The following is a 288,358-nucleotide window of genomic DNA, read 5'->3' on the forward strand; positions in this document are numbered from 1 at the left end:
CTTTTGGGGGTTCTTAAGTGATAGATAAAATTGTTATAATCTCTGATAGGTTCTCCGCGTTTTCTTTGACAAATGTTGATAAAATTGAGTCAGAAACTAAAAAAAAAAAAGAAAGAAAAGGAAAGCGTGGTATTCATTTTGAATAACGAAAACGATGTCTTAAATTTATATGATTAAGTAAGAATTTATCTCTAATTATTTTCAATAGTTAAGCAAGTCTGATTCTTCAGTTTGATTAAGAATTTACTATCATTTAAAGAATGCTTCTTGTGTTTTACGTAATAGATTATTCTGAGTCTAATAAGATGTACGTTTTCAATTCGATTAAACTTCACCATCAATTGCAGAACGTTTCTTAGGTTATACAAAGGATTTTTTTAATTTAATTTTTTTTTCCAATCTGACAAAAGACACGTTTTCATTTAACATTAATGTATGAATATTTCTTGTCTTTAACCCTTTTTTTAATTTTATAATAACTATTTTCGATAGTTTAGCAAGTCTGATTCTTCAGTCTGATAAAGAATTTACTACCATTTAAAGAATGCTTCTTGTGTTTTACGTAATACAATATTCTGAATCTAACAAGGTGCACGTTTTTCATTAGATTAAAACTTCACTATCAATTGCAGAATGTTTCTTGGGTATACAAAAGATTTTTTGAGTTAAATTTTTTCTTTGATCTGACAAGAGACACGTATTCAATCATTAATGTATGAATGTTTCTTGTATTTACCCATTTTTTTTTAATTTTATGATAATAGGCGTGATTGATTCAATTAAGAATTTTCTGTTAATTCAGACTTTTCTTGCATTTTTCTTAGACAATTTCTAAATTTTTACTGGATGAAATAATCTTTACAAAACTTTTAATTAGTAACTTTAATGTTAGTAATATGTTGATCTAAACCGGATAGAGTTGCCATATAATAAATTTGCCATGAAAGTTGATTAAAGCTACGTATTAATTGTAAAGTCTATGTAAAGTTTTTCTAGTTGATTTGAATACATTTCTCAGTAATCAAACCAATCTGCTAAATGTAATTAATTGTAATAAATAAAATCACTGTTTCTAAAAGTCTTATAAAGTCTGTGACATCAATTTCATTTTTAAAAAATTATGTTAAATGTATAATTTACAAAACTACGCAAATTGCTGTTTAAAGTTTTAGAAATCGAAATGCCTTTTGAATACTATCTTAGTTTTATTACCATTAGGGAAAAATTATTGAAACTTTTGTGAGCCATAAGGTTTAAATTTTTTTTCAAATTTCAAATTAAATTAACATTTATATAATCAAAAATACAATGTTTTATTTAAATTAATACTTTCACTTTTTTAAAAATACCATTCAATTTAAATTAAAATAAATTAAAGCAAAATTACTATTTAAATTCAAATTAAATAAATTTGATCAAAAATTCCATTTCAGTTCAAACTAAACTCAATTCAATAAAAAATACGATTCCACCTTAAATGAAAATTAATTCAATAAAAATTCAATTTCAATTAAAATTAAAATAAAATATTAAATTCTCGTCATGTTAAGCATCAAAGATGCATAAAATCACAGAATCACTCGAATTGAAAAAATGCTACTAAAAAAATTACAATATACTATTTTACTGTAAAAAATTATTTTACTGTAATAAATGATGGATCATTACTGTAAAACTACTACTCCACATAACAGTTACTATAGTTACGGGTGATTTACTCGAAGTGTTGGTATTTTTGCCGTAATTCGATTTGTAATTTTCACACTGTAAAACTAATCAAAAATTCTACTTCAATTCAAATTACACTCTATTCAATCAAAAATGATTCAAATCAAAATCAAATATTATTTTCTCTTCTTTTTAACCAGAGTGCCAAAAGCACGAAATATTGCTGAATTTTTTAAAATATATTCGTCAACAGTATCAATATTGCTATCAATATTGCGTCATTAGTTCCTTTAAACAGAAATGATTTTTAATTCTAAAAAGTTTTTCTACTAATTATTTCATTATTTTCTTGCTTATTTCAAGCTTCAAATGATTAAGCTTAGATAAAATCTGTTGATTAGGAACAATCTATAAAATATATTTCTTCAAACTCACGTTGCCATAAATAATATATCTTGAGTTTTACGTCCACTGAATATGCATATCATTCTAATGCTCCATAGTTCGTAAAATGGGAAGTAATTAGGATCTAACTCATTATCAAAGCACTTGATGGATAGCGTAGTAAACGATCTTAACTAAAGAGTAAAAGCCAATAATCAGTGACCTAGATGGCTTCAATGCGAGAGGCATTGTGAATGAAATTTCTACTTAATTTAAAATAAAAAAGTGTCAAAGAATCTAAATGCTCACGTATGGAATGCAATTTATTCGAAGAAGACATTTTACGGAATATTTATCCATCTATCTGCTTGTCTTCTTATCACCCAAAATGGTATGTAACTTTTGTTGTAAAATGTGTGCTTTAGTATTGTTTTCTTTATACCAAAACCTTTTTTGTTTCATCTTGTCATTAAAAAAATGACTGTAACGTATCTGCATAGTTTTAAATATGCAAGAGGTTACATTATGAATTTACTTAATAAGTCTTTTTAGAAATATCTACTTTTTAAAAATAAAATGTAAACACAGATTAACATTTAAAAACTAAAATGTGTAAACGAAAACAAAATGCCTTTGAAACTTAACGAATAACTAAAACTTAACTATATATATATATATATATATATATATATATATATATATATATATATATATATATATATATATATATATATATATATATATATATATATATATATATATATATATATATATATATATATACAATATACGCGTTTCGTTCCACAGTTGTTGTGGAAACACCGCTAAATCGATAAAACTCGGGGCTGTCCAACTTACTAGCTATTCCAAGTGGCGCAAACACATGCTCGTTCTGTGAAAAATAACAACAAACCAGGAAATGATAATGACGTGGCGGAAGCATACCTGTATCACCATTGCTGTGTGTAATTGAGCATTGCTCTTTAAAAAATGGCTTCTGGAAGTTATGCGATGAGTGTCAACACATATAGATGATGAATGACACGAACGTACTACTAGGCTGTCATGGCGGCGTGGATCATTATTTGAAGTTAACACTAAACCATCACACCTGCTGTAGAAGAGGTGTAATGTTGCACAGCAGAGGCATGAATGAGCCGCTAACCAAGGGACCTCCACACTTTTGCACAGTGATCATCACTGTCCAAATTAAATCTGGATTCATCGCTGAAGATAATCTTATTCTCTTTGGTTGTAGTTCAATCCCGTCGAGAGTGACACCACTTCAAACGAAGGCAACGGTGTGCTGGTGTCGATCCTGCTTACGCTGTACAGCAGCACACCGTTTCTAGATCTGGTATGGGGGGTCATGACATGCGGAACACGATCCTCGGTAATCCAATATGGATCCTCGGCTTCACAACGAAGCAGCGGCACGTTCGTGACATCCTACAGCCACTCGTGCTGTTACTCTTGACAGGGCTTTCAGCCATTTTACAACTCAATAATGCTCAGCCACACTCAGCAAGGATGCTACAGGAATGCCTATACAACATTGCAACCCTTACTAGGCCATTTCGAGTACCACATTTGTCTCCGAATGGTCATATCTGGAACCACATAGGACGGCAAGATGGATAGCTTCCGAATTTACTCTACTTGGAGATGTTTTTATAGCAACTGGGGAACGAAATGCTACTGGACAACTAAAGGGACTCGTATATATAAATGCCTGGCTGTACCGTATATTGCATTTGTGCTCTAGTTGGCTAAACATGGTAGTAATTTACTTCTATTATTTCTTTCCTACAATAAATGTTCATTTTCCTTGATTTTTTAATCACTTACCTATATTAACATCATATTTACATATGTAAAATTCCGTGTCGTTCTGACAATTCCTTCTACTGTGTAAATATATAACAATAAATTATGTAATATATAAATTATGTATATAATATATAAAATATATAATATATAAAAATAAATTATGACCATCCTCCATCTATAACAATGGGCTCGCCCAGGTTTTCATGGTTTCTCGCCCAGGAACAATGTTCTCATGGGGCTCATTAGGAGCCATAATCCTCATAGAACAATCCCTGACGTCTGTAAGCTACTTGAACATAGTTGCAGACCAGGATCACCCATTCATGGCAACAGTGTTTCCTGCATAGGATGGTGTTTACCAACAGGATAATGCACCAGGTCATAAAGGTCGAATCGTCGAGGAACATTCCAGTGATTTTCAAGTCATGTCTTGGCCCCCAAATTCACCTGAATTTAATCCAATAGAGCATTTGTGGTCCTACTTGGAAAACCAAATTCGTGCTGCCACGCTACCCCCTCGCAATGTGAGGGAATTGCAGGACCAGTAGGTGAGCGCTTGGTACCAGATACCTCAGACTACTTATCAGCAACTTGTGGAATCAATGCCATGGCGGGTGCTAGCAGTTTTGAGGGCTAAAGGTGGTTCTACATGTTATTAGGAGGGTGGTCATAATGTAATGGCTCTTCGGTGTGTGTATATATATATATATACATATACCACGAAGAAAAAAGAGACATATATATATGCGTGTGTGTGCGTGCAAATCTTATCATACCTTTTGAATAAATTAAGCACCTCACAAACAAATCAACATCATTGAGTTCGTTTTTGGATTTTGAAATTTGCAATTAACGAACTGCGACAATATTTTTTAGAATCTTTCATAGTATTCACTTCAATTGTGATATTTTTTTCTTAATTTATTCTTAAATAAATGAGAATTCTATAAAATGACGCTTTGATCCAGGTAAAAGTATCTAATAGTTTCATTACTTTAACTCAAGACCTTAGAGAAGAAACTAAAAAAAAGAAAAAAATAATAAATAAAAAAAAACCCAAATAAACCACATCTCGAATGAATGTATAAAAAAGAATATGTGAAGAATTCAATCTTAATTGGATAGGCCCTCCTAAAGTGAAGGCTATCTAACATCTCGAACGGGCTTAGTTTCTTGAGACTTTAATTCTTGTTCGGAATATCTTTTCCTTTTATCGTTGAGGTATTAGAGGATTTGTTACAACATTTTCTACGAGAATCACCCAGAAAATAGATAAATACAACTTTTTTACTCCAAGTGATCATTAACTTTTGTAGATAAACGAAAAGTACCTGTTCGTAAATAAAAATGTAAAATACGACTTTAATATTTGCTGAAGAGAAAAAAAAAGATTACTTAGTGATTATGTTAAATCTTCTAAAATTGTTCGAGAAACGCTTCATAAACTTTATCTAACATTCTAAAGAAGACTTTTTATAAATATAAATAGACTAATAAAAGGATATCGAAATGTTTAAAATGCTATTTCAATTAAAGTACGAAACCTTGAATGGTTTCATTGTTTTCTCGACACTGCAATAAAAAAAATTCTAGCATAAAATTATAAATCCGGATTTCAATTGTAAATTAGTGTAAGTTTCAGAATCCACAATAACCAAAGTTATTAGTCATAAAATAATAAAATTGTGTTAGTAAGTAACGAAGATATTAAAACTACTTTTTTTAAAGCTTAAAAGTTTATTTTGATATTTTTCGAAGCTAATTAATATTTCTAATTGATTTGATAAGATAATTATTAAATAACATTTTGGTTTATTAATTTCAATTCATGTTATTGAGTTTTATTAATTTTCTTAAAAATTTTTCAATTTAGCTACAGGGTATTTTTTAGCTAAATTGTTTACTCTGGTTTCTAAGGTTACTTTTAAAATTCTTAACGTTATCTGTTAATTATTTTGAATTTGGAAATAACATAAGAAAATTAAAATGACTAAAAGGAAATAACTATTTAAATTTTTCCTAAAATAATATTTCTAAACTTGTAACTAAATATGTAGAATTGATGTGTTTCATACTTAAAAATAGATAATATAAAATTTGATGACGTATAATTAATTTTCTTGTTAATTTTTTATTACGCATTCAATTTCTTATTGGATCGTGTTAGGAGCACTCTTGCCTCATACACTTAAAGCATGCTATTAAAAGACTATTTTGCTGTGAGTGATATTTTGTAACATGCATTTTTACAGTGGTTTAAAAAATAGGTACAGTTATAGTTAATTTAGTATAACAGAATTTATGAAAACGAAAGGAATGAAAATAACTTATACAAATATGAAGTAGGTGTAACTTTCCTTTATATTTTAATTGTTGACCTTTGATAAGTATATAGTTAAATGTTTTTGCGCCAATATTAAGATTTTGTTATTCTGGTAACAATTTGACGCCGTAAAAAATCGCCGTATTATTATCGACGCATTGACACTAATGCCTTTTAAATACTGATTTATCACTTATTAATACCTAATTATTGTGTACTATTGACGATAATATGTACTACTGGTATCATGGTAATTGGTGCTGTTTTGATAAAACTTCTACAACTAGTTTTCCGTAGATTCAGAAATTTTTTTTACAGTCGTAGCAAAGATAGTGTATTAATATTTTAATATATTAGAATTATTCCTCCACTCTGTATAATTAGTTTAATAATTAATTAAAGGTCAAATAGAGAAATGGTCATGCTTCAAAATAGTTCCAATATGAATTCTCTTTTTTTTTTAAAATTTCGATTATAGTTGGCTGTGACTGACAAATGTATTCTTCACAAAACTCAAATGAAGGTTTATGTAATAAGTAGCAAATATACTAATGAAGGTATGAAATATTATATTGATATGTTTGGTGATTATTAAAATAGCTCCAATACTAAGTAGTTTTAATACCGATACTTCAGAAATAAGTGTTTTATGGCCCCTCGAAAGGGATATGCACTGGAGAACATTTTTTCATAACGGTAAATTTTGACTATTATGAGTTAGCCACGTGCAATAGCATCATTTCAGGTAATACCAGATATATTTTATTTTTATTCTAATGGGATTGTTAAAAAAAACATGGTTTTGCTTGTTTAAATAATGTAAAGCCACCGAAGAGGGCTACAAATAATATTAAATAAAAGAATTTAAATGAATTTAAGTAAACATTTATCTATATTAATTAAAAAACTTGATGGAAGAGACAGGTAAGCGACATTTTCAGAATGGAAAAAAAGTTGTATCTGAAATATTTTATTACCAATCTATTAGAAGACGGTACTGATAATTCCTTGTTTCACTTTATTTACCACTGCCTAATTTAAAATAAAAATCACGCAAGCATACTGAAAACTGATGTGATTAGTTATGTTAAAATTAAAGTGGAGGCAAAAACAGTTCTGTTACATTAAATATACCCATATGGATATATGGATGCAACCGATTTATGTTATTTTCTCAGATTCATTAATTCCACTAAAACTTTAACTTACCTGGTTCTTCCACCAAACTATTTAAATGTGTCGGTTATATGCTTTTATTGATTTTTTTTCTTATTTTTTATTCACCATGTTCAAGGACCGGATATTCATTCAGCTAGTTTCTAAATAATTTTTTTTTCGGGTGTAGACAATAGAAGCTGAAAAAACTGCGCTATCAGTTAGAAAGAATTGAAAGATTGAAGACGAATAATTCATATCAAAAAACAAAGTGTTTCATATTATGTTTTAATTATACTCACGCAGGTTTGATAATAATAATAATTTTATTCATTGTTATTGTTATTCATTGAAAAATGAATATCAGTCTTGCAGGCTCGTAGAGCAGTAAAAAGTGTCGATGGCAAATATGAAAGACGCAACAGTAAACGAATGCTTAGGAGACATGCCGTCATATAACGTGTTTTTTTAACCATAATTATTGTTTTTACCAGTTTTCCGATTGCCTATCATTCATTTCAATTAAAAAATTTTATTTCAATAACTTATTGTTAAGAGAAAAAATTAATTCATAAAGAAATTATTTTTAAAGATTTTAATAATTGATTTAATTTGACGTTAAGACACATTTTAAACGGTTGCGTCTTTCATACGAATTTAGAAACGAGCGAAGTGATAATGATTTTCGAAGTAAAGCTATCTTCAGGGAGTATCAGCGAACATTGTGCAGAGAACACTAGTTATTTTAATTGCTTGTTCTCTCATTTATTATTAACTTCATCGTCTTAAGAAAGTCCTATATTTCTTCTTGATGCAATCCTTAACTCTTTACTGTATAACATATGTTTCTCATTAAATTTAATGAAAGCTTTATGTTTTCGCTTCATAATTGTCAAAATACTATAATGAAAACTAACTTTGTTTGCTATTTTGCATACTGTTTTTTACTTCTGAGTTCATTTTTTGTCATTTTGAATTTTTTGCTAATTTTATTCTTTTGCTAATTTTATTCTTTATCCTCATTTTTTTAAAAAAAATATTAATTACATTTTGAAAAACTCTAATCCTGTTGAGAAGAAATATAATAAAATACTTTGTTTTACATAACATTGAAATAAATACTTTGTATATATTTAAGTATGTAGTAAATATATATTTTAAATATACAGTATATTTTACGCTGCATTTTTTATTATTATTTGTTGGGAAAATTTACCTTCGTTGAAGACGTTTTGGTGAAACTATCCCGCATTTGCGTTACATGGAGAAGAAAGTCACGAAAGCCTACCACGGTTAGCCAGAGCTCAAGGGGACCATAACCCATGATCCATCTATCATTGAGGATATTTTAAGTCAGCACTGTGGTCGGTGCGAGCCGGGTGCAGAATTCCTATCTACCGTGGTTCAAATATTTAAATGGTTCAAATATATAAATAATAATAAAGACTGGGCGTCAAATTGTTTCCAGTCTGAAAGGTTAGTTAGGACGATATACTGTTAAAATTTCAGATGCAATGGATAATTTTAGTCTTATTCCTGTTTTAATTATTTGCATAGAATTTTGTTCAATTTATTTATAGAAAATTTTCTACATATTCACGTAAGTGAAAATTATACAAAAAAAAAAATGGTTTATATTATTAACTAAGCAGCTTCTTATCAGTTTATTTTGCAATTTCCTTGCTAAAATTAGCGTATCACTTCAAGAATATAATTTTAAAAAATAGCAACAGTAAATAAAATAATTATATTTGCTTAAGATATTTCCTAATACCCTTAATGTAACAGGTAAAACGCATTTCTGTTACATATTATACATGTCTATGAAGCCTGCTGTTAAAATACAGCGAAATATCCGCCTGTTTTAATTGTCAACATAAATATTTAGCAGTTAATACTATTTGCGGTAGTGTAGTGCACAACTCTAGCTATAAATTTTGCGCTGTCAAAACTAATTTCTGGATTTTGTGATAATAGCGTGTCCTGAAATAGGTCGGTAAATGTTACAAGCTGGCTATTTGTTAAGGATAATTATTTCATTAACATAATATGATAATTACTTAAATAGAGCTAGCAGTGTTGGTTGACTTTATCTTCTATTATCTTAAATCAACTTGAGTTTTTGACTAAGAGTTTTAGAATATAATATCTTAGAGGAAGCTGAAGACATTATTTGAGCCAGAGTTGGTTGTTTTATTTAAATTAACGGGGCTCTGGGAAATCATCTTTCGGTAAATTTGCTCTTTCCCTTTGCTATTTAAATATTTTTATTTATTTATAAAAGGATTGATTTTTTTCAATAAATTTTTAACCATATATTGAGCGTATTTACTTATGCATTCTTATCGTGTTTAATTAAAATAGGAATTATTGCTTAGAAATAAGGATATTGAGGTGAAAGTTACTACTATGTAAATTACACACTGGTTAAATTGTATTAAGTTATCAGCTTAAATGTTTAAAAATTTTTTTTATTTATTTATAAAATGCATTATATTAACAATGCATTATATTAACAAATTAAAATGCATTATATTAACGAAATTAGTATGAGTTTTATTTATATTTAAATATAAAAAGCTAGGGGTCTAACAGCTGCTCGCTACAATCACCAATCCCTTTCTCAAAAGCTGCTTATTTCTGTTCATTCTGCACACTTTATAGATACTTACATATTTTAGTACAACTAATGCATGCTGAAAACTCTGATTAAAATGTAGACTTAAATATATGAAACGTATGCATCATGTGAACCATTTTATTTATATACATTTTGGTATTATTAAAGTTCCGAAGATAATAAATCTACTACACTACGACCGATATACATATATTTTAGGTTATCTACAACAGTAATGTCTTTTTTTACCTATTACCATAATTAATTAAGTATCACTAGCACTAATAATAGTTCGGAAATATTTTACGACCTACTGAAAAGAATAGCACCAACATTTCTCTCGTATAGGATGTAAGAACAGAAAAAAAAGTTAAGCACCAAAAGAAAAGTTATTGCATTATATTTTCGGCGCCATTTTATTTAGCAGAGTGTTTCAAGTAATTAAGATTGCCATCAAAAAATAGTCCTTTTTTGCCACAAGGCACCTTGAAGTACATTCTTCCTTAAAGAAATATTGATTAAAATTTGAACTAGAATATTGATAAAAATATTAAAACAAAGCTATTGATTTAAATTTGTTTAAAACTTAAATAACGTCATTAAACATAAGTACCATCAAAACAGATTTTTCTGAAACTTTACATCCACATTTGCAAGTTTTAATTCTGAATTAAAATTTACAGTGATTAGATCTTCAGAAATAAAGTTAAATTAAATAAATTGCATTCCTTAAAATTATATAAGAACTTTTGAACCTTACAATTCAAGATTTTTTCAACTTACATTAAATAAAATAATGAAAAATTATAAATATTTACCAAAAGTTTTTTATTGCATGACCTTAGCTTTGAAAAAACGGATTTTATTATTGTGTGCAAAAAGTTTTAATTTCACGTAAAATTTCTTGTGATATGGCAAAATACGCAAGAAGTAAAATTGACATTAAGGAAACAAAACCTTTGACTGCTATCCTGATCAAGCTATTTGGGTCCAGATTTCCCACATAGCGGTTTTATATTTAGGGGATCAGAAATCCTAATTCATGGAAAAAAGGCATGTTTATTCAGAGAAAATACAGTTTTGTGTCTGATTTTGAAACTTTAAGTATTGTCTGCACAAATTAGTTGGAATATTTGAATTCACCCTCTTGTACCATTGAGTCCTTGAACTAGAAGATCCAATCATTAGATCAAAAGTTATTCAAGGTGGTCCGTTTTTTAGGCGGACTGTACATGTAAACACTTATGCTTGTGCTGCTTCCTTGATTAATATTTTCTGTTGCTAAGGAGAAAAAGAGATTTCTTTAGTTTTCAAACAATCTACATGCATAAACACGCATAGTGTTTTTTTTATAAGATACGTGATGAATTCGAAAATATTATGCTAATATGAATATAAAAATTATTAAAGAACCAATCATGGCGTCATAGTAGTTGAATAGAAAGCACCCCTAATTTTCTATTGACGCTACTTTAGATTACCTTTCCTATTTACTTTATAATACAAATTCAATCTATTTTAGGTAAAAAGTTATATTCACCCAACAGGAAGTAAATAATTCCAAAAATGTGTTGAGTTGATACACGAGTCGGAAGTAACTTTGTCAACTATTTGGAGAAAATCATTCTTCAGAAATCATTTGATTTGTCGAAATAAATGATTTTCAAAAATAACGAAAAAAATCTCAAGAACTGCTAAAACACCAAAACCGTGTGCATATTTTTACTTAAATCCCCTTTTATTTTTTTGTTCCTTGCGATTTGTAACGACAAACAATCAAACTAAATATCAACCTCACAGATTTAATAGAAAATAATTTATAAACAAATTTGAGTGTATATGTTTTGAATTGAATACGGGATGCATTCCCTTTCTAAGGAGACAGTGTTTCCTATTTGCCTTTGAAGCAAAGCCTAATCAACTATTCCTAGCAGCTAATGTTCAGTTCACGGCCGGTAATGTTGCGTTTCAGAGTAAGATAGTTGCCGAAACTCCATTTATTTTGTATAGTTTACTAAACACAATAAACTCATGTGGGTGAAAATATGTATAAAGTTTGCAATATTGTTGATATTATTCTTTAATTTTCCTTCCTCAACGTTTCATAAATATTGCAAAAACGCCTAGTACGTTTTAAGTGTTTAAAAGAACATCTTACACTGATGTCCTTCATTTATTGTTGTTATTGTTGTCGTAAACCATTAAGGCAAGGAATGCGATTGTTCTTGTTTTCTAGTGGCAAAGAATTTGACTTCCGTCATACCCATACGTCACACCCGTCAAACTTTCATTTATTAAATAACATAAGCTAATTAATTTATATAAAATAATGCCAGTTAACAGTTGTTCCTTCTTTAATAAAACCTCTTATTACGTATTTTCTTTTTATCGGGATTCACACTAACCGAGAGAAGCAGTAAGGTCAAAACTTCCAGAATATGGTAAAATTCACTGTGTTTCTGGCTCTATGGGGACTCCAAAAAGATCGGGAATTTTCACCGATGCGTTTCGGTAATGATTTTTGTGAAATGAACAATAAAATATGGTTTTATAATGTGCAATAAAATTTGGTAAAGCTGATGAAATTTGATAATTTTGTCATATTACTTTAGCAAATGGCGTAAAAACTATTTATTCTGTTAAATTTACTTTTTAGTTTTGTATTTTTTTACTAAATATTTAGTAATAAGAATTGTAATTCTGAAAACCAGAATTTCCAGTAAACCGCTATCGTATCATACGAAAGAAAAAATTACGAAATGAATGGCTTAAATACCGTATGTTATGGTTTTATAAACCAGAATTATGCTTTTTTTTTTTTTAACCAGAAATGTCATTATTTTACATTACGGTAATTTTAACAATATTTTCCCCCGTGTATAGCAATGGATTGTTCAATATTTCTTGAAAATATTATTTTGTATTTCTTTTAGCATTAATATTAGATAAATTTAAGAAAAAGAACTTTCAACCAGGGAAATATTTCGAAAAAAAAACTAGAGCCTTAAAAAACATCAATAACTCCCAATATTGTACGAAGCTCGAAAGTTCTGCATGAGACAAGGGTTAATTATGTATTATCTAATGACACAGCTCTTTATTAATATATAACGTAATTTTGAGATTTTTTACCGATTAGGATTAATTAACTTTGTTTAATTGTGGTGAAAGTTTAAAAAAATTATTATAGCTTCTTCGCACTTTTCCCAGACTAGGATTGATAAACCTTATCTTCGCAGGTTAAACTTAGATTTATCTTTCATTCTTTATCCGTATAGAAATGATATGTTTTCGATAAGTATACTTTTTGAAACATGATGTTGAAATATTACGACAGGAGGAATACTCCTGGATCAAGTATCCGAAAAAAATTGCCTTCGTGGAAGACTTTTTGATGAAACTTATCCGCATTTGCATTACATGGAGAGGGAAATCACGAAAAACCCCCATGGTTTGCCTAACGGCAAGGGAACTTGTTAACTATTTAAATAAAGTTAACTTTTAAAAACTATTGCTGTTAACTATTTTATTTTATTACCGTCGTTTCAGACGGCCCAATTTTAGGCTTACGACTACTAATGTTCAACTCCGTAACCTAGTAATTTTGAACCTAATCGAGAGGACAAGCGAGCTGCAGGATCAAGTATTGAGAGAAATTTGACTTCGTGTCGGACTTTTTGATGGAACTAACCCATATTTGCATTACATGGAGAGGAAGACCACGAGGACCTCTCACGGTTAGCCTGACGGGACTCTAACCCATGATCCGTCTACCACTGAGGATATTTCACGTCACCACTGTGGTCAGTGCAAGTCGGAAGCGGATTCATATCGACCATAATTTGAACCCGGTTCACCTCATTGGAAGGCGAACGCTCTATCCCCTGAGCCATCACGGCTCACATATGTTATGCTCAAATGTTACATGTTAGCTATTTTATTTTATTTTACAACCGTCGTTGAACAGCCTACCGAATTTGGGGTTTACGATGACTAATGTTCAACTCCGTAGCCTTGTAATTTTTAACTAATCCAGATGACAAGGAAACACCTGGATCAGTGCCCCCAGAGGTATGATTTGTTATGGAAACATGGAGGATTTTGTGACTTGGCTGATTTAACGTGCATCAGTCACCATTTACTATACGGGAGTCTTTTGACAACGAGAATCGAACCCACGTCCTGTTAGACATAGATCCAGTGCCCTACCAACCAGGCTATGCCGGCCCTTATGATAACTATTTAAAAAAAATCAGGTTGGTTAAAAAAATTAAGTGCTTTTTTCAGCGAAAAATTTTCGATTTAACAATATTATGCTCTAGTATTAGACCGCCACAAATAATTTTGACAGTTTGACTATTTCAATTATATTTTTGTACTTTATAAGCAAAGACAATTACCCGAAACACAATTTAGCTGCACTTAGATACTTTATTGTTTTAGAAAACAATTATTTTAAAATTTCTCTTGCGTCATTTTCCCTTTCTGAGCAAAAATAAAATAGAATTTGTTTCTTGATTGGAATTTAATGTGCACTAACTAAATTACTTTTTCTGAAACTGCAGTAACTATCAAAAAGATAAACTCGAATTTTCTCCAAAAGTTGATAATTTAATATTACTCTGGACCCACAATGTATTACCAGCAAATCTAATATGTGAGGTCGAGAATTCCTTTTTTTTTCGTAGGAGGATGTAATCTCTTTAGAGAGACCAAGTAAACTGTAACTGTGCTTTCAAAATTAACTTTTTCTCTGTCATTTTTTTCTTATAATTTTTGCTGACATTACAAGGTCCTTCTAGAAAATGTCCGGGAAATATTAAAATTTCTTGATATTTTCCTCTTTTCAACAATAGCCTTTTATCCCAAAGCCAAATTTCACCGTTAAGTCCCTAGGGTAAAATCCATTGGTTAAATAAAGAGCTTAGGAGGAAAAAGAAGATAGGGAAAAAATGAGGATAGGGGAAAAAAGGGAAAACGATTTTACTTTTTATGTGCTTTGTTTGCTAAAGAGGACGATGGAAACTAAATCCACTAAGTGCGTAATAGCTATTGTGTGTGGTTAACCTTAAGCTATTTAACACGGCTTTTCCCTTTATTTTACCCTTTTTCTTTGAACTGAAAGAAAGTATTTTTTTTTAAATCATAAGAAAAAATACTACTACTATGACTTGATAGGGTATTTTTATCATTTTTTAAAAAAAACTTTTAACAGTACTTATCTGTTTCTAAAATAATGCTACGCGTGTTCTAAAATGTTCATATTTTGTTTAAGTGAGTGTCATATCATTATCATACATATAATAATTCACGTTTTAAGGGAAAATGCTTCAATAATTTTTAAATAGTACAAAACTATACTTTTGCTAAGCATAAAATATCAGCAATAATTGTTTCTTTGTGACCAAATAAAAATCTTAAGAAATTAGCATGTAGTATAAAAAGTAAGTCAACGTGAATAAAAGTACAGAATTTGACATAACCGGAATTAATCAATTCGGGGGACCGGAAAGTAATTTCGTTTCGGTGCATTAAATATTCGTTAGTCTTAAAAACCAACTCATTTTTTTTTAACCATTTCGATACATTTTCTATCCAGTATTGAAAGGTTGCTAACGAGGGTGAATACATTAATGATTAAAAATAAAATCTTGATAGCAAATAACAAATGCACAGAAACGACATTACTTTCCGGTCGCCCTAATATAATTCCGGTTCTATACACAAGAGCATTCCTCAGTGTTTTAACGCAAAATGACAGTAGAAAAGTATCCAGACAAACATGTGCAAGGTACTTCAATCAGTGGAAAGAAAGAAAAGTTTAATTAGTTATAAATGTAATGTTATAGATTTAAATGTAATAAACAATATTTCTTATGAATAAATTAATTTAATTATTTTTTTACTGAGAATTTGAAGTTCAAATAGGATCTGTGCTACTTTTGTTCCTATTTTTTAAAAAGAAAAAAAAAATTTTTTTGAGGTTATGTGCAAAAAAATTTCAAATACAGTGTTAATCGAATAATAAATTAATAATAGTTTTATATAAGTCTGGAACAAAATTCATTAATGGAAGAGAGTGATAATATTTTTCTCAATATTAAATAATTTCATTAGGGATGTAAAATTCTCGGTAATTTTCTCCTGGATAATATTCTAGAGAATAAAAAATAAATATTATTTAGCAAATAAAAATAAATATTATTTAGCAAATAAAAATAAATATTATTTAGCAAATAAGAATAAACTTCTAGTATACTGAATAAAAACTTTAAGAAATGCTCATGAAACAATTTTAAGTGCACAAAATTGTTCTTAATTAATATTACAGGCATAAATTATGCTATCAAAAATTTTTTTTCAATGCTGATTAATCACATTATTAAAAAGACGCTCTTAATCAGTTCTAATTTTTTTTTCAATTTTAAAAGTTATTTTTTAATGAATTTTGATAAAGATTTTTTAAAATATTTTTAAATGATAATATTTGGTTAATAATATCTATGAGGACTTTTCCCTTAGTATTGCTAATTATGATGTGCAATTTTCATAGTAAATTAAATTGCATGGAATACAAACTTTGATGAACAATTCTGTGAATCAATAATTGTTCTTAAAAAACTGTTAAGAAATGAGAACTGTTAAGAAAGTAGCAATCAGTTTCAAGAATAAATAAACCGTTCTTTAAAAAAAAAAAAAAAAAAAAACGGCTGTTTATTTTCTCATTTTTAAAAGTGATTCTCTTCCTGAAATTGTTCAGAAATTTTTTTTAAACATTTTAATTTAATTAACGAAAATAGCTTTTCGTTATCTGAGAATGAAAAGAACCTTTTTCTCCAGTTAATTTAGACTTTGTTAATATATTTTCTACATCGCTAGGCATATATATATCTGATTCCCTCTGTAAGGTCTGGCGAGTGATCTTCCATCATTGTACTCGACGAGTGATCCTCCATCAATGTGATCGAGGTTCATTAGAGAAAACAACTTGCAGCACAGGGCACGCCATGCACTGTTTTACTGTGCTTATTGAAGTCGGAGGAGTTTGTGATTCAACGATAGAAGAATACTGCGTAGAGAGATCTTTGCACGCAGTTGATGCTCCTTCAGACAGTTATAAACAGTCGAACTGGACAACAAAATACTTGTGCTTGTGTTAACACACGAGAGGAAGCTGTACGGTCTACAACAACCAGGCAGAAGAAAAGTCTGTTGTCCAGGGCTGTTGTGCTATTATGTGCCCTACTGTCAGGTTTTCGAGTTGTTTGTTTCTTCCATGTCCATTTCTTCCTAACACGCTTCGTTGTTGTGGCATTACATCACGTGCAGGTTGTGATTTCTCGATACTTAAATCTGACCTTTCACAAACCGGTCATGCGGGACACATCAGCAGCAACTCTTTTAGCTGTTGATGTGTCTCTCTCTTATATTGACCACTAATAAAAATTTTACCGAAGACAGAAGGCCATAAACTGATTTCAACGCATCTTTATAGTTAAGTAAATATGTTACCGGCAAAGTATGAAACTCGGGCATTGTATAGAATGCCTAGGCATTGTATAAAATGCCGGATGTTTTTTGGCAAAGTATGAAATGTGAGAAGTATTACATACTTTCCGGAGAAATTGTATAAAATGCCTAGGCATTCAATAGAATGCCAAATGTTATTTAGGCAAAGTATGAAATAAACGTCATGATGAGGTTTTTATGTAAATGATGTGCATGTTACTGTGAATGACCGAAATCAGTGGTTGTAGACTTTCACCGGTGAATGCTGACAATCACATGATCGCTTTGGTGAATGTCCGAAATATTTATTACATCCGATTTGATATTAAATTATTCGTGGATATAATTACATTTATTCGATATTTTAATACTTATGGACGATAGATTAGAAGAAACATCAGTGTTTGGTGTATCGGGCAAATGTATACCTGGCAATGGCACTTGACCTTAAAAAAACATCAGTGTAGGGTACACCGGACAAATATATACCTTGTAATGACACTTGACCTTAAAAGAACATTAGTGTAGAGTATACCGGGCAATGATACTTGACCTTAAAAAAGCATCAGTGAAGGGTATACCGGGCAATGGCACTTGATCTTAGTAAATTTTCAGTGTAGGGTACTGATGAAGAGAGAAACTGAATGCCTAGGCAGTGTGTGAAATATAAATCATTTCATACTTTACCGGCTAATTTTAGGCATTCTATGCAATGCTTAGGCATTCTATACAATGTCGGATTTCATACTTTGCCGGTAACATATACATGGAATAAGCGGCTGATTAGGATCTGGTGCTTGTTTTATGCATGCGCAGTCGCTTTATAATTATAAACATTTGCATGCTTTACCTATCTTTACATTTCATCTAAGTTTTGTTCAACTTGCATAATTCCTGCATGGTATTGAAATTTCTACAAGCATGGGTGTAGCTTAGGAAAATCAATAAATTTTTAAAAATTTGCCAAGTTGGTGAGACTTTTTCATTTTGTAGAAAATTATTAATGTCATGGAAAAGTACTTAAGTTGTGCATATTAAGTTTAAACGATGTAGCATTAGAATAACTTTACAAATATTGAAAAATTAGATAAAATAATGCTTTCATTTTCACAAAACTGCGTCTTTTCGAAATATTCACATTTTGTGCCATTTTCATTCTGGGGCATTCAAAAATGAACATAACTCAACCAAACAGGCATGAAAAATCTTGCAAAATCGCAGCAATTATAAAAAAAATAGCTTTTTATTTGTTAAAAGGCGACATAGCGACAAATAGGAAGAAGGAAAAAGAAAAAAAATATTACACAGAAAAGTTTACCTGAATTGTTGTGTGTGAAAAACAATTATTATAATATCGTGTCGAGAGCCGTGATGGCTCAGGGGATAGAGCAGATATCTTCTGTTCGGTTATACCGGGTTTGAATCCCATCGACGGCTGGTGGGTACGAATCCGCATCCAGCTTGCACCGACGATAGTGCTGACGTGAAATATCCTCAATGGTGGACGGAGCATGGGTTAGAGTCCCCTTGCCGTCATTCTGACCATGCATGGGAGATTCTCCTAGTTTTCCCCTCCGCCCAATTCAAATACGGGTTAAGTCCATCAGAAAGTCCTCTATGAAGGAAAATTTCTCCCAATACTTAATCCAGGAGTTCCCTTGTCTTCTGGATTTTGTTCAAAATTACAAGTAGAATATTAGTAGTAGAATACTACATAGAACAATATTAGCATTCGTAAACCCGAAAATTGGGTTGGCTGTTCAGCGACGGATATAAATATCGGGTCGAAGAGCCGTGATAGTTCAGGGTAAAGCGCTCGCCTCTCAACGAGTTTGAATTCTAGGGGTGACTAGTAGATACGAATTCCGCACCTGGCTCGTAATGACCACAGTGCTAGCGTAAAATATCCTCAATGGTAGACGAATTATGGGTTAAAGTCCCCTTGCCACCGGTCTAACTATGGGAGGTTTTCATGACTTTCCTCTCTACGTAACGCAAACGGGGGTTAGTTCAATCAAATAGTCCTTCGTGAAGGCAGATACCTCCCAATACTTGATCCAGAAGTTCCCTTGTCTTCTGGATTGGATTCAAAATTACAAAGCTACGGAGTTGAACATTAGTTGTCGTAAACTCAAAACATGGGGTAGGCTATTCAACAACGGTATAAACATATCGTTACATGCATTAGCAGATTGTACGTGATAATTTTCATATGATATCCCCGTCAATAATAATTCTCTGCTTTTACTTGGTCAATGCTTAATTAAATTTTCTTATTGATAATATTTAATCCTTCTTTGATTCTTTTAAATTTTTTCTTAAAATAAAAAGTGATGATGTAGATATGAAGCTGTTAATATCAATTTTTTTGGTCAGATTAATGATATGTACATACATTCAACTTGCTTTCATTAATATGCAATCAAAAAAGATGTTTTGTCAAGTATTATGTAGATTATGACCCTGCAATGCATGTTCATATTTCGTGAGCCCTCGTCCACGCCCGCAGTTGGTAAATTCTGAACAAGTGTACTCATCACGCTATCCTAAATATGTACTTTTCTTTAATTATCGTTAAAATTAATACATAGACAGTATATGAGAGCAAACAGTCCCACAGAGGTAATAAGCTTAGTAATGTATTGGATTATGAGTTTCTATCGTTTTAGTCTATTCTTTTCAGTTGAATTTTTCTTTATGATAGCTGGACATTTGTTGCTTTTCATTTTAATAAAATGTGTGGTTATTTTTTTAAAATGGGATTTGCTGTTAACGAAGAAATTGCATTTTTTCTTAATAGTTGAAGAAAATTATAATGTAATATATTTTACTTAGATATTTAAATTCTTGTCTGTTTTACTTGCTCCTAAATTTGTTTTCATATTAAATATAATGCATATTCATAAGCTGGATGTGCACCATTAAATTTTTTTAATCTCACCAAGGAATAAACACTGATCTATGCATTTTCTTATCACAGCTAAATAAATATTTTTTGATAACTATTCTACATAGATTTTATTATTTTTTCTTTTCAAAGTGGAATATATTACCTATAAAATTAAAGGAAGTGAACAGGATTATATAATACGAAATTATTTTACAATCAAATACACAATTTCTTTCGAAAGTTATTAAATGACTCTGTCAAAACTATGGCAACATGAAAATTAAATAAAATATATTCCTGTTCCATTACTGTGTGCGTCGTTTATGCCGGTAACTGGAAAACATATACGGATATCACTTAAGAGAAACAGTATTTTTTTTTGAACGAAAGTAAAAAATCATACTTTAAAAATATTGAATCAAATCCATAAATATGTATACCTCTTTATGAATTTCAAATTAAATTTTATTTATTGTACTCTATAAATAGGAAGAGAAACATTATAAAACATTAGTGCATTCCTTATTTTATTATTTCTGAATAGACTTTCCTCCACGAATAATCTAATTTTATTTAAATGAATGAAAGTAATTGACTTTCAAGTTAATTTAACAACTATGCCTTGTCGTTAAATGAACAGGAAACCATTAATAAATGCTATTACCCCTTTCAAAACTGTTACGCAGTATATTACTCAAAATAATAACTTCTTTCCTTGTAGTTTCCTTACTTAAACCTATTAAATTATGAAAATGTGTCAAAGATTTCTTTAAGAAAGTTCTTGAGGCATTATATTTATGGCCAAACACTTGGCTTTAATTAGAAATATGCTTAAAAATCTTCATTAATTACATCTCTTTCGCATAAATTTAAAATTGGGTCACCAGTTTAGGGTGATTAATAAAAATGGACTTGACTTGAAGCTTATTGGTTTACTTGCTTAAATAGGAGAATATTTGAAAAGTTGTTAAAGGAAGTAATTTTGAAATTCAAACTTTTTTTTAATTTTATCTCTCTGTATTAAAAAATTATAAAGCTGTCGCTGTTTGAGGTGTTTATTTTTATGTCGTATTTTGTATTTCTACTGAAAAACTGTAAGACTTCTGAATGTGAAATAGCGGAACTGTGTAGATAAATACACAGGAAGTATCCTGAAAAAAACATAATACTAATTTATATGTTCAAGAGTGAATAAAAAATAGTGCGTGGAGTCCCTCCGCGCGGAAGAAGTGAAACTTCGTAATGTGGAAATGAAAATAGGAAGGGGTAGAAATTGATTTTTAGTGAAATCATATTGTTTCTTTAAGACAAACTTTATTAACATTGCTTACAATTCAAAATTGATCGCATCTTTTAATTATCATTTTCGAGTGAAGAAATATCCAGATCTATAACAATTACAATGGTATTATGATAACTAAAGTAAGATACGAAATGTTTGAGTTATAATTTTTCAATATTTCTTGCAAAAACTGTATCAATAGTAGTCCCCCCTTTGGTTGATGGATCATTCCTACCGTTTATCATTTCCAATCCAAATTTGTTATACGGAAGGTTAATAATGTTTCAGATTCAGCTAACGAGAAATTCACATTAAAATCTCCAGCAAGGAACACTTGCCGCTCGTTGCCATGGTAGCGTTAAACGTTTAACGCAACCTTGTTGGAAGTCGCATTAGAAGTTTCACTTTAATAACAAATTGTATAATTGTAGAAACAGACTCTTGATAGCATATTTTCTCAATAATCCGGTAACACTAGGGAACAAACTTTTTATTGTATTTATACAAATATTTGATTATGCCTAATTTCGGTGTGGAAATTTCAAATCTGAAATTAGTTTGTCTCCGAAAGCTGAATTTTTTAAATATCATTTTCGGTCTATTTTTTGTCGACATGTACAAGTTTTAAAATGTTATACATAATAGAGGATTGCATAAATGTTGGGACAAACTTCTAAGGGAGTTAGGACATATCATCAGGATTAAAACAGCAAAGAAATCCATGCTCGGAAACTGCGTTGTACACTTCCCTGTTATGACTTGCTCAGAAGTACATGAAGCAACAGTTCATAAACAGTAACAATTCATATCGTCATAATAGGGAAACGTCCCTATTACGGTCTCTATTATCGTCGTCGGCAATGGAATCCTATACAATTTTAATCCTGATGATGTTTTTGAGCTCCTCTAAAAATCAGGTGCCTCATTTATATTACCGCCTTTTGTACATATTAATCGTTTTTAAACTTGTACATTTCGATAAAAAATATACTAAAAATGTAATTTGAAAAATCAATAGCTTGAAGAGAGAAACTGAATGCAGACTTGAAATCAACGATACAAAAGTATCTAAGATCTGTAAAAAAATTTCTTGCAGCTGAAAAAAATTGTTCTACGGAATAATTCTCATAGCTCTTCTTTTGAAAAACTGAGCCAATGACGCCATTTATTCACAGTTTTTAAAACTATATATGTTTGAAAGATAGGGTTTGTGAGCGTTTTTTACAATGGCAAGACTATATTAACACGCATTGACAAAAATAAGACTTATTTTCATAAAACTATGGGTAGATTCCTTAAAAAAATGGCCATTTCACTGAAAGTCTTGAATAACAATAAAATAAATAAGTGAAATACAACACAAATAAAAGATGACAGTGCGCTTAAAAACTAGATGACTTTAATGGTATTAAATTTACATAACACATTGTCATTCATTATTGTAAATAATCTAATTTCGTTGAGGAATTCGTTAAAAAATTTGAAAGTTGTGTGAAAAAAAATAAGTACATTTATAATTTAATAAGATATAGGCTATTTGATCAAATTTGACACCTGGCTAAAGTTAATCCCTAAAACATTGCAACAGGTTTCACTTTGAAACCTGATTTAAAAAAAAACTATCTTAAAACTTCATACAAAATTGACCATTTAAAACAGAAAAAGTGAAATGTAGTTTTAATAAAATGTTTTTAATTTTTTAAACTTTTGTAATATCTATTAAACATGATTTTTCAACAGTAAATTACTAAATCATTACTGTTTGATGATGGTTAAAATTTAAAATATTAAATATTAAAAATATTAAATTATTTGCATTCTCACGAGAGAATTGAAATAACATACATGCATTTCTAGAAGTATGCAATTTCTATCATAATATTCGGTTTCCTTTACCAATATTATTATTATTATTATAATTTTACAAAAACTAATTTGCTTTCATAATTCTTTAAATTTTTCGATATTACTTTAAATTTATTAACATACCATTAACATTTTTATTCCAAATTTTTACAATTTTCTATTTTTCCATCATAATTATATAGGAGAAAGTTATCACTAACGGGCTTCATGGACCACCTCCATTATTTTGTTGTTATTGGCAGTTGGATCTACTTCTTCCCTGTTTAGTAAACTTTATGAAGCTTGAAAATTACACTTTTGATTACGAGGTGATATACGCTCAAGCAAAATTCCTGTACTGGAAGGTAAGATTTTTGTTCTCTTACTTATGCAAAGCCATTAAAATCTCAAAATAAATAAATATAGATATCAGGATAACGTTAATAGCACTTTAATTTTTATTGATAATTTTTAAAAATGAGTTAATTAATTTTATTTAGACCTATCAAAATGATTATATACTTTATTACGACATAATTTACGAAACTTTCAGAAGTCGATTACTATTTACCTCCAATATGCTAATTTCTTCTAATGGGATAACATTATCCAATCCACTGTGCAATCCATTGTCCAAAACATTGTGCAATCAATTGGTTAACATTATCTAATCCAAAATAACAGGTGTTACAGAAATGGTGATTGTATCTGATTTAGTAAAAGCAAACCAGGAGTGATTAAATCTAAATTAGATAATGATATAATTTATCCTTTCTCCTTCAACATACTCATCAAAATTTTCGAACATTGGAAGAAAAACACGATAAAATGGTGCCATTGTGCAGTCATTACTGGTTGTGCAGTCATTGAAATATAAACGATATAATCTATCCTTTCTCCTTCAAAATACTCATAGAAATTTTCAAACAATGGAAAAAAAAGCATGATAAAATGATGCCATTGTGCAGTCATTACTGGTTGTGCAGTCATTAAAATATAAACGATATAATTTATCCTTTCTCCTTCAAAATACTCACAGAAATCAGAACACCCACAGAAATTTTCAAACATTGTAAAAAAAGCACGATAAAATGATGCCATTGTGCAGTAATTACTGGTTGTGTAGTGATTAAAGGATAAGCGATATAATGTATCCTTCCTCCTTCAAAATACTCACAGAAATTTTCAAACAGCGAGAAAAAAGCACGATAAAATGGTGCCATTGTGCAGTCATTACTGGTTGTGGAGTTATTAAAGGATAAACGATATAATTTATCCTTTTTCCTTCAAAATACTCACAAAAATTTTCAAACATTGGAAAAAAAAGCACGATAAAATGATGCCATTGTGCAGTCATTACTGGTTGTGCAGTTATTGAAGGATAAACGATATAATTTATCCTTTCTCCTTCAAAATACTCAGAGAAATTTTCAAACATTGGGAAAAAAGCGCGATAAAATGATGCCATTGTGCAGTCATTACTGGTTGTGCAGTCATTGAAATATAAACGATATAATCTATCCTTTCTCCTTCAAAATACTCACAGAAATTTTCAAACAATGGAAAAAAAGCATGATAAAATGATGCCATTGTGCAGTCATTACTGGTTGTGCAGTCATTAAAATATAAACGATATAATTTATCCTTTCTCCTTCAAAATACTCACAGAAATCAGAACACCCACAGAAATTTTCAAACATTGTAAAAAAAGCACGATAAAATGATGCCATTGTGCAGTAATTACTGGTTGTGTAGTGATTAAAGGATAAGCGATATAATGTATCCTTCCTCCTTCAAAATACTCACAGAAATTTTCAAACAGCGAGAAAAAAGCACGATAAAATGGTGCCATTGTGCAGTCATTACTGGTTGTGGAGTTATTAAAGGATAAACGATATAATTTATCCTTTTTCCTTCAAAATACTCACAAAAATTTTCAAACATTGGAAAAAAAAGCACGATAAAATGATGCCATTGTGCAGTCATTACTGGTTGTGCAGTTATTGAAGGATAAACGATATAATTTATCCTTTCTCCTTCAAAATACTCAGAGAAATTTTCAAACATTGGGAAAAAAGCGCGATAAAATGATGCCATTGTGCAGTCACTACTGGTTGTGCAGTCATTGAAATATAAACGATATAATCTATCCTTTCTCCTTCAAAATACTCACAAAAATTTTCAAACATTGGAAAAAAAAGCACGATAAAATGATGCCATTGTGCAGTCATTACTGGTTGTGCAGTTATTGAAGGATAAACGATATAATTTATCCTTTCTCCTTCAAAATACTCAGAGAAATTTTCAAACATTGGGAAAAAAGCGCGATAAAATGATGCCATTGTGCAGTCATTACTGGTTGTGCAGTCATTGAAATATAAACGATATAATCTATCCTTTCTCCTTCAAAATACTCACAGAAATTTTCAAACAATGGAAAAAAAGCATGATAAAATGATGCCATTGTGCAGTCATTACTGGTTGTGCAGTCATTAAAATATAAACGATATAATTTATCCTTTCTCCTTCAAAATACTCACAGAAATCAGAACACCCACAGAAATTTTCAAACATTGTAAAAAAAGCACGATAAAATGATGCCATTGTGCAGTAATTACTGGTTGTGTAGTGATTAAAGGATAAGCGATATAATGTATCCTTCCTCCTTCAAAATACTCACAGAAATTTTCAAACAGCGAGAAAAAAGCACGATAAAATGGTGCCATTGTGCAGTCATTACTGGTTGTGGAGTTATTAAAGGATAAACGATATAATTTATCCTTTTTCCTTCAAAATACTCACAAAAATTTTCAAACATTGGAAAAAAAAGCACGATAAAATGATGCCATTGTGCAGTCATTACTGGTTGTGCAGTTATTGAAGGATAAACGATATAATTTATCCTTTCTCCTTCAAAATACTCAGAGAAATTTTCAAACATTGGGAAAAAAGCGCGATAAAATGATGCCATTGTGCAGTCACTACTGGTTGTGCAGTCATTAAGGGATAAACGATATAATTTATCCTTTCTCCTTCAAAATACTCACTGAAATTTTTAAACAGCGAAAAAAAAACAAAATAAAATGGGGCCATTGTGCAGTCATTACTGATTGTCCCATGAACATGATAGTTTTTAACATGATTATAAATTGTATTAAGGATAGATTGTATTAAAAAAATAAAAAGTTGCATTTACTTATAAAATTGATTAGCTCAAAGGAAGCGAACGGTTTGCCTTCCTTAAACAGGTAGCACCCATTTTTGTATTTTGAATATTTGCTTAACATTTAATACTAACAACGTTAATGTTAAGATATGCCTATTATCAAAAGCAATAATTACATTAAATTTATAAAACTATAAAATTTCCATATTTGATGACTTTAAGGAATATTTTAAGTAAATATAACTTTTCGTGTAAATCCATGTTAAATTTAATATAACTTTTTCCTCTAATACAAAACATAATAATTTATTGTAAATATAATAATTTATAAAATGCGTTATGTAGTAAGTAAGAGTGAATGAAGATTTTAATTCTGAAGCTTAATTTACTTAAGAGAGATTAATTTGATTTAATTTTTTCTGCTCCTAAATTTTAAACTCAAAAATAGTTTTAGATTTTAAACAAAGTTTTATGCTAGATATAGGCATGATGTGTTATGCTTTGCTAAAATTTAATTAAACCGTTTTTACTAAAAAAGGAAGAAAAAAACAGGTGCATAAATTTAAAATTAAATTGACAGGAATAGAAGTTCATGCATTGATGTCTAAATTTTATTTTCTGAATTTTATTATGTCTAACTAAATATTATTTGTATGTAACATGCTAACTATTATTTGGGAATAGTTCGTTGATTAAAATTTAATGTATGTATGAAAATTTTCGAAACTAGCATTCGTGTTATTGTTGAGAAATAAAATTTAGAAATAAAATATTTTAGCAACAAAAATCAGTGTTAATAGAAATAAATTGTAATCTTTACACTTTAATTCCTAGATAAAATATTTCAATTATTAATATCTATTTTTAAAACAAAAATTTTAGGAAGGTGTAATTATTTATTTATTTTCGAAGAAAAATAATTTAGATTTGAATGTTGATTTTAAATGCCAAGCATTTACCTATTGATTTTAAAAATGAAAATATAATTCCGAGAAGAGAGGAATTCTCACTTTGCAGACGAGAGAGATTTGGAAAAGTGTAGGTAGAAGAAATTACGTAGGCGTCAGATTTGGCGATACATAAATTTATTGGTGTAAATAAATAAGAAAAGCTGTAAGTGTATGCGGGAGCAAAAAAATTATGTTAATATTAAAGGTACTGCAATCTCTTAATTTATGAAATCTCTAATGCAATAATAAGTTAAAACATATGCTAAATAAGTTAAAACATATTTGACGAATTACTAAAGCTATAGATCCATGTGTATTATCACTTACTACATAGAAAGTTATTTTTACTTTTTGAACAGTTTTTTTTCCACCATAGCTTCAGCAAATATTGTTCATGAAAGTAAACTTATTTATTATTAAAGCCTGATATTAATTTTATCTCATTCTTCCAACCAAGTTAATCAGAAATCTCCTAATTTAGAAATGTTAAGTCGAAACATATTTGATCAATTAGAAAAGCTATAGATCTATACGTGCATTTTCACTTACACAGAAGGATATTTTTACTTTTTGGACAGTTTTTATTCTTCATTACAGCTCGGCAAAAATTGACCATGAAAGTATACTAAGCTTGATATTTGTTTTATCTTACGCTTCCAACAAAGTTAAGCAGAAATCTCTGAATTTAGAAATGTTAAGTCGAAACATATTTGACGAATAGCAAAAGCTATAGTGCATTTTCACTTACGTAGAAGGATATTTTTACTTTTTGGACAGTCTTTATTCTTCCTTATAGCTCCGGCAAAAATTGACCATGAAAGTATATTAAGCGTGATATTTGTTTTATCTCATGCTTCCAACCAAGTTAAGCAGCAATCTTCGAATTTAGAAATAATAAGTCGAAACATATTTGACGAATTATAAAATTATAGACGTGCATTTTCACTTAAAAAACTAAACTCAATGGCTTGACAGCGCATAGAGAGCCAGGCCTACTTTGCCCATCTCAGTTTTCTTGACCTTGGGCTCTGGGGTTAAGGAGCAGATATTCCGATTTGGTGGTCAGCCTAACGCGGAATTCCGAGTGTTTAATCCTCAAGCATGCTTGGTACTCATTTCATTGACCCACTGCAGGGATAAAAGGATGTGTCAACCTCACCCGGTCCTAGGATCGAACCCGGCACGAGAGTTCGAAGCGCTACGCAACCACAAAGCCACCAAGCGTCATTTTCACTTACACAGAATAGTATTTTTAACTTTTAGAATAAATTAAGTTAATTTTAAGTGAATTTTTTAGGTTTAAAAAATAATGGTTCTGTTGTCTAAATTTTTACAACAAAATGATGACGCTGTACAAAATAATACAGTGGGAGAGAGAGAAGGGTGTCTATACTGCTCTTAGTAGTGAAATATTTGTAGTTTAGCTAGTTTTTTGAATTTGAAATTGAGAGAACGACTAGGGCATAAGAGGGAGGAATGCGTGGAGCTTGCTCTAGAAAGAGCAAGGGCTGGCGTTTTAGTTGATCCCATTTTAGCTAGGTCTCTTCAGCATTGCTCTTGGATATATTGCTTTTTGCACTCTTTAGAAATATCTGTTAATTTGGACTTTGAACTTGCCTCAAATTGCATTAAACGGAATCGTCATTGTAGATGGAAGATACCTGTGGATGATCGGTTTTTAAACTTCGATTTGCACTTGGGATTCAACGTTCATTTTTGTGAAAAGCCAGGAGAATCTGCAAAAAGCCACACCAATCCGAGAAACTTGAAAGAGTTCTTAATAGTATTTTAGGCAAGACGCAATTTTTTAAGTGAAATGAATTTCAGTTTAAAACGTTTCAGCATATATTGATTAATGAGCCTAAAAAGCATAATTTTCACAAGTATAAAGCATTTTTGACTGAAAATAATAAATGGTTCTTTGAGTATTAGACAACTGAAAATATTCCATAATACTCCAATAAACAAAAAATAAGTCAGTTTTTTAAATCCCAATGTTAAGTAATTCAAAATGAATTTAATAAAACTGAAATAAACATCCATCCACATTTATATGATTTTAACATATGTTTTTAAAACTCTCGTCTGAAATGAATTTGCACATCAGGAGTCACAATTTAATATTTTAAAGATAAAAAAAATGTAACATGCCATCAATATATAATTAGTTACTATTTTGTACAAAGTAGCATTAAAAACATATAAATAAAGTTCAATTACATGATGAAAATTGAAGATCTTTTTAAAATAGTCCCCTGCCAACACTTTTTAGCTTCGTTTGGAATCATAAGCGTATCTCTGGTACTTTTAATTTCCCCTTTTCAGCAATGAATTGCCAGCTTTTGATAGAGTTATTTTTATTTATTCGATTAAATAATGAATCATGATCTGAATTGTGTACATTGTTTTATATCATGTAGTGGATTTAAAAATATATAGGAAAGATTGTGATTATGAAACATCCTGCATATACTCTAACTCTCCATCAACTTTTAGCTCAACACATGAATCAGTTTTTTGAAAAGAAATATTGAAAGACTGGGAATTTTTTGTTTTGAGAAAACAATAAAAAAAAAGAAGAAAAAAACTATAAATTTCTATTGTATTTGTATGTTTTTAACATACACTAAATTCTAACTTCCATCATACTGTAAATAAAATGTTTTAGTAAATTGATTTCTAACAAATTAAATTACCAGAATGATTCGAAAATTTAGCAGATACTTTATACTTGGATACTTATTGCACTAAAATTTAATCTTTTTATCTTAATTTTTTCAAACTTAAATATTTGAAACTTAAAAAAATACATACACATTAAAAAATGTTTGTATTCTTTTATTCTATGCAAAGTATATCAATGACAAGAAAAATATCGATTTAAAAAGCTGTCTACATAAAAGCCCAAAGTACAGAAACTATGCCTGCTCCAAAGCCTTTTGTTCCACTATTTCTAGCAATATTTGCATTCAAATATGTATCATACTATAAATAAATTTTTTCAGTAAATTGTTCACTATCAAATTAAACTGCCAAAATGAATCAAAAATTTAGCAAATACTTTTTGTTTGGAGCTTTTAATTTTAAAAAATACTCTTCTTCTAATATTTTTAAATTTAAATATTTAAAACTTGTAAGAAAGCAAATGCGTATTTAAAAAGTTGTTTTTCATTTGTTCAATAAAAATGTATCTATAAACAAAACAAAACAAAAAAAACCCATCGATTTACAGAGTTGTCCACATAACACTCCCAGGAACTGAACAATGCCAGTTCCAAAACCTTTTTTTCCAATGTTTTTTAAAATCAAATGAGTTCATATGTGTGTCATACTATAAATAAATTTTTTTCTGTAAATTGTTCACTATCAAATTAAATGCCAAAATGATTCAAAATTTCAGTAGATAATATTTCTTTGGAGATCTTAATTTTAAAAAATATTCTTCCTTTCAATATTTTTAAACTTAAATATTTAAAACTTTAAAAAAACATGACTATATAAAAATTGCTGTTCATTTATTCCATGCTAAGTGTATAGATATCGAAAAAACCCATATATTTACGAAGTTGTTCTCATGGAACTATCTAGAAATGAAACAAGGCCAGTTCCAAAAGTTTTTATTCCATTGCTTTTGCTCGTATTTAGCAACAACTGAATTCAAATGTGTATCATAATATAAATAAATTGTTTCAGTAAATTGCTCATTATCAAATTAAACCGCCAAAGTGATTCAAAAATTTAGCTGATACTTTTTGTTTGGAGTTCTTACTTTTTATAAGTACTCTTCTTTTTAATATGTTTAAACTTAAATATTAAAAACTTGAAAAACATACATTAATTTAAAAAAAATTATCTTTTTTTATTCTATGCAAAGTATATCGACAGACAAGAAAAAACATCGATTTACAAAGCTGTCCACATAAAAGCCCCTAAGAACTGAAACTAGGCCAGTTCCAAAGCCTTTTATTCTTTAAGCGTTATCTCTTTTTTTCATGAACTAAATAAAATGAATGTTTCAATCGATTGTTTTGCTTTGTGAATGCATTTTTGGCGAAAGTTTTAAGAACTTTGTAGCTGTTTTTTGTTGTTGTTAGAATGTTTTCTGCTTCCTCGCTTTTGTTATGCTGTGTGTATTAATTTACTTTGCGCTCTTTCTACCATATGCTCTATTGAAGGGGAATTTTTTATTTTTTCGCGTCGTTGGTATTTAAATTCAACTTGAAGAGTTATTTAAATTTATGGGAAGTTTCAATCTACTTAGTTATTTATTATATATATATATATATATATATATATATATATATATATATATATATATATATATATATATATATATATATATATATATATATATATGCTAAATACCTTCTCTTTTGAAGAAAAATATAGCCTCTAGCAACACTAGTATAAATAAGCTGAAATAGTTCTTTTTAAGGTAACAATATACATTTAGTTAATTACCGTATCATAGCCTTAATTTTTTATGAAATGTTAGTTTATGCAACTGGCAGGATAACTTGACCTTTTTTTACTACTACTATAGGTCACAATAATGTGAAAAAATGTGCTATTCCCTTTGAGTTTAGTGGTTTTAAAGCATATTAAATTTTTATTTAATTTTTGTGAATTTTTCCAAATTTTTTAATTTCTGACTTTCATATTTTAGAAGAGTTTTAAGTACACATAATTTGTGTTTCTAAAAATTGAAATTAAATTTCACAAATAAAGTTACAAACTATACTATACGGTTAGCCGGAGGCAAAACAAATTCAATTAATTTTCTTTCTTCATATTTTTTTACATTTTTTTATTTCATTTAATTTTTTGTAAATATCCATTTTGTTCTATTTTTTTAAAGAGAGCAGTAGTGGTTCAGGGGATAGAACACTTACCTTCAGTGAGGTAAACCTGGTTCAAATCCCAGTGCATCCACTCCCGGCTCACACTGACCACAGTGCTCAGGTAAAATATCTTCAGTGGTAGATGGATCATGGGTTAGAGACCCCTTACTGTCTGACTACGTGTGGGAGGTTTTCGTGATTTTCTTCTCCCTGTAACGCAATGCAGATTAGTTTCATCAAAGGCCCACCACGAAAGCCCAATACCCTCTTTTGGATTGAGTTCAAAATTACAAGGCTATGGATTTGAACACTCGTAGAATTGGGTCGGCTGCACAACGACTGTCATAAAATAAAATATAAAGTGTTTAATACGAAAACAAAATAAATATAAATATACAAAATAAAAACTTGGTGGAGTACTAAATGTTCAGCTCCTTTTCGCTTGCGCCCGTCTAACCGAGAAGCACCCTAAAAACTCATACCATGCTTTAGTTAAAACAGCCTTCCAGTTAACATTTTCCTATTTATTTAAAACAACAAGCCGAGAATAAATAAACATAACTTTTTCAACATTTTGACGTTTATCGAATTAATGATGAAGTAAATAGAATTCCTTGAGAAATTCTGAAGATGTGAGACGTCTTAAACGAAGTTTGCGAACTCAAACTCTTGCACTAAACGAATTACGAAGCTCTTCAAGAATTCTGCTTGTGCAGCCGCTTTCCCACTGTGACCAGGAAGTTTTTGTTCAACAATTGGGTTTATTTTATAGCACTAAATCCATTCAATTCATCTATCTCGTTAATAAAGTTTTTAAAAAAAAGAGGTTTGTCATGCATAGTGTGAGCAACCGACATGTGAAGTTCTTTTTTTTTGCAGTAAAAATAAATAGAAAAAAAAGGCATGAATTCAATCCACTAATAGTATCATATTTACTTATATATAAAATGTGCTTGAATTTTTATTTAGAAGCATTAAAACAAGTTTAATTCATAAGTTAGTTTTGATTGTGTGAAATTTCTCCACATGTTTTCAGAGTATATTTGGATTTTTTTTTCTTTTTCAAATCCTTTCTTTTTCAGTTATATTTCTTAATAAGGTTACATTCTCATAAAGTATTATGAAATTTGGATAATATGTTGTATAGAGAATACACCATCAGGAACTGCATCGAAACTGTTATTTATTATAATGAAATTACTTAAAAAACAATAATAATATATTAGCAAGTGTATTGATTCAAATAAACATATTTAAGAAAACATAAGATAAATCCCGATACGCTCATATAAAAATATCCCGCATATAAGATAAGATAAATCCCGCATATAAGACATACTTAATGATATAACATAGTTAAGAAAAAACCGTTTATTGGGAAGATTATTATTTATAGTTGTTAATTAATATTTATGGTTCCTAATTAATATTTATCACCTCTTCGATTTCAATTCCAGTTTCGCACTTTTAAAATAAACCTTTAGTAAATAAATCATTTTATTTAAAACAGCATTACAAGCTTAGCTAAGATATGGCATAAGATAAGTAAATATTACAATGAAAGATCAACTTAATTTATAATCTACGCTATGAATGCGGAGTTACAACGACTCTATGTGTGATTCGAAATTTTTGATATGTTGATTTGTTATTATGTTAGTTTATTCATACGTTGAGCTAAGTAAATTACATTTTTCGAGACTGAGTGTTCTGTTCTAACTGGCTCTAACTGGTTCTGTTCTATCTGTTCAATTTTTTTCTCACTTCCTTTTTTCAGAGAAAAAAATTAATGAGATATGGACATATATGGCAGTACTTTTACTTTCGTTACTTGTACCGCCGGTGCAAGTAAAAAGTACGCACTTTTACTTGTACTTCGTTACTTTTTAAATTTAGTACTTTTACTTGTACTTTCGTTACTTTTTTAGGGAAAAAGTACAAGTATTTGTAACGGAAATGTCGAATGAAATCGTTACTTTTTTCTAAAACTCGGTAAGTTTTCTAAGGAAAAAATAAAATTAAAAAAAATGATTATTTTTTTTTAATTTATAAAATTAATGTGCAATATATATGCATTCACAGCTAACTTCGTGTTTAAATACCTTGAGCTTTCGTGGAGCGCTTATTCAGCGTGGATAAGCACGTTCTGAGAAATTCTCGCAGCAGACTCAGTGACACCACTTTCGAAATGCAATTATTTTGCAAAATGTATAAAAATATTAATTAGCAAGTTATTTTCATTCATTTTCGAGTTTTATGCATTTATTTAATACATTGTAAATTAAAAAAATGTTGAATTTCATTATTACGTTTTTTAATTTTCTTTTTGAACTCACTAATAATACATTAATGACTTAACACATTTTTTACTAAATACATTTTTACCTAGTACATTTTTTACTAAAATTTCGTTTATGCCCGACCTTATCAAACAACGCCCAGTTAAATCTCTAAGAACTTCAGAACTATTTGTGCTATAGAAAACTATTATAATTACTATTTTAACTCTTGAAAACTCGAAGGTATTGATTCAGCCGCTGTTACTAAAATTCGTTAACAAATTTTAATTATTCCGTTAGGCAGAAATGTTCGGAAAATGATTTTCTCGCATGACTTCAGCATTAGCCATTGTTACAAATAAAACTGTAGACTGTACTGTTTCAACTTATACTGCACATTCAATTATTTTTTACTAGCTCAAAGATCACAAAGCTATCTGAAACCCCGTGTTTGCTTTGTTTATGTTTGTGCTTTTAAAACGCTTTTCTATAGAGTCAAACAATTTTAAATCAATGGTAATTTAAATAAATAAAAATGATAAACTAAAAATTTAAATCAATAGATAAAATTTCTTTTTCATGCAAATCCATAAAAAATTTGATATTAAAATTACATTTGATTTTAAAATTATATTATACGATTATATTATAAAATTACATTATAATATTCCGAATTTAAAAATAAATTAATGTTCATAACTTTCAAAATTAAAAATAATTAAATAAATAACAACAATTTTGCAAAAACATTAAAGAACATAAGAATATTATTCAATAAAATTTTAGGTTACTTTGAATTTTCGGTTTCCTAGAAATGTACTTTTAAATCGTTACTTTTTTTGTTCAGTACTTGTACTTTTACTTGTACTTTTTACTCGTTACTTTTTAAAATAAGAACTTTTTACTTTTTACTCGTTACTTTTTAAAAAAATACTTCTACTTTTACTCGTTACTTTTTAAAAGTAACGTTGCCATATATGGATATGGAGTGCTAATGATAAAAATGAAATGCTCACTGCTTTGCCTGTCTTGACAACCATTTCATGACCCCATGCATTCCATAAGTTCTGATTCCTAGGAAACTAACTACCAGTTCATTTCTTCTTTTTTTTAATTAGACACTGAGTTTTCCCGCTTTATTAACTTTTCGTGAACAATTAGAAGGCATTTCCAACTTTTTCCCTACATGATCAATAAGTCATAAGAGCAAAATAAAAGAAAAAATGACTTAATTCACTGCATGGACTGCAAAAGCGGCGCAACTCAAAAAATCATGTTTTGAGATAAGTGGGTTTAAAGTTTTTATTGCTAAGAAAAATGCATAAGAAATGCTTTAGTTTGCTTAAACGAAGTTGAATTATAAGTTGAGCTAGTATTGCTGCCCATGAGCGATTTGATGAGTTGCTAGGATCATGGAATGACCCCACTCGTTTTTCCGTTTGTTCTAAAGAGTATTTTGTTGCTGTTAGCTGAGGAGTTCAATGTTCCTAGTTAAAATAATTTCTACTTATTAACCATGATCATGAAAAATTTGCTGATATAAAGTACGAGATCCGTTTTGCCATCTAACAAAAATCCACTTACTGTGTATAAAGATTCACTTATTCGTGACCAACGCCAGCAAACGTAAGGACATTCTCAGTTTGAATCATGAACTACGACTTAAAATACAAATCAGTCGTCGTTGTCTAGAACCACCACCGAAATATAAATTAAAAACTTCCTCAAAAGAAATATTCATTGGAGAAATTGAGAATCACTGGAACTTCCTATCTGTTCATAGGTTTTGTTTGCAAGGAACGTATAATTTCTATGTGTTATAATTGCATCAGAAAAAAAAGTCAAATTAAATTTTTGTGCATATATTCATGTTTGCATGAGAACAAACATATCAAGTTTAATATAATAATTTAAACACTAATTATCAGAGGGATAAATATTATCACGTTTTACAAAAAATTCAATCGCAAAAAAGATGGTTAAAAATGATTAAACAATAAATATTGAAAGTTTAATGCTCACAAATGATATATTTCCAGTAAAAACTATAACATTTTTAATAGAGTATGAATGAACTTAATTTGTATAATTCAATGAATCCCGCTCATCCTAGCGTTCCCTAAGCTGCACTCGATCTTCCGGATTAGTAATGAGTAATTAATTAAAAGAAACATGCCAGTAATTAAAATAAAACAGCATTTTTGGAACTCATCTTTTAATCGCACGAAAACAAAACACTTTCTTTGCATGAAAACTGCAGAATAAAATTAACAAAATTAACTATTTAAACTAAATTAATATTTAAAATTATAATTAAACTTACAGATGACGGCAAGAAGTAAAAGAATTCTGTTAAAATTAGCTTAAGACACCATTTCTGATAAAAATCCGTTCACTGGGTAACGGTTTACCGGAAATTCTGGTTTTTTAAATTATAGTTCTTATAACGACACATTCAGTAGAAAATATAAAACTGAAAAGTATATTTAACCGAATGCATACTTTCTTATGCCATGCTCGAAGATATAATGACAAATGGACTAAATTTTGTCTCATTTACTGAATTGTCTCAGAATTTGAACACTTTTTACCGGCTAATTTAACCAAAATTATTATCGAAGCTCTTCGGTTAATTAAACCACGTTCCGATAGTTTTGACCATCCTTTTTTTTCTCAGTGCAACGAAAAAAATATTTTTATTAGTTATTAATTTGGTACTTAAGGAAATGCAGTAAATTCCATCATAATGTAACATAAAATTTTATGCGCTTTTTGTAATTTGTACGCTTAATTAATTTTTTAATATTTCAAAAAATAAATAGTTATAGATTTTATTTGGAAAAACATTTTATTCTCAGTTCTTTTCTTTCGTTATTATTGTGCATATGTAATTTAATATCTAAGAATAGAATTTTTTTTATTTAAACTAAATATCTGGAGAAATCTTAGCTATCGGAAAAAGTTTGAGCGTAGTAATATTTTTAGCAAAAGTAGTAAGGTTTATTTATATTCACAGCACGATAAAAAGTTTTTCAGCCCCCGGCACACCAGGACGCTTCAGTATTTTCAATGTACCATAGGAAGCTCCTAGCATTGATTTTATCGTTTACAAGGCTATCACATGCTGTTTTCATTAAAAGGATGTTAGCAGTGAATTTTTTTCATACACTCAACGATTAAGAATTCTAAACTACTTTATTAAGAGTGCTATTGATTATTGGTAAAGTATTTTGGATATCGCATGCTTTTTCGTGGTTTTACTTTGATTAGTGAATATATTTGTTGTCTAAAATTCTGAAAACAAATACATATACGGTTTTATGTTTTCTGAAAAAAGCAAGTTTAAGAAAATGGATTTAGCTTGAAGTACGAGTTTGAAAAAAGCAGATTTTATTAAATAATGAACTTATAGGTTCCTTGGTTTGATTGGTCTGATTGTCTGATGTCTCAGGTTCCGATATCATTTAGTATCTGATTCTGATACTGAATAGAACATGATTCGAATGCAGAATTGTGCCTGATTCCGATAAAGAACTGTGCGAAACTCCGATACCAAATCATGCCAAATTCCTGCATAGAATGATACTGAATTTCGATAACAAATTTTGTTTGATTTTGAAACCGAACTGCACCCGATTTCGAGATAGATAGAGGGATTTTTTTAAAAATTTTAACAACCATAAATGAGTCGTGCCTAGTTTTTTAACTAATAAGGAAATGTTTCATATTTCTATACTGATAAACGCATAGTATCCGATTTCAATATCGATGAATAATTTGTCATCGGTATAAATCAATGAATTGTGTCCGATTTCAATAAAGATTGATGAATTATGTCTGACTCTGTAATTTAAGTTTTTAGTATGCCCCTATTAGTGAGTATATTTTAGTGGGACTTCTAAAATCAAAAAGCATCTTAAGTAAGAACCTCATCTCTAGGCCGAAATATTATTCAGGATGTACATTTTAATCTACTTTGCTCATTGTACACTGCGCTATATAAATTTATTTTGCCCAATAATAGAAAATAAAGAATAAATAGAAAATTTTTAAAGTTCCTTAAATTTCAAAATTTTGCATGAAATAAAATATTTTTTCCTTCTCTTAAATTACTTTTTCTTTAATTTTAATTAAAGAAGTTATAGTTATTTTTTTTAAAAAAAATTATCCGTAGCCCAACATACTCCAAGCTGCTTGCTGACAATCTCAAAACGTGTTTTCTTATTATTTTCTCTACTTTTAAAAGTGATTTAAAATTTTGAGTCGCATTTGCTTGAAATTTTGCCCAAATATTTTGTCATAGACTAAGTATTAATTAATAACATTTTTCATCTAAATACCAAAAAAATATTCGCATTTTAGACTACAATTTTTATGAAAATACGTTATGATATTAGCAACTAATTATACATATATTCATATATTAATTCATATATTAATAATTTATTAATATATTCATTTATTAATATTCATATATATAATAACATAATCTATTCCTTAAGATTACTTAAAAATTCAGAAAGAGCAGTGTTTAGGTGCCAATGTACTCTTATCATGGTTTATTTCGTAAAAAAGATATTTTTATATAAGTTGAATATTGATTCTAATATAATTTTAAAAAAAACCCTGCAGGGAGTCTTCTCTGACCTATCTTCCTCTGACGTCATAGCAGAAAATGACTACTTCTTTTAACAGTCTTTCTTTTTTAATACATTAATTCATTTACTTCAGCGCGACGGTTCTTCAGGGAGTTCAAGCATCTTAGTTTCAAATATCAACTCGACTCATAGTGTAGTTGTTGTTGTTGTTGTTGTAGTTGTAGTTAATTTACGTCGCACTAGAGCTGCGCAATGGGCTTTTGGCGATGGTCTGGGAAACATCCCTCAGGATGATCCAAAGACAATTAGCCATCACAATTTTGATCCTCTGCAGAGAGGATGACACCACTACTTCGGTAGCCCAACGACCTGCATGTGAAGTCGAGCACTTTACGATAGAACAGCTAGTTTAACGAGGATCAATACCGCACACCCTCGGCCCCTCCGTAGACTGATCCAAGAGGTCACCCACCCGCACACTGACCACAGCCAGTGATGCTTGATTTCGGTGATCTGCTGGGAACCGTGTCTTAACAATCAGTCCACTGCCTGACTCAACTCATAGTGGCTCCAAAAGCAGATCTACCGCAGCCACTTGTAAACGAGTTTTTCGCCATTGAAAACAAATATTTATTTTGCAAAATGTGTCGAAAAATTATGTAAAAAAATAGAAATCATTAAAAATGAATCTTTTACCGGAACTTGAAACAGCCTCTGTCCCTTATACTGCCCCTTATTGCTGAAAACACGAAACGCAAGCAAGAAAAATTCAATAACAAAGACGTTGACATAATATTACTCACTATGGAATTTACATTTTACGAATTATCTAAAAATAGTTGACTTTAATTACTTATCTCAACTAAATATGTCTAAATAAAATAAAGTATATTACCAAAAATATTAAGCCAAACTCCCATTATATGCTTTAAAAAAGTTCATTTTGTAGTAAAAATTCTGCAAATAGCATGAAGTTGAAAACTATCTGCAGTTTTTTAAAGGTTGGCTACTTTGGCAATTCTAGCTAGATCCATTAAGCAGCAAATTTAAAACCAAGTTTCCTTTTCTTTCGAAAAAAAATTTTTGTTTTGTATCCTCTTTCTTATTTTACTTTGCTACATTATGTGAAAAGTAATAACATAAACGGGGATTAATAAAGGTTGCTTCTTATTTAATAAATTATACTCTCTTACTGTAATTATTGAGATAAATTGTTAATCATTAGGAATATCTTTTCTTTAATTCGACACAATGCACAAGAAAACTCCTTTAGTTACTCCAGCACGCAAGACATTTAGCAAGATGGAAACATTCTTTTTGGCTTCGCACAAACCCCACAGAGACAAACAATGCTTCAGTATTAACTGGGCTATCCATCAAGAATAGCCTTTCTTTATTTTTCTCACTCGTTTATTTCGTGTAGAAAGGAAGCCAAATACAAGTGTGGATAGCAAGAGAATGCTTTTTTTGGGTTCAAATAATACTTTTCCCTATAAGTACAGATGTTCCCTCGGTCATTAGGACAAAAGGGAATCGTTCCCCTCTTTTTAGAACTTTTGGACATCTGCCAGATAGAGACGGAGATTGTCCAAAGTGAAATAGAACTATGGAAGGTCTGGGGGAAGTGAATTCTGGCGCCAGGGATCCGGGGTCAACCCCATTTCGTTCTTTTTCTCGTAAGCCACCCTTCAGACACAAGAAATGTCTTCTGCTGCCGCTTTTGAGTGGCATCTCATCCAGGGTACCTTCCAAAACGAATATTTCAAGTAGGGGTCTTCTTGGAAACTTTTCAAAATTTCTAGTCGGGATTGAGGCGATTCTGAAGTTAGATAAAACTAAGTTAATGTATATTGCATTGGAGTCATATATCTTCTGAGAATTTTAGTTGAGACTCTTATAATCCTAAATTCGTTCTAAAAATGGAGAGTTCCAAATCTAATAATAGTAACTGGTTTGAGATGTTCCGCTTTACGGATTTTCGCCACAGTAACTGATATTATTTCATTATTAAAAACGTAGACTTTATTTCATGTAACATAACAAACTAAGACAGAGTTTATTAAGATTGATAAGTTTTAATATATTTTACAGGGCAACATAGTATATATTTCCCCCACCTCATTAATTGTTAAAACTAGATAACAATAAAACACCAAATTGGAATAAAAATGTTTCAAATTAATCCTTTGTCTTTTAATAGAGAGCATATTTATTGAGACAAACATATATTATAAAAGAAAGAGTTAAGAGAGAAAATTGATATATTTTATTCTTAATTTCTTGTAATCACTACCTTCGATTTTAGAACTTATTTCACTTGTCCTGAAATTTCTACCATGCTTTTAGAATTACTTCTTTTTACCATACATCAATCAAAGCCCAAAAGAGGCTGTTTTTGGTTCTGTAATTCATTTTGGAGAGTCTTTGCTTATAAGTACGCATAGATTCTTTATGAGTTAATTTCAAAGGTGTATATTGGCCAATTTGTTTTTGAGAGAGTATTTTTGTTTTGCTTTGTTCAAATTATAGTAGGGGGTAAAAATTTTGAAGAACAATTCGACCTCTTCGATGAAAACCTCTTATCTTTAATTCGGCCCTCATTCCTTTGGACAATATTTTCTTGTACTGATCACACAGTTAATCATCCATGTAAAAGAAACGAGTAGTTCTGTGCCATCGCATGAAAAACAACCCCTAAAACATTTTCTTTTCTTATAAACTTGAATATTCCCCCAAAAAACTCTCCTTGATTCAATTAATGGGCTAAAGTAACAAATCTAATAACAAGAAGACTTGATAAAAAAATTTTACTAGGTGACCTGATCCTTACCTTTCAAATGCATAGACAAACAAACCTAATAATAAAAAAAAGCAAAACAAAATATATAAATAATTCAACACAGAAAAATAATGAGTTATCTAGTCACACTGTGGACTATACCTATTTTTAATAAATTTTTTAAAATTTGATCATAGGGTAAAATTAAACAAAATGTGGGTTCTCACGTAATGTTTATGCAACTTTTCTAACTGTCATTTCGAAAAATGTAAGAAAGAAATTAGAAATGTATTTTTAACTTCGTGGAAATAGCATGACTTGGTCTGAAACAAAATGATCTTTCAAAATGATTTAACTCAAAATAATAGAGAAAGGTATGGGGTAAGTACGGGGTATATTATATACTCCCTAAACTATATTTTAAAAACTCAATAATTTGAATTGGAAATAAGCCATTAAGATTTTGCATAATAAATGTTTCTTATTAATATTGTAGAATTCTTAAAATATTATAAAACTGACCACGTAGCAGTTTTTGATAAGCAAAAGTAAAAATTTAATGTAAAACTGAAGAGTATGTTAAAACAAGCAAAGGGATTGCTGAAAAGAATTACGCATAGCAATACTGTCGTAAATAAGACATATTTCGTCAACAGCATTAACCAAGGAGCTCATAATAGTAGCAGGTAAATATCAAAACAAAACAGCTTGATTAAGAAACAATTACAAAAAAATTAAACCTTGTGTATTTCGTAGCAAAATAATAAAAATATTAATCTAAGTGAGAGAAAATTGATTCTGCGGCCAGTTGAAAAAATTTTCATAGATCTCGCAAATTTTTTTTTGTTAAGACGATTCAGAGTTGGATAATAGTTTTTAAGGTACATTTACACTGGTGAGTTTGGTTTTCGAAAAGTGTACTTAACTGCAAACATCACATCACTTTTCAAAACATGAACAATAATAATACTTTTAATACTTTTTTAAAAATTGTCTTTTAGACGAATAAAAAAGAAAAAAAGGAAGAAACATAATACGAAGCATCATTTAAAACAAATCATTTTATTTACAAACTGAGAAAATTCATGCATTTCTTATTTATGCTTCCTGAAGTAGGTTTTTACTTTATTCACCATTTTTTTTATGAAGAAAGAACGGACAAACAGCAGCGCGTGTGCTACTAAACCCTCAACTCTTCCTTCGCCTCCCCACGTCAGCAATCAATGTTGACGTCAAAAGGAAATGGCTACAGCAGTAAAAACTTTTTCCTAGAGATCCCTGAAAAGCGAAGAACGGGGGATAATATAGATATATAAAATGACCGCCTTGCTGAAAAAGCACTAGAAAAATTGATGAAGAGTGAAGAAAAAAAATGAAAAATAGAATTGAAGAACTATTGAGAAACGAGAAAAAGTGGGTGTGGTTTATGTGTGACGAGTTTGTCTCCGCCTCTTCCTTGGAATATTGTTATTTGAAATATAGTTCGAAATATAATTTGAAATTTTCATTTGTTTAGTATATAATCAATCTACGCTTCATGATATTATTTTTTTAAATTTATTCATGCAGTTTGGATAGGTTCTTTCTATTCGAGAACGATTGCATAAAATATGGATAAAAGCTAAGGATAACACATTAAGAAGCAAATCTATAAGACACTAACAAGGGAGATTAGGGAAGTGTGACTCGCCAATTTTGAAATAAACTAGTGGAGTGTATGCCTTATGAGGAATAATTTTAGGGAGCAATATTCGTTTCGGCCCATAGAAGGTCCTATGAGAGATAAAAAATAATTCAATATATATAAAAATAGGTATTTTATTACTTCAATGCAGACAGACTATTAGTTATTGTAATTATCTCATACTCCAATTAATTTGCAGTTGATTGGTTAATTAATTAGCAAATTAATTAATTATTAATTAATTAATTAATAAGTTTGCAATTACATACTCCAATTAATTTGGAAAATTTTTTGAAAAAAAAAATTAAAAAAATGTGATGCTAATTTTTTTTTTAAATTAACCTAACAGGTTTTTCTGAAAAACTACAGATATATAAAATTTTCGAAATCAATTTTGACAATAAATATGCATTATATAGTTCGTGAAAGTAACACAAAATTAATTGGAGTATGAGATAATTACAATAACTAATAGTCTGCATTGAAGTAATAAAATACCGATTTTCATATATATTGAATTATTTTTTATTTCTCAAAAGACCTTCTATGGGCCGAAACGAATGTTGCCCCCTAAAATTATTCCTCATGAGGAATACATCCCGCTAGTTTATTTTAAAATTGGCGAGTCACACTTCCCTAGTCTCCCTTGTAAGTGGAAAAAAAAATTTGTTATGATGTTAATAATCGAAAAAATAAAAAGTTAAAAGTATCTATTTGAAAAAAGTTAAAATAAAATAAAGGAAATTTTCAGAAAATGTGATAGTCAAGACACGTAAAATAGGATTTGCGAAAAAAATTTTTTTTTTTAAATACCAATAGTAAATAAAATTAAGAGTAAATCGAGAATCGAAGTATGATTGACTATCATAAAACATACTTCAGCTCTAACTTTACATATATATTTTAATGAGGCAATTATAATTAATTAACTATTAATTTAATTATATAAGTTTCATTAGCGTAAAAAAAATTTTTTTGGTTGCATTTGGTTTGGTTTGTTTGTTTGGTAAAAATAATGTCACGAAGTTTTATCAAAACTGAAAAAAAAGTGTATTTCATTTCAAACGTTTAATTTTATCAACAAAAAAAATTATTTTATTAACTTAATTTATTATTCATTTACACCCTTATTTAACATAAATTAATAAATGTTTAACAAATTTTGATATTCTCTTAATAATAAATATAATTTCAAACTGTTACACTACTACGATTATAGAATAGTATTGACTATTCGAGGGAAAAGGTGACCTAGTAGTAAAAATTACCCCTATCAGCAATTAAAATTAATATATTTTGCTGTTTTAAGATGTACTATTAATGATTCATTGAAATTTTTTATTTTTCCAAAACAAGTTGCATTACTTGTTCATTCCAATCATTTATTTTAAAATGTCTAGCTGAGACTGGGCATGACGTTTCAACAATTCTTCATAAAACTTTATTTCTGTGCATTTATTGTTTAACTGGCTCAAAATGACATCCTCCATAACTTTTTAATAATTTCTGGATACCAGAGATCATCATGCATCACAGTAGTTCATGCTTCATCAGTAAAATAAATGGGTAATCTCTAGTAAAATTGATAGGTAATCTGTAGTACAAACCGACTCTAACCTGAACAACAGAAACTCATGACTCTCTAATTCAGTCTCTAGATTGGATTACTGTGACGCACCACAGAGCTGTAATACAAATATAGTAAGTCTGCTGTTATATCTCTCTATCTTTCTTCGTCCTAGCCATCAGAGTTCCTTCTGTCACTTGCTCTCTCTCATTCAGTGATTTTGGCGGAGTAAGATGGGCGTTGTGTCACAGTTGAGATGAGTTTCCTTTTTTGGTAGATTCTTGTTTTGTACTTACAGAGGCAATGGATGACAGTTAAAATCTTCAAGTGCGTTAAGATTAGCGGAACAGTGAAAAATTTTTCTATAAGGCTTTAATAGTTAAATATTGTTTTAGAATGAATTGTCTCAGAGCAAATGTATTTTGTTAACTATATTAATTCTAAGTAAGCTGCCGAAATTAAAAAAAAAATATTGAAGAATTTATTCTATCAAAAGTATTATAGAAAGTTAAAAAAAAAAAATACAACGTCAATAAACAAAAAAACTAATCGGGATCCGGATGATGTTTCAAGGAACAGAAGAAAATTCTAAAAATTTCTTTATATTTAATAAATAAAATAATTATAATTCCAAAAAGTGACACATTAACTTACGTATGAAATGTATAAGATCCCCCTTTAATATATTCTTCTGCACAACCAAATGTAGCACCGCAAACTACCATATTTTAAGATTTTAGTCTTTAGAATTTTCACATTGATTTTCTTCCATTGAAATAACAAGGAGAAACGGAAGGTAGAATATTTCTCTCTTGATTCCACCTCCTGTCTCGTGGTTTAATTCTGAGGACAAAAATGATCGTAATGTGGGTGCTCTATCTTTTTACACCTCTATGCACAATGCATCTCACTGCATCAACATCCGACTTGCCTCCATCTCTCATGCTTGCTGGCTGGAATTAACTAAGTCAAATTCTATGTTTTCGATGTTATTTAATTAGCTACACAACTCACGAATTTCCAGCCACGGACCTGCATTGGAGATATCACACACGGACACGTGAGACATCACGAGATAGAATACACGATTGGGATTACAAATTATTTTTTGACAGTGAAAAGAAATGATACTTTATTGAAATTTAGCGATTCATTACATCTGGGTATAGAAAACATAAAATCCCATTTTATTGCTGTAAGAAACAAAGATCAATTGGTATACGATTGTTAGAAACTCTTACAAGTTTCCCCAGACATTAAGCAAGTTTTGATATTTTTCTCCTTAGTAGTTATTTTCTATATTTCGATGGCATAGAAACCAATTAGTATTTCATTTCCTAGCTTAGATTAAATTTCTATTCTGCATACATTTTATATTTCATTTTCGAAGAGGATTCTAAAAAAAATTATAATAACGACGGTCGATGTGGAACACAATGTATAAATTGTGTAGGTGTTCATAGAAACAAATTTGTTATTAGTTTTACAGTAATAAAAGAGTTCCGAGGATCTTACAAGTTTAAAATAGTAGTTGCAAATTTTACAGTAATGAAAGGGTTTCCGAGGGTCTTATAAGTTTATAATAGTGGTCATAATTTATACAGTGATAACGAAGCTCCCTAGGCTCATATACATCTTTTTAATAGTGGTTTTACTGTAATAAAAGGGTTCCCGAGGATCTTACAATTTTATAATAGTGGTTGTAAATTTTACGGTAGTAAAAATGTTCCCGAGGGTCTTATAATTTTTTGATAGTTTTAAATTTTACGGTAATAAACGGGTTCTAGATGGTCTTACAAGTTAATAGTGATCATAAATTTGCGTCATTGCTAGTAAGAATTTCCTTCTTTCGTTTTTTCGTTACTACCTTAACGCTAAGTGATTTGACATCTTAGAGTTATCTTGTAGCTATATTTCTTCAAAAATAATATGTAGTGGTGATCACGAATGTTTTAAAATATTGACGTTTTTCCTTTTCGTCACCACTGTTTAAAATTATAAGACCCACACATTAACCCTAATGTTAAGTACATATTAACCCTAATGTTAAGTATAGGTTGAGTGATGGAACACAAACAAAATTTTAAATATTTTAATAGACAAACTTTGTTACAGAAGTTATGATCAAACAAATATGAAGTAGGATGATGATCAGTGATTAAACAGTCTACAGACTTGGAACAAGTGACAACTAGAAAATGAGTTTCACTTGTTGATGGTTTACTTGTTGTGACTTAGGCGCAACTTCTTATTTAGAGGAAAGACCATTTTTTGTGAAAACAAAGAGCAACTATTTAATCCGTGGTCTTATTCAAGAACAAAAATAAATTTACGAAGTGTACATGCAGAATCACATTATATTAAGTAGAGATGTTTAGAGCTTATAACACGTGGTGAACTATGTTAAAAATACGATATATATTCTCATCAGAGTATCATGTTTTAATTTCCAGAAAAAAAAAGTTTTTCAAAAGTTACCAACACTATCCCCCAAAGCGCTTCGGTAAAAATTATTGAGCTTTTTGGTGCTCCCATGTAGGTAGAAACATAGTAAATTTTACCATTTTTTAATGGTTTTGACCATACTTTTTTTAGGGGTAATTTTGAGAACTGATATTTAGATAAAACTGTATATTCTATACACCTCAATTTTCTCTTCTTTTTTGGTGGCAGAAAACTTAAAAAAATGCTTAGAAATTTTTTATTAATGTTCCATCGCAGATTTTTATTTTTATTTTGGCTGCACTCTCTTCTGTATTCCTTTTTAAGGAAAGCAATTATCTCAAGTTTAGTTTTTAGAAAAACGCCAAATTAAAATATTTTCAGTTGTGGTAAAGAGTGCACCCTAAAAACGCTCTCTTTTTAAGTGCTAATACCTAAGATGAAAAATTTCATCAGGATAGTTTCATTCTTTACGCAAAAAAGTAAACTTTTATTCGTTTTATGAAAACACGCATGCTATATTTTCTAATAAATTAAATTTTGCATTAATTTTAAATATTTTGTAAAACTTTTTAGTCAAAAACAATATTTCAGCTTTTATTTCCTAAGAAACTTGTTTAATTTATAATAAATTGGATAGCAAGGAAACCCTCGAGAGAAAAAATTAATTGAAAATTACATACTCGTATGTCTCTTTACATTAAGCTTTTATATATTAACTGAAAAAAGTATTCATGACTTTAAATATTGACTTTGATCTTCTGCTTAGTGTCGAGGGTCCTTTAATGCCAAAATATGACCAGCGAGAGTAATTATTTATAGGTGGTAGATGCATGCTTATTTTTGGATTTTACATTTGAAGACAAAGAAATATTTTCTCGACAGTAAAAATGATCCAATTAGTTTTTTAATATTATTTTGATATTTATTCTTAATATTTTATTTGTTTATTCATGATCATAGGTGGCGCAGGGATGGAGTTATATGTGTCTCTCAGTAATTAGAAATTTCAAAAAGCCCTCTAGTATTTCATATAAATAAAAAAGAAATTTTTATGATTCATTATAGATTTAAATTTGGCAATGTAGAATACTTGCGAAGTAATTAAAAAAAATATTCATTTTGAAGCTAGTTTAGCAAATGAGAAATTTTTTTAGTACTTTTGAGATCTACTTTAATTGTATACAATAATTTTGCCTGAAGATTCAACACAACTCTAAAAAAATAAAGGAAAAAATGTAATAGGCTCTTACAATGTGTTAAAATAAATATTTGATTATATTTAATGAATATTCCAAAACTACTGAAGAGGTAAGATATTACTTAATTAAAAATTTTAATACGCTTCAAAAATCTATATTTCAAAAGCTCAAAAATAGGCTGCTATTTTTCAGTTCTTGAAACAGGACGACTGTTATTTCCAATCTGTATATTTTTGAAATGAAGGAAGTTTTTTAATCAAGTAATATTTGACTACATTATTTTCTAAGTTAAATTAAATTTTAATATTTAATATGTCTTATGCAAAAAAATCCGTTTGATTTCAATTGACAAATCAAGATATATTAAAATCACACGTTGCTTTATTTGTTTATATATTGAAAATTATAATTAAATGTGTAACATAAAAACTCAAATAATATCTAGAAAAAATGCGCATTTGATATTTATAATAATTACGAGTAATCCAAACAAAACTTGCTTATCCTCATATTAAAATACATGGAGCGAGGGTCTAGCGAGATCTCTAATCAATAACGACAGTTTTATTTTATTTATAGTTTTTGCCAATTTCTTAACAGCTCAGCGTTGCTCACGTGAAATATAAGTATATTTCAATATCTTGCTTGGGACTGTTTATGAGAGTAAGGTAAGGCTAACTGAATAGAATTCACTTATTTCTTTTTTTGAAGTTATGAATCAACATTTAGTAAGCGTTTAATTTAATAGTCGATAATATTTTAATATAATTACTTGTTTATTTCTCAATCTTTTGTAATGTGGAATGAAGCTATATCCAGATTAGTTTTGGGGAATAAACTAAAGAGTTTGTAGATTAATACCTTCCTTTTCGCCATCTATTGGACGTTACCGTGATATTTCTGGGCTGGAGTGTTCAAACTTTATGTGCAAAAAGTATTAAAACAATCTATTGCGCATATCCCGAATCATGTTTATTTTTCTATTAATACACCAGATGGCAGCATAAGCCTATTTGCAATGTGCTTAGAGATTGATAGTTTAATTTGAACTAGATGTCAGCATTCACCAAGCATGTAAACTAAAAATCAACCGAAAAAAAATGAATACATATGTTACACATACACTTAGTTTTCGATAATTTTCTTGATTAAAAAATAATCACTTATAAGACCGTTAATTTCACAATTATGCGATCAAGATAGCTTTGGATAAGACGGTAAAAGTCATGTTATTTTCTATAGATTTTCCTATTACATCCAAACTTTTGTTGAGATAAAGTTTTTTTTTAAATTTTTTTTCTCCATTCAAATTTAAAATTAATAGTAAAACGTTTTACGTTTTGTTTCGGTGAGAAGACATTAAATTTCTTTTTACTTCTTATATGTATCACAAGTAAGTTTAATGCAAAAACAATATGACTTGATAGGATCACGGATTAAATAATTGCGAAAGAAACAGCTCGAATTATGTTTCAAGTTGGCACTAATGTTAAGGCTTTCCTGCATTAACCAAGACATTCTCATCAAACTACCAGTACCTGCATACCACTATAATGATTCTAAGAATAAGCATTGTGCACAATCTCTATGAATATAATTCTTTCCTCTATAGCGATTCCTTTAAAATGATTCTATATAAGATTCCTTATAGAATTTTCACGAAATTTACATTGGATTCTAAGAAGAATTGCAAAGAAGTTTCAAAAAAGTGATAAGCAATAATTTGCATTTTGCAGTCTATTTTAAATAAAATACTACACGAACTGAATGAAAAGTTTAACATTGGAAATTTAACAATTGATAGATTTCAATTTGGACTGGAATAAATATTTAGTTTGTTATTAAAAAAAACTAATTTGTTAAAGCGCGTTGATACGATAACAGATTTAGCTTTACATCATTATGATTAATTTTATAGTGTTTTTCATTTTCTTTGACAATTGCATTTAGAGACTTAACGTATAATTAATGCTACGTCAATAAACATAATTACGTTTATTACATAATTAACTATATGGTGTTAACGTAAATTTAATTAATAATGTAGTACAAAGGTAAAAAAGAAAATGTTGATTTAAAATGAAATTTGGAAATGGAATATTGCAAGAACAGATTCCTATTAAAAATAGTTTTAATTATCGAAGAAAATAAATAAATGTTTGTGTAGTGTATCTACCACTACAAAAATATAACCCCTATTCACTACTATATAAGACATGTTAACTCGATTCTATGATTGGGTACCTTTTCGTAGATGAAGGTTGACATTGTCGATAACTACTATCCCAACATTGGTGACCTTCTGACGTGAACACGACTTTGTCAGAAACGCCCACTTCGATTTAAACACGCCTACTTCCATAGATGGTCCACATTGAACAGTTGACTTGCTACTTGTGACTGCGACTTTATCCTCCACACGCTGTTGCTACTCAGTCTCGATCACACATAATGTGCACCGTATTCACTCGACTGCAAAAGGTAACACAGGAGCACCCACGACCGAGATCTTAATACAGCTCTCACTATCAGCAAGGGAACGGTGATCTTAATGCAGCTCTCTCGGTATCTCACAAAAACAGCAATGAATCAACTAGTGGTATTCGTTCATCGAATTCTATCACAGCTGTAAAATTCTGGTGGGGGAGTACTGTAGTGTATCTACCACTACAAAAATACAATCCCTATTCACTAGTATATAAGACATGTTAACTCGATTCTATGTAGGGGTACCTTTTCATAGATGAAGGCTGACATTGTTGATAACTACTATCCCCACAGTTTGTTAACTAGAAGATTCAAATTTATAAAAGATATATAATATTAAGGATATAACATTTTAAAAGCAATTTTCAAAATTAAGTATTCGTAAGCATTTAAATATTATACATTTTAAAATTATCTTAAAGACGTTTAGTTGTAGGAATTTGAAATATTTCAAATTCTGTATTTGTCTCAAAAACATATAATACGCTTTTTAATAAATTTAATCACTTTGTGAAAATTGTCCACGTTTCAAAATGTAATTAATATATTGTTAAATATGTAAACATATTTCATTCTAATATGTTTTCAATTAGAATAAATTATCATCACTTTTCTTGAAACTCTTTGCAAAAAGTATGTATTCGTGCATAACATTCATATATTTTTCTCAACAATGAGATACATGGATAACAATTTTATGTGATAAGTATACAAGTACATGGAATACAATTCATAAATTTTCAGATATTCAACTCCAATACGAAATTATACTTGAATACAACTTTCATAGTAAATAAATTCATCTATAAAACAAATTTTACTTTAATAAACAAATGATTTCTAAATATTTGAAAGCACAAAAATGAGCATATAGTAATATTTTATATCATCATATCTTACATGTTAGCACTTCTCCTTTAGATGCATATCATTTGCAGACGTCATTTTTTCTTGTAAACGATTTAAATGTGATTTAGCAACCTATCTGTTTCGAGAAGACAATATTTTGTCATAGGTTTTTAGTAACATAAGTAGCCTATTTCTCATAGTAGCATATATCTGACAGAGAAAAAAAAATTATTGAAAAAACAGTAGTATGATAATAATATTTTTGGTAAAAAAACAGCAACATAATTTGATAATAAAAACCACAATATTCGATATTAAAACCATTCATATGGTAATATTTCCAGTCATATGGTAAAGGTTTACCAGAAATGCCGGTTTTCAAAATTATAATTCTTTTCATCACATATTTAGTAAAAAAATACAAAATTTAAAAGTAAATTTAAGCGAGTAACTGCTTTTTATGCCATTCTCTTAAGGCATCATGATCAAATTACTAAATTTTACCGCATCTACTAAATTTTATCAGATTTAAAAAATTATATTTATTGCTAATATCACCAAAAATATTATCGAAGCACAATTGCCGTAAAAATTACCGAGATCTTTGGCTCTTTAAAAATTCATCTTACAAATTAAAAGCAAGTGCCACAATGATAATTACTGTATGTAATGTAAGTGTTAGATATAAAGTCATTTCGTGAAATAACTAGTATTTGAAAACTATTATTGCTAGTATCATTATATCAAGTAAATTGCATTATTGCACACCAAAAAAATAACTGATCATTTTAATAAAACGGTAGTTTTATAGTTAAGAAGTTGCTTCTAGCGATTTAAAAATATATATAATTTAAGCAATTTTGGCCTACTCAAGTGATTCTTATCTGGTAAGAAAAAAATTAAAAGGGAATTATTTATTCATAAAGATGTTAATTTACGCTGAGTAAAAAAGCAAAACTTGGGAAAAACTTGGATAAATGTGGTAAATTTTTTTTACTATAATTATTTTTCATATATAGCTATATGCAACTTATCACATGGCTGCAATTGTGAAATGGTGTGTTAATGTCACAGCTTGATGCCTCGGATAAATTCTCACGGTGGATCATTTTGCGGATCAGATTTAATTGGATACCTGCAAGTGACGTTATGCGCGTATGTCGATTCTAATTGGATGACCCACCCCTGACGACACTTGCTAGTATCCAATTTAGGTCTGGTTCTTTTTGAACTTGCTTGTTGTAATTCTATCTAGATACTGGCATCTACAAAATATACATATGTGAATTTCTTTATTTTTTAATATATTTTTTAAACTGTTTGAGCATTTTATATAAACAAATAGAAATTTAAAGAATCAGTTTAAGAAGAGCAATAGATATATGTTAATGTCTATTATGTTTATTTTGGATCAGATGCAATCGAAAATATAGATTCCATGAAAGAAATAGGCATATCTAATGTTTCTGATGTTTGGAATTCAATTGGCAACATCAAGAAAATATGACGCCTGTAAAGGAATTTTAAACATTCTTCATAGATCATTACTTGAACAAACTAGCATAGACAGCTCAACTGTACAGTCCATGTCCGTGCCTATAGATTTAAAACTTTTTTTACAACATCAACCTCTTTTCATAGTTTTGGTGGAAGCATTATGATACATTGAGAGTTCTTGGAAAACACGTGCCAAAGTACAGTTTTGAAATATCTTATTAAAAGGAATACATTCATAGAGTATGATAAAATATATATTACACTTCTCTTCTTTAACATTGTGAAATATAAACGACGGTTTTTAACAGCGAAAGAAATATTTGTTTTAATAAAATAACATTTAGGCAGGCTGAAAATATAAAATGCATTTTATGTTCCCCAAGTATTGTGACCAGCATAATGTAGTAAAAAATGCATGCATTTTACCAGTATTTCAAAACACAGCTCAATTAAAAGTAGTAAAGACCACAGCACTTTTCTGCAAAAGAAAAAACTTCGAGCACACGCACCATATCTACTGATTCTTATGTAGAATGACTTCAAGAATCCAAATATGGCACCCACTGTCCACCATTTTTCAGAGGAGCTCCTTAATATTTATCAATCTTTGATAAATTATGCCAGAAGTTTAATTTGATAAAGAGAAGAGAATATACCCTCCAACATGTAAAGTTCTAGCTAATGTTTTCTCCAGTGGGACTGAAGCAGAGATTTTTCTAGCAGGCAAAATTTTCATAAAACTTATATCATCATTTTAACTTCATTAGTCTATTTGAACTTTAAATTATTTAGTTGTAGTGGTTGAGAAAGATCTCTTAATTTTAATTTAACAATATAAAAATACATAACATTTGCAAAATATATTTTCTGAAACTGCGGAAATTCTGTAGTCATTGAAGGATATGGAAGAGGATAATGGTAATCGTTAGATTCAAAAAGAATAATTTATAATAATTAATATAATATAACGTATAATTAATAATATGACATGAAACTTAATAGATAATGAATAATATAATAATCATTTATGGACATGACCATTAGTAAATCTGACATTTTAATTATTTAGTGATGATTTTGATAAAATTCCTTTAATTTCAATTTAATAATACAAAAATACATAACTTTTGCTAAATATACTTTCTGAAACTACGGAAATTCTGTAGTCATTCAAGGATATGGAAGAGGATAATTTTAACCACTAAATTTAAAAAGAATAATCTGTATTAAGTAATATAATATAACGTATAATGAGTAATATGCTAAAAAATTTAGTATATAATGAATAATATAATGATACTTTAAAATATTTAATTTAAATTTAACAGCATAAAAATGCATAACCTTAGCTAAATATATTTAAGTTGCAGAAATTCCGTAGTAATTGAAGGGAATGGAAGAGGATATTTTTAACTATCAAATTTTAAAAAAAAATATAATAAGCAAAATAATATATTGCATAGTAAATAATAAAATATAAAATGTAATGCATAATGAATAACATTATATAAAATATAATAAATAGTAGGTAATGTAACAAAACTAAGAAATAACCATCGCACAGTGTCAATAACCAACAATTTTATAAGGGCTTCAGAACCTCACCTCTAACATTTACTTTTATCCTAAATTGTACATATTTTATTATATGGGTGTGTTGAAGGAAATAAAGGGGTTTAGAAGCAGGAATTTGACTTTTTTAAATGATGAATTTTGACTTAACGGCATGATTTTTTCTTAATAATTCCTAATGATTTTTTTTACAATTTAAAAGGGTTAATTTCTCAAATCTACCACGTTGTTATGAATGTATATGTTTCAGAATTTTCATATCTACCCCCCAAGTTAAAACCTCCCCTCCCCATCAGAATCAAATTCATTTCCTAAGAATTATAGAAAAGTGGTAAAGGGAATTCAAATTCATCATATGGTGAATGGTGGGAAAAGGAACCATATTTGGTTTCAAAAAGTTATTTTATATAAGCAAGATAATGCTGACTCACATGGCTTATTTTCAGGCAAAGAAATGTAATTAAGCAACATTTTAATGCCTAGAACCGACAACACAATTCATAGATGCACAATTTGTAAGCAAGAATATTTAGTTGCTTTTTTATATTTGATAATTTATATATTATATTTCTTTGATATATAGCAATTATGCTTTCTTCATCAAAGATATGCCTTTAATTATTGCTTATTGTATATTTAGTCTAATCAGTTGAAATATCTATAACTAACTTTCATGAGCATTAAACAAAATATCCTGATTTTTGAAGAAAGAAAAATTTAAAGGAATTCATAAATTTTTAAGCTCATTTGATATAAGTTTAAGAAGACGATGAAATAATTCTATACTAGACTAGGTCATAAGGAGTATTCTCTACTCTAAATTATTTTGTGTTGACTTCATTCTAATAATTTTACTTCAAAGAAATTTAAGCCTAATGTTTAATTATGCAACAAAAGCTAGGTATGAATTAAAGCTACATTTTAACAGGTCTCTAATTTTACAAAAATGTGTAATTTACAAAACAAAATAGCTTCATACCAATAAAAATGGTTATTCTTTTGCGATAACAAGTTTTCCTAAACACTATAGAGACAATAGTTTTTATTTGAAATCTATTTTTTATGAAAAAAAATGTAAAACATGACATTTTATGTGAAAAGCACAGCTCTTTTACAATTTATTGCCGTAATAATTGTAAATATTAAATTCTTTGGTACTTATTTTTTTAAAACTTTTCTAAATTAAGTGTGTGTAGGTAATAATCAAATTAGTTTGTTTTTTAGCGCATGAGCCAACAATATTATATATAATTATCAAGTTTATTTAAATAATACATTTCAATGCACAAGTTTATAATGATCGCCTCTCGCACGTTTCAAAAACTAAAACTAAACATAAAAGTTTTTAATGTATTGGCTATTTTAATTCAATTCAAATTGTTGAAATTCAAAAAAAGAAATCTAAAAAAAAGCCAAAGAAATTTTTGCAAAAATAGTTTAAACTTTAAAAGGCAAATAGTCAAGATAGCAAAAGTTATTTGCAAAAAATCAAATTCTATGAAAATCCAATGAATAATTTGGAATAAACGGGACTGTTTGTTTGACTGTCACAGACAATAGAACAACGGTTATGAAAAACACCTTCAAGTTTCAACAGGAAACTAAAATGGTTTTGACAATTGCAGTCCCTCTTTCCTGGCTAGTGATTTGTCAGATTCTGATAATGTTTTTTCTTCTTTCTCGTTGTAATTTTTAATTCATTTATTTTTGTTTATTTGCCATTTCTAACACGAATACTTTTATAAAATTTTTCATAACGATTTTAAACATATACATCAACATAATCGCAAATGGCTAACATTTATGATTATGCTAAGACCTCTTTAATGCAGAATAAATTTTTTAGTAATTTTTTTGATAATTGCTACAATGCTATTCAAAATGAGATTTAAGAAAAAAACAACGGCCAAGGAAATAGTTTTCTTAAATAATTCAAATTTCGAAAACTTAAAAGTAAAAAGAATGTATATTTATAATATATATTCAACAATCTGTTTGGGTTATTTGAACCAGGTCAGATCTTTTTCCATTTTACCTCGATATAATGATTAAAGGATTGTGGTTGACGATAGTTACTAGGAAAATGCATTGTTTATCGTATTAGCAAAACATTCATAAGCATTCGCGCATGCGCATATACGACATGGAGTAAGAATTTACAGATCTATCAATTCAAACATACATATCATTCCATTTGTAATTATGAAATATTAAAAATCTCAGAATACAAAGATAAATAGTGAAGAAATAGGAGAGGTAAGTCAAAAAATTTCACATTCATACATTCAATTGAGTTCAGAAGATTTATACGTTTGTAAAAAAATTTGAATGGCAGTGGTAAGTTTAAGAATATCCAAGTGGCAGTTATATTAACATATTCATATTGTTCATTTATTTTATTTGGCAATGATAGGAAAAAATATCTAAATTAAATTTTCTACCATTGCATTACCATTAAAATATTTAATTACTCCTAATTATTACAGATAATTTAACGATTTCCATAACATGTCATTTATTAATATTTGTTCTAAATTTTAACTGAAAAGTAAGGCTCAAAATTTTAAAAATACAAAATTAAAAGCTATCCGCGTTGAATTTCTGTGATTAAAGTTAATAAATGAAATAACTTAGAGAAAAAAACTAGTAAAGCGAATTCGAATTATATTCAATCTCAACTGAAATTTTAATTTAGAAGACAAATGGGTAAATTCTTTTAAAATTAAACTAGTGTAAGCCTTGAAGGAAAAAATTGTTTAAACTGAAATTATTTTTAATTATTTTAATAATTTAATAAATATTAGTAATAAAAAAAGAGCTCAAAGTAAGAAAAAGCCAAAGTGACTTTCTAAAATTAAATTTCAGGCTGAAAAACACATTATGGTCAGTTGTATGTATAGTTTTCATTATTTTGTGCTAAGTCTTTAAATAAACGGTGCTAATGAGAAAATATGTTACTTTTGTTAATTTATTTTCCTAAACTAATTCTCACAAATTAACTAAAATGCCAATAAACTCTATCTCTTATTGAACTCTTCAAATATAATTATAGTATACAAATTGTTGAATAATTTTTTTTATACAACACAACAATTTTTATATTTTCATAATTTATTTTAAATTAACGAAGAGTTGATTAAAAAAAATCCGATTTAATATATTTATCCAGAAACGTTACAATAATGCGAAAACATTTTGACACATTTGTTTTGTTATTAAAACCAACATAAAAATGCATTGAAATTATGAAGCATAAAATATTCACAATGAATAAACCTAAAATATATTTCCAAAGATTAATTAGACCATTCTTAAAACAAAATAACTGTAAATGATGTCATAATATTTGAAGACTTAAGACAATATATTAGTTTCATCATATTCGAGAAAATTTGCTCACCACTTGCAAGAAGTTTTAAATACATTAACTGGCACCTTTAAAATATCTTGAGTTTGTGGCTTACTTTTCTCTTATATAAATTCATCTAATCTCACATGCAGATGATAACTGTTTTTTTTCTCCTTTGAATAAGCACATTTTGAGTTTGTAGTTTCATTATTTATTTCTCTTAACGGCTATAAGATAGATCAATTTAGAGCACATTTCTATAAGCGCGATCACAGTTGTTCAAGCACTTAGATGGAGGGGAAGTGATGATAATCAGAGTGTCTTCCGGCCAGTGGTATACATGCATCAAGTCTTGGTCTGTTTGTGTTGCATAGGCACTCTTGTGGGTGGGATGACCAAGGAAAAACTTTTGGATTTAAGGAAAACTACCTGAAAAAAAGATGTTTACAAGTTAATTATAAATCGATATTTCTTCAAAAAAATAAATAAATAAAAGCTATAATAGATTGAACGTGAAATGTTAACTCCTTGTTCTTTCACTTGAAACAAAATTCACTAGTCATCGAATTCATTGGTTATAAACTGTAAGACCTATCGAAGAAAGAAATTTCTTTTGGAATTTTTACTTAATTTATATTAATTGCGAGTCATAAATATAAATATTTATCCCCTTATCCAAGTTCTTTGTCCTCAAGTTCATTGGTTATAAATTTTAAGACCTATCGAAGAAAGAAATTTCTTTTGGAATTTTTACTTAATTTATATTATTTGCGAGTCATAAATATAAATATTTATTCCTCAATCCAAATTCCCTCATCATCAAGTTCATTGGTTATAAATTGTAAGACCTAAATAAGAAAAATTTTTACTTCATTTATATCATTTGCGAGTTATAAATATTTGTTCCCTAATTAAAATTCCATAATCATCAAGTTCATTGGTTATAAATTGTAAGACCTAAATAAGAAAAATTTTTACTTCATTTATATCATTTGCGAGTTATAAATATTTGTTCCCTAATTAAAATTCCATAATCATCAAGTTCATTGGTTATAAATTGCAAGACCTATCGAAGAAAAAAAAATTCTTTTGAAATTTTTACTTAATTTATATTATTTGCGAGTTATAAATATAAATATTTATTTCCTAATCCTGTAATTTATATCCCTATTGTTCAATTTAATCCATCTTCAAATTTGTAGCATGGAAATGATGCTTAATATGAGAAGAATTCTAATATATCTCATAAGAATTGCTGCAAATTTGAGTATTAGTTTGCTTCAAAATATAACAATATTCAAAGATAAACTGGTTTGTTATAATACATAGGTTTCAAAAATGAGAAACAGGTTCATGTTTATGAAAATCTATGTAGAGGCTACTACACACATGTGCTTAATAATAATTGATCTCTCATTAGTATCAAATGTTAGACCAATAAATATTCTAAAAATTTAAAAATTATTAAAGTTAATCTTTATTTTGAAGGTATGGATTTCTAAAAACCTGTCTTGCTGTTCAGCCACTGATCTAGACTTATGGGAATCATTTCATATATGATGATAAGTTTCTAGTAATTTAGGTAATGACTTTTCCAGAATTTCCTTCTTTTTAAATACTTGCAATATCTGGGGCTTTATCGCTACCCATCTTTTTTTTATCTCCTTTTCTTTTTTTATCATCGAATTCAAGTAAATTTCCTTAACCCTAGTGGTCAAATCTTTTTTTCTATGTTGTAAATTATTTGTAATTTTTTGCATCTCTATGCTACCTTCTTTCATTCTAAATTTCAACATTGAAGAAGGTTTTTTATTATCTAACCGAAAATATAGTATGTCTTTGCATGTGATACTATTTGTTAATACTTATAAAGCATTTTATTTAATTTAATGAACTTCATGTTTTTTTAGTAATTATGAAACGAATACGTAATAGAGTTATTATTTACTTATTGACAACACTAATCCTGTTAAACCAAAAATAAATATTAATATTTGTTACAAAAAATTTTATATTAAATAAAATCAATTTGACTTCCATTATATACAAATTATTTTCTTTATGGTATTCTTTCAGCTCATTTGTAAGCAAATATTTATTCTCTAACTTATTAACCCTTTCAGTCCCAGTGATTCCAATTGGAATCATTACATTTAAGATTTTTTATCTGCTTACCTAAAACTCCATTTGATTTGAAATAGGCGGTATTTTAATCTACAAACATTCCTCTAACGAAATATATTTTTTATTTTTCACCAATAGATGATGGCACTACATGTGTTTGTGATTGAAATGATACTTGTTTCAGTTTTGTTCAAATCCATAAAAGTTATTGAAATAAAATATCTTTTTGAGGCATTTTAAATTAAAGAATATTTTTAAATATTTCATCTTTATTTATTTAAATGTTCATAAATAGTATTTCAACAATTTTTAAAAATTTTCATTTTGAAAATTTATTGCTTTTATTTATTGAAAAGTTATGATTCCAAATGGAATCAGTGGGAGTTGAGTACAACTCTATATCATTCTCTAATGCGTTGTTTATTTTGAATTTATATCGTTTTTCTTAACTCTTTCTTATTACTTTTTCAAGTTTTACTAAGATTTTGGGATGAAAAAGACTTATTTCTTTTTGTCATTATTTTTCCTGGTGCCAAAGCAAAAAGCAGAGGCTTTATCTATTGATAAAGCGGTTCATTTGCTTATGAATACTTGTCTGACATCGAAATAGAAGACTTGGATTCAGATGAAGAAACTAGTGATAATGTTCTAGGTGATATATCAATGGAATCTAAAGTTAATCCTAGGGCCTACGAAAAACTTGGAAGAAAAAAATTTGTTGACAAAAATAATTTTTTTTTATTAGTAAACATTTTACCTACCTTGCAAATTTATTTATCAATAATTTCAAAAGATTAACTTTTGACAATGTTAATTTCCTTCACTTAGTTATCATAGTAGTATCATAAGAACTATGAAGCTATTTGTAGAATAAATATTTCTTGTAATTAATCTCACTATCAATTTCACTGTTTTCTTTGCTGTTTTGTTGTTGTATTGTTGACGTGAAGTGCTTACATAGTTATCGATCGAACTAATCATAATGGTATTATCGATATCAGCTGCAATATCGGCAGTATGTCGGTATTGCAGATAAAGTTCGATAAACAAATTTGTAAATTAAAATCCATATTAATAGAAATGTAAAAAAAAATATGCAAGAAAATTTTAGCATATATTTTGAAAAGAGGGGAGGAGTGGGGGAAGGAGGGGAGGGCCCAAGAACAGCTATGCCTACTACGAAAGGTATAATCCGGCTCTGGATGCACCCCAATGCATACCTGTCTTAACAATACTAAGAACTGTTTTAAAACATTTCATGTAAAATAAATAAGTAATACTGAGAAATAATAAGGTTCTCATCTAACCATATCAATAATGATGAAAATTGGTTCAATTTTTTTCAATGTGTAATAAATATAATAGTGCCAAATATTTCTTGCAGAATAGTTATAATTTATTTAGTTATTAAAAAATACCCCATTTATATTGTTATAAATCTTTAAATAATGCATAATATATATTCAAAAACTTTTCTAGAGATTTTCGTCCTTCACTACTTTATTCCCAATGATGCCATTTGGAATCATTTAAAATTTTATTAAAGAAATTTAAAAATAAAAAAAATTCTGTTTGTTTTGTTCTTTTGAATGCAAAATGAGTCTGTTTTACAAATTTCAGATTTTTTTATCGAAAAATAAATATTTGGGACTGAAAGGGTTAACAAAAATTTATTATTGAAACTTATTTAAATATACAATTTCATTCAATAAATTAAACTCAACTAAAAAAAAGTTAATATTAAAAAAATACGTGAATCCAAATATAAGATTACAATTTTCTAACAAACTCTTTTTAACGTATTTTTCAGGGGAAAAAATTTAATTTATCGTTCGTTTATATTTATAGAAAGAAATAAAACGTGTCTTTTACCATACAACATCATTTTTCCTCCTACTTTATTAAACATAATCAGTGACCTACTTGTCATCAAAGCAATTTCTTTGAAAGTAGAGAAAGATGTAAAATTAAAAATGGCAACGACGAAGAGAAAATAGTGAAATCTTTTGGCGTAAGATTCTTGGCGCCAACTAATTTATTACTTTTGAACCGCTCAAGTAAATGATTTTTAAGGAAGCAATGTTAACTAGGGTTTTGATCCGAAGCATTAATTTTTTGTGGTGCTTGACTTTCTGAGTTTGAAAGCTCTAACGTCTTATGACATTAAGACCACAAAATAACGCTTTATATAAACATAATGTAATTTAATTTTGGCTGAGAATTTTTTCCAGCACTTACAGGAAAAGTTTGTGGACGTCATTATTAGAATTTTATTTCTTTAGATATTGAAGTTTTATTTTAATTAAAGTGAATGAAATATTTTCACTTGTATAAACATAGTATAAGGAATTTAAATTTCTTGTGAGAAACATAGTATAAGGGATTTAAATTTCTTTGAAGAGCTATTAAATATTATTAAATATTGGCAAAATGGGACTTGGTTTGGATTTTATGGCGTCTGCACTTTTCAACTACTATAATCAAGAGTAATATTAAACAGTGCGCATGCGTTGGTATGGCAACCGCTGCTGTTTGATAATTTTTTTAGAATTCTTTTTTTTTCACTTTTAATCTTGTTATGCATTTAGTTAGTGAGTTTATTTTTGAGATATGGGACCAAGATATATTTATTTTTGAGTTCCTATAAATACTTGAGTTATGAAAAAAAGAGAATTTCATCTTTTGATCGATATTTTTGTTTTTATTGTTTTAATTAAGAATCAGACATTCTAATCTGCAGCTCAAACTGGATCGTTTTCTATACTAATTCAGGTGAATATCACAAATAAAGAGGGTCAAAACTGATTGAAACTTTCCTAAAAGTTGAAGCATATATTATAATTATAATATCCGACTTATAATTTATTATTAAGGGGATATGGGGCCATATATATATGAGCAAAAATTTCTCTATTTAAAGGCAATTATACTCACTTAGAAATTTATACATACATACTTATACATTGTGGGCTCCCTATGTTAGTTTGCAATTGTTCCCTTTGGTGTGAAAGAATAGTATATTACAATTTAATATCTGACCAAGTTTGAATGTTATAGGTTTATATATAAGGGAGATATTGGGTTATATATATATATATATATATATATATATATATATATATATATATATATATATATATATATATATATATATATATATATATATATATATATATATATATATATATATATACAGTATATAAGCAACAATTTTTCCCTTTTAACGCTTTTAATATTATACGCACTTATAAAAGGAAAAAATGATAATTTAAAGTAAAGAAATACTTTATCTATATCATTGTAGAATGAATGAAAAAGAATATTTTTATTATTTTATTTTTGCTAATAAAGAAACTTTTAATCCGCTTTTTATAAGTAAGTATATTTCTGTTATCAAGAACGATTTTTCGCGACTAATAATCGAATAATACTTAAACAACATTAAGTTGCAATGTCACAGTAAAGCATTATCCTAAGGCTCTTCGTGTTATTATTATATTAGAGTCCCTTATATCTTTAATAGGAGTTTTAAGTGAAATTTTGTTTTTGCATCACTGATATAATTTAGGAGATGAATTCTATTTGAAATAGAAAAATAAATATTTTAATTGATAGTTTTTGTAAAGCTTTTTTTCAGTCATAACAAGAAGTACCACTTATTCATTCTCCAATTAGTTTAAATTTAATAATGGTGCTTGTCAAGTTTAAATTTATCTTTTACGTATGCTCTATCTCTCTGCGTACAATTTTATCCATTGCAGCTGTGCTTTGTAGATTGAATCATTTAGAAAACTGGGGACCTTGCTGCTTAACCCCTTCCTTCTCACTCCCGTAAAAATGACGGGGTGAGGTTTCGTCCTCTATTTCTCGCTCCCGAGAAATTTCCGGGCTAGAGTGTTTAGTAGAAACGTGCAAATAAGAATAAAATTAATTCATTTCTTTTGCCCGTAAAACATTTTATTTCTCATTTTACACACCAGATGTTTCTCATTTTACCAGGATATTTTTAAGGTAATTGTAGATGGTCAGTTTATTTTAAACTAAATGTCAGCTTATTTTAAACTAGATGTCAAAAAAAAAAAAAAAAATCGGCACTTTCATGATTATTTTTTTGAAAATTAACCGATTGTTAAGGGGTTAAGTATTATGAACTACATAATGATATACATCACATCCGTCAAAGCTAATGGCGCTTCCAACGAGAAATTGTAGAATTATAGTTATTCTCTCTAACGCGAGCTATAACAGAATTCAAATTCAAAGCATTACGGGCTTGTTATGAGCAATGATTAAAGTAAGCATATGCTTGTGCGTGTGCTAAAGAAAAAAAAAACAAAGCTTGTATTTATTCGCCAAGTTTTAACTAAATGTTGCCAAAAGCTCATAAGTTTTTTTTTTTTTTTTGATTTGTTCATGTAGCTCAACTATCCTCACCCAGTGTTGTGTTTTATTGGAGAAATAATTGTTTTAAATTCACAAAATTCAATATTGATGCAATATTGAATACAACAATATAGTATTAATTTGCAACAACTAATTAAAGCAAACACAGGGGTTTGACACGCCATGATTAAGCAAAAGTTTAATAATTATAAGTTATGAAACGATAAAATCCTTTATTATGATTTGTTCATTATTTTTTTATCTTCTTGTTTTTTTTTCTTTGATTTAAGTGAATGTAAGATTTATAAAGAAACTTTTTAGGTAATATATTATTTAACAAATGATATTTTCAAATTTTCCTAAGGTAGTTTCGAAACATTTCTTATAGAAAATTTAAGACTTGATTTCGGTTTAATAATAAATAATGTAAATTGTTTAACTCAAATAGTTTCTTAATAGCTATTAAAAATTTTTTCTAAAGAAAAATACAACTTAACAACAATTTATTATCTAAGATGCGTCTGGTTACATGTAAAAATTTATACAAAAGTGAAAGTTTAAAATTAAAACCTGGATAAAAATGCAAAAAGAAAAGCATTCAATAGTCAACAGACGTCATGACCAGTTTTATGACATATTTTATTTTATCTATTTTTAATACTGTTAACACTGTATGGATAGGCAGTAGGCTTAGCGCGATTTCTACTTAATACTTAGTTTACTTTCACGCAATTTCATGTGTTTATTTTCTTACGATGAAATATTTGAAATCTGAATTACCCATAGGTATAAAATGATTAAAAACATTTATGAAATATTTAAAATGCTTAATGAGTAATCAAAACGGCTTTACTAAAAAGCATTGCTAAAATATTTAGAATTCTTGATGATTAATCGAAATGTCTTAAATGACTAAAAAACGCTGATAAAATAATTATTCTCGTGGAACGATAAATTAATAAATACATGGATTCAAATTCTTAAAGCGATTCGGTAAGTAATTCGTATTTATTAGCCGGTTCATTATATTATGTCACAATTGACCGAATTTGTTTATTTGTTTACAGTTTAAACAATTATTGAATCAGATTTTTTTTATCGTGGACTCAATTTGTATGTTTCTATTTAAATATTATAAAATTGTTTTAACTCTGAAATGGTTTGAAAGTTTTCTATATCCAAAGTGGTTATAAATGAAATTCATTCCGATAAATATAATTCATTATGAATTATGACATGAATTCATTCTGAACTCATTTTATAATTTCTGGATTTTTTTACAGTGTATCATAAGATTTAAAAATTGAGTATTGAGTTTCGAATTTTTAGAATAAAATTATTTAATGTAAGAACCAATTTGTCTGTTTCTTTATGATTTTCTGGGGTCGATTCCTAGTAATCACAAAATGTTCATTCCGTCATATCTTCTTTATAGATAATTTAAATTTAGGCCCCTCTTGGTTAACAGAATGTTTTACCATTTTTTTTTCTAAATACTGTTTGAAATACATCTCATAATGCAGTCATTGAAACTATTATTTTTTTAAAAATAAAATTCTATATTTACAATATTGAGTTCTAATTTATTTTGGTATATTCCTCAAATAATTGGTTTTTGTGAAAGGCTGAAAGAAAGCTAACTAGCAATTCAACGATATCCATTTATTTTTTTCCAGCTTGAAATGTAAGCGAATAGATTAGTATTCATTATGTTCCATTAGTATAAGGAAACATTTCCCAAAAACAGGCTAATCAGAGTATTGAAGAATCTTTAAATTTGAAGAGAAATTTATTTTCAAGAGCACTTCAAAAGAGTTATTTTTGGACATGAAAAGAGATTAATTAGAAGTGCTTACTTAAAGTCATTCAAATAGAAATAAAATGAAAGTACTAAAATACTTTTTGATGTTTTTTTAAACTGAGAAGTTTAGTCTATTTTGGAGTATTTATTTATTTTAGTTTATTCCACTAAATTCGGATTGCGTATTCAGAAAAACCTTGTTTCAGAAATGAATAATTTATAATCTAGACCTTTCCACATCACCCCAAACCAGCAATATAAAAAAAAGAAAGAAAAATAATTTTACTCCTACAATAATTAAAATTAGAGGAGTGAATTTCAAAATTGAGATTACGTTTTGTAAATTACCACCATTATATAACATAGATTAAATTATAACTCACATCAAATATTAAAAGTGATGCCAAGTAAACACTTAAAAATTATTGAATGAAAGAAAAAAGAACATTATTTCAAAATTTTTACACTATCTATAGCTTAAAAGAAGACTATGGTTTCTAAAAAAAAACTTGCGAGTGAATTTTAGATTAAATTCAATTTTGATGCATATTCCGTACGTTTCCCCAATTTTAGAGCACAACTGTAACCTTCCTTGATGGCGGAAAATTACTATAAAAAAATCTATAGCACTTACAGGGCAATTTTAAAAACAATGCATCGGATCGGTAAGTGCTAAATTTATTTTTGAGAATTATTTTAAACCCCACTTAGAGGAGAAGTCTTAGCATCTTTTGCACTTAAACTAGAGCCGTGGTTGCTCAGGGGATCGAGCATTCGCTTTCCATTGAGGTGAACCGAGTTCGAATCCCAGCCATCGCTGTTCGATACGAATTCCGCATCCGGTCAGCACCAACCACTGTCATGGCGTAAAATATCCTCAGTGGTTAATGGATTATGACTCACAGTCCCCTTACAGTCAGGCTAACCATGATAGGTTTTCCTTTCCATGTAATGCAAATGCGGGTTAGTTTAATCAAAAAGTTCTCCACGAAAGCAAATTTCTCCCAATACTTGAACCAGGAAATCCTTTCTCTTCTTGATTGGGGTCAAAATTACTAGGTTACAGAGTTGAACATTAGTAATCGTAAACCCAAAATTGGGTCGGCTGTTAAGCGACGGTTATAAAATAAAATACTTAGGTTAGGGTAGAGCAGGGTGGATACCTAAAGTGTATATTTAAAGCAGTAACAGGATAAAAAACAATGTTTAAAGTGCACATAAAATATTTTAAAAAAGTAGACAGTCGTTTCAGTATTGTAATTACTATGAACAGTTCGTTCCGAGAAAGGGGGGAGTAAATATTATAGTTCTAAAGAGAACACTTTTTATTAAAGAACAGAAAGTTGAATATCTTTATAAGTCCTTAAACTTTATAATAGTTTAAACAATTTTGCATACCCTATGCATTTTAAAAGGAGAATACGAACGCAAAACTTAAGCTACTTTAACTATTGTCATTCTGAATCCATTAGCGTTCCGTATTGTTTACATTAAATACGTCTTTCAATAAATTTCTTCGCATTTTTATTCACACGCATAAATTACTTTTTTTTTAATCCTTGTGTACTTACCCCAACCGAAATTAAAGTATATTAAATCTCCTAAATATTCTCCATCAAAACAATTCTAGGAAAAAACTTACTATAACACTAAAAGGACAAATTTAGAGGCGATGTGTAGGTGTGGAGGAACAGGCATACGTTAAATTCATTCCTTGGAGTCGCTTTAAATTCCACTTGGTAGAGAAAGTGTAGCATCTGCTATCCTTTGATACTTAGGTTAGGGTAAAGTAAGGAGGGTGCTTCGCAGATAAATTCGAATCCTAACTCATTGCGCTCTAATGGTGAGCCATTAAGGCAGAGAAAACGAACTACAAGGGTGGAGGTGGTAGTTTCTACGTGTTACAGGGGGGTAGGTAGTAAAAGCAATGAGCTACTAGGTGCAACGATTAAAAGTTTTACGACGAGCTCACCCTAAGAGGAGTGCAATAACTATAACGAAATTATTTAGAACGTCTTCCTCTCCTGATTTTATTGGAGTGGATTATGGAGTGATTATGGCGTTCCTTTTCTTTTGAGTTCCAAACAAGTTGTTTTTGGAATTTTGTTTTCGGAAATTTGGGTACGCTAGATTTGATTCGTTCTAAATTAAATGGAATTTTACAATTCTGAGAATGGTTATCTGGACGATGGTGCTAATGTTTTTGAGGTATTGCTAAAAAAAATTCGTTTGCTTCAAGTTTCATCATATTTGGGAAAGTTTGACTAACTTATTTCTCTGAAAATGTTTCTCAATTTATGTATTTTTCCTAGAAATCTAAATTTTTTAAGCAACTGTCAATGTTTTATTGAATTCGTCAAAAAATTAACTGCTTAAATTCTGATCAGTTCTAAGTGTCACTTTTAGTTAGTTAGATTACTTGAATGAAATGAAATGGCAATGTGACTAAAACTTAAAGGTAATAGAAGTTTTTAAATTTGTGAAAAGGTCATATTATATACAGTCGTAACTGATTAAAAATTTTATTCGAATCGAAAATATATAAATAGCAGATAACAGTCGACATGTTTAAAGCTCCTCAAAAATAAATAGCCATTTTCAAGAATTATCAGACAAGAGTGGAGAAGAAACAAAATTGACATGAATAAAAAAATTTAAAGTTGCCAACGAAAATAAGAAAAAGAAAGAAACGAAACTAGAGAAAACACAGTAGCCGAGAAAGAAAAGATAAAAAACAGAACAAGAAAAACCACGGTGGCTAAGAGGGGCAAGTCAGGGTAAAATGCCTTTTCAAGATCAATGGACAGATGGCGAGGAACTAAATCGTCACCAAGGGAATCAGCATTCATATGAATAAGATTCCACTGCATCCAGATGAGTTGATGTGTCTAGGGGTAAACAATTTTGGCATTGTCGAAACTAAATTTATGACCAAGATTAAAACAATTTGCTACAATTGAGGATTTATCGAATTCTTGATAAGGGGCAAATCTATTGTGTTCCTTACATCTAAATTTCGAAGCGTGCATAGTTTGCCCGATTTAGTCAAGTTCGCACTGACAACGAATATGGTAAATACCCCAGCTATTATCAAAGCTAAAGGAATTTTTAAGATACTTACATTTGATTTTTACAATACTGAAATATATTTTTTTTGATACTTAAAGTCATTGCTTGAATAAAAATGACTTTGAAACCAAAAGGAGAGAGGGTATTAGCAATTTTATAACAAATGGAAGAACAAAACGGTAAAGTAACAAGTTCTCTGTAAGGAGTAGAAGAAGAGAGACGTTTCGGTCTAGTGAGTTTAGCAAGGGCTGAAATAACCATAGAGGGATTAAATACACAGTTAGCAACAAGCGAACTGAGAAGACACTTAACTTATATTTAGTAAGTTAAGTTCGGAGTTTAAAGAAGAAAAGTCAGAGTGAAGGTTAAGTGCGCAAAAAACGAAAGTATGAAATACAGAAATTCTTTGACAATTAGGGTGATTGAAATTGACATGCAGGGGGCTATATTTTTGACGCGAATCAGATATCTTATCGCTTCAGTTTGTTGGGATTATTTATTAAATATATAGTAGTATATAACCGCAAATGAAATTAAAACAAATATATCATAATACCATGAGACTAAAATATTAAATAATATAATTAACGATATCGAGTTTAATAGCCATGTACAGAAGCAATAGACGAATAGCAATATACAAATCAATTTTAAATAACACACAAGATATTCAAAAATAATACATAGTGGGTATAGTGAGATATTCCATTTTATTTACACTTTAATTATTGAGTAAAACATAATTGGGTTAAAGGGAAACAAGTGTTACACTGCCAAATCAGAGACTTCATTGCATTCAGTCGACAATTTTTTATCTTATTTGAGATTCTACTATGACTTTATGCTGGTAAGGGTCAACAGCGGCAGATAGCCACTATTCTACACAGATATCACTAAAGCTATAGATTTGAAACTAGCATTGGTCTTCCTTTCCACGTTTCATCAGACACACCCATGTACATGAACTTTTGTCGTCGGGAGTGTCCCTATTTATTTTAGCAATGACTTCAAAATCTATAAGCGTTTAAAATAGTTTATAGATATGATATTTATGTTCCTGTTTGCTTAGCACATTTTAAAGCTTGATTCAAATATTTTATCATTACTACTATTTAAGAAAAGTAAAAATAATTTATTACCGGATTACAAGATCTTTATCTCAAATTGGATAACAAAGCATTGATGCTAAAAATACTTTTCCGTGGCAAACGAAAAGTTTCATCAAAGAATCGTATAAACATTCAGTCAATTTTCCCAAGGTTTCAGTGCAATTTGCAATGCATACCATACAATATCTATAACAATGAACTATGACTTGTTGACTCATTTTCATAGCACTTATTGAATGGTTTTAAGACATTAACGCTGACTGAAAAGTTAAGACAAAAAACGGAATATGTAATAAATTAGAGATAGCAAAACAGAATAAGTCATTATTGTAACGAACAGGTTTAAAAACTTGTTTTCTCTTTCCCTCTTTTTTATTAGTTATGAATGCGAGTTTCCATCAAAACAATTAAATCTTGGATGGTTTAAGTACCAATCCAATGCTACACCCTGAACAGATCCTCTTGAATTCTCAACATTGTTTACCCTTGATGCAATTTGTGCGACACAAGATGGCCTTTTAATTATCAATTGGCTTAAGATTTGATCTACACGCTGATCTGTTGAAAGCTTTCATATCCTGATATTAATATCTAATCCATTGTATATTCTGATATATTACATTCTTCACTGAGTGAATCAAATCATTTTTAATATGAAATTCCCAGTAATAAATTGAGCTGGGAAATTAAAAGGAAGAAAAAGGGGAGCTTCTTGTCTGGGGATTGTTATGTAATATTCTGTGGTCATCATTGATTCAGGTCAAAGACACTTGTCCATTGCAGTAAAATCTTACATTAATTATCAGCAATCCGCTATTCTATACGATTAAAAAAATCATGGATTCTCCCTGAGTAAGTTATGCAAGTATAATGTCGAGTCCAACAGGCGCTCTGGATTTTACTCTTTCTTATCCTACATATTGCGAATTATCATTTCTGAAAGCATGACTTATGATTTCGAGCCAGTAATGATCGATCTATATGACTAATAAAGCTTCAAAATTGACTTTTTTTATTTTAATTTTGGTGCTAACCATTTGTCCTGTTACCAGTATTTATTTACGAAGTATAAACTTCAATTATTAACAGTCATCTGTTGGATATTCATCCGATCTAGACATTCATTAGCTATATGTGGTTTCTCAGGTATGCATTTTACTTTATGTTTGCTATAGAGAAAAAAAATTGGTCCCATAAGCTCCTTTGATCTCTTAAAGAAAGCTATAATTCTCGCAATCAACTTACCTTTACTTTGCGACTTTCAAATTCTGTTATCTCATACATATTTATTTATTTATTTTTTATTTTTTGACATTTCAGTGCTAAGTTTTTTGAAAACGTGTTATTATTTTTCAAATATTTGTCTTCTGCAAAGTCATATGTTTTTGATTCTGTACGATAAACTCAACTTAATAGAAACTCATAATAGTCTCTAAACTTTCGCAACAACCAAAGTCCTGTTTTTATTCCAAACATTTGCGTTATAACAAATCACAAGACTGTGTTTTGATTATGACATTTTTCTTTATTTATTGAATATTTTAAAAAATTGCTTAATTCTGCCGCCACAATTATAAATTTTAACGCTAAATAAAGTCATTAATTTTTTGTCTGATCATGCATGATCTGATAAAGCTAATCATAATATGATTGCTTATTAATAAGTGTAAATACCTTAAGGATATGGCATTTAATTGTCTGTTGAGGCAATTTTAAAGTTTAACGCAAGTATTTTATTAATATTAGTTTCTCAGAATTCTGAGAACGCTGTTTTTTTCAGAGTAAAATGGTACAATTTTCGAAGATGGGAGGTCAGGAGGACACAAAATTGTTGCTAATAACTTCTTATAATATGTAAAGGTAGAAATCTAATATGCTGGGAGGTAAACATTAAGTGTAAAATAAATTAAACTTATAATATTTTTGAGTGTGTATCGGTTAAGCGTATTTTAAAGTTAAACACTAACATTCTATCAATATTAGTTTCGCAGAACTGTTAGAACACTATACTTGTATTACAAGAAATTTATGCAATTTACCCAGATGGGTGGTGAGGAGAACACAAAATCGTTGCTATAAGATAACTTTCCATAACATTTAAAATTAGACGTCATTAAATAAAACTAATAATAATAAGTTAGGAAATATTCAGTAACTGAAATTTTTTGTGTATGCCAGCTAAGCCTATTTTAAGGCTTAACTCAAACATTGCATTAAAATTATCCCTATTATTAAAATTATGACATTGCCTATTTTAAGGCTTAACTCAAACATTGCATTAAAATTAATTTCGAAGAGAGGGAAAATCTATCTTTTAAGTAAGAGCAAAACAAAAGATATCCATTATTCTTAAAAATATATCAAAAACATCATTCCAAAACCTCCCTAGCTAGAAGGTCTTTCAAGCACGAAAATCAAACACAGACTTCGAAAATTCTGAAACTCTTTCTTTAATTAACATTAATAATGTACACTCGATTAAAAAGCCCTCAAGCTTCCAGCATCCAGCACTTATCAAAAGTGGTCTAATAAGAAAAGAATGCTTTTCACATTGCAAAATAGCGCTAGAATGAAAGTACGTATGTGTTGCACGTGCTTAAGATGGCTGATGAAAGTTTTAAAGAAGATTGAAAATTATTGATCCAGTCAATATAAGTGTCAAAAACTTGGGGAAGAAAAGAAATTTATGCTCTTTTTGGAGTACTCACTTTACTAAAGATAGACTTATTGCTTAGGGGTACTCGGGATTCCTAAAACCTTTTAATCTATCTAGTGATATGACAGGGATATGATCGGGGCATATTTGCGATTTTAAAAGTAGTATAATTGAGAACGTTTACTCAATTAAAAGTTTTATGTCATGTAGCTTTTCTTTCTTTATTATTTAAATTTTGAATATTTTTATAGGTAGGTTTTTTTTTATACGTACAATGACGATCAAGTCAATATTTTTTTTCTTTTAAAGAATAATTTTTTGAAAGCTTATCTTTATTAAAGTTTCTTATGTGATAAAAATAGCTTGGACCGAAAGGTTTCGTTAAGCGTCTAAGTTTTTTCCGAAAAAAAAACGGTTTTAATGCTGTCAAGTTTTCTTTCTGTGATATAAAGTGCCCAGATGTCAAGATGTCTTTTTGGGACGTAAGTGCCTACGGGTGAAAACGTCACCTACCGTGATGTCTTAAATTTGTGCCGTAAGAAAATCCACTTCTGCTTTAATAGTTTATTTGTAAAGATAAATATGCAGTTATCAAACGATTGTTATTGCGCATAGACCATGGCTTTATTCCTTTTAAATCTCAAATTAAAAAACAGCTTTTATTATTCTATTAAACACATTCACTTTTTCATTTTTTTTTTTTTCTTTTTCTAGAAAACACAAGAACAAAACTAAAGAACAGATTTTTTCAGAAAAACTGTTCTTTGTAATTCTGACCCAGATTTTGTTCAGTAGCTGGTGAATAATACTTGTGCAATTCACTGAAATAAAAATACATAATAAGTATATTTTCATGAACTAGACAAGAACTATAGGAAGGTTAAAAAATGAAATCAAAAATATCTTTTACATTAAATAATTTAACAAAGGAGAAATTTAAGAACACTTATTTTATTAAATATTATATATTTTTTTTCTAATTTCAAAATGTCAAAAATTCTGTATACGTATATTTTACTCACTAAAATTTTGATAAATATTCATTTAATTTTTGATAAATTTTATTTGTTGAAATTTTGATACATTTTAATTTATAAAATTTTGATAAATTTTAATTTATAAAATTTTGATAAATTTTAATTTATAAAATTTTGATAAATTTTAATTTATAAAATTTTGATAAATTTTAATTTATAAAATTTTGATAAATTTAATTATTAAAATTCTAATAATTCTTATTTTTGAAATTTCATTCAATTTTATTTTTTTAAATCTTAATAAATTTTATTTTTTAAAATCTTAATAAATTTTATTCTTTAAAATTTTGATAAATTTCAGAATAATATCTCTGATTTTTTTAATTACAGACAATACTTGTAATGAAAATGATTCAACAAAAAGATATAGAACCTTAGTAGAATATTGTTTTTATATTGAATCTTATTGTTAACATTCGCTATAATCGATTTTTAATATTGCTTCAGGTAAACTAGTAGTTTATTTTAAAACAAATTTTATTTTACTTAGATAACTTATATAATCTTAAGCCTTAAATACAAAATAAAACTAAAAATATTAAAAAGCCTTTTTTATAGATTTATCGTTTGACATAAAACAGAGCTTCATACAATTTCAGAAAAAAAAAATACAACGTACAGGCAATTTATTTTTATAAATATTTTTGTGCCATGCTCTAAAAGACAACCTGAGCATAAATATCCTTTAAATATCAGTCCGGGTCATCTAAAATAGAAATCCTCCCTGGAGATGAGGAAATAAAATAAAAACTTTACTTTTTCGAAATGCCTTTATCTTTTCTCATCCGAAGTTCAGGATTAGAAGTTGAAAGTTTTCCTAAATTGCACGAAGGAGCGTAAGAGAGAATTGCAAAATTGTGTTGTTGTTCCACATGGGAATACGTTATACCGACTTCCTTTCATTGTTATAGCGTAAAACAGAGGAAAAAGTCCGCAATAAATCTAACCGATTTTGCCGACTCTTTTACAATCAGTTATCCTTTTCTATTTGTCGGCAAATAATTTCTATTTTATAAATCAAAGGAAAAGATAAATTTTTGAAAACCCATTTAAAATAAGTTTACGAATTCAAGTATGTTTATGTTCAGTCGTGAAATTCGAAGAGTGTCTATTAAATGACTTTTTTCTAAGTTCTTGTTTTAAATACGTTAATTTACATGAACATGCAAACTTCCTTGAGCTATTTTAGTATTACAATTCTAGAAATAAAAGATCAGGAAATGTAAATATTACTTCAGAAGCAATAAAAAACAAGAAACTAATTTTTTTACATCTTATATTAATTGTTTATCTAATCTCATGCAATAAGTTTGAGGTAAAAAAATACGACTTTATTTAAAAATATTTTTCTATTGAATTAGTCTGACATAAAACCAAACTTCATATAATTTCAGAAAAAAATTCAGAGAATTTCGCTTTAAAAAATATTTTTTGAAATTTATACTAACAGTTTATGTTTATTTTTTTAAATAAATATTTTTGTTATTCAATTCTGTTTATTTTTAATTTTAAAATTTGGAGATAGTTTATTGAATGACTTTCCCCTACTTTCTTGTTTTAATTTCTTCTCTTATTGTTATTAAATATGTTAATTTACATGAATCTCGATATCTAAATATTACTTTAAAAAAATCTAATTGTTGTTTAAGAATCTAATTGTTAAGACATCACATTTAATAAGTTTACAATTTTTACATCTTCTTACCTTTGATTTCGCACTTTAAACACAAAAAAAATCCTAAAAAAATCGTAAATGAAAAAAATTAAAATACGAGTAAATTTCTGTCAATGTTGAAATGCTGGGAAATCTACATCAGTCTTGTTTTTAGCGATATTATCTTGCGATCGCAAAGCTTGATTACGCCGTCTAGCGGTATGGATATTTTCAGGCTACTATTTATTTAGTTTTTATTTAGTTCTATCAGAATCATTGGTACAGTAAGACGCCTTTTTTAAGCAGCAAATAAGAAGCAAAACTTCCCTAAGGAAAAGGCAGAAGAAATTTAAAAAAAAAAAGATCCAAAACATTGGTAAATCATTCTGAATGTGAAAAAGAACGCTCCCAGTTTTTGAAGAACAATTTCTCAATACTTTTTTTCTTCTATTAATAACAAACTTGCAACCGATAACTTCCGATTGCGTAATCGCATACTGTTAGAGATGTGTGCATTTACGGTAAAATGCATATTTTTGTCTTCGATTCGTTTACAAGTAAATTACATATTTACAAGCGCATTTCGTATTATAACAGTCATAATACTTACATGCTTAATAAATCCGAAGAATTCAAAATGTCATCTTTTTCGTATGAAAAGTTTATTCTCAAATAATATATACATAGTTTACCCCTTCATTATTTTAAGATGACATACCATACAATAAATTTGTATAATTGTAAGATCTCGATATGAATTTCAATAAATAACTTAAAAATAGAATACCTGAATTGTAGTTGATATCAATTATACAAAATTAAAAAATGCTTAACAGGAAAACGATAAAAAATTTATTAATAATCGACATAAATGATACTATTTCAAGTAATTTGAATCATTCTTTATTGTTGTTTTCAGAATTATATAGATGCATCAATATATACTATTCTATGAAGAAGAAGAATATTCTATAACTATTACAACTCTGCAGTTATTCATTGGAATGAAATAAGCAATATTGACTTCACTTTAATTTATAATGAATTGAAGACAAAAAAATATATTTTACCGTCATACACATATCTGTAATAGTATGAGATCACGAAATTGGAAGTTATCGCCTAACAGTTTCAAGTTTGTTGTTAATAAAAAGGTAAAAATTATTGAGAAATTGTTCTTCAAATGTTGGGTGCCTTCTGTTTTAGAATGATTTACCAATGTCGTGAGTCATTTTTTCAAGTTCTTCTGCCTTTTCCTTAGGGAAACTTTGCTTCTTATTTGCTACTTAAAAAAGGCGTCTTTCTGTACCAATGATTCTAAAAGAACTAAATTAAAACTTAATAGTAGACTGAAAATATCCTACTCCCTAGAGGGCGTATTCAAGTGTTGCGATCGCGAATAGTTTTCTAATATTTTAATTTGCTTCTGAATAACACATGACAGAAAAGAATACTCTCTGGGCATAAACTGATATACAACAATGGTTTTGAAACTGTGTAAGTTTGTTTTTCTTTATCCCACACAATTTTTTTTTACATTTAGATAGTATTCTATAATTTACAGATACTGATCCATTTTTTTCCGGAACAATTACGAATTTTCTTTTTGGTTCTTATTTACACTGCCAAATATAATTATTAATTTATTAGTTTCCATTAGTTTCCCATTTAGAATTTAAATAATGTTTTTAACACAATAAAATAAAATGCAAGTTTAAAAATGCATATTATATAAACTGATTCATATTCAACTTTACTAAATGCAAACCCATTAATTACCTCAATTCATTTATCTCAGATTTTCAAAACGCAATCATAATAAATATATATATATAAGTTGCGATCATCTTTACAGAATTCAATTTGTATTATTATGTAAATTGATACGTACTAAACTTTGTCAAATGTGTATAAAGTTAGGAGAAATCAAGAGAAGATATTAGTACCGGTTATTACGTCCAAATAATCACAAAGTTATGGCATTTTCCAGGCAGTGGCCTGTAAAAAAAAAAAATCAACGAAGGACTATGTTGTCGGAAAAAATCTACAATAGAACCAAAATTTACAATTTTATTATTATTATTTATAACTTTTGCAAGTTTAAAATAATTTTTGGCCCTTGGGGTCTGTAATTAAAGTGAACAGGTATCAGTACAAAATTATCCCCTATTTCAAATGTAAATTTAGTTCAAAAGTTTCTAAATCATCAAATTTTATCAACATCAAGCAAACATTTAAAATTCTATTTTACTTGTCTTTCGTTTAAAATTTATTAAAACAGTTTCGTATTTTTTCTTTTCTTTTCTTAATTTCAAACAGGATAGTTTACATATACGATTCCATTAGTTTCGAAATTCAAGTAATCCTTCTGTTCTATAATCTTAAGTACAATCTTAAATCTTACCAATAATGTATTAACTGAGTCTCCTTCATCGTCACCAAATGTCTTGCAAGTTACGATACCATAATTGCAATTCAATGTATCTCGGTTGATTGCCCTTTAAATCTACTCCACTAACTAGTTCGCGTTTATAAGTACTGTCTATATTGACTAAACTGATTACTGTATTCGCTTATGAAGGAGCTATGGTAGATTGGTTTAAGCGAAAGAGGTTATTTTATAAAGTGATAATAACATTTGATGGTTCTATAAGCAAGTAAGGACTATAATTTCAAACAATAATATAATTTACTTGAGCCATGGTGGCTCAGAGGACAGAGCGTCCACCTTCTAATGAGGTAAACCGGGTTCGAATCCCAGCGATAATTGGTCGATACGAATTCCGCACCCGGCTTGCACATCACCACAGTGGTAACGTAAAATATTCTCAGTGGTAGACGGATTATGGGTAAGAGTCCCCTACCGTTAGACTAACCGGGGGAAGTTTTCCTCTCCATTTAGAGCAAAGGCGGGTTAGTTCCATTAAAAAGTTCTCAACGCAGGTAAAATTTCTCCCAATACTTGATCTAGGAGTTTCCTTGTCTTCTGGATTAGGTTCAAAATTACAAGGGTAAGAAGTTGAACATTGGCAGTTGTAAACTTAAAATTGGGTAGATTGTTCAGCGACGGATATGAAATAAATTATTTTTTACTTATCTTTTTTTTTTTTTAAATTCTGAATTTAAATCGATTTTGAGGGGATAAAAAATGATCTGAGAATTGTTTAAATAATAAATATTAAAATTTGGCACTGCGGATTTGTTTTGTGGTTTAATTGTTTTCGACTTAGATTCTAATGAGTTCAAGGAACAATTCATATGATTCCTCAGAAAGGTAAATTACAAAAAAGTTTTTATTTCTTCGAATTTTAAAGTTGATTGAGAATAGTCTTCTCTAATCTTCTATTCAAACTTTTTATGTATGAACTTGCCTAATTTTTGTCAAAGTCAAAATTTTCTTAGTTATTAAGTGTTTTGAAGAGGATAGTACATATGGGGCACAATAGAACATTCTTAGATTATAGTTTTATACTATAGAATAACATTTTATAATACTTTCACTGTTTTACCAAGCTTTATTGTTTGATTAATTTTTTACACATAAGCATATTTAATTGATATACACATATTGTTTTGGTTTTAAAACATTTATAAAGTTGCGTCTTTCGCTTTTCATAAACTAATTGCTTATTCTGTTTCCAGAACAATCTTCGATCGAAAAAATTCAATATTATAGCAAAGACATTAAACCAGGAACGGGTAAATATGTGAATTAAGATATTCTAACACTATTCATTGGAAAAATGCGCCAGCGTTTGATAGCGTTAGTACGATCTATAGACATTAAACAAGAAATAAGTCTCTTTGTGAAGTTTAATTTTTTATTCCAATTATTTAATTTTTTTCGCATAATATACAAATTAAAAGTGCATCTCCTTTTAAACTGCAAAAGTTTTCGTGCTATTTTTTTTTATCTCTTCAAATAAAGTAAAAATTAAAAACTAAAGCAATATTTCACTTCACTTTCAAGATAGTATTTAAATTATAAGCAGTGTAAACATCTTAAATTTCTGATCTTCTCTAACCCTACCTTTTCATATACTATAAAAACGAAATTGCATAAAAACTAAATTAATTATTATTATATTAGCTTAAACTAAGAAAAAAACTTGACTATCTATCTATGAAATTAATAATTTCATAGATAGATAGTCAATTTTACAAAATGGAGAAAAACATATTTATTACTTTACTCATTGCAACCATAACATTGAAGAACACTTAAGAGCTTAAAAATAAAAATATCTTGTTTAGATTTACTGGCCTCTGCTTTTGCTTTTATTCCAGTGAGGGTAATTTTGCCCCAAGAATCATTGAATAAGGAAGACTACTGAATGTCCCTTGGGAAATCTCCTTCTCTCCAGATTGTTTACGAGTTTTGCAGTCCTTTAGCTTCACTACTGCCTCTGGTGGCTGTCGGGACAATTTATTGCTCTCTGCTCGATTGGGTGCTCTCACTCACCTAGTATATTGGTCAGTGATTCAAAATGGCCTTTTTTCCACCTTTTTTGTCAATGCAGAAAATAACTATCTTTTCAAAGAATAAATAGGTCTTTCTTTTTTCGTGGAATTTATGAAGATATGTTTAGTTTGTGTTGTTTGCAGAGAACACGAATCAAAAAAGTAGAGTGTGTCTGACAAAATACAAGTATATGTTGAGTGATGGGATCAGTTTTGATTTTAAATAGATTAAAGCGTTTTTCTCAGTTAAAAAATACGTGTTTTTTTAGAATAATTATAATCAAAAGGTCACGCTGTTCAAATTTATAAACAAAAATTTGCACACAAAGAAGTTTAATTATTGTTTTCTAAAAACTGTACGAAAAATAGCGCATTAATATTTCTTAAACAGAAATTATAAAGACGAAAAACTGGAGAAGTAAGACTAGATACCGGGGATAATATTCATTTTTAAATTTTTTATTTTTCAGTTTCATTGCTTTTAATGTTTTAGACTGACACATTTATTTAAAAGAGGAGTTTAATTTAAATTAGTGTGAGAATCACAAGAAAAAAAGACAGGGAAATATTTTTTTGAAAGTTGTATTAAGCACGCTGTTCAAAAAAATAATTTGTTTGCATGACAGGATAATTTTTTGCGAAAATAATTTAGTTAAATCGCTGATACTAGAGGGTTAGAAAATTATTATAATCCTGAAGTGACTTAAAAAAATATACAAATTTAGAGTATTTTTTACAAAAGAAAATTTGCAAATCGTTAAAGTATGATTATTAAAACTAATTATGCCCGATAGCGGTTAGCAAGGAAGTTAAGCTAACTTGAAATTGGGGTAGATAGATAATAGGAAAAATTACAATAATTCGGTTTCATTCAGTCATATAAGTAAATAATAGATTAATAATGGACCTATTGTCAGTTTTAGGATTAATTTTAAACTCAATCTGAAGCCATTTTGCAATAAAGTTTAAAATAATGATTTCATTTGTTTATTTTTTTTTATGGTGTCCCACTTTTGAAGCTGAAAATAAGCAGCGAGACCATTAGTATAAAATTTTGGTAATTAGTACATTTTATTGCTTAGTATGAATTTAATTATTCTCTCTTCTATCTGCAACTAGCTTATTTGAGATGTTTTTGGAAATTACTAAAATTTTAAAAAAAACTGGGGATATGAAACCTTTTGAAATATTTTATTACTCAAGTGAAATTTCCTTGTAAATATCAAAATTGACTTTACGATATAATTTGTATATTGTATCGTAATACGATATAATTTCTGTGTTCAATTTGTAAAGACGATCTTATTATTTCCTGTTATTTTTAATAAAAAGCAAATAACAAATGTTAGTACAAATAAATAAATAAAAAAAAACTAGTTTCAACTACTTTTTCTGCCCATTAAAAAAGAAAACAAAAACACAAACTATATTTTCTGAAAAAATTCCAACGCCTGTAGACAACACTAAGACAGCTCTTTCTTGAAGAAAGCGGGAAAAGGAAAATATTATTTTGAAACGTGATGGGAATACAAAACATTTGTAAATTCACAAAACACGTCTTCTCGCTAGATGGCGTCACGCAAATGTTGACGTCATATCTGCACAAAAGCAATCAGTTGTCTTTTTTTCTTCCCTTTAACCTCACTTTCTCTCCTTATCTTCGTACGTGAATGAACGAATCGGCGTGAATACTTGACCATAAATACGAAGCATGCCTAGTGAAAAATAGCGAGGAAGACATGAGTTATTTGCAGAAAATTCAAGCCTGACCACAAATTTTGAATCAATCCTATGTATGTTATGGAGTGGAATCTTGAAGTTATATATCATACTATCCCAAAGTGAGATTTCTTTAATACTTTATTCGTGAGACATATAGAAACGCGGTGATATAGAGAAAGTATAAAATCTAGTAAGATAAATATTGGATTGGGTTCAGTTGGTGAAATATACTGCCCTTTTCGATGGAATTGGAACTAAACTTATTGCCACTCCATAAAATATACTCTGAAATGTATTTCCCCGATGTAAAAGTTTCCACTCCATTTATAAAAAATACCTACTCCATTACCATTGATTTATTTTTACTATGATGATATTTTTCGCAAAAACAAATAAAGATGGAAAATATGTTTTAGAAGTACATATTTTTTTCTCTACTTATGTAATTTTGTTGGAATATATCTTACATTTGATTCGGCTGTTATATCTGTCTGTTATATAAATCGCATATTTTTGACTTGCGTAGGCAAAACTGAAGTAAAGGACTTTAAATGAGAACCAGTCTAAGCACTGACTAGTTTTTATCAGTAAGGATTAACTAAATAATTCACTGTCTCAATTTATTACTTTATAAAGCTCATATAATATTGTGTGGTCCATAGTTGAATAAAAATACTCGTCGCATTTTTTCTGTCATTTATAATTCTGATGTTTCAACCACAATTGAATCTTGGGAAATCTAACCTCGTTTTTCAAAACCTAATGATTTGCTATACTTAGCTGCATAGGTACCAATATCAATGTAATTGGATTCCGCTTGATTTTGTAATAGGAAAAGATACATTATATCTATCAGTCTAACTGTTTTCCAAATCAAGAATTTAAACAAAATCATTATCAATCTTATTTAAAAATCGTTATTGGTTTTTTCACTTTAAATATTAAAAAAAGTGGTCTTGCAGCGTTGGCACAGTTAATGGTAAAACTTTCATTTAAGATTGCAACACAGCATCTAAATCTCTCGCTATACATCTGTCATTTTCATTTTCCAACTACCGCAATGTCCATAGATTTAATGCCTCTCACCTCATTTACAAGATCCCCTTTCCGTCGCTCTAATGGATAGGTATGAAAAATAATAATTACATCTCTGGTTGAAAAAGAAACATAATTCTGGTTAATAAAACTAAAATATATGATATTTAAACTATTTTAATTTGTTAATTTTTTCCATTCATATGGTAACGGTTTATTGGAAATTCTGGTTTTTAAAATTATACTTCTTATTTTCACACACTTAGTTAAAAATACAAAATTTAAACCTAAAATTAATCGAATAAATGATTTTTAACGTCATGCTCTAAGGTATCCTGATAAAATTAACAAATGTTACCACATTTACCGGTCTGTACATCCAAATGTACAGACCTTCAACTTAAAACAGACAAATTCAACAAATATTCAAATAGTGTAGGTTTATTCATGAACAAGAAGAAAACTAAAGTAATGAGAATAAATCAAAAGAAAAATGACAAAATTAAAATCGAAAATCACGAAATAGATGACATAGAATCATTTAGCTATTTAGGTTCTATTGTAGATAAAAAAGGTGGAAGTAGCGAAGATATTAGACAGAGAATAATCAAAGCAAGAACATGTTTTAAGGGATTACATAAATTTTGGAGAGAGTCAAATATTGAAATAAAGACAAAAATAGTTGTTTACAAAGCTATTGTTAGAGCAGTACTATTATATGGCGCAGAAACCTGGAAACAGACTAAGATCGAAATACAAAAATTAGAAACCTTTCAAAACAAATGTTTAAGATTTATTTTTAAAATTTTCTGGCCTTACAAAGTATCAAATCAAAATCTATTAAAGAAAGCTAAAATAAAAACAATCGAAGATGAAATTAAAAAACGAAGATGGAGCTGGCTCGGACATATCCTTAGAATGCCCAAAGAAAAAATTTCATCTGTTGCGCTTACATGGGCCCCTGATGGTAAGAGAACAAGAGGAAGACCCAGACTTACCATCCAGCGCATGTTTTTGGGCGAATTAAAAGAATGTGGAATATCTGGCTGGGAGGAAGCAAGATCTATTGCTAAAGACAGGAGGCGTTGGAGGGATATGCTGGAGGCCTTAAGTGCCCAAGGCACGTAGAGGATAAGTAAGTCACCACATTTACCGAATTTTATCAACAAGTTATGGAACGACATTTTTCGATTATTCAACAAATCATTACCAAAACGCTTTGGTAAACTTTTTGGTGATCCCATAGAACCAAAACATCATGCTTTTGACCATACTTTTCTATCAGTGTCCAGTACGACAAAATTTATAATACATATACGAAAAATTTTATAATACATATACGACAAATTTTTACTATACATGAAACATATAGTGATAAAAATGCATGTTTAATTTTGAATTGTCAAATGAATTGTTCTTTTTTAATTTAAACTATTTCTTTTAAACATTGCACAATGATATTTCTTTTTAATTTAAACTATTTCTTTTAAACGTTGCACTCATGATATTAATTTATTATACAAAAATTAAATTTTTTGAATAATTGAAATAATCCTATATAAATATACGGATTTATCAAAAATAAATACCAAATACTACGGATTATGTGATTTTAGAAAATATATGTATAATTAATACTGAAACTTTAAACCTTCATTTATCCTGTGCTTAAATATAAACACCCATTTCTCATTCCACAAAATTGCCAATTTAAAATCAAACGAAACACATCAGAATTTACTCCCAGTGCCGTAATTTAAAAGCATTTATGAGTCTTCAATTAAGCCTCAAGGGTGGTCAGTTCTATTCACTCTAGTAAGGACTTTTGGAAATGGGGTCCTTGTCCAAACTCGTAAAACTGTCTGATACTCCAATGAATTCTATCCGGAGATCTCAGTGTTGAGCTGGCGAGAACGAAGCTCATTGGCCCGCATTTATAACTCGGTTGATGTTGTGTCAGATGAAAACCGTGCCAAACATTTAGAATTATTGAAGTGAAGTAAATCCTGGGTTTATGTCATGGAATCTCCCTAATTTAATCAATCTTATACTCATTCCAATGATATTAGATGAGTTTCCTGGAGTGTTATTCATCATCACTGAGACTCATTTAAATAAAAGGTTTTGCCAGTCAGAAATATTTTTTATTGAGATGCGTTTTTTGTAAATGCTTTGGCTATGTGCTTTAGATTACTTTTATGGCTTAGGTAAAGAGGCCACATCAGCACTCGTATATATATATTTTTTTAAATTTCAAATTTTAACAGGCATGCATAATTTTTTTTCGTTTTTATTTTTTGTATTATTTATTTGTTATTAACAAATTACATTATTTTTTTGTGAGCAATGGAATTAATAGTTTTTATATTAAGACACAGAAAAGATGGTACCATAGACGAGTTACGTTAAAAAAAAATCTACTATTGTTTTTATTGGAAAAAAAAAATCATTGTGTGCGGAGCTAATTGACTTTTAATAGGTATATTTTTTTACCACTCAGTAGTATTTCCAGCCAAAATGACCGAAAAAGATGCACCAATTGCTGCATCATTTTTTTTTCTAATCTTAGGGATTTTCCCTCGGATTTTGCGGATTCTTAGCATTAGAGAAAAGTTGAGCTTTAAGCAAAATTTGTTAAGTTGCAAAACCAAAGTTGTTCAGCATTTTTATTTATCGTAATATCGTAAAAAAATAAATCATTTTATCGTAAAATACTACTTACTTTAATTAAACTTGATTACGGTGTGGCATTGACAGAGGAGTTTCATCATGTAAAAAAGTAAACATGCATACTAGAGTATAATCTAGTACTAAACTTCACATTCCATGAATTTTTTAATTCCTAATATTTATGATCAGATATTTCTTGAAGAGGCTTCATCGATTTCAAAAGAATCGTATATTTGTATCTGTTATCAGTGAAGTATTCCAATAAATAAAAAAATAAAAGCAAAATAAATAAAAATAAAATAAATATAAACAAAAAATTTGTAACATTTTTTGACCAAATAAAATAAAGTCTCCCAACGTTTTTATCAAATAATTAAGTTTGACACAATTTATTTATTTTCCTGATCAAAAGATGACTTATTTAAATGAAAACTTTATTTTTCTTTCTTATTATTCTTCATTTAAATGAAAACGTTCTGAATAAATTTAGTTTGAAATTCTAATTATTCCCAGAAAGGTATTCGATTGAGAAACGATTGTAAGAATTCCAATTTCTCACCTGGTAGAAAATCAAAGGAGTTCTCTGTTTAATTAAGACTCCAAAATTATAAATACAATGTTGCGACCAATGTTTGACACACACTTTCAGGCAAATATTTCATTTAATCTGTTTAAGTATGCATAGTTTTCAAATTTAATGAATATTGAAGTTTTCGCGCTCAGATTCAATTTAAGTGCGTCATTTAAATATATTGATTAATAATCATCACAATTCGTTAAACAAAATTAAAAATTCAAGTCTTTTCCCTTTATTAAGTCGCAGAGATATTGCACCACAGTCTTCACAGTGTGCAACAAAATTGCATGTAGTAAAAAAGATGACTACTGGTCAAAAATTATATTCTGAATACTGCGCATATTATTTTTATAGATAATATTTGGAACACTGAACAGTAATATCATGCAAATTTGCTACAACCTGTTAAGTTTGTCGTGATAAGTGAAACTTAATTTTTTCATGTAAAATAAATAATCATAAACTTAACGACGCAATATTGTACTTATATTTGAAAGAAAACGCAGTTCAATCTAACACTTACTTAAGATTGCCATTATCTCCTACGGTATTATGGTTTTATCAGCGATGCTAGAGTGTAACATTAAACCAAATGTTATCACACGTGTATTTGTGCCAACTAATATTACTCAACCATTTTATTATTTACTAAAAAATTTGGTGGAATAAGAAAATAGCAGTGACTTTCAGCACCTTTAAAAATAACTAAATTCTAGTTGGAAGTCAATTTTATTTCAATATTTTCAAAAATAAAAGGTACCGATATTATTGTTCAACAGTGACCCTATTATAGTCAAACCTTTACATGCATTTTTCGATTATTTGGTCAAAAGTTTAATAAAGTCTACAATTGTATCATTGATTACTGTCGAGAACATTTCTTTTTCTGTTGAATAAGATTTTTTTCACGGTCTTGGATATTTTTACGAGGAGATTTCAAATCCTCAATCGGTTTCTCCCTGCATATTACAGTTTGTTTTTAAATGACATTTTAAGTCTATTTTTTGTCGAAATGTGCAGGTTTAAAAATGTAATATAAAGCAGGGGGTCGCATAAATGTAGACATCAAATTTAATTAAATCCCTACACCCGTATTAGACATAATCAAAAATTTATACGAGTATAAATGCAAGAAAACATTTGTTATCCAGTGTTATGCGAGATTTTTCCTTTCATAACAAATTCTAGTTGAAATTTTATATTGTTTCAATATTTGAAATTATATTTCATGTTTTTATTCAATTCTTTCATTGGTTTAATACATACTGCAGACAAAATAGTATTTTTGACTTGTCATTTAACTTTAGGTTATAATGCTTAGTTTATTCTAATCAAAATTGTTTGCCAACAATTCAAATTTTGCTAGATATATTTGTCATTGATAATCATACTTAAAGATACAATGCTGCAGTGCCACAAATTTATTGTTACAATGTTGAATTAACTATGAATTCTATTCAAAAATAATAAACCTATTTAAACTCAGAAAGGGACGAAACAATTGTTACTCATTTTGCGTGCTTTCGATTTAGCTGGGGGACATTTACGAGCGAATCTAAATGATTGAAATGGGGACGAAGATATATCTCCACTAGTTTTAGAATAACCATATCATTCCAGCCACACATTTGAAAGGGTCGAAACCAAGTGGTTTATTAATGAATAAATATGGCTGAATGCTAGAATGGAAAATGTCTGCCGAATAGTCATTTCAGAAGCAGATATTTGTGCAGATCTTGCTATCAAATTTAATTAAAACGAATAAGAATAGATGATTCTGGGATTTGGGTGACGCTGTAGGAATTTATATTCGTTGCAACATATATTTTGGATGGTAATTATGTACGATTTAGAAAATTTTTCAAAAGGAATGGGTTACTCTAAGGGATATATTGAAAATATACTTGATATATAAATATATATATGGGAGAGTGAGGTAAAACCGGGTGCTAAGATTGTGTGGAAATTAGTTCTGCTTTCTAGCTAACAAATTCTAAAGTACATTTTACTAGTTCGTTTTACTATTTCAATTCTCTTACGTTTTTTTTGTTGTTGTTTAGATTTTAAGCCATCCTTATTCATTAATCATTAGAGTTACAAAAAATATTTTTAGACCAGCTTAATTATATATATATATATATATATATATATATATATATATATATATATATATATATATATATATATATATATATATATATATATATATATATATATATATATATATATATATATATATATATATATATATATATATATTTAATTGTAATATTAATAAACTAGTTACTCGGAATTCTAATGTTTCTAGGAGCATCTATTTAAATACCACTTTTAATGAAATGAACAGAATTAAAAGAATGTGTAGTAATATTTATTTATCCAAAAAACAAATCGATAAACTCTTTCAAAATCTGATAAAAAACAATGGATACCCAACTAATGTAATAAAATTTTATATAAAATCATTGAATTAATCGTATATTTTGGTGGATATAATTACTAAACATTTTTTTTGTTAATTTTTATGATTTTCCCATGTGCAAATCCATTTCAGGTAAATCCATTGCCAAAATTATTTACTAATTAATTTCTTTGTTAATTTATATAATTTTTCATGTGCAAGTCCATTTCGGGCAAATCCGTGGTTAGAATTATTTACTAAAAATTCCTTTACTAAATAATTTCCTTTGTTAATCTATACAGTTTTTCCATGTGCAAATCCATTTCGCGCAAATCCGTGGATAAAATTGTTTGCTAAAAATTTCTTTATTAATTTATACAATTTTCCATGTGCAAATCGATTTCGGGCAAATCCGTGGCTAAAATTATTTTTTCTTTGTTAATTTTTCCATGTGCAAATCCATTCCGGGCAAATCCGTGTTAAAATTATCTATTAAAATTTTTTCTTTGATAATTTAAATAATTTTTCTATGTGCTAATCCACATCGTGCAAATCCGCGGCTAAAATTATTTGCAAAACAGGCAGTTTATGTTTCTCTTTTCTATTTTATATTTTTTCTTAAATAAACATCTATCTTCTAAAACTATTTATGATCAATTTTTAAAATTATCCAGTATAATATTATCTTGCGCACATCCATTTCGGGCACATCCTTGGTAACTAACAAATCAAAACTCAGAATAACAAATCACTTCAGCAGTGCAGTAAAAACGACACTTTAAAACCCTCTTGTTACACTCAATTTGCACTTTTGTTTTCATTTTTTGTTTTCATATTTTGTAATCTGGCAATCTTTCTGCGAAAACATTTTTAAATCATTCTTGAAAAATATCCGTCCATGTAAGTTGATCTGATTTTGCTACTCGCTTTATAGTCTTCCCTTTTTAATGTTTTTTTCTTTTTCTTTTATTTTATTATCTGTTTTTACATGTTATTTTTACTTTTTGTGATCTATTTTATTTGTTGTTATTTTTATAAAAAATTTTTTTGAGTGCTCCTCACACTATTGTATTAATATATTTTGCTTTGGCTTTATTGATACAATATCAGAAAGCACTCTGTTTTGCGGATATAATCGTGTGGGCTGATATAATCGTGTGGCTGAGGGCCAATCTTCCAATCTCGAGGCCTTCTAAACGTGGGTTCGAAATCCAGCGCAGACACCGCAATATTTCCACCTTAACTTCAACGCTTGACAAAAAAATCGATTGAATATGTTAAGTTAGTTGGCCCACATAAACATACATAAAAAAAATTCTGGTTATATCTCAAAGATCTTTTTCAGATTAACTTCTTAAGTTTTTCTAGACTAAATTCTTAATAAAATTTTAAGAATATAGATTTAAGGAGTGGGTCAAATAACTTGAGATATTCTTACTATTTCTTAAGAAAATCTTGAGAATCTTTTTAATAAGGTAGTGGTTAAAATACGAATTCTTCATGAAGAATAAATAAATACAAGTATTTCATGTTTTTACTTCAATTCAGTTTGTGAAATAAAAAATTCCATCACAACTCGTTATCATAAACAACACCAAACTTTAGCATTTAAAACAATTTGGTAAACGCATAAACATCAATTTTGTCTGATAAAAACTAATAAAAGTACAACTGTATTCTTTAGTTTAAGAAAATAAACTAATAAAAGTTAAAATGAAGAATGGCAGGAAGGAAATGTGTTAATCTGTCTTCCTCGCTCCATTTCCAATAAGGAATCAAATTTCCGGCTCTTAAAAGTAACCGTTTATTATCTTTACGACTTTTGGAGACAGTATCACTCCGGTAGATTTTTTATGTCCACTTTCGATCCTTGAAAATTGAGTTTACCTTTAATTTTCCGAATTTATTTCCAAGAGAAAAAAATAGAAATAAACATTTCTAATTTGTGCGATATCGTGAATTAAGTAAATTGTACGAAAATATTATTCTCAATTAAAATTAAATAGGTAAATAACTTTATGTTTTGGAATATTTTGTAATGCACAAACATTTCGAATTTTTGCGCAAAAATAATTCCACTCCAACTGTTCGGGAATTCTTTCGAAGAACCGTAATTAATTCACAGTACTTCAGAATTACGAACTAATAAGATTAGCATTCCTATGCTCTGTTATGGAAGGTACTTTTTACCGTTAACTCTATTTTTAACGGAACGTGATACGGAAAAAAATCTGATGTGCCGTAAATTTTACAGTTATGATAACTGTAAAATCACTGAATCAATCTAATTAAATAAATATTATTGTAAGAATTACGGTATAATATTTTACTGTAAAAATGGATTTTTCGTGAAATGAATTTTTTAGAGAGTAGTGTCAATTTATAAATATATTCATTTTTTATAAATATTTTCTAGCGAATGATTGCGTGAATTTCGTTTTTTTTTTTTAATCTGAGCTCTGCCTTTTTTATTCAAACGCATTTACCGCGATTTATCGTTTCTTCGTTACTGCTTCAATTCTTGGTGTATTTTTTGTAAATATTTTGAAATGATGTAGTGCTTTTCAGAAATTTTTTTTTTCTACATACAATGTATTTTGTCTTTTAAGTCGTAGAAATTGTTCATGTATATTTATACTATAAAATAAGCAATTCTATTAATAATATTATAATAATTAAATAAGCTATTAACTTTCGAAAATTGCTTTTTTAATCAACACAGTCTGAGAAATATACATTGAGAATAAGTGATAAGTTTATTATTCATAATCTTTTGTGACATTTACATAATTCGTGATTATCATTGTGTCAATAAAGGATAATACGTAGCAACCATCAAAATTTTATTTTTATTTTTTCATCACATTTTAAAATCATTTTTTTACAATATTTTATTCCTATGAATATATTACATTTATATTGCAGTTGAAATAATAAAATAAATTTCTTGTGCTGGTGGAAGTTTTGAAACTAATAATTTTGTGAGGTTAAAATTAATTAATTCGATTAAAGTTCTTTTTTAAAGATTAAGGTTATTTATATTTGTATAGAAAAAGAGTTGAGTTGCATTTTTCATTTGTAATAGTACTGTAAAATACTTATTTGAATGTACTTTGATATTAATGAATGCAAATTTTTAAAATTTGCGAAATTCTATAATAAGCATTGAAATATATTGTTAGTGTAAAGAATTGTTTAAATAATCTTATAATCATTCCTCTGTTCTTCAAACTACACTTTCGCAATAAACATACCCAAGTAAATGATATAGTGCAAAAGAATTTTCCATCAAATGCCTAATAAAATGTTTCAGAAACAGAAACATCGATTGTTTCTCTCTTCGAATCTAGAAACATTCGGAATTTTCTACTAAAAGCATGTCAAATCGCAATAAATCCCTCGAGAAAATAAAAAAAATAAACTCTACGGCATTTTCTAAGGAGTCAACTCACGATTTTCCTTTTCCTTAACTCGAAAATGCACCCCTGAAACCATGTTCCAGAGGCTATCAAAAGCAAAGTTTCGTAGTCGAATTTATCAGATGCATGCATCTCTGGTAAATGTATATTTCGAGATAGGTTGGGCGACTTTTTATAGCATTGTGATATCTATTTTTACCTAAGTGCCCTAGTATTTCCTTGAAATAGAGAAAAGTAAGAGCAGTAAATTTGAAAAATTTGATTTTTCTGGCATTTTAGGGGGGAAAGAAAACGGTTGAAAGTAACTTGTTCTGTATTTGGTATCGATGCCTTTTTGTATCTTTTTCCTGGTTTTGAAATTTGTTGTAAGATATTGAAATATATTTTATGGCCGTGCAAAAAAAGTAAAGTATTAAATAAAATTCTAAACACCATGTCCCGACAAAGTCTAAATAAGTGTCTAGGTTTTTCAAAATATGTGTACGGGACGGGATAGTCTGGTTGGTACGGTGTTGGACTCGTGTTCGAGAGAACAGGAGTTCAAATACAGTTGACCGAAGAATCCCCGTTTAATAAACGGTGCGAGATGCACGTTAAATCTGTTGGGGTCACAAAGCCTTCCAAGTTCCCATAACAAATTAAAACCTCTGGGGGTACTGACCCAAACGTTCCCTTTTTTCTGGATTGGGTTCAAAATTATAAGGCTATGGAGTTGTGGGGGAGAAATTATCGACAATGCCAACCTTCATCAATCAAAAGATACCCCACCGTAGAATCAAGTTAGCATGTCTTATTTACTAGTGAATTGGAATTTTGTAGTGGTAGATAGGCTACAGTACTCCCCCACCAGAATTTTATCAGGGATAGAATTCGATGAACGGATACCACTAGTTGCTGAACTTGTGAAAGACCGGGAGAGCTGGGTTAAGATCACCGGGTTTTCTTTTGAGTGCTGAATGTGAGAGGTGTATTAACTTCACAGTCGTAGTCGCTCCTCAGCTGCATTTAGCAGTCGAGTGTATGCAGGCTGACGTTGTGTATGATCGAGTCGAGACTGAGCAACGACAGCGTGAGGAGGTGAATAATGTTGCAGTCACAAGTAGCAAGTCAACTTTTCAATGTGGATCATACATCGAAGTAGGCGTTACCAGATCGAAGTGGGCGTTACTGTCAAGATAGGCGTGATCATATCACGTCCGTAAGTCACCAATGTGGGGGGGGGGGGTGGAGTTATCGACAATGCCAACCTTCGTCTATCAAAAGGTACCTCATGATTGAATCAAGTTAGTATGTCTTATATACCAGTGAATTGATGATTAATAATTGTAGTGGTAGTTACGCTACAGAGTTGAACAATGGTAGCCGTAAACTCAAATTTGGGTCAGCTGTTCAATAACGGTTATAAAATATAAAATAAAATGCGTATTTTCAAAGTTTTACTATCAGAACCTTTTGAAGCAGCACTGTAAAAAATTCCAGATCAAATTCCGACTAAAAGTACGGGTACTCAGGGTGCCGGTATTTTTTATTGTAAAATTCATTTATACCGGTACATGTTACTGAAAAAAAAATCTCATATACCGTAAAATTACGGTGCAATATTTTACAGTAAAAATGGATTTTACAGATGATGCACTCAAAATGCCAGTAATTATGCTGTTAATTTATCCAGAAGTTTTTACAATGAAGTTCAAAGAGTATAGTAAGACACATGAGATTAACGCTGCAAATTGAAAATAGTAAAAGATTTTATTGACACTATGTAAAGAATTAATTTTGACGCCTACTTACCGTACTGAAGCTATGAGTTTAGGTATGAAGCTTAATACAATATCTACATACTTTTCATTTAATAAAATATGAAAATATTTATTTTTTCGAAAGAGAAAAAAAACCTGATTGAAGGTAATTTCAAATTAACGCTCAGGGAACTTACCCTCGAAAATTAAGTATAAATGACTAAATAATGATTATTATTTTCGCACAAATTAAAACCTGTTCAAATTTTGTAGAAATTTTGTTTCCTTAGAGATTAATTTTAGTAAGAATGCGTAACCTGGTTGTGCTGAACTTCTTATCGAAAATACAAATATTTAAATGGCTAAAACAAAACACTATATTGATGTTTTCTTTTCTATATATTTGGTTCTTTAACAAAGCATGTGACCAAATTTACTTTCTTAATTTAATAAGTTAAGAACTACAGAAACAAAGATATTTTTTTTAAAACTAGAAACAAATATTTATAAGTTATTTATTTGGCTAAGTCACTTTTCGTTCGCTTCTTGAATGGTGTATTTCTTAGCAATTACTGAAATTATTGCCCATTTCAATAATTACTAAAGACGCATTTCAATAATTAACTCAATTACAAGAATATGTGCTCAACAATTCATTAGTTGAAATAGTAGCACATGTATTCTTGATAAGTTCTATAAAATTAAGGTTAATAAAAAACCTTTGAGTGAAAGAAAAAAAATAACACTAACTTCGGACATGACTTAATTATTTGCCAGAGGTTTTACTAAAACAAACAAAAAACAATAATAATAATAAAATCTGTATGACCAACATTTGTAAACGATTCTGTTTCAACGGTCTGTATAATTAATTGCTTAAATGTCTCGAAGAAAATTTTTGCTAACTAAAAGTTTGAATACAGTTTCTAACACGGAAGTTTGTAGTTTATGAGATGCTCAATTTTGAAACAAAAAAAAAAATTTATTCCACAATTATTTATTTTTTAATTGTTATTGCGATTATTTACGTTCTTAAATACTGGGACATATTTAAATTAGACTAACGTTGGAAGATCATTACGGGTTGGCGAGTTTATCTTTAGGGGTTGACGAGTGTTAACGAGCAGGGGGACAGTCTAGTAGTTTTATCTAGTTTATTTCTTTCAACTTAAGTATAAGTCTGAAGTAATACGTATAATTTACGAAAAAAATATTAGGTATTTTTAGTTACGAAATACTTCCTTCCTTCCAGAATTTTCTAATTTCCCGGGTATATCAGGAAATGTAATACTGCAGCCCTGCTATTTAAATTTTTGAAATGTGTGATTTAAAGTGATTTATAAGCAAACAGATGCTTATACATTATACGAATTTTCATTTTTATCAGTAAAACATAACGCTCGTGGATGAATATATATATATATATATATATATATATATATATATATATATATATATATATATATATATATATATATATATATATATCTGTGTGTGTGTTTTATGATAGGAAATTAGTTAAAATGAATAATTATATGCACTAAACGAAAGAAAAAGATATTAGTAAGACATTAGTAAAGGATAAAAAATATTTTTATTAAAAAGAATGTTATAAAATTGTTAATAAACTATTTACTGTTGTTATTGTTACTAAATGAAACAAAAATAGAGATTTTTATTTAGAAAATAAAATTGTTTATGAATTTCGAATAAGTTTTCCTGTTTTCGATGCATTTTATTTCAAAAAGATGTAGGTAATAAAAACAGAAAAAAAAAGTTTTTTTAAACACAACAAAACACAAAATTGTAAAATATAAGAATAAACACAATATTGCTAGTAAAGAAGTATTAAAGAAAACATCTATACCGAAAGTCCTTCTTTTGTGCATAAATTTTTTTTTTATCTTAAGTTCAAAATACCGAGAAAATTATAAAAAAGAAGGCTTTTTTTAAGTGTTTAAAAGGAACAAAAACTGTTTCATCTGTTATTCAATTCAACGTAAATAATATGTCTATCTTCTGGCTTCATATACTAAATTCCAGAATCAATTTTTAATTTTACTTGAAAAACATACATTACCCTTTTCGAACAAAAAATCATTCAAGTACGTTTCTAAGCAATTTTTCTTCTTTAGAATTTTCAAACATAAAAAGACTTTCTGTATATATCGAGAAAAAAGAAAAAAAAATCTTTTTGCGTTATACCATTTTTCTTGAATAAAAATAAAAGACCAAATAGCGAAAATAAATAACTTCACTTGATAGACACGTCATTTCGTTTTGAAAATTTGTAACATTTCTGAATTCAGTGGTAGACAAAGAAGCTTAAAAAAGCAGACGATAAAGAAAAAAGAATATTTTTAAACAAGAATCGTGCGCGATACTCGTTTTCACAAAGAAGGGAACTTCAGATTTGACACTTGGAAAAATAAATCGCCAAGTGGCGTCTGCCAGTCTCAGTCAAATGCGCCAAAGTAATTCAGACAAAAAAGAAAGAAAAAAAGAGAATAGAATAAATGAAAGAAGAAGAGATAGTTTCTCTGACTCTACTGTTATTACTTCCTGATGGTCGACCGAAAAGTAGAGTATTTATCAACTTGAGATCGGGGACGAAAAGATAGAAGAGAGCAGCAGTTACTAAGAAATAAAAAGTAAAAAAAAAAAATATCGGAAAGTGGGAAACCATTTCCCATTTTGTTTCGGTAACTATTTTTTTTTCTCTTTTAAAAGATATTTTTCTTTTTAATGTGGGTATAATTTTGCTTTCACACAAAAGCTGTTACCCGTGAATTCTGGGTGAGGAGTGTAAAAATGATAAATTGCCGTTTTTGATGAACAGCGAAATTGAATTTTCAGATCATATTGAGATCACTGATATCTAAATTCTGTAATTGATATCATCTTTTAAAATGGTGATTTAAAACTTATTAATATCACAGATATCTAAGTTCTGTAATTGATATCATTTTTTAAAATGGTGATTTAAAACTGTTGATAACAGTTTTAAACAAAAGCTGTTACCCGTGAATTCTGGGTGAGGAGTGTAAAAATGATAAATAGCTGTTTTTGATGAACAGTGAAAGTGAATTTTCATATCATATTGAGATCACTGATATCTAAGTTTTGTAATTAATATCATCTTTTAAAATGGTGATTCAAAACTTAATAAAAACGTGTAAAATACTCATTACTTGATCATAAATGGATTAAAAAAAGTTTTTATAGAAAGCAACTTTGTATTAAATTGTTATTAACATACTTAAAATTTAAATCGATGTTGCATTTTTTTTAACATTCAAAAACCATAAGAGAATAAGTATTTTATACCATAAGGGTTTTATGCCATGTTCCTCAGCATAAAACTTAAAATGAAACGTTTAGATGATACTGCACTGAGAAAAAAATATATAGTAAAAACAACTAGAATATGGTAAAATTTACTGTATTTTTGACTCTATGGGAACACCAAAGAGCTAGGTAATTTTTATCGTAGCACTCCGGGCATGATTTTGATAAAATTAGCAATAAAATATGGTTTTTTAATAAGTGTTAACATTTATAGATGGGGTAAAATTTGATATGGCATGGTATAAAAACTACTTGGTTAAATTTACTTTTGAGTTTGCATCGTATACTAAATGTGTTGTAATAAAAACATTAAGTTTGAAAACCAGAATTTTCAGTAAATCATTATCATATGAACGAAAAATTAACAACTGAATAGTCTTAATACCGTATATTTCGTTTCCATTAACCAAATTAATGTCGTACGGTAATTTTGCTTATATCTTTCACCATGCGGTAGTTCTGTAAATAAACAGTAATCTAACTATTATCATTGTCATATCTTTGTTTACTCCTGTTTATTACATTTCCATTTCATTCAGATTCATGGTAAATCCTACTGTGAACAAATATAATAAAAACGATCTCTACTTAAGGAAAAGTTAGCTTTAAAGATTATCAAGTCTATGGCAGCGAATTTACATGATTTATTAATAGTTTGGACAAGGCGTTTTTCATCGCTAATTATCAAATTATGTCTACTCTACATAAATCCTCATTAAGGGTTGCGAATTTGAAATACATTCCTTCATAATTATTTGCACATTTTTATTTAATTTTCATACCTACACAGACCCATAGGAGTATAGAGTTATTTGTACTTTTGAGAGCAATTTGTTTGCATACAATTAGTAATTAAAAAAATAAAATATATGTAGGGCATTATTAACGATTATTTCAATATATACTTATTGTTTAATAAAATTTTATTTTATTTTACATGTTGTTTAATAAATTTTTGTGCTATTTTAAATAAAAACATCAATTATGGGGGCTTCAAGAAAGAAGTATAAAGAGCAAGAATGGTGAGTTCAGCTCACGAAGAGATATGAAAAAAAAATTGCTTAACAGTTCTAGCAGAGAGCAGGAGTTGCATCCTCTTAGAGTACTTAAAAAGGCATGCATTTTTATTCCCCAAGTAACGAAAGTTACCAGTTCTTCCTTTTTATCTTCGTATCATAAATAATAAAAACCTCCAATCACAGTAGCTTTCCAAGGCCATTAACTCTTACTTTTATAGATATTTATCAATAAAACCATTTTCTTTTCTGTATCAGTTATTTTATTTATTTTTCCAAATAAGTCTCTTAAAGACATGTCTAGGCAAGCCTAGGATATTGCGACTAAACACCGTGGTCATGTTTTTGGTGGTTAAGGAGTTAATCAGCGGACCTCATGCTGATCAACAATGCTGCCTTTTTACAACAATAAACCTCAGTAGTTAATTCATAAGCTTATTGCCATGACAACCGTCGCACCGTCCATAAAAATCGAGCGTTTTATGGATCAACTTTCATTCGAATAGTTGATAATATCTGCCACGAAAGAAATAGTATGGGTATTTAGGGTTCATCGAGGAAAGTGATCTTTGAATAAAAAAAAACATATAATAGAATACATAGAATATATAGTTTGAGGAGAGCGATTCTAATATTTTATATAGTTAAAAAAATTTTCTTGAGAAAAGCTAAGCTTAATTTTTCTTGTTTATCTTTTTCAAAATGTTTCAAGCATTGCAGGGTTTGGTTTTTAACACTAACAGAATGTTTTAAGTATTGCATTGCTTAGTTTCATTTTTTTTAAACCCGCGCAAAATGTTTTAAGAATGACAAAATTCTACCTCTTTAAAAACCTCAAAATGTTTAAAGCATTGAAAATTTTCGTTTAATTAAAAGCCACAAAATGATTAAGGCATTAATATGTTTTATTTGATCGACTTCACGATATATTTTCAGCATTATATATTTAATTAAACTTCCACAGAGTATTTAAAGAATGACAACTTTTTATTTGCTCTAAAACTACAAAATGCTTTACGCATCAAAATGTTGTATTTGTTAAACTTCTTAATGTATGACAAAGTTTCGTTTGCTTAAAAGCCTTCAAATATTTTAAGCCTTAAAAAGTTCACTTGTTTAAGAGCCTCAAAGTGTTTAAAGCATTGAAAAGTTTTATTTGTTGAAGAGCCACAAAGTGTTTAAAGCATTGAAATGTTTTACTTAACTTCAGAAAATAATTTAAGCATAGCAAAGTTTATGTATTTTATTTTTAATTCGGACAATTTCGCAAAATGTTTTAAAATTAAAATAGTTCACTATTTTAAGCATTATGAAATGTCATTTATTTAAATTCATTGAAGTGTTAACGCATTGAAAAATTTCAAAGTGTTTAACGCATTGAAATTTTTTATTTGTTTAAGAGCCACAAAGTGATTAACGCATTGAAAAATTTTACTTGCTTAAGAGCCACAAAGTGTTTAAAGCATTGAAAAGTTTTAATTGTTTAAGAGCTGCAAAGTGTTTAAAGCATTGAAATGTTTTACTTAACTACAGAAAATAATTTAAGCATAGCAAAGTTTACATATTTTAATTTTAATTAAATGTTTTAATCATTGAAAGTTTTAATTCGGACAATTTCACAAAATGTCTTAAAATTAAAATAGTTCACTATTTTAATTTTCATAAATTGTTTTAAGCATTATGAAATGTCATTTACTTAAATTCATTCAAGTGTTAACGCATTGAAAAATTTCAAAGTGTTTAATGCATTGAAAATTTTTATTTGTTTAAGAGCCACAAAGTGATTAAAGCATTGAAAAGTTCTATTTGTGTAAGAGCAGCAAAGTGTTTAAAGCATTGAAATGTTTTACTTAACTACAGAAAATAATTTAAGCATAGCAAAGTTTACATATTTTAATTTTTATTAAATGTTTTAATCATTAAAATTTTTAATTCGGACAATTTCACAAAATGTCTTAAAATTAAAATAGTCTACTATTTTAATTTTCATAAAATGTTGCAAGCATTATGGAATGTCATTTATTTAAATTCGTTTAAGTATTTTAGGCATTGCTGAGTTTTATTTGTTTAACTTGCACAATATATTTGAACCATTAAAGCATCTGCATATTTATTGAATGTCACCGGAAAATGAGATCACTCAAATAAGAAATTAAATAATAAAAATAATGACATAAAATTCATAAACATTTGAATGCTACTGTAATTATTGCAGTAATGAAAAGTACAGTCTCTTTAATCTGGTATAAACTAGTTCGGTTACTAAAATCATAGATAAAATGTTAATCTATATCAAATTAAAAACAAAACTTTATGAACATAATTTTCCTTAATTCCCACAGTTTAAAAAGGGAATTTATATTTTAATACAGTTTAATTAATTTTTCTTTACAATTACCTAAAAATCACGAAATTTTGTGTTTTGTATTTGTCTGTTACATCTCCCATAATTTTGAATATCGTAAAGTCACTTATTGGTAAAATAAATTCGCAAAATAAATACTTTTTTTTAAATTTAAGTAAAATAAAATAAAGAAATTATTTCATTTTGTTTTTTAATATACTACTCTCGGTTAAGAATTAAATGCATGCAATGTTTAAAGGTAATTATCATTCCCGATCTTAAAAAATAATAAGAACAATAAATTAATTAGCAGTGGATTCTTAAAATAATTGGATACTTTAATTATGATCTTAAATCATATTCAGAATGAAACGTATCTCTCTCAAAGATAATGAGTAGTACATAAAAAGGAATTAAAATTTATTTCTACGAAAATTAAAGCAAAAATGCTCTTCAGAAATTAATGTTAGCAATTATTTTTGCAGATTATTACATAATTTAGAATTCAAATAAACATTGAAATTAATCTTCATAAAAACAGTTATAAGAATGTTTTTTCTTGTAATACTTTTAATCAGTTATGAAATACAAAATAAAAGTTCATTTTTACATTAGGAACAATAGAAAAAATTGATTTAATATTGATAACTTTGAATAATAACTTTAACAAAAATATACAGTGTTCCGTAATTACTCTGTCAAGCTTAATATTTGTCAAAAATACAGTGGTGGCCAAAAGTGTGGACATTTTTTGAAAGTTTCATGTTTTTCAACTTTGTGTGCTTGTAGAATATATTTTCACTTAAATACAAACGCTTATATATCAAATTGATGGTAATTTAATGTAGAATTTAATTATATATACAGTATTACAATATCTGTATTACCAAAATAGTTATGCAACTAATAGTAAGATCTATCTTAGATTTGCATTTTTTTAAAGTGATACTTACACAATCAATACTTAGTAGGATAACCCTTTTTTTAAGACAGCTTCACAGCGTCTTTTCATCGAGTGAACGAGTGTTTGGAGTTTATCTTTCGTAATCACATGGTGCCAAGATTCAATTATAGCTTAACTTAGTTGTCTTTTATTGGATGGACGCTTTTTTCGAACAAGAATTTTCAAACGTCGCCACAAATTTTCAATTGGATTGAAATCAGGGCTGTTTCCTGGCCATGGTAATATATCTATGCCTTTATTTTGAAACTATGCTTTGCATACTTTTGCTGTGTGGCATGGAGCTGAATCCTGCTGAAAAATAAATGGTGCGTTGTTGGGGAAGAGATCCCTGATGGAAGGTATCAATTTTGGTTTCAGGACAGTTTCGATGTATTTTTTGGCATTCAGGATGCCAAATCAGGCCAAAAAATGCACAAATGCTACTACAGATAGAAAAATTAAACGGCTATGCCTTCAAGATAGAAACATTTCATCAGATGGCATTAGATGTGAAATGAATGCAGCGGGTATTGCAGTAAGTTCAAGAACAATAAGAAGAAGGTTATCAGGATTTGGAGTAATAGCTAGAATTCCAAGGAAAAAAAACATATTTAAATCAAAAGCAACGCTAAAAACGAGTTAAGTGTGCAAAAGAACACATTAAATGGTCAGAAAATGAATGGAAGAAAGTAATCTGGAGCGATGAAAGTAAAATATCGCTCTTTGGTAGTGTTGGTAGAAAATGCGTGAGACGTAGAGTAGGTGAAGCACTTCATCCTAATTGCATTGAAGCAACTACAAAAAACCCAACAAAAGTTATGATTTGGGCATGTATGTCTGCAGATGGTGTGGGCCAAATTCAAGTGATTGATGCATCCAGGATGCCAAAAAATATATCGAAACTGCCCAGAAACTAAAATTGATACCTTCCATCAGAGACCTCTTCCCCAACAACGCACCATTTATTTTTCAGCAGGATTCAGCTCCATGCTACACAGCAAAAGTATGCAAGTCATGGTTTCAAAATAAAGGCATAGATATATTACCTTGGCCAGGAAACAGCCCTGATCTCAATCCAGTTGAAAATTTGTGGCGACGTTTGAAAATTCTTGTACGAAAAAAACGTCCGTTAAATAAAAGACAAATTATTGAAGCTATAATTGATTCTTGGCACCATGTGATTACGAAAGATGAACTCCAAACACTCGTTCACTCGATGAAAAGATGATGTGAAGATGTCTTAAAAAATAAGGGTTATCCTACTAAGTATTGATTGTGTAAGTATCACTTTAAAAAAATGCAAATCTCAGATAGATCAGACTATTAGTTGCATAACTTTTTTTTGTAATACAGATATTGTAATACTGTATTTATTATTAAATTCTATATTTAATTACCTTCAATTTGATATATAAACGTTTGTATTTAAGTGAAAATTACTATATTCTGCAAGCACACAAAGTTGAAGAACATGAAACTTTCAAAAAATGTCCACACTTTTGGCCACCACTGTATGTATATAAATCATAGAAATTGAAACTGTTTTGGTTGTCTGGAAACGTTTTTCTGCAGCTTTCTGTGATTTGCAGCAATCATGGTTTTTTCATGTTTTCAGCTTTGCCACCCTTAGTAGTGATTTATCAGGTTTCTATAACATTTTTTCCCCTCGCTTGAACATTAATGCTCGACTCCTAATATATATCCTACTATGACTTAATTTGTCAAGAGATATGAAAATAAATATTAAAAGAGGTCATTAAAAAACAATATATATATATATATATATATATATATATATATATATATATATATATATATATATATATATATATATATATATATATATATATATATTTATATATATATATATATATATATATATATATATATTGAGTTGAGTATTACAACTTTCAGAGCCTGTTTCTTAAAAATTACGGTTTCATTCCGTAAATAGAATACTAATTTCAGCAGCAATTTAAGAAAAAAAAACTTTTGACATCAAGTAGGTATTTTAAAACCTAAAGGTTTATTTTATATAGAATTAATTGTTGTGATTGAAAAGTTTAATAGATAAACAACAAAATGATACTTGAAAATGAAATGAAATTTATTATTAGGGAAAATGAAACAAATGTCAGCATGTTATGAAAGCCCTAATCTCGTCGGTCTTCGTTAGAATAACTTCACGTAAAATACGATAAAAAAAATATACGTTAACCTAGGGAACAGTTGTGGTCCAAGGAGTCAAATGATGACATAATGCATTTTATTGTGCAATGGAAGGGTAGAATTATATACTAGAGAATAGACATTTGTATGAATTAATTAAATATCAAGCTATAAAAATTAATTGATATGTTTCAATTATAGGTTTCTGTAATTTACTAATCTGATGGTATAAAAACAAATTTATATTTGCTACGATTAAAGAATTAACAAATAATTTACTAATCTGATGGTTTTAAAACAAATTTATATTTGCTGCGATTAAAGAATTAACAAATAATTTACTAATCTGATGGTTTTAAAACAAATTTATATTTTCTGCGATTCAAGAACTAACAAGTAATTTACTAATCTGATGGTTTTAAAAGAAATTTATATTTGCTGCGATTAAAGAATTAACAAATATTTAGATTCAGAACAAAAAAATTTAAATTCAAAATCTCGTAATTTTCAATCTCTAAGCACTAATGTAAAAGTTTTTCCTGACAAGTATCAAATTAGTTGTTTAAATTAGTTTCTACGTTTTTGATAAATTTTATATTACTTTTTCTCCCTAGAATTAAATTAAGTTCACTTGATATTAAAGTATGCAAAACTATTATGCATTTTGGATTTTATAAATCTTAATCATACCATTAAAAATGCTGTTCTCCTACATTTTATTGCTTTATATTAAAATACAAAATCAACCATCCAGTACAAAATAAACAATCTTTTCGTTAATACATGTCGGTTAAAAGTTAAACATCAAACCTAATGTGTTTTACAAATGTTAAAGATATTAAAAGTTTCGTAAACTATTAATTTTGCGTTAATCATGATTCATTGTAGCCACGTAACCATAAATTATTCTAACAAAAATACTTAGATGCTTATAGCTCACTCTGAGCAATAAATTATAATCGGTTCATTACCCGCAAGCACGAAGGAATAAACCTAAATTTGGATTTATTATGACTAATTGTTTTTCTCCCCTTTGAGCATTTTTCACTGCGTTTTTTAGTTTCAAAACATGGCAACTGAAGGCTTCATTAAGTTGTTTTACAAACTAGAGAGGCTGTTTGAGTTTTTGATCTGTCAGGAGTATGAAGTTTTATTTATTCATATAACAGTGTTAATACAAGAATGAAATTGAAATGATTTTACAGAAATTATTTATCCATTGAAAAATGGAAAATTATATAAAATTTACATAAAAAAATATTAGACTATAATTATTGTCCTTACCAGCAATTTAAGTACATTTCATAATTGAAATTCTTAATTTTTAGATGCAGGTTTGTTCCATACAAATTTAAAGTTTGGTTGTTCCTAATTTCTTAAGAAACTGTAAAAGGAAAATGTGATGTTAATTCCTTGATTTTTTAATTAGTTTCTAGACTTAATAAATACACATAGTTTAATATAGTTTTACAATACGACATTTAATGACAAACTGATTATACTTCGAAAATTTTCATCAAAAGTAAAAATAATTCATCTGAAATATTTTTTTATCAATTTAAACAATTTATTTCCTTGAAAATAAAATGATTCTTAACGAAAGCGCATTTTATCATTTAAAACCAGCAGAATTTAGATTTAATATTTGTTTATTCTGCCATGAAAATAAACTTAGTTTAACTAACTTGAAATATTCCATATTGCGAATATATGTGCAATCTTATTTAATTAATCGATATAATATGTTACGTAAAGAATTTTTCATTGCTTCTAGTAACGCGATGCCTTATTAAGCAATTTAGTGGTTTGAGGTTAAGTGATTAATTTTATCCGAGATCAACTGCTCAGTGCTTCTTTACATATATATCGAGACGAAATTTAATTTATATGGTTTGGATTTTTTAGCGGTATATTTAGAGAAGGAAATTGAAATTGAGGGATATAAAAGATAAGTTTCTTTTTCACTAATATGAAACTAAAAACAAAAATGCTTTTTTTGTAGTGTTTGCATTTTTTGTACAAATAAAATTACAATTCAGAATTTACTCAATTTTAGAACTCTTATTTTAGAATAAATTTTATTTCACTAAAGTCTTTTAGTATACGTTATGTTATAAGAAATAATATTTTGGAGTTAGGAAAAAGAAACATACAATCAAATAAAAAAAAAATTGAGTAAATGTTTCATAAACTTCAATTTGTTGTAATTGCCTTCGAACGAGTTCTTTCTTCTTTTCAAGTGTAAACTTGCGTTTTAAATAATGAAACAAGACATCTTTAAAGTAAGGAAGAACTCTGTAGTACTAATTCGAAAGTTGTTAAAATCTAAAATATCAATAACAGTTTTCCAGTTTTCAATTATAAACTAATTTACTTGAAAACTCTTTAAGACATTTTGAAGAAATAGATTATTCACTATTAATAGTTCGTAAATCGTGACTTTTGTCTTTTTTATTTTCCGCCAAAAATGTGCAAAATACAAGCTATTGTTTGCAAAGCGCGTATTAATCATTCCAATATCAAAGAGAATAAACGCGTTTTTTTTGCATGGTGTAAAGAATGAACCATTAAAGAAGAAGTATTGCATTATATCAAAATGTGCGTCAGACGGACTGATAACTTACTAAACTACTATTTACTTATTAAAATAATTCAGACAGGCATAAATACAGGGTCTTGATTCAATGATATTAGCATAACGATGGAACCGAAATTTTGGACAAACTGACTTATAGTTGTATAGATTGTTAGCGATTGCGAATCGCTTTTAAAAGTGATTGCTTAGAGTATAGGAATGTGGTGTAACTACCACTACGAATATTAAAAATCAATTCACTGGTATATAAGACATGCTAACTTGAATCAATCAAAATAGAATTTGGGGCTGCGCTAAGGACAACACCCCAGGCAAAAACCTCCACAAACAAGTTAAAAACTTCAACCTGACGGTCTACGCTCCAGAGGGACCTACTTTTATGCCCACAAATGCCTACCACTCAGAAGATATCTTAGATATTCTCATTACGAACTCTAACAGCCCATTTACTATACATACAGTTTTTGAGCTTAGCAGCGATCATCTGCCCATCCTAGTTACTGCAAATTTCAAGAAACAAGATAAAACCAGAAGAAAACCACCACTGATTGGCTAACGTATACAAACTGCCTCATAAATAGTTCCAATCGGGCAAATAACCTAAACACGGAGTCAGATATAGATCATGAGATAACAAACCTCACAAATGATATACAAGAAGCATATAATGGCTCATCTTATAAGACTGAAATCAGAAGCGACTATTACAAGCTCCCATGCTACATTAAATACCTCATCAAAATTAAAAACAAACTGAGAAAAACTTATCAAAGGAATCGAGATCCAGCTATTAAATCACAAGTTAATAGCTACACCAAAATGATCAAAAAAGAGATCTATGATTTTAAAAAGGAAACCTGGGATGAGAAAGTAGATAGTCTCACTGTACAGGATAAATCAGCCTGGAAGATGATTAAAGCTCTTAAAAGCCCTAAAACAACCAATATGCCTCTCCTCGGACCCAATGGAAAAACCTACTCCGACAGTGATAAGAGTGAAATCTTTGCTGACACGATGGAGCTCCAATTCTCTATAAATAAGGAGCCAAGGGACATTAACTCAGAGACGAATATTATTGATACTTATAATAACTATATCAGCACAAATAAACCAAACAAAGATACCGAGCCGATCACCACTGACGAGCTATACAAGATCATCGACAAATTTCATAACAACAAAGCCCCAGGGGCGGACAAAATCAATAATGTAATGATTAAATTCCTCCCCCCTAATATTGTTGAACAACTGAAAAATATACTGAACGCTTGCCTAGACATCTGCTACTTCCCTCAACAGTGGAAACATGCTCAGATTGTCCTCTTCCCTAAACAAGGGAAGAACCTCCTAAAACCGGATAGCTACAGACCGATAAGTCTACTGAAGGCCTTTTCTAAAATCTTCGAAAGGACAATCCTAAATAGACTCAAACCCTACCTCACCTTCATACCTAACGAACAATTCGGGTTTAGAGATAATCTCTCCACTACCAAACAACTGGTCAGGATAGTTGAAGAAGTATCCAAGAGTTTCTATAAAAATGAGACTACTGCCCTCCTGATGCTGGACGTGGCCGAAGCATTTGACCGCGTCTGGCACCAGGGACTCATTTACAAGATGATCAAACAAAATATCCCTAAAGACATGATTCTTATTATCAACAACTACCTAAAGAACAGGTCATTCAACATTAAAATTAACGAAATTAAATCATCAATCAGATCCATTAATGCGGGAGTTCCACAGGGCTCAATCTTGGGTCCAACGCTCTACCTCATTTATGCCGCAGACTTTCCAAATTTTAATGACTCGAGTAATATTAGTACTGCATATTATGCTGATGATACAGCGATCCTGAGCAAATCGCTAAACCCCAACAATGCTATAAGCAACTTAAGGAAGACCATCCCATGCATAGAACAATGGTGCGCAAAATGGAAAATCTCTATCAACTCCAGCAAATCCTCACTGCTCATTATGAGAAAATCAAAAAAGAAAAAGATCAAAAGTAGCAATATCTTACTCTTCAACGAGACAATTCCCGTAGTAAATAGTGCTACCTACCTAGGGGTAACTCTCACCCACAACATGAACTGGAACCTCCATATTAAGAATATATCCGCAAAAGCTAACGGAGCATTCTACTCACTTAAACCAATTATCAACTACGACTCTAAGCTAGCTCTTAAAACTAAGAGAACATTATTCCTCCAATGCATTAGACCTATAATCAGTTACGCTGCCCCCGCATGGAGCGCCCTGACGCCCACGCAAAAACGCAAGCTTGAAATACTACAAAATAAAATGATAAGAAGAATCACGGGGGCTCCCCGGAGACTCCGCATGAGCGATATTAGGAAAGACCTAAAAATTAACACCATACAAGAACATATCATACTCTTATGCGCCGCCTTCTTCAAAGATGCAACTCGCTGCAACGCATGCAATTACCATACTATTTTTCATTTCGAACTTCTCAGGGAAAATATTAAATATAGCCCGGCAACGGTGTTTTTCCTCTCAGACGGCGTGCTATCCAAACGGTTCGCCACTTAATCTTGTATATAGTTGTATATATTTTCACTTCTTGAATCAAGGCTCCTGTCCTGTGCACCAATGAAGCCCTTCGGGGGGGAGGCGAGGCAGGTCAGGAGTTGCGATTCTACTCTTACTTTGTATATACCCCTCACTTAATGTATTTATATGTACCTATCTAATCAAGTTCTATTTTCATTCATTGTGTTTACGTACTAAGGCAATTTTGCTACTTATTTTACCCCTTTGATTTGAGCTCTAGCTGCACACACTGCTACCCCACTCAGATGAATGAGTTAGGGCCCCTTCGGGGCCGATACTTAGATACCCACCTCACATAGGCATAGGCATAGACTTGAATCAATCATGAGATACCTTTTGATAGGTGAAGGTTGGCATGGTCGATAACTCCGCCCCTACATTGGTGACCTCCGGACGTGATCTGAACATGCAGTAACGCCCACTTCGATCTAGTAGCTTCTACTTCGATGGATGATCCACATTGAACAGCTGACTTGCTACTTGTGATGGCGGCATCATCCACCTCCTCACTCTGTTGCTGCTCAGTCTCGTCTCGAACATACATACAACGTCGGCCAGCATACACTTGACTGCTAAAGGCAACACAGGAGTGACTACGTCTGTGAAATTAATACACCTCTCACATTCAGCACTCACAAAACCGGGTGATCGTAATTCCAGCTCTCCCGGTCTTTCACAAGTACAGCAACTAAGTGGAAACCGTTCATCGAATTATATCTCTTATAAAATTCTAGCGGGTCAGTATTGTGGCGTAATATACCACTACGAATATTGAACATCAATTCACTAGTATATAAGACATGCTAACTTGATTCAATCACGAGGTACCTTTTGACAGATGAAGATTGGCATGCGCGATAACTCCGCCCTCACAGGAATTATTAATATAAAATCCAGTCGTGAGCATTTAATTATGTTATAAAATATGTTAATCTGCTTGAAATAAAGGATTATATCCAAGCAAAAGCTTATTACTTTGTGAAGTTCTTGGTAAAATTGCAAAAGAAATGAAATAGATTGCGTCAATAGTACTCAACTTTGCATATAAATGCCGTTAATGTGTCAGGTGGCGCAATTATTGTATACACTTTAACATAACAAACAAAACCTGGTACTTCTCTTTGCCTGTTGCCTATTTGAAATGTAGCAATATTCGATAGATTGCAGTATTTTTTTTAAAACTAATCTTAAGAATACACAATACTATTACACTTAAATAACAGATTTATTTCATTAAAATCATTATCAGTAAAGTGATATATCCAAAGCAATACAATTAGTTATCGATATAGATTTTCATCATCGAATCCCTTTTCGATACAGAACACGTTTTCAACATTAGGAAGATTCCGTGCTTATTCACTTAAAGGTTTCTTTGATAAATTCGAAGCAACAAGTGTGATAGAAAAACCATCCCGTACGCAGGATTTATCGTGTCATAAAAATTAAGCCACTCTGCCGAATCCCGGAGCATACTGTTTTCCGGAAAAGCGCCAGGTAGAGTGGTTAAAAATAGCAAAGCTAATCGGATTACTCAAAAGAAAGCCAAGCCCCAACGTAATTTGGCAAGTGTTGGTCTTTGAATCATTTAGAAGGTAATGGTCAAAGAAATGGTCCAAGCCCAACAATAATTTGGCGGAATGAAGAAAGATCATGGTTGAGGTAAAAGATTAGGTTGATATTATTCGAGATTCTCCAAGTAACTGTCGTTTTAACGGTATAAATCTAGTTAGTGGATAATTACTTTGCATGCTTGCTTGCAGAGATAAGTTTATTTCCTTAAATATGAAACACTCAAATTTAGAACTAAATTTAATTTAGGCTTCTAAAAGCGTACTGTACTTGACAAATTTCGAGAACTAAACTTACAAATTTCAATATTATTTGAAATTTGATTTTAAGTTTGTAAGCATTAAAAAATAAGTTTTGCAAGAAAAGGTATTTAATGCGTTGCTTGGATGTGTTGATACTATTTTATTATTCGATTCCATTAGATAGTTTTAAAAAATTTCCTGTCTGATATTTCTGCATTTAAAAATTTCCTTTCAGATATATCTGCGTTTTTTCTATGTTTGTGTGGAGAGAAAAAAAGCTAGCAAATTTACCCAGAAACATGGACAATTTCACCACAGTTTGGTAGTTACTAACCACACTTTTGGTAGACTGACCACACTTTTTTTACAAAAGTGTGGTTTCAAAATAAACTATATTGTTTTCCGTTACACTAAATAATGAACTTTTAGCCATAGCATGGAAGCTTAAAATCGTACTAACACAGCAAGTTTCCTACAACCTTAATAAAGAACCATGTTTTGGTTTAAATTGAATCATAGTATCTAGTAATAAATTACTATAATATGTTTTAATTTTGCATTATGTTACGTTTTCAGCAGGTTTTCACCTTATGATAGTTTACATTCTCCAAAATGGTATCCAATACTCGAATCAAATACCTTTTTAACATCCTGAAAATAGAGCTGGCAGAAAATGCGATGTTTACTTAGAAATATATAGCATAAAATAAACTAGGCCAATAATTGCGATAAAATATTTTTTAAATTCAATTAATTAAACCTAAATATTTTCTTAGTTATTTTTAATAATTATTATGTAGAACATATAGTTATTTTGTAGTATTATGTAGTTATTTTCAATTATTATTGTGTTATTATGCAGAACATTTTTATAATTTTTTTTCCTTTTTGGTCATGAAATAATATCTCGTGAGCCAATACAATTTTATTTTCAACTTGAAAATTGTATTCTAAACACTTAAAATCAGATAAAATCTTAGAATTTTATTTGTTAAGTAATAAAACAGTACCAAAAGTTGTCTAACATATTTGACTCTGGGTCTCAGAAATTTTTTTTTTAACTCAGACATTTCTGAATCACTTTTACAAACTGGTGTACACATTAATTTCCGCAAATAATTTTAACTTTAAAATAACTCGAAAGGCACATAAATTCTTAATAAAATATTGAGTCTCCAAATGGGACTGTTTGAGTGTAACTAAGCCGCAGTTTTGCTTTATAAAAAGAAGAAAAAAATAACAAATTTTTCATGTTTAGCTAAATATAAATAAAGCCGCATTTTTATGTAATGTGGATAAATATAGTTTTCAAGTTTCCTATAGTCAGACTGTCTTAGTGTTTGATCGCTGGTAAATGCAAAAGAGAGAATATGAACCCATCTTTGATTGGTTTAAATACTTTCCGGTTAACAACGTGCATGTGGAAAGTAGTTACAAGATGGATGGAGGCTGCGTTGTGGTGTAGTATTAATTAAGTAATAGTAATTTAATAAAATTTATTAAAATGATTTTATATCAATATTATTTAAATAGATACCACTAGTTAGTTAAATACTTAATTGTTTGGTAAATAAGTGCTACTAAGTGATTGTTTAAATTAATAAAATAAAAGCTACTGATTAAATAATGTAGTTTATTTTAAGGTATTGTGAGTGATCGACAGAATAGAAATTAAGGAAGTAGAGAGCTTCTTCACAAAGAACTGTCAAAGTCAATAAAAGACGAAGAAAATTTTAAAAGAAAACATGCTTTTTTTCTAAAAATTCCTATAACATATTTTTATACTGTAAAAGAAGGAATTTTCCTGAAGCAAAATTTTTAATCCTTCACTGAACTCGTATTAGATATATATATATATATATTTATATATATTTATATATATTTATATATATATATTTTCCTTTTAAGTTATCCATACGATAAGTAATCGAATTTTCTCTCAGATTTTAATTTTAAGAAGATTGAAACTTAAGTTTTTTTTAAGCTTAAACACAATGTTAGCACTTCATGATTCACATGATTCCGTTTTTTTAAAAACTGTGTTAAAATGTTTAATTTCACTTTTCGAAACGACGCAATTTACAGACATAAAGTAACTATAAATGTTTAGATAGAAACTTTTAATGTAGTCGTATTTGTTTTGCATTCCTTCCACTAAAAAGAATACAAGTTGTTTTCTTTGTTAACCTATTTTTAGGTACTTTATTTCTAAAATCTTAATCTGAAGAAGGTAGCGTTCTTACACTTCTAAGGATTTAAGTCAATTAAGGGTTTTAACAAGGAATTATTGAAGGAAATATTTCTCTACTCTTCTTCTTTCTTTGATATCTGGGCTGTTAAGTGTATAAAAAACTCTTAGTGTCAATGTTTTAGGACAAAAAAATATAATGTACGACAAACATCAAAGAGATTCTTAAACAAATACCATTCTTTAGAAATTAATTCTACGCATTAACTTGAGAAAAAGAATTTTATGAACCGAAAATTTACTCTTCATCTCTGTTATGATACATATAACTAGATGGGAAAAAAATTTAGTCACTTTTAAAGAAAAAGGACACGTTTATACTTTAATAAATTTAAAATATTATATAATTTCTTTTGTTTATAGAATAGTAGATGGTGTAATTGGAATTGAAACAATAGCATTTAAGAATTAAAAAGAAGTATTGTCAAACCTGACAGAATACTGTAAAATTTACAGCGTTTACAGCTCTATGGAAGCAACAAAAATCTCAGTAAATTTTAGTGTATCGTTTGTCGTCGGTTGAATGACTCGTTTTTGGTTGGATGTCCCTTTTACTCTCTTCCCCTTCTTCACATGGTTGAATTAAAATATACATGGATTCTAAAGTCTAACCCATTTAATGTTGCTTTGAATAAGTTAAAGCTTGTAAACTAATTGCAATTAATAAATATTTGTACCAGTATAAAACATTTTAATAACTGGTTGAATTATCTAATTTTGAAGCCATTATTCTCGCAGAAAGTATTTTGAATTGTGGTATAGTATTGTTCCGAGCAAAAGGGGTTCTTATCCATCAGGGAAAAATAAAACACTTCAAAAATTTATTAGCAGAATCTTCCAAGAAATATAGCTATTTCTGGCAGCCAATTACAGCTCAAAAAACTGTCTAGTACACAACTAATCACAGGCTTTGAAACTTCAGAAGGGTCAATGAACTACCTAGAAAGTCGCAAATCAGAATTCTATTACAGTCAAAAACCTACTAATAATCTGCTCTGTGAGTTAAACTCCTATTTATATCAGCTTGGCGGAACTTTCGACCCGAATCCAGACGATTCTCGCATAACTCCAAAGTTTCTAGAACTATCATATTGTCTACAAAATTATCGCCAAATATCTCCAAGTCACCAAGCTTGTCATCAAGTCATCAAAAATGTCGCCTTACCGAGTCTTCCATAAGAAATACATTAGGCATTATTACTCTCCGAATTACGTTAGAATTACGCAACTACACTGTAAAAAAACTCGGTAAATCTTTAACCGTTCGTTATTCGGTGCAAATTTTCTCATTATCCCAAATTTTAGTTAAATAGAAAATCATTTTATTTTAGTTAAACCATAAATTGTGAAGTATGATCGAGAAATATTTCCATGGTGCAACTTAGTGCACCAAAAATTGGTAAATGACATAAAACGTTGACAGTGACCATAAACTGAACGATATTTGTTCACGACGCCATGATTTCTTTACTACTCGATCTCGGTGTTTCTGAACCACTAACTTATGTTGTTTCAAGTATCAACTCATTTAGGTAGGTAAATGTTTTATTTGCATTAATTAGAGTTCATTTCTTTTATGCTGAACTTTTAAATTTGGTTTGGCTGTACAAGATGGATAGAGGTACACTGTTAGAAATTTCTCGGAAAAAATGGTTAAATAACAATTTATTGAATGGTTATTTTACCATATTTAATCAAAACAGTCAAATTACCATAAATAAAATGGTAATCAAACTGTTAAGTTTGAGAAAAACTGTTTATTCACTGCGTTCACCTAATACGGTTAAACAACCAAAATTTTATCTCACCAATTAGAACCACCTAATGAAGCTACTTAGTTATATGCAACGGCGTACATATCGTAGCCGAGCGGGCTTATCTGTCAATCTCATGACCGGCAGAACTGAAGTTCGAGTCCTAGTGGTGACACCACAATATTTCTTCAATTTCTTTCACCACATGGAGAATTTCCAGTGTCCGACACTCTCTAATTACCATCACCTTAGGAAAAACCGAGCTCCTATGTCTAGTTAGATAATTATTTTTTTTACGTTTTTGAAAAATGCTAGTTGTAAACGGTTGAAAAACCGTATAGTTTTCTATTCATCGTTTTATAACCATACTTTTGTAAATGGTTTCAAAACCATAAAGGAAAAAATGTTCTTTACCGTAAATTTTACGGTTAAGCGGATGGACAGACAGCTGCCAGTTATTTTACCATAATTTTAGAATGAAAATGTTTACAGTGTATGTCATAAAATTACCTACTTCCGGTAAATAGGTTTGTTACTGTAAATAGCAACCTTAGATTGCATTTGAGAGCTTTAAAAATACCAACTTTCAAACTTTCCACTGTTTTTATAAAAGAAAAGAAAAAAAAAGAATGAATGAAAATCGGTGTTTCGTTTCTTCAAAGCACCTACTTTTGGTATAGCCTTCAACTGGTATTTGGAGCTTGTGAAAATACTAGAATATGGTAAAATTAAGCTCCATTTTATGTAGGCGGCAATTAATACCGATTTTTGGTGACACGTAAATCGGGATTTTTAACAGTGTATTTCGCAAATTTTCAAAAGTAAACTGCAAATTTAGGACCCATGTAAGATTTTCAACCTCATAGCAAAGGAATATTCTCAAAATTATCCACATATTGACGAATTAGTTACAGTTCAGTGCCAAATCTAATAATTTTCACCATAAATTTTGCAACAAAGCGAATACAAAATATAAATCAGTCACCTTAGAATTGCTATTATAAAGAAAATACTTGAGATAAAGCAAATAAAAAAAAGAAAGATCGACATCACTTGAATAAATAAGAGATTATTCAAAAAATTTATTAACTTTATAAAAAACAGAACATGCTTACTTTGCGAAAGTTTTTTTTGTTGTTGCTAGAGCGTGTCAAATTTTACGTTTTAAGATATTATTCGCAATCGCTATCTCTGCACTTTTTAACGAAAATGAAACATAAGCTTCTCAGTTTATGCTGTCTACGACTAAATATCTTCATTTATTTTACAACCGTGAAAAAAGAATGAAAAATCTCAAAAGACTGCTTAACGAAATGCTATTAAAATTTATAGATAGGCTTTATTTTTGGAGAGAAATAAAATTCTAAAAATAGAATTTGCTCACACTTTTATGTTAATTATTTCGTACATCGATTCAGTTTTTAACAGTCATGATACGCTGCAATCAGAAATCTTCTAGTAAGCAAATTTTTTTTAAAAAATAAAATGGAGTATGTCTAGTTTTATAAGGAAAAAATAATACTTCGAAAATTCCAATTAACATGCAAATTTTCTTGAAATGGATTGAATAAACTTTGTGTGTAATCAAGGTAAAGTACTTTTCAGGAAATTTGAATTATATTTGAAAAAAAAGATGAATCACAGGAATTAATTAATTAAAGTATTCATTACTGTGTAAACCAAACCAATAAAATCCTAACAAGTAATAATATAAAAACTATCGTTTTTTCCCTCAAATAAAGGTGTGTTATTATATGTATTTAAGTTATGCAACAAATAAAAGAAACAATGCAAGAAATATTGTTCTAGAATATTTTTTTTATAAAATGCAAAAAAGATTAATCAAATAATTTATTTTTGAGTTAGATTTTGAAATTGTTTTAATAGTTGTATTTAGATTGAAAATTTCAAGAACTTATGTTTTGATTGCATAAAAATGTCGATAAGTTTATTAAGGTATTTTTACAGCAAGTACTTAAATGTTTCGCTAAAAGAAATTTTGTTAAAATTTTTATATTGGCTTCTTATTGTAACATTCATAATTAGTTTTAATTAAAAAAAATGATTTTAAAGAGGCAATATCTCTAATTAATTACTTTAGGGATTAGTTATATTAGTTAAGTGCTACCAATTAAACACGAAATTAAAGTTTTATTTGGTAGGAAATCATTCAATTGCATATTTACTTGCTTTAAATGTTCTGATTAAAATGTCCAGAAAAAAATAATTAAGGCTATTAAGTTTATAAATAATATTAGAACATTTAAATAATATGTATTATAATAGTGATGTTATATTTTAAAGTATTACAAATCACAAACTAAATCAAATGTTTAAGAAAAGCAAAAATTCTTATTTTCTTTTTCTGATTTTTTTTTATAAAAGTAATTGTGAAAAAGTAATTAAAACCACTATCTTAATGATAAATTGTATTTCAACACACAGTACTATTAAATTTAATATAAGAACACTTATAGTAAGTATAATAGTAGTTATTCAACTTATATCATTCTCTATCTTTTGCATAAGCATTACAAATAGGAAAAACTTAAATGTTCTAAGAAAGATAAATTTCTAATTTCTTTGTTTCTTTCGCATAAAGTTCCTGAAAAAAAATATACGAAATAAATAGAAATTGCGCTTTTCCTTCCACCTTCAGAAATTAAAATATAAAAGAGTGCTAGTGGGTACAAATAATAAAGCAACATAATAATAAAGCACATAATGATAGGAAACAACATTATTCATAAAACTGATTTTCAATCATACCACTTTGCATTTCAATGACGATTATAATTTCCTTCAAAAGGAAAGAAAAATAAAAAATTATGGGTCAGAAAAAACTGCATTCTCAGTTTTATTTTACAAAAAAGTTTCGACTTAAAAAATAATAACGAAATAAATAATGTTACTATATAAATAACTAACTCTATCAAAATGAAGCACTATATTCCATATGCACTATAAAAAATTCCGATTCAAATTACCTTTTTACCGTAAAATCTATTTTTACTGGAACATACTATGGAACAAAAAAGTCTGATATACCGTAATTTTTACAGTAATAATTACCATAAAATCACTGAATCTCTCTAATTAAATAAGTAGTAGTGTAAAAATTCCGGTATAATATTTTACAGTAACAATGGATTTTAAGGCAAGGTACTTTACGTTGCACTAGAGCTGCACAAGTGGTTATAGGTGACGGTTACGGGAAATATCCTTCAGGATGATCCGAAGACTCGCCATCCAAATTTTGATTTTCTGAAGAGGATGATTCCTTCAATTTGATAGCCCGACAATCTGCTGGTGACGTCAACCACTTTTCCTTAGAAAAGTTTTACGAGGGCCGATACCGCGCACCTTCAGTCTCTGCACAGGCTGATCACAACGGCCATCCACTCGCGTACTGACAGCAGGGGCCTCCATCAGGGACCAAGGTGGGCGCACGATGCGCCCACTTAAAGCTTGGGGGGGGGATTTTTACACCAAATAAAACGAATAGTTTGGGGGGGAATTTAGAATTTGCCCAAGAATGCGCCCAAGAGCTTGGGGGGATGGGGGCCACTGACTGACAGCATCCAGTAAATTACTAATGATGCTCCCAAGTCCTGGTACCGCAATTTAATATGGAATTTAATACGGAATTTCCACCGCAATTTAATACGGAATTTTTCACTGTCACAAATCTTTTCGATTCGTCCAGTGGCAATTAAGTAATCTATTTAAGTGAGTAAATATTTTTCTCTCCTTATTCCTGCAGATTGATGATGTCCCCATGTCCTCAATTCCCCTTTGTTGACGCCAGTCTATACAATCAGGTGACATCAATTCATGTAATAGCATTATAACATGACAGAAAATTTTTTAATAAATTGCAAAATAAAATAATATTTAATAACTATAATAGTAGAAATAAAAATTAAAATATAGTTTTTAGAACAGATGGCATTCTCAGTTTCTTCTTTAAGATAATTTTTTGATATGAAATAAAGACGAAATGAACAATGCCATTGTATTAATAACTAACTGTATCAGAATGGAGTTATTTATTCCAAAGGTGATCCCTTTTATTCTTCCAGTAGCAAATCCCTAAAATCTATTTAAGGAAGAAAATGTTTTTCCCTACACATATATCCCCAAAAGTATGAAATCCCGCTGATTGATGATGAGCCCATGTCCTCATTTCCCCTTTGTTGACACCAATCTATACAATCAGGTGACATTCAGCTATATAATAGAATCGGGACATGACAGAGACTTATTTAATATTTTCTCAACTTTGTTCCTCACCCAGAATCTTTCAAACACACTTGAGTAGAAAGTACATTTGTAATATTTATTTAATGTTTCCTATACATAGTAATGTTTGTTATTGTATTCACCAATTTTTTTTTAAATATTTTAAATAATTAGCATTATAATTAGCCAATTCATTAACTATACTTTTCGAGGGAAGTCAGCTCAGAAAATGGGAAAAGTTGAAAACGTTTTAATTGAGATTACGTTTCTACTCAAGCAAAATAAGATACGATTGATTTTGAATGAATTTGAAACAATTTGAGTGGGAAAATGTCGTAATAAATACACAGATAACACGGACTCGGAGATTCTTTGCTGTGATACTGAGATTTGCCGCTTTTAGTAAATGCACCATTGGTCATTAAAATTGCTACACCAGGAAGGAATGCAAAAAACAGAATAATATTTATTGGTCACATACATTATAGTTTGAAGAAAAAGTGATTAAATTTTCAGGATATTTGGATGTATAGATCCTGAGGAATCAGTATTCAGAGCATTCTTCCCTGGCAGCAATAACAGCAGTTATTTTCCTGGGCATCAAGTCGAATAGAGATTGGATAGCATGGACGGGTATAGCATTCCATGCAGCTTCAACATTATGCAGCTTCAACATTATGCCACTTATCAACTGCAGTGACTGACAAGTGGTGGCGTGCCAGTCGTTCGTCAACCATTGATCAGGCGTTTTCAATTAGTGAGAGATCAGGAGAAAGTGTTAGTCAGGGCAACAGGCGAACATGTTCTGCATCATGGAAGGTTAGGACAGTGCGGCAACATGCAGTCGTGCATTGTCCTGCTGAAACGTAGCGTTATGGAGGCCTCGAAGATGAGGCAGAGCAACTGACTCTAATACATCAGAAATGTAACGGCTGCTGTTCAAAGTACCGGCAATGCGAACAAGAGGTGATTGAGTCGTGTATCCGATGGCACAACGTGCCATTACTCCAGGTAATGGGCCAGTATGACGATGTCAAATGCAAGCTGCCAATGGGCGTTCTCCACGATGTAAACAAACACGGATGCGACCATCATGATGCTGTATACAGAACCTGAATTCGTCTGAAAAGACGACGTCATGCCATTCCTGCGTCCAGGTTTGTCGTTGATCGCATGTCGTTGTATCGCATGTAACGCAACGACTAGGTATGTCGTTGATGACCATGGGAGACGCTCCTGCAGCGTCAAGGGGAGCCGTAGCTATGGTCACCGTGCTGACAGTCCATGCTGCTGCAAATTTCGTCGAACTGTTCGTACAGACACTTGTTGTCTTGCAAATGACCCCATTTGTTGACTCAGGGTTAGTGACGTAGCTGTACGATCCCTTAAGGCCATATGGATAACATGTCTGTCTTGTCGACTGTTAATAAAGAGGGCCGCTGAGATCCTGCACGGTGCTCCATATAGGCCCCAATTCCACCTCCATCAAACTCAGACACGTGCTGGTATGCTTTTCTCCTTCTTACACTAGGTATAATGAAAACTTTTTTACCCAAGAACAACGCTCAAATTCAATTTCTGTATGAGAAACTTACTGTCAAATGTCTTCATTTATACACGTTGTCGCTACCGCCGCCTGCTTAGCAAGAATGCGCTGATTGGCTAATCATTCGCATAACACAACATGCTTTATCCGTTCTGCAAAATTCCAGTCCGTTGTGTGTCGCCTTCCTGGTGCAGCAATTTTATTGGCCAGTACTGTATTATTGCGCTACAGATTTAAAAACCCGAATTCAATATTTTTTTGTTGTTGTTAGATAGATAATTTATTTCAGCTTTCTTAATATTATTTAAAACTTGTAAATGGTTCTCCATATAATTTATGATTTTCCTTTTATCTAAAAGTTTAAGCATGTGTTAAATAATATCGAGCTTAATTTCTGTTTCTTGTCTTTAACTACCAGTTTTGACTTACGACAAGACAGTATAGAGCTAACTTTCTGTTTTGCGCTTTTATCTAACAGTTTTAGCATTGGGCAAATACTGCTGCATCTAAGTACTGTTTTGCTTTTATTTAACGGATTCAGCATGGGGTAGATACAATTGCTGTTAAGTACTGTTTTGCTTTTATCAAAGAATTTTCGCAAGTAATTAACATTATGCAATTTAAGAATTACATTTACTGATAAATAGCTTTGACATGTATAAGTTAAACAGAGCACTGTTTTGCAAAGGACAGAAGAATTCTTTCAAATATAGCCTATTTATTAATTTAACAATAACTATTAGTGTTTTTTAAAAACTAAGAAAAATATTGAAAAGTTTTGAATATTACCTTAAAGAGAAAAAAGGCATAATCAATAACTGCGGTTTATTAGAAATAACTGGAAAAGGTATAGCTAGTAATGTGACTTGTGCATTTCAAATATTTGATTACATAAATAATTTTTTTATTTGTTTCACTTTAACAGAAGTATTTTTACTTTCATCAAGGAAAGTGAATTTTCTAAAAATATAATTTAAAGATAATGAATGTGAAAAATGAATGTGAAGCACAAAGTAATAATTGTGATTTAAATTTTGTTCTGTAATTTAATTTTAAAACTATTTCTCGTAAACCTACGCATTAATTAAATAAAAAATTAAAGTGAATGTGCTTTATCTTTCTTTAGCGTCAGGAGAATTTAAAATGTCTTTAATAAGGAAATCAAATATTATCATACAATGAGATATACTGTTACGGAAATAAATAAAATGTCGTAAAATTTTTGCATGAGAAATTATATTCCTAATTTAATCATTTATGACTGTTATTCATTATGTTTTATTTTAAAACCTTTCTTATTTCATGTATAGTGTGAAAATTTTGCGAAAATGTGCTAATTAAATTTCCTGATTATTTAACTCATAAGTTCCTTAAATTAGAGATCAGAATTAATAAAAAAAATAAAAAAGTACTAAAGTGTTAGTAGCTTATCAGCAGAGTAAGCAAAAATACACAATTTCGCCACATATTTAAATTCTTTTTATTCTAATTTTGAGTATTAATCCTGAATAAGTCAAAAATGTTTTATTTTTTCATTATTCTATTTCTAACACTCATTTAAAACAAATTCCAATTCAGATCTTGCCATATCATAATTATTTACATAAATTATCTTACTGGGAATACATATATATATATATTAACAAAGTGGTCCTAAAGATTACAATTATAATTATTTTTAAAAATTTAAAAGTATGTTTTTAGGAATTTAAAACTGATGAAATGTGAAATAAAGTAAAATGAAATGAAAATAAAACAAACATTCTTTGTGATTGTTAATTTTTTGTTTATTTATTTGGAAGTGATATATACAATCACAGTGTTGTAATGTTTCAATGTAATATGAACCAAAAATAAAACAAAATATAATAAATAAAACGAGTGTATAGTTGGTGATATTTCCCGAATCGATAAAATACTTTTAATTAAATTTATTCAGATAGCCAAACGTTTGTTTTCAAAAAATCAATGTAACGATATTGTTAAAGGATGAAATATTTACGATTATTTATTTTATCCGAAACATTAAATGATGTACAAAGTTTTTAAGATTTCCCGATCGTCTTTTTTTTTTCAAAATAAAATGGTTCTAGTCATGGCGAGAGAAAAATTCCATCGAATAATATCGAACCAGTTCTATGAGGTCCTTAATACCGCTTCGGTGACAGGTTTATGCCAGAATTCCTGCAGCTAAAGAACGCTCGGTATTTTCCGAACTTTCAAAGATATAGGCTTTGAGTAATGATAAGTCCCAATTCAGGAATAAAGCAGCGAGTTATGGATAAAAACCTATGGGACTTGCTGGTCCATTCTTACGTATAATGCAAGAAGAATTTTGGTATTCCTGTAACGTATTGGTTTGCCTGGAGATTTTGGCTCTGGGCAACGCAATTGTGCTTTACGTGATTTATTTGTTTATACTGAAAGAAAGCATTTTAAATTTTGGAAGATGAGAAAAATGAAGTTGCGATTCTGGAATAGGTGAGTTTATTTCTTTTCTCGGGTTTTGAATTGTAAGTTTTAGGGGAGAGTTTTTACTTTATTTGGTATACATCCCCAAAAGTGAAAATACATTTGGCATTAAAATGCATAACTAAAAAGCATTATTTTACTATTAAGAACTTCAGATTATGATAGAATGCATAGAAAAAAAATTAAGATACTTATTGAGTAAATAAATATAGTAGCGTTACTTACATACAAAAGCAGGGATAGCTCTGTACCTTGTCGATCCCTTGTGTATTACATCGATCCACTAACCTTTAAAATTGAGAAGTAAAGGTGGCTTGTGCGTAATGCACAGTGGGGCAATCAATTTTTTCCAATACACGCCATTGCAGCTACAGAGGCTTAGGGTATAGAGCGTTTGCCTCCTAATGAGGTGACCCAGGTTCGAATCCCAGCTGTGGCTGATTGATACGAATTATGCACCTGGCACGCACCGACTTCAGTTCTGAAGAAAAATATTATCAGTGCTAGACGAATCATGGGTTAGAATCCCCTCGTCGTTGGGATAACAGAGGGAGGTTATCGTTGTTTTAGATTATTTCATCAAAAACATCCTCCACGAAGGGTAATTTGTCACAATACTTGATCAAGGTATTCACTTTTACTTCTAGGTTTAAAATAACAAGGCTATGGAGTTGAACATTAATAGCGGTAAACCCAGATTTGGGTCAGATATTTTACCTCAGTTATAAAATAAAATAAAATTCATACAGTCATGAAATTTCAAAGCATTAGTCTCCGTGATTTCCCTAAGGGGTAGAACAGGCTATTGTGGTAATACTTTGCTTTTTATAAGTTAATATGTTCCCTAAGTTTAATAATTAAAGTACATCTTGTTTAAATAAAGAATTAAAATCTATATTATATAAAACGCTAATACGTATGCATTAATAAAACCGATGATATTTCTTTTCTCGCGTTGGCAACAGTTTTCATTTTTAATTGTAGGCGTTTTGTACAAATTTATACTTTTTTTTCGTATTAATCCACATAATTAGGAAGTTGTGAACTCACTACATAAACACAATAGCATATGTCTTCGATTCTCACCGAATATGGGTGTGCCACATCTCCGAACTGAACTGCGAAAGCAGTTCCGGGGGTTGGCGAGCTCCAGCGAGCAGGGGGCGAAGCCTCCTAATAAAGAATAATATTTTAATGGAATTTAGTTTATCTTATCCCAAGTATGAAGATATTTATTTAGAAACAGATAATTATGTAAATATATTTGAAACTAATTTTTAAAGTCTCAAAAATTAAATCGTAGTATAGAGAAATTTTTTAAAGGTACTCAGTTACACTTTTAATCTGATGAACGTGTAAATAAAGTAATTTAAAATTGAGTACACGATACTGTGATTGAAAATTTAGATAAACCAATTTTATTTAAAGCCTTATCAAGATTTCAAGAAATTTTATAGATATTGTGGGTCAATGTAATGATATTCGGTTTAAGTAAGTATGAGACCGATTGCTGAACTTAACCTTCATGAACCCTCTGGTTAGAAAGGGGAGGAGTGCTTTACTTTTAATTATATTTTCACAACAACCCTAGCTATATTATCAACATTTTAAAGTATAATTAATTGTTTATTAAAATTTGTTGTCACGGAAAAATATTTCCGGTAAAATTACTGGTACTGCATGGTAATGACGTTTTGGGTAAAAAAAAAGGCATAATTCTGGTTGAAAAAGCTAAAATTTATAGCATTTAAACGATTCATTTTGTAATTTTTCCATTCATATGGCAACTGTTTATCGGTAATTTGCATTTTAAGGTTGTAGTTCTTAATACCACACATTTGGTAAGGTAAAATACAAATCTTGATTTAACCGAATAAATGGTTTTTATACCATGATCTAAGAGCATGAAAAGATTACCAAATTTTAATTGTTAATCTTATCAAAATCATTACCAAAGTGCTTCGGTAGCGCTTCAGGTTACAATATTAGTTTTATTTTAAACAAGACACTTAATATTGTATCAAGAGTTGGATTTAACATAAATAAGAAAATAGATTTGAAATAAAATTCTAGAGCTCAATAAAATCATGCCGGGAGCGCAAACAAGCAACTTGTTATTTTTAATTAGCAATTATTTATTTATTATTTATTTATTTATTTTTGGTTTAAGAAAATAATGATTATAAACGTTTTCTTCAGTTTACAATATTAGTTTCATTTTTAACAAGATGTTTAAGATTTGTTGAATTCAACATCAATAAGAAAATAGATTTGAAATAAAGTTCTAGAACTCGTTAAAATCATGCAGGGAAATCAAACAAGCCACTTATTAATTTTTAATTAACGTTTCCTGTTTAATTTTTTTGGTTTATGAAAATAATTATCGTATAATTTTTCAACAGTTTGCAATATTAGTTTCATGTTTAACGCCACATTTAAAATTACATCAATACTTTAATTCCACATCACTAAGAAAATAGATTTGAAATTAAATTCTGGAGCTCGTTAAAATCATGCCTGAAAAATAAACGAGCTACTCATTAATTTTTAATTAACAATTTAACTTTTTTAATTTTTTTTTTGGTTTACGAAAACAATTATCATATACTTTTTCAGCAGTTTGCAATATTAGTTTTATGTTCAACGCGACATTTAAAACTACATCAATACTTTAATTCAACATCAATGAGAAAATAGATTTGAAATTAAATTCTGGAGCTTGTTAAAATCATGCCTGAAAAATAAACCAGCTACTTATTAATTTTCAATTAACAATCCTTTTTTAATTTTTTTTTGGTTTAAGTAAATATGTATTATATACGTTTACAGCAGCTTACAATATTAGTTTTATTTTTAACACGAAATTTAATATTGTATCAATACTTGAATTTAATATATTTTCTAAAATAAAATGGATTTGAAATAAAATCCTATAGCTCATTATTACAAAATTTCTCTTCCAGAATCATATTTCCTTTAAATATCCTATTCCACTTATCTTCAACTGCCGTTTTGAATATGAAGTCTGGAAACTTTATTTCAGATTTCTTACATTCATAGGGAGATTCTTTTTTTAAAAAAATAAAAATAGTATCAAGAAAATTATATCGCTTTTAGAGCTTGAAATTAGAAAGGGAACAGAAAATTGGCGATATTGATAACTAAGAGTTTTCCATTTTTATGTAAAATATAAAATTGTCTCAAGAAAGCGAAATAGGGAGCTTTAATGGAATATATCATTAACATCTGGTCTGATTCATCAGAAAATATAATTTTATCGAAAGCTAGCAAGAAATTCGTGCAGTGTCATTTAATTTTGCAAAGCAGATGCTTTTAAAATGCACTATCTTTAACACATTTTTGTTCGAAACTTTAGAATATATTGATTTTTAGAATTATAAATAGAATTTTCTGGCACATTTTATCAAAAGGTATCAACGCAACTCAGCTTAATTCATTACGAAACGAATAATGTACAGATTAAATTTAGACTTTTAAAAGAAAAAGGTGTAAACTATAGTATACGGATAATTTTTTTAGACAGGTTTTCATTAGTTTTTATCATTCAGTAATTTTAAGCAAGAGATATTTAAATTATTATTATTATAAACATTATTTTAAAAATAGTATTTAATGGCGTTTTTAAACTATAAAAAATATTCCGTTACATTTCACCAAAGAACTTATTTTATTAAAATGTAACAGAAGAAAAGGTAAACAATAAAATATAATTTTCCGTATACATATTTTAATAATTTGTATTCTCAATTACAAATTATTTCAGAAAAAGTTTGTTATAATTTAACGAAAAAATATTAAAAGAAGTAAAAAGTTTGTAATACCAAGAAATATTTTTATTTTTATTTTATGACGTTCAAAATAAATATTTCGTTACATTTCATCAAAGAACTTGCCTTATTAAAAAGTAAATGAAGAATTTTCAGTATAAATATATAGTTCATTAAATTGCATTCTGAACTACAAAATATTTAAGAAAAATTCTGTTGCATTTTAACGAACAAAATATTTAGAGAAGTATAACAATAGAGAAGTAAAAAGTTTGTTATAGCAAGAAATATTTTCACTTTTATTTAAAGACGTTTTTAAACTATAAAAAAACATTCTATCACATTTCGCCAAGGAACTTACTTTATTAAAATGTAACAGAAGAATTTTCCGTATTTATATATTTCATTAAATTGTATTCTCATCTACAAAATATTTCAGAAAAATTCTGTTATATTTTAACGAAAAAAATATTTTGAGAAGCAAAACAGATTTTTTTTTTTACAAGGAATATTTTTATTTTTTCAAAAAATTTTCTTCCTTGAAATATAGTACAAGAATTTTTACTGAAGAATTTTGTTTAGTGAAACAAACATAATAAACAATGGATATTTAAAAGAAAAAAACATACTATAAACAGGCATGCATACTTGAAGTTAAGCATTTTAAAAGAAAGCCCTTGTAAACAGTTTATAAAAATAATTTTAGTAAAGATTGCTTTTAACATATTTTGTGCAAGTGGAGCTTTGTAATTATTACTCTTAAAAAATCGAAAACAATAAAACACCTAACTAGGATTATCCCTCACAATTATATTTTGTAATAATTTTAAATTTATTTTCTAGCTATCTAAAGAAAACACACAATCATGCCCAAATCAGCAATAACGTAAAAAACAATCTGCAGAATATGAGATATATAATTAAGAGAAGGTAAAAAAAAAACTGATTTTATTTATATCATGAATTCATGGATTAAAAAATATATTCTCTAATCCTTTCAATATATTAACTTTTCGCAGTTAATTACAGCGCGGTGCGCAAAATAAGTAAATGGATAAATAAATAAAATAAAAGTAAATAAATGGACAACTCTGAATAACTTTTAATCTAAAGATCTTTTAATCTGATAAACGTTTAAAGACTCAAGCTTAGTTGCTCGAGGGGGTTACTTCAAATATGCTTATTAATAATTGCAGGCGATAATTTAAGTTACGAAATCAGACACAAAAACGCACTTTTTCTGAATAAACATAACTTGTTTTCGATGGATTCGGATTTCCGCCACCCAAAATAGGGGGGGGGGGAGTGGCCGCAATCTGGGAAGAGAAGTCTGGCCAAGAGAGTGCTTCAAAGTTGGAACCCCTTAATGTTAATTTTACTTTTTGAGCATTTTGCTATATCTTGAGAGCTTTTTAAACAAATTGAAAAGCATTTTTCCCACAATATAAAATTCGTTTATCCAAAAATAATTCCATGTAAAAATAATTTTATTGAATATTTTTTGACACCGTTTTAAGGAATGTAATTTTTCTTGTTAAAATACAAAATTTGAGCAAATTCGGTGGAATAGTTCAAGAGAAATTGAATTTTAAGCATCTGACTTTTTTGAAATTCAAATTCTCAGGAACTCTCCCACTTTCTTGCCATTTGAGAATTATTTTCCCTTCGAAAAACATCAATGCTGTCGTGTTTGAATTTCAAAAACTCAAGTAGACTGCTAAGTTTAGTTTTTTTGCGATCTGGAATGAGCTGTCAGGAGTTTGATGACGTTTTCAAAGCTGATATTCATGCATACGAGAATTTTAAAAAAAATCGAAGATTAATATGTATGCATGTTTTTAGTTGCGTAATAAAGGAAATAATATTTCAAAATATTTGTGAATTTATATTAAATGATTTTATAATGAATAATTTCTATATGTCATAAGATTCTCTCTGTGCTGTGCAGATGTTTGATTTATAAATTAATTTTATTTTAAAAATAGTGTATATATGCACATTCTGAATTAATGATTGTTAAATGGTAAAGTAAAAATAGCTTAAGTAGATTTTATGTGTATCTTATTTTACTGTAATTATCAGTTAAAGGGTAAAATAACAATACTGCTGGAGGCTAATTTACACCAAGTATTGTAAAAGAAAATTGTTGTAGTGAAACACTAAATCCAGAAGTTAGGTATGGAGTTTCACTACTACACTTTAGTGCAAAGTAGTTCCCAACATGTTTGGGATTGAGATACACAAAGAAATTTTACACAGTGAAATTAAAAGCATGTTTTATTAAATTTAAAACAAAATCGCATAGAATTATTTGAAATATATATATATATATATATATATATATATATATATATATATATATATATATATATATATATATATATATATATATATATATATATATATATATATATATATATATATATATATATATATATATATATATATATATATATATATATATATATATAAATATATATATGCATGCATGCACAGTAGTGTGAGGCGCACTCACAAATATTTAAAATAAAATAGAACACATTAAGTAAAAATATCACGTATAAACAGAAAATAAAATATAAGGAAAAGACAGAATAAAGCGTAAAACGAAATCTATGAAGCGAGTAGCGAATTCAAATGAACTTACACGAACAGGAAATTTTTCAAGAATAATTTTAAATATTTACGTTACAAGATATATATATATATATATATATATATATATATATATATATATATATATATATATATATATATATATATATATATATATATATATATATATATATATATATATATATATATATATATATATATATATATATATATATCACGTGATGTCAATTTGCATATTTTTGTGATAAAATTTATATGTGATGAAAAAAATACGTTTTTAGTTTACAATTCAACTAAGGTTTAGGTTATTCAACTAAATTTTTATTAATTTAATTGTAAATGATATTTTTATTATTATTTTTCATCAATTTAATTTAAATATTATATTCAATTTTAATATAATATTTAACACATTTAATCTGATTTTAAAACTTATTCTGGTGTAAGACAAAATGATACCAGGGTTAGTGCCTTATCTTAATCAACAGATTTTCCAGCCTCAAATCCTGGCAATGGCTTATAATTTTCTCACGCATATTATTGTTTTAACTTTTTGCAGTAAAATTAATTTTAGGTGAGATAAAGGAAAAAGTATTGGTTCCTTGATGGCTAGTGTTTTTTATCACAAATTTTCATGAGTTAATTTTACATTATCTGAATTTTTATAAGAAACTATTAATATATTTCTACGTATAATTTAGGAAATGTGTAGCTAACGTTTTAAGCATCGAAATTTTGAGTAAAGGAGAAAATTTAAGTTTCAAACCTCTTTTTAGATTTTCATCATTGTAAGGAAACTATCACTTTAAAGTTAATTGAGAATATTCAGTAAAAAGTAATACTACCTTGATCACTAGTACTTTGTTATCTTGAATTTTCAAGAATAAATTTTAAATAGTGCTCATTTTACAAACTGATAATAATACTCATAATTTCTGAATCCTTCACTTGTATTACATGGATAAGGTGTTAAACATCTAAATTTTGAGTTAAGAAGGCAATTCAAATTTTGAGATTTCTTTGCTATAGATAAAGAATCCAAAGTAAGAAGTACCGGTAATTTGATCGCCAGTACCTTTTATCTTTAATTTTCAGAATTAAATTTTAAAGAGTTCTCATTTCAACGAAAACGAATTGGTAATGAACTAAACATAACTTCTGAATCATACACTTGAAAAATTACATGGTTAAGATTTTAAACATCGAAATTTAGACAGTATTATCACGTTTCAATTAGATTTTTATCTTCGAAAGAAAAAAGAATGTCACGCTCTCATGGGGGAAATGTTTAGCACGAAAACTTAACTTGACATAAGAAAGACAACAAAAGCGAAACTTTCCAGAGAAATTATTGCCATTGTGAAGGACTCACTCTATTTATATGGCCTAAAAACCATCTGTAAACAGAAATGAAGTTTATATGACTCACCATTAGATGAGGACGTGTCAGAATTACCTGATGCTCATCATCACTCTGAACCAAGTGGTTATTCTGAGTATTTTAGCTATTCTGACCACCCTTCCGGCAAAAGACGAAAATAAAGGAGTAAGTTTATTTTTTGTATCATTTGTGTATTGGACTTGAGAATTTTATCACCCCATCTCATCTATTTATTTTGTTATAACTATAAAAACTTCGACATCTTTTTACTTGATAACATTTGTACCTAATATCATATAAAGTGCTTCATTTTTAGATACGTGATTACTGATTTTATTTTCCTTTTTGGTAGATCTGGTAGCTTGTTATTAAGCTTAAAGAGACAGTTATAAGATATGCAAAGCATTACGCGCAGCCTAGCTCAGCATAATACAACTTTTTTTGGAAATTAAAAAAAAAGGTTCTGGGCGAAAAGAACAATCTTAAAACTCGTGACTTTTTTTTCACATTCAAATATTGTAGTTGCAAAAATATGTGGCATTCGGTGTAGTTTGAAGTAGATGGACTTTTGGTGATTGTGGAAGAAATCAAAAAATTAATGGAAGATGTCTGATTGAATTTTATTAGGGATCATGGATCTTAATCATATTAAAAATTTTATTTCATTGCAGACCTCGAGTATTAAAAAATATATATATATAGTTTTATCCAAGTGACATTTCAAGTAGAATGATACATTTTGCATAAGATACATAAGGACAGTCCATGGAAGATAAAATTCCCACGACTTGCTTAGTCAATTGATTAATAAGTAGTTTAAGTCCACACTTTTGGAGTACAGGAGATATCCATTATACTCCCATTGTCCAAAGAGGACACTAACAAAAGTAAAGCTGATTCAGACAATCTAATATCTCTTGTTAATATTTTAAAAATTTGGCGTAAAATTTAAGGCCGAACAATTTGTTAGAAATTAAAGCTAACATTATTTAGTATATGCTAATTTTTAACGTAGTTGAAGAAAAAAAGTTAAAAATAGATTTTTAAACTCAGTTGTCATTACATTGAGTAATAATCAGTTATACATTTACATTAAAATAAAAAGTTAGCCGTTATATTTATTGAGAGTAGAAATATTTGCACTCGTTTTTGATAGAATTGAATTAAAATTAATTAATTGATTTATTTGTTTAAAAAGGGATCGGGAATGAATAAGTTTAGAATATAAAAGAAATTTGAAGGTTGGGAAACACTAAAGGACTAAAATGGCATCAAATATATTTAACAAAATTATTTTTCGAAAGTTTAAAAATTAGATTTTTATCTTTTTTAGAACGCGAATCTAATCACTTTTTTTTATCACAAAGTATAAAATTTTTCAAAACTAGTTATTTCATAAGTTCGCAAAACAAATTAGGTTTATTCTCGTCATCTAAATTATCTTTAGTCAAAATAACATTTCATTTAAGCCAATTAGAGACATTTTAAAGCCCTCTGATGTTGGAAACGTATTATCAGTAATTGTAATAAAATGAAAGACGAATTTCAAAACTATAAGTCCAATCAACATTCTAGACCTAAATTAAAATGAAGGAATGCAAAGTATTTCCTCACAGGTCAGTCAAATGACGTTTCAATTAAACTTTCAGTAACTGATTCCATCAACATCATACTTAATCATTAGCGATGTCTAACTCTTTTTATCACTTCATGAAAAGATGTGGATCTAAATTAGTTTCAATTACCTCACAATTTACCCGATTCTCTACAGACAAGTAAAACTTAGTAAACGGAAAAAAGAATTTCAAAACTTTAAATCGATGAACATTCCAGACATAAATTAAAATGAAGGAATGCAAAGTATTTCCTCACAGGTCAGTCAAATGACGTTTCAATTAAACTTTCAGTAACTGATTCCATCAACATCATATTTAATCATTAGCAAATGTCTAACTCTTTTTATCACATCATGAAAAGATGTGGATCTAAATTAGTTTCGATTACCTCACCATTTATCCGATTTCTTTCAGACAAGTAAATCTCACGTTCAAAATTATTCTCGAATTTCAGAACGTTAATGAGCAACTGAGGATGCTGTTTTACCAAGAACCAAAATAATTATTGAAATAAATTTCTCAAACAAACGCGTGGGCGGTCAATAATTTTCCTTAATTATCTCAAGTTACCGGGTTGGATCTTTCCGTCCAATTATCATCGATCCGTAAGAAGATTATTATACCATGAGGGAAGAAAAGGAACTGTAAAATTTTGCAAAATTTGATTATCTTCACAAATAAAGGATGGCTGCAAGTGACGTTCCAGCTCTTACAGATAACGATGTGTGGATGATTATTTAATACCAGGAATGCTGAAAGTATGGCAGGGTTCATTTGTCTTGAGATGATTGAATTTTCGTCTTTTGGAAAGAGTATATGGAAAAGAAACGCTTTTAAGAACATTTTAAAAAAAAAAAATTCAGAATGAATTGTATTTTCTTATTCCGATAGAGAAAGGTCTTTTAATGTAGAGTTATATCCCACTGCTGTGAATTTAAATCATCAAATTAAATGACAAATTATGATTACTAAAATTATCATGAAACTAAATCTAAGCAAGTCGTAAAAAATACTCGAAATATTGAAAGTAAATATTAATCTGAAAACAATTCCAATATTCTTCCTTTGGAAAGAGGTTTATTAAAAAGAAGTGTTCAGTGTAGGGTTTCGATAAAATTAGGATAAGCTGTTTCTTTATTCTATTGTTGATATTCTTTAATAGAATATCACGAAAAATTGATTAGATAATTATATTAAATCTAAGCACTTTATTCATAAAATGGCGAAATTGTTTTCTTGCCAATTATGAACTTGGCAAGAAAATAATCGATTTTATAATTCAGTGTATATCAGTTGCTAAAATATTCATGAATATCTGAACCAAATAATTAATATGAAATAATCTGATGTTAAATATATTAGATGCTAATATAATTTGAACCAATATCACCTGAAAAGAAATTTTTCAAACAAGGTGAAAATTAAACTATATGTTATATTTTGGAAACTAGTTTTAAATGCCGATGTTAAAATACCTTGATGATTATGAAATGCACAAACCCAAAAAACTGAAATGGAAAGATAATCAGCTTTTAAAAATTGAAGCGGACGGATCAGGACCCATGTTTTGAACGTTTAAAACGAGGTATAGCCATTACCATAAAACAAACAGTTTGTGAATGATGATTACAAAACAGATTTGAAAAAGGAAATGCGAAGATACCAACAATTAAATTAGGAAGAAAGTGAAAGTAATAAATAAAATGAGTTTTATTCTGCTTTTCATTCCTGTTTTGATTCGAATTTCCATTTTCCTATCCATTTTTTCGTTTCCACGTTACGATAATGTTGCGTTTTCTTTCTTTTCAAAATTTAAGTATTGGTGGATCTTGATAATGGGATCCATGTTTTGTGTGCTTAAATCATACTGACTTTGCTTTCCTTACTTTTTGAAGCTCATGAAGTTTTTTCTAAAGACAAGTATATTTTGATAATTTGCTGATAATTAAAAAATAAAATAATTTTCAATTTTGAAGAAATAAAATCCGATTTAACGGCGTTTTAAATATTGTACAGTATTTTTTTATATTTTTGGTTTTGCAGACTAGAAATATTTGAAGAAAAGAAATAATTAACTTATATTGGAAGTTTAAAAATGTATCACCTGTTTTGAATATATATATATATATATATATATATATATATATATATATATATATATATATATATATATATATATATATATATATTCAAAACAGATGATCCTATTTTAAACTTCCAATATAAGTTAGTTACATTAGATTAAAAACTACTTAAACAACGTTTTCCACTTAACTTTTATGCAAAACTTTAATTATGTTTTACGACAGCATTAGACTTAAGCATATGTTTGTTGGATGAACCGTACGGAATACCCGTATTCTATAAGTAGAGTTTTTTTTTTATCCATTAGCTAAGACACACAAACTATTTTCATCCAAACATTAAACTACGAGTTTTAATTTAAGACATTATCTCTTTTTACACGTAAACTCTTTTTTCTAAATTCCAAAAATGCAATTACATCCGAAATTTTAATCTAAATTACCTAGGGGGGTAATGCCTTTTTTGTTTTACGTTTGCCATCATACCACCTTCTAAAAGATTTCCTTAATTTGATTGCTATTGGTTTTTAAATGAATTAAGATGTTTTTACGTAAATTAAAAGGCAAGACCGAATAAAGAAACTAGAAAGGATTGTTGAAGTTAAAGAAAAAGTAGCGAATTTCTTGCATAAACTTCTTGAATGTTGTCTAAATGTAAGTATAAGTTTGCAAGTTCGAAAACCATAGTTTGTAAGCATTTTTATTGTATAAATTTTTAAACTAAATTTAAAATGTCAAAATATTTTAAGTACAAATTCATCATATTGTTTTTAGTTTCTTGAAGCGTTCAATTTTGTTAATTTTTTAATTCAAATACTCGATTTAAATACTTGATAAACTTGTTAAATACTTGTTCATAATACTTGATTTGAATTTGTATTTTTCAAAAAACTTCCTATAGACCAGAAATGAGTAGAAATGAGCGTTTATTTCAATTGTCGAAATTATTGTATACAATTCAGACAGGGATACACTTTTGATTGCTGAACTAAAGTAACTGGATTATAATTTTTTTTAAAAAAAAATTATAATGAGGAAATTTGTAAAAAATTATTTTTAAAAATATAATCCCGATTTTTTTGTTCAGTATAACAATTTGGATAGAAATCGAATGGAAGACATTTAAAATCGGCTATAATATGTATAATAGCTTGTGAAAATAGGACATTTAAAAATATTGTAATAATTTTAAATGTTTTTACTTCATTAAATGATTTCGAAAAAAAATGTGTTCAATTGCTTACTAGTTTAATTTCTAAAGTGCCATGTGTCAAACATTTTTAAACTGAAACCAGGAACTTCAGAAAAAAATTTATGCACTGCCATTATTTATTCTTTGATTTTTCTGTAAATTAACCTAAACTGTGTGCCTTTTATAAAATTTTAAATTCGTTCTCTTTTATTTAGGTCAGCACCTAATTTTTTTTCTTCTTTTCACGAAATGCTCATTAATTACTGCTTAAGTAAAAAAGCTCAATAGGGAATGCTATACATAGTTGTGTGAAATTTTGCTTAATTTAGCAATTTGTAATTAACTAAACATTTAAGTCCTTTCCCACTAAATCTCAAAATCAAACTGAGAATATGAACGCAAATCCCAGTTAATCCGTGAGTTTAATGCTTTGCCTCGGTAAAGATTCAAACTGGACGAGAAACAAACCCTTTCTCCTCCCTCTATTCCCCCATGATCGATGACTTCAGTTTACGTCCCCTCCCTTTTTCCTCAAGAAATACACATTAATTACATTTTCGATCGATCTTAAGCCCCTCAACATCATTTACTGCTAACAAAACTATTTTTCTTTTAAGATCCTTATGCATGCTCCTTGCAATCATATTGTAAGGAATGTTTAGTGACTTGGCTTAAAAGAATTTTAACTGTTGTATATGCAAATGTTTTCCTTATTGAATGGGATATAATAATGCAAAGCAAAGAATCTTTGTTTCTAAAATGCATGATTATTGCGATATTTGCCGTAGAAATATATATAGACTTTTCTGGAATATTCGTGTATACAAATGGATGGGTACCATAATATTTTATTAATGCATTCATTTAGAAATATATGGCTTGAAACAACTGAACTTTCTAGTGTTGTTCTTATTGAATAGGATGCAATAATACGTTAATAACAATTAACTGCTGTGTATGCAAATGTTTTCCTTATTGAATGGGATATAATAATGCAAGGCAAAGAATCTTTGTTTCCAAAATGCATGACTATTGCGATATTTGCCATAGAAATATATATAGACTGTTCTGGAATATTCGTGTGTACAAATGGATGGATACCAAAATATTTTTCAATGTTCATTTAGAAATATATGGCTTGAAACAACTGAACTTTCAAATGTTTTCTTACTGAATAGGATGCAATAATACGTTAATAACAATTAACTGTTGTATATACAAATGTTTGACCGACCAAGTGGGTGAGCGGTTAGCGTGCCTGACTGCGGAGCCGATGGTTGCGGGTTCGAATCCCGCTCAGGGCATAGATGTTTCTTTCTCTCTGTGTTCTATGTCCTTTCTCCTTTGTGTGAATGTGACCCGCCCTGTAAAAGGGTTTGGGGTTGTGTGACGTGGGCGACGCTGCTCCACCGCCGTGACTTCGCCACAGGTGCCCACTGGGTAACGAGAAGAGAGTAGCAGTTCTGGCACTCTTGGCCAATGGGACAATACATCACAAGTGCCCACCATTTAATAAAAAATGCAAATGTTTTCCTTATTGAATGGGATATAATAATGCAAAGAAAAGAATCGTTTGCGATATTTGCCGTAGAAATATATATAGACTTTTCTGGAATATTCGTGTGTACAAATTGATGGATACCATAATATTTTTCAATGTTCATTTAGAAATATATGGCTCGAAACAACTGAACTTTCAAATGTTTTTCTTATTGAATAGGATGCAATAAGATGGAGAAAAAGATATTTGTTTATAAATTGCAATTGAAAATTGGGTTATCTATTTTTCCTAAGTAATGTTTCGGTCAGCTTCACTCAGTACCGTATTACACTAAACTGATGTAAGAAAATTTCGGTAGAATTAATAGTAATAAAACAATAGTTTATTGTAAATAGCATAACTTCAAGTAAAGTGATTTATAAAATGCGTCTCATATTTTTTTACTGTATAGATTTCTTCTCTTTTTAATGAAACTGCTTTGTTTTTAAGATTCCAAGAACTGATATTTAAAAAGAAAACAATTAAAAGAGTAAAAAAAAAAAGAAGTGGATTGAAAGAAAATTCAATCCATTCACAAAAAAAAAACTATTAAGGAACAAATGATTAATTAAAAGAAGTTTAGTTTTTAAGTTTTAAGACATTTCATTCATTTTTCAGAACAGTAAAAAAAAAAAATCAAAGAAAATCCTTTCACACCATAGTTGCAAGATATCACTGCTGCAAATTCAAGTTTTCTTTTTCTGTGTGAAAATAAATTGATTAAATTTCGCAGAAAAAAGTAAAATATGAATTTATTTCGTTTTTCATTTTTTAAGTTTAATTCTTTTAAGTTATTAAAGAAATAATATTACTGATGCGCGAGTTGTGTAGTTAAATGCAATTTTTTAATGATGTATAATTGTAAAAGAAGCATTCCTGGCCCTTATCATAATCTTTCGCCAGTTTTTAATATACATCAGTTATTTTGGGAAAAATGCTTAAAATGAAATCGAATTAAATTATGCAGTGAAAGAACTTTCTTTTTTATTACAGATAGAGGAATGAATATTTAACAGTTAAGCATTTTCGCTTTTCCAAAACCGTTTTACTCTGAATATTCATTAAAAGTTAGATAACAGCTTAATAATTTTTAATGAACCATTAACCACAGTGCACGAAGGCGAATTTCTCCCAATACTTGATACAAAAGTTCGTTTGCTTACTGGATTGGGTTCAAAATTACAGGGCTACGGAGTTGAACATTAATAGATGTAAACTCAAATTGGGTCAACTGTTCAATGATGATAGTAAATTAAAATAACTAATATGGAACTGTAGTGGCTCAGAGATACTTCATTGGGAAAGAGCGTTTGCCTCCCAATGAGGTGAACTAGGTTCCAATCCCAGTGACGGCTGGTTGATACGAATTCGTAACCGGATCGCACCAACCACACTGACATAAAATATCCTGTGTGGTAGACGGATCATGGGCAAGAGTCTTTTTGCCTTCAAGCTTACCGTGGGAGGTTTTCGTGGTTTTCCTCCCCACGTAACGCATATGCGGGTAAATTCTCACAAAAAGTCCCCCATGAATGCAAATTTCTCAAAATACTTGACTCAAGAGTTCCCTTGTCTTCCGAATCAAGTTTAAAGTTACAAGGCTACAAAGTTGAATATTGGTACGTAAACTCAAAATTGGGTCGGTTGTTCAACGACGGTTATAAAATGAAATCATTAATATACTGATTGGAACTGATATTTGAGTAATAAGACAAAATTCTGTTATTCTGATCATTTATTTATAAGACCAGGCACTGGTCATTTATATATGTTGTGACTTTCGTCGAGGAATACTAATATTTCAATTGTTCACCCATATTTGACACGAGATATTGATATTCTGACCTTTATTCATATTGCGATGTATTTGACGAATGGCTGTTATTCTGGTTTTATTCATAACAAAAATTGAAATGATAATTTTTAAGAGGCAACTGAAGCAGACTACTGTTACATATTTGTTACTTTTTAGCAAATCATGAATTTAAAATCTATATGGGTAATTTTTTTTTGCTTTTTGCTACTCTTTATATTTGACAATAACCTCTTCATTTCTTAAATAATTTTGATAAATTCAAACAATGGAAATAATGAAACTCATTTGTTAGGCAGCATTTTTCTCTTATACTGATTTTTTGATTTACATCTTAAAATTTATCTGTTAATACCAAAATATATATAAAAAATATTCAATATTAAATATTAAAATTAAATATAAATGCATATTTAATTCAAAGATAAGAGTTTAATCCTTCTTTTTTTCATTTTTTCATAATACTCTTAAATCATTGAAATTCTCTATAAATTAAATAGACAAATTTTATTTAGAACAAAAGGAATTTTCCATTCGTATATTATCTTCTCAGGTGAGATATTCTATAAAGAAATGCTGTATGACTCAAATCTTCAACTTGGACTAATTATTTAAAGCGTCGTTCACAAATTAAAAAAGTAAAGCATAGTATTTTGACAAATTTTCACAGAGCTTCACACAGCTTTAAATCAAATCAAGTTCAGTAATTTCGTGAGACCAAAAGATTAAAGACATTCAGGAAAAAAACTTATCTTTCTTACTTAAAACCCATCTTTATCATAATATTTGAATCGAAATCATCAAAATTCTCAATAAATTAAAGATTTTATTATTACAACAATCATTATTATTAACAAACTAAATTTTTCATTCGTATATTATCTTCTCGAGAGCCATAGTCTACAAAACTAAGCTAACTCAAAACTTCAATTTAAATTAGTAATTTAAAGCTTTATTATCAAATTAATAAAATTGAAAATATTTTTTTACCAAACTTCACACATAGCTTTAAATAAAATAAAGCTCTGTAGTTTCTTTGAAATCAAAAAACTAAAGACATTCAAAAAAATAAATAATTTTGGTGACGTAGATTGAAGATATAATTAAGAAGCTTATATTACATTTCAAGATATGACGTCCAGTTAAGCAAAAGAAACAGATTTATTTCATTTATAAGTAAACGAATCTTCCATTCATATATTAATTTCTCGAGTACCATATTCTACTCAACTAAACAGAATAACTCAAATAAGGTGCAAAAAGCCCAAGCGGCAAACCTTTAATTTACCAATTCCAATTTTCGCACTAAGATGGAAACGTATAATGAGAAAAAGATAGTTCGAAATGAAAACAGTTAACCGTAAAGATAAATCATAGTTGATTAAATTCTAAATGATTGCAAATGTCCACGAACTTAATGCTGAAAAGGAAAAAGTAATGTAGGGAACTTGCTTAAGAAAAGGAGATTAGCAAATATTTTTGGAGAAGAGCGGGGATTATTAAAAAAGTTTCACCTTGAAAATAATTATGCCGTACGAAATGTGAAATTCTATGCCTTCACTTATTACTAGATGAAGCCTAGTTCCTTCTAACTAATTACACTGGGAAAAAATTTATATTTTGAAAGAAAGTTTCTGAGCAACTTTGCGGACGTAAAAATGAATGTTCAGGCATCAAATAACTAACAGATTGTAAATCTTTCTGGCAATGCTTATGGAGTTCTAGATTAATCTTTAGGATTTTCTTATGAAAGAAATTATCTTAGGTGGTTGATAAGGGGGAAATAATCCAAACCAATGGATGTTTACGGAATATTTCAAAAGCATATGATTTTTATAGTTTATAATAAAATAAGTTTGAACGTTACTGGCTGTCATTTTGTGGTTTAGAGTAGCTAATAAGTTTACTTCAAAACATTCACAGAATAGAAAATACTGCTGCACCCACACTGTAATGGTTTGTTTCAATTAAAAATCTATTTGAAATCGCTTAATTGATAACAAAAAAAATTTAAAAATTTTTTAATGAATATAAAATTCTTATATTTCTTCCTTTTTATTATGAAGATACCGCTGATGTTGAAACTTAAATAGAAAAATTAACGTAACGAGAGTGATATAAGTATGACTATTTATAATATACATTTTTAACATTAAAAATTTAAAGTTGGTTCACTTTGTTTTTGAGAATTTTAAGCTGATCATGTTTCTAAACTGAAAAAAATATTACACATTTTTATTGCAACTGTATCTTTCTTTTTTTTAGCCTCTCTGATTTCGTAGCTAAAATTAATTTAATCTCCAACAAGTAGATGACAGCCATCATTTGATATGCTATAGTAATAAAAACCATTTTTAAGTTTTTTTTATCATCTATACATAATAATAAACGCGGCTGTGTGTGTGTGTGTGTGTCTGTATTCACAATATATCGCCCCAGAAGCCTCGCCCAGGCACGAAACTCGGCACATAATTGTGTTTTGACATAATGAAGAAGTATTTTTTTTCTTTTTCAAAAATTTGGATTAGTTTCTTAGTTATCAGTCATTTTGTAAGAAAATCTATGCTTTTTCGTCTTCAAAGAGCCATATTCAAGAAACTATTAAAAAATGCATATACTTTTCTCCACTCTTATAAATGTATGCTAATGTGAACCTTACAATTGAAATATTAATTTTCGACAACTTAAACCAATAATATACGAAGGAATTAATAATTTAATTGTAAGGTTAGCATTAGTTTACATTTATCAAAGTGGATAAAACTTTAACTTTTCTACTAGAAATGTGGCAACATATTAGATACGTAAACAGAACGCTACGCTTTGATATATTTATCGCTGTTCATAATTGTTATAATAAGTTTTTCTTCTTCTTTCCACGCTCTTTTTTTTTTCTTAAGCGAAGACGATAAGGGAAAATTATACTTGAGGATGCCCCTTGGCGAAATTGGTGACTTATGTTTGGCGCTATTCCAGTTTGCGCGGAACACCGTGGTAACAGAAATAACGGCCAAAACATAATGATATTTCAAAAAACATTGGAAAATTTCAACAAAACATCGGATAAAGCTTGCAATGAACCCCAATATAAGCAAAATTAATAAATCCAATGAAAAGGATTTTGAATCGAAGCAAAAATTAATGACCAAATGTCGTAATTAATGTCGGAGTAGGTGCAGAAAGAAAAGGAAAAAAAAAACAACTCACTTCTTCATTAAGCTTGAATATACTCAGATTTAGGTGCACAGAATTATCTAATAACAGTTAGATACTGTCTAAATTTATCGTGAATAGAATCTGTGTACCTCCATCGTCACATAAATTCGGCGAAATATGAATCGAAAATGGCGTTTGTGGTACCGAACTGGTGATGACATTTTTTTATAAAGTCCCTTTTTATGACTGCCCACATACCTTCGATCTTATTGACCAGAAGTAAAAGTAACCTTACCAGCCGGTATCTAACGAAGAACTAATGGACCTCTGAAATTACGTATACCGTTGAACATTAATAACGCTAAAATCTAAACCGTTGAGAATCACGATTGGGTTTAAACATCACCCAGCTTGGCGATCAACCGCGATCACAACTTGGCGAGAATCAAGGGGCACCCTCAAATATAGTGTACCCGACGTTAATTTTTGTAGCGATATAGAAATAGAAATTGATACCATAAAAAAATTATAGAGAAATAGATACCATAAAAAATCAATTCGTTTTCGTGTTCTTTTCATGTATTTAAAGCAACTTTTGTATGCTTTTACAATTTCTGAGGCCTTTTTTTAAGAAAAAAAAAAGTCTCCACCTGATAGTTATATTATAGGTTAAGTTACCATAGCAAAGTTACATCTTCAAACATCCTCAAGAGCTATAACACATCTGCAGCAGAACTGGATATGAAGACAAAATTGCAGGACAGAAACACTTTAATTGTCCACTAATCTTCAGATTTCCTGCTATGTTTTAAAAAACTTTACTTGTGGAAACCCTTAGCGTGGCGGACAGCTGGCCGCCTTAGGCGGCTAGTTATTAATAATTGCAAGAGTCAGAATGTGATATTTTTTAGTGTTTGAAGATCTTGGTTATTATTTATTAATTGCTGCTAAATGAGAAATAATAGATAACAACGTTTTCAGTATTTCACGAAAATCCTTATATATAGCATTAAAAGAAAAATATAACTTAAATGTTCGGAATAGTTATTTACTAAATGTACTTATTTACTATTCGGTGTCAAATAAACATTTTAACTGTCACCGAATTTTGCAAATATGTGTCAAATGGGCGTACAAAATAATTTTAAATTAATGTTTTTACAGTCTTTTATTAAAAAGGAAAAATAATAGTTTTGAGAAAAATGCACAAAATTGATGTGAGTTGATGTGTAATTGGAGAAATATAGTTAATGTTTGGGTTGCAAAATATATTACTGTTCTAAAATAGTCTGATTTAAAATCGTTTTAAAAAGATATAACATCGTTTTTTGAATAAAGTAACTTTAAATTAATAAGGAATTTTTTTCAGTAGCTTGGTAATCCAGCGTGAGTTTTGACTTAAACACGATTTTTATTCTTCGATGGTTGTTAATTAGTCTTCGTTTTCCAATAAGCGACATTCTTAATGGCAATTCCTTTTCTAAAAGATCCAACCATCTGAACTTTAAGAACCCTTGTTTTCAATAATTTTTGATTTGAGATAAAACTCTCGTTATAATTTTGGTTATCAGGTATACTAATAGGATACTCAGCTTATTATAATTTTTCTTTAAATGTTGATGAAAAAATATTTTTCAGTTTAAATCTTTCCAAATATTTCATAGTTTGCAATGTATTTTTCAATAAGTTACAAATAGTTTAAAGCATCCGACTGGATAAAAATCAGCATTTCTGGCAAAAATTTCGAAATTTTTTTAAAAATCTATATTTGAGTTGTCTGTTCACATTTCAGACTTTTCTTGTATTTTAAATGCATTTTCTGAAAAACTATGATTTTTAGAAAAATTTTCTGCCCTACAAAACACATTACAAAAGTTTAAATTAGAATTCTTTAAAACATTATATATAGGATTTTGTATTATGTTAGCTATGTTTGAAACTAAAACCTAAGGTCTATGGTTTTTTTATCAAGCTTTAAGTAAGAAAGATTATATATATATTTTTTAAAAAAATCTCAGTTTTAAACAATAAGTTTAGTCCTATTTCATTCTATGTTTGACATTTTTTGTAGATTTTAGTTCAAAGTACAAGTAATCATATTTTTAATCTAGAAAAAAATATATTGATATTTATGCGTCTCAATTTGTTGGACAGCTGTTAGCGTGACTTGAAAAAATTTGTAGTTTTTGAGATCGAATTTGCCCTTATTTTGAAGAAATATTTAGTAAGTTTCTAAATTTTACTTTAAACTTACTTTAATTTTAGGAGCCGTACTTACTAAACGTTAAATAAAATTATTATTAAGCTTTTTAAAAAAAAAAATAATCATAAAACCAATCGGATACCTTAAGGAAAGTCAGGCTGATAGTTCACGGTTTTGTCTGTTTATTGTATAATTAATCTGCTGTTAGCAAGATTAAAAAATAGTTTTTAGGACAAAAGAGCCAACTCCTCATTAATTAATAAGAAAAAGTTATAAATGTAAAGCTTAACTGTTATATTTTTCCTATTATTAATCTTATATGTTTATGCATTTTTTGAAATTTTGCTAATTTTTTTCGTGATTTTTTAAAGATTTTCCTCTGAAAAACAAACTTTATCAACATTTCATTTCGAAACAGAAACCAATTATTTAATTTCGTGAACAAATCTTCCAAAAGTTATCTTACTACTCAATATCTGAGACATGTTTAATTTCGCTTTGTAAGATCAGGCGTTTGTCAATATTTGATTGCTCCTTTAACATTCGTCGAGATAGACGATGACACAGTAAAAACCCAGCCATGCAGCAGACGAGAGGCGGACAAGTCTCTGGGAGTGTCACAAATCAGATTTCTTTCTATCTCTCTGTGTATCTCGTCCTCTCTGTGTTCAAAAAAGTGTAATTTTGCACTTTCGTCCTGATCCAGCGGATATTGGATAAGAAAATTGTTCTATCGACATATTAAGTGCCCCTCGACCGTGATGAAAAGAATTGATATGTAGGATACCGAAAAGAATATTTCCTTCTTGTGTGTTTCCATGGTGTTATGTTACAAAAGTGTTCTGTTTTGGTTTGAAGAAAAAGTACTTCTGAAAAGTGATTCTTATCTTACTGGAATTTCTTCCTATTTCTGCGGAAATTATATAGAATAAAATGAAGTTTTTGCTATAGTTATCTTTTATTGAATTTTCTCTCCTGAATCGACAAAATGTTTTGTTCGTTTTTCATGAATCGCTAAAAAAATATTTATCCATTGCAATATATATATATATATATATATATATATATATATATATATATATATATATATATATATATATATATATATATATATATATATATATATATATATATATATATATATATATATATATATATATATATATATATATATATATCGCTGAAATACACTTGGATTTTGTTGGACATCCGCAACAGTTCAGGCTATTCTTGCAAACAGATCCATTTTGGAATCCACAGGTGTTGCATGCACAACATTTCTCAGTGCATTCCAAAGAAAGAAATCCCTGCTGCTTAAATCAGGAGATCGCGGTAGCCAGGGAACCGGTTTACCAAGCTCAATTCATCTTGTGAAGAACACCCAGCTTCCCTTCGAAAACGTCTTCGGAGTTACTATGCAAATCTGACTCCTTATGATATCTCCTACTTTTTCTTGAAGTTTGTCCCAATATTCCTGGTGCACCCTGTTTATATAGATCGAACTATTTATACTATATTTCACAGATTGGGGCTACTCCAATATTTTGAGGATCAGAATTTCAAAGCTGTCACAAAAAATGCATGTTTCTGTAAAGAAATTACATTTTTCTTCTCGAATTAAAATATTGTTTGCACTAATTAATTAAAATAATAAAAGTTAGGATGTTAAACCAAGAAGATTGAGTTAACTTATGCGAAAATCCATTCATAAGATTAAATTTCTTCAGGGTGTTCCAGTAATTTGTTATTTTTTTGTTTCGTACTATACGTATATTTTAATGATGTAACCCGTCTTAGGCCGTATTGTACCGGAGCCCATATGCTTTTAAATGGTCAGTTTTTAGAAAATATATTTGTCATCAAACCTGTGTTGTATGCCTTTAATTATTGTAGAAATAAAAGTTAGCTTTAAGTCTTAAACAGAAATATTTTAATATTCTTCCTGGTTGTGAAATACATAATTTTTTTCTCAGTAATTTTAATAGTTACAAAAAATCACAAGAATTATATTGATCAAAACCATTAATCAAAAATCAAAAGCTTAATTCAAAACAAATCCTAAAAATAAATGTTTCGAACACTTTTATGACTAACAAATAAAATGTTGCATAAAATTCCCTGAATAACAAAGTGGAATTTAATACAATTGAGTTTTAAACTGGTTATTTGTTTGTTCTATAATTCATGGAATTCTTCAGAACATTTCTTTTCTTCTATTTGTCAATGAAAATTATTTTGAAAAAAATCAGCAAAAGCTGACACCAGCAGTATAAATAACTAGTTCATTAATTAATCTAAAATCAAATTCTTAATTCAAAGCCAAAAAATGAAAACGCTTTTCTTTTAACCACAAAAAACATTTTTTTTTAAATTCAGAATTCTAAAAAAAAAAAAAAAAAAAAAAATAGAAGTGGAATTTGATGCCATTAAATTTAAAACTGGTTATTCTATTGTTTTATAATTCACTGAATTCTGCAGCATTGAAAATGGCAGCAGTATTTTATTGAATCAGAATATTTCTTTTCTTCTGAGCATCATTGAAAATCATTGAGAAAAAATGAGAGCAACAACAGATACCTACAACATAAATAACAAGTCCAAGAAGCGCTATAAAACTGGAAAATATTTTCCTTTGAAGTAAAAAACAGCGTGGAAGCTGTTTTGAGAAGCAGAAACTAGCTTCCTTTTGCTAGATGCCCAACGGGGTGTTCATTTTATCGGCATTTAGACAGGAAGCGTCCGTTCCATAATTTTTTCCGGTGTTCTGGAAAAACTCTGTTTTCAAGGGAATGAGAAATAGTCGCCAAAAGAATAAAAAAAATATCGAAAAAAAGGAATAAGTGGGCCCTTTCTTGCTGTGACGTACAGATGGTGAAATGTTTTAGGTTCTTTTATTCTCGGCATCACGTGACATATGACTAGAAATGTTAAGTTTATGTTGAAGCTCACCTTTTGTGTCGGAGGAAGGCATGTTTTATTGCGACCTTCAGTGTTTTTTCTAGGAATTTTTATGGCCTGTTTTCCTGGCTATCTTTTTTGAAAAGTATGCAAGGTTTTTCTTTTGTCCGTGTATTTCTTATTTTGGGCGAATATTAAAATTCATAGAATGCAGTTTTCAAGCAGTTATGGTTTCTAAAATTTAAATAGAACATTAACATCATTCTTAATCATGAAAATATTTCAAGTAAAATAAGTATAAGGGAAATAAGCAATCGACATAAGCAATCGACTTGACATAAGAAATTGACAATTTTCAGGTGCTCAAAAATAGGCTCCCATTTTCAAGTTCTTTCAATCAGTCCAATCCAATTCGTATATTTTTGAAGCAAATGAAATTTTTTAATCAAGTAATGTATGAAAGGACGCCCGGTGGCTGAGCGGTAGCGCTTCGCGCTGTCGTGCCACAGGTCCTTGGTTCGATCCTTGGGCCGGGCAAGGCCGACTCAGCCTTTCATCCCTTCAGTGGGTCGATAAAATGAGTACCAAGCATGCTTGGGAACTAACACTGGGGGTTCCGCGTTCGGCTGACCACCTGACCGGAACATATGCTCCTGCACCCCAGAGCCCAAGGTCAAGAAAACTGAGATGGGCACAGTCGGCCTTGGCCCTCTTAATGGGCTGTCGCGCCACTGAGTTAGTTAGTTAGTTAGTTAATGTATGAAAGTGTTATAGTATGGGATAAAATTTGGAGAATGTAGCAAACTTTTATAACTTTAACATGATTTTTTAGAGCATGGCATAAAAACCATTAATTCGATACAGTTTTGTATTTTCAACTAAATGTTTAGTACTAAGAATTATAATTTTAAAAACTGGAATTTCCGGTAAGCCGTTAGCTGAAAAATACTAAATAAAAAAAGTTAAAAGAATAAAAATTTCCCGAGGAAGGAGCATAAAAGTGGAAATATCAGAAAAAAGGGTAAGAAATTTGTATTAACAGCGCTGCCTTTCGCAACAGGTTTAAAAAAATTAAAAACGAAATTATTTTTTTGAAAAGTTTAAAAGCAGTGCAGAGTGAGCAATATGAAAATAATTTATCTATAGATTTATAAGTTGAAAAAAAAATATACAGTAAAAAATATGCAGTAAAAAAATATGCAGTAGATTACCTTGCAAATTTTACCTTTTTTTTGAGATTCTTATTGTTGCTTCTGAATAATTTTTAGCAAGTTTATGAATGCAAATCTATTTTTGTAATTAAATACTTCCAAAACACAATGTCTTGGCAGTTTGTTATCACATTAATAAATTTATGTACAAGAAATTAAATTTAACAAAATTATTGAATTTATTAAAAGAAAGACAAAAATGTTAAAGTGAACTCAAATAAATTAAAAATTTGAAACATGGAACCATTTAATCGAATCGAATCTAATCACAACATTTAATTACGCGAAGAAAATACCGTTAAATCTCTTTAGTACTCAATCAAGCTTCTAAATTCGGAAGTTAAATAAAAATATTCAGTATTTCTCAAAATAAAAATGTTTCTGGGGCACAATTTATCAAGATTTATTTGCAACTGTGTACTCATTCAAAAACTAATTACAATTGTGAATACAAATATAATTAAAAACCATCAAAACTGAAGCTTGCAAGTCATTAAAGCTTCTCCTGAAATCCCTCTAGAAAATGCTATTTAAAGCAACATTTGTTTGAATCAGTAAAAGTACCTCTTTCGCTTCAGGCAAAATCGATTTTGAAAAGCAAAACTTTAAATTTTCAGCGTTAAATTAAAGCTGGAGATAACGGAATTATAATGAAGATTTTCTCTCACCCTTTCCCTAATTCAAAAGTTTCTCTATCCAGCTATATTTGGCTGACTTTTGGCGAGAAATCATCAAACCAGTTTCCGAAAAGTGGAGACGCGGGATTTTAGATAAATTGTTATTAATGTGTTTTCGATGTAGTGGTGTCTTTTGGTGTCAGGATGTTTGAAGTTAGTTTGAAATTTAAAGCCGCGATCTGACATTTGATGTATGTCATTAGTATAGAATTTTGTTTTTGATATTTCGATGTTAGATATTTCAACACACAGAACTGCGTATCGGAAAAAGATGAACATTTCTGGAATTGGAAAATTAATGAATTCCGGGCATTCAGAGGCATAAATAATGGTTAATCTATTGAGTACTTTTGTGACACATTTTATAATTTGTTATATTAGATAAATATTGATGTAACTATTTTTGAAAGAAAATTAGCAAATATTTGATTTAACTAGATTTTCATGACATTTGTAAAAAATTTTCTAACATTTATAGTTAACAATTCTTAGCATCAATATAAAGTTAATATAAATATTAGCTAGCTGCATTAATGCAAATATTTTAATTTAAATTTGCGAACTATTTAAAAGCATAAAATTAATAATGATTGACAATTTGGAAGCATACGATATGGAATTGTTTCATAAGCATATGATATGATTTACTATCAATTTGTTATATTAGATAAATGGGGATTTAAATATTTTTGAAAGAAAATTAGCAAATATTTTATTTAACTATATTTTCATTACGTTTGTAAAAAATTTTCTAACATTTATAGTTAACAATTCTTATCATCAATATAAAGTTAATACAAATATTAGCTAGCTGCATTAATGCAAATATTTTAATTTAAATTTGCGAACTATTTAAAAGCATAAAATTAATTATGATTTACAATTTGGAAGCATACGATATGGAATTGTTTCATAAGCATATGATACTATTTATTATCGATAAACTATACATTTGGAAGTGTATTATATGACTTTAATTTATTTCTGGAGAGGTAATTTCGTAGCGAGATGTTTGATGTATTTCGTTAGTATCGAACTTTGTTTTAAATATTTCAATTAATCACACATTTCTGCGGAATGGAAAAAAGATGGCCATCAATGGAATTGGAAACCTAATGAATTCTGGGCATTCAGAAAAATAAATAATGTTTGATATATTGAATATTTTCGTGTCATATTTTATTATTTATTATATTTGACAAATAGGGATGTAACTTTTTGAAATGCAATTAGCATGAAGTGTAGAGCTATATTTAGTTCAATTCTATTTATTACAAATTTAAATATTTTTATAGTTTACAATTCTTATCAAGAAAATAACGTTTATGAACATTTTAACTAACAATGTCAACGAAAATATTTGCGAGCTATTTGAAAAGACAAAGTTAGAGTTGATTTATTATGCAATTTAAAAGGAAACGATATGAATTACAATGAATAAGCAATACATTTGTCAGCGTATGACATGCATTTTTTTTGAGTGTAATAACAGAGGATATTTTACACTGTGATATTTGATATGCGTCGTTAGTATAGAATTTTGCTTTTGATATTTAAGTGCTAAATATTTTAACACATATAACTGTGTATTTGAAAAAAAAGATGAATAATTATGATATTGCAAAATTAATTAGTTCTAGAGGTTCAGAGAAATAAATAACTCTTAATCTATTGAGTACTCTAAAAACAAACTTCATAATTAGTTATTAACTATTACTAAGTAGTAGATGATGTAATGCAAATAATAAGTATGATTTGTTAACATTTATTTTATTTTATTATAATTTGTCGCATTTTCAAAAATACATCAAACTTTAAAATTTAGTTATTCTATCAATAAAATGTCGTCATGGTATATTTTAACTAGCAATATTAATGAAAATATCTGCACTGAAATGTTTTGTCCATCTTCGAAATTATAAAATAAACATTGATTTATTATATATTTGGAAGCATATCATATAACATTATTTTGATTTGAATAAAGAAATTTTCACTCCGAAAAAATTAGAGGTGTTTGGTTATTTAAACGCACAAAACTTTGCTTTTGTGGGAAGATGGACATTTCTGGAACTTGAAATTTAGTGAGTGCTGTTTATTCAAGGAAAGAAATTATGCATTTGCAGTGACTGCTGAATTTAAAACTGTTTTTTTTTCAACCCAAAAGGTTGCCTCAAGATTAAAGTACTTCTTGTATGATATATATTATCACGTCAGTTTCTTTTTTTTTTTAACCTTTGAAGTTGAGTGGAGCGGAGAATGAAAACTCTCCATGGAATTTTTTTTTAAAACTTTTGAAGTTGAGGGGAGCAAGGAATGAAAACTCTCCATGGAAATTCTCTTTAAACTTTTGAAGTAGAGAGGAGCAGGGAATGAAAACTCTCCATGAAATTTTTTTTAAAAACTTTTGAAGTTGAGGGGAGCAAGAAATGAAAACTCTCCATGGAATTTTCTTTTTTTTAAACTTTTGAAGTTGAGGGGAGCAGGGAATGAAAACTCTCCATAAAATTGTTTTTTAAAACTTTTGAAGTTGAGGGGAGCAAGAAATGAAAACTCTCCATGGAATTTTCTTTTTTTTAAACTTTTGAAGTTGAGGGGAGCAGGGAATGAAAACTCTCCATGAAATTTTTTTTAAACTTTTGAAGTTGAGGGGAGCAAGAAATGAAAACTCTCCATGGAATTTTTTTCATTCAGTTTTTTTTAAACCAGTGAAGTTGAGGGGAGCAGGAAATGAAAACACTCCATGGAAAAACTATGGTATCCTCGCTGAGAGTCGAAAATACTGTTCAGCCGATCACGAGACTGGAAGCTTTAACCCTTTCAGTTAAAAAGTGAAGGAGTGGTAATACCGAGTAGCTAAGAATCGAAGGTTAGTTGGAACTAAACTATTAGACCAAAAAACTGCCTGATTTAATCAATCTATGTATTCATTGTTTAGTTGTACACAATTTCCTTCTTGCTGCTTACTATATACTTTGAAACGCAAGTTACATGCCAAGTACACAAGTTTATCCTATGTGGAATTTAGAAATACTAGAATTTCAGTGAAGGAGTAACTGACATTTCCATTTTATATGATAATTTAAGAAAATTGTTGAAACGAAACAGAACAGACATACTTATCGGATTGAATCCTTATTGTTTGTTAGGATGTGAATCTTTGAAAACGTATAATAATCCGGACTAAAAATTAATATTTTTTAAGTGTAATGATCGATTAATGAGATTAAAATGCGAGAACATTGGAGAGTTGACATTGTAAAAGAAGCTTTTCTGTACAAGTGCCGTGTATTAATCAGCAATAACACGACAATTTGGCAGTTCTTTTTGTTTGACTGTAGTCTAGTGTCATTCAGAGTTTGGCTGCTGGGAAACAAAACTAGTTTCGACAAAACCAAAGTACACGGTTTTACTAAATTACCTGGTTTTACTCCACTTTGCCGCATGTACTCAGCATTGAGGAGCTCAGTGGACTCATTTGCCTATCACCACAGAGGCTGTTATATCAATTATTACAAACTTCTTTCGTCTTTTGATTTTCAGATATTTATTAAAAATTATAATTTCAGTATAACAAATCTTTTCCTTTTTAATTATCTTATAATCGTATTACATTTTTCTAAAATGATAAATTCATTTAAACGTTGAGCTGACGTTAAACATCTAACTGTGATGGTTTAAAAATTTTTTCAACAAAATGACGTCATTACATTTTATTCTGCAATTTAAAGAAAATAATTTCATTAAAAAAACTGTTGGAAAGCATAATTAAAATTAATGAACTATGTACATCTTAGAGCATATAACTTGGAATAAGTTTGCTTTTAAAAAATAAATTTTAACGAGACATAATTTTTTGTAAAAAATCATCTGTAACTATTATTATTATTATTGTTATTATTATTTAATAAAAACAGTATTTATTGCTTTAAATCCTAATTGCATTTTGAATATTGTTCGCCTGCTTAAGGGGATTTGATTTTAATTTTTAGCCAAAATAAATGCGTTTGAATTTCTGCAATAACAGTATTTTCATGTTTTTACAAAAACTCTTTGTGTCCTCTGTTAACATTGCTATCTCATGGCGGTATTTTCTTAACTTTGGACAATTTATTCAAATTCACAAAAAAAACTCTAAAAACTACTGAATTATGCTGATAATACAGTTAAACAACTAATGACATATATTAATACTAAACTTATATTTTGGTTTATATTTCGGTTGGTATTTAGCTCATGATAATTTGATTGCTGTAATGACAGTTTAAAAAATGTATTAAAAAATTATTAATACAAATTGATGATAGTTTTTAGTGTTTACCAGTAATCAACGTTTAAAATCTAACATATAATTATTAAAAAATTCAGATAACATAATTAATAAAAGCTCCCATTAAATTAATGAAAATTGCATATTTATTGGTAAATTTTTTTCTGGTTGTAAGTTTCAGCTTTTGAAAAATATTCCTTAAAAATAATAAATTTTATCATTGCCTGTATTGGGTGAAATAACACCTTTAAAGATGTTATTGTCTGAGCATGAAAAAATAAAAAACTATATTATACTTTTAAAAAAATGATGAGGTGTCCCAAGTTTATGTGATTTTCCACTCTCCATACTTTTCTTCTGCCGAAGTTTACACGAATCTTCCATTTTTCTACACTGTAGAACTTTTAAAAAGGAGCTGGAATATACTGTCTTGTCGAAAAAGCAAGATTATCGAAACCATGGCAACTGAGAGTTGAAAAATTTGGAGGGTGGAGAAATCATGTAACCCTTTAGACGCTTATTTTATTTTCAAAAAATATAATGTTTTCCAAAAAAAAAAAAAAAATAATAATACCTATCCTTAGAACAGATTTTGTTTTTTAGTCCCTTGAGTGAATTTTAGTAGACCATATTACTTTTTTTGCCTAAATACTAGTTAGTAATCCTAGTTTAGATTGTACTCCTCTTATATAGTTTTTAAAAATGGATAAAATACTGTGTGAGGCTGATCACATTTGAACACTTTTGACAAAGCTCTCACTCTCATGGATTAAACCAGAAATTTCAAGTTTTTGCATTTTATTTACAATTGCAAGCGTGCCGGCCAGGTGGTCGAGTGGTTAGCGCGCCTGCCTGCGAAGTCATTGGCTGCGGGTTCGAAACCCGCTCTGGGCATGAATGTTTCTCTCTCTCTCTCTCTCTTTGTGCTGTCCTCTGTTGTGTGTGCGTGTGATGTGTGAATGTGACCCACCCTATAAACGGGTTTGAAGCAGTGTGGCGTGGGCAACGTTGCTCGCCTCCGTGACTTTGGTTCACAGGTGCCCACTGGGTAAAGCTAAATGAGTAACAACTCCGGCATCTACATAAGCAAAGATTCAAGTTTAGTGCCTGCCATTATAAAAAAAAATTGCAAGCATCATTAATAATATTAACTCAGAACTTCTGGCCTTTTCTTTCTAGAAAACAAATTATATGGCCAACATATTTATTAAAATTCTCCGTGAAGGAAATTTTAATTAACAGGGGCATCGAAAGGATACACATTTATTTTTCAAAAATTACTGCTTATGATTTTATCAGCAATTAACGTGAGTCGTTACCTTCGGAGAGGCAAAATCAGTTAAACAGAAATATTGAATAAGAAAATAAAGTATTAACGTATTAAAACTCTAGCTCGTCATGCATGTTAAATTAGTCTGGAGTACGCATTATGCACGATAAAGTAATAGCGAAAGAATAACATAATACATAAAAAAGGGTAATATCCTGAAACGAGAAAAGGAACTATTCAACTGAAACAATTAAAGACATCTGTTCAGTAGAGAACCACTTACATAAACAAATCATTTCCATTTTTCATTACGTTGGCATATTTATTTTAATTTCAATTGAACAACATTCGAGAATATTCTTTAAAGAACATTGCGTTGTTAAGCAAGCGCAAATAATATACGCGTCAATTATGCGGTGTCTGTTAAACATCTGCGAATAAAATTTGCTTTACTAATTAAGAAGCGGATAATTTTTTTTCGTTATCCAAAGGCATTTTAACAGATGATGTAAAGCTGATAAATAAATATATTATGGGGGGGGCGCAGCTTAAACAAATAAGGTGATTTTGAAGGCATTGATTGAGTTTTGTTATACCCAGAGATATTTCCTCTCATTTTTATATCTTTCTTTGACATAATTGTACAAATTCTGCAGGCTATGAAACAAAATAATTAATGTATCAAAGCATACTGCTGCTGATTTCCTTATGTAGATACATTTTCATGCATTTACTGTTGTTTTTAAAGCAATATGATAAAAAATTATGTTTGACTGTTTGTTTCTCAACGTCTATAAGATAATGTACTAAAAACATTTTTATAAATTACTGTTCGGCAAGCTTGAAATGTTATACTAAACATTATGTTTAATCATGATTAAAATTATGTTTAATCATGCTTAAAAGTATGTTTTTATGCTATAATCTTATGTTTTATTCTTAAGCAACCTTAGAAAACTAAATTAACTATTTACATTTTATTATCTTCCGATATTGAATTATTTAACTAAAAACAATATTTAACCCAAATTGTCCAGCGTCCATTAAACTTTAGAATTTATATTTAACTTATTAATCCCAAATATATTCAAGACAATATATTAAAAGTTGCATTTGACTTATTGCTTCTTTATATCCTTAAATTATTGGGTTAAAAAAGGAAGGGTCAAAAAAGAAAATACCTTTCCTATTTTTCCATGTACTCTTCGAAGGAAATTGTTTTTTTTGTTTTGTTTATTATGAATTGCCTGACAAAATCAAGTATCTAATTATAAGAAAAGTTTACTTTTTAAATTGCAGAAATATTCTAATTTATTGCAGGTAAAAATGTGAGGAAAACATAAATTCACAAAAGCTGCAATACGTAATTTATTTTTGAATGGAATTTTAAAATTCAAGATCGTATTATATTAATTCAAATTATAAGAGAACTTGCCTTTTTGTTTGATTAGTAGAACACTGAAAGTTGCCTGGAATAGACTGTGTCAATAATCCACTCCAGTTGGCTGTTGTCAGCAGCTGGCTTATTACACACTGGCAGATGACAGTTTGGGCTTGTGATGCAGACAAAAGTCAAGTTCATTTCTTAATGAATGAGAATTAGTGAGAACAGATGATGAAATGTCAAATAGACAGAAGAAACCCTCAAGTGAACAATCTAAATATCTTGTTTTGTTTTTAAAGTGAATTTAGCAATTTGAAATATATTCAAGCACCTAGATTAGCTAATTGTTTAATCCTACTAGGATCATGAACATTTACTCCAGTACCCATTGTGCGGAGGTGCAGCGGACCTCTTCTGCTGGCCCGTAAAATGTCCAAGATGGCATGCACCAGCATGGCATGAGTGCCATGACGTGGACGGTGCCACTGACGTCACGCTGCCCATTTCTCCCGTCCTGCCCAACTCCAGATCTACAGCTCCTTCCTCCTGGGCCTTCATTTGATTGGCGTAAAACTCCCACAACTTACCGAGGATGACGGTAGCGAGATTGCTACCATGGTTGTGCTCAATCAACCTTAGGACAAATACACCATCCCAGCCGAGATAGTTGGTTTCGACCTTTTTCGAGGCTCTAGATATCTCGGACAAGTTGAAGAGCCTTGTTCTCCAGAGAGTGAGGCGGACAAAGGCGAGGCGATTGCAAGGGAAGATTCGCCAAACCCATATTGCCAGGCTTATTGTATTGAGGGGCAGGATGAAAGCGAGGAAGAACCATACCACAGAGAAGATCTTCTCGTTGAAGACGTTGATGGGTAGCACGCAGCGGCAGATGTAAGTTCGGAGCCCTCCTTGAATGGCAGCTCGAACTTGGCACAATGTCTGCAGGGGAAAGCGAGGGGAATTCCACCAATCACCATCAGAGGCCAATCTGAAATAATAAAATATTGATTGGCACATGATTTTTTAAAAGAAAAATAACATTTTAAAACGAAAAAATATATATTCTTGGATATAAAGCTGACTATATACTGCTTGTAATTGAAATTGGCGTCTCAAGCTCCCATTTTTTACTTTTGCCCTTACGTAATGATGTGACAGGCAGAAACGATACTCTTTTTATTTAAACGGCAGTTAAGAAGTATCTATAACTCATACTATGTAATATTATAATATTAATATAATAATAACGTATTCGCCGGTGAAAAAGTAATATTTGTGGACATCATTGTAACGGAGATAGGAAAAATGTGGAAATCGCGAAACCTTAAAACGCCGATTTTATTTGCGAATACTATAGCTCAATGAGTGAATGAAAGTTAAAAGTGATCGTGAGACTGAAGTGCTAAGTAAAACTCTACCGAGAACTAAGTACTAAAAACTACATTGAGCCAATTTTTCGTTTTTCTAGTATATTACAGGTTTTATGAAAACAACTTTAAATTTGACTTTGAATAATCTTATTGATAAAAATAAAAATTTTGTTTGGATGGTTATATAAAAAAAATTTTCTCCAAATCTTGACACAACTTGATAAATTAAGTCACATCTATAGTGAAAATAAATAATTGAAACTAGTATTAAATGGTATCAAATAATGCCATGTAAAACATTTTTGAAAAATTATTATAAAAAGTGCTAGCACATTGTCTTTATTTTTTAGTATAATTTAAAATTTTTACCTTAACACTTTCTGGTGGAAAAAGCCTAAAAGTATGAGTGAAGCCAGAAATGGACAACTTGTTTTAAGAGGTAATGCTTTTACTCGTGTATTGTGTTTTCATGCAATGTGGATAATTTTTAAATCAGTAAAAATATGTTTGAAAATGAATTACGATGTCAAAGTGGCTGAGAAGAAAGCCACTATAGCTCGTTATTGACACCAACCAATACTTCTCTTTTCTGTATGATTTGTTGTAAAATTCAAATAGTACTGTATGGATTATATTTATAGTTATATTTATCTCAAAACTCTGTTTACAGAGTGTGTAAATTAAAGTGAAAATAAAGCTACTTGTGATTAACAATTTTACTTTCAAATTAGGAATGAAACCAAACTACTTTTAGATAAACAAAAAAAAACCCTATTACGTCTGCTTATCTATGTCTGCTTATTGTATGTAAAATAATTAGCATTTAGTTAGCGAGATAACAGATACATAAAACCGAACTTATTACTAACATCATAATCTAAAACAAAGTACATGAGCTTACATTACAGCCTTGCAAAACATCAAAGAAGTTGAAATTTCAAAGTTTTATGAGGAATTCATAGTGCAAGTTTCTAAATAACTTTTAATTAAAGCTGTGATGTTTAGACAAATTTTAGAGGAGTAAACAGAATTCCTTCACTAATTTCAAGAAAGCATTTTGCAAATGAGCACTCAAGATAAGATGTTAGATTTAATTGTATATTCATACTAAGAAGGTTTGTTGTAGACATAATTTATAATTAAGAATAAAATGGGGGTCATTTTAGTTTCAAAATAAGATTTTTACCTTATAAACTATGACTTTTTAAAAATATAATTTTGCATCCAAATTTTTTTTTTTGCCTTATCTACTAATACAGTGTTTTAATGCGTTGATATTAATCGTTTGTATTGATCTTTGTATAAAATTTATCCTTAATTTTAAAAATTTTTATACCTATGTAAACATAACTGTAAAATTTCAGAATATATATATATATATATATATATATATATATATATATATATATATATATATATATATATATATATATATATATATATATATATATATATATATATATATATATATATATATATTACATACATACATACATTTACATACATGCATATTTATATTCAACTTAACAAAGAATCTTATTCTCAATCGATTTCCAATTTAGTCGCAAAGTTTGTCAACAGATGGTGTTGCTAACAGTGAAAAATTATAAAACAATGTTATCATAGTAACCACAATTTCCAATTTACAGCAACAGCGCTGTGCAGTCTTGGAATAAATCTATTACATTATTTTGTAAATATTTCACTTGAAATGGTGTGTAATATGTAGCAAAAAATATTATTTTATTGCTTTTTCATTCTGTAGTGCTATCTGTCTAGAAACTTTACAACCAGTCTTGTGATCATAAAACCAAAACAGTCATATTTTTGCAAAGCAGAGTGAACAATGAATCAAAGCTTTTTTTCCAACTTACGTTTTTTCATTTAGCTCTTTAAAAAAAAACATTTTATATGTGGCGTGCATTGTATGCAAGCCAATTTCATTTGAAAGCCAATTCCAGCTTCTCCCTTGCTATACATGTCAAACTCTCCAGTTTCTTCAAATTAAGTAATCATCTTTCTTATCTCTTTATTTTGCAGCAGCATGGGGAAAAAGAACTTTATTGATGTGATTGTGTTTGTTTGTGTGCCTTGAAGGGTTTTGGCCAGTAAATATCTGTCATTTGCAAAATCAAGGTCCGAAAGATATTCAACAAGGTTCCAATTTATACCTTTCTTGTTCTCTGATACCTATGGCAATTAAAACTATAGTTGATGAAAGTATACAGCCTTGTCTAACACCCTAATCAACCTTGAAGGATTCAGAACAATACTGACTTATAAAACCTCTACGTAGTAAATTAACGAAGCATATAAAAATCGCATCTGTTGGTCAAAACATGAACTATTTTTTATTGAAGATTTATTTTTTCCATAATCCATGTAAGAAACAAGCTAAGTTTCATTAACATCCGTTCATCAGGCACTATGTTGGTCGAAATTGAGTAGCTTTATATCATTGTACCTTGTACTTGTACCATTACTAACATTTACAAAATGAATTTTAAAGTCTCATTTCATTTTCCTTGATGTTTTATCGGTACATGCTTACACGTAAGTAGGTTCTGTATTAAGAGAATGCAAATCTTAAAAAAAGGATTTTTGCAACTGAAAATAAAGATTATCTTTTGAAAGCTGAATATGTCACTGTTTACTTTTTTTCGCTGCACGTTTCTTAAAAAAAATATTTGTTATTGGAGTCCAAATATATTTTTAGAATTATAATGATGCAATTCTCGTCACAAATTTCTTTTTCCTGAAATCAATTTCAAACTTACTTCTTTAATCCTTAGAAGGCATTACTTTAAAAGTATCTCTAGATGTTGCTTACGAACGATTTATCTTCTAACTGTTGGTGCTTTTACTGAAAGAAGATAAATGGCCACGGAAGGTTACATCCGAAGTGAACTTTATCATCGTTCATAGATAATGTTAAAAGAGAGACATAAGGTCTCATGTCCCTCTTCTCAACTATCGATAGTGTTTGATATTTCATGGTAAAATTTCTGATATCTAAATGTCATGTGACTATCACTAGGGTTAAAAGGGTGTTTTAAAAAAATCTTGAGTGCTGATATTAATCTTAATTAAAGTTGGCATTTTTAAATTTTAAATATTAAAAACACATATGAAGGGGTATGACATTTTTTTAAATTTAAATCATTCATTATTTAGATGCCTATCTAAAATTTCAGCTTTACAAATAAAAACCAAGTTAATATTTCATAAATGAAAAATCTCAAATGTTAAAACTTTAAGAAAATGTTTTGTCTTTAACTTTAGCAATGATTTCGGGGTTATTTAACTAACGGGGAAAATTCTGGTGAAATTATTATACAATATGGTAATGATTTTCCTGGTAAAAAAAAAGAAAAAAAAATTCTTTCTGGATAATAAAACCTAACCAAAATATACGTTATTTAAACCATTCATTTGGTTTTTTATTTCTCATTTTTATGAAATGTTTAAGGTATCATGATGAAACTACCAAATTTTATTACTTATTATAAAATAATACTTTCTTGTTGAGTGAACCAAATTCTTCGACAAAGTGCTTCGGTAAATAGAACTACTGAGCTTTTTGATGTTCCCATAGAGCCAGACACTCCGTTAAACTTTTTCATATTATAATTGATTTGCCTATATTTTTTTTCTCAGTGTGCTGGAGTGGTATTGTCGAAAGTTATAATTTAATTTATTTTTGAAAAACTATTTTTAAATATTTTTTCTCAGTTTTCTTCATACATTTGCTGGTCTACAGTTCTATAGTTAAAGATAATGGCCCATATCACAAGTTTCATCATAAACAAATTATTTGTATTTGGTTAATGGAAACTGATGTTATCTATCCATTAAGCTATTAATTATTTACATGATACCTAATATGTTCTTTTGAGTGTTAATTTTTTTCAGAGAAATTTAGTTTAGGATTCTATTTGTAGATTAATACCTTTGATGTGAATTTTGTTATTTTATAAACTTAATTTGTTTCAACATCTTAACCTTTAAGGAAAAGCAAGCTTTTAATTTACCTAAAGCCACAAGAGGAGTTAATTTAATATTCATTAAAATTATCAATTTTATTGCATTCTCTAAATTACGAAAATATTTTCCAAATCCTGCTGATTAGATTTAGATTTTGTCGCTAACAAAATAAATGAGGAAGGATAAAAAGCAAGGTCAAAAGTTAGTATTATTTCAATCGTAATAGTCAATCTAAACGAATTTTAAATTTATGGTTAGAGGATTTTTTTAAAAATATATAATAAGGATTTAAAAAAAAATACCAAAATTAATTTGTTTATAATACTTTAAATGTAATGATTTTAAATGTAAGATATGATTTATTTCAAAAATCAATAATTAAGGAAAAAACGTGTTAATTCAGAAGATTTTTTTATTTATTAATACAAATATTTGTTAAACTTATTGCTATTTTATAAGGGGGAATTGGCTATTATAGCGTTATAAAAAGGAATATTAAAATAGGAAGGATACATAAAATAGAAAAATAGCATACATTTCAATATTGGAGGTTTTGAAATTTGTACTTATAATATGTGGTATTGCAATTGGTGATTTTCTTTTAAGCCATGCCATATTAAATAACTCTTTTACATACATTAGAAAAGTAATAGAAATTGTTTGTGTTAAAAATCTTTATATTAATTTAGATAAAATAAATTAATTAAAATTATTTAAATGGGAAGAAATGATGAATAATTTTAATTTACTAGAAAATAATCTGGAACTTGTGAGCTAACTTGTGAAATATTTATATTGTAGGACAGTAATCGCCAAACTACCGATCACGAGCTACTAATAGCAGACATTTTCGCGTTATGCTCCTGTTGACTACGTGGAAGGTCATTGTCGACGTTAAAGCATGTTGCACGTTTTAGTTTGGTGCAAATGTTGAATGGTTATGCACAAAACTCAAATGTTAAATGGATTATAAGTACTAAATATACTAATATAGGGATACGTATTATATTGATATATTTGATAATTATTAAAACTGCACCAATACTAAGCAGTTTTAATACTACGGAAATAAATGTCCTGCTCATTGAAAGGGGGATATATACCTAAGAAAATTACTTGGAAAATTTTGCCTATCACGATTTGAGCGCGAGAAATATCGTCTTTCTAAATACAGTTAATTTGTCTTTTGATTGGATTGTGTCACTATAAATATTAAATACCAAATCGCTAAAATATGAGACATGTTACCTAGATCCTAACAAGTGGTACCTTTTCATAGATGAAGGTTGACATAGTCTATTATCTTCTTATTGGTGACCTGCGGACGTGACATAAACTCGCAAACATCGATGGACAGTCCATATTAAGCAGTTGATTTGCTCACAAAATAGTGCTCAAAACACTGGTGAAGTAAATAAAATTATCCCGGCCAATAAATAAATTAATTAATAAATGAAAAAATAATGAGCGAAAAAATAAAAAAGTAACAAATAAATAAATAAATAGCATTTATCAACTAGCGGTATTCGTTCATCGAATTCTGACACAAATAAAATTCTGAAAAGGGAGTAATGTGTGTCGTAACTACCACTAAAAATATTAAATACCAAATCACTAGATAAAATATGACTATGATCACTAGATTCTATCATGCGGACACATTTGATTCGTGAATATTGACGTAGTCGATTATTAAATCCCCTTATGATAAACTACAAACAAAGTGCTTTTCTGTTTCATATAGTAAGGCAAAGCCACAGGGAAGGCAAAAAATGATAATAAATAAATAAAATATTGAAATTATTTTTGATTTATTAATTAAAGAGCTTTATGAAAACATAGATAAGTGGCGTTTTCGAAGAAGCTATAGTCGGGGTAAGAAGAAAAAGTGGTCACCGAACCATTTTTATTAAGAGAGGGGGCTAGTAATTATTTGTCTTATTTCATTTATCATTGCCTAATTATGAAGTAACAATCATATTGATGCATAAACTTCGCGTTATTTTGACTAATTCAAAAATAGCCCTAAAAATATATCTTCACCTGATCTGGTTCTTTTATTAAACTCTTCAATTGTTGCGGTATGGGCCTTTTACTTTTGTAGTATTATTCAGTACAGATTGTTTTTTTACACACCCCGTACGATGAACGGGTAGTTAGTTAATTAAATGAATTCAATTAACTAATTAAGTGAATAATAATGAATAAATGAATAATAACCAGTAAAATAAATACTAATAATTATTTTAGTAAGATTTTTTATGGTTACTTTAAAAAAAAAAAAATTTTTTTTAAAAAATTCTATATGTGTCTGAAAAGTAGTTTAAATGTAAATTGGAAAACAAATTATCCGAATATTCTAATTTAATGCTAAATACTTCAATTTAAAACTCAAATTACAGAATCTTCATTGATGTAGAATTCTATTTTCGGCCAGTGTAGTCAGAATTAATTTTAGATCGATTCCAATTTTAGATAGAAAACGTATCAGCCTTTTAAGAGTAATCACTATGATTAAACTTCTCTCTGTCTCCAAGATAAGACTCGCCAAAAAGCTTTTGGACTTTTATAATTACTAATGTGTTACGAAAGTTAATTATCCACTGGAAGCCTAAATTTAATTTTTTTTCTTCAGATGGCCTAAAGTAATTGTCCTATTCCAACATGTGACAAGCAGAAAAATGCTTCTAAATTGCTTCTCATCTATTTTTTCTGATCTTATCTAAATAGATGTAGTTTTTTTTATCGGTGTTGTTTAATGGTGATATTTTAAGAACGAGTCAACTCACAAATTACATTGTTTATTTTGAAAAAAAAGGAACTATCTTACATTTTGCTTATACCTGTTTTTTCTTCTTCTAGAAAAAATTGGTTTTCATATAAATGTTTTGTATATCAATATGAAATTTCATGCATTCTACTTATCACCTATTATAATAAAATGAGAAGTGCGCGTGTCTTAAACTCCAGAAGCGTTTGTGCTACTGTCCTGAAATTTTGGCTTGGGTACATGGAGTAATTTTAGTTCCCGATGGAAAGTGTCTTTTCAACATTTTGATTTGATCGTTCGGGAGAGTTATTTGACAAAGGGAATTTTCTGATTAGCATTAGCCAATGTTTTAAACTAAACAATATATGGTTCTGCTCGTTTTCAAATATTTTAAAAATAACTTCATAGATGTTTGTTTCTTTGTAGCTCTCATTATTTAAAAAAAAACAACTTTTTCTGCACGTTCTTTAATAATTATTTATTTATTATTCGATATGTTATCAATATGAACGTGGTATCATGCGTGGACTACATCACCAAATTAGTATTCGTTAAGTTATCTAAAACCACGTGTTTATTGTGTTTAAAGTTGTGCTTTTTAAAATGCGTATTTAAAAAAATAATAAATGATTTAAAATTAATGTGAAATAAAATTTATTTATATTTAAAAAAATTTCATGTAAAAATGGTATTAATTCATTTAGGAATAAAAAACTTGAAAAAAAACCCCTACTAATTTAGGAACGTAAGAAATCGCCATACCAGTATTTGCATTAATGATGCTTAATTAATTTTCATAATAGTATTAATTAAAATGAAAAAAAAGCTATGTATCAAAAAGTAGAATTAATGGGAGAAATAGTACTTACTCATTTGGGGGGAACTGTAAAAACTTCTGTACTATTATTGACGTTGATGATGCTCAATCAGTTTCGGAAGTAAGCACTAATAGTATTATAGTAATTGGTAAAATTTTAATAAATAATTAATTTTTAAAAATAAAGTAGAGTGTTTATGTGTGTGTCTTATACAAATCTGTAATTCTGAACCTACCGCTTCAAATTTGGCGTAAAACTATCGTAAAACTGACGTAAAACTATTTCTATTTTAAAACTGTCTCCGACCACACGCTACATCCCAAAGAAGAAGATTTTCATAGGATTCGATAAAGATTTTTTAATGTAATTTGCTCGCTTGTATAATTTGCTTGCTTGTCACTCTGATCAATCGAAAATTAGATTTTTCTAAGCTGAGCAGCGCCCCATTAAAACTAAAAAAAAAAACTGGTGCTAAGGTTTTCAAAAGAAAATTTGAAAACTCTAAACTTTACCTTTCCAATTGTTTAAAAAAATCTGCTAAGAAATCTCTGACCAGTAAAATCAACATTCGTAGTTTTGAGAAGTATAATGATGACTCATATTTTGAAAGGTATATGAAACTCCGTAGTTTCTGTACATTGATATTTACGATTTTGAAACACTCTGTAAACTAAAATAATTGAAACATAACAAGAAATATTAAAATAAAATTTGAATTATATGAGCAGAAATGGGAAAATTGTGCTAAATTCTGAACATTATAGGTTAAATTATACTTATGTACAGTTAATTTTTCTTTTGGTGAAAAGAACTTTAAACTTATATTACGGTAAATCAAATAGTATTAAGCCGCAACGGAATATACAACAAATAACAAAAAAAAGAGATTATGTATGTATGTGTAGTATCAAGAACTTGAGAACATTAGAGTACTTATCCATTTCGGAAAATGGCAAAAAATCTATAACCACAATGCATATATTAGACGCACGTATAGGCATAATAGGTTATTAATGCTATAGAATCTATGGCCTCAATACTGGTAGAAAATTATACCTTATTTTGTTAATCATCACTGGCGTCAATATTAGTTTGGCGATTTTTAATGGCTTTCGAAATAAGCATCAATATTAGTTCAACAAAAGTGATTTAAAAACATTAGCGAAAAGAACTTTAAACTTATATTACGGTAAATCAAATAGTATTAAGCCGCAACGGAATATACAACAAATAACAAAAAAAAGAGATTATGTATGTATGTGTAGTATCAAGAACTTGAGAACATTAGAGTACTTATCCATTTCGGAAAATGGTAAAAAATCTATAACCACAATGCATATATTAGACGCACGTATAGGCATAATAGGTTATTAATGCTATAGAATCTATGGCCTCAATACTGGTAGAAAATTATACCTTATTTTGTTAATCATCACTGGCGTCAATATTAGTTTGGCGATTTTTAATGGCTTTCGAAATAAGCATCAATATTAGTTCAACAAAAGTGATTTAAAAACATTAGCGTCGTTACTAATTATTTTAGATAATTACTATTAATAAATTTTGGTAATAGGTATAAATTAAAATTTTAAAAAAATTGGTGTTAAAAAACTAAATTAATGGAGAAAGGGTATTTTTTCGCACAAAAGAATCGTAAAAAACTGCTATACTGTTTTGGACTCTATTGATGCTTAATTAATTTTGGTAATGGATCCTAATTTTGTCATGTTTATTTGTGTTTTTAAATATGCATTAAACATTCTAATCGTTAGTGACAAAAATGTCTAATTGTTTGTTTAAATGAGATTTAATTGGATACCTGTGATAGTCTAGCCTAGGTGACTTCAGAATCGACAAATGCCAGGATTTACCTACGATACGTCACTTGCATGCATCCAATTGGCTGTTTTAGTAATATTTACTTTTGAAAATGATTAAAATATATTCATAAAAAAATTAATACCTAAATGTACAGTTTAATTGCAAAAACACAACGCAATCTGTGGTTAGAACTGTTTTTTCTCATATACCATGAAAGGTAAATTAAACCTAAATTTTTGGAAAATTGGTAAAGCCAATAGAGTTTATATCTAAATTTTAAGTATTATTGACGGAATGATATTACCATTTCAATATGTGGTAAAAAAAGCTTTGGTATATTTTACGTAATATTAGCGGAATAGATTTTACCAACTACACTTCGGTAAGATTGTTTTCGTATATTTTACAAAAGACTGACGAAAGAATATTTACTATTTAGATTTAATAAAAATGATTTGGTGTATTTTACGCATTATTGACAACACAAATTTACCATTTAAATTTCGGTTCGAATTTATTTATGCAAATTTTATGTTTTTTTGGATAACCACTTTTTCCTATAATTTGAAGTGTCATCTTACGTAATATGTTAAAATAACGAACTCATTCTTACTTAGTAAAATGTCGTTTGTAAAATATTCTTAAAATAAACGAATCTGTTTAAATAAAATTTCAGTTTTTTAGGATAACCATTTTTCTTGTTGCTTTACTTCGCCGTTTCAGTTTTACGTAAATTTAACGAATGCTTAATAAAATTTAAAGGTGAGATATCCGTATTTTTGACGTAAAATTGATGGTTCTCAGCTACCTTGATTACAGCGCTAGATGGCTCCTCATTGCAAACGAAGGGTTTGTTAAAAAGCTCCTCTAAAACACTGAGGGTGTTTACATGGGTAAACACTGATAAAAATATTTATTTTTTAAAGATATATAGAAAAAAATTATTATATTTTCATCAACTAAATTTATATTATTATCTTTGTATAATGAGTATTTATATTATATATTTTGACGAACTTTTGATGAGAAAAGTATGTAAAAATAACGTACTCATTCTTACTTAGTAAAATGTCGCTTGTAAAATATTCTTAGAATAAACGAATTTGTTTAAATAAAATTTAGGCTTTTTGGATAACAATTATTTTTTTACTGTAATTCGACGCTTCATTTTTACGTAAATTTAACGAATGCTTAATAAAATTTAAGGATGAGATATACGTATTTTTGACGTAAAATTAAGAGTTCTCTGGTACAAATTGATGGTTCTCTAGTACCTTGATTACAGCGCTAGATGGCTCCTCATTGCAAACGAAGGGTTTGTAAGTAAGCTCGTCTGCAATACTGAGGGTGTTTACACAGTTAAAAACTCTGATAAAATTTATTTAGTTTTTTAATGATATTTTTTAAAAAATTATTATATTTTCATCAAGATTTGTGTAACTACTTGTACTATCTACTAAATTTATATTATTACCTAAAATCTCTTTCAGTTACAACTTTTTAAGTGTTAAATAAAGAGACAACTAGATAATTAGACATCTAGATAAAAATGAATATGCTTATATTTCCTAAATGTATAATCTGCGTCACCTCTTTGATTAATTCCACTTCAACATTTAGTGATAAATAAGCATTTCTGATGTTTTGATCCCTAAGCATTCCTTTCAGATGCCCCATTGGTGGTATAATATATCATAATTTAACCCTTATTGGCAACTGGACATTTATTCTAGTGGAAATACACAGCTGTGGCTCGGCTTAACGAAATTAAATGTTCTATTATGTTTGCTCGGTGGCGGCCCTTGGAATGACCACTTAATGCCCAGAATAAATATTAAGTTAATAGATATCCTATAATTCAACAGTCAATCGTTGGAAAAATATATTCCTTTATCAAGTGCTCTGTTTCATTTCCATGCAGCGGTTGGAAGTAAATATATTTCGGTATGCAATTGATTAATTTTAGAATATTTAATCCCGTAAACAAATTTATAACGCTTCGATCAAAAGTCATTAGCATTATTGATATACATTAAATTCATTAGTGTTTCTAGTCATTTGTTATAGATTGAATTATGCTCGAGATAATTTTTGATCAGTGTCGAAGAAAAAGTAAAACTATACTAAGTGTGGTTATTTTTTATTTAAGTAAAAGGATCCTAGAACGACTGAAGTAATATGGGAGTGAATGAGAAATTCGAGAATAAAAAAGAATGTGATCTGTTATAAATATATTATAGAAAATACTAGTGTTTTAAAATGATTAATCTTCATTTCAGCTTTGACAATAAAAATATGAAATTGAAATGGCAAAACAGTCATAAGCAAGTTCAAATTTGAGAGTAAAACATTTTATTTAGACGTTCCTCACTTAAGCTTAGAAAACCTGAGACACGCTGAATTGCAGTTGAGCAAAAATGATAAGTAAAAAGCATCCAGCTCTTTAAAAAACAAACTATTCTAATTTATATGAAGCACTAATGCGTATGTTGTTAAAGAAAGCGATGAAATTTCTTTTCGGTTTTGGAAACATAGAAATGAAATATCAAACGAGTGAGAATGTATAAGAACTTTTGTATTTAGTGTAACCCATTTCCATTTAAATATTACAAGCGTGGGTTGTGCAAAACTGAAACATAGATAAGTTTGTTCTGCCTGACTTATAGATAAGTCAGGCAGAAATGATAGGTTAAAAGCATGAACACAAAGACGATTAACCATGACGTCATCACAACGCTTTTCTAAAAGTTTTTCTCCTGGCTCAACGGACCCCGGCGCCATCTAGAAACACTTCAAAGAAACGGTTAGTTGACGCAGTAGATTTAAATAATGGACACTCTACGGTTACAGTTTAGTATCTCTGTTGTATTTTTGTTTATTTCGGTACTGTTATATCATGAACGATGATTATATTTAAAGCAAATAGAAATGAAATACTTCTCTGGATATGATTGGTTCTAGAGGCAAGTTTTTCTGCTTCATTTCCATAAACATTATTGAATGAAGATGGGATTGCGTGAATTTATTTTAGTGTTTCGAATTTTTTTCATACAGAAAATTTTGGTAGAAAATTGTTTCTTTCTAATCAGATTCAAATATTTATAGTGTGCCTGTTGTGTGTCTGAATACTGAAATTTAGGAATACGTATATAGGAAAAATGAAATATGCAGGCTGCGAATTTTAAAATTACCTTCAGAGAAATTTGAATTGCTAACTCTGGTTTCAACGTAGAGATTAATTGCAGCTACTAAAGACTACTTAAATTTAAACTTTTTTATTAGTTTACTATTTGTTTTTACTCTTTTTTTTATTCTCATACATGATACAACTCTGTGATAAAATAAAGAGCGTATGCCGGTTGTGCTTCTTAATACTGAAATTTAAAGTTGCATAGTTAATAAAAATTGAAATGTACAGATTTGAAATTTTTTTTAGAGAGGAAAGTTTTATGAACTATTTATTCCAAACTTTAGCTTTCAAAAAAGCATAAAAAACTGGACGGAAAAACGACGTGAGTAAAGCGATCTGAAGGCTAGTTGGCGAGCGTTAATGAACAGGAGGATGTGCTTTTTAGTTAACTTTAAATGTCTATCCTATCTTCACCATACTTAAACTTCTACTATATCTTTACCTTTAAATGTCTACCATATCTGAGAATCTGTTCCATGTTATTTAGTACCATAAGACATGCTAACACAAACATCCATCATATCCATACAACCATCATATTTTATGACTATTACATACAGTTGACAACGATTTAATTTTATGATAATGAAACCATGATAACTTTTGAACCACTGGCGAGGTTCAGTTACAACTTGGCTGAATGCAGGGCATTTTTGTCATTCTTATTGTTACAGTCCTTTTTTCAATGAAGCTTTCGAAATTAAACTTTCTGAGCACTTGTTTGACTAAAATTTAGAAAGAATCCCTTACTTAATATTCAAAACAATCCAAATTTGAAAAACACGGCTCCATTAGATCAATACAGTTATTGAAATTCAGGAATAGCATTTTGAAGACCGCATTTTATGGATTTTTGGTACCTTATAACTCTTACCGGACAATGCTCGGAAAATTGAAATCTTTACGACGAAAATTAATTAGAATACAATAAATGAAATGTGAATAATGAAAAACAAAATGAAATGGAATTACAGATTTGTTTGTTGTCTACTGTTCATTAATCTAAAATTAATCACAATATGCACAATACACAATTTAAAGGCAGAAAATCTAATATTTGATGTCAGTGAATTTCACACAACATTATAGTAGCTATGAGAGCTAATTTGGTTATCTAGATTATCAAGTTGTTTATAAAATAGACTAGTTCAAAAATTTAGAAAAATGTTGTCGGAACTAGTATGATAGTGATTAGTTTCAAAAAATGTAAAAATTGATTGAGTCAGATATTCAAAGAAAAAAGTAATAAAATTATTGATTACACAGATTAAACTAAATAAAAAAAAAATTATAAAAAAAATATTCTAAGTCTCTATGGCCGAATAATACTCCGTCAAGGTATTTGCGTCACGCACATGCCTTACCGTCGACTTGTCGCCAGTGGAAGTTCTGTTCCGTCGAAGTGAAAATACTGCTTTTTCGTTGAAGTAGTTGAAAATAATTTTAAATAACTATACATTTCCATAAGTTGGGCGAACTTTATTGAAAAGTACTATTGTTTTTGATTGATTGGTTTAATTAACATAAATTTGATCTGGATCGTCGGAGTTGCAGTAAAATACGTCTGATTCCATCACCAACCTTGTCTACTACCTCATATGAATGACCCATGTGTATAGTGTATTTCCATTAGCTTGCCATATGCCTATGGTATTTCCCTTTAATCGTACCATAAAGCTATGTTGTCCCGCCATATAATACCATACGAATTCTATGGTAACCATAGGCGTATGGTGCTCTGCCGTATAAATGCCATACGAATTTCTATGGTTTTTCCATAGGCTTAAGTTATCTTGCCATTTAAGTTTCTATGGCTCAACAGGTTACCATTGACTACCATAGGCGTGCTTATGGCAAAATTTTCTAAAGAGAAGTTACTGAAATGGGAATCGTTCAGTTGCATTCGTTTTTTTTTCTCGAACATTCTAATTGATTTTGGTTTGACAATGTTATCGAAAAAGTATGCTCGAAAAAATCCCAAAATCTTTGCTGGAATAATAAATGCCTTTCAAGAGTTCATCAAAATCATCAGCCCATTAGAGAGTTTTTTAGGATTTGATTAATTGTCTATTCCCCACCATAACTATTGAGGGAAATCGTATGGAACAAGTCATAAACTAAATATATAAATACCTGTAATTACCTTTAAAATGTGCATAAAGGTTTCTTTTAAATGTTCATTTTCTTTATTTCATCTAGATCAATACTTATCATCCTGTTTCTTTATCATATGAAACGATAACTAAACTGTATTAAAGCTATGCGAGTACATCCTTATGATACGACAAAATAACCCAGTGAAACTAAACGTTCATTAAAATTTCTTTTCATTCATCTAGGTTGCCCTTTAAGTGCGAAATAATTGCTTTATGTTTTGATATGATGAGTTGCACTATATATTACTCAAATTTCGCATTTATGAAAATGCATATACTCAATGAAAGTAACTCAAATCAGATTTTTTTAAATAAATTTTCTCATGTGAGCACAGTGATGAATTCGGTTCGAAAGTCGGAACGATTTCTATTTTTCAAATTGTTTCAAATTGAGCGATTTTACTATGTTTCTAACCTTCTATTGTTAATAGATATACTCCTTTACAGTAATGGAGCTGACAGTAACCATATTTGCATATAATGCATCCCATGATCAAGGTTAGCTTTTGTTAAGCAATGGAACTATGTTATGTTCTTAACTGGCTTTAATGGTCGTATTCAATCAATCAATTAGTTAAAATCGGATGTTTTAGGCCAATTTATTCCTATCTGTTGATTCAAACAAAGCTTATATATGCTGATATGGTGAAATAAATTAAATAAGCAATTTTTGCTTATTGTTTTTAATGTTTTAATGTAAATAGATAAAATCTATTTATCGAATTTACATGAAGGAAAACAATTCTGGTGAAATAACTATAATGTATGTTTCTGTACGTTACTGTATGTTAAAATCGGTAATCTCCGTAATAAAATTAAAAATGTATGATATTTAAACAGTTACTTAATATTAAGCAATTTAAATATTTTCGTATTTTTTCCTTTCATATAATAGTGGTTTAAGACAAGTTCGGGTTTTACAAAATTTATATTTCTTACTACCACACATTTAGTAATAATACAAAACTGAAAAGTAAACCCCCCAAAAAAAGTTCTTTTTATGTCATGCTCTAAGACAGTGGTTCTTAACCTTTTTAAGCCGCGACCCAAATTTGAGAAATATGTTCATGTCGCGACCCAAAAAAAAGTCAAAATTAGGCTGAGTAAGCCACAATGACTTCTTCTAGGAGGTGTTGGTATTACTTATTATTTGGTGTATTACTAACTTTTTTGGTTCGACTCAGCGCGACCCAAGAAATATGCTTCGCGACCCAATTTTGGGTCGCGACCCATAGGTTAAGAACCGCTGCTCTAAGATATCATGATAAAATACCAAATTTTACCACCTTTACCAAAATTTATCACAAGTTATGAAACCATATTTTATTGTTAATCATAACCAAAGCTCTTCTGCAAAAATTACCGAATTCTTAGGTGATCCCATAAACCCAGAAACACGGTAAAATTTTCTGAGGAAAAATAAAATGATAAAACTACCATTTCTTGGTAATTTTGACTATACTTTTTTTCCTCAATGCTGATTTGACTTGAAAATTCCATTCAAATTTATTTACTTTGTAAGACTACTTTTAATGGAAAAATGTGCCTTGTGCTGAACAGCAATATTTATTCATTTTTTTTATGAAACCTTTTGAAATCTAATTACACCCGTAAAATTCAATTATATTTGAATATATTTACTAGCTTTATATATTCAAATATAAAGCTAGTAAAACCATTGCATGAAAATGCTTCTTAGTTTAATAGTTATTTCGAAATTTTTTTTCTCTAAACACATGCAGCGTTCTTATTAAGTTGCTATTTATCTCATGAGAGTATTTAAAATAGATAAACTTATATTTAAGGATTATGAATAATTGCGAATATATTTTAAGCTCTGTGATGGTGAAAGAAAAAGAGAATAGATATATTTTGGAATTTCCTTGGAATGTTTCAAGATTCCTTCATCTGAATTGACTGTTTTTTGCGATACCGTCTGCAGTTATGCGTGTTTAGGGAAGAATTCTGAGAGGGTTATGTGAACACAGAATGTTCCGTAACATCTCTTTTCTTATATTCTCTCGTCTCAAGGGGGTAATTTGACTTAGAAATAGAACCATACATTTGGATATCCTTGGCGTATACAGAAAAATTCTCCTGCATCTCTCTACGTTGCATTTATATAAAACAGTTTCGGTATTTTGGCGTTCAGCTAGATTGGGATTGTGATTTAGGCAGCTATATGTTATTTCCTTTATAGATAAAACGCAAAAAGTTTGATTATTTTATGAACATTTTTATTTAAAAAGCTAATACTTCTTTCTATAAATGTTAATATATTGTTGTTTTTGTATTGTTTGCAGAGTTGGAGCAAAATACTAGTTATAGATATATTTTACGTTTCGATTTTATTAAAGGAAATAATAACTATTTTTTTTAAATATTTCCGTATGAAATATTAAAAAGAATAATATTTAAACGGGCGGTATATTTTTATTAAAACAAATATATGTAATTTTCCGGAAAAATTATTTTGGTTAACTAATTCATGTAAGGTGAATAATAGTTTTATTTCGGCAGCATTCATTAATAATAAAGTGCTTTTTATAATGAACTCAAACGTTTCTAAATCAATGCGCTTTTTCGTTATTTAATTTATCATTCTTTGCAGGTAGTTGGAGTAAGTTAGACACCAAAATGTAAAAATCATCGATACGCTATTCCTTACTGGGAAATGGTTATTTTAATTTAAAGTTTAGTCTTAACAATTTCCATTAAATTTTGAAGATTGATTCATTGAGAGTTGGGTATTTTGCTGTAAAACTCTTACTTTTAGTTTCTATTAAACTAGTTCATTAAAAATCTAACACTGTAGTCTCTAATTTTTAACCCTTTTGTAAACTCTTAGAAAATTTTTTTCATAACAAAACTGTTATGTCGATGCTTTGGACTATAATATCAAGCTACTTAAATGTGGACTTAATACGATTTTAAAGCACAAAAAAGAGTGTATTAAGTGAAATAAAAATAAACTTAAAATGTATTATAAATTGTTGTGTTTGATGTGATCGAAACGTTTGCACGATCGATAAATTGGACAAAGTCAATTCAGACATTTTAAAAGTCTATTAAGTCGTAATATTTGATTTAAAATTAAGCATTGTTCAAAATATTTTCTTGATAATTTAAGTAGTAATATTTACCTGCGTAAGATCTCTGCTCCATGCTTGAAATAGCCCCTCCCCATGAAAGCAGTCAAGATTAGAAATTGTAAGAAAACGTTCAGCACATATAGGCTCTTTACCAGCAGGTACAGGAGGCACAAATATCGACTTGGACCCGTCCCGCAACGGCAAGTGATTGGAATTCTACAGGATGGGTCAGCACAGCAGCCGACATTACCATTCACCATCGTGTGAAATTGATCAACAAATTCGGCCAATAGAGCTTCTCTTTGTTGGCAGCCAGGAGGCAAGCTGGCAATGTCCGATGCTCGTTTTAAAAGCCTTCGGATTTTGACTCCTGCATTGTGTGCGCAAGCTCCCCATAGAACAAATGGCAAATGGAAGCAGCATCCTTGGACTAAGAGAATCAAGGGCGACCATTGGTAGTAGGTGACCCTGACTCGTCTGAGTTTGTCGGCAGTGATGGCACCTTCCTCCCCTGCAGCAGCACTGTAGTCTATCTCGTCTGACAATGTCTTTGGATCGAGGGTGTTTTCGGCCGGTTCTCCTATATCGTCTACAGTTCCATCTGTGACTAGGTAGTAGGTTGAAGTAGTCCAGCAGAAACTATTTACATAACGGGATTGGCTTTCGGTGAAATAGGTCGGAGTGAAACATTCTATTGGGTCGCCAATATATTGCTTAGTGAATATTGGCAGCGCCAAAAAGAGGAAGATTAGGAGGGTGTACTTGCGGTTGAGCTTGTCGATGCCGTCATCGATGGGGACATGGATGCCGCCAATCAGATCATGGAATCGCAAGAGGAAAGACATGTTGCTAATGGTACTAGAGGGATCTGCTGGGAAACGTCAGCGTTGGCAGTGCTGATGAATATTATGGTACTGAAGATGGTGTTGATGAATAATGTAGTGAAACGTACGAGCATGGCCGGGATAGAACCTAAAACCTGAAAAAAAATTAGAAATTAGGATCTAACAAGCATTATTTGAAAAGCAAATTTCCACAACAAATAATTTCCACAACGTAGTGGAAACATGCATAGTCCTCCAACATCACAGAAACCATCAACCCTTCACTACTTAGCTTTGGAATTCATAATCCTCCTATGTTTAGTCCCCAAAAATGATTTCTGTAGTTCATTTTTATTTTCGTTGCTTACTTTATGATTCAATTCAAATTTTTTTTTATTCCACTTGCTTCGCTCTAGTTGATTGAGAATCAAAATGTCTTACAAATGTGGATTTCTTAAATTGTAGGTCCCAATCTAAATTTAAAACACATCACCTTTTGTGGACGATTTATAATTCTCGTAAAATAATGATTGACCTACCCGATTAACCTTTACATTAAAATTTAAATATTTTTGATAACTATTGCGTGTCAAGGAAGTAAATGTTCTATTAATCTTTCAATTTCGAAAATAAGCATGTCAGAAACCATAATTAGGCTAAAAACCGAAATGAAATGCTGATTGTTTTTAAAATGCTTTGTATAAAATCATTTTATTTTCTATTGTAAGTATGTAAGTATTCGCGAATTAAAATCTCAGTTCTTCTCTAAATATTATGTATTGAATAGTTTACTAGCTTAAGTTACTGATCTCGATTACTTTCCCTCCCCCCAAATCTCCTTTTCGTCATTTCAATTAATATTTACTTTGCATTTTTAATTTTAAATTTGATTTTTAAGTTTTAAAGCGTTCCTAGGAGTTGCAATTAAGCGAAAGCTTGAAGCGTTTCGCTGTTCACTTACTTCAAAGATTCTTAAGATACATAATATAGCGTGAGTGCCATAGGAAAGTGACAAAATGCATAAAAAGTTCGGAAAAGTAAAATAATAAGTTAATATTTGCACTGAAAGAAAACTCAATTGAGCACTTGAAAATTTGAATGAACTTACGACACTGATTTTGTAGTTATTAAAACTGAAATTCAGTAATCAAATTAGTTTTACTTAATGTAAATGTTATCACTTATTTTGAAATAATAACTTCCCCTTACAATACTGTTAACAATAAAAAAAGAAGAAAAAAAAACTTACGTATGTTATTGCATTTCTTAAGATAAAAAAAGAAACGTATATCGGTATTGTTACTACACATTCATCAAAAGTATATTGTTCAAAATTTATTCATATATCTTTTTTCATTTGTAAAAATATACGTTTGCAATGGCGAAATCGGAAAAGGAAACGAACAACAGATCAAAGAGCATAGCAAAGAAAAGGTAACGGAGTAATTTTTCTTATTTTTAACTCAGGAGTGTAAATGAAACTAGCTGTGGAATTCTTCTGAGAACTGTCTAAAGTAACAGTAAACAAAGAAAAATAGTTTGTAAAGTAAGAAAGATGAGCCATGTTGCAATAATTTTTTAGAGAAAAAATTGATTTTGTTTTCGGCGAAAGCCGGCTTTCAGTATAGTGAAAAATATTATCTTTCGGTAAAATAGATTAATGTACTTTTACCTTAAATAAATTATAATAAGGTTTAAAATATGATTTAATATTTTTGTATGTCTCTAGAAAATTTTTTAAAATAAATTTATTTCAAATAGTGTGCTACGTAAAAGAGATGTTTCTCCTTACAGTGTTACAGTTTTTAAAAGTTTAATAATGTAAGGCCTGCATTTCATACATTGATAAAAAAGTATGACAAAAACTACTAGAATATGGTAAAATTTACAGTATTTCTGACTCTAAGGGAGAGCCAAAAAGCTGAAAGATTTTTACTGAAGAATTCCATGAATGATTTTAGTAAAATTAACAATTTTTCCAATTATTTTATTAAATATGGTAATAGTTGGTAATTTAATCATGATACCTTGGAACTTGGCTTATAAACTGTTCATTCCGTCAAATTTAATTTTTAGTTTAGCATTTTTTATTAAATATATAGCAATAAGATTTATAATTTTGAAAATCAGAATTTGCAGTATACCGTTACCATATGAATAAAAAAAAACCAAATGAAAGATTTAAATACCGCATATATTTTGGTTTCATAATCATAATTATTTTTTTAACCAGAAATGCCATTACTGAGCAGTACTGTTACTTTTCCAGAATTGTTTTCAACGGGTATGTTTTGTAATGTAATACGCTTCAGTTTTTAGCAAATAATCTTTTTCAGCGAAATTAAAAATATATTGAAATATCCCAAGTCACTAAATTATTGTGTTTCTACCTTAAATAAATTGTCATAATCTTTAAAATGTATATAGGTATTTTTAGCATGCTTCATTGAAAGTTTCACATTTAATCATGTGGTAATGCAAATATTTTGAATGAAAAAAAATATATTACTGAGAGACTGTTCGTTTCAATTTTACTTTCATACTCTTTTAGCAACATTAGTTTAAGTGCGGAAATACTTATTGACTTCTGTTATGTAATGTACTGTAGGTTTTAGAGAAAATTAACTTTAATCAAAGAAAAATACTTTAGATTTTTAAGATAGTAGTTAGCTAAATTTTACTTTAAATCTCTTTTTTTTTTGCATTTTTATATTTCTTTGTGAATTTAAAATAGAGTTTATATCATAAGAGTTTATCATAAGCGTTCCACTTAAAATTGGTTTTTATTTTAACATTTCCTTTTTCTTAAATTCTTTAATTTTTTCAACATCGCTAGTATAAATTTGAAAACACTAATGTAAGTGTTCTATACATTATTGAACTTCATTTCTAGGCGAATACCAGCTTTCGGCAAAATGAAAAATATTATTCTTTGGTAGAATAGATAAGCGTTCTTTTACGTTAGATATAATAGTACAAATATAAAAACCTGCATCTAAACATATATGTACTTTTTTTTGAAACATAGTTCTCTATTCTTTACATTACGAATTTCAAAGGAATTTCTAAAGAATTTTCTAAAAATTCTATATGAAAAATACTTATAATATTAATAAGAAGTAACTAATTTTTTGAACAGCATTAGTTTAAGCACAGCACGAGAGTACTAGAATTGGATACTGTACATTTTACTTTAGTTAAATATAATGTAGTGTTTAGCTAAAGCCAATATAAGCTAAGATTTCGGTTTATATTCAAGTATTTTTCGATTAAACAAATAGGGTGTTTTTACCAAGTTTAAAATATGCTTTTCTATTTCTTTATATACTTTTATTGCAGATTTTAAAATGAGAATGAAAAAGTATTGAACATGAAAAAAATTCTTATATTAATACGGTATTTTTTTTCGTTAAATTCTTTTAAAATTATTAGTTTAAATGCAAAGGTGCTAATAAATTTTATTGAAAATGTATTACTCTGTATTAGTTAGTAGTTTTTAACGAAAATCGACTTTCACTAAATTGAAAAATATTATCTTTCAGTAAACAGACTTTTATCTTTAATTGTTATTATATTATTAAAGCAGGCTTTTCACACACAGTTTTAGAAACCTACTTTATTGCAACTAATTTATATGATATTGCAGTCATTCGACTTGAAAAATGTTTTTTTTTCAATGTAGTATGATGTTTCTTTTAAAAAGAAATTCTCATAACATCATTATCTTAAAACGAAGGTAAAATCTGTATATTTCCTTTAGTTTCAAACACTTTTTATTTTCAAGATCATGGGAAATTGCCTTAGATAAATTTCTAAAAAGAATTGCTTTTTATCCAAGCTTTTGATAAAATGTTTCTAAATAATTTTTGTTCCTTCTTAAGAAATAAACTGCAAAAACTATAAGATTTTTTTAGCAAATCTAAATTTAAACTTAAAGAGCTTTAAGTCATATTAACTTCAGTTTGCGAGTGTTTTTTTTAAGGACTGCAATTCTTTTAATATTTGACTAGATATTAGAAAAATAGATTTAACACAAAAGGTTTTTTGCACATCTTGAGAAGAAAAAATGAAATAAGCACGAAAATTGCTCTGGAATTAAGTTTTGATGATGGAAATATTTTTAACGGGTCACCAAGTTTTTACTTTTTTAATCTTTTCATTTTTTATTTCATACGAATACAAAAGACTTTTTATCGGATTAAAAATAGTTGAAAATGTAAATATTTTATATTTTTTTGGGAATTCCAGTGAAATTTGGCTAATTAAATGTGCACATCCACGTGAAAGGAACATTAATTTTCAAATTTTTTTTGATAAAAGTTAAAATACAAAAGTGTAATTGTTTTAACTATCAATTCTGATAATTATAATTAAAAACAGTAGAAATAATTGATCAATACTAGCATGGAAATCATTAAAGAAAAATAAAGTTCTGAATAATTTTCCTATTAAAGTTAGTGTGTAAAAGTGCAGTGTGCAAACAAACAAAAAGCGAACACTCTGAATAACTTTTGATCTGATGATCAGATTTTCAGTTTCTAAGACTCAATCATGTTTCGAAAACCTTACCTTAAACATGCAAATTTATTTGTCCAGACGATAATCTAAATTACAAAATCAGGCATAAAAAAAGATTTTTTTTTGAATTTTAAATTGCTATATTTTTACCAAACATATTATATACATATTCCTATTCATTTCGAATTGAAGCATAAGACTTCTATCATACCTTTCCATCTCATGCCAGATATCTTGCTTCTCTAAATCTTTTGGATAGTTTTCAGTTCACTTATAATCCTGCGCCGAGAGTTTTAAGGTCTTCCTCTTTTTCTTTTGGCCTTAGGTCTCCAATCAAAAATTGTTTTATGTAGAACATGAGCAATATATTTCCATTTACTTTTTTTAATTTCCAGTTCAGTTGATTTCTGTCTTGCTTTTCTAAGGAATTCCACGTTTCAATCTTCATAGAACCACTTAATACGTAAAATATTTCTTAAACTGTTAATAAATAGTTGAAGTTTTTTCATGTGATTTTTAATGCAGTGCCAAGTCTCAGATCCATAGTGAAGGACAAATTTAACATTAGTTTTGAAAATTCAAATTATTGTTAAATTCGTAATGTTTGTGCTTCTTCCAGAATTTATTGAGAATTGGCGTAGCTGTTTCGGACTTTGTTTATTCTATTGAGCATAACTTTATCAGATCCACCTTTGTTGAATTATATTGTATACTAGCCGCCTAAGGCGGCCAGCTGTCCGCCACGCTAAAGGTTTCCACAAATAAAGTTTTTTAAAACATAGCAGGAAATCTGAAGATTAGTGGACAATTAAAGTGTTTCTGTCCTGCAATTTTGTCTTCATATCCAGTTCTGCTGCAGATGTGTTATAGCTCTTGAGGATGTTTGAAGATGTAACTTTGCTATGGTAACCTAACCTATAATATAACTATCAGGTGGAGACTTGTTTTTTTTCTTAAAAAAAAAGCCTCAGAAATTGTAAAAGCATACAAAAGTTGCTTTAAATACATGAAAAGAACACGAAAACGAATTAATTTTTTATGGTATCTATTTCTCTATAATTTTTTTATGGTATCAATTTCTATTTCTATATCGCTACAAAAATTAACGTCGGGTAGACTATATTTGAGGGTGCCCCTTGATTCTCGCCAAGTTGTGATCGCGGTTGAGCGCCAAGCTGGGCGATGTTGAAACCCGGGAAAAATATACTTGAGGGTGCCCCTTGACGAAATCTGCGACTTATGTTTGGCGTCTTACTTGGTTGCCAGAACTCCGTGGTAACAGGAATAGCGGCCAAAACATAGTGATATTTCAATGAAACAATTGAAAATTTAAACAAAGCTTTTTAAAATTGCAGTGAACAGAATAGAATCAAAATTAATAAACCCGCTAAAATGCATTTTGAATCGAAACAAAAATTAATGGAGTAAGCACAGAAAGAAAAAGAGAAAAATAACTCACTTCTTCATTAAGCTTGAATATCTTCAGATTTTGGTGCACAGAATTCTTTAATTGCAGTTAGGTACTGTCTAAACTACGATCCCTTTCTAATAGATCTTTTTATGTTGGGAGCATTTGAACCTTTCACACGACCCATTCAAATCCATCTGATCAATCTTTACGTTCAACCAGAGACATCTTTCCCACAAACAGGACATTTATATCTATTACTAATTAAACCTTCATTCATACACCAGTCAATCACTACTTTTTTTCCTTTGTTATTCAAATCGTACAGAAACTTAAGATTTGTCTTATTGACAGTATTCATTTTTAGTACCAGAAGCAAAAGAAACCTTACCAGCCAGTATCCAAAGTAGAACTAACGGATCTCTGAAATTACATTTAAAAACAACGCTAAATTCTTAACCAATCAGAATCACGATTAAAATCTAAACCAATCAGAATAACGATTGGTTTTCAACATCGCCCAGCTTGGCGATCAACCTCGATCACAACTTGGCGGGGGCACCCTCAAATATAGTCTACCCTGAAACCCAATCGTGATTCTCAACGGTTTAAATTTTAGCGTTATTAATGTTCAACGGTATACGTAATTTCAGAGGTCCATTAGTTCTTCGTTAGATACCGGCTGGTAAGGTTACTTTTACTTCTGGTCAATAAGATCGAAGGTATGTGGGCAGTCATAAAAAGGGACTTTATAAAAAAATGTCATCACCAGTTCGGTACCACAAACGCCATTTTCGATTCATATTTCGCCGAATTTATGTGACGATGGAGGTACACAGATTCTATTCACGATAAATTTAGACAGTATCTAACTGTTATTAGATAATTCTGTGCACCTAAATCTGAGTATATTCAAGCTTAATGAAGGAGTTGTTTTTTTTTTTCCTTTTCTTTCTGCAACTACTCCATTAATTTTTGCTTCGATTCAAAATCCTTTTTATTGGATTTATTAATTTTGCTTATATTGGGTTCATTGCAAGCTGTATCCGATGTTTTGTTGAAATTTTCCAATGTTTTTTGAAATATCATTATGTTTTGGCCGTTATTTCTGTTACCACGGTGTTCCGCGCAAACAGGAATAGCGCCAAACGTAAGTCACCAATTTCGCCAAGGGGCATCCTCAAGTATAATTTTCCCTTATCGTCTTCGCTTAGGAAAAAAAAAGAGCGTGGAAAGAAGAAGAAAAACTTATTATAACAATTATGAACAGCGATAAATATATCAAAGCGTAGCGTTCTATTTACGTATCTAATATGTTGCCACATTTTTAGTACAAAAGTTAAAGTTTTATCCACTTTGATAAATGTAAACTAATGCGAACCTTACAATTAAATTATTAATTCCTTCGTATATTATTGGTTTAAGTTTGTCGAAAATTAATATTTCAATTGTAAGGTTCGCATTAGCATACATTTATAAGAGTGGAGAAAAGTATATGCATTTTTTAATAGTTTCTTGAATATGGCTCTTTGAAGACGAAAAAGCATAGATTTTCTTACAAAATGACTGATAACTAAGAAACTAATCCAAATTTTTGAAAAAGAAAAAAAATACTTCTTCATTATGTCAAAACACAATTATGTGCCGAGTTTCGTGCCCGGACAAGGCTTCTGGAGCGATATATTGTGATTACAGACACACACACACACACACACACACACAGCCGCGTTTATTATTATGTATAGATGGTAGCTTAAAACTCAGTCTTTATTATTTTCTCTTCGCAGCAATTTTTGTTAACTGCTTGATCAATAAATATATTTTAATTTTACATATTTTTTTATTTTGCTTCATGTCGCTAAGTGTTTTTTTAAATTTTTTTCATTTCAAACTCACGACGTTTCAATTACGTTATTATGTTGTTTTTTTTTCAGGCAAGGAAGCATCATAAAGTATAATTTTTAATCCCTGGAAAATTATTCTTTATTTTGAAGTTTCAAAGTGATTTCATAGTAAGGCAATGCATGTTGAGGGAAACTTTTACCTTTATTCCATCCATCAATATTTCTATTAAGTTTATATATATATATATATATAATCAGAATAAATGTTAATCGTATATTTTAACGTAATTTGAATATGGCTGGATAATCTAATCTTTGTAATTTCCTCTATGACCATCGTAAATTGAGGTTCTTAGTAACATCAATTAAAATTTAAATAAGAACAAAAATCAAAGAAAATATGCAATGCACTCACGAGAAAAAGAGGAAATAACTTATTTAATTTTTTCTTAAGAACAAAAGTACTTTGCTTTAATAAGGAGGTCAAGTGATATGTTTTACCCTCCGCAATCTTAATTTAAAATTCACAGATGGTAATGATGATGATAATATTAAATTAATAAGATCTGATGTTTTGGATGAAATCCAGCACAATTATACGAGCTTAAAAAGTTTGATTTTAATCTCACAATTAAAGTGTAAGGAATAAAGTTATTTATTTTAAAATAATGACCCATTAAAAAGATTCCCTGGCAACAATTTTAGTAAAAATTTTTTTTAAAAAATAAGATGCAAATAGTTTATAGTAACAATTATTTCTCATTCGATTGTCCAAATTAGAAAAAAAATGGTATTGAAATGAGAAGGTTTACGTTTTAAATTTAAGCTCAATGTAAAAGTTAAAAGTTACCTTGTGTTTAATGTTTAAGCGCAAATTTAAATTTAAATAAAGATCGTTCTCTGCAGGAACAAAGCTAAACAACGTGAATTAAAATAAGTAAAAGTATTTATAAAAACGGACATATTTTAGTTACGGTCTGTAATTAACAATCTTACTCGGTGTTGAAATGCAGAACATCTTTCAACTCTAATTCAGTGTTCAGTCTTTTCAAGATAGAAACTATAGTACGTTTGGTTTTGCTTTTATTTGTGCGTTATTAACGTTGTTTAGCCTTGTTCACAAATTCAGATTAAGAGAAATACATTTTATTAACAACAAAATCACGCAGAAGTGCAAAGGGCGGATTCTGTAGCCTAAAATTATAATCTAGTTTTACTGTGCAGATAGCTTAGCAGTAGTGGCTTGCGAGACCTTTACTTGACTTGCAAGATCTCCTGATGTGACCTGCCTAGATTTATTTCTTTGAGAACATTTAAAACGCATTGTTTACAGTACGTGCATTAAAATTACTCGAGGACATTGTCAACCCAATCACTAGTTGCAGACGTTAGAGAAATATCAGCAATCTTGAAAAATCTGCGTCATTCATTCTACAAATGTTAAAACTTCATCGTATCTGGTGATCGCTAATGGAAGTGTTTGCTTTTAAGTTTTCAGTATTAAAGTATTCTCAGTCTCCAGTAGACGTTCTCCTCGTCTGAACTTCCATTATTGTACTCTTCCTAATTCAGATATCATCTCGCTGCTCAACTTTTCGACAACACACGGTAAAAATTACTTGGTAATTTATATCCTCCCTTACAGTTTTCCTCCCTTGTTCTGTTACTCTGTGTACTATTTCTAGCTCAACATTATTCCCAAATAGATATTTTATTTTATTTTATAACCGTTTTTGAACAGATGACCCAATTTTGGGTTTATGATTACTGATGCTCAACTCCGTAGCCTTGTAATTTTGATCCCAATCCTGAATCATGTATTGGGAAAAAATTTTCTTAGTGGGGGAGTTTTTGAGGGAAATTGTCACATTTGCGTTGCAAAACCTCGAAAGTCTCCCATGGTTAGTCCGACGGCGAGGGAACTCTTACCCAGGATCAGTCTACCATTAAGGATATTTTATGTCAGCGTTGTGGTTGATGCGAGTCGGATGCAAAATTCGTAAAGACCAGTATCGCTGGTATTCGTACCCGGCTCACCTCATTTGAAGGCAAGCCACTGTCAGATGACCACGGCTAAGATTATTCAAGATTTTATTTTATTTCATAACCGTCGTTAAACAGCCGACCTATCTTTTGGGTTTGCGACTACCAATGTTCAACTCCGTAGCCTTGTAATTTTGAACCCAATCCAGAGGACAAGGAAACTGATGGATCAGGTATTAGAAAAAATACGCCCTGTTGGAGAATTTTGTGATGGAACTAACCCGCATTTGCGTTACATGAAGAGGATAACCTGACGGTAAGGGGACTCTAACCCATGATCCGTCTACCACTGAGGATATTTTTACTTCAGCACTTTGGTCGGTGCATTCCGGGTGCGAAACTCGTACCAACCCGCCGTCTTTGATATTCGAACCCGGTTCACCTCATTGGAAGGAGAGCGCTCTACCCCCTGAGCCATTACCACTCAAAGATTATTCAAGATTGAAGATATGGTAAATTTCTTGTTATGAATAGGTGTTATAATGCCACCACGGCTCCCAAACGAGATTTTATTAGCTTTTCTGCTCCTTTCGCTTTTATTACTCACTTGGAAACTGGATACCTAGTTAAAAATTCAGCTATTCTTATGCTAATCGCGAAATTTAGGTGACGAAAGAATGAAGATTAAAGTTATAACTATTTTTAATTAAATTTTTTGATAAAAGTTTTTCATCGCATTATGAATTAGATGAGTAAAGAAAATAAATAATAACAGAAATCTCATTTTCCACAAAACGTAATTTTTTATGATCTGCGATGTAGTAAAATTCAGAAATACCTTATACCTAACTGGGAACGGTTAATCAGCTTCAGCGTGTTAAGTTATGTGATATATTTTTCATTTCCTTAGGTTTTTACAAAACCAGAACAATGTTTTTTTATAAGATTCTAAAACTTAACGTAATTATTTGAATTAAGTGCTAAATCCTTTAGAAGGGAACAAAATAAGCCAGAACAGCTGCTTTAAAAAATATGAAAGCAACTTTATTATAGTTTCTTTTTTCCTAACGAACTGCTCAACATATAATGAAGAATTTTTATCAAAATATCAAGATAAATGTATTGACTAGATTTTTTACGTTTTTTTTCAAAATATATTTGTATTTTTTTAAATCAAAATAGTCATACAGTTTTCAAAATAATACTTTTTTTCCACTTCATAAATTTTGCTGATTTTTTTTTTAATTATTAAATTTTTTGACATAAATTAAACCAGTTTAAGTTGAAACAATAGATTACTTTAGTAAAAGCAAATGTAAATCAGATATTTCACTTACAATATGTTTTAAAGTGAATCGTATCAATGTTTGCGTTTCAAAATTCGTGCTTAGAAAATGGATAATTATATGTATTCTTTCCTCAAGCATATGAAAGTTGAACTAAATTATAAGAAATAAAAATGCTTTTTTTCATAATAATAATAAGAAAATATTTTCCTTTTTCTCTGAAATATCTGAAATTGTATAAAACTAAAGGAAATTTTGTTTCATAAAAAAGTCTTCTTGATAGTTTTCTCTAAGATATTTATTTTTAGCTTGAAACAGCTATTAGAAAAATGTCACGCATGCTAGTAAAAAAGTATTCAAGATATTGAAAAACCTCGTTATAAACAATTTACCTTTAACGAAAAGTAAAAAGAATAATTAATTCATTTTAAATTTTATGCTTATATTTTGAAACTTTTATTGGACTTCTTTATATATTAGTGAAAAATAATTTAAAAAAAAAAAATCATACTCCGATAGAGTGTGCATTCAGCAGATACGTTTTTACTTGCTTTTTACTTATATTTATGGAACATAATTTTTGTTTAATGATTTTATGAGATAGTTTGTTACCATTCGTACGTTTTCTTTCTAAATGAGCATAAATCAATGCAAAGGAAACCTTCAAAGTTGTTGATTTAGATATCTACAACAATTTAAGAAACAATTTGAATTATTATTATAAAATTATTATTATAAAATTATTATTATAAAATTATTATTATAAAATTATTATTATAAAATTATTATAATAAAATTATTATTATAAAATTATTATTATAAAACTATTATTTGAGTTTTATTATTGAATTGAAATTAAGAAATAATCTAATTTCAGTTGCAGATGTTAAATGTTTTCTTACACTCATGCTTACTAAAAAAATAAAAAAACTTACTTTAGTCTTTGATATTGAATAAATAAGCATCGTGATATATTTTTTATTCATCACAATTGAATGATGTAAAAACAATTGCTGTCTAATGTTGATTCAATTATCACAAAGTGAGAGATAATATGACAATAATTTAAATCTGTCAAAAATATCTGCCTAGTTCTGACAACTGTTTAAGAGGCCTCCTTTCTGTTAACAGAAATCAGCAGTGGAAGGAGTGGAAATAGAAGAAAAATATTCTAAATATGCTTTTTGTCGTTTGTTTAAAATTTTCACAAGTAAGAAAATAGGGGACATTTACTCTATTAGGAAGTATTTTTTTATACATGTAAAATACGAGGCCAGATATGTTGAATTCTGATTGGGCGGCGGTATAAGATTTAACAAGAGTGGTATTTTAGATTCTCAATAAAATTTTGCTGATAAAAGTATATGAATGCAATTCTGCAATCAGAAGTTTTTGAAAGATCTAAAATAGTATATAGTTGTCTTTTTTTAGAGTTAAATATGTATCTTCGTTTTTGCCCAATTAACGTTAAAAGCATTTTTTTAATCATCCAAATCGATTTTCCTCAGTTTGAACAATAAGAAAATTAAATTTTAAAATGTATGATAACTGACAAATGGGTAGTTTTAAATAACTTATTAAAAACCAGAAATAAACAAAATTATGTACCTGTAAATTTTAGAGGAAAAATACGTAGAAATTCTAAAAAGTACCAAGCGTTATTAGAGGAAAAATACATAGAAATTCTAAAAATTAACGAGAGTTGTTAGAGGAAAAATACATAGAAATTCTAAAAACTACCAAGCGTTGTTAGAGAAAAAATACATGGAAATTTTAAAAATTACCAAACGTTATCATTTCAAATCTAATAGAAGCATCCCTTTTTCTTTATTTTTTAAGACATTGTGCTGTTGAATAAAATATCAATAAAAGTTTGTTAGAGCCATGGTGACTCAGGTGATACAACGTTTGCCTCTCATATAATCCAGATTTAAATCTCAGCGATTGCTACGAATTCTGCTCCCGTATCACCCCGACCACAATGCTGACGTAAAATATTCTCAGTGGTAGACGGATCACTTAGAGTCCCTTTGCTGCTGGGCTAAGTGAAGGAAGTTTTCCATGAAGGTGTAACGTATGTGCTGGTTAGTTCAATAGAAAATTCTTCCTCGAAGGCAAGTTGTCCCAATGTTTCCTTTGATACTTTCCTTGTTTTATAAGTTGGGTTCAAATTTAAAAGGCTACAGATTTACATTGATAGTTGTAAACTGAAGAGTGGGTCGGCAGTTCAATGACGGTGATAATAAAATAAAAAATAAAAAGTTTGCTAAGTGTTACGTCAAGCGCTCAGGTATCATAATTTTGATCTAGTTGCGCTTGTAAAATTTTGATCTAGTTGCGCTTGCATAATTTTGATCTAGTTGCACTTTCTACGTCATTTTGTTAACATCGTTTGGTTTGTTATTTCTAAGTTAACTTTCAAAAAATTCTACGGCTGGCAACAGCATTTTTTTATTCTTTAAGCTGTTTATTTTTTTCCTGTAGAATTCGTTCTTTTTAGCGAAATGTTTTTTAACCTAACAGAATTCATGTCCGACTGTTCTCTGTATATATGAAGAAAATAAGGTAAATATTTAAGTGTTGTGAAAAGAATCTTATTTAGTTGTACAAAGTACTACACTAAGTTTTCACGAAAATATAAATCAAAATTTTAAGCTAAAATCCATGATGGCGGGGGCAGAGGTTTATTAATTAGTGGAATATAGAAATGTATGTTAAATTGAAACTTGTGACTTTCTCAATTTTCCAAACAGAGGCCAAATTACCTTCATGTTTTTCCTCATTTACCAAATACCAGGTATATAAAAATGACGTAAAAGTTGATTAAGTCACCAAGAACATCTAAACAGTGCATGGTGCTGATTAAATGATTTCATTGAAAGCGAAAAGGTCCTGACCAAACATATTATTACGAAGTAACTCTTTTTGTTTTTGTCTTCTTTCCTGTCAGCTCCGAATGATGGAATGCCAATGCGAGTTTCTATTTATAGCTTATCGATAAGAACTTCTGTAGCCCGTCATATATCAAAAGACTTATTAGGATGATGTGAGACTACCTTTTTTTTTCTCTTTCTCTCTGGAGTTTTGTAGATTTCTTCTAAATGGAAAGAACACAGTTTCCTCTGAAACTGTCATTCAATATTATTTTTTTATTTGTTTAAGAGCTTCTGTTTTGAAATCAATATTTTTGATTCCGACTTCTGTGTCTTCTTGCAGGTACGGCATATCAGCTACCATGAACTAGGTCATATATTCTAATAGTAGAGTGGGGAACAAAAGACGGAAAAGCATCGTTATTTATCAAAGATGAATGTCGTAAAAAATATACTGCATCGTGCTTTAAGTTTATTTTTAAGAAGTATTCAGGGTTTTGAGATGTAAACTAATATTTATCGTTTAAGTTTTTCTGGCTGTTCTTCTTTATATCACTCGTTACAGAATATTTTGCAAAATTTATGTCTGAAACTAGCGTTTATATTGTCAGTGTTGGTAAGGGCTATTCATTTATTAATAGTCCTCTAAAATATCTCAAATAATTACAGCAAAATACATAATTTATAACAATTCCTTTAATATATGACATTCTCTAAGTACCATGTCTTTTTAATGTACCTAATTATTTGCATTAAATAATTTATATTTTTTGAGGTTTACAAAAGAAATATTGTATGTAAAAAAACTGCGTTTATATTTCTGGCCAAGCACATAGTTTGAAAGTTCGTGAATATAAAAAAAATTGCAAGGGTAGATGTGTAAAAATGTTTTATTTAAAACAGACGTAGTTAAATTAGGAACAAATTTTCAAAAATATTTTATTTATTTTTAATAGTTATTAATTATTGATAATGATTACTATTCAACTTTTAATTTATTAATTATATTAAAATAATCAATTTTATCTTTTAATTTCTCATTTGAATAAAGTTTTGCTCTATTTTAATTGACACCTTGGGATAACAAACTTGATTTTCTCTTCATTAGTGGAAGATAAATAGAATCGAGTCAAATAAAAATAGCGAAATTTTATAATTAAAAACCCAAATTGAATCTTAATAATCTATAGAACCTAATGCATAAAATATCATTACTTATCCAAAATTCTCTAAAAAGTATCCTTTTTTTTGTGTGCTGAGCGACTCTTTGAAAAAACAAATATGCCAGAACAAAAACACAAATACTCGAAATCTGAGAATTACATGTTTTACTCAATATCAGTTATGCATACGTGTAACTAATTTTGCATTTACAACTTAAACATCTTGTGTCATAAAATACTTTTTTATCTGTATTTTTAAAAAATAAGTTTAAATAATTTATTTAGAAATTTTACTCCTGTATTTTCATCCTACATGTTTTTTTTCCTTTGCTGCATTAATTTGCTATAATATGTCCTACTATTTAATAGTCGATCGATCGACTTTTTGCAAGTATAATTCAATTTTCAACTTAATAAAAGAAATTAAAAAAAATTTAAATTATAATTTTTAGTCGAAAGAATATTTACAAATCATAAATAATAATTAAGAATTGTAATCTTACTTAGAAAAAACTTATGTTCTTAAAAACTTAGAAAAAGACTTATAAAAAAACTTTAAAAAAAATTAAAACTAAGAAATTCAAAAAAAAAATTTAAAAAAAATTTAAACTAAGTTCTTAAAAACTTAGAAAGAAACTTTAAAAAAATTTAAAATACAATTTTTTAGTCGTAAATTGGATTTATTTTGATTCGTAAATAATATATAATACATAATAAAATATAAATATAAATTCTATAAGTACATTTACAAATCATAAAAAATAATCAAGAATTGTAATTTTACTCAGAAAAAAACGTATGTCCCTAATAAATGTTTAATCAAAAGCATATTAAAGATTAAATTCCAATTAACGTTTTAATTAACTAAAAGTATTTGATTCCAATTTTTGAAAATCAGTTTAACCAGTATTGATGTTGTTTCCTTTTGTGTATTCTATTTTAAAATTAAATTGCAAGTAAGTTAATAATTGCTGAGGAAAACTCGTATTGTTGCATTGAATTATTGAATTATTATTGTATTGAAAATGTATTGTTTCAGTCTTTGACAAAAGGAAACGTTGACATTTAAAGATATTATCTGGTTTCTGAGTTAAGAGTATAAATAGAAAATTTTAATTAATGAATTTTTACAGCTTCTATCTTTCTTCTTTTTTAACTATTCATTCTGAGTTTAATAATATGATTTAAGGTAACTGACTAATTGTGATTGAGTTTATAATAAATTTAAATTTCCTGTGGTTTTAGCTTCCTAAAAATATTTTGCTTTTTTTGAACTCCAATTATTTACGAAGTTATAGCGGATTTTGTGGAAGGGGATAACAGAGGATAGACTAACTATTTTTAGACTATTAAATGCTTTTATCTCAAAGTCAGATTTTTTCACATTGTACCTACCAACTTAAATACGATATCTCATGTTGCATTTAAAATAATTAGTGTTTATGATTATAGCACTCATGTTTCGAACTACAGACTAAGAGAAGAAAGTAGAATTTCATTTTTATGCATGTTTTTAGGCAAAGAAAAGTGCAGAGATTTTTAAAGACTTGATATTTTAGCGACATTATTAACCATGCACTTTAACATGCACTTTATTGATAGTTGTTCACAACAGAGTTGATAGTTGATAGCCCTTCTTCTAGATGAGATCCTCAATGGATTTTTGTTCCAAGATATTGAAACTTTTTTACAGTGTTTGACGTATATACAAAAAGAATGTCATATTTTTACCTAAAAATGACAATTTAAAAAAATTATAAAGAGAAGAATTTTTTTGCTAGTTTCATAAGTTTTTACATATAGTAAAACAAATAAACTACTTTTTTATAATTTAACATTAAAATTTAAACTAAAGTTGTCGAAACTAATCGGAAACCTTAATCGGAACAATAATTTAAAAATAAAAGAGTGTATTTTTGAATTTATAACCTGTGAATTTGTATAGGCGGTAAATAATTATTTTAAATTAAAAATACTATTAAGTGATATATATATATGTGTGTGTATGAAAAAATATTTTTTTCTTTACAATGTAAGAATTATATATCAAATCGCGCAACTATTTTACAATTTTCGTATATTTTAAAAGTTTATCAAAGTGTTTAAATGATATATTTAAATTAATTATTTTAATTACTTATAAGCTAAAATTAACATAAATAAAAAACGATATTAATTTGAGTTATACTAAATTATTATGACTCTTATTTTTTTATTTTTTTTTAAACTATCATTACACGTGATAAAAATGCGCATTTTTTCGCTGTTTCAAAGTAATAACTATTCATCAAGCCTTCAAAGGAATTTTTTTTAAAAAAATAAATTTGTATCAAGTGGAAATTCATACGTTAAATTTAATTATTATTAATCATTACAAATTACTTCGCTTAAATACTAACACTTCATCCAAGTTTGAAAAATATGTAACAGCGTTTTTTTTTTTAATTTCAAGCTAAGAGCTATCCATCAAATTGTATTAATTTATACATTTTAAAACTTTATCAAAGTTTTTAGTAAAACCTTTATAAATTGAAACTGACATAAATAAAATCTTGCATCAAATTGAGTTAGTTTTAAAAATCATGATTTGTTTTTATGAACATGGTAGTATATTATCCAGTTTTGATTGATAAAACAGAGATTTTTTCTTCAATTTTAAAGCCAGAACTATCCATCAACCGCTTAAATTAATTATGAATAAATAAAACTAATAAAAATAAATCAAAACTCTCATTGAATCGAATTATACTCAATCATTATGACTTATTACTTTTAAATATTAGCATTTTTATCTAGTTTCTAAAAAGATGAAGCAGCCATATTTTTTGCAATTCCAAGTCTGGAACCATCCATCAAATCGCACCAACCAATTTACAGCTTTTATACATTTTAAAACTCCATTTCGAAAGCTTATTTTTTGAACTCCCTTTCCAAGGGAGATTATATTTCATCAAAATTTTAATAAGTTGCTGTGGAATTTTTACTAAAGCCGGCCTTGCAGGAGGTTCAAATGATTGATGTTAGTCCCTTGGTGGGACATACTCGTTCGCTCCGTTGAATCTTGTGGATAGGCCGCCGCATGAATTCGACTGCGTTTCCGAAAGGATTGGATGGATTTAGCAATTGCCAACTTTAGAAAAGGAATTTTGTTATTTACGACGTGAGCAAAGTTTTTCATTAGATGCTTTGTCGTTTATAACCTTTAGTTTGACGTTCGGAGGATCAGAGGTAAACATTGTAGAGATAGTTGCAAAACTTTTGGCGGAAATTGTAAAACAAAGGTTGAAGCGATAAAGTATGGAATTCAATTTTAGTTCAAAACTATTGAATGTTATTTATCGTGTCAGATTACATATATTGCTTGTTTCGAGATCTTGAAAATATCTTATTTATTGTATCTAAGTTTTTCATCGCTTGCTTTATTTATAATCGTTATTATCGTTTTATTATCGTTTTAATCTTTATTATCGTTTGACTTTTAGAGGATTCCATTACCCGCCGCTACATCAAAAAGCATTTAAAATAAAGAAAGAAAACTTTGTGAAACTATTGATATTAGTAACATTCAAAGCAAAACAGATTTTTAGCAAAAATAGGAGATAATTCTATTTTAGATCACGTTCACAAAATAGGAGCTTTGGCTATTAAAGTTAAGCAACCATAAAAGCATGATTTCCTCACATTTTTGACTCTTTTAAAGAGGATTGACAAACCTCAAACTTCTTTCGGGCATTAGTATTTTAGAACCTCTTCATAGCAAGCATACTTAAGAAAAATAACTAATTTAGAGCAACACATAAATAAACTTACGTAACACGAAAAAAAATATTCAGGTAAATTTTCCTTACTGTACAGCAATGGCATTTCTGTTTTTTTTTAGAAAAAAACAAACAAAAACAAAGTAAAATAAATCAAAAACTAAATAAATATGTCAATTAAAACAAATATATACAGTATTTAAACGATTCATTTCGTAATTTTTCCGTCGATATGGTAACATTTTAACGGAAATTCTGACTAACAAAATTATAATTCTTCATTACCACACATTTGGTAAAAAATATACAACTGAAAAGTAAATTTAACTAAATAAATGGTTTTTGAGTCAAGCTTAAAAGCATTATGATAAAATTACCAAATTGTACCACATTAACCAAATTTTATCACATATTTTAAAACTATATTTAATTAATAATTTTACCAAAATCATTTCCAATGAGGATAGGAAAAGAAATTACTGAACTTTTTGGCGCTCCCAAATGGCAACAATTCGATAAATTTTACCATATTCTAGTAGTTTTTGCTTTACTTTTCTTCTCAGTGAAGGAATGTGCATACCTATATTACCGAAAATAAGAATTTGGGTGGAAAATAAACAAAGCTTATTAAAATCAGAATAGTAAGTTTAGGCATCCCCTTTTAATGCATTACAATAGAATAATCGTTTTAGAAAATTAACATCAAAGAAGTTTATAAATACTTTAATGAAATGGCTTATTACATCAAATTGCGCATCATTGTTTCGTTTTGTTTTGATAAATGCATTGTTTGATGAACTGTGAAAACTACTTTCAACATATGTTTCTCATTCCAAATGTAGTGTATCTCTGAATAGCAACAAAATATCTCATAACAGGTCATGTATTTAAACCAAAGAAAGAAACAGTCTATAGTCTTACACACTTCCAAAGAATCTGTAAGAATATCACCTACTTTGCGTTTCAAAATTTTCAAAAGAAAAACAGAGCCCTAGATTTTAATTGTATTCAATGCCAAGGAATGAAAAACATGAATAATATTTGTAATTTTTTTTCATTCTCGTTTAAACTTATTCTCTTCCAAATTTATATGAAATATTAAATAAATATTCAAATTCGAAATATATCCGAATGAAATATTAATTCATATTCAGTGGATATTTAAAATTTAGAGTTCCTTTATACAAATGCAACAGCATTTTAGAAAAAAGAAATTGAAAAAAAGTCTAACTTTATTTCTTACTTGTGAGATGATACAAATTACAAAAAAATAATAAAAATTTGTCTATTAACTGTGTGTGATAAATGAAAACTTTTATATTAATAATAATATAATATATGTTAATTTTCCATTATTATAAGAAATTTATTGCTTGCTATACTATCTGTCAATATCTATTATTGTAACAGATCTTGAAATAAGAACAAGCTCTATTAAATAGATATATATTATTAGGATACAAGACATGGAACTGTAAACTATGCAATTTTGCTTCTTCACTTAGACTTATTAAAACACGGGATTTTCCTGTTTTTAATAATTGCTCCGGTATTCATTATTTATCTCTAGTACTTTAAATAAAAAATATTAATTATGCTAGAAAAATATCCATAAGAAATTAAATTTCTATGTTGTGAAAATTATTGTTAATAATAGTTATAATTGGTTTCTATGTATTAGCTAGCGATACATGCCGATACAATATCTATAATATCATTATTGTTACATATTAAGCGCCTCTTTTAGAAAGAAACGAGAATTTTTTCATTTTCTGTTTACCTACGGCAAATAATTACGCAAAAAATTTCGAATCAAATTGCGGGAATGAGTACCAGTTCTCAGTAAGAAAAGCACACCATAGGTATCCATTGCACACCATTGGAACATCATAATTATGGTAACACTGGTAAGACTTATTACAGTATGGTAACACTTATTACAGTAATGTTTAATGAAAAAAATGCGGTGAACTTGAATTTTTACAGTAATATTTACTGTAAAATCACTGAATCATTGTAAATTAAATAAATGCCACAGTATTAAGATATAACATTTCACGGTGAAATGAGATTTTACGGTAATGGATGATTTTATTTTATGGATGACGTACCTTGGATGCCAGTTCTTTTTACCGTAATTTGATTCAGAATTTTTTACAATGCATGTGTGCCTGTGGTCTTATCATGAAATTATTGCTCTTTTTGTGTCTGGTTTTGTCTAACCCTAATTAGCATAAATTTATAAAGTATTTCCTTTTTTATTATTTTGAGCTTTATACCACGCTTTTTTAATAAATTTTAATCTCGTTCTTTACATAAAATAAAAAAAACTTGATTTTGTACTAAAAGTATTTTTAATACAATTATAATTTTGCGCTTAATTTAGCATGCCGCACAATTTGTACTCTTGAAAACTTTCATTTTTTCAAAAAAAAAAAAAAAAAAAAAACGCTATTTTTTATTAAGTGAAAAACTGAAGAAAAACATGAAATTATTCTTTATTAAAAAAGCTAATGTACTCTTTTTTATTTTTAATTATTATCTTGTGTACATTATAAATATACTGTGTACATCATGTGTACAGGTAACTCGATTTCTTCTCGATTTTTCAAAAAGGTTCCAAAATTCTAAAATTGTTCGCATATAGCAGTTTTAGGTATACATTTTATCATCCTTCACCTAACTTTTGAAGTTTAGAAAACTTTTTTCTTACAAATATATTTTCACTAACGTTTTTTTGGCCATTTCAAAAATCATTTTTGAAGCAAAAGAACTGGAAATGTGCTTATTTCTTACCGGTTCAATAAATATTTTTATTTGTATGTTATGGAGCTTATTGCTAGGGATTTAGAAAATGGTATCCAAATAAAAAAAAGTTTGTTCTAGAAAAACTGTTACAGTTAATGGAATAAATCAGATCTTATTATTAGCAGTAAGGCGTATAATTAAAAACAAATATTAGTTTCAGATCAAACCGTTAATAATATCCCTCTTACATAGATTAATATTAAAATTAAGAGGCACATATTTTATCATTTTCGAAATACTGACTTTTCACAAGAAAATAATTAATTTTTCGAATAGATATTATCTGAATAAATCCCAAGATTGCTAAGTCTTCCGAATTTTACTGAATATTTTATTTCTCAATTTAAAAAAAATAGCAAAAAATGCTTTTCAATTTTATTATCTGATTTATAAATTTAACTTAAAATTATTTCAATTCCTATTATAGATTATTAAATTAAACACATTTATAAAAGCTTGAAATAAATATATTTAAAGCTTTGCAATATTAAGTTCAAGCTTTGACATTGGCTCAAAAATAATTTTGAAAACAATTTATAATTTCTTATCATCTGAGAAAAATATTTTTTTGAATAATGCAAAAAATAGCTAATATGATAAAGTCAACATTTGCGAGGTCTATCTAATGATAAACTTATATCATAGAAACATGAATGTCAAAAATTAAATTAATTTTTGATCTAAAACCTGAATTGGTATCGAAAATGCCGTTAAGTGAACAATTAAAAAGGAAAATTTTATACGATTGCACTAAAAGCGTTTGTCTTGAGAGCTCTAAAGCAGATCCATCAAAATGCATTTTTTTAAATTAAACTATTTGATTAAACATCGATATTCAGTAGTATACAAAAATTTAAAATTATGTTTTACACAAAATAAAAAATTATAAGCCATGGCTTTGACTTAATCATCCAATTTTTATGGATTAAAATATTGACTTCATGGCCTTAAAAGCTAACCAATGCTTGATAATTTTTGCCGTACAATGAAATGAAAACTCATCACAATTTTTTTTCTAACTAAATAAAGTTTGTTTAAGGAAATTTAATATTTATCCCTTCTTCTAAGAAAGGAGGAGGAATATTAAATTTGGCAGGCCTCAGTCCAATTTTTTACTAGGGAAAATATTAGAATATTGAGGCCTTTTAATAACATTTTACTCTTTAATCTTTTTCATATACTTCTTGAATGAATTATGTGGCTCAAATTTGTGGTACCTATTCACAAAGAGAAGCTTTCACTCAAAGATTTTATCCGAAGAATACTTGTTATTACATATTTATTACTTTTATTATAGTTTAAGAATATGATATATTTTATGTATATAATTAAAAACTTGAAACTTGACATCATCTTAAAACTAAAGAGCAGTGTTTAAGTGGTTGTGAAATTATTTTTGCTTTTATGATTTTTTAATAAAATAAATGATTATCAATTATTACAAATTATGTTTGGCATAGAATTAGCGTCTAAAAATAATTTTTATAACTGGGTGCAAAATTAAGTTAAATCGGATAATTACGTTTATCTTTCTATATGTACAACGATACATGTAAAAAAAATTCAACTCAGATTGAGATAATCCATTTTCGTATGGAAAATAACACAAAACTTAATCTTTTCTCTTTCAGAGAAATAGTAATTGAAGTAGGTGTTTAGTCGTAGGCGTGCTTTCTTAACTCATAAATGTTATGTAGTGGGTGTTGTTATCTGAATTATAAATCATGAAATCAATAAAATATTCTCATGAGTGCTAAAATGTCAAATACTCATATTTTGCAATATTTAAGATATAGAATCAAATTTGATTTTCTCACTTTCTTTAAAGAAGTACTGAATTTAAATTAGCTCCAATATCAAAAATTTGAAATACTTATATTTGTTAAGTTCGGGTTTATATAGCATTTGTTTTTACATTTGACTATTGTAATAAAATAAATATATAATTCAATTTTCGGAGGCTCCTTATTTTATTTTTAGCTAAATTATGCTTGTAGTAAATCTAATTCTATCTACAGAAAAATATTTACGTTTACATATTGTGAATAGTATGTTTTCATATTCTACAGGTTTCATCGTTAATATGTGTAAAAAGAATCTCAATTAAATTTCCTATAAAAAGTATTTCATCCGTTACAAGGTAGATAAGGTCTATCAAAACATTAAAAAAGTCAAAATTAATCCAGTAACGAAATTTATAACTTTACAACTATATTCAAATTTATATATATATATATATATATATATATATATATATATATATATATATATATATATATATATATATATATATATATATATATATATATATATATATATATATATATATATATATATATATATATATATATATATATATATATATATATATATATATATATATATATATTAGAAGATATATATAGATATATATATTATATATATACATAAATAATCTATATATATTATTTATATATATATAAGAAGAACTTTGTGTATGGTTATTATGATCTATACTCTCAAGAATGATGGTAAACGCGATTGCGTAGCTCTCACAGTTACAATGGTCAAATTTCTAAATAACCTGTGTTTTTTAAATCGAAACATAATCCTTAGAAAAGAGAGCATTTTGTGTTTTAAAATTTTTTTCTGGCAACACAAGGTTCTTTTCTGTTTTATAAAGTTTTTATCGCACTCTCTTTTCGTTTGTGATCACGAGAAACTCTTGAAAAAACCTTGCGTCAAAATTTCTTGCGCTGAAAATTTCATTCCAATTCCGTTTCAGGTTTTTTACTGTAATAATTGCGTTTCGATCATAAAAGTGGGCGTTGCGAATTAGAAATTTCAATTTTTTGTCGCGATAGCTTAAACAATGAGAATTACGCATTCCTTTTAGAGCCCATAGATCGTTATACTTATATAAAAAAACTCGGATTGTGAGGAAATTATTTCTTTTTTGTACGGAAAAAACTAAGTCTGAAATGCACTTTACTAGTCAAGAAGAAGTATCTACCATATTGGTATGTTCTTATTGATTAATTTAAAATAATAGATAAATTTGTTAAGATTAGTTTGTTTTGCTATGTAATCTCTCTAATGTTTTCTTGTTTTAATGCTACTATTATTTATTGGTCGTTGCAGTTAAAAAAAATTCAGTCCAACTTATTATACGTTTACTAAAGATTCAAGCCCTAAAGATTGAAGACCCTAACAAACAATAAGGATTTAACCGAATTGAAATTCTGTTCCGTTTCGATACCATAACCTCTCCTCTCAGGGTAAAACCCGATAACCCCTGAGGCGAGTCTATTCTAGGGCCACAAAAGCTGCAGTGCAGTGATGGAACAAGTTAATTGCACTCGAGGCTGAGCACATGCTTCTCGGGTTCCAGGGCAAAACTTACTGCAGGTCTCTTTCACCAAGCACAAAAAGCCTCATTTTCTAATTTTATGTAGCTTTTATGTAGCTTTTATGTAGCTCTTGTAACTTTTATGTAGCTTTTTTAATTTTATTTTATAACCTTCGTTGACCAGCCTTCCTTATTTTTGGGTTTTCGACTACTAACGTTCAACTCCGTAGCTTTGTAATTTTGAACCCAATCCGGAAGACAAGGGAACTCCAGAAATTTGCCTTCATTTAGGACTTTTGATAGAACTAACCAGCATTTGCGTTACATGGAGACCACGAAAACCTCCCACACGTAGTCAGACGGCAAGGGGACTCTAACCCATGATCCATCTACCACTAAAGATATTTTGCTTGAGCACTGTAGTCTTCGCGAGCAGGGAAGAAAATTCATATTGACCAGCCATCACTAGGATTCAAACCAGGCTCACCTCATTGGGAGGTGTGTGCTCTATCCCCTTAGTCACCCCGGATCTTTTTTTTTATATAGTTTTTATATGGATTTTTATATATTTTTTATATGGATTTAAAGAAATTCTCTGAATTTTCTTTAGAAAAACTAACTAAAAATAATTATATATTTTATAAGGTACTTATGTCATCGAACCCTCATCACTCCCGGAACCTAGGACAATTGTACGTCTCTCATTCCTCCTTCAGTACGGCCTTGACAATATCACTTGTAAATTTTATGCATGATTTTTTTGTTATATATAGTAGATGATTGTAATATTCCAAAGGTATTTCCTACTTAAAAATACTTGATGCTATTTTGCTAACTGCTTGTAATGTTACTGTATGGAAAAAATATGTATATCTTTCGTTCTAACGGTCACTGATTCAGTACTATTGACCAGACCATCAAAACTTTTTTCCTTTTATTTTTTCCACCTTTCAAATGTTATTTTTAATTTTTTAAACTGATAAATCTATATTTACACTTTATTAAAAAATAACCAATGAATTTATTAATTAAGTTAAGAAATATTTATTATTTTTATATTATTTACTATTTCCAATATTTATTATTTTTTACATTTTTTAAATTTTGCAATAATGCCTTCGAGTGAGCATTATTTTTTTCTTCGCAATGTTACTATTTATACTAATTGATATTATTGATTGTATTACGTATAATGCAATATACAAAGATTTTTGATTTTGAAAATTGATTGTATTATAATGCAATATTCAAAGATTTTGAAAAACTTTCAAATCAAGAAAATAATAGTTGTTCTTATAAAAAAAAATAAAAACAATTAGAAAGAAATTTTGAGATAAACAGAAAGCTAAGTAAAGTTTTACAATAAAGAAATTATTTCAACAAATTCCCTAAAAGTTACAAGAGCCAGTTATTAGAACAATAATGATAATAAAATCATTTGTTCTGTATAGGAAGAAAAGATTATAAACCAAAAATACTTTGAAACTCAGCTTCCGAGCATAGATCTTCTTAGTGTAAGGTAGCATATTTACAGGGTGTAATAAGTAGTGTTACTTGGATGTGAAAGTAATAGTTATTTTCATTTGTTCTATACCTTGTCATAAATGAACTAGATATATACTAATTAATTTATTCAATAATATTTGAGTTCAACTAATCGAGTTTTTATTAGACAAACAATAATTAAAAAAAATATTATTTGCTAAAATAATGACATATTTCTGAAATTGCTAGGTTTTCCCAAATGTTATATCTTCTTCTTCTATCTCGAATTGGATGGATTATTTTTAATTACATGATAATATATTTTATTGATTATTTATAAAATTAAATTATTTATAAAATATTGATTATTTATAATAAATAATAAACATTCAATTCAAAATATTTTTCAGAATAATTAATAATAATGGAGGAAGTTTAACGTCTTAATAATTAGAGCTATATATGTGTATATCTGTGTAGCAATGCATATAATGAATATTTAAGACAAAAAGTAACTAAATAAAAAGTAAAGAAAGGTACTAAATTAAAGAAAATATTTTCAAACATTTCCCTAAAAGTTACTAAGACCGAATTCAGATTTTTAGAACAATAAGGAGAAAAAACTTGTTTGTTCTGTGCAGGAAATAAAGATGATTTGCCCAACAGATGGTGAAGCTCAGCTCCTCGGCATAAATCCTCGTAATGTAAGGTAACACATTTACAGGGTGTTATAAGTGGTGTTGCTGGATGTGGAACAAATAATAATTTTCGTTTGTTGTATATACATTTTCATAGCTAAATTAGAAATTAACTTTTATTGAATAAAAATTATAATTAAATATAATTATAATTAGTGAAATTAAAAATTATTGAATAATGGGTAAATTTAAGTGCTCCATTTTAATTAGACAGGCAATAATTAAATAATTATATTTGTTTAAATAATTACAGATTTCTGAACTTTTGGTGTTTATTCAAATATTACCTTTATCCAAGAATTATATGGATTTATTTGAATTGGATGTTACCATATGTAAGCAACTAAGAAACATTTAATTAAAGAAATATTCCAGAATAACAAATAGTGGCACATTTTTTTAGCTCTAAGTGGCCTATTTTTAGCATTTTAATACTTAGAGTGATGACGACAATGTTACAAATTACCGAGTATTTTATGTATCTAATATTCAACTATTTTATTACATCATTTCTTTGTTCTCAATTTTACTTAATTATAACAAAGATATTACGCTATTTGATTTTTACTGTAAAAATTCTTCCTTATAAATGAAATTTTTTTTCTAAGTCTTAAAATAATAATAAAGTGTAATAATAGAAAAAGAAAGAAAAGTGTTGCTCTAAAACATATTTGTAGATTTACTCAAAATTATACAAAAAAAAAGGATTTTCAATACAAAATAAATTTTATTTCACCTTTTGAGACAGTTCCATTCAAATTATAACAGTTTATCAGAAACTCTAGTTTTCTAACTTATAGTTCTCATTACCGAACTAAATATGCAAAACTGAAAAGTAAATTTTATCGAACTAATGGTTTTTATGCCTTGCTCCAATGTAACATGAAACATTTACCAAATTTTACAACATTTATCAAATTTTGTCACACACTATTAAACCATATTTAATTGTTAATTTACTAAAATCATTACCAAAGTGCTTCGGTTAAAATTACTGAGATTCTTTATGTTCCCATACAGCCAGAAATATGGCAAATTTAGCCACATTTTGTTAGTTTTGACCATAATTTTTTCCTTAGTGTATGGTTCAGATATAGATAAAGTATAGCAGTTGTATTATTTGTAGTGGTCATTGAAAATAATTAATTTTATTTCAGTAATTTACTAAATTTTTTATTAAGTAAATTATTCCGCATTTACTGATATTTATTAAAGCAATCGTTTCGACAAAATTTTTTCTACAATTGAACGTTTCAATAAATTTTAAAAATTGTAAAGAAAAACACTTTTATCCATATGCCTAAATAATTTGTTACTTCTTTTTAAATTCGAAAATTTTTACTGAATCTTATTTTATATTTTAAAATTTACAATTTTGAATTAAATTATGTAGTTTATAAAGAACCTTTTAAAAAAGCGCTTAATACTTAGTTTAAAACTTTTTATGTGAATAAATATTATTCAACATAAAACTAGTTTGAGAATAATTTTAGGAAGTCAAGCACAATAGATTAACAAAAGTATATTAATCTGAATCTTTTGAAAAATCAATTTTGCGTGACCGAATTTTATAAACGTAAATTAAATCTTTTTCTTGTTTGTGAAAAATATTGTTAAAAGGTTTTGTAAATAATAAACAACTAAACTTGTCTTACTTTTTATAGACGATTTGTCGTCTTTTTAGGCAAAAACTTCTGCAGAAGGCGCACAACTTTTTCCATCAAGCACACGCTAGAAAACGATAATAAACATAGTCACGGAAGTTCACAAAACTCTTCTCAACTCAACTTTACAACAAAGTTATGTGAGCAAACGAACATAACCAGTGCATGGAACAATTCGAAAAATCCCTTTCAGCAAAAAACGAACAGATAAGAAAAAGAAATAATCCCTGCTTTAGAGTTCTTTCAAATTTCTTCCTTTTTTCTTACATGATCAAATACGGAATTCGGCAAACCTCTTCCTTCGATCAACTCTTCGCCTTCTGTGTTTTCTCACTTTGGCAAGTCTGAACTTGCTAGAGAGCGCTTGCGCCAGTGACGTCAAAGAAGATCCCGAATTACCCGGATTTTCGTTTAACGTTTACTACTACTACAAAGTTTACGTTAGTACTAGAAAACAGCTGTTTAGTAAGATCGTGAAATAATTAAACTTTAAATTACTTTATAGTTTTAGATTTTTAGGAAAATATGTAATTTAGAGTTTATCGATTACCTTTACGAAAGGATAAAGTCATCAAAATTCCTTTCACTATTTTCAGTTATTTAACAATATTCATGTTAGTTATTTTCTTTAATGATATTTTTTAAATAAAAAATAACAATGGAAAACATCAATTTACAACAACTTGTTTAAAACACGTTATTTTTAAAATTTTCAGGCAATGGTTAAAAAATTAGAAGAATATCGCTTGTGTTCTCTACTGTTTTGTACTACAAAAAAAGCTATCTGAACTGAATTCATGAACACAAATGTATCAACTTTCTAAATTTTATCGAAGAGTATAGCAATCAGGATTCGTATTCGCCTGCAAAAATTAATAACTGGTTTAAATTTTGCTATGAAGAAACTGAAAATTGCTTAATATTAGCTACCACTATCGAAATAGAATTTCATATCAGCTACCATCGAATATAATAATTCAAAGAAAATAAAATATTCTATTAGCTACAAACTTAATATAAGAAATTATATTGATAATACTACAACTTTTTATTTTTGAACCCTGGCAATTGAGCATTTTTTCCCATAATTTGATTAGAACTAGTTTGTATGTCAGCAAAGTCATCAAGTTAAATTTAGACTTCTAAGTTGCGGTAGGTTTCACACGTTTAACCAATCGCATCAGATGGTTAATACGTAAAAAGCAAGTAGCATTTCTTACAAGAAAAGCTAAACTGTATATTTCTCATTAGAAACTTTAAAAAAAAATTACAATACTAACCGCACTTGTATTTTTCTTCCAGTGTCGTTTCTCATGTCTTCTCAGAATAAACTGGACAGATTTTGATGAAATACTTAATTTATTTGCAGATTTACTATAGTAAATGAAACATTAAAATATTTTGAATCAATTAACAAAATTTTTTCTAAAAAATGTAAAAAATTGCAAATTTTTGCAATTTTTAAGATTCTTCCTTTTTTATATTCTGTTTTATCATTTAATTATTGTTTATACTACATCAAAATTGAATCAAAGGAGTACATTAATAATTATTTAACCCTTCAATGGTTGATTTGGCATGAAATTAACGATTTTAAAATGCCGAAATGTAAGAATTAGTGAAAATTTCATTTTCATTTACACATATTTTTTGAATGAATATGAATAATTAATCTTTGATTAATGAGTCTAAAAATAAGATTTTTGTGAATCTTGAAACTAAATTAGTTACCTACAAAAAAATTTAACAAATCATTTTAATCAAAACTGTGTTCCCAGTTTTTCTTTCACACGGACATAAAAATTCAAGTAAAATTAACGTTCAGTGTAGTAATGATGTTTCTGGTAGAGAAAAAAAAACATAATTCAGCCATTAAAGGCCAAAATATACTTTACTTAAACCATTCCTTTCATTCCACTTACCAAATTTTATCGCATATTAGAAAATCATACTATATTACCAAAAATGCCAAACATTATCATTACCAAACGCTACGGTAAAATTTACCAAGTTTTTGGTGTTCTCAAATAGCTTAAAATACAGTAAAATTTATTATATTCTGGTGTTTTGACCATATTGTTATTCTCGGAGTACTTACAAATTTTGATCATATTATTACAGAAAAAGAAAAATTTGCAATGATTACAACAAAATTACAATGAGATGGGTATTTTAATGTATTACAAAAAATAAATAATTAAATGCCTTTTCGGCGGAAAAATATTTCATTTTTGTTAAAACAAACTATTAAATCTATTTTGCACTTTTTTTGCCGGAACAAATCATTTATTTTATGTTTGGAACATTGTCCATTATTTTTTAATTAAGTATAATACTGCTTAAAATTGTTTTAAAATGGTCTTCGTCAAACGCATTTATAATTAAAATTTATCTGTGTAAGCATTCATAGTTTTGTTTGAAAAAGAAAAACACTTGTTAATTGCTAAGAAAGCTTTAGAAAAAATAAAGACTTTTGATTTATGATCTAAGCACTAAAAACATTTCATTTACAGCTGTTTCGTAGAAGCTAGAAATAAATTACCGTAAAATGTACTTTCATTTTCTTTTTTTTTTCTTCTTGAAATTATTCTGCATTAATTGTTCCGAGAAAAAAATCTAAAGTACATTAAAATTTAATTTTCAAACTAAGGAGAAAAATATATTCAAAATATTTATTTGTATTTTACAAAAGCAAATAATATTTAAAAACTAGTTACTCTTTTCAGTTTTATGGACTTTTTCTGCTTCTCTAGCTTTTAATTCGAAACAAAAACAGATGACAAGGCACAATTTTTTAATTATTTGAAATTTTAATAGTAACTTCAATAAGAATTAATAATCAATAAAATAATCAGTTATCAGTAATCTTTAAAACCAATAAAATAATCAGTCTAAACTATATATTTTCTAATTATATTGCGTTTAGAAATTATATAAAAGTATGTGATGAAAAATTAAAAAAAGAACACTTCATTTATTTTTTCATCTTCAAAGTTTTTAATTTGCTAGTATTCAATTTTAAAAACAAAAATACCTTTTATTTCTAAATGCTATTTATTTCTGTAAATTAAATATTTGAAAATCAAAAAGTAAAAGATCATCATTAATTAAAAGCTTTAGTTATTTCTCCATTGTCTTTATATAATTTTAGTTTTCTTATTTAAAACGTTTTCTGAAACAAAGCATATTAATATTCGTCCTCAATTGTTAAAGTAACATTGTACTCTAACATTTTTCTATAAGACATTCAAACATTTCTTTTTCAATTTTGTAGAAATTGCAAACAGTTTTGTAAAAGCAATTTTCATTTGTTGTGAAAATGACGTAAAAGAGCTATAATCCGTAATGATTTTTTATTCCTTACATAAAGGTATCTAAATAAATCTTTTCAACAAATTGTCTTTAAATAGGAAAATATAATTTTTTAAAGATTCTTTGAGCAAGGCAATTATAAAATTGCTGAAAAATAAATTTTTATAATAAATAGATACAAAATATGGGTGATTGTACGACATTGGTTTGTAAATTTTAATGGTGTGAAAACTTATTTGCATTTAGAACAACTATAATTTATGGCTTAATCTATCAATTTTCTCAAATTAGCTTTTAATAAGTTTGCTTATCTTAGAATAATAGTTTTATTTCGCAAAATAATTTAAATTTAATTTCTTAATTGAATAAAACCAATTGCTTCTTTTATTAACTATTTTTGAATTATAATTACTATCTTATATCATTATTTTTTCAAAAATTTTGATTAAAATTATTGTTCTACTGCTAATTATGAATAATTATTTTTAATATTTTATTCTAAAATGACCAATATTTGAAAAAAATAAAAAAATGAAAAATGTAATCGTAATTTATTACTACTTCAATATTATAACTGTATGAGGTATGATTTCAATAAATAAATGATTTTATTTTTTCAGATAAGGCATTGAAGCTAAGTTGCGCATTTTTGAAATGCCTCAATTCGTTACATTGGGGAACACATTTTTTGTTGCATTTATTTAGTACATAATCTTAGCTAAATCGGGTGTAGAGATTTCAGGGTTATAGCGGATGTAGGAATTTCAAGGCTCAAGTCTGAAACAAGGTTTACCTTAATTTATTTTTAATATGAATATACGAGTTCATAAGTAACGTATAGGTTTATGTATATGCATTGTGCTTGTTTGTCATTTGAAAATAACACTTAAGATAAAAAGGAGCAAATGACCTTAATGTATCGCATAATAAGCAGAAATTTATTATCACTTTCTCCCTACCATTTTCCTTCGTAGCAGAGAAGTGGAGGTAATTAGTATTCCCTCGAGTGAGTTTTTAAAAGGCCTGTTTAGGAATATATTATTAAATTGTATAAAAACTATTGCTTGTGGAGAAAAACCGATTACACATTTTAAATAAACGGCGAGAAAGAAAATCTAAGATTCGTTTAAGAATCTCATTCTACACAAACCAAAAAAAATTGATCCTCAGTTTCAAAACTGAAAAATACACATTATTTCCGAAACTGAAAAATCAGTGATTACGTGGTTCAAGTTATTACATATTGAAATCAGTTTTCATGCTTCTTTAAAATGAGTTAAATTATTCTCAGAATTTTTTTTCTTTCTTTATTTCAAGAAAATGGCAGATATATTAAATAAATATAATTTCGATTATAACAAAAACAATTATTTTTATAACTTGCATATTTTTATTAATTATCGTAATTTTCTAAATTGAAAGTTAGTTAAACATTAGTTAAATTATGTAGTGTGGAAATGTTTTCATTTATGGAGCCCATACATACTTCTAATTTAAACTACATTCCAATATTTGAATTTGAATTGAAGCGAACTATATTCTTCAAGAGTTTAAACAACATTGCCAAACGATCATCAAACTATTCCACTCAGCAACTAGCGACAGACGCTCATCATTTGACGTCACAAATTGAATCTACGCATGCGGGGAAAATGAAGCCCGGGAGAAGAGTGAAATGGTGGATGATTTTACACAACATCGTGAAGTTGGGAGGGATACACTGGAATTTTAGAGGGGACGGGTTAATTCAGTCCATGAAATAAACAAACAAAACTTTAATTTCCTCGTTTTCCTTACTGCATTGTCTTAATACTTGCAATTAGCACATTTAATCTCAGCTGCACTTGCTTGCGCAAGTAGCTGCTTTGATAATAAAAACTGTCTTTCAAAAAGCGCATCTTTTGAAAGAAGGAACATTTACTGAAACTGAAAATTGCGCTTCTACGCTTTTCGGCGCTCTTGAGGAAGGAAGAAAATAGCTTAGAGCGTCTGTTATAATTGATCGTTTCATGTGATAGAACGGTTTTTAAAATATGTTTCTTCTTTTCAAGGCGCATTTCTATTTTTTTCAGTTTTAAAGGGAAGTTAGTCGATTTTGTGAGCAAATCAAGCTGACGTTTATTTTCTGCTCTCTTTTTAATTATAAAATTATATACATGAAGCAATTCGTCTAGTTTTCATTATTTTCAGTGAGACAAATCATTGAAAATGTAAATTTGATTTAAAAAAATTTTTTAATCACTGAAAATATTCTCAACCTGATAATAGCTTTGGAAAAATACTGTTAAAGATACTTGCAAGAAATAATTTTGAAATATTTCTCGTTAGATGTCTGTTATTAAGTCTAGGGGTCTCGTTAGCGGTCTATAAATTATAGAATTATGCAAAACCTTTTGTTCTAATAATTTTGTTCAATTTTTGTTCGAATTTTATTACTAAATTACTAAATTTTTTAAAACTAATACATTAAAAAAAATATGAAAGTTTCTGACCGAAATTCTTAAATAAAGTTTTAAATTAAAGTAAGCTTATGGGCAGCAATAATAGGCAGCAATTCTTTTTGTCTAAGAAATGAAGTATTCTTGGCGAGGTATTCGCCCCAAAAATCTCAACGGAAAAGATTGAATTTATTATTCAAAATAATAGAGTTTTCATTCTAATGAAATTTTCAAATTAAAGTAACTCTTTATAATCAGCAATTTTTCTGTCTGAAAAAAGTAATATTGGCGGGATAGTCAAAGTAAAATTTTTTTTTTTATATAATTTATAATTTAAGAGTTATTTCAAAACAGACAAAATAAATTTTATAGATAATTTCAGAACCTAAAAAACTTCCTGTAGGAAATAATTCAGCCCCAGTGACGCGTTACACTTCAGTTAACTTCCTCATTACATAGAGAAAAAAAGCATGATCAAAACTACACCTATTAGTTTCAACTGATTCAACCTTGCCGATTATATGACCAAGCATAAAATCATCTAAATGACTTCGGAAAGACATATCAAAAATTCTAAATTCGTCAATTTATTGTTTCTCGTTACATTTTGATTTTGAACAACAAAGCTGAAATCCTTTATATCTATTATAAGGGCTGTCACGTGACAAATAAGTTCGTCAACCCAAAATTTGCTAACTCAAAGCACGTCTTACTATATCTCGTAGTTATGATAATTTTCACGTTTTCCTGCCTTCAATTTTATATTTGCTATTATCAGGCACTCTAATCAATTGTCTAGCAGTGTATAGCCTATTTTTTAACTGGCTTCATCATGACCCTCCTTCAAGTATAATTTTAGAATCATTGCCGATAATGTATGTATGAATGGGTCCACCCTATAAACGGGTGTGACGTATGGTGTGGGAAAAGTCGAATTCTTGGCCATAGATGGCGCCTCTGAAAAACAGGAACACTCACACTCCTTCCGTCTAAACAGGTATACGTCAACACTAACGATAATAAAAGCAAAAGGTACACACATTAGAAGATGCAAATTAATATCTAAATTTGGTAAATGCAGCAAAATTTGTTGATTTTATTATGATATTTTAGATTTAAAAAAAAAACATTTATTTCGTTCATTCAACTTATTTTTCAGTTTTGTATTTTTAATAAATGTGTGGTAATAAGAAATACAGTTTTTAATATCAGAATTTCTAATTAACCGTAACCATATATATGGAATTATCAAATGAATGGTTTAAATATCAAATTTTTATTTTTACCAAAAATGACTTCACAATACATTACTTTTCTCAAAATATTTTTCTCTGCGTGATATTAGTGTAATTGATAGGAGAGAAAAAAATCATTTTTTTGTCATTCGTAAGCTCTATTTTCAGAAAATCGCTGAAGCTTCTAATTGCATAATTCTTTCTAGGGGGGGGGCTGAGATGAAACTATAAAAAATTCAACGAAGATGTATGAAATAAGCTTAAAAAATACAATAAAATTAGTTTAAAATGCCAAGCAGCTGACCTTTATTTTTATTTTTCGTAGATTTAAGAAATTCATCTATTTTCTAGTTTAATTACGATTAATTTCCGTAATTTTTATCCGATAAAAGGAAATTTTGCAATATTAAAATCAACTCAATATTATTTTAAAGTTTATTATTTTCAAAATTTATTATTTTTAAAGTCAACTCAATATAAACTGATTTTGGCATGTACCATACATTTCAAAATCAGTTTTGAAATTCTCGGCACAAAAAAAAAAAGTAAAAAAATAAATATCTATAGTAAGTTTCTAAAATAATTTTTCAATAAAAAATTTTAACCCTATAATTAATTGCAGCATGAAATACCTAGTTTATCCAGTTTGTGATCTTAATATCTCTATATTCCTTTAACGATACATGTACATTATACTATTTTTAAAACTATAAGTGTACTATTTTTAACTGCTTTCAGAAAAATTGCTCTTAAAATATAATTTCAAAATCATTGTCGAAAACAAAAAAGTACGTCCACTAAATTTTTTAATTAATATTTAGACAAGGAAAAAAATAAAATTAAATTAATTAATTTTATTAATTCGCTATTAGTAATTCGCTATTAGTAATTCGCTATTAAATTTTAGCGAATTACATTTGAGGAAGGTAATATTAAAATAAATGAGCACGCTATTAAATTCTAACGAATCACATTGGAGGTAGGTAATGTTGAAAATAATAAAGCTTGTTTGATTACCAAAGTAAATCAAAAGGAGTTGAAAAGTGATTGTAAGAAACACATCTAAATTCCATCAAGCAATAAAATGAGTAGAACAATTATATTCTACTATTCCATAGCCAAATATTCGTATTTTATTGCCAAATTTCGTTGGCCACAAACTGACTTCTAAAGTTTTCGTCAGCATTTCTAATCAGTGTTTTTACAGTTTTCGATAGTTTGTCTGCTTTTTTGCTCTTTAAATCTAAATCAGTGACCTTAACTAGCAATTTTCTACTTGTATGGTTTCTGAAAATTGATGTGGATTACAGAATCTCAGTAAATCATATAATCGTATACACTTAACAGCAAAAATAGAATAAATAAATCAATATATTTCATAATCGAAATTTTTTGGCTTCTGGTTCTAATTTATATGTTTAAATATGATTATTTGACGCTTTTTCAGGATGCAATTTTCTTTAATTATTTGTGAAATTTTTCTATTATATATTGTAGCAAGTTTCCGAGTAACGAATTTCTAATTTTAATTATTATCAAGCAATTCTTTATATTTCAGATTTAAAATTTGGTATAAGGAAAATTTTATAAATTGCTAAATGCATTTAGTATTTAAAATAAAAGTTTTAAAAGCATAGCATTGATTTGAAAAAAATCTCATCTGAATTCAAACATTATTACATCAGTAGCCTTTTTAAATATAAACTAATGTATGTATCCATTTTTCACTTCGTTCATTTATAAAGGCTTTCCATTTTGGAAGTAATTACATTTCTTCATACATTTACAGAAGCATTCAACCTTTTAACTCACAAACTTTTGGTTAATTAAGCACACACAAAATTGGTGTAAATAGAGTTTAACAAAAGTGTGGGTAATAAATTATTTTTGTTAGAAAAGAATCCATTTAATTATATGTAAACCTTAATTTTATTAACTATGCTTTGGTTCAAACTTATATGGTTCTTACTTATTCAATAAATACTTCTTCAACTAACGGTTACGAATAATAAAATAACTAGACGATAAAAGTACAAAGGGTCTTAGGGAATTTACTTTCAAAGTACTTAAACTAATTTCCAAATTCCATTGCGAAATTAGGCGCAATATATTTGTATGGGACATTTTAAATAAATTAACTTTAAACCATTTATCATCTATTTACTATGCTATATATAGCTAAGCAAAAGTAGATGTTTGCATCGATATTTTAATTGAACACGATAGTATCTAATATATTATGTATAACGCAAAATTTCTAACTAATTGCATAGCTATTTCGGGGTCATGATAATAGCTATTATAAGCTCATTATTTTTAGGGAATTTTGTGGCTAAGCCAACTTCTTTTAATATCAGCTATGAGAAAATTATATTCTTAGTATATATATTTAAGAACTTTTTTGTAAATTTTAATCTTTCAAAATCAATTTAAAATCTCAATTTTAATATTTAATTTGTTGTTCCCTTCCTATACGTTTTTAAGTTGTTTTAATTTGCTGCTGTTGTTTTGGAGTTCATTTAGGTCGCACTAGAGTTGCACAATGGGCTATTGGCGACGGTCTGGGAAACATCCCTGAGAATGATCCAAAGACATGCCATCACAATTTTGATCCTCTGCAGAGGGGATGGCACCCCCGCTTTGGTAGTCCACCGACCTGCTCGCGAAGTCGAGCACTAAGTTGTTTTAGAATGTTTACACTGTTTTTTTTTATATCTTTAAATATATTTCGTAAGGAAACTGTGGATAATGCTTCATATTTATGGTAAATGAATAGAAGAGGGAGTTAACAGAATTATAACTGGCATTTGGTTACAAGTGACTGAAACCTTTTATTTTAAACAATCAATAAAGTCAATATGTACTATTATAAGCAGTCATTTCTACCAGCAATCATAATCTAACGAATAATTGTAAAAATAGTTACTGCGCGAATACATAAACATGTTGTAGATACATGAGCACTTAATTACGCTGTATGTTTATGCGTATGCGTTATGTATGCATGCGTTATACACGAGCGAGCACTGTGTATTAATACTTGCATGAATAATTAAAAAAGGTTGAATGCCTACATACATTGTATAACCGCACATAGTATTAAAGTACATAGTATATCCGTACTTACGTACATTCTATGTTCATGTGTACATGCATACGAAAGTAGGTCACACAATGTATTTAGTATGCACGTATGCACACAAAATATGCAAGCAAACGTGCGTATGCGTGCACGGTTGCACATGCAAATGCGTACGCATATGTGTACATGCAAAACACGTACGCAAGTATATATACAATACGTATGTTCATACAGTGTACTTGCGTATGCACTATGTTTCACCAATTTATATGCGTTAGTTAGCTCATACAACGTACACCCATATATATATATATATATATATATATATATATATATATATATATATATATATATATATATGTATATATATATATATATATATATATATATATATATATATGTACCGACGTATATAAAGAGTTGGGCGTCGATTACAGGAATCAATTAAGGGCAATTACAGCTACTTAATCAATTACTTGTAATCGTGAATACTATTTTCAATGTATGTATTTACGTAAGCGCAATATATGTATATACAATAATACATACACTCGTTGTATATATATATATATATATATATATATATATATATATATATATATATATATATATATATATATATATATATATATATATATATATAGTGTACATACATTCGACATGTATTTATTGAAATTATGTGCATGCATATATTGGAGATAAGTGCATGCAGTTTTGTCCAATGAATGTATGATGTACAATGTATGAATATCTAAATATAATTACAATACAATGTATACAACTTATGTAAGTTATCTAAATTTCAAAACTTTAATTATTACAACCACTAATAACAACTCAAGCAATTTAAATGACTAACTCAAACGATATCTAAAATCTATTGTCAGTTTTAATTGTTCTATATTATTTTAAAAGTATTTAAATAAAAATCCTTTTCAAGTATTTTTATAAAATATTTGAAGAAATGTACTTTTACGTAATATAACGCATAGTTCAGTGAAATGTTTACATGACAAAAAGCGTTTAATTTTTTAAGTTAAAATTATGTTTAGGAATTTTAAATATGATTATCGTTTCTTTCAAAAACGATAAGAAATCGAATTTTATAGATATTGGAACAAAATTTTACCATGAATTTAAGTAACTAAACTGTTATAAACTACTTTTTAGCACTATTAAGTATAAGAACTTATAAAACAATAATGTTAAGCTGGAGTAAGTTAAAATAACATAAAAATAAATATTCATACTTGTCTAAGTTTCATGGTTAAATTCCTGCAATAAGACATTTAAGAGCAAACGATATTTTGCATCTTTCTATAGACACAGACATAACCTTGATGGGTAAAGAGTTTGACTTACATACACAATGTATGAACATAAATTATAAATACATATATTTCTCGTAAATGCAAACATTTATACATTATATGTACTAGTGTACATGCATGCATTGTATATACATACATATAATACAAGATGATACAAACATTTTTGTACATACATACGTGCACTCATACATTACATACGACGAAGAAGAGCACTTTACGGTAGAACAGTTTAACTAGGACTAATACAGCACACCCTTAGTACCTATACAGGCTTATCAAAATGGTCACACCCCCACTTATGGATCGCAGCCAATAATGCTTGACTTCGGTGTTCTACTGGGAACCGTATCTTTACAATCAATCCACTGCGGGAAGAGGGAAAGAGTGTTTGTTGTAAAGCTGCTAGGACAACGGGGATTTCCCACTCTGCTTTCTCACATTTGAAAAAACTTGTCCTCACGATCAACCCACTGCGGGACATAATTTCTGAAAGAAAAGTAAAATTTTTGAGATATTGAAAAAAAAAACAATATTCATTAAATAGATATTCTAATTTTTAAAAAAAATCATTGAAAATTTCAAGTCATGAGATGAAGGGTTTGAAATATCATGTTTAAAATAATAAGATGAAGAGATTTAAAGAAATGAGTAACTGTAACATTTCTGTGAAATTGAAATTGTAACTGTGACAATAATATATTTTTGCTAATAATAGAAGGACAGTAAGCATTAAAAATAAATATTTTTCGCAAGTTCTGTAATTGGTACGTTTTACGAAACTAATTGCCTGATGCATGTCACTTGCCCTAAAATCATACCAATCACGTAATATTTATTAATTGAATAAGTTAAACGTGAGAGACCAATATCAATTGATTTAAAACATAATAATGCAGTTTTGAATTTTGAGTTGTTACACGTATAGTAACAATATCAGGCACCTAAGGGACATGTAACAGCTGAAAAAGGACTGATAAAAATTAAGAAGAAATTATTGATTTTATTACTAGCTAATTAGTAAAAATATTAAGTTTCAACGATTTAGCATCAATATTTAAACTGCAGAAAAAGAAAAGAAATGTTTTAAAAAATTGTTTTGTCCGTTTTTAGTGGCGATAAAAGTTTAGACAATATTATTTTTCTTTTTGCACTGTGGAGTTTATTTAAAATTAGTATGGAATTAAAATATGGCGTCATATAAGCCCACACTCACCATATATGCCCAGAAATAATCATCTACAGCTTTTTAAATAATCTCATTTACTATGGAACCCCTATGTCCCCATCGACAGCTTTTTAAATAATCTCATTTACTATGGAACCCCTATGTCCGGATCATATCCATAAAAGTTGATAAATTGTGTAATTTTTATAATTTTTTGTACACTTGTAAAGCATAAATTTTCATTTATTTTTGTACTTTGAGTACTTTTGTAAAAAAAAATTATTGGTGGTCTTAAAATAGGCGTGCATGAGAACAAACATTTATAGAAAAATATTTGTAGAAATTTTTTTTAAAACAAAATCTTATTTATTCTATCTTAATTGGTTATTCTTATTTAGTTAATTTTTAACCGCTCATTCAAATAATTATTAATGCTTAGAAGGTTTATATGTTGCTATTTTTCGTAGTTTCTTGCATTTAAAATTCGTTTCAAAGTAAAATTTGAGATTTCAATTTTCGAAACTTCTCAATTTTCTTGTATAAATGCATCTTTAAGATTGATTAAAAAGAAATCTATTAAACTTAAATGCTATTTTTAATTTTTAATAAATTAGCTACTCATTCTAAAATGAATAAAATAAGGCAATGGTGCTAAAATCAGAGTTAAGAAGCTATTCCAGATCATTAACAACTTAAAATACAGGGTTTATAACTCCTGCAATTTATATTTGTGCTTTTCTTATCTTAATATAATCCGAAATTAGTCTATAACTTGAAATTTCACTCATCTGGAAAATCTTTAAAATGAAAGTTTTAATAAGAAGAAATTATAACTGCACGCGTTTTTTTATGCTTGAATTATCTCAACCTTTCTTCTATTTCTTTTATAGCAAAAGAAGTTTTAATTTTTATTATTTTTCATTTAACTTGTTCTATTTTAAAAAAAAATAAACTTTAAGGAAACAAGTTAGAAGACGAATGGAATAAACAAAGTAGGGCTTTTATTTAAGATTTTGGTTAATTTGATGTGTGATTCCTTATATATTATTTAGTAGTTTTTTTATCAAATTTCCTAAGAAAAATGAATAGTGAATGGTATAGAAGGATTATATAATAAGTATTGAAAGATTCTTATTTCACTTTTAAATGCTATTTTATATGATAGTTTAAATAACATTAATCTCATATTTATTCATTTCACTTTCCAACAATTAGTTCTGATTTCTTAGATGAAGGAAAAAATAATCAAGGCATCTCATTCTTGAAATAAAATTCATAGCTACTAACAATTAAATATCGATTGTTAATGTATGAACAATGAGCCATTTTCATTGTTAAAAAAACAATCTAAACTTTCGCGAAACCATTTTTGGTCATTCTAACTTGTGCCTTCAAGATTGAATGTGCTTCTTAGAGTTCTTGCTTTACAGCAAATTGATTTTGGGAATTATTTCCTGCGAATTGATAAAAAGTTCGAGCAAGCTCGGAAATATCACTGATAACATGCAGTGTGGCCGGTATTTATATGAACCTCCTGATTTTTCAGGTCAACATCACCACCACATAAGGGATGCCATGAAGATTTTGGAAGTCAATCATTTTGTATGCGTGAACAAACTTGGGTTTGGTTCCTTTGGCGACGTGTACAAAATGATTGACCTATTTGGCCGAGAAGTTGCCGTGAAAATTGTTCCCCAAGAAGTCGCTAGGAAAAACGAAATAGAAATTTGGCCAAAATTGTCTCATCCAAACATTATCCCTCTCCTCCTTAACTTCCATAGCCCGAATGTAGTTATTTTTGTGATGCCCATTCAGCGGAATACTTTGCTACATACAGTCCTAGACAGGCACTTTTTTAATCAATCAGGGGCCCTAGGCTGCTTAAAATCTTGGCTTCATGGCACTCTTTGTGGTCTGAATTATTTGCACTCAAACGAGACCGGTCACTTGGATCTAAAAGGAGATAATGTGTTGATTTCGTATGATAACAGAGCTGTTATCAGCGATTTCACTTTCCTTGCCTCAACATCGAAGGCAATACCAAGGTGAGTAATTAAATATTTGCTTATAGTTTGTTGCAATACATTGCTTAGAGTATTTTAAGTTCAGTTAATTAATTCAGTTTTTTTTAATATTCGCATAGTTTTAAAGTATAATTAAGATTATTATTAGCTTATAATCTTGTTGGCATATTTACACCAAGAACAACCAAGTGCACAGCCGGTTCTACTTCGCTCGCAGATCGCCGGGTCGTCGAAGCGGGAGTTCCATCCTTTTCTACAGAGAACCAAAATTGTGATGGCATGTCTTCGGATCATCCACAGAGTTGCTTCCAAAACCGTCACCAATAGCCCATTGTGGAGCTCTAGCGTGACGTAAATGAATTACAACTATAGGCTTTAATACATTATTCTATTGAATGAAATCGATATATTGTGAGTCACTAATTCGGTAACAATCCAGTTTTTTTTCCTTATCACTTTGAAATTTAAACATAAATACATTTATAATAATTCCTTTATTAAAATGTTCTTTGAAAATATATTTCAGTACACATGTTTTTAATACTAAAAAACCAAATTTTTTATCAGCAGTAGGAATGGCTTCCCCAGTTTTCACTCCGACTACCTGCGCGGGAAGTTACTTTACGGCAAAATAGTTTAACAGGGTACCGATATCATACACTAGGTCACTTCGCAGACTGATCAAAGAGGTCACCCACCTGTTCTCCGAAAGCAGCCAGAGATGCTAGCTTCTAAAATCTGCTGAAAACCGTGCTTTGCCATTAGTCTACAGTGGGACTTGTGTATTTTTAAATCACTGCAATGATAAGTATTGAAATGGACTTCAAAATGGAATGAATATAATGTTTTCTTTTACATAAATTTTAACTTTAACACAAAAAAATATGACTAAAATGAATATTAAAATACAAAATGCACACTTCAAGCTTTACTTTTTAATTACTCTTGTTCATTTATATATTCATTTTACTCGCCAAAGCTCCTTAAAACTTAATTGGTATGTTTGCCACCTTGAGGCTGAGTAAGATTTTGAATTCTTAAACTTTCTTCATTTTTTTATTAAGGAGGATGAGTTTTGACTCGGTTTGAGTGTGCTAAAAGAATAATTTTGTTTTGCAGGTCTGAACTTGGATTGCCGTATATATATAGGCCTCCAGAGGCCTTCGAGAGTGAGGCTGTAGTTGAGGGCAAAGCGTTTGATTTATGGGCGTATGGAATGATGGTTCTGGAGCTTCTTACCAACCAAGCTTTTGGCAGAACATCATCCTACGTCGGAAGTTGGCAAAAGGATATTTATCCTAATCTTTTTAGCCTTCTTCAGGTTAATAGATTTTCATACATATTTATAAATTTTTATTTAACTTTATTTCAACGTAAACTGATTCAAAGCATATTAGATTTCGATCAAAACTAAATTATGAAAAATTCAAATTAGTCTAATAAAAATTATGTTTTGCATGAATAAAAAATTATTTTTAAGTCTTTTTTTTAAAAAAAAAACTAACGATTAAACTAAATTTTATGATTAATGTATTTGTTAATAAATTAATAATTTCAAGGTACATTTATCGAATTTTATGATTATCTTATTTCATGCATTTATTTGGTATTCCTGTAAATACATCTTATCCATTTAGCAACTTAAATACAGTGAAGTGTGTTTTTGTGAAATAGATGATTTAGACAGATAAATTATGATGCTCTATGCGTAAAAATAAATAAAAAATAATTTCCAACTTAATAACTTAGTTTCCCCGCAATCCTAATATTGTTCGAAATAGTAACCTTAAATATTTTCGTACACGATATTTTAATGGGGTGCTAATGCATACGACACAATATCCATCCTAATATTGGTCTACGGCCCAATGACAACCCAGTGGTAAGTTCGTGACACCCTTCAGCCTTATGTGCTACCTCACTGATACATAAAATATCCTCACTGATTGACGGGTCATGGCTTAGAGTCCCCTCGCCGTCGGGCTCACTATGGGATATTTTCGTGGTTTTCCTCTCCACATACGCAAATGTGGGTTAGCTTCATCAATAAATCCTCCACGGCCGTTATAAAATAAAGCAATTCGCAGTCACACCCAGAAAGGTTGTCACACGCATGTCTCCTCTATAATTCTTTCCTTTCCTGGTCTGCTTGATCCCCAGATTTGTGGCCGAACGAGCATATCTGGGACCAGTTGGAAAGTTGGACATCCTCCGAGTTTAGTCAATTTAGAGGTGTTTTGACAGCAACTGTGGAACGAGGTGCATTAGGATATTACTAAGAACTTGCATGTATCAATGCCTGACTGCATCACATTCTACATTCACGCTAAAGGTAGCTAGAAAAGAGGATAATAAACCCTCCATTCTTTTGTAAATTTTTCTATTAAGAAATTACTCTTTTTTGATTTTTTAATCGTTCATATCAATGTTGTAGTTACGTATGTAAAATTCCGTTTGGATATCTCAAGATATCTTAAGATATATTTTGTTGTTTAAAGAAGAATATCTGACCATTGTACTGTAATCACCTTAAAACAAAATTGTATAAATGTATTTTTATCGTTAAAGTTTGTTGTTTACGTACAAATATTTTAATTATTTAATTAATGCATATTAGCTTGAATTGTGCAGTAAATACTATTTTCAAACTTGTTTTAAATTAGTCATTTAAGATTCGCCGTGATCTAATGTTGTTGTCAAGGTCCGTATAGTAGCAAACAAGATTAATTATTTTTATTTTTAATAAGAAACAAAATCTAGTTTGTTTGTTTTTTAATTTAAACCAGGCTTTTTTGTTAGTTTATTTAAAATAAAGGATTAAATAGTATTTTAAGCACAAATTAAAAGCAACTTAATCATTAAAAAGCATTTTTCAAACGTTTTTTTTTTAATTGTTGATTTATATTTTCTAATAGGATTCGAAATTATTCCCTTTTGTCATATAAAGATAAGAATATGATAAAAAATGAAATTAAAGATTTTAAATATGCCTACTTCACTAACGTAAAGCCACCAAAAACGACAACAGATAATTTGAAATAAAACAAATTAAATTATTTTAGCTATATTAATTGTAAAATTTGGTGGAAGAACAAGGTAAGTGACATTTTCAAAACAAAATAAAACTTGAATCCGAACTATTTTATCACCAATTTATTAGAAGACGGGACTAATAATTCTGTGCTTTAAATATGAAATAAAAATCAATCAAGCATACTAAAAACTGATGTGTTTTAGTTATTTTAAGATTAAAGTAAAGGCAAAAACAGTTTTGTTACATTATAAAGTCATATTGATGCAACCACTTTTCGTTATTTTCTCTGATTCATTAGTTCCCCTAAAATTTTCACTTACATGGTTATTCCAACAATCTCTTAATTCTGTTGGTAAATGCTTTTCAGTTATGAGCTTTTTCGTAGCTCAGTACAGAGTTATTGATTCTTTATTTAAATTTTATTTACCCAGTGCGAAGTGATTTATATTTTGGTTATTCTTGGTTTGACAATGCAGATACTTTACAAATTATCATTATCATTACAAATATCAGATACTTAAGTAATATTTAGAACTTATTACTCAATGATTTAAGGCAACGCCTCCTATAAATTGGAAGAAAGAAACCTCAACACGGATTCCTTAAAATACTCTGCTCAGATTAATCTTTAAAAAAAGAGTTAATTTGTTCATATAATACTAAAAGAAAACAAAAAAAATTTTTTAAATATAAATTATTAAAACTTCTATGAAAAAAGCGCGCTTAAAAGCAGCAGAAATTTCACAAAAAGGATAAATGTAGCAATAAAGGAAACGAAGGAAATAAAAATAAAAATATGACCACCGAAGCCGACGTCTTCAGGGGGGTACCGGCCCCGGTAGCCATAAAACAAAACCTTTTCTATTGAGGGGGACTGGTTAAAGTGAGTTTTGAGTTCTTATTTTTTATTTTCTGATGAATTTGTTTGAGTTTCTTTTCTAAATTGGTTCTTTGTATTTCATGTTTTTTATCTTGGACTTCTATGCAAAACCTTTGGGGTACTGAGGCTGTTACTTTAGGCATTTGCCTCCCCCTCAATAAAAAAGGTTTTGTTTTATGGATATATGCCATCGCAATTTTGATCCTCTGCAGAGGGGATGGCTACCTTGCTTTGGTAGTCCGACGACCTGGGCGTGAAGTCGAGCACTTTACTGTTGAACAGTTTAACGAGGACCGATATCGCGCACCCTTTGGTCCCTACACAGGCTGATCAAAGTGGTCACCCACCCACTTACTGACCGCATCCAGTGATGCTCGACTTCTACTAGGAATCGTTCTACTAGGAATCGTGTCTTTACGATCAGTTCACTGCGTGACTTGTCTAAAAGATTGCCTTTGCTTAGGGGCAAAAAATAAACATGTAAGAAAGTACCGAGTGAAAATTTTATTAATTTACCCTACTCTAAAGTAAATGGACAATTCTTATATTTTAAACATTTTTGCCCTATTTTAGAATTTCCTACACTGTTATAAGCTTTGAATCCTGACATACTTTGAATCATAATGAACTTTAAAACATAATAAAGGTAACTTGAATCATATTGAAAACCACATTTACCATAACCTTATAAAAAGGTTAACTTAATCTATGTTTCTGTTCAATTTGAACCATCGTATTGTGTAATCATGTTTAAGAAGTACGATGATATGGTGCATATTAGCCAACACCTTTTTTTTGGAAGAAACATCTGTAAAACAACAACTGAATAAATGTAAGAATTGCAGGCGTACTAAGGTATGGGTAGACTTAAATGAGAAATTTGAGATGTTAAAGCGCAAAAATGCGGCTTTAGAACACGAGGATCGGGAATTAGAAGTGTATGAGGAAATTGACTCGAAAGTTGAGAAAAAGAAAACGCCTGTCTTGAAAAAGACAGCTATATCTAAGAATACACAAACTTCAAATAGTGTGAAAGCAAGAGAAATTGATGATCCTTTATCTGAGAACATTACAACTAATAGTAACACGAGTAGAGGAGATAAATTTATGAACTGGTTACGAAGAAAGCTAATTTCGTGCAAAAATAAAATAATTCGATTTAATTTTAAATAGTTTGAATTTGAAACGAAAACTGACTACACAACTGAATGTGAGCAATTGTCTTGACTACCATACACTGTGACCTAAATCAACTCGATGTTAAACAGATCTCACCTAAGAAATCAGATAGAGAAGTCACTAAAATAATTCCCGAAAGAAGGTTCTTGCTACTAACAAAAAAACAAATGTCAAAAAGAACCAAAAAATTACAATACGTAATCAAAGCACCAAAAAGTCTTCAATGAATAACTGAACATTTGCCACTAGATGAAGTAAAACGCCTCGTGTACCTTAAATCGAATAAGATATCAGAAAGAGATTTCACCAAAATAATCTCCTTGTTGCTAAATAGAAAAAATGTCAAAATGAAAAAAAAGAACAATATACTGTGTATTAATCAAAGAGCAAAAGTCTCCTTAAAGAACGACTGACCTGTTTCTAACTGATGAATCAAAATGCCTCGTAAACCTTCAATCACCCACAGATGAATTTGTTTAACAATATTACAGACCTTTCAACTGCTAGAATGACTGCGTATACTCAAGGATTGCTCATGATGCTTAGTAAAACCAAAGATATACACAGAGAGCTCATCGTCTTAATTTCTTAATGGTTTAGCGTAATATCTGCTGTAAAAACGCTTCTCCTCCATTTTTACAAAAAAAAAAAAAAAAAAAAAAAAAAAAAAGAAGTGTAAAAGCAACTTAAATTAAGCACAAATTAAAAGCAACTTAATCATTAAAAAGCATTTTTCAAACGTTTTTTTTTTAATTGTTGATTTATATTTTCTAATAGGATTCGAAATTATTCCCTTTTGTCATATAAAGATAAGAATATGATAAAAAATGAAATTAAAGATTTTAAATATGCCTACTTCACTAACGTAAAGCCACCAAAAACGACAACAGATAATTTGAAATAAAACAAATTAAATTATTTTAGCTATATTAATTGTAAAATTTGGTGGAAGAACAAGGTAAGTGACATTTTCAAAACAAAATAAAACTTGAATCCGAACTATTTTATCACCAATTTATTAGAAGACGGGACTAATAATTCTGTGCTTTAAATATGAAATAAAAATCAATCAAGCATACTAAAAACTGATGTGTTTTAGTTATTTTAAGATTAAAGTAAAGGCAAAAACAGTTTTGTTACATTATAAAGTCATATTGATGCAACCACTTTTCGTTATTTTCTCTGATTCATTAGTTCCCCTAAAATTTTCACTTACATGGTTATTCCAACAATCTCTTAATTCTGTTGGTAAATGCTTTTCAGTTATGAGCTTTTTCGTAGCTCAGTACAGAGTTATTGATTCTTTATTTAAATTTTATTTACCCAGTGCGAAGTGATTTATATTTTGGTTATTCTTGGTTTGACAATGCAGATACTTTACAAATTATCATTATCATTACAAATATCAGATACTTAAGTAATATTTAGAACTTATTACTCAATGATTTAAGGCAACGCCTCCTATAAATTGGAAGAAAGAAACCTCAACACGGATTCCTTAAAATACTCTGCTCAGATTAATCTTTAAAAAAAGAGTTAATTTGTTCATATAATACTAAAAGAAAACAAAAAAAATTTTTTAAATATAAATTATTAAAACTTCTATGAAAAAAGCGCGCTTAAAAGCAGCAGAAATTTCACAAAAAGGATAAATGTAGCAATAAAGGAAACGAAGGAAATAAAAATAAAAATATGACCACCGAAGCCGACGTCTTCAGGGGGGTACCGGCCCCGGTAGCCATAAAACAAAACCTTTTCTATTGAGGGGGACTGGTTAAAGTGAGTTTTGAGTTCTTATTTTTTATTTTCTGATGAATTTGTTTGAGTTTCTTTTCTAAATTGGTTCTTTGTATTTCATGTTTTTTATCTTGGACTTCTATGCAAAACCTTTGGGGTACTGAGGCTGTTACTTTAGGCATTTGCCTCCCCCTCAATAAAAAAGGTTTTGTTTTATGGATATATGCCATCGCAATTTTGATCCTCTGCAGAGGGGATGGCTACCTTGCTTTGGTAGTCCGACGACCTGGGCGTGAAGTCGAGCACTTTACTGTTGAACAGTTTAACGAGGACCGATATCGCGCACCCTTTGGTCCCTACACAGGCTGATCAAAGTGGTCACCCACCCACTTACTGATCGCATCCAGTGATGCTCGACTTCTACTAGGAATCGTTCTACTAGGAATCGTGTCTTTACGATCAGTTCACTGCGTGACTTGTCTAAAAGATTGCCTTTGCTTAGGGGCAAAAAATAAACATGTAAGAAAGTACCGAGTGAAAATTTTATTAATTTACCCTACTCTAAAGTAAATGGACAATTCTTATATTTTAAACATTTTTGCCCTATTTTAGAATTTCCTACACTGTTATAAGCTTTGAATCCTGACATACTTTGAATCATAATGAACTTTAAAACATAATAAAGGTAACTTGAATCATATTGAAAACCACATTTACCATAACCTTATAAAAAGGTTAACTTAATCTATGTTTCTGTTCAATTTGAACCATCGTATTGTGTAATCATGTTTAAGAAGTACGATGATATGGTGCATATTAGCACAACAATTACATTTTGTGAAAATTTTGATTCAAAACGTTCTGAATTCATGGCAGAGTATATGTAACTTTTATTTTTAGTTCATAGCGATGACAACAAATGATTAAAAGTGAAAAATGGGTCACCCAGGATTACTATAATAATTTAATGGATGTGTAAAAATTTAAAAGTTTTCATTTAATAAACCAAACAATAGTAAACTAAACAATTTATTTACATATACAATTTATGCATTGTTTTAAAAGTATTCAATTAACCTACAATCCCTATTTCAATATAATCAATCCCTCTTGAAATTATGATAACATCTACTCGTGTTGTAATCATATGTATCACATTTACTTGAATTTAAGATTACCTGTATTTGTTAGATTATGATAATTAGTAGTTATGATGTTTTGTAATCTTACTTTATGATTACAAGTAGTCACAAAATTAGACTTTTTGTAGTGAATATAAATAATCATATCCGCTTGTAATGAGAAATAATAATATTTGTTTCAGTGATTACTTGTAATCATGATCATTGCAACTAGTTGATTTATCTATAATTAATTACATTTGTAATCGATTACTGTAATTGACATGCTAATGCAATGAAAATGACATAATGCTTGCATTTTTTGCTGGTTATTTAAAATTTTATTTAGAAAACTAGTCATTACTAATGAATTTATTCATCAATCATTATTCAAAAATTTGCATAAATTTGCATAAGGAATAATGAATAATGACTAAATTTGTATATGAATAGTCATTCAGAATAAATTTATTCTGAATAAATTTAGTCATGAATAAAATTTCCGTGAATGATGCCCATCACTGTCTTAAAGAATGGTACTGGAAAGAAATATTTATATCCTTCATATATATGACACGATCAATATTGTTATCATTTCGGTTTTAGCACAAATTATTCTCCCACTTTCATAACCTATTAATTCCCTCTGGAATTTCATGCACAGCTACTAACGGTAAAGGGATTTTTATACTGCTTGAATTATGCATATCTTTATCCGCAATTTGCAATATCGATGATTACATAAATGTAATTTATTGCTACTAAAATTTTGGATTATTTTTAATATTTGTCTAACAATAATATTGTTTTAATTAACGATGTAAATAATACGAATACAATTTGAAATGTTTCTAAAACAAAGAATTATCTGTTTAAATATAATAAATTATTTTTTTAGTATATTCATTAGAATTAAAAGCTTGAACAAGAACTTTAATTAATTTATTACGTTTGTATTATTTTCCTTTAGTAAAATCTTTATTAATTTCTGCATTATTTTGAAGTTGCAAAAAATTGTTGTTTTTTTCTCATAATTGTTTTTCAAAAAAAGGGAAAATGTTTTACCACTTGTTTCTTTTTTAAAAAAAAAAGATCTAAAAGCTTTATTAAATTAAATTGCATTCCATTTAAAAAATGTGCTGTTTTTCATTTTGCCCTAGATGTAAGCTCTAATTTTATTAGGGTACCTTAAGATGCAGGTTTTTAGGTAACACATTTTATACGGCTAAAAATTGACAAAAAAATATATATAATTTTTTGAAGGATTTTAAAAATGATGAATTGCATTAAAAAACGTTTCGAAAAACTTTTGACAGAAAAGTGTTATTTTTTTCTTATATATAATCATTCATGGTTGTGGTGAATGTCAGTCAAAGTATTTTTTGGTATATCCTAATTTATTCCGAACTTATGATAAAGCAAATAATTCCCTTCACATGCATATTTTTTTCTTAAATGATCAATCTAAATAAATTTTTTATAATCATTGGTAGATAGTGTGATAGATTAGCATTTATCAGAAACAAATAAATAACTTAATTTTGTCAAATAACTATTGAGAAAGGCAGCGGATAAAAACTCCGAAACCAATTTGATTGCGAAAGAAACAAATATTATTTCAAAGATGATAATTAGAAACAATTTCAAGTTTTAATCAAAAAAGATTAAATATAATGAGGTTAAACCATTGTATTATTTCTAGTATGTAAGACATGGTATTTCCTTGATTTAAAATGGCAAATTCTTCTAAAACTGAATAAATGTATAAAAATTTGACATAAATTTTTTTTTGCTGTTTAATAATTTTTTTACGCTTAAATATTGCTCTTTTTCCATTATATTTAATAACAACTCTTAAAATATCTATTAGATAGGTTATCAAGAAAAATTCTCTAGATTAATTGTTTTTCATTTCAATAAATTATAAACTTATATTTCTTTTTCAATTTTTAAAGCAAGTTTCATTCATTCTATTTCTTGTTTATAAATTCAAATGAACAACGATATAAAAAAAATATACATAAACACACTTCCTTAGTATATTTCACAAAAGAATAATTCCAGCTTTTCATCTTTTTGTCACAATAAAATCTTTTCTTCTTTCAATATTTTCTTTACAATTCAGCTCTTTCTCAAAGTTAGAAATTACAATATAAAACCAAACTCAAGAAATTATTGATTTTCTTGTGAATGCTTAGTTCCAAAGCTTCTTCCTGACCTACGCGTCGCTTGAATGTATTATTTCCAAAAAACTTCTTAATCTTATAATCGATTATTTACCATCTTGAGCAAAAGGGAATTCTTTTTATTATTCGAAATGCATTTTTCACTATTAAAAAATGTAATTTCGGCATTCACGCAGTATCAAATTAACTCTTTAAAAAAAGGTTGATGATATGAGCAAGTAAATTTAATACCTAGAGTTTAGGAGGAAAACGTTTTTTTAATGTTTTTATTTTAGAAATTGAAATTTTCATTTTTAATAACTTGAATGCTAAATATATATATTAAATGTATTTTTTCAATCAACATTGTTTTTATTGCTTTAAGAGATTGATTTAGTTGTAACTTCGTAGATGGGAATTATTTTCTGTAAAGTTTAATATAGTTTGATTTCAGTTTACTAGTGTAACATTTCTTTTCAAAACGTATATTATTTGAAAGATTTCATATAGAAAATCTGATTTTTATTTTAGAATCGTTATATTATCGTTCAATCAGTAACCCGAAAAATGCTAATAAGCTAATGTAATGTTTTATGTTTAAATAAATTATTATTTTGTATATTGACAAATCCTCTAACAATAAAATTGTGACATAAAGGTGATTTCTAGTAAAATTTCCGTACTGTATAATATTTCTGCTTAAAAGAAAGAAAAACACAATTCCAAACAAAAAAACACAAATTTACTGTATTTAAATTATTAATTTGGTACTATTTTTGTTCATGTGCTAACTGTTTATCGAAAATTCTGTTTTTCTAAATTATCGTTCTTATTAACACACATTTAGTAAAAAATACAAAATAGAAAAGTTTTAAGAAAGAAAAAGAATTAATGGTTTTTATGCCATACTTTAATGTATTATGATAAAATTAACAAATTTTTCATCAATTATCGAATTTTATCACAAATTAGAAAGTCATATTTTATAATTAATTTTAGCAAAGTCATTACCGAAGAAATTCGGAAAAAACTACCGAGGCTTTTCTTTCCATAGTGTCAGAAACGTGGACAATTTTGCCATATTTTGGTAGTTTTAAACATACTTTTTACTCAATGTATGTAAATTGAAATTGTTTCTTTTTGTTTTAATAAATGAAATAAAAATGGTTCAAAATCCTTAGCTGTGTTTTCATGCAAGTTTTTATTGAAAAAAATAGCATAATGTTATCCTAATCAGCCTTATCCTATCCTATCATGAGTAGAACAAATTTGCTATAGGGAATGTGCACTATGTCGTAAAACCTATTAAAACTCGATTATATTAGTTAGATTATAAATCTGGATCTAAACTAGTTATATTATAAATCTGGAGAAAATTCACTAAAAAAATTTTAAAATTAAGAGTTACAAGCAATTAAAAATCGCAAAATCGATAAACTTAGTACATTTCGTACGAAATCACAGTAAGTCATGTTTCATGTTGAGTCATGTTTCGTTTGTTCTAAAAGAATGACGTCATTTAAACAATGATTCTTACAGGGTCAGCCGGTTTATCTGCTTATGGACACCATATCGATGCTTTCTTTTCAAACAAAACATTCAGATTTTTTGCAAGTAGAAATTAAGAGAGTAAGGATTAAAAAGGTAAATTATTGATTTTTTACAATGGTTTTCCTTGTTTTTAATTCAAAAGTCATTATTTTTTAACCGTATAAGCGACGTTATGAAACAAATTACCGTTGGGGAAGGAGAATAATAATGTTCTTTCTTTATTCACCAATGATCGTTAGGCAAATTTTACATGTCGAATTATTAATTTTTTGTTTATTTTCGTTAGTTATTAAATCAGTTTCTTTCTATGTTTTTAAATAGAATTGCTTAATTTTAGCGAAGTAAATATAAGAAATATTAAACAGCATCGTGTTGAAATACTTTAGTAAGCTTTTAAATTGAATATTTTTTCAAAGGGAAATCATTTGATTTCATTCAATAATATATTTTTTAAAAATTAGTTAATTCAAATGAATTAACTAGTCTAATTTTTGAAAAATTGATATCAAGTTCTAAAGCTATTTTCAACCCTTGCTAATTGAGTTCATGAAATATTGTCTTGTCTAAAAGGATAATTTTAGAAATCATGATTTTGAAAATCTACTTTCCAATTAAAATTTTTTTCACAAAGCAATCTATTTGCAATTAAATTTAAAATCATAAAAATCACTAAAAACGTTTAAAGATAATTTTGAATCTACCATCAGTAAATTTATATCACATCCGTATAAAAAAACTATCAAGATAGGTAAATAACAGTGATAATAGACGCTTACTATGTTTTGTGTAAAATGATGTCGTAAGCAATGATCATCAACGAATAGCTGTTTTTGCTGGTAGAGATGCCATAGCAATTTAAAAAGCACTTTAAATCTAATTAACTTAGTTTAAATACAATTTAATTGGCAATTTTAAAGTAGTTTTTCAATCCTTTTCCTTTTAAAATGAATTTTTAAAATCATGCATATCATCAATTTAGATAAGACACTATTTTTATGAAGTAAAATAATAAAACTAATGCCCTTCTGTCAGAAATTACTGAAAAATCTTTTTTTCGTTCCTTTTAAGAATTTTCGAAACTTAACTTCGCACTAAAATTTGCTCCCGCATACAAAAGTGCCTTCATTTTTACTGGAATTTAAAGTATTATGCTTAATTGAAGAAAAATTGTAATTCAATCAGTAGCGTAATAAACGTAATTAATTAACGTAATTTAATTAGTTTGCAATTATGCTCTATTGGTGTGCTTGTCCTGTTTATGACTTTATTTATTAACTGTTTTTTGTTAGTGGTTTTTTTTCTCAAACATCCCGGTAATTTTATTTTCATTCGTTTCGCTATTTATCATACATGGCAAAAATTGATATTTCTATAAAACTTTTAAAGAATTTTCTCAAGGATTTTTAAAATATTTTTAAAATATAAATATGAACATTCGAAGTATGCAATTTTGATTGTGCACCAAGAAATATTTCTATATTTGTATTAAATATTCTTTATATCTTGTTATCTTTTCTTATTATCTTATCGTATCTTGATATTTTAACTTATTATCTGATCGAGTCCTGTTATCTTATTTTTTCTTAACTCATTGCATTCTAATATCTTAACTTCTTGTCGTATATTAATATCTTGTCTTATTATCTTATCCTATCGTAATATCCTATTTTCATATCGAATCCTTATATCTTAGCTTATTGTCTTATCTTATTATCTTATCGTATTTTAATATCTTATTTTAGTTTATCTGTTTTAGTTTTGGCTTCATTTTAGTTGTAGTTACGTATATAAAGACATTAAAGATATAAAGATATTAAAGATATAAATATATAAATAAGCTTCAATTGAACTACGAAATTTTAATTATTGCTCATGAAATATTTCTGTGCTGTTTTTTAAAAATATTTTATTTTTGTGGAATAATTTAAGATTTTTCAGGAATGCTAAAATAATGTGAACTAAGAAGATTTCCCTTATTTCGGAGAGTTTATCATTTATTTATAAGACCAGCTTAGTTTTTTGAGGAAAAAGTGTAGTACCCGTAAAAAAATCTCTTTTTTGTTTGCTACAAAACCGTTAAGGCAACTGATTAAGTTTGTAAATTTTTCGGATCTGCACAACCATTCCAGGTGTAAATTTAAAACCGTAAATTGTATGGGATTTTTTTACGATAAGCAAAACTGTTCAGAAACTAACTGCTACACAAAATAATATATTAAATATTTTAAAATAAGTATTGGCGAATTATTCAGAATATTTCTTAGCCTTATAGCATTTCCAATGAAATACTATTACAGAAAACAGAAATAAAACCCAGAGTTAAAAAAATGTAAATTAAATGATTCAGCTTTACCGGTCCATATATTAATACTGGATAAAGATAAAATTTCTTACTATCACCTTCAACTGGGCACCAAAGGGAAAACGACAAAGAGGACGTCCAAACCCAATGTTATATAGGATGATGAAGAAAGATACTGGATGGCTCATTTTTTTTTCTAACCGTCGTTGAGCAGCAGACACAATTTTATGGGTTTAAGACTACTAATGTTCAACTCCGTAGCCTTGTAATTTTGAACCAAATTCAGAAGACAAGGGAACTCTTGGATTAAGTATTGTGAGAAATTTGCCTTCGGGGAGGACTTTTTTGATGGAGCTAACTCGCATTTGCGTTTCATGGAGAGAAAGATTACGAGAACTTCCCACGGTTAGCCTGAGGGCAAGGGGACTCTAACCCATGATCCGTCTACCACTGAGGATAGTTCACGTCAGTACTGTGGTCGGTACAACCGAATGCGGAATTCTTATTGACAGGTATTTGAACCCTTTACCTCATTGGAAAGCGAACGCTCTATCTATTGAGCCATCACGGCAGCTGCTGCGGCTGACATGCGTAAAATAACCAGCAGCTGTCAGTCTTTTGGTATTTTTACCATGAATATGGTAATGGTTAAGCAGAATTTTTTTTAAAATTATAGTTCTTATTACCACTCATTTAGTAAAAATAAAAAAGTAAACTAAGTGAAATAAATAATAATTATGCCATGCTCTTAGGCATCATATTAAAAGTAGTAAATTTTACTAGTTTTTTAAAATTTTATCACATATGATGAAGCCACATTTATTGTTAATTTTACCAGATTTATTACAAAAGCGATTCTTTAAAAATTATGGGGTGGTTTGGTGTTCCCATAGAGCCAGAAACACTGTAAGTTTTACCATATTCAAGTAGTTTTGACCATACTTTTTTTCTAAGTGCAAGAGTTTTGGGAGTAATTATAATAGCTTTCAGCTGTTAGTAAATATTAAAAATGATTTATTAATTTAATTAATTTCGTATAAAACTATTTTTTGCTACCATATGTTTGACTAATTTATCATCTAAATTACGATAAATTTATTATTTAACTACTATTTATGTATTTTGCATGTTATTACACTGACAAAAAAGAAGTTCCATGCTGAACCATAATACCGATACCTTAAACCATAAAATGGTACAAACTTAATGACTTGCAATATTAAACCACATTATCCAACAGAATCCTTTTTGTAATCAAATTTAAAGAGTTTAAAAATATGGTTCAATGTTGTAACATATCATTCTTGCAGCTAATTTGAGCTACCGTAAACCGGGGCGAGTCTACCCATTTTCTCAGTTTGTCAACTTTCAAGTGGTCAAACTTTTGTAAATATTAAAGAAAAAAGGCTTTTAATAGGTGTTTCGGAATCGCTATGTATCCCTCTTTAAAGCTGTGAAATCGATTTTAGAAAATATTAACAGTTACGCTGTTACTGTATATTTTTATAGAACTGCTGACAAATCTCTCGTATGGGGCGAGTCTACCCATTCTACTAAAATGAATGTTAACATTGTAAATAATCAAATTTTACTATTAAATTGTTATTTTAGTTACAATATAGGATATTTATGAAGTAAAATTCATAACTTTATTACATATTCCATTTTTTTATTCATAAAATAACACAAATTGAGTATTTGATCGATTATCACATTTTGATCACAGTTTTGTTTTTATAATCATTAACATTATAAAATAACATTTCTTTCTGATTATTGTTGATGAAAATAAATTAAAATTAATATAAATTTACAATTAAATAATTAATAAATAATAATAATTAAAGATTATTAACAAAATCATGGCATTTTTTGTAACATTTAAATCCATTTGTTTTCCGAATATAATTTCGAACCATCTGTAATAATAAATAATAATTTATTTAACTTGCATTCAATAAAAAAAGTTAATTTTGTAATATAAAAATTGAAAAAATAGGTAAAATAAACATATTTTATATTTACATTTGCATTTAACATCTAAATTTTCTTATTAATGATAAATTTATCAATGCAGAGTTAAAATAATATACTCTAATTCATTTAAAATGACTTAATTTTAATATAAACAAAGTTCTAAATTATATTATTATGCTTTATTAAAACTAAATACGAATGGGTAGACTCGCCCTGCGAATTCTGGCTTTTTGTTTACAGCAGCAAAACCTACATTCTTTTTGTTTTTTTTTCATATAAAATAATGTAATCTTAGTCTTAGATAAGTTTATCACTTAACCAAAGTGAAAATAGTAATAATAATAATAATATACTTACGGAGCACCAACTAAAAGTTTGCTGATTTTCAATACAAATCTCTCAAAAGACGTTTGAACAGGTCGGTTAAAAGGACACCAAATAAATAAAAACGGATCAAACTACTACAGCGCCATCTGCCTTAGAGTCTGAACTAAGTCCTCCGTCGGTAAAAGTTTTTTTATTTGCAATTTAAAATAGTGAAAATTAAATAAAACTAAAATGGGTAGACTCGCCCCTGGATGGGTAGACTCGCCCCGGTTTACGGTATATTATAGTACACAATACTAATGCAATATATATCTAACATTTATTACAGTGTATTGTAGTTATTTTTCAAATATGTTCGAGATTTATTCTTCCCTATTCAACTAAATATATAGCAGAATTAAACAGTGATTTAAAACTTTAACTATGATGCTAGTAATGAGAATTGATATGCCATCTTAGCATGCGATCTTCAGCATGCCACTAAATTTTACAATGCTTTTCAAATTCTTGAACCGTAAATTTATCCCAATGTCTTTGCCATTTCATAGATGTGCATTTTAAAACGGTACCACATTAATTCAAGTCATAATTAAAATGAGCCAGCGATATGGACTACGTGCATAATTCATGATCTATGCTTATTAATAATTTATGATTTTATTCTAGAACAAATCCTTATGTGCTGAATAAAAGCATTAAATGTAACTAAAAATGTAATTTCTTTTTATAATTTACGATAAGATTAATTCACTTGAATGATTTTGTTTTGAGTTTGTAATATATGGGTATAAAAAAATTCTTATTTTTTGATTATCAAGAATTATGCGTATAATTCGTTACCAAAATCTAAGTTTCAAAACATTATTTATTACTTTGTTTCTATACGTTAAGCTTCTTAGATTGGTTGAAACTTATGTCATATTTTTATTGTTAATATGCTCCTCAACTCTTATAATAAAGTATGCTTTAATTGAATTCTTTAGCTACTAACACTTATTTGACATGTTGAAGAAGTTTATTTACTCTAAAATATTTGTGATACGCATTCTATTTTTTATGATTAATATTAAGCATTGTTTTCATAATAGTTTGAAAATTTTAAATTTTTATAGAAAAAAGCAAGTTTAAGATCTTTTTCCAGCTGTTTAAAGTTTTTAAACATTACCATTTTTAGACACTAGTTTACTTTAAAATAAAGTAGATAAATAATGCAAGATTGCATGTTATAAAAGAAACTTTTAAAAGTTTGACGTGAAAATTTGCGTGATTGATAGAAGTAAAAATAATGCTTTGCAAAATAACCATGAATAGTAAAACGAAAAATGCATTAACATTTTTATAGTAGAAAAAAAACGAAATTTTTTTAAAATTTATTTGACTACTAAAATCTAAGTATTTTTGCTCAAACATCTATAGAACATACCATTATTTGTTTCATTGTTCCAAGTAATTCAATTCAGCTATTACAAGTTGAAGTAAGGAATGGTTGCTTAGCAAACCATGGCCATGAAATACTATGTTTAGATTGATTTCATGCTTTAGCATGTTTTTAACCATAAATTAGTCCAAATTTGCATTCAAATAGGTTTTTATTTAACTGTTTTATAGTATTTAATTATTTGGCGAGTTACTTGCAAAGCTCTCCAATGTGGATGCCATACCGAAAATTACGATAAAATAATAATTATTGACCGTATTTGAATGCTATGTTTGACAATTATAATTAGAAAATATAACGTTAAGGTGATATTGATTAATAAAAGTATCGGTTTATATACTTCTGTTGCCAATAATAGGTGATTACTTCTTGTGGCATACAAAACCATTTTCGTTCTATACAATTTTCAATTGTATTGAAATACCGTTGTTCTTCTGCTGCGCTGTATTCCTCAGTGTAGTATGGTCTTAGATATGACATAGTTAAATATGCAATACATGTTGTGTATTAAGTTATTATACATTACAAAAATATCAAATTTCAAATTATGTATTAAATTTTTAACGGATTACATTAGTATATTATACCACTGCAGTACCCCCTTGTGGTATAATAGTTCTCCAAATTCGGTGTTCAAAACTGCAAAAAGAATGTGAGCGAATACTTTATTATTCTTTATAATTAATACAGAATCAAGTTTTCATACCCACTTGAAAGCGAGAAATTAAATCTTTCTACCAATACTGGAAAATGCTTACACCAAGCTCACGTACATTTTCACCATCCATGAATTATTAACATCTCTGAAAACATCGATTTTTGCGCATGTTTGAAAATTATCAGGTGACAACATACATTGTTTGTTAACGAGTACGAGAATTTTTGTGATCTCGCATGCTTCTTAACATCCACAGAAACCGAAGTTCAGTGTTACAAGAGACATGCATGCTTTCATTTGGGTTATAAAGATGATAGGTAATAACATTACTTACCAATTGACTAAATATTTTCATAATAATCGGGTACTTGCAATACTGGAAGAAGTGAAGTGATTATGCCAAACCATGTAATTTAAATGAGATTTAATTGGATAGCTGTAAGCAACGTCATATGTGTGTGCAAAACCTGATTGGCTTTTGAATCAACAAATGCCACGATTTACCTGTGATGACATCGCTTGCAGGTATCCAATTAACTACCTTTAAGCCTTATTCCGCTTCTGTTCTATTAAGCCTAATTCGAATTTATACCGTGTAATGTGTATATGGTTGATTTACAAGCTAATTTTAATAAACTATTAAGCCTTACTCAGCTTCAGTTCTATTAAACCCAATTTATATTTATACCTTGTATTATGTATATAGTTAATTTGTAAGTAAATTTTAATTCAACTAAATTTAATTCACCATTAAGCCTAACTCCGTTTCTGTTCTATGAGCCTAATTCGTATTTATACTTTTTATTGCGTATATGGATGACTTATATGGATGACTGCGTATATGGAAGCTAATTTTAATTCAATTAATTTTAATAATTTATTGCGCCTTACTTCGCGTTTTTTCTATTAAGCCTAATTTGAATTTATACTCTGTACTGTGTATATAATTGATTTGCAAGTTGATTTTAATTTAAGAATGATTAAATGAATGCATTCTAAAATAATAGTTCTTCCTACCAATCGTGTCGAAAAAGTAACTTCACTGACTCCTGTGTGCATTATATCTTACTATCATTACAAATGATGTTACGAAACATCAAAAATGGTGACAACTACTTTACACCAAAAGAAGTGTAATGGAACATTCCTTGATTTTTACTACAGCATGAACTATTCTTCGAGTTTGACTACATCAAGAATTCTCCTTGGTGTTTAACTACACTTAGTGTAAATTAGTTGCAACCAATTTTGGTGTTGTGAAAAACTAAATGTACAGTCCGCAAAAAAAAAAAGATATCACCCTGAATAACTTTCGTTCTAATGATTGGATTTTCACGAACTAAGTGTTAATCTTAATGGTTCTTGGGGGTGACCTCAAATATGCTAATTAATTAGTGCTAACTATTAATTAAGTTACGAAATCAGACACAAAAACGTACTTTCTCTGAATAAACATATATTTTTTCTTACATATTTAGATTTTTAACCTTCAAAATATAGGAGGTAGCCGCAATCTGGGAAATATGGTCCCCATAGTTTGGTCAGGAGAGCGATCCAAAGTTCGTACCCCTTAATGTTAATTTCACTTTTTACGTTTTTAGTCATATTTTGAAAACTAATAAAGCAATTCGAAGAAAATTTACCCCGTCATAAAACTCATTTACCCAAAGATAATTTCACGAAAAAAATAATTTTTAATAATTGTTAATTATTTTTTATTATTTAAATAAATTAAGGATGAAAAATGTTTGAATTATGAGGTATGAATTTTTTATACCATATTAATCTACATATTTTTCAATTGAAAAATCTAAAGTTTCAACTGTTTTTATTTATTAGAAGCTGAAAAAAATTAAAATTAATTATTTTTAAAAAAATAATTTGGCGACAATGAAGAAATGATTAAATGGGGCGATTAATATTAAAATGTGATAAACTTGCGAGGAACTTGACTTCGCGCGCTTAGCATAAAATTTCATTCATATTTTTTCGCTAATAATCGTTTGCTTATCTTTTCATTTTTATTTTTTTAAGCTATAAAATACGATGTTTCTTTTTTAGTCGTCTAAAATTCTATTTGCAATTTAGTAAAGAAATTTGAATAAAATATTTTATTGAATAAAATACATTTTATTCAGAGAATGTGGAGTTTTATAAAAGCATGCTTCTGATAGAATATGATTATAAAACAGATTGTGCTTCTTTAATGTGATTATTTTTTATTTTTTAGTTTTTTTTTTTCTCAATAATTGATAAAATTTCAATAACATACATACGAATGAATAAATTTGGAATAAAATATTCATCAATTTCTTGAATATATATTTTATAAATATTAATAAAAATACGTAGTCAACATTTTTAAGCATCTCTCACAACATCGCAAATTTCTCAAAATCTTATAGGGTAAACTAACCAGAGATGGAATACTTAAGCTTAGCTTGTCTTTAAAAAAAAATCATAAAAATTTCAAAATTTGTAATTTTAGCTAAATGACGTATTTGTTATTAAATGCATGTCGACATATTTGTTATTAAATGCAAATTATGTAAAAAAAAATTAGATAACTTACATAATATTGTTTTAAGATTTTGGTGGTTTAAATAATAAGTAGTAAGATAACCAAGTGAAGGAACAGTTCTTAAATTGAATAAACACTAAATTTTCCAGTGAATGAACACTTAATTTTGAGAATGTTTGATGCTCGTTAGGAATCCTTAGGCCACACAGATATCTGTCGCCCTGTAGATGCCTGAATTGACGGATGTTAACACAGGCGGGCATTAGGAAAAAAAAATCTTTTAAGTTTTCGTGCCCCCATTTCAGTATCTTAAGGGCCTTACGAGCTCTGTTTAAAAAGAGAGTATCGTATCAGATATTTATATATATATAAGAAAACAAAAATAATCATAGTAGCAGTATTTGGTGGTAAATGTAGCTTATCGTAATTGAAGAATATGCTATGCGACATTTTATGGTGAATTTGCGAACGTAAGTTTCAGAATGTATCGAAACATGTGGATGCTATTTGCTAATCATCTTTATCCAAAGAAAACCATGTAACGTAAATATCTAGCAAAATGAAGCAATTTTTTAAACAATGAATCATACAATATGCAACATATTATTTCAATATCTTATTCTTAAACATAAAATATTTCAATGTTTTTAAAAATGTCACTAAACATTCAGCAGTTCATTGAGTTATAGAAAAAAGAAACATTTTATTTTTCAAGCACTTTTTTTTTCTTCAAACTTTCATGCCTAGAAGACTCGATTAAAGCTGTAAAAATCATTATCCCTAAAATTTTGTATATAGCTAATATTGTTTATAGCTAAAATTTTGTATAAGTTATGTTAATTTGATTTTAGTATGAAATCCTCGAATAAACATAGCAAAAATAGCATAATCTAAATAATATCAGATAAAAAGTTCATGTATTTAAATTCTAAAAACTTATAAATCGATTCAAATTTTCTTTTCAAAGGAGAATAAAATAAATTATTTTTTTATTTTTATTTTTTTTTTTTTTGCTTTTTGGACATAAATGAACTTAAAAATTGTCTATTGCCTAGAAACTTCGAGATGTTTTCTATTAACTATTAATTAAACCTCTCAGAGCAATCACAAAACATTATTTCAATTTTTTTACAGTCAGAAATTGGTTGCCTAGCAACCTAGTAAAATTAAGCGTTTCTCTTTTGAATCAGTCAATGGGTTATCTTAAAATATTTATTTGCGCAGGCGACTTTTTTTGGCGGTTTTCTGGACTATCGCCAAATATATAAACCTTTATTGCAACCCAATTTACGACCCAATTGTTTTAAAATTTTGTCTACCCCCCCTAATTCAAGTCTCAAGATTCCAAATATGTAAAAAAAATATATGTTTATTCAGAGAAAGTACGTTTTTGTGTCTGATTTCGTAACTTAATTAATAGTTAGCACTAATTAATTAGCATATTTGAGGTCACCCCCAGGAACCATTAAGATTGACACTTAGTTCGTGAAAATCGGATCATTAGAACGAAAGTTATTCAGGGTGATATCTTTTTTTTTTGCGGACTGTACCTTGCAGTGTACTAAACAAACATCAATCAATTCATACAATTGCTCAAGTTTCCCTGTAAGGTGCGATTTTTTTTTCGAAAAATTAGTCATTATTTTATATATTTTGCTGTAAATGCCGTTAGAAAGTAGGGTAAAAATAGGAATTAGAAATTTTAAACAAATAAGGATATTTAGCACCTACTTCTGCAGAAAAGTGGAGAAAATGAAAAAAAAAATGTGAATACATCATGGTACATTATTCAGCTGACTAGATAAATATTAATACGCTCTTGTTTTCAAAATTAGAGTAATTCCAGCTTAATGAACAATAATAATAAACGAGAAACAGCGTGATGGATCCTTAGCTTTCAGCTACGTTTATTGAATGAAAGAGTAAAAAAAACTAGTCTCTATTTTTACAACTGATTATATGCTTGTCTGAGCGTAACTGAGAAAACAATAATTAATGTTCTGCTTTAAAAATAAAATTATTCTGGGAAAATAAATTTTTATAAATATTAGGAAAAATAATGAGTTTTATAAAAATTCCATTTTTAAATAACTTGCTCGTATCATTTTTCTGTTACTTATTAGTTTTATCTTTCTAATATAAGAGAGTAATTAGGAAGAATTGATTGTTGCCTTAGAATATAAATTTTTTTTGTTGCAATTTCAAACAAATGCGTTATTTTATTTCATTTTAAATCTCTATTACAAAGCAAAATATTTGAGATTCACTAATTTTTAATTTATACGAATAATTTTGTTTTTTACATGCTTACTTAATTCTTCAAAATTAAACAATAGTGTTATTACGAAATGAACAATTTCAAGAAATTGAAGAGTAAAATATATCATAATCTAAACTCTTTATTGGCTTAACGAATAATAATTATATGCAACGCAATAATAATAGCAAATAAAAAATAACAAATTTATGAGAAGCAAATGTAAAGTGCCTTCATAAAGCTTGTATAAAACATGTATCACACATGTGATATAAGACGTGTTTTACACATTTTATATTTATTTTTCCAGTGTTCTTAATAATGACAAAATATTTAAAAAAATATGTGTTGATATTTTTTATTTCATATTTTTCCAAAAATTTTTAATATTTATTTTTTCATGTATGATAACAAGATAAAATACCATTGTTAAATATTTGAGTATATAAACTTTTTAAGACACATTTTATTGAATCTGAGCAAATTGGCTTAAAGTTTGTTTGTAGTCGTATAAGCATTATGCGTTGTCTTTATATTGTTTCCACATTCTTTTTCCAGTGAAATCTATATGTTACAATCACTCATTTAAACTTTTCATCTTTCAGAATTCGCAATCTTGTTTTTTTTAGTTCTGTTAAAGGAGACGATTTCTAAAGAACACGCTGTTAATTTTTACTGTAATAATTACAGTAAAATTACTCCAATCAAATAAATATTACTGTAAACTTTACAGTATAATGTACATCGATACAATATTTTCGATAGAATAGATATTACAGATGATGCAAAGGGCCCATAAATTATACCGAAATTTGAACTGTAATTTTTTACCGTGAATTCTTCCAGTATATTGTTGCCAAAAACACTTGAAACCATATTTTTCTCGGAGAAAGTAAAATGATCATAACTTAATACTTTTATTAAATTTTTTTAACTAAATTTAAATTCTTTTTATCAAAACTTCTATTTGACCTTTCATCAGCTAAATCTTCAATTCCATGCTATAACTACGCAGAGTTTCCTAACTCTAAAAACATTCTTTTTTCCTCCGAGGACACACTTAAAACTCCAGAAAATAAAGACAACTTCGGAGAGAGATGTAATTTTCTCACAAGAATAGTCCGTCTGTCAATTACTTTTAAGTGTCCATCTTTCTTCTGGTGGAAGACAGATTGATATAAACAAGTTCAAGATGACATTGTCCTTCTCGTGTTTTCTTTTTTTAAATTTTCTTTTGTTATTATTACTCTGTATTTTGCGTCGGATGTCCAATGAGAAGGGTGGATCGTAATATATTAGAGACCGTTAAAAAAATTTATGATAGAAATAACTTCTTCTGTTATAAACTTTACAAAGTGCTTTAAAATACGTCTCTGTTTTTATTTCTTACTGTTGGTTTTTTGCCTTGAAGTCCAACGAAAATCAGGGCTGTTTATTTTTGAAATTTAAACATTCTGTTTTTATGCACCTGGAAAAAAATTTCTGGCAAATAGGGTAATTGCATTTCTGGTGAAAATAAATAAATAAACAAACATAATTTTGGAATTAAAAACTGAAATAAACGGTATTCAAACCACTCATTTGTATAAGTTTCCATTAATATGACTATGGTTTACTGGAAATTCTGGTTTTTACAATTATAGATATTAAAACCATACATTTAGGAAAAAAGTACAAACTAAAAAAGCAAATTTAACAGAATGAATTGTCTTAATACCATGCTGTAAAGTACTAGGTTAAAATTAGCAAATTTTACCACATTTATCAAATTTTATCTCAGTTGATAAAGCCATATTTTTAATTTTCATGAAATAATTACAAAAATTGTCGATCATTTTGTGACTCTCATAACGCCAGAAATACTGTACTTTTTAGTGGTCGTAAGCGCATATTTGGGTCGGCTGTTCAAAACGGATATAAAATGAAAAATAAAATAAGGTGAATGATGCACAAGAACAAACTTTCATTAGTTTAGTTTAATGAACAAGAACAGAATTATAGAACATTTTCTTTTCCAACAATCCGAAAATAGAATTCTCTGTTCCGACACTAAGAGAGATTCTTGTTTATAGAATCTGAACTGGTCTAAATTCTGAATATATATATATATTATAATATATATATATATATTATAATATTATAATATATATATTATAATATATTATATAATTAATATATTATATAATATTATATAATTATATATAATTATATTATATAATATTATATATATATATATATATAAATAAATAAATACAAGAAAACATGAAGAAAGTTAAGAAAAACAATAAGTTTCATTTATTGCGCTTAAGCTACAGAAAGCACTTGCGGATATAATCGTGTGGGCTGATGAAAAGATTATATCCATTTTTTTCCCGGTTTTTTAAATAAAATTTAATCCTTTTTTCCTTAAACTGTTGTTTGTTATTTTTTTACTTATTATTTCCCACCTTTTTTTCATTTGTCTATTATTTTTCTTTGTTTTATCTTCATTTTGAACTCATTATCTTCATTTATCTTCACTTTGTTTTATTTTCATTATTTCATTTGATATATATATATATATATATATATATATATATATATATGAAATCAAGTTTTTAGAACTATAAAGAGAACATAATTATTTGTTCTGGGTAGAACTTGATTATATTTCAAACAGGTAGGGAAGCGCAGCTTCTTGTCTTTCAGCTCTTTAATGTAAGGTAACATATTTACAGGGTGTAATAAGTACAGTTTCCTAGAAGTGGAACTAATGCTTTGCAGAATTTTCCGGATCAAATTATGAAGCAAAGTATCGGCACTTTGGCTGCATCGTACATATAAATCTATTTTATCGTATTATATAATACTGGAATTTTTACAGTAATATTTATTTAGTTAGATTGCTTCAGTGATTTTACTATAATTATTACTGTAAAAATTACTGTATATCAGATTTTTTAGTTTTCCAATATGTTCTGGAAAAAATAGATTTTAGAGTAATCTGATCTGAGTGCCGTTCTGAGATAATAGATCTGAGTGCCGTTACTTTTTATCGTAATTTGATCCATAATTTTTTACAGTCTCTCTGTTCTTGTTCTCTTTTACAGTTGTCTTTCTCTGTTTCGACACTAAGTGATTAAAGAATTTTTGAACCGAAGCAGTAGTATCTGTGTTCTTATGCCACTATTTATGCTTTTTTATACGTTGATTATAGCTTTACATACAACTTCTTTTCAGCTTTATACTTAGATAAATGAAGCTTACAAAACTGTTTTGAACATAATTTTTAATATTTTTTAATAATAATCCTTTTGTTAAAAAAGGGAAAAAACGATTTTATTAATTTACTGGCAAAAAAAAATATATTTATACCTTTTGTAGGTCATATTTTTTTCTCTCCTCACTGATATTCAATATCTAATCCCTTGAGAATAAGCTATTTCATTTTCAATTTACTTCCATCGAGTTATTTTAGTTTAATCTTTAGTTATTAAGTAAAAACACAGTTTTTTACGCGAAACCAAATTGACAGCTGATAAAAAAAATTGTTCCAAAAAATATGATCGATGACTTCATTGTCTAACGAAATAAAGAATTGAAGTATGGACTGCAATTCAATTTCGACAGAAGCTTCTTTGTTTTTCTGAGAAAAAAAACATTATTTCGTGTAATTTAATCTTGTGTGCATCGAAAAAATTGTCTAGAAAATTATTTGGAGTGGAAGAACTAAATAATTGTTGCCGGACGCTATTTGGAGCTAAAGCGTTGTTAAAGTAATTTGTTGTATTTTTGACCTACATATATTGTAAATTGATTGTAATTTATATTTGAATTAGAAGTAGATTTTGTGTTTTTATAGTATTCATAAATTACATGAACGTATCTCATTTATTTACAAGTGAGAAAAACATAATTTCTTGTTATTCCTTTTACACATTTATTTTTTAGCATTCATTTAACAGTTTTTACATTATCTTTTTTCGAGTCATTATTTTAACTATATTCTATAAACTTAAAAAACGCTCTTGACATTAAACTGAGTAAAAATAAAATGTAATAACAATTAACTATTATTCTATATTTAATTTAACTATAAAATATTTTTTTCAATATTCAATTGTTAAATAATTACATTCATCTAGGTATTAAACTTTACATAAAACTGTTGTAGATAACACACACAAAACCTGTTGTATTTCCCAAAATGGATAAAAACTATTATTACATTACGATTTCCTTTAATCTGATATTAAAATCAAAGCATCGAAAGCGTTACAGAAATTAAATTTTTTCTCTAATCAAAGTAATGAATAATTCTTTGAAGAGATTTGGGAGTAAAAAGGCTTTCATTGCAAACTCGAAAAATTCAATCTTCCCTCTAAACGGAATTTGCATACTAAACAGGCAGTATCTTTGCTGCCATCGAATAGAACTTGGACGATTGAAAGAAATAGTTTTATTGATTCTTTATTTTTAGTTCGAAAGAATATATTTGCGGTTGCAAAATTCACTATGATATCTTATTATGCTTATACAACTTTATGAACTGCGATAAAAAATGTAAATTACATCCCGTTTACTCGCCACTTGCTGAGCTTCTCAGATTCATTATTATTTTTATGAGATATTCTTCCTGAAGTGCTGAAGAAAAAGATTTAACCTGTTTAGAAATGTGATCATATATAAATGGTCATATGATTTGCCCTTCATGGTTCACAGTCTTATACATAAAACGCGCAATTCACGAAACAAACGAGATCACGCTGACGTGATCTGAAGATAGTTGTCTCGCTCTACCTCACGTATGTGTAAGTATACATAAATGAGAAGTCACATGATTCGCCTCTCACAGTCCACAGTATCATATATAAAAAGCGGAATTCACGAAGCGAACGAGATCATGCTTCCGTGATCTGAAGAGGGTTCTCTCGCACTAACTCACGTATGCGTAAGTATACATAAATGAGAAGTCACGTGATTCGCCTCTCACAGTCCACAGTATCATATATAAAAGCGGAACTCACGAAGCGAACGAGATCATGCTTCCGCGATCTGAAAAGGGTTCTCACGCAGTACCTCACGTATGTGTAAGTATACATAAAGGAGAAGTCACGTGATTCGCCTCTCACGGTCCACAGTATCATATATAAAAAGCGGAATTCACGAAGCGAACGAGATCACACAAGCATGGTATGAAGACTGCACTTCTTGTATTTGTACGTATACTCTTTATGATGTATACTCTCGGAGCGGGCTACGGGAAGGGCTTCTTTCTCCTTACGCCAGTCCTGAAAGGGTTAAATAGGATTAAATTATTCAAAACTGTTTCCTCTTGAGTTTTTCATCGATTGATACTAATTCGATGGTTTTCAGCTGAATATAAAAAAAATTCTCTTCAAAAAATATCACTTAGAACACTCATTTTTTTTGTGTCTTATGCCTGTTTAGGCAGAGGTGGTGCGATCGTTCTTGTTTTTCAGTGGTGCCATCTATGGCCAAGAATTCGACTTCTGCCACACCATTCACACAACCACAATCCCGTTTATAGAGCGGGTCCCATTCACACACACAAAGGAGAAAAGACATAGAACACACAGACAGACAGAAACTTCCATGCTTTGCCCGGAATTCGAACCCAGAACCTTTCTGATGCACAGGCCGGTTGGCAGAATACTCATTTACTGAGCAATTTATTGTTGTAATTTAAAATTCGAAGTTAGTAGAAGAAATTTAGCACGCATTATAATTTAAATAACATTAATATTTTATATTATTTAAATACTGATTAAATTTAAATATTTGTTTAAAAGTTTTGGCTCTTTCGTTCTGAACCGTAATTGCAAAAAGCTGTGACTTGCAACCAACAAGAATGTAAAGATAACTCAGTAAAACATCTTTTCCAATATACATCCAAAGCTTTTGTGTAAAACAAAATATTCCAACCAATTTAACGGAATGTTTGAAATAGAAAATTAAATTGCCATTGATTTTGTATAAATTTTCTCTTCTTGCGAAATAGAAATAGAATGACAGTTTTCTAAGAATCTTTAAATAAAGTTTGCTTTGAAATTCTTGGAAATACTCAGCTTATTCGAAATCCAATATACTATATTTCAAGAATGAAGCAAGCGTTTTACCATGTTTATTTGGTTCTCGACGCGCGTGGTGTTTTAGTATTCAAAATAAAATAAACGATCTGGTTTTCGACTTACACAGATTGAGAAACGAATTTTTTCTTGTGAAAGAAAAAAAGATGAAGACATTTCCTTTGCAATAAATGTTTAACTTTAGCTCTATTTTATTTTGAGCATCGATATGGTACAGTATTTCAAACGAGAAATTCAATAAAGGAAGAAAACTAAAATGAAAATGATGTTTAAACTAATAACATTCATGCGCTTGAAAATAAAGCCATTAGTTGATTTCCGTTTTTAATGTTTTACATCATGTTTAATTGTATTTTGCCACGAACAAGTTTAATACAGAAGCAAGGAAAATATATTTTAATTCCAATGTCAAGGCAAAATACACAACACAAAAGGATAAAAGACAAATGTTTAAAAGTACAAATGTAACAAGAAGAAAAAACAATGGTAAAAGGAAAGAAGTCATTGCCATGAAAGATCTTTGGCACACAGTAAATCGCCATTTTAGAGTCACCAAAAAGTGATGTATAAATGATTCATTGGATTAATTGCTAAATTAAGAAGACAGCAGTCAGAGTTCGGAATTATTCCAATACGGTAAGGATGCTCTGCCTTGCCGTCGGTTCCAGTCAGAATCCGGAGCAGATTCCTTACATGAACTGTGGAATTCTAAGAAATCCTTAGCATTTCGATGCTTTAATTTTATTCTATCTTGAACTAAGAATTCATAACGTTTCTAATTATTTTTTGACGTGTAATCTGATGGAATGCAATGATAGGGCAGAAGATTCTTATTTTTTATAATCGATAACTTCTCTTTTGAGGCTGTTTGCCAGTCTATTAACAAAAATGCCGAAGACCATGTCCGCACTGAAAATCAATAGGTTTGTTTTTAAAGCCAACTCTTGCAGATAAGTTTTTTTTTTTAAAACTAGAATGGATTTTTATGACAATTATAGTACTAATTTTAAAAGCTACTGCTAGCTTGAAGATACAACACCGTTAGAGTTTTAATTCTAAAATTATGGTAAAATGACTGGCAGCAGTCTCTCCATCCAATTAACCATAAATTTTACGGTAAAGAAACATTTTTTATCTTTGCGGTTTAGAAACCATTTATAATTAGTATGGTTAAAGAAATCATGAATATGTTTTTTTTACCATTTACAACTAGCATGGTTTCAAAACATTAAAAAAGAAATTTAACTGGACATTGGAGTTAGGTTCTTTGTTAAGTAATGGGTATTGAAGAGTGCAAAACACAAATTGAGGAGATCAGGACGCAGGGAACTCTTCATGTTTAGAAAGGAATAAAGGAAATATAGTGATGTCAAAGCTGGAAATCAAGCTCTCGTTCTGTCGGTCATGAGATTGACAGATTTGTCCTCTCGGATATAATTTGAACCCATCTATACTGAATTAAGTAGCATCATTAGGTTAGTCAAGTTGGTGAGATAAAATTCTGGTTGTTTAACCTTATTAGGTGAGAAGCAGGTAATAAACAGTTCTTCTCACATTTAACAGTTTAAATACCATCTCATTTATAGTTATTTAACTATTTTGTTTGAATATGGCAAAATAACAATTAAATCAATTGTAATTTAACCATTTTTTCCACGAAATTTCAAACAGTGTATTGAATAAAAATATTTGCCCATTTCAGACATTCAAAGTGATTCTAAAGATAGCGACATATATTTATTCTAGCATTAATTATACAGAAAAAAATGATTCCCAATAGAATTCAGAATAACAATTTACTTCATATGAATCGTCTACAAAGATAGATTTCCTCATTAGAAAAAGGTTCTTTTATCATTACTTCCATCGCAGTATAATATTTCTACCTTTCATTTTATTCTTTTATTATTCTCTAATAAGTTCGACTGTAATATTATCTATATGTGAGTGAAACTAAAGACATTTTTTTCTGATATATGACACACTAAAGTAACATTTTACTATGCTAATTATATTAATGAGAATTTATTTTGTTTTTCGTATCCTTTGTAAATTCCTTTGGTACAATTGCGAATTGTGCAAATGTATCTGATACTAAAATATAAATGTACACTAAAATATCAAATTTTGTTAATGTTTTTCAATATTGTATCAATAATTATAACATATATTTAAATACATAATACGTTAAAACTATACTATGTAAAGTTAAATTATGTAATAGAATTTTTTTTTATCTAAAAGTTACCTAAATAAAATTTGTAATAAGTGTTAAATTTACAAATATCTCCCTTTTCGTCAGAAAATATAGGGGAGACAATAATTTTTTTTTACCATTTTATTCTTTTTTTGCTTTATAATAAATTCAACTGGAAGATTATCTATGGGAAATGAGTTAATATCTTTTCCCTGAGATATGTCTTACAAACAAAACATCATGATACTAGTTTTGTTAAGGAGAGTTTTGTGATAATTATTGTGAGAATTTTCAAATGCAAATTGATACAGATTTAGTTATCACACTGATTTAGTACTTAACTTGTAAACTATACCAACGCAAATATTTCATAATGCAAGTATAGTTTATAATGATTATACTGTAATAGACTTCATCAATCTTATAACAGCAGCTACCTGTTTTGTAATTATACTTTTCAGTATCACTTGATCGCTAATGGATTGTGATTCCCTTTTTTCATTAGACACTAGACATAAAATACATCCCAGACAGACAGTGCTGAAGAGACAAAAGAAGCGACAATTGTCATCTTGAAGTTGTTTAAATCAATCTGTCTCAGAAAAAAGGATAAAACAAAAGTTTAATTAACGGGGAGCTATTTCAAGGAAATAAAATTACATCACTGCCTGCAGTTGTCACCGTTTGAATTACTTTTTGTTTAGAGCAAAGAAAAAAGTCAACTTAGGAAAAATTGTATCAATATCAAAACAGTTTTTAAAAGTTTGCATCATTAAAATCGCATTAAAATTTCGTCTCATTTTATTTGAAGTTATTTTTTTTTAAATATTTGTCCGCGGCCAAATTTTCTTGGCTTATTAAATGTTTTTTTAGCTATTGTTTAAGTACCAAGTTATCTGAAATTGAGAAGTTTCAGAAGAAAAAGAAGTTTGCAGTATGAGAATCGCATGAAAATTTCTTTCCTCTTATTATTTGAAATAATTTTTTTAATGCTTGCCTAAAGCCAAAATATAATAATGACTACATTATCTTTTAATGTATATTTTGAGCTACCTAGTTTTCGTCTAGACCATTATATAATCCTTTCATTTTATGTTGTAACTAGCACTGGGCTTACGGCTATCAATGTTCAACTCCATAGCCTTGTAATTTTGAATCCTTAAGACAAAGGAATTTTTTGATCAAGTTTTCAGATAAACTTTGTTGTGGAATTATTAATGGATTAACCCGTATTTGTGGTATATAGAAGCGAAAACGTCAAACCCATCGAACGGTTAACCTGACGACAAGTAAATGTCACTCAATCACCATATTTTATTCTTACATTTTAATTTTTATTTCAAAAATGAATTATCACAATAATTTATGCTCCTTTTGATTTTAATAATGTTTAAAAATACTTTGAAATATCTAGATTTGAATTGTTAAATTATAATTTAGGTAAGTAAAAAGCAAATAAATAAAATAAGAAATTCTGTTTTCTTAATTTTTCTAATCTTTAGAATCAAGTCAGTATAATTGAAATCTTAGTGGTAATACACTTATAAACTTCATTTTTTCGAAAATGTCATCTTTGCATCAAACTGTTCTTAATTGGGTATTTTAAAAGTTTCCATAACTTTTACTAGATACATGAAATTCGAAAATATCTTATTTCCAAATACACTCTATAAACTGGGGTGTAATACCTATTCGAATATGGTGTAGAAACACTTATGTGAATGATAACTTTATTTCAAGTTAGTAGCGAATCGAGGTTTTACATACTTCAAAGGATGTAGTTAAATCTCAACACCAATAATTGATAAATCTTACATCAATCTGCAGCTTGTTGGAGAAGAAGGTAGTCCGTAATTTGGAGCTCCGCAAATTTGACGAATTATTAGTCTATATTTAAACCATTTAACTGAATTCTTGTGTGATATGATGATAGGGTATGTTTTAAACGTATAACAAATGCTTTATTACCATTATTAGAAGTTAAAAGACGAATATATTAGTGTAATTTCAAGATATTGGTAATAAATGGGGGAAAATGGCGTTTGTTTAAACGAAGTGTACTGAGGAAATACGAGTGCTTTTTGCCGGATTTCATTGATTAACTGGTAATAGCTAAGTAAATTTCAATATTTTTTTCTGATAGATAAAAAATTTTGATTGTGGATGATTGTGTGCAATAATCTTTTTGCAACTTGATTTGAGAAACTGCTCGCATAAACTGTTATAAAATAAATGTATGTTTTATTTGTAACATTCAGAAACTTATGTTAATATTTACGCAAATCTGTTAATTGCATAAACTAATTTTATAATATTTAATTTCCATTCTCTTTGGATTTGTTAAAATTCATGTTGCTATTCTCTTTGTACGGTTGATTAGCAAACTAATTTTATTTTAGCAAATATTGTTTATTTGCATCCTAAATTTATGATTCTTGATTTAGATTGCATCGTAAAAGTATTTTTACTGATTCTTATGTGTAATTTACTCTTATTATAAACTTTAGTATTATTGAATAATAAATATGATGGTGGCTACTTTATACCAAGTAGTGAAAAAGAACATTCTAGATGTTTCCCTACACCAGAAACTCACCTTGGGTTTAGTGTAGTGGAACATATTGTGAAACACTACTTTGGGGTTGTCATCATTTTTGGTGTTAAGATACACGAAAAGTATTTAAAGTGTACCTATGTAAATGATAGCATAAATCAATTTTAATGTTTCTAAAATATTAATGCATTTGAAATGTTTTATCGAAAACTGGAAACTATTTTATTAATTGAAATTAATTATTTGTAAAAGTTTTTAAGTTTTAGAGAAGTGTTTAAGTTTCAGTTTATGAGAAGATCAGTTACCGCCGTTTTTGATGCTCGGATATGCGAGCATTTTTTACAAAGTAGAAATGTTAAAATTATTTCTTTTATCGTACATCAAAAATACTCTTCTGCATAATGTGAAAATCAATCATTATTATACTATCCCAATAATAAAATGGATGAAAGAAAAAATGAGAAAATAATGTTTAAAAAAATAAATAACTACGTTGTTTTAATTTTTAGCTCAATTGTTTAGAGCGGGAGATATTTCAAAATTCACTTAAGAGAAAAAGTGTTAATGTATTCAAAATTCTTTAAAAAAAAAAAGTAAAAGTAAGAAAAGCATTCACTCAAAGATATAAACTTTTTTTGGAAAAAACTTAAGGTGAAAAATTGATCACTCTTAAAACTCCCTTTTTCAATATTTCTTCCTAATCAAAGTGTTTCTTGAATATATTAAATTCAGTAAATATTCTTAATTTTATAATCGATTATTCTCTTTCTAAAAGGGAAGAAAAGCATTTTAAAGTTTAAACTCAACTGTGCACTTCTACAGAAACAAGTTACATATCGAAAAGATTATGGCATATCTATGCAAATTAAATTTGTAAGTTGTGATTGCTACAAATCGTTTATGATTATAGATATATTTGTGTCCTTAATTCTACTTGTTTGTATTTTAGAAATAATTTTAAAAGCTTTATATTTCAGGTATAAGTAGTTTTAAATATAAAAAATTAATTACAAACGAAATTTCAGTGTTAGTAAAATATTAGATTAGAGCAACAAAATATATCCTTTTGTTCAAAACGTTTATTAAAGTACCCAAATTCGTTTTGTTAACAACCCAAAACTCAATCTGTCTTAAGGTAGATTTTGAAGAAGTTTCGCTTAAACAAAGTAAAGTTTAGTAATAAACAATCTACTAAAATATAAAATTAACAGCTTATTAAGTCGTTATTAAATATATCCATATTGAAAATATGAAACGAATAAGAATATAATGAATACGAAAATAAAAGTGGGTTAATTTAATTGTAGTTCATGGATTAGAATCGTGTCCTTTAAATATTTTCATTAAAAAAAGAAATCTACTTGATTTAATTGTTGAATTTAATTATTGAATATTGAATTTTACATGGACTAAGGACAAAGTTTTTTCTAGAATGAAATGTGCTTTAGCTTTTTTAGAATAATTTGGTGTGCACACCTTTATATTCTTTTGACGTAAGCAAAACCCAAAATCATATAATTTGTCAAAATCTTGTTTAGTTGGATTTATATATTAACAAAAAAATTGGTAGGATAGCCTGGTTGAAAGGGCATTGGGCCCATGTCCAAGAGATCGTGGGCTTGACCCCTGCAGGCCGAAGACTCTCCGTGTAGTAAATGGTGACTGATGCACGTTAAATCTGTCAAGTCATGAAGTCCTCCATATTCCCATAACAAATCAATACCTCTGGGGGTGCTGATGCAGGAGTTTTATTTTCTTCTGGATTGGATGAAAATTGCAATACTAAGGAGTTGAACATTTGTAATCGTCAACCCAAAATTTTGGTTCAACGACGGTTATAAAATAAAAAAGAAATTAAATCAAAATTTAAGGCCTTATAAATATCGATGCACTAAACAATTTTCAATATATACGATAAAAAATTAAATTCTTAATAAGTTAATTCTTTTAAAATTGTTCACCAAAAATAGCACAGCAAACGCGTAGAGTATAAGAAAAGTGTTATATTTATGATTTATTTATTTTCATTCTAACTTTCCCAGTTTTTTGAAGTAAGATTTAGTCACAAAAATCTTCGTGTCATAAAAATCATTTTAAAGTATAAAAATACCATAAATGTGTTGAACATAAATTTTTAAACGCGTATAATTTATAAAACGCCTTATAAAGGCAAAACGAAAATCATTTTTCTTTTATATATTCGGATACCTTAGCAGCTTTTTATATACTTTAACACTAACACTTTTCATTTCTTTAGACATATTGCAGACTTCAACAATGATTTTAAAGCTTTAGCAATAGTTTATGCTTGCGTCAAGAAAATATCGTCATTTCAAGAATTTCGACAAGGATATAAATTTTATAACGCTTTTCAATTTCTGGGGTCGTAATTTACAATGATTTTGACATTTCCTAAATATGCTTTCTCAAATCATGCGTTAATGCATTTCATAATTTTAATGATTTAAGTCACTTTTCAAGGCACTCAGATTAGTGCATTTAATAAATATCTTTCAATATTTCATTAACAATTAATTAAATCTTTAAACTCATGTTAAATTCATAAGGAATCATCACTTGTATTTACTTAATGGGGCATGTTTTGAACTATAAATTCAATTTATTTAGGATTTTTTATTGTTTTTTCTGAATGCTTAAAACTACGTAACAATAATAATAAGATATTATTTTAAAAACAAAAAAAAAAAAATGACTGCACAAAAATCATGGAATTCTATTTTTCTGGTTTAAAAAACTGAATATATTTTTATTACTTTTTTATGGATTATCTCTAAACTGAGAAAAAAATTATTTTCAAAACTACCAGAATATGGTAAAATTTGGCATTTTCATACTTCTATGAGAACACCAAAAAGCTTAAAAATTTTCATCAAGTGCTTTGGTAGGGTTTTTGGTAAAATTAAAAATAAAATATAGTTTTATAAATGTGATTAAAACTTCTTGGATGTGATAAAATTTTCGAATTTTAACATGACACCTTAGATCATGGCATGAATAGACTAGCATAGTTGACATAGATAACATAGAATAGTGAACTCGTATGCGTAACTCGTTGATGCTAGTTGAGAGCATTTCTACTTGAATTAGTGCGTATTACGTTGTATCTGTTCTTTATTTATGTTTTTCACTTTTTCTATATCAATCAGCTTCATATTCATCCATCCGTCTTAGTTTTTGAAATGACAAATCATTAAAATAGGACGTAACAATGGAATACTCCTATCTTCATTTATTTTATCAGTATCCCTTTTCAAAATAAAGGTAATAAAAAGAATCAAGTTTAACCCCTTCCTTCTCGCTCCCGTGAAAATGACGGGGTGAGTTTTCGCTCGCTATTTCTCGTTCCCGTGATAATGACGGGCTGGAGTGTTCAGTAGTAATGCGCCAATAATAATAAAACTAATTCATTTCTTTTGCTGGAAAACATTCTATTTCTCCTTTTACACACCATATAGCAGTACCAGGATATCTTTAAGGTAATTGTAAATAGTTAGTTTATTTTAAACAAGATGCTAGCACTAACCAAATCCGTGTATTAATCAAAATAGACACTTTTATAACAGTTTTCTTGAAAATTAACCGATCGTTAAGGGGTCAAAGTTCATGTTATGTTACTTTAAATTGGATAATCTGGGTGAAAAAAATCTAAACACTTAATTGTAAAATTTTCTTAATAGGGAACGACCATGCAACGCCTTAAATTTTGCACCACTGTGAAGTGAAATCAGATTGTTCTTTCGTGCAGATATCAAGTTTTAATAAAATAACACACACACACACACACACACGCACGCACGCACACACACACACACGCACGCACGCACACACGCACACACACACACATATATATATATACATCCCTTCTGGTTCACCATGTAAAGATTTTGACGTCTTTGCTTCTGTGTAACTCAACAAAGTTTGCCTTAATGTTTGATCCAAAAGTTCCTCTATCTTCTGGGTCCAAAATTATAAATTTAAGAAATTAAATATTGATAGCCATAAACCCAATATCGTTTACAATATAAATTAAAAGGAACTGTAATGGTATAACCGAAAATCAGATAGCTCATAATATCTATAAAAGCATTATGATACCAAAATTAATTAGCCAAGAAAATTTGACCGGATACAAATATTTAAAAAAATAACTTCAAATAAAGCAAGATACGAAATTTTAATGCGATTTTTATGCTGCAGACTTTTAAAAACTGTTTTGATACTTCAACAATTTTTCCTAAGTTGACACTTAAAGCAATTGCTGGAAAAACTTTTTTCTTTGCTCTAAACAAAAAGTAATTCAAACAGTGACAACTGCAGGCAGTGATGTAATTTTATTTCCTTGAAATAGCTCCCTGTCAATTAAAGTTTTGTTTTATTTTTTTTTACTAAGACAGATTGATTTAAACAACTTCAAGATGACAATTGTCGCTTTTTTTGTCTCTTCAACACTGTCTGTCTGTGATGTATTTTATGTCTAGTGTCTAATGAAAAAGGGGAATCACAATCCATTTGCGATCAAATGATACAGAAGAGAATTATTACAAAACCGGTAGCTGCTGTTAGAAGATGGATGAAGTGCATTAAATGATTTTCGTCTTTTTATTTATTTCTATTTTACTTCCTTAACAAATTATTTTTGTTCTAATATCATGCAAGAGTTGGGACTTAAAATATCCTTTGTTATTTTATTGCTTGGGTTGATCAGCTGACCCTAATCAGGCTTGCACATTTTGCTATATATTTTTTTTAAAAATTTTCAAACAATTATGAAACTGGTTTATCTAAAGATAAAAATCCATCATTTATAAAAAGATCTTACGTAAATAAAGATAGAAAAAATCACACGCAAAAGGTGCTTTAAATAATTATTTATTAAAGTTATAAATTATTTAACAAAGTCGAAATATTTAAATTATAAGGAGTTAAAATTTGTTCAATTTAATCTTATATAATCTAAGATGACAAAATACAAAACATAAATGAAATTCATCCAATAGTTTCTGAGTTATCGAAATTTAAAAACTCACAGATTAAAAATGATATTTTCCGGAGAAATATTTGACCGATTTCGTATAGATATTATATTTTGTCATTTAAACTTACAGACTTCAGAATGATTAACAGATTTGTAAGCTACCCCAATTCAACATTTCTTTGACTATCATAAAAGAATAATAAAAAAAAAAATTATTTATTATTTTTAATATGGAAATCTTTGTATAAATAAATTTTATAATTGTTTAAAAAAAATGCTTCGATTTGCTTAAAAAGTTATAAAGCAAAATACGTAGATAGGGAAATTGTTATTAAGGGGTCAACTTTCAACAGCTTTTCTGACTAATGTCTTACGACCAAATGTTTCAGACTGCAGCTACTCCACATCTTTTGAGGATCAAGAATTAAAATCTGAAGCACTCGAAATTACGTTTTAACTCTGATTTCGTAGCTTAAAACATGTAGTTACTTGGCATATTTAAGGCTAGACTTAAGACTGAGAACAAAATAAAATTTGATAATTTTTATCAAATTTAATTTTTGATGTTCACTTTTTGTGAGCACTTTGCTGATTAAAGAATACTATAGAGTTAAAAATGTCACGATAAAACAATTTAATATGAAGAAACATTTAGTGATCGAATCTCTACAGACTTAATGTTTCCTTTTCTAATAAAAACATATTTAATTTAAAACAATTTATTATACATTTATTGATTGTTTTAATTACAATTTAATTTAAAACAAACATATTTAATCAAAACAGAAGCGACCTTAAAATATTAGTATGGATAACTTCACTAATAATGCAATTTTTCTCACAAAAAAGAATTTTTAGAATAATCTTATTGATAGCATAATCAAGATCAAACTATAAATATGCAATGGAATATAAATAAAACAGTAATGATGAATTGATATCCAATGCATATTCAAAGATAATATTTAACGCATATATAATACGATTTTAAAAGTTCAAATATAGTAGCTAAATAAATGTTAGAAAAATATCTCTATTATGTTACTTGATTAAAAGCTTCATTCACATTAAAAATATATAAATGGAAATTAATAGTAGACATGTTTCAAGCGCTCAAAAACAGACTTCCAATTTCAAGACTTGTCAGATATAAATGAGAAGAAACAAAAGGGATTTGGAATATAAAGCGTAAAGTTGCCTATGAAAAACGGAAAATTTCAGGTGAGAAACAGAATTAGAAAAACGGCAACAAAGAAAAGCGAAAAAAATAGAAAAACAGAACAAGAAAAACCTCAGTATCCGTGAAAGGCAAATCTGGGTAAAATACATTTCTACACGCTACTTAGAGGTAGTGAGGAACTTATGTCGTTATTAAGGGAGTCAGCATTCATATGAATAAATCAAGATTCCAGGACATCAAGATGAACTGATGTGATTGGGATTAAAATAATTTTGGCATTGTCAAAATTGATTTCTGAGAGCATAAAAATGCGAATTGTTATTTCCTATTTATGTATTTTTGAAGCGAATGAAGTTTACAATCAAGTAATATTTCACCGCTTAAGTTTCTTGGGATTATTTATTTAACCCTATTGTACTTAGAAGTGTGCAAGGTGGTTGGTTGTAAATGGTGTAAAAATGGTTGTAATATTTCAAAAATAATACCGTTGCACTATTAATAAGTGTCAGTTGTGAGTGTTATATCAATAATTATATCAAAACGAGTGTTATATCAATATATAAAAATGAGTGTTATATCAGCAAATTATTCATTGACTAGATTTTTGATCAGATATTTATTGGATGATTATTAATCTATCTTTGGCATTACAGAGAGATTTCAAACTTCATATTATACTGATTAATAATTCTATATTAATAGGTTTGTTTTTTAATGCAAATATATATTTTTTGGTGTATGGATTACTCTTATTATTTTCCATATAAAAAAATTTAAAGAAAAATATATCTTTAAAAATTTGCAAAATAAAGGTGATTATTATTATTATTTTCCCATTAAAAAAAATGATAATTATTTAAATTTGCAAAAATGGTGTGATTATTATTATCATTTTCCCATGCAAAAAAAAAGAAAAAGTACTTAATTATTTAGATTTTCAAAAAAAAAAACGGAAAAAAACGTGGTTATATGACTAAATCATCAAAAGATACTAGTATAAATTGAATACTAAATGCTTCTTTAATTTTATAAAAATCTAACTGCAATAAAGAGTACTATAAAAGTAAAGAGTATACTATTATTTTAATAGAGGGGAATAAACGCTGGTGAAATATTTTTGAAATTTGTGGATAGTATAATCCTGAAGCTTATATCTGTAATCTTAAAACGCACACAATGTACTTTTTTACGAATCCTGAAACTGGAGAGGTAGTTTATATTTTTATTTAGTGTTACTATTTCTAAGGTGGCTGAAAATGAGAAAAAAAAGTTTTAAACCATTTTGAAATTTTATTTCTCAAGAGTAAAATTTTCTATCAGAAATTTCGAGAATGTGTACTTTCCAAGTCAAAAAGAAAGAAAACGTTCTTCAAGATGAAAAAAAAATTCACTTTCAATTCAGTTGAGTATGAACTTATTTTCCGACTTAACGTTTCAATTTTGCTTTTCTTTTGACCTTACTCTGCTTTTTGCTAGGACTAGGCCAATTTTATTTTGGTTTGCTTTACTTTTGTTTTCAGGTTGCAGCGTTTTTCGTATTTCTTTTGCAAGGCTATAGTAAATGTGAAACAAAAATTTCGATTCCGAATCAAACTGATTTTTCGTGCTTTCACTGCTTTTCGAACTGTTTTAAAGAGCACAGGAAAGGCTCAAAAATACGTATACTTTTTTTTAATATAAAAATAGATTATTCAAGATTTTATTTTACAGCCGTCAGCATTGTGATCGGTGCAAGGCAGATGCGAAATTTATATCGTCCAGCCATCGCTGGGATTCGAACCAGGTTCTCCTCATTGGAAAGCGAATGCTTCATCCCCTGAGCCATCACTGCTCAAAGATTATTCAAGATTGAAGAGGTGGTAAATTTTTTGCTGTGAATAGGTTCTATAATGCCTATATATACTTAATGGTATTTTTTAATAGCTTGGATGCTCGCCTGGCTCATCAACCCCCGAGAATACTTCAAAATAATCATTGTTTTTTTTTCTTCTTAAATTTGATTGTTTCCAAAGAAAGAAAGAACGTTGAGTATTCAAAGTATTTAATTTGTATAATTTTATGTTTAAATTTTTAATAATTGTAGAAAGAAGCAAATAAATGGGCTTACAAGTACGCAAACACAACACACATCTGTTCTTGCCATAGAATTTAAACCTGGAAACCTAGATTGTACTGTAAATAGGAAGTCTTCTCTAAAGTCATACACATTGAGTCAATTGTTTCTCAAAATCGAACGATAGCCCAAGTAGTAAGCCTCTAGTATTCAAAATTGAAACAGCATATACTCATTTTCTTAGTCTCAAATGTGATGTTATTGGAGAAATGAGTGAGAGCGATGTTTTTTGGCTCCCTGATTCAAACTAAGTACCTCTGACTACGTAGTAGGATGCTCTAACCACCATAGTTGGGCCACCCAGTCCAGGGAGAGTTAAGAAGCTTTGTATAGTTTCCATCATAATGACACTTCATGACATACCAATTTTTAAGTTTTTAATGGCTTGGAATTTGGAAAATGTAATTCCAAAAGCTTAGTCAGGAGATTGGTAATTTTAATTTCGCTTAAGACTTAATTCGCTTTTTCTTAAAAACTTTTAAGTGAATTGAATGAAATCTTCCTAACTCGCCCTGAACTGGGTTGTAGAACTATGAGGGTAAGAACATCCAGTTTTGGACTCATAGGACCATGGTTCGAATCCTGTCGGTTTCTGCTCAAATCCTTATCTATAGGCAAACAGTTAAAATTACCGTTAATACCGTTTTTATTGCATCTGGAGTAAATTTTTTGCACAGTTGTCTGAGATTTCGTACTATTTCATTACATCATATCATCATATTCTAGATTGTTTTATTGACAATGTGTTTATTAAGTCTTGATCAAAGAGGTTACACTGTGGTATTAAGTCCTTTCCGTGACTTATCTTTTTAACCAGTCCATTCTACCAATTATTCATGATTAAAAACAAGAACACAGATCTGTTCTTTCTTCATCAGATTCCACTAAGATCAAATTTAAATTCATGCTTGGTAAATGCTACAGGAATAAAACCAATTTGATTAATAAATATTTTGCTTAAATTTTCTTTACGCTTCAAAATCTGTAATACATAAAACATATTACCTCCATTGAAACAAATGATAATATCACTAGCAAAGACGAATATTCTTTAACTGCCTTCAACCGCAACCGTTACAATTGAGTTTATTGTAATGGTTGTGGTTTTGTAACGGTTGCGGTTGTAACGGATACACTTAGTTTTACATTGAGTAAAGGAATGCAGATGAAACTAAATTCACGATTTAGTTTCAACTTACGCTGAGAAAAAAAAAGATTCTGTAAAATACCAAAAATAAAACGAAGAAAAAACTCAATTCTATTAATAAAGCTAAAATATGCGATATTTAAAACACTCATTTGGTAAATTTTTTCATTCATATATTAATGGACCACCTGAAATTTTGGTTTTCATAATAATAATGATTAATAATTTTATAATGTTACGTAAATAATGTTATAATGTTATGTAAATAATAATGTTTTAATGTTATGTAAATAATAATGTTATAATGTTATGTAAGTAATAATGCTATAATATTATGTAAATAATGTTATAATGTTATGTAAATAATGTTATAATGATATGTAAGTACTAATGTTATAATGTTATGTAAATACTAATCTTATAATGTTATGTAATAATTTTTCACTATTTCTTATTATAACATATTTAGTAATTAAAGATATAAAACTGAAAAGTAAATTACCAAATTTTACCACCTTTACTATATTTTATCACATGTTATAAAAGAATATTTTATTGTTGGTAATGAAATAATTCTGGTCACAGGTCATTAAATAATGCAGACCACTTGCGGAATTCGAAAAGCAGAAGCTAGTTCTCTTTGGAGACATTTGGTGTTATTGCATATTTCATTGAAAAGAATATTTTATTAACTACGTTGATATTTTATTTGTTCACCCTAAATTATTAAGACGCTGAGTCAGTTATAGCGTTTGTTTTTATCTAATTTCTTACTTACATATGAAGTAACTGCGTAATCAAAATATTTTATAGAGGCGCAAAGTATTTCTTTTTGGTTGTTGCAATTATAGATAAAATTCAAATAAACACAAAAATATTTCCTTATACAATGCTCCATTGGATGATATAAACGTAGAAATATTTATATATACTTATAAAAAATATTTTAGATAAAGTCTCTTAGAGAAAATAAGTCAAAATATATTACTTTATATTATAATCAGAAAATATATAGTCAAAATATGTACATATAGCACCCTAATGCATTAAGTATGGAAGTAAAAAATATAAACTTTAAGGCTGTTATTGTGAAGCACTGGGTTCTATACCTAGTGGCGGTTTAAGGTCTATCCTGCTTTAGATGTAAGGGAAACAGCTTATAAGTGAAATAAAAGTGGTCGGTGCCAAGTATTTATGGAACTTGAAGTTCCATAACCCTGCGTTTCTCTAACCTACGTTCCTGCTTATTACAATGTCACCATCATACCGGTGACGAAGAATTTATGGAACTCGAAGTTCCATAACTCTGCGGTCCCCTAACCGTTACATTCTAGATACGTACGATATGTTCTAGAACAGGAGTTTCCAACTTACATGAGGCCGGGGCCGCAATTAAAATCACCAGTCAAATGGCGAGCGGCAACTTTATCAAATTTTTATATAGGACTTTTTTATGGTCAAAGGAACATGAAATATTACTATCTGATTTTCATCAAGTTGTACGAAACTAAAGTATTGATTTACAAAATAAAATAAGAAGTAGATTTTTACCTGAGAAAAAATTTTTTTTTACTCCGTTGGTATGTTAAATTTCACAGAAACAAAGAAATTAGGTTTTTTTTTAACGAAAGAAAAGTATTTTAAACCCATATTGATTTTTTGCTAAAATTGTCAGCAAAAAATGATAACTAATATATTTTAGCTCGCGGGCCACAAAAAAAAGGCTTCGGGGGCCGGATGTGGCCCGGGGGGCCGCCAGTTGGTAACCGCTGTTCCAGAAATACACTTAATATTAATACTTTGAAATACCCTTGAAAATATTTTAAACAAATTCCGTTAGGTAAAATAAAGTTAGATAAAAAAATTCAAAATAAAAATTCTTCTAGAAAAGTTTTATTCTATTACTAAAAATATGATCCTTTTTACTTGACCTCACACCCTACAGCTATATTCCCTGAGCTATTTCCATAATAATTTACAGCTCACCCCTGTCGAACCATTTTAGTATAATCCATTCTCTAAATATCAAGCAAAATATTCTATTTTTTTAATTTTTTTTCCTCAGGAAGCTGATAAAAAATGATTTGCAAAAAAATATAATAAATGGTTTTCCGGTCTGGTAAAGATAAAGAGGTGAAATATGGATTGCAATTCAATTTCGTTGGAAGCTTTTTTTTTAAGATGAGGAAAAATAGATCTTTATCTAGCCTAATTGATTGTGAATGAAAATCATCAATTTTTAAAAATTTTACAATACTATTGTGTTTAAAAAAATGTTTTGTCAAAATTACGTTGAAATTCAAACTGAAGTAAGTCAAGAATTTTATGTAGCTTTAATATAGTTGCAAATAAGAATACTTTAGAAGGAACTAAATGGAAAAACTAAAATATATTAATTATATAGGGAAAAAACGAATACCTTTTAAAATATTGTTAACATGTACGTTTTTGAAGATGAATATTTTGTATAAATTATAGATCATTACTTAATTTATGGTATAAAATGTTAGGGTAGTTAAGATAAATCTTAACACTGGCTATAATATATATATTCATTTGAGAAAAAATCAAATTCTATAAGAAGTATTCTCTCAAACTGTAACGCATTTTTGTAAAACCATTAAAGTTAGCATCAATGCCTTCACTTTGTACGATAGTAGATTTTGATTTCCCACTACCACTACATTTTTTAATTTCTAAAACTTAATTCAAACTAAAAACTGTAACCTTAAAAAGATTATGGCTATTACAGGCCTAATTATTTCTTTCTATACTATTTTGTACTTCCCATACTCATTTCTAATAAAGTGCTTAATAACCACAGGTAATAAATTGATATCAAGAGGGCCAGTAATGTTTGTTAGCTCCATTGCATTATCCTATTTTTTTCTAAATTTAATATTGTTAGTGCTCATATCACATTTAGTTCAAAAATGACTTTGTTGTACATGCAAACAAAATTTGACTCTTACTTTGGAATTCGATATCTTTCTTTCCAAGAATATGGATATAGTTTCTAATATAACTGATATATTTCTTTACCAAATCCAAAATCTACTTGAAAACTACTAGTCTTTTTCGTAAATTAATCTTCTAAGCAAAGTTTGAATACTTATTATTTTTTCTAAGAAAGTTCAACTGATTTTATTGTCCGTATGATATTTCTTCGACGCCCGGTGGCTGAGCGGTAGTGCTTCGCTCTCCCGTGCCACAGGTCCTGGGTTCGATCCTTGGACCGGGCAAGGTTGACTCAGTCTTTCATCCCTTCAGTGGATATATGAGATAAATGAGTACCAATCCTGCTTGGGGACTAAACACTGGGGGCTCCGTTCGGCTGACCACCTGATCGGAACATCTGTTCCTGCACCCCAGAGCCCAAGGTCAAGAAAACTGAGATGGGCACAGTAGGCCTTGGCCCTCTATGGGCAGTCGCGTCACTGAGTTTAGTTTTTTGCGATATTTCTTCACTTCTTATGATACTTTAGTTCAAAAAATGGTCGTTTGAAAATTGCAGCATTTTTACAAAAACCAATATCAATAAAAAATATTTTCACATCTTTGCAACATTATAAAATATGCAGCCAGTTTCTTTGTTGATAGTACCATGAACTCTTTACAATCAACTATTGAAATACATTTATCAAGCATTAATTGTATTTGTAAGTATTTAACTCAGTTTTGAATAAAACTTGTTTTAAATTTCAAACTACATATCTAAGGATTCTGACAAATTCCCTTTAAAATTGATGACCAATGCTCAATCTAAGATGCCCCGAATCCTTCTCTATATATTTTAAACTATAAAAAATTACTGCCAGTTAGTACCGAGACGTTTTCAAATTTAAAAAGCAATTTTCTAAGATAATAATGTCACTTGACTAAACCAAGGCTATCTCATAGAACAGCAATTAATAAAGTACTTCTGAAACAGGCTGTTAATCATTGCGACAGATGGCGCTGCAATTTTAGTTTTAGTAACAGAGATTATAATAGATTGACAAAATCTAGAGAATCTAGTGATTTGAGATACATTACAGGCAGATAATGTGTATCTCAATGCTTCATAGATCGTTAATTCAGTGACGCAATTACGCCTGAAATTCACTCAAGCGATTAGAGGCTGGATAAAGCTAATTTAATACAGCTCATTTGCTTTCCAGATATTCTGATCAGATTTAAGGAAAAAGGAGAAATGTGTTACTATGTTTAGATAGTAGATCATTTGGAATTTAAAAATCTACCATTTTCTGATTTTAAATTGCATAAAAAGTACGAGAATATTTAGAACGTTCTTTTAAAATAATTACGTATAAAACTATCTTTTTAAATAGTGCTAAAATAATAAATTTTTTCTATTTATTCCTGAGTTTTAGCTATCATCGAAGCTTTTGAATGATTATGTATAGAAAGTTTTGAAGTTAATAAAATATGTTTATTTTTAATTTCTTCTTTGTAAGATGATTTTTTATATCAACAATGCTCTCTAATTGCTTGTCTCTATTAATAAATTATTGTCTCTACTAATTAAATTACGATGATAATAAGTAACACCAAATGAACAGTTAATTTTTCCTTCGTTCAAGCTCTACGAAGCAATTGAACTGCAGTAATTATTTATGGAATATTTTGCAGCTTTTTAAATATTTTTAGTTTTAAAATTCTTCTTTGGTAACCCATTTTTTTGTATCAACTACTCTACCAATAATGCATGAAATTACATTTATCAGTTACACAAGAATAACAATTACTTTTTTTAATTATTATTCATTTTTAGCAATCTGCAAAGCATTTGCATTGCAGCAAATTTAATAATTATTTATAGAAGCAAAATGGCTAGCTTTAAATTCTTCTGTATGATAAGATTTTTTTTGCATCAATGATTGTAACTAATTAAATTCAGAACAGGCTTAAAATCTATAAATTTACAGACGAAATGCATTGAAATATATTCCAAATTTCTCGATTTAAAAACCACTTTAACAACCATTTTTTTCACTCTCACGAACGTATTGCTATGTTAAAAAAATCTTCAAGAACACAAACATACAATATAAATGCTTTCCTTTAAGCATCAGCTATCTGTTCAATGTATAAAGCCTTTTTCATGCCAAAATAAATTCACTTTTTTTAAAAAACTAAATTCTATTTAAAACCATTTTCCCATTACTAATTAAGACTTTCACCTGCATAATTGAATTAAGTAGTAAGCGCCATAAATAGTTCTGTTGGAATTATCCATTATTTTCAGAAGGCTGAGCTCTTTTATTTTCTCTTATCCTGTAAAGCGTCGTGAACAAATTAATTTAAAATATTTCTTAATCTCATAATAAATTGCTTGCCTCATAAAGCAGAAAAATTTATGTTTATTGTTTGAAATGCTATTTACGTCATTGAAATTTATTACCATTTTCTGTAAATTTCTATTAGTTTGTTATGCATTATAAAAGTTTATGAATATTAATTATGCTATATCGCAATTAAATTATCCTTGCAAATAGATTAGGTGAATTTTATTCCAAATACTCATAAATTCCAGTTTATTTTCTGTTTGCATGACTGAAATTAAATCTTAAATTTAACTACTCTTTTAGAAATAACAATGGCTCTTATGTAATTGCAAATCTTTTGACGGCTGTCAAAAGAAAATATGTTTATTTCTAAGTATAATTTACTAACATTCTTGTCATTGATGGTTATTAAATGTACCATTTTATTTGCTGCTCAAAAACAAAAATATAAGAATCAAGGCGTAAAAACTGTATTAATAAAGCTTTGTAGAAAAAGGATTTACATCTTTGGCTAATAGCAATCTTTGCATGTTTTGCAAACTTTGCGTGAAGAAAAAATCAATAAATATCGAACATTTGGGTTGATGAGCAAATTAGGCAGAAAGGAAATCTCTATAATCTCTAAAAAATACCTTTGATGATAGTTTTTTATCCAGCGAGGTTATTATGTCCCGCAGTGGCCTGATCGTTAAGACACGGTTCCCAGCAGATCACCGAAGTCAAGCATCCGTGGCTACGGTCAGTGTGCGGGTGGGTGACCACTTGGATCAGTCTGTGTAGGAACCGAGGTTGTGCGGTATTGGTCCTCGTTAAACTGCGCTACCGTAAAGTGCTTGACTTCGCGCGCAGGTCGTCGGGCTACCGAAGCGGGGATGCCATCCCCTCCGCAGAGGATCAAAATTGTGATGGCATGTCTTCGGATCATCCTCCGGGATGTTTCCCAGACCGTCGCCAATAGCCCATTGTGCAGATCTAGTGCCACGTAAATTAACAACAACAACCAGCTAGGTTATATTAGTATTAAACAACTAGTTTTATTCCTGATACAAATTTTATTTGCTTGCCAATGTTTTTACAGGAGAAATGTAAAAACACTTGAACTGTAAAATCTCCATTGTTTCGTTTGAACTACAAAGAAATTACTTCAAACGTAATATAATTTTAACTTCCGAAAAAGCCGTTTCTTCTATTCATTTTCCAGCAGTATTTTAAAGCAGAAACAACTATATATTGTGAGGTCGTGTTCTGTGTACGTACTTTGATGGTTGAAAATAAAATTGTTGACTAAAGTTTTTGTTAAGATAGGGTTTCTAAAATGTTTCAGAAAGTAGCTTAAAAAGTAGTTTATACTTTTAACTACCAATTCGTAATAAAATCCATGTTAGTTTCAAGAATGTTGTTCATAATTATCATTCCCCCACTAAAAATCATCTTTCGAAAGCGTAATTTTCTTTAAAAAAAATTAAGATTTTGCAGTTTCAGCAGATTTTTTGCAGATGTTTCATAGTCACTTTGAAGGCTTTTCTTTCCTTTTAAAATATTTGCTCTGGTCATACTACTGTATCATGCCTGTCTCGACAACTAGCGCTGATGAGTGGCTGACTTTAATTTTTTGTCGTTAATAATCTAATTTCAAAGTCCTTCTAAAATAAATAAATTCAGAAGAAACTAAAAGGAAATTTGGCTTTTCTTACAATTAGATTTTCCAGAAATTTTTCTGAAATTTACGACTCTCAGCAATTTAAAAAAAATTCGTTGATATTGCAAAAATATGTAGAAAACTAAACAGTTTAAGAAGTCATAACATTTTCAGATAATCTTTAGAAAATTGCATCAGATACCTTCAGAAAATCTTTATATTATTTTTAACGTGGCTTCTTTTAATGGAGAAAGTAATCATTCATACGAAAATAATTTTAAAAATAAACACAAGTCTTAAACATAGTGTTGGAATAAGAACTTTGAAAAATTGTTTCTTTTTGAACATTTTCGTTCTTTTATTCGAAATTCAACTATTTTCATTTCTATTTGTTCCACCTTTTTCAGGTAGTTTTTATTTTTCTTTAGTTTCTGAGTTTACCCCCAATGTTTAAATTTTGTATCAAATCGATTTCCTGTTTTTCTCACATTCTTACGAATACAAAATCCAGAATAAGAGAAACAACTGTCATAAAATACTTCCTTTTTTTGCCTATTTCAAAGAAAATATAAAGTCAAAGTTATTTTGCCCTTAAACAAAGGTTTAATATTTTTGATCATGAGTGATTTACTCATGTTTTGATTTATCTTATTTAAATCATATATTAAATGTAATAAAAAAATAATATTAAAGATCAGCAATTTTGTTTTGTTTTATTACCCCCGTTTAAGAGGTGACTTGATTCTGAGTTTATGATTATCAATGTTCAGCTCCGTAACCTTGTACTTTTTAACTCAGCCCAGAAGACAATGGAACTCCAGGAGGGAATTAATCCGCATTTGTAATACATGGCGAGGAAAACTACGAAAATCTTGCCCGGTTAGTTCAACGGAAGAGGAATTCTTGCCAATGAGAGCCGGAAGCAAAATTTGTATCAACCTGTTACAGTTGGATTTTGAACATGGGTGTGCTTATAGGAAGGTGAATGCTCTATCTTTGAGTCGCATTGACTCAATATTAATGTTTAAATTTTTATAATAAACTCGCTAATAGCTAATATTTTTATATTTAAACATTTTCCCAATGGGCATACAGCATGGCCCACTTCCAAACTTAATTTTTATTTAAACCTATCAAAAAAAGTTAAATTCACCGGGACATCCCTGGATTTGAATGTGGGGCTCACAACGAGGTGACCCAGGTATAAATCCCAGAGATGGCTGTTTAATACAAATTCCGCACCCGACTCACATCAACCACAGTGATGATGTAAAATTAGTAGAATAATCATTTGTTAGAAGTTGGAATCCCCTTACCACTTGTCTGATATTGGGAGGTTTGCGTGTTTTTTTTTCTCCATTTAATGCAAATACAGTTTATTTCGTATAAAAAAATCCTACACTAAGAATTGTCAGTCTAAATGTTTGATCCAGGACTTCCATTTTATTTCATAGCTGCTGTTGAGCAGCCGACTCAAAATGTAGTTTACAACTATCAATGTTCAACTCGGTAGCCTTGCAATTTTGTACGCAATCCAGAACACAAGGGATCTCCTGGATCAAGTATTGGGAGAAATTTGCCTTCGTGACGGAATTTTTTAATGGAACATTTGCTTTACATGGAGTGGAACAATACGAAAACCTCCCACAGTTAGCCTGATGTCAAGGAGATTCTGACTCATGATCTGTCTACCACTGAGGATATTTTACGTTTGCACTGTGGTCAATGCGATAAGGGTGTGGAATTTGTATCGACCAGCATTTGCTCGGATTCGAACCTTGTTCACCTCATTGGAAAGCGAGTTCTGTATCCCCTGAGCCACATCAGGTCCCAGGAGTTTCATTGTTGTCTGAGTTTGGTTCAAAATTTCAAAGCTGCGGTGATGAACGCTAATAGTCGTATACTCAAAAATGTGCCAGCTGTTCAACGCCGGCTATAAAGAAATAAAAGTAAATGCATCACATATTTTAAAAAATGATAGCGCTCTACGCATAGCAAATAAAAAACTGAAAATATTTTTTTCAAAAATCAAAAAGTTAAACCCGGTTTTGATTAGTTAATGAAGGGGGAGCTAGTTATAGTTTATCTTTTATTTTGGATATTTTTATGCATTTGACGCTGTTCATTCTTTCATACTATTTCATTTTATACAATTAAGTATCTTTCTACTGAATATCATACCCTCAGAATAATTGGTTCAACATTTAACCATAATATTGATATCTGGTTCCATAATATATATATGCTGTGCACATTTTCGGCAATAATAATAATAGTAATGTATTAAATTGAATCGAAATTTCTACAAGTTGAACAACATTACCATGTAATAAAGTTTAAGAAGATGCTTATAACATTCGATAAGAAAGATTAAAATACCTGATTGACTAAATTCTTTTTACAACTCTGTCTTTTTTAATCAAATACTCCTTCGTTTCTATCTGCTGTTTAGAGTATCTTAGTTACATTTTTGATAATAATTTAAAAATTTCAAAGCAAGAACATAGTTTGCAGTATATCTTTTAATAAACTATTGCTTAGATTTTTGATTAATTTTTGAGTATATGAATCTTAAAATAATAAAAAAAAATATGCGAAGGGGCAAATTTTAACTTTATTCCATTTATTTTTGCTATTTATTTTTGTAGTAAACTGGTTTAAAAGATTAAGAAGAACCATTCAAGATATATACAAATTATATCCCATAAAGTATGATAGACATAAACAGTAATAACTTTGAGCAGGCAATTCCTTTTAACTTAGTTTCGACACGTACATCAATCATTAAAACCATAGGGAAAACTAAGGAAGCAAGTAATACAATTAAGTGATTAATTGATAAAGGTTTTAGAAGTTGTTGATAGTCTGAGAAAATTAGAAAGTCTTATTTATGTGAAATATTGCAAATTTGAGCTTAAAAGTGTTTTCTATTGTAATATCAATTAAAAAAATTCTACAATGGATGTCATTTTTTATTTAAAATAAAAAAGTTTTGATTCGCTAAAAAATTTCTAATATGTCGTAGTTCTTATTACAATTGAATAAAATCATTAAAGCTAAAAATAATTTTTCTGCTTTATGCGATTTGAAACAAACTGTTTCGCTAGTTAATTTTTCATTACTTATTGGTAGAGGTTCTATTTCTTTTCAAAATTTATTTTATCCAAAAATGTAGTATGTAGTTGATCCAGTAAATATAGCAAGGAAAGATTGTTTCATCGGAAAAAAATAATAACTGAGGAAAAAGCGTGATCAAAACTAACAGAATACGGCAAAATTTAGTATGTTTCTGCCTCTATGGAAACACCAAAAAGTTCGATAATTTTTAACGAAGTGCTTTGGGAAATGATTTTGGAAAAGTTAACAGTTAAAATTCGGTTTTCTAATATGTGATAAAATATGGTAAATGTGGTACAAATTGGTAATTTTATCATGATGCTTCTGAGCATGAAATAAAAACCATTTATTTAGTTAAATTTACTTTTTAGTTGCGTATTTTTTATTAAATAGCTGGATAAAGGAATAACTTGAAGCTGATGATCTTACCTCTATCTGATCTAACGATATCTGATCTGATCTAACGATAGAGTGACCAGCCAGATCTCCAGACCTGACTTCTATAAAGCATATCTGAGCTGATTTTAGCATAGCAAATGTAACTTACGACATCTTACCACAAGTCTACCAGGACTGCGAAATGACTTAATGGGAAAAACGACTTAGTGTCCTTAAACACTTGATTTATTACACCAAAACTTTTGCCAACCTTGAAAACAGCATGAGGATACATAAGAGTCGTTAGAGGTGCTACATCCCAAATTAAACTCTTCACAGATGTAGTTTTCCTACATCATTTTTGGTTTATCTCACTGTGATGCTTATTAATTTATTATCTTCATTCATTTATGACTTCCAATAATTTATGCATTTCAATTCTATTTGATTTTTGAGTTCACGGTGGAATGTATTTCTCAAATGTATTAAGAAGAGGGCATTTTTCATACGTTTGAAAATTATTAAAATATATTTCGCATAAAATATTTTGATATCGTTTGTCTCTTTTTATGCGCATGATAGTATAGTCTTGATATTTTATAAAGGTATTTTATATTAGATATTTATACTTTATATTATACTGATATTCATAGAGGTATTTTATATTTGATATTTATACTGATATTTATAAAGGTATTTTATACGTGATGTTTTATATCTTGATATTTTACAAAAATTGCAGTGAATTTAACCGCTACTATAGATGAATACTTTCTAAAATTTCCAACAGAGTATGATAACAGTAATATTGTATTTAACACGTTTATCTATTTTTTCATATTCTATTTTCGAATTCCATTTCTCATAGTATAACTACTAGAAAAATAGTATAAAAAATTTAAAAGTTCAACCTTTTTCGAAATTTTATTTCCCCAGAGTTAACAGAAACAATATGTAGTTTTGAAGTAAAAGGTGAAAAGAAGCAAGAATGTTTTCCAAAGAATAAACGCTCTTTTACCGCAGTTCAGAATAAACTTGTTTTCCGAATTTATGTTTCAATTTCACATTTTTGTTGGCCTTACCTTCTGTTTGATTCTAAATTGGCTAACTTTTATTTCTGTTCTACTTTCCATTTCAGATAGCCGCAGCTTTTCTTTTGGACTTTAGTTCTTATCCGAAAGTTTCGCATCCGTATCAACCAATTTCTTGTTTTCTTTTTCTCTCACACTTGAACTCGAAACTGCAGTTCTTTCGCAAATCTAAAGAAGCACGTGTATTACTTGCTGTCAAGCTTTGAAATACTATAGATATAAAAAAAAAATGCATACACTAAAAAAAAATTCTGGATCAAATTACGGTAAAAAGTACTGGCACATTGAGTGCAGCATTCGTAATATTTATTTTATGGTAAAATCCATTTATGGTAAAATCCATTTTATGGTAAAATCCATTTTATAGTAAGATTCATTTTATGGAAAAATCTATTTTGTGGTGAAATCCATTTTAGGATAAAATCCATTATATCGTATAATCCATTTTCTCTGTAAAATTTTATAGCGTAGTTTTTTTATCAATATTTATTTAATTACAGTAACTAAGAAATTTTTTAGTAATTGTTATTAAAAAATTGCAGTATATTAAATTTATTGTTACGTAAAATTTTACTGTAAAAACAGATTTTACTGTCAAAAGTATCCAACTTTGAAATAAATATGTATATAAAGTGCGTTCACTGTAAAAAATCCCGGATGAAATTTCGGTAAAAAGTACTAGCACCCTAAGCACAGCATCTGTAAAATACATTTAACCGTAAAATCCATTTTTCCCGTTAAATTTTACTCCGTAATTTTTCCAGTAATATTTATTTAATTACAGTAATTGAATGAATTTGCGGTAATTATTACTGTAACAAATGCGGTGTATCAAATATTTTGCCCCACGCAAAATTTTGCAGTAGAAATGTAGAAATAGATTTTACGGTAAGATGCCAATTCATTTCACTGTAATTTGATTCAGACATTTTTTCCAATGGCAGAGAATTTCAAAATTTTAATTTCACGCAAAATAGCTGAATTTTGTCTTAACTTTTAATATGCGTATAAAAAAACTTGATAGAAATAATTACTATTTCAAGAGTATATTTTTAAGTAATTGAATTAGTTAAAATTATACAATAATAATAAGTTTTATAATACAAATTTGTTATAAGAGATTTTTAACAAAAAGACATTTTAAATAATACATAAACAGCTTTCTCTCAAATGAATAAATTCAGTGACAATCAGATAACTGACTTATTCATTATTTAGATGCACGCTTGCACTAATAAAAGCAGTTAGAATTCATCGATTTTAAAACTATTATCAGAAAATTATACATATTTATTTTTACTCTAGTTCTTATCTTAAGTTTTAAAACGATTTCAAACCTATTCTTTGTTGATTTTTCCTGTTTCCTTTTACTCTTAAAATTTGAATGAATTACATTTTAAAATGTTGGTTTCGCGTTAGTACAAAGTCACGTATTTTACATAGTCATAAAATTTCACGCAATTTAACATTTTGGTTTCACATAAAACAGCTAACATTTTCTATCTCATGAGATAATAAGTAGTTTCAGATATTATTTTAAGTAATTATATTTCCCAGTGAAAGTAAATAAATTATAATTTTAACATTACTTTTAAATATGAAGTGTTTGCTAAACTCTACAAAGTGCAGTTGTCGCAATCATATTTGAAAATTCAGTGTCTTATAGATTAGCTGAAAAATTACTAAGATAACCAGAAATTGTAAGAGAGCTATAACTTCTGATGTAAATAATGCAAGAACAGTTTGCATATATATTCAGCGAAAATATGTAACTTCGGTTTTTAAAAAATAAATAAATGAACTAATGGAAAATTAAGATTTGACACAAGCATAATAAACAACTAACTGACTGTACTGCTCGCAGAAAAACCTGACAAGTTGACTATCTTTGTAAGTTGATAACTGACTCATTGCCCGCTATAATTAAGAACTGTATTTATCTTATAAAAAATAGGGAGCAAAAGTTTTGTAACTTGACCATCCGTGTATCTTGTATGCTTACCGCATAATCAGTAAATTTTGTCTAGAAGTATTACTGAATGCTATTTTAACCCTTCATAAGTTGACCAGTAGAAAATAAATTGGAAAAACTTTTCAAATTATGGTTTGCAGTAAATTTTAACTATAGTGAATTATTATAGAAGGCAAAGCTGAAATCGTTTGGCAGTTGGCCATATGGTAAACTATTGAAAGGTTTTGTAACAAATAGGGGTTTAGACATAACAAAATAAATTCTAAACTAATGATATGAATATGTTGTCAAGTTTTTTGATTGCATATATGTTTTTGTGCATTGATATTTTTAGAAATTACTTATAACAGATAACTGGCATGCATAACTTTCAAGACTCGCACATCTATTTTTTTAATCTAATTGGTACATATTAAACTTAAAATGCCAATTTTTCTGTAATAAATCTCATTTCAAAATATATTTGGGGTACCTGCTAAATTAAATGTTAAAGTTATATGTTGCAAAAAATTTATTTCAGTTTTCTTTCATTTAGATTATATATAAAATATATAAATTATATAATTATATATTTTAATATATATTTTTCAATATTTTTCCAATTATACATATTTTCAGAAAAATTATATGAGCAAATATATGAATTAATATGAACAAAATGATTCACATATGTAAGAATTACATGATATAAGTTATGTTAAAAAAATCAATGACTTATCACCCTAATTTAAGTTGATTACCTGCTTAAGTTGAACTCTGGAGTAATGCACTGCAAATGGTCAACTTACAGGTTTCCCTATATTGTACTAAGCTCAATATATCATACGTTATGAAGCTTTTTACGCCTCTTTTAATTTTATGTGTTAAGAATTTCTTTAAAAAATAAAATTCAGTCACTAAAATATGTAAAATGAAAGAATACTTGTTTTAAATTGAAAAAGATAAGCTATGAACTTAAGAAGTTAGATTAAATTTTCTGAAATTTATAAAAATCTAATTTTTCTACGTCGTTATATATTTTGGATTAAAAATAAAAGATATTCTAAATACATATTTTTCATAAAATATAAATAGATGAGCTATAAGCTTAAGAAGTTTGATTGAAACTTCTGAAATTTATAAAATCTAATTTATCTACATTTTTATGCATTCCTGAAACAAAAAAAAATTACTTGTCTTTTAAATAATATGCTTTAAAGTTAATAAGCAAAAAACTTCATTTAAAAAAGCTTTTATATGATGACTTAATAAAACGGGAATTTTTTTTTCTTTATTCTGAAGTTGCTAAGACCCCTTGGGTATTTATTTGATTTCCCTCTCTAAAAAAATTATTTTCGCTTAATCTATACTTTAGGTATTGAGTAAAAAGATCACTTTTCACGTAATAACAAAGTGACTCCTGATAAAAAAAAAATGGGTTCCAAAAATGTTTTAAATTGCATAATGGATCGGCAAAGATAAAAAATTGGTGTAAGATAAATAATTCAATTTAGTCAGAAGAAACTTTGTATTCGACAAAATATAACTTTTAGCGTAATGAGGTTTACGCTTTAAAAAAAGATTTACGGTTAAAATTTATTTTAAAATTTTATTGTTCGAAATGCAATATAAATAATAAAATGGAATAAAAAATAATAGAAATCAATAATTCGTTATTTTAAACAAAAAAAGTAGCTTAGTTGGACCTTATTGTTTCAAGGTTTTGCTTATCGCAGTTTGGTTTGATTTATCACTTATCGTCTTGTACAATTGGCGAAACAAAACAAAAAGTATCAACACGATTAAACTTTTGAAGGAATGGTTAAACTGTTACCTCCTAAGATGCAAAATTCATAGAATAGTTGGGAGGTAAACTGTACCACGAATTATATACTAAGAAATGCTAATTAAGCAGAAAATGATAATTTAAAATGCGAAATTTGATAAATGAGCGCATGCTGAGAAAAAATATATTGTCAAAATTAACAAAATATGGTAAAATTTATCATGTCACTTGCTCTATGGGCGCACAAACAAATGGTTTAGTAATTTATCCCGAAGCTCCTTGCTAATTATTTTGGAAAAACTGATAAAAACATATGGTTTCATATGCGATAAAATTTGGTGAATGTAGTAAAATTTGATAATTTCATCATGATACCTTAGTGCATGGCATAAAAACCATTAATTCTGTTTAATTTACTTTTCACTTTTGAATTCTTTTATTAAATGTGTGATAATAAGTTCTATAATTTTGAAAACAAGAATTTTCGGTAAACTGTTACCATATAAACGGAAAAAATTGCAGAAGGAATGGTTTAAATAATGTATATTTTGACTTTATTTGCAAGAATAATGGTTTTTTTACCAGATGTCATAACTATAAATGGTAATTTTATCAGAAATTTTTATTTCGATCAGATAAGTAAATTTTTTTTCTGAAAAAATTTATTAATTCAACCAAGTTCTTAAGCGTAGCCAAAAGTGTAATCAGAAGACTAGTCGAAAATGTAATCCTTGTAATGACTTTAGCTTTTTTGATGCCTTTCGATAAATCACAGCAAGTAATTGCATAAATTAATTTACATTTTAACTTATGAAATTCAAATACTCCCAAACAATTTAAAGCCCAACATTATGCTCAATAATTTTCACAATTTATTTTACTTGATTCGATAATTATAGAAATGTAAATTTTGTAATCGCTTTACATGATTTTAAATGAAATATTTTAAAATAAACTTGATTGAATTGTTTAAGATATATGAAAACTCAAACAATCTTCTATAATTTATCAATATCTTTTATTTTTATAGAACTTCTCAACGAATTTCATTCAAATTCTAATTTTCCGCACTTAAAACTATTAATTGTTGTTGTCGTCATGAATGGCCAAGAATTTGATTACCGCCACACCCATACGTTACACCCGTTTATAGGGCCGTCCCATTCATGCATCCGTCCATTCATCCACAAATCATAATTTTGACCTGAATTAGAGAATTATCTACAATTTAGTGCTCCCAGAGGTATAATTTGTTATGGAAACATGGTAAACTTTGCGATTATACAGATTTAACGTACGCCAGTCACTATTTACTACAGGGAGATTTTTCAGTAGGTGGGGATCGAACTCAAGACCTCTTGGACGTGTACCCAATGCGTTAGCAGCCAAGCTCTCCCGGCTCCTAAAACTATTAATTAAAATTTATAAGTAGAATCCACATCTTAAATTCAAAAAAATTTCAAAAAATAACAATAAATATTAAATAATAGAACATAAAAAATATTTATTGTCTCTAAGTAAAGATTCTTACAAACGAGTGGAAAGATATTTTAATTCGTGCTTTCTGGTCAAGTGATCTGGACTTCTATATCTGCCATCTGACAAAACTGTTGCGGCCATGTCTTCCAGTTTCCCATTTCCTCCATGGTTAGTTTAAAAGTTAAAAGCACAAATTAAAAAAAAAGAACTTTGATTTTTCTTAGAAAAGAAATACTATTTGATTTTGCAATGTTGTAATATGGTCTAAATGACTGGTACATTGGTTTTTTAAACTACAAAGATTTCGTCTAAGTATATAAAAATCGGGTCATTTGATCAAACGTCATTCAGGTTTGAAACTTTTTTTTTTGAGCATTGTATACTGCTACATTATTGTTACAACTGTGTTATTTAAATTGTTATATTTCCTGTATAATGTAAGATGTCCAAAATTAAAGTGGGAAAAATAATCGATGTAAGGAGTCTCCAATCTCTTAAAACATGTACGAATTTCTGAAAGGTTGATCTTACGTTTTGTCATGTTTACCCGCTAATTTGTTTTCTAAGTATTTAAGAATTTAAAAAAAAATCTTTAAATTATGCCAAATTTTTTTTTTAAGTACATTGAATTAGAACATTATTTTCCATTTGCTATTACATTTTATCTAAACTTTTTATAACATCAATACTACATTCCTTCAAAATTTTTCGCAACTATGGTGTTAAGTAATATTTCTACTTATTTTTTCATAACTTTCCCCCTCTCTTTGGTAAACATGAAAATAAAAAGGCCAAAACAAACTCTACCTTTTTCAGAGAAATGTAATTGAACCATCAAAACTCAGTGCATTTCCGAGAAAAGTCAAACGTCTTACCGAATTTGCTTACAGAACAGAATCAATATTTCCTGTCGTCAATTAAAAAACAGAACTCTTAAAAATTTTACTTCAATTAAAAATGAACTAATTACGAAATATAATTTAACTATGATACCTTTATTTTGTTGCAAACAAAGAAATATCGGATATATTACAAAAAAATTCTGCGTAATTAGGAGTAAAATACATGTCTAATCATTAAAGTAACTAATTTTATTAATTTACAATTATTAATGCTTTCTTTTTTCACAAAAACGTATTTATTTTTGCATCATAATTATTTTTGCCCCTAATCAAAACGTGTCTCAAACACAAAGAAGGGCAAAAGGTGGGAAAATATCTTGTTTTGCAGAACTATGTAACGTGACCCCAGAGGTACATAAGTGGATCTAAGAACTCAGGGGATTTCCGAAAGTCTTATCATATTTACATACTAAACAAAAACAATATTCTCTGTAGTCAATTAAAAAATGAAAAAGAACTCTTAAAAATTTTAGCTAAATAAAAAATTTACTAATTACAAAGCATAATTCAATTATGATAGCTTTATTTTGTTACAAACAAAGAAATATCAGAAAAGTTAATATATTACAAAAATATACTACGTAATTAAGCGTAAAATTCATGTCTAATCATTAAAATAACTAATTTTCTTATTTTTAACTAAGAAACTAAAAAATTAGTTGGAACAATTATTGATGCTTTCTTTTTTCACTAAAATATATCTATTTTTGCATCATAATCATTTTTGCCCCTAATCAAAACGTGTCTCAAACACAAAGAAGGGCAAAAGGTGGGAAAAAATCTTGTTTTGCAGAACTACGTAACGTGACCCCAGAGGTACATAAGTGGATCTAAAAACTCAGGGGATTTCCGAAAGTCTTATCATATTTACATACTAAACAAACACAATATTCTCTGTAGCCAATTAAAAAATAAAAAAGAACTCTTAAAAATTTCAGTTAAATAAGAAATTTACTAATTACAAAACATAATTCAATTATGATAGCTTTACTTTGTTACAAACAAAGAAATATCAGAAAAGTTAATATATTACAAAAATATACTACGTAATTAAGCGTAAAATACATGTCTAATCATTAAAATAACTAATTTTCTTATTTTCATCAAAGAAACTAAGGAATTTGTTGGAACAATTACTGATGCTTTCTTTTTTCACTAAAATGTATTTATTTTTGCATCATAATCATTTTTGCCCCTAAACAAAACGTGTCTCAAACACAAAAGAAGGGAAAAAATCTTGCGTTTTGCAGTAACGTGACCCCAGAGGTACATAAGTGGATCTAACACCTCAGGGGATTTCCGAAAGTCTCATCATATTTACATACTAAGCAAACACAATATTCTCTGTAGCCAATTAAAAAATAAAAAAGAACTCTTAAAAATTTTAGTTAAATAAGAAATTTACTAATTGCGAAACATAATTCAATTATGATAGCTTTATTTTGTTACAAACAAAGAAATATCAGAAAAGTTAATATATTACAAAAATATACTACGTAATTAAGCGTAAAATACGTGTCTAATCGTTAATATCTAATTTTCTTATTTTCATCCAAGGAATTATTTTTATCTTGGAATAATGATTAATGCTTTCTTTTTTCACTGAAACTTATTTATTTTTGCATCATAATTCTTTCTGCTCTTAATCAAAGCGTGCCTCAAACATAAAGAAGGGCAAAAGGTGGGAAAAAACCTTGCCTTTTTCCAGAACAATGTAATGTGCCCCTAGAGGACCAGGAGCGGATCTAACAACTCAGTGCATTCCGGAAAAAAAACTCAATCTTCTTGGTAACCAAATTTGCATACTAAACAGGAACAATCTCCACTATTACCAAATAAAACTTGACAGACTGGGGCAAAATAAATTTATAGTCTTCCTTCTTTATCCGGAATAAATATATTTATAGAAAAAGAAGGCCATGATATTTCCTGAAGCCACGGCTTAGTACTTTACGAACGGTGATAAATGCGAAAATGGCGCTATTTTCTTATTCGCCATTTGTTAAGTTTATTCTATTAATACTTTATTCCAGTTTGGTTGTTTTTTTTTCCCTTTTTATTTTATAAAAAAAGGGAAATAAACTAACATCGTTGAGTATTGCGGAAAGGGAAAAATGTTCTTGATCAGTTTCCCTAATATGAATTTATCATCTCTTGCCGGGATATAAGCGGTATATTAAATCAAACTTAGTGACCATTTTACGTTGGATTTTCTAAGTTATTATCAAAAGTTGAACTAAAATATTTTAAGCAGTCAATTATTTATCGAAAAATATAAAGACAAGAGTAGCTTTTTAAAAAAATATTTTAAGTGTAATATTATTGTCCTCTTCTTATTTTAATATTGTTCTTATTGCACTGTGGATCCCATTTTGTACTTTAATTTTCAGACGTCGAAATATGACGAAAACGTTTGGTAAAAAATAGTGTTCAGCAGAGTGTGGTATCATTTTTGCATTTACTTTTTCACTTAGATTAAATTTCGCTACGTGAATTAATGGGTATGTCCCGGAGAGGAATAACCGTAAAGACACGGTTCTCAGCAGATCACTGAAGTCAAGCATCACTGGCTGCGGTCAGTGTGCGGGCGGGTGAGCACTTGGCCTAGTCTGGGTAGGGACCGAGGGTGTGCGGTATTGGTCCTCGTTAAACTGTTCTAAAGTGCTTGACTTCGCGTGCGGGTCGTCGGGCTACCGAAATGGGGGTGGCATCCCCTTTGCAGAGAATCAAAATTGTGTCTCGGATTACATGTCTCGTATTATCCTCAGGGATGTTTCCCAGATATGCTGTTACTTCAATTTAAAAACATAACAGAATGACGAAGAAGCTTAGTAAAAACCAGTGTCCTACAGATTATGTCATTATGATATAATATTATAGACTGTTATAAGACATATAACATATATGACATATAAATCTTTTTATTCAGATTACCCTAGCCATTTAAATGAATGATTCAAATACATTCACTTTTATTTTTAGACGTCAGAGTAGAGGTGATTGCTAAAAATAGTGCTCTTCAGAGTACAATATTTTTTTAGCCTTCAGCCTTTTATTCAGATTCATTTTATTTTTTTATTTTTTTTTGTAAGCTAATATGTAAGTATTTTGAATTTTAAGGCATCACAGTAGGACGAAAGGAGATTGGTAAAAACTAATGTTTCACAGATTGTGATTTTATGTCAGCTTTTATTCTTTCATTCGGATTCAAATTTGCTTATAAAATTAATGAGTAAGTAGTTCGGATTTATTATTTAGACGTCACAATATAAGAACAAAAGATTAAAAGCCGGTTTTCTACAGAATGTGAGGTCATTCTGTCATTTGAGCATTCACTACTTAATTTTAATGTTGTTCATCAAAGAATAACTGAGGGCTTAGAGTTCTTGAATTTTTAAAGTAAAATCATCTCTATTTTATAACTGTGCATTTATTTATTCTAAATACAGAACTTCACGAATTTTGAAAATCTAAAGAAAAATTATCTGAGACCCTGAATTAGAAAGAAAATAATTTTTATTAGTACAAATACATAGGGGCCGGGATAGCCTGGTCTGTAGGGTGCTGAGCCCAATTCCGAGAGTTCCTGGGTTCGAATCCCGCCTGCCGAAGACCCGTGTTGTAAAGTGATTGATGCACGTTAAATCTGTCGAGTCGCAAAAGTCCTCCATGTTCCAGTAACAAATCAATACCTCTGGGGTTACTGGATTGGAGAGCGATCGTTCTCTGTCTCGGGTCAAAATTACGATCTGTGGATGAATTAATGGATGTATGAATGGGTCCGCCCTATAAACGGGTGCAACGTGTGGTGTGACAGAAGTCGAATTCTTGGCCATAGATGGCGCCCCTGAAAAACAAGAAACGCTCACTCTGCCTTAAATTTGCTCGGTTTCGCCAAGCAGGCTTGCCCGTGCGGTAAGCGGCATTAGAAACAAGAACAAATACATTAAAAGCATTTATAAAAGATATTATCGGGGAGCTTTAAATCTTTTATTACACTACATAAAATGCGAGATCAAATTACGGTAAAAAAGTACCGATACTCAGATTTCCCGTACTACTTAGCGTGAAATTCATTTTTACTGGGATATGTTACGGAGCAAAAAATCTGTTATATCGTAATTTTTACAATATCGATTACCCTAAAATCACTAGAACAGTCTTATTAAATAAAACTTACTTTAAAAATTATGACAATTTTTTACTGTTCGTTTTGCATAAGACGTAGAATCGATATCAGTAATTTCAATGCTCGGACTTTGCTCTTTATATCTAGATATTTTTATTCAAACTTCTAAAATCTAACAGTGAATTTAAATATAGCTGTAGTTCAATGTAGTAGTTTCATTTTCCAGACATGAACCGAATTGTTTCTCATAAAATAGTAAACTTAAGATCTATGAAACTTAATGGTATTGAGTTCTTTAACAAGTGTATGCTTAAAATTTTATTAAAAATTACCTTCACAATGCTCGCATATTTTTTACAATGAAAATACAGTTTTAAAGTGCAATATTTACTAAATTGAGATAGTATTTATCACTTTTGATTCTAAAATGGTATTTATTCTTTCCATTTTTTATTTTATTGTTTTTTTTTCTTTTTATAAGATTTAGATTATTATCACGTATAATTTTGATACCCCCGATCAAGCAATGGCGTTTCATTTTTGAGTTCTATCGCAATTTCTTGCACTTGCATCGTCACAGTTGCGTTCAACTAAATATTCAATTGATATGATGCGTAGCTTAAGTAAATTAAGCTAACGACTTGCGCAGAAAAATAAAGAAATATATAATTTTATAATATTTTGTAATCTAAAAAGAAATGCTTTGCTTTTAAATTTAATTTTTTTAAGCCACAGATGATCTCAAAAGTCTTATCGTTTGTTGTGTTATATTGATTTATGCAAACATATTCAACTCTATGTGATTTCATCATTTAAATTCCAAGAAACCATATTTCATGTAAAGGAACGAAACTAATAATTTGAACTCATTATTCTTGATTTATTTTGTTTCTTAAAACTGCCATAAAATTACCTAAACATCTGTATGCCTCAAGAGATACACTGTCTTAGCTGAAGTTTAGAACTTCAAAACTTTGCGAACAATATTTTTTTCCTCTGACATGTTCAATATCTTCCCATTCATTACGAAAGCCTTTGCGTGCAACTGATGGCAACGTGCCTATGCATTTTTAAATAGGGTTTACCCTCTGAAAATGCTATAACTTGTATGGTAAATGGCCAGCCGCACATTACCTAAATCTGACCACTTTCTGCTGCAAACGATAATTGAAAGAAATGAGGAGGCTAAGTTGAAGGGAAAGGTAAACCTGTAAAGAACATTTACTCCAAACATGCATCAAAACTTTTTGAAGAAAATAACATTTTCTGCCTTATTTCATGGAGGCTGTGATGTGGAAAATTAGATTGCCATCGATTTTGGTCTGATTTTCCGCTTTTCTTACGGTTTGAAAGGGGAAACAGTAAATATTTGGAATGTTTTTGCAAGAAGTTTACATGGGTGATTTTGTTTGCTAAATTCTCAGCCGTTTCTTAAAACCAATTTTGCTCTTTAAAAAAAATATGCTTTGTGAAGATCGCAATTCCTCGCTTTTCTCTTGATATTTTAAATTGAATGAGAGGTTACAATTGGGGGAAGAATAAAATCGAAAATCAATCTTGTAAATGAGTTTAGCCCTTAAGCAAAATATCGACGAAAACAATTATACCACTCCCACAAATTCCTGTACAAAAATTTTTTTTCTTCAAATTAGTTAAAAGGTGACTTTCACTGACTTATTATAAAAGTATGTTTATATTTCAGTTTTGTGAAGGAAAACCTGCAACATTTAACTAAATAGCATGTAGTAGTAAATCTCTTGATTTAAATGAGAAAAATTATACTAGTATACTTGAATATATTGTGAAAATCAGCTTTATGATCTTTTTCAATTAATTTTAATAGATATATCTTTGAAGGTCATATATTACATAGTTTTGCACTTTTATATTTATGCAGTTTCTCACATTTACTTTAATTAAATAAAAAATGTATAATAGTAACCTATCACCACGCTTTTTTCTAAAATAAATATAGAATATTAATTAGTCTTTAAATAAAATTAGATTCTATTTAAATTATTATGGCTAAAAACATTGTAGAACTAAAAACATTGTCAATGTTTTTTTTATAATTAACTGCATTTTAACTACAATAAAAGCATGTAAAGATACTTAAGGCTCATTTAGTTTAAAGTTTTATACAGAGAAGGTTGATTTATTTGTTAAAATTAAAATGACTTTGGTTGAAAGTATAAAAATTGCTGAATACAGTATTTTTCTTCATAGATAAAAGTAATCCCTCTATTCATTGTTAGACGAAATTGATTGATATAAATTTGAAGCGTAAGAGCCATGTTTTGGCTTATAAGACGAAATAAAACTGTTTAAAATTTGATATACTTTATACTTATTTGAAATCTTTGATAATTATATTCTATAGTTAATAGAATCATGATAATTACTAAACAAGTAATCGTTTATCTGAGTAAAACTATTTGTTCAAAAATAAGAACATTTTTTAAAATAGTTCAAAATTTCCCACTTTTTACATAACTTTTTTTACTGTTGTTTTATAATTTTCCTCCTTGACTTAAATTTTTGAAATTAAAAACTAATAGTTATTTCACATTTGATTTTTTTTTTAAAATTAAATTGTATATTTCCGAACTAATAATTGTTCCAATTCATGAGATCTTAAATATTTCTCTTAGTCTGACTAAAATTTCTTATAGTAAATAGAAAACCGTAATGAATTGTTATAGACTTGAAATTTTGAATTTCAAAAATATGTTATTCGGAATACACTTTATCGCAGTTTTCTTAAATACATGAAGTTTGAATACTTTTGAAATACTGTAAGTGCGAAACTGTTATTTAAATAGTCATTAAGAGCACAATACCTTTCGCCCTTTAATTTATTCACTTAATTTATTCTCTTGGAAAACGCCTCTCCATTCGTTTTAATCTATGCACAATATCAAACGATTTGCATCTCAAATACTTTCCATTAAATC

At 28.6% G+C, this 288,358-nt stretch overlaps 1 protein-coding gene across 1 annotated transcript; it reads right to left on the reverse strand.

Annotated features, from left to right (window-relative positions):
• Positions 1-58,956: 58,956 nt before the first annotated feature.
• On the reverse strand, positions 58,957-205,986 carry LOC107444390 (innexin unc-9-like). The gene is made up of 4 exons (XM_016058512.4): positions 205,626-205,986; positions 176,046-176,973; positions 156,845-157,781; positions 58,957-59,197 (listed from the first exon to the last, which is right to left on the reverse strand). Exons 2-3 carry the CDS (start codon positions 176,837-176,839, stop codon positions 157,157-157,159), a joined length of 1,419 nt encoding a protein of 472 aa, XP_015913998.1. The 5' UTR covers positions 176,840-176,973; positions 205,626-205,986; the 3' UTR covers positions 58,957-59,197; positions 156,845-157,156.
• Between the last annotated feature and the right edge of the window lie 82,372 nt (positions 205,987-288,358).

This window comes from Parasteatoda tepidariorum, chromosome 9 (genome assembly GCF_982258835.1).
Source record: "Parasteatoda tepidariorum strain Cologne lab strain chromosome 9, Ptep-v5.0, whole genome shotgun sequence".
Classification (NCBI taxonomy): Eukaryota; Metazoa; Arthropoda; class Arachnida; order Araneae; family Theridiidae; genus Parasteatoda; species Parasteatoda tepidariorum.

Bases quoted from the DNA above. Each gene is read 5' to 3' on its own strand.
- LOC107444390 (XM_016058512.4), bottom strand. From the start codon at position 176,839: ATGTCTTTCCTCTTGCGATTCCATGATCTGATTGGCGGCATCCATGTC. The intron at 157,782-176,045 runs GTAAATATTACT...TTATTATTTCAG, and splicing joins GGAGCAGAGATCTTACGCAG to ATTGGCCTCTGATGGTGATT.